At 41.2% G+C, this 262,999-nt stretch overlaps 4 protein-coding genes across 9 annotated transcripts; 2 read left to right on the top strand and 2 right to left on the bottom strand.

Annotated features, from left to right (window-relative positions):
- The first annotated feature begins 88,376 nt into the window (after positions 1 to 88,376).
- Positions 88,377 to 92,369, top strand: Smim15 (small integral membrane protein 15). Of its 3 annotated transcripts, none has more exons than XM_057789783.1 (3): positions 88,377 to 88,433; positions 89,748 to 89,864; positions 90,636 to 92,369. In XM_057789783.1, the coding sequence occupies exon 3, from the start codon at positions 90,661 to 90,663 to the stop codon at positions 90,883 to 90,885; it is 225 nt and encodes a 74-aa protein (XP_057645766.1). In that variant the 5' UTR covers positions 88,377 to 88,433; positions 89,748 to 89,864; positions 90,636 to 90,660; the 3' UTR covers positions 90,886 to 92,369. The 3 variants fall into 3 exon arrangements, with proteins under 3 accessions (XP_057645766.1, XP_057645767.1, XP_057645768.1); XM_057789784.1 differs by lacking the exon at positions 88,377 to 88,433 and adding an exon at positions 88,557 to 88,646; XM_057789785.1 differs by lacking the exon at positions 88,377 to 88,433 and adding an exon at positions 88,692 to 88,783.
- A 2,412-nt stretch (positions 92,370 to 94,781) lies between these two features.
- On the bottom strand, positions 94,782 to 209,629 carry Ndufaf2 (NADH:ubiquinone oxidoreductase complex assembly factor 2). The gene is made up of 4 exons (XM_057789825.1): positions 209,450 to 209,629; positions 142,895 to 142,984; positions 129,453 to 129,493; positions 94,782 to 95,099 (listed from the first exon to the last, which is right to left on the bottom strand). Exons 1-4 carry the CDS (start codon positions 209,574 to 209,576, stop codon positions 94,854 to 94,856), a joined length of 504 nt encoding a protein of 167 aa, XP_057645808.1. The 5' UTR covers positions 209,577 to 209,629; the 3' UTR covers positions 94,782 to 94,853.
- LOC130887401 (60S ribosomal protein L21-like) lies at positions 110,634 to 111,173 on the bottom strand. Its single transcript, XM_057789826.1, has one exon. The coding sequence runs from the start codon at positions 111,138 to 111,140 to the stop codon at positions 110,766 to 110,768; it is 375 nt and encodes a 124-aa protein (XP_057645809.1). The 5' UTR covers positions 111,141 to 111,173; the 3' UTR covers positions 110,634 to 110,765.
- Positions 209,630 to 209,759: 130 nt separating the features above from the next.
- Ercc8 (ERCC excision repair 8, CSA ubiquitin ligase complex subunit) lies at positions 209,760 to 248,029 on the top strand. Of its 4 annotated transcripts, none has more exons than XM_057790167.1 (12): positions 209,760 to 209,879; positions 213,028 to 213,123; positions 219,739 to 219,840; positions 224,307 to 224,430; positions 227,412 to 227,493; positions 229,279 to 229,347; positions 231,807 to 231,873; positions 234,136 to 234,236; positions 235,240 to 235,364; positions 239,688 to 239,885; positions 242,493 to 242,576; positions 247,115 to 248,029. In XM_057790167.1, the coding sequence occupies exons 1-12, from the start codon at positions 209,803 to 209,805 to the stop codon at positions 247,181 to 247,183; spliced, it is 1,194 nt and encodes a 397-aa protein (XP_057646150.1). In that variant the 5' UTR covers positions 209,760 to 209,802; the 3' UTR covers positions 247,184 to 248,029. The 4 variants fall into 4 exon arrangements, with proteins under 4 accessions (XP_057646150.1, XP_057646154.1, XP_057646152.1 ...); XM_057790169.1 differs by lacking the exon at positions 209,760 to 209,879 and adding an exon at positions 210,095 to 210,219; XM_057790171.1 differs by lacking the exon at positions 219,739 to 219,840 and having other exon boundaries at positions 209,860 to 209,879.
- The last annotated feature ends 14,970 nt before the right edge of the window (positions 248,030 to 262,999 follow it).

The raw sequence follows: 262,999 nt of genomic DNA, 5'->3' as shown, positions 1-262,999 counted from the left end.
ATATGGTTAGTTAGCTAAGAAGTCTGGACTCATGCATGAACACCATAGTTAAAGCTAGCTAACGAGTGGAAGAGAGTGCCGCAGAAGAGATGCAAGAGATCCAAATTCCTACGCCATTGCAGTCGGTATGACAGCTGTCAGGAGGCGGTGGAAGAGGATGGCTTCTTTCCTAGACAACAGAGCTGACTTCAGTCATAATTTTTACATCTTAAAGTGCAACCAATCGAAATGGCTCCAAGCTAATGATTGTTGAAAGTACCATCTATGTGTGCATACATGCATGCATATATTCATATATGTATATGTTACCCACACATACATATATGTCATATACATATATAAACATGTATATTTTATATACATATGTGCGTGTGATATATGCATGTGATATATATGTATGTATTATATAGTTGGAATCTAGAAAGAATGAATCCTCTTAATTTATATGTAAAAACAAGTGGAAAAGGGAAACAGACCTAACCATTTAGGCATGGATGAAGGGAACAACTCCATCATCCCACCACCCAAGGCTGATCTCACGTTGAGGAAGACGCTCCCGGAAAGTCCTTTGTGTGTGTGTATGTGTGTATGTGTGTGTGCAGTAGTGGTAGTTACAGTTGTTACGGTTGCTGCTGATGTTGGGTGTGCTTCATTCTTTAGAAAGGGTAGGTGTGTGCTGAGGCCAGCCAGAAATGAAAGGAGGAAGAAAAAAGCGCACATCCAAGTTAGAGAGAATTCATGTCATAGTATGTCAGGCAGTACGCACTGAACCTCTCTGGGCACTGCATCCACAATCATAGCAACTAAAATGGTGACTGCAGGAATAAAATGCCCATTTCTGGCTGGCCTGGGTTGAAGGTCACTGGCAGTCCTCAAGTAGTTGACTTGTTTCAGAGTTCCCCCTCTTTCCCTCCCGAGTTGTCCCTGTTTGCGCTCCTCGTACTGTTAGGCTCTGTTGCTATGCGATCCTTCCAAAGTTATGTCTTAAGAAAAAAGTGCATTTAGCTTATTTGGAGACAGGCCCCATTAGGAATCCTGGCTCTGCCACTTACAAACAGTGACACCGCCAAAGGCCTCGATGTTTCTGAGTTTCAGCATTCACCTTTGAAGTGAGGAAAATACAGCCTGCAGTGCATGCCGTGGAAGAGTTCTGTGAAGATACGCCTGTGCAAGTCTCCGGGGTTCAACTGCCTGGATTCTAATTTAATTCCAATGACTTTCCAGATGTATGACTTCATGTTAGTAATTGATTTACATGTGTCTTATCTGTGCCTCCACACTGGTAAATAATAATAACAAAGCATTGTAGGGTCAGGGGATAATAACGCCATCTCTAGTCTTTTAAAATTAAAGAAGCTGCTCGGTGTATCTCTAGCAGGTAAGAAGGGCATTGTGAGTGCTCAATAATTTCTGTTATAATCATTAAATATCATGTGTACAGGATATGACAGGAAGGTATTCCTGTTGGTATTTTCATTCAGTCATGTGAAATCTGTCACTGGTTATATGTTGATAAACATATTCAATTCTTTAAGCTAAATGTACAGATAAATTTATAATTTTTAAATGCTTTGTTAAAACGGAACATATCACCAAGTATAGACGTCTTAAGTACGCATTCATATTTAACTCTGCTTCTAAGTGATTCTCTGATGAGTCTGTCAGTCAGAGGGAAGGAGCCTTGTTTATCTAATTAAAAGATAGCTTTGCTCACGGGATAAAAAGGCACACAAGTTTTGCCAACAAACAGCATGCATGTCACTCCACTCCCCACAGTCTGAATCCACTCTGAGGAGCCTTGGCCTCACTCAGGAGGAGCTGCGATGCTCTCAAGCAGAATGGCACACCCATAGCAGCTCTGTGTGTTCGCGACCTCCAGCTCTCCTCATTTAGAATCTTAATTTCCCCCCGTAGTTAATTACCTAATACAAGTAGCTCAACTGATCCTTTGTACATGTGTGTGTGCATGTCTGTGTTCAATGTGTGTTCACGTGTGCACGGTGTTTGTGTACACAGTGTGTACAATGTGTATGCTCATGTGTGTACAGAATGCGTGTATACAATTATGTGTACAATATGTATACAAAGTGTGTGCATCCAATATGTGTACAATATGTGTATATACAATGTGTGTGTGATGTGTATATATAGTGTGTACGAGTACAGTGTCTGTGTGTATGAATGCATTCTAACATGGGGGGGCACATGCATGCATGGGGGTCAGAGGACAGCTTTATGGAGTTCTCACCTCCCTTTACATGGACTGTCAGGATCTAACTGCAAGCATTAGGCTTGTACAGCAAGTGCCTTTGCTTGCAGAACTATCTCCCTGGCCCTTGATGTCTTGCCCTTTCTTTCCTTCCTTCCTTCCCTCCTTCTGGAAAATGTACCAAATGAGTGAAGCACAAACACCAAAAGCTCATGACTTTGAGAATTGTGTGTGTGTGCATGTCTGGTGTATATGTGAGTTTAGTGTGTCTTGTTTGTGTATATGTGTGGTGTATGTGTGTATGTGTGGTGTGTATGTTTGTATATGTGTGGTGTATGTATGTGCATATGTTTGTGTAATGTGTGGTGTATGTTTGTGTGAATTTGTGGTGTATGTTTGTGTGTATGTATGGTGTGTGTGTTTGTGTATATGCGTGGTGTATGTATGTGTGTATGTATGGTATAAGTATGTGCATATGTTTGTGTAATGTGTGGTATATGTTTGTGTGTATGTATGGTGTGTGTGTTTATGTATATGTTTGGTGTATGTATGTGTGTATGTGTGGTGTGTGTGTGTTTGTGTATATATGTGGTGTATGTGTCTTGTATATGTGTGTGCTCGAGGCTTGAGCATGTAGATGCCGGAGATTGACATTTGGTGTCTTCCCCAGTTGCTGTACACCTTGTTTTCTGAGGCAAGACATCTCACTGAATCTGAAGTTCACCAATTTGGCTCAGTGGGCAGCAGATCCCAGGAATCCACTTGTCTCTGTCTCCCCAGGGCTGGGATTACTGAGCCATTCTTCTGTGCTCACATTTTAATATGTGTGCTGGGGATCTGAACTCAAGTCTTCTGTGTATGCTGCAGAAGCTATACCCATGGGACTCTCTCTCTAGCCCCTGAAACTCCTTTATTATGAAAACTTTGGCTCAATTCATTCACTGTGACAAACCATAGTCTCTCTTAAGTAGCCCTCTGCTAATCAGCACATTTATAACAATTAAACTCCTTTTGATTTCCAGAACATTCTGAAGGGAAAAGCAGGTGTCCTTGAATGGATGGAATGTTATTATTATACTTTGCAACATATATTTCACCCAAAGCAGCATAGGCCAGTGTGCTTCTCTCTATTTGGCTTTATATTTTGAGAGCTAAGTTGTAAAAGGAGGTATAGACTTGAAGTAAGAAGCCTTGATATTTCTCTAATGCATATATTATTTCAAAATAATTTATCTTGTTGATAATCATCACTTTGCTATGCCCATCCTGTCTTTAACCTCTGATGTGGTATTTTCCTCTGGATGCTGTGAATATCATTGGTTAATAAAGAAACTGTCTTGGGCCTGTGCGGGGAATAGAGGTAAGTGGGAAAACTAAACTGAATGCTGGGAGGAAGAAGGTGGAGTCAGGGAGAAGCCAAGGACCAGCCACCATAGACAGATGTGCTGAAACTTTGCTGGTAGTCCATGACCTCATGGTGATGCACAGATTAATAGAGATGGATTAAATTAAGATGTAAGAGTTAGCTAGTAAGAAGCTAGAGCTAATGGGCCAAGCAATAATTTAAATAATATAGTTTCTGTGTGATTATTTCAGGGCCGAGCAGCCAGGGACAAACAAGCAGCCTCTCCCCCACAACAAACCACACCACTCTGCATGACCCCACTCTCATCTACCATGGCCATTTTGGGCAAAGCACTGTGCTATGTGCATTTTCTCTTTCAGTCTTCATATTAAAAAAAAACGTATGAAATTTACAATTTTACTATTTTTATGAAGAAATGGGCTCAGATATAAATGCTCTAGCTAAAACCTCTATGTGGACACTCATGCATTTGAATTCAAGCCATCAGACCCCAGCATTGAACTTTCCCATCTATGCTCAATCAGTTTTTTAATTATAGCATCTTAAATGTATTTGATACACCTAGAGCACAAATAGCGACTTCAAGGATCTGTTGGGACACACACAGCAGGAATTTCCTTTCACTGAAACTGTGCCAAGCATAGACTGTTGGAAGAAAGGTCATGCTGAATTGATAGAAAGTATGAAATCTCATTTCTGTGTCATTGCTGTTGAAACAGCGTTGATGCTGGCCTTGATCATCTTGTCCTGGTCTCCCAAGTGCTGGGGTTATCAGCATTACTGCAACACCTGGCTTGAAAGTATGGAATTTAGGCTCATAATATGATAGATTTTTTTTCCTGGTACCTTACGTGTACATTTCAAAATGGCTTCTCACCCACTCTTTCATTCTGTGCTTGTTACAAGCCCTCGAACTAAGCAGAATTGGTATTATCCATCTACTTTTGCAGGTAAGAAAAATAAGGGCTGATAAAGTTAAGTGCCTTGCCGATGGTCATAGAGCTATTTCGTGGCAAGCCCACACTTTCTTACTCTGCAGGGTGACCTAACAAATTCCTGCTGAATTACCAGATAATTACTGGATAAGAATAATATGTATTCTTACATTAATTATTCATATATAAGGGGTTGCCCGAAGTGCTCCAAGATGTATTTCAAGCATTCCCCTTATAATCTCATTTACATTATTCTTCTGCGCTTTTTAGCCAGACAGCGTTTGCTAAATGAAGGAAAATTCCTGCCCAGATCCCAATCAAGTTATTATAAATTCCAAATTAATAGGGTCTAAATAAATAAAAGCTTATTATAGAGCTAAAAGCTGATAATGTTATTTGTTTCTGATATCTTTTTTCATTTGCTTCAGCCATGGTTGGTACATTTATCTGTGGCATTCTACACACCCTCATTTCCTCATTAGAGAGACCGGGCAAGAGGGGCAATGTAAGGAGAGACATACTCATGTGTGAATATATTAATAACTTAAAAAAGGGGGCAGAGAGGCATCTTTTTGGTAATTTATCATAATGTTTAGTAACGACAATTTGCAGTAATAAGATAACTAATCCTTACTTCTGGGTGTGTGTGATGTTTACCCGTTTATGCTTTACTTACATTTTTTTTTATTAATCAATTTGTTAAATTATTTAAACTTCCAAGACAACCTCTAACTTATTAATGGTAAGGCAGGCTTCTGAAGTTTGAGTCATACAAATAATTATTTCCTTTCGGAATCCTTATTTTTATGGGAGCCATACACCCCCACGAGGTATTGCTGGGGTGTATGGATACTATGAAAACTGAGCCTGACTGCCGTCGGGGACAGGTAACCCAGCCTGAACCCTAAGGACGGATGGCGGCTCCACAAAAGAAACCGTCTATAAAAATACTGTAGATGGAGGTTTGGTTTCCCTGCTTGTGTATTTCCTTATGCTTTTAAAAAGTCCTAAGGGATGGAAGGGAGGGAGGGGTCGGCCGATAGTATAACAGAATGAAAGGCTTAGCGCCCTCCATGTGCCGCCCATGATTAAAAAACAACGAATTTTTTGTTGGCCAAGTGCAAGGAGTAAACAGTCTTGGCTTCTCTCTGTTCTGTCATTCCGCTCTAATCTACAAACTGGCCACAAAGGCCCCTCTGTTCCTCCTTCTCTCGCTGGCATTCCTCATTTAGGCTCCTTCCTGTTTAGCGTTCTGCTTCTTGCTTCCAGTGGGTTCTTTGCTTTCCTGCACAAGCTTGGGTTTGTTTGTTTTGGGGTTTCTCACATTTTCCTATTTTTGAATTGTTTCTTTCTGGAAGACAAGCGCTCTGTCTCGCTCCTTTTTCATGCCGCTCCCTGTCTGCTACATACCTGATTCTATTCATAATCTGTTTCTATTTATTCTCTCCTCCTCGACTCCCACTTCTTTATCTCCAGCCCCTTATTTCCTCCCCTTCCCATCTCCATGCCCTTTGACCAAACATCCTCTCCCTGAGCCTGCTGAAGAAACAGAGGAAAGAACATGCTGGAAGGATGGAGCTGGCAATGTTGGCCTGGAAGGGGCACTCACTTATGCTGGTGACGTCCTCATCCCCTGCACCCAGAGACACAGACTGCCTCCCTTGGAGCAAGGCAGGGAATCACATAGAGAGGAAGAAGGAGGAAAGAATGGTGAGGGCCCAGCGACACTAGTCTTTAAAAGTTACCCAGTCAACATTGTCGGCAGTGTTAAAGCTTGGGCCCTAGCTCAGCTTCCTCCCTGCTCAACTAAGTCTGGAGGGAAGTAGACTTGCTGTTTCCACTTGACCCCAGATCACCCCACTGCTATGTTGGGCGGAAGGGTGCTGGGCACCTCCCAGTGAACTTCCCACTGTCCATGGCTTTGCTCTTACCTGGGCCTCGCTCTTGGCAGTGTTCATTTTGAAACGACTTCCAAATATGTTTATAAAGCTTTTTAGACCCACCTTGCTGCCACTCTGATTATATCAGGAGGAAATAATCGGTGACAGTAAGCTATGTGGACACTTTGCTTCTTCCTCTCTCACCCTTGGGGGTGGGGGAGACCTCGTTCTAAGTTTTTAAAAGCCAGCCACCAAGGCTTTCTCAGGCACGGTGAGACACCAAGGGCTGTGACCTTTCTGCCTGGCTCTCCCCACACCTGCGGGAGGGGGAAGCAGGGCATGGGGAGCACTTTCCTGTCACTAGGCATGCTGCTTCAGGAGGCTGGTAAGACCTGACCCCATGTCTCTGTCTTCGGGCTGGGTGCCCATTTGTTGATTCTGAACCTGAGTCTCAGGGGAAACACCTTCGCTGTTCAAATTCTTCAAAAATAACAACAAATAGGTTCTTCTTGCACGACAAAAAGAAGTCTCTGGAGGATGAGGGGAAAATGAGGGAAATCACCCCAAGTTTGCAACGGTTTTCAGGGTTTTCAGTTTTCGAGGCCTCTCCATAGTGTCACTGCCCCCCACCTTCTTCCCAGCCTGAGCCTCTCTTTACATAAAAGGGGGGCAGAGCTGGGTCTCAGAACTGTGGAAAGGATAACAAGGGCCCAGGCCCAGGCCTTTGTCTCATTCAGCACAAATGAGGCCAGGGCTATGAGGGCTGTACAGGCTGTGCGCCCCTCCTCCCACCAGCAGGAAGTCCTTCCTGGCATGGAGCTTCCAGGCCAGTTGCTGGCCTCTCCCTTAGGATCTTTCTCATGAGCATCGGGGCACTTCTTGGTCTGCCTTCATAGTTTCTACAGGTTCTGTTTCTATTTCCTGACCACATAGATAGATAGATAGATAGATAGATAGATAGATAGATAGATAGATAGATAGATAGATAGATAGATAGATGATAGATGGATGGATGGATGGATGGATGGATGGATGGATGGATGGATGGATGGATGGGCGGGCAGATAGATAAGTAAATAAATACAACAACAAAAGTCATGGCTAGAGGGGGCCGGTTTGGGTTTCTCCAGTTGTTTGTTGGTGAAGCCTTTGACTCCTAGCTCAACCTTGCTCCAGGGCTCAGGACTTGGCAGCCCAGCTGAAGAGCCTGTCACCATTTTAGCCAGCAGCTGGTTAGAACTAGAGTCCAGTAGGTATAGAGTATTGTATTTATCTCTGGCACAACCTATCTAACTTAGAGGGCTCCCACCTGGCCTCTGCCTTACCATAGACAGAGGATTTCACTGGCTCTCCACTTTCTATAGGAAGGCAACCACCAACTGGCCCTGTGTTCTCAGAAAAAAAGAAAAAGAAAAAGAAGGGAAAAAAGAAAAAAAAGCAAACAATCACTGGACGAAGAAGAAGCCATGAACTCTTGTCACTTTCTCATGGAAAGATCACACACTAGAATAAACAGATTTACTCTATTTTCTGGCCATTGTTAGAATTCAGCACATTACCATCCTCGAGCCTCCTCCATTACAAAGTATCACAAACTGGGTGTGTACTTATTTAACAAAACAAGAACAGTGTTCTCCAGAGGAGGTGAGCAAGCTGTGCTCCTCCAAAGGCTGCAGAAAGACCTGTTTCCAAGCTCTCCAGCTCCTGCTTGCCTCAGGCCTTCCTGGCGTAGAGATGCTCTGATCTGGTTCCCATCTCCACAGGGCCTCCTCCCTGCCTCCTTCCCCCTCTGTGAGTCTGTCCATCTCCACGGGACCTCCTCCCTGCCTCCTTCCCCCTCTGTGAGTCTGTCCATCTCCACAGGGCCTCCTCCCTGCCTCTTTCCCCCTCTGTGCGTCTGTCCATCTCCACAGGGCCTCCTCCCTGCCTCCTTCCCCCTCTGTGAGTCTTTCTCTATGTCCAACATTCCCCTCTCATAAGCTCACCAGACAGACTGGATGAGGACCCACCCTAAATACCTCATAGAACTCATTTGAATTTGAACTTATATTGTCTATAAAGACCTTATTTTCAAATAAAACTTTATCTGAGGTATGGGAACTAGAACTTAACATATCTTTTTAGGGAGACACAATTCAGCCAGGAACAGCAGACCTTGAACTTTTTTCCAATGTACCAAGAAAGACATCGTCTCTGGTTTGTGGGTCTGCACGTGGGATGTTCTGTAACTATACTAATGATGACATTCAAACAAATGGCAAAGGAGAACTGCTCAATAGGACAAATAGTAGCCTGGCCTTCTGCAGCTTCTGCTTTCTACTCCCCTTCTCTATGTAGGCTTAAATCCCTTCCGGTCTCCCTGGACAGAGTAGAAATGAGATCTGTCCTTTAAACTGAGATTTCTCTTGCCCAAGATCTCACTTAGCCCCGGGGCACATCTGAGCTCCCTTTTTATTTTCCTATGCAAGGATGTCTCACACCTGTAACAAAATTTACTCTCCCCACTTTTTGTGGTGTAAAGGATTGAACCTAGGGCCTTATGCACGCTAGGCAAACACTCTATCACCAGGCTACAACCCCCTTCCCTTATTATTTATAGAAGTTGGGGGAGGTGCTGGAAAATAGACAGCATCGATCACATTGGTTGTCCCAGAGTAATTCACACCTATTATCATAGGGTCACATTTAACACTTAAAGTCACATGTAACACTTAAAGTGAGATTTAAGTGTTTTTGAAATCCTGAGATAAAAAGAGCAATTGTTGGGGCTGGGGTTGTCATAGTATTTTTCCAAATAATATCAGAGCATATTAGGGTTAATGAACATCTGGGGTTCTCCTAATTTTCTAGGCAATATTCATAACAAACCCATGATACAAGCTTTTCCCTCCAGGGCTTACAGATTGGTTAATCATCCTTCATTTCCATAGCACTCCCGCCCCGCAGCTTGTAGCATCCCCAGTGAGGGCAACAGACGTGATGAGTAGAGCAGGAAAACAAGGAGGATCAAAGAGTAGGGAAACTCCACAAGTGATCTCAGGGAGCACAGGGTCTCCATCCTTGGCCAAGCCTTCTTTTAGTGTAGCTGGGTGCTGGCTCTGCCCACAAATCCCAGGTGTAGTAAAATATGATTTCATTTACAGGTTAGGCTAGTTTTCAGAATCGTGTTTGAACATTCTGTTTTGGATTTTGGTTTCCAGTTTTTCTAGTTGGGTAAGGCAAGGGCAGATAAGTTGGATCTGAGGTGAGATTTCTCACCCTCTCACCTTGGGACTACAAAGGCTTCCATGCAGGTGGGATTTAAAAGGGAACTGGGTGAAGGGGAGGCTTAGAGAAGCCAGGAGAGAGAGGGAGCCAAACTCTTGTATTTGCATAGACTACACAGAAGGAGTCCTGTGAAAGGGAAGAGCAGGGCTGGATGGCTGTTTTTCATTTTCTCTTCCACCTTTCTTTCCAGTTTGAAAAAGTTTGTTTTCTTTATTGGCTCGTTAACTGCACAAAATTAGACAGAGCAGGGAAAGTGGAAGATTGCAGTTTTAACACTCTACTTCTGTCTAGAGGATGGCCACATTGTTGGGTCAGCAAAGTTTTCTTCCAGACTTTAAAAGCGCTTTTATCATTTTTGTTTGTGTGTGGGGTAGGGGTGGGGGCGTTTGCCACAGTGTACTTGGGAATATCAGAAGACAGCTTTCCCACTTCACCCAGAGATTGGATCCTAGAGACTGACTTCAGATCCTCAGCCTTTGTGACAGGCACTTTTCTCCATCGAGCCACACCCCTTTCTCAAGTCGCCACAGTCACATAGTCACATTCTACGTAGTCGGTGCCAGCTCCTCCTTCTCTTCTGATAGTGCAGGTGATAGCTCTTCACACCAAACCACAAGGAAGGAAGCTATGCTTTTTAAAAACCATGTTTTAAAATAGAACATTTCTTAGGTCAAATCAAACCACAAAGAGAGGTTAACAATAAAAAGTCGATCTTCTGCCCCAAAGGTAAGCATCATAACTACCGTGACAGCTTCTGAGGGCCTTCTAGAAGGCACGATGAGTTGTATGCATCTCCTTATGTGTGCGCCCTATGTCTTGAAATTTTAAAGAGTCAGGCAGGAAAGGGGAAGAAGGGAGTAGGAAAAAATACACTGCCGACAGGCACACCCCATTAATTATTCCCCAATAGGCTCCATCTTCCAGTTTCTATCACCTCTTCGGGGCTCACTAAGTCAGAGTCCTCAGTCTCCAACTGTTTCCCAGCAGACTTCACCTCGGAACACTGCTGGATTGAGACAAAGCCTTCAACACAGCTTTGGGGGGCCATCTAAGATAGCGGTCCCCTCAGTTATCATAGCTACCGTTGCCATAGTGAAGTAACAAGTAACTCTTGTTTTACTTAATGGTTGTCTCCAAAGTGTAGTGATGCTGGGGGTGTAGGAGTGCCAGTAAGAGGCTATGAAGTGCTTCCTTTAACTGAGAAGGTGAACGTTCTTAATAAGGAAGAACCCGTATGCAGAAGAGCTGTGGTAAAGTATTGCTAGTCTCTTTCTGTGTGCAATACATAAACTGTTGTCAGAGCAAAGAAGAGCGTAGTCGATCTGGGGTTTGCTACTATGAACAGTTTCAGGCATCCACTGAAGTTCCCTCATGGAAAGAAGGAATACCTACAAAATGGGTGAAAAATTAAAATTAGAAAAATGTAGGGGAGCAGAACAGCTTGTCTTCTGGGTCTCTTCTGAGGAATACTTTAGAGAGATAGCAAATACACTAAGAAAATCATTCTTGTTTAAACAGCCAGCCCCATAAGTGACTCTATATCCTGTCTTAGGCACACAAAGGCAAAGCTAATACAAACTGCGTCTTTTGAGACCTTCACTCACCCTCACTGCTTCTCCCTCTGTCTAAATCACGGCCGTTTTCTCATAACACTTGAAAAACAAGCCCATTACAGAGCCGATGACATCATGGCAATCAGAACTGCATTCATTTTCTCCTGCAGACATTTTCCTACTAGATGAGTGGCCTCCTTGTTTAAATATGGAATTCACTGATCATAAAATGGGTTTTATCCAGACACAAAGCATGAACAAATGAACTCATGGGAAGTGACCCTTGAAATCCACACCACCCTCCAGGCTTGAAAGGACTTTCTGTTTCATTAACTTTGGATGAGGCATAATAATAAAACATAGGATGTCATACAAAGATCCAAAAATGACAAGGAACATGCTTCATGGTTCCTCCCAAGCCTTCTTTTCTTACCTTATCTCCTTCCTAGGATTCATAGCCAGTCCAGTGGGCCTCTCCCTGAAAGTCACAATCCTTCTGCTGAGCTGGACGTTCCATCTTTCTTTGCAGAACACTCTGACATACCTCTTGGTAGCACTCATTTTGACATTGGATGGGCCTTTTCCCTAACACTATTGCTAGCTCCAAGGGTCAAGGGACATATCTTTATCTCTGTGTAGTTACAAGTCCTCTCCTCTGCTGACACTTTGTGGGCTATCAGTAGTCACTGATATGCTGTTATTGGGAAGACTTTGTCCTATACTAAGAATGGTCCCGTCTTATATTGGCTTACTTATGACAAACACTGCAGATTGCCTGCCTAACAGTTATCAGGGTCCCTCCTCACTTTATGCGGGGTCCTCATTTTATTCAGAGCATGTGCTCAGGAATAACTTCCCTTGGCACTCTGGGATAGGGACATAACGGGTGATTGGTCTAGCCAACCTTGGCAATTACTTTCCTGACCTGTGGTCCATTCCCAGCCAGTAAGGTACCAGAGCTTTGGCAAAAGGCTTTTCTTATGCTACAGAGAACTCATGAAAGGAAACTCATTATTAGGATATTGCATGGGGTATCTGGAACTATTGCAGACATCTTGCAGCCCAAAGGAGATATACCTACTAAAGACCACAGAGGAATCTTGATGGCACACTGGGACAGAAGCCATCCTACCTGCAGACTTTCGGTGTGCCAGACAATCCCTGATTGCATGTAACAGTACAGTCATCCCACTTGATGAAGACGAGGATGGGGGCTGTAGAGTTGGCTCAGTCGTCTTGCAGAGGACCTTGGGTCAATTCTCAGCACCCACATGGAGGTTCACAGCTATCTGACCCAGGGGATCTGATGCCCTCTTCTGACCTCTGCGGTAGCAGGCAAGCACATGGGTCTCATGCATATATACAGTCAAAACATTCATAAATGCAAAATAAAATTAATCAATTAATTAATAAAGAGGATGAGGAAACAGAGGAGAATCAAGCATCTTCTATCAGGAAAAACTTAGTGGAAATAAAGGTTAGAAGGAACCAGAGAACTTATGTCATGGTAGAGAAAACCTTGTGGATGAACTTGGAGTCTTAAAATTTTCTGTTACATTGTGGTGTGTGTGTGTGTGTGCCTGTGTCTCTGTATATATGCATGTGTCTCTTAGGAGGAGGCACACCTGCTAACGATCTAGAGGTCAGAGGACAGCTTGTAAGATTCTGGGTTCTCTCCTTCTACTTTGTGACTTCTGGAGATTGACAAGTCACGAGGCTTGGTAGTTAGCATGCTTACTTAATGTTCTATTTTGCGATTGGTTTTCAAATTCATGGAAGATTTTACTGCCAGGACATTATGAAGATATTTCCATGGCTTCTGAAGATCTAAGAAGAAAGGAAGAGGAATTGAAGCAGCACCAACTGACTACATTTAAAGGAGAACTTGCCTCTAAGAACGATAAGACACACAACAGGTTACCGAGGATGATTCTGTCCTTTGGAGAAACAAGGACAGGGCCAGGGTGGGTCTCTGAAGCATTTATTGATTCACTTACCTAAAAGCAATGGGAATAACCAGACAATAACTTGCACTTTGTAGTTGTAGGGTACTCTGGGGGAGAGAGGCTCCTTAAGTTTAAGCAGAGGATCAGCGATAGGCCTCCACAAGCATCATTAAGCTCTCGGTTTGACCTTGCAAGGCTAGAAATACCTGTTCCAGCACTATCAGGCTGGAGCGTCAGCCTGGCATCCAGTGTGTAATTTATGTTGAACACACACTGCTTTATCAGAGCTTGGCAATTAGTCACATGCCCAGAACAAGGACATTGCATGAGAAACGTAGCCTCGGGGACAGTGGCTGGTTATTTCCCGGGTGCTTATTAGAACGGCTGATGTTAATTCCAATTCACTTTCCCCTGCTAGGTTGCAGGAGTAAGTACTGGCTTTGGTCTGTTCCTCTGACCATATCTGCTATGGAGTAGTTCTGCTTGGGGTCACGGGCTCCTAGGTCTAAGACCTGGACTAAAAGAAGAACTCTAATCAATGGCATTGCGGGTTGATTTACTGGCTGTGGAATTATGGAGCTGGATCATAATTAACCTGGAACAATGGCTATCTCTCCCTTTATAACCAATTCATAAAAAATGCTATTATTATTTGGTCTTTGCATTACCCCTGAAGTGAATGCAAATACAATAAAGATGTAGTAACAGCTTTTTAAAAAGCGATTGTTTTGATTAAGCCTGTACTACTTTGTTTTACTGAGATGGTCACTGGGAAATTCTTTTTCTTCTAAAATGTGTAGGACAGATGCTAAACTGTGGATGCGCTGTGCTGAGATGCAGCATCCCTTCACAAATTCTCCTTCCTTGGACCAGTTTTTTACAGCAACAGCCTCAGCTGACAGCCAGCTTTGGCAGCTGGGGCTGTGTCCCAGTCCCCCTCCCCCCACCTCGTTTCTCGAACTGCACGTGGATTTCCCCACTCCTTTCGCCGCCATTCATATTTTTTTTAGACTATTCTCAAACTTGCTGTAAAGCAGAAGATACCCTTGAACTTCTGAACCCCTGTCTTTTAGAATTACAGGACTGCACCACCACGCTCTGTCTTCATCTCTGTTTTGCAACTCCCTCTGTACACTGGCCTCTGCACCCACATTGGGGTCCTGAAAACCTTCTCTGAGTTTGGACCAACCTCCCTAATGTCAGAAGTGCGGCCAGGGGCGGGGAGGAGCTGCCCAGTGGGACCACAACTCCCTTTGTGACTCTTCTGCCTCAGGCCCAGGCTCCAGCAGCTAAAGGAAGTCTGCACGCTGATGTAATGCCAGCCAGACCTTGTTATTCAGGGCCTTCAGTCCCTTCAGCCTGTGAGGACAGAATACGGAACAGGGTGCTGGCATCTTGTTTGTTGACTCCAGAGCCACCCAGACCTGGAAACTGAAATGCAACCTGCCATTTGATACCACTGTCTCTGAAGCAAGGTATTTCACCTATATGGCCCCAGATTCTTATAAAATGAGGGTTAACACTGTTTATGACAGACATGTCAAAAGACGTTGTCCGAATAGAGAATATCTCTTTTTAAAAACCATCAGGACCATCTGTAGTTGCAGTCAGCATTCAGTAATAGCCAGCATTTGCCTCCCAAACTCCAGGCATTTCCTTTTAAAGGATATAAAGGAATCTTTTCAACCCTGGTAAATAATGGAAGCCCCTAAGGCCCTAGTCCTAGGGTACACAGGACGGCTCTGCCTTTTTCTAGATGGACAGAGGCCAGTCCACATGCCTGCAGGGACACAGAGAAGGTTAGCCAGATAACATCTACATGGAAAGTGCTGAGGTGTGCTCACCTCCACCTGAGCTTGCAATCACCCTGATCTTGGGGCAAGCCCTCCTTCGGCTTTGAAAGAGCAGGAGCAGCAATGAGAGGGAAGCTGAACACCCTGTTCCCAGGCACCCCGAGGTTCTCAGCAGAGCCAGGGATAGAACGGCGCAACCAGGCTGCTGCAGTAACTGCTTAAGTTTCTGCCTTCAGAAGGAGATCCTGGTTGAGGCTTTCTGCAGTCTCTTGGAGGCCACTGGCTACAGAGTCATGGGGTTCCCACCAGCCACCCTCTGGTGGCTTCTTTGAGCCACTATTTCCTTCCCAGAAAACAAGATACCTCCCCCTATTTCATTCAGTCCAGAGGCTACAAAACAAACCTGTTTTGGAAACCCAAGCTGGGTACATAGTAATTAGATGCTATTTGGTTTTCTCTCACTTCTTATCTGAAAGCAACCAAGGTCAAGACAGAAACACCCGACTCGATTTGCCTGCCACACGGAGGTGCCTTTCCACAAGGCCGAATTATGGATCCAGAGCTCCGAGAAAAGGTGACAGGATTTGGTTCTATTTTTAAGAAACAGCTTAGCCACGGCTCGGTGCTTGCAGTGTGTAGAGCCACTAAGCCGTGCCATTATATAGAAATAGTATTAACTTTTATTTATGTAGCGCTTGGAATTTTTTTTCAAAAGCTTTCCAACTGGTATTATCCCACAATGCCATATAGTGTCTGTGTCTTGGCTCCTGTCTCTCCTGTACCTTTTAGAACAAGCGCACTCCCTTTGCGGGGGTTTAAGATTGAGACCCTGGAACAGAAGCAGACCTTGATCTTCAGGATCCAGGGTGTGTGACCTTGGGAGATCTGCAGACTGTAACCTCAGTGGCAGCAGTCGTACAGGCAAGCAAGACAGCCTGAGTCACCCAGGCAGTGGGACAGAGGAGACACCGATGCCCTGTTATAGGGCATCAAGTGTCTCTGTATGACCCTGGCCACCACGAGGTTTAGGAAAGACTCCCATTTTTTCCCAGGGCCTTTGCTGTGGCTCACTGACAAACCAGCCCCTCAATAATCTGATTGTATGCTTTCAAAATAATTCTCAGTAATGCCCCAAGAATGTCTGTACGGCTGTGTGAACCCACTGGCTTGCATAGTTTTCCGCTTATTATCGGGAACTCGGGTGGACAAGGCCCATGACCTTGCTTTTCCGAGGACCTCCAGGCGGGGCCGGAGGCAGCCTCTCAGGCTGGTGAACTTGGGGTGGCCTTCTGGCCTGTTGATTCTTAAACTGAGCCCATACTCTCTTCCTGCTTCCTCTTCATAGCCGAGGTTACAACAGGAAAGCTTGGGTTTGAGTATAAATCACATCCTAGAGGACAGCATGAGACCCTAGCTCTGAACTCTCGTGAAGTGAGGATCTAGAGAGAGAAGGTGAGAGGAGAGAGCGCGCTGCTTCCTGTGACCCTTTTGCTCAAACTTGGGGCACACACAGCTTCTGATTGGGATGATTGTTCAACAATCCGGTTTGCCTCTAGCTTGCCATTCCTAAATCTCTGATACATCCCAGGCTGACCAGACGCAACTGTGACCTTCCATGGAGGTCCGAGGGGGAGAGCTAAGTCTTCATTAAAAAACGAGATCTGATACTAGAAAAATCAAGCTTTTCAAAGTGTCCCGAAAGGGCTTATTTGACTGTTTTAAAATGTGTGGGTGTGAGGACTCAGGACACACTGCTGTCCACTGTTGCTAGATGCCGCTGATTATACAGAACCAGAAAGACGATCCATAGCAAGCTTAGGCTCTGGAAGGTGAGGCACTTCGTAGTTCCCCCGTCTAGGCTCGGCTACGTGCATGCATTCTGCTCTGAATGTCCAAGCTTGTGTGAAAGTCAGAAGGACGTTAGCGTCACAATCCTCCAGCAAAAGACAAATGACCCCTCAGGCCAACAGGTTTAAGAATAATTTCCTGCTGTTTGCTTAACTTATTCAGTCACTTTGGTACTTATTATTACTATCATTATTATTGCTATTATTACATATATGTTGTATGCATGTGCACATATGTGAGTGTATGCACCTACGTCTCACTGAACCTGGAGCTCACTGATTGGGTTAGGATGACTGGCTGTGTAGCGCTGGGGCTCTCTCTGCCTGTCCCCAGCCCCCATTCCCCCTCCACCCGCACTGGAGTTGCTGGTGGGTGCTGCCCTCTTTGGTTTTTCCTATGCTTGCACTTTATGTAAACCCTTTGTCCATGGAACCATCTCCCTGGCCCGTTCCTCCTTTTAAAAAGGATTTTTTCTTAATTATTATTGATGTTGAGTCTTTTCTCTAAAAATCCTTAACTCTCTTAAAGATCTTACATCCTCTAAGAATCTTGGCTGTCCTTCCCTACAAATCTTATGAATACATTTCTTCCATCTTGGTTTTTGTGTTTGTCTGTTTGTTTTTATTGTGCCGTATCATTTGGGTTCTTATTTTAATTATAACATTATTAAAAGTTTTAGGTATTCTTCTTATCTAGCAAATTGGAAAGATCATTATTTTTAGTTCTATGTGTAGTTTTAATCTTCTCTATCAATACTTTTTGCCAACCAGATGTACTTGTGGTGTGTGTGACTGACAGTATCTTGTATCATTTGGGGACTTGATTCTTCTACTTTGTCTCCTGGATATTCCACACTGGAGTCCTGACTGCTTACTGCTTGTATATAAGGCTTCTTCTTGATCAGGCCATTGTTTTCCACGATATTGTGGGATTTTTTTAAATTGTTTTGTTTTGTCTTTTTTTTCTTTTTCTTCCTTCTTTTTTCTTTCTTTCTCTCTCTCTCTCTCTCTCTCTCTCTCTCTCTCTCTCTCTCTCTCTCTCCCTCCCTCCCTCCCTCCCTCCCTCCCTCCCTCGCTCTCTCTCTTTATAGTTTTGAGACAGAGTTGAGTCTCTACATAATCCCAGCTGTTCTGGAATTCACTAGTGTGACCAGGCTGCCTCTAACACACAGAAATCCTCTGCCTTCTAAGTGTTGGGATTAATGGCGAGTGCCACCACACCCTGCTGATCTGGGGAAATTTTTAGGAATGATTGAAGTGGTGTTCTCAGGAGATGATCACATTTGTTGTGGCAACTGTAACTTGTAACCAACTCTTTTTTTTTTCTTTTTTTTCTTTTAGCTTAAGGGTTTTTGGTCCTCACAAAGAGTTCCAAATTTTGGATCAAAAGCTCCTGTGTAGGTTTGTCTGTGGTTATAAATTCTCCAGTTACTACTTTGTCCTGTCTAATAGCCGCATAATATTTCATAACGATAAACAAACTGTATTTGCATGACTTCTCTGCTCACAGTGTCTTGTTGTCTTAGGGTTTCTGTCATCGTGAAGAGACACCTTGACTGCGGCACTGTTACAAAGACAGCATTTCATTGAGGCCGGCTCACAGTTCAGAGGTTCAGTCCATTATCATCATGGCAGTATGCAGGCAGACATGGTGCTGGAGAGGTAGCTGAGAGTTCTACAACTGGATCAGCAGGCAACAGGAAGAAAGAGAGCCACTGGGCCTGGTTTGAGCAGCTGAAGGCCATATTTGCCACTCCCTATGAGCCTATGGGGATCATTTTCATTCAAACCAGCACAATTATGTTCCTTTCTAGTTTTTGTTTGCCTAAACAATGCTATGCATGCGTGCATGTGTGTGTATGCATGCATGTTACACATATAAAATTCAGTATTATGCTACATGATGCTAGGCTATCTCAGAGAAAATTGCCTCCTGTGTACTTAACCTATGGTGCTATACAGTTTAGCTGTGGGATTAGTACAAATTCCCACCTGCTTCAAAGAAAGGTTCCCCTTAAAAGGAATATAGGTTCTTACATTTTAACTTGTATTTTACAACTTTACATTGCCATTATTATTATCATTGTCATTATTATTTTCCTAATCTTAACTATAGGGATATCTTGTTATTGGAAAAAAAAATACAGACACGAAAAATCCTAAACTTGCAAAACAAATAAGGGAGTAACTATTTCCATTACGAAACTATTATTTGCCTTACAAAATGGTGCCAATTTAAATCCCAAAAACCTCGACAATATTTGAAGTATAGCTAGATTTGCAAAAATTCAACTTACAACAGCCTTTTCCAGAATATATGTAGTACATGTAGGGGTCCATCCAGTCGTGCACGGCTTTGTGAACCGAAGGAGGTTCATTTTATCTGCCGCCGGGTCTTTTTTAGAGGGGAAGTGTGCACAGCACAAGGAAACCTAGGAAGGATCAACACGGCTTCAATTATGTGGGTGTTTTCCTCTCAAATTTTTGCTTCGTGATTGTTATTATTGAAATCTGTGCTTCAAGAGCAGGAAGCCTCTCTCCATTCCCTTCCTTTGCTTTCCAGGCTTCCCCTGCATGCCAGCCAGCAGAGTGGCATATGGCACATAACATGTCAACCTCCCACGGGCGTATTTGCAGAACCAACAGTACATATTGAACCAAACCACACCTCATGTAAAAGATTCACAATCACCCTTTCCTCTTCAAGAGAGAACAGTGGGAGTCGGTGGAGACGGAGGAGGAGAACTCACTTGATGGTTGGCAGAGAGCTGAAGGGAATGGGAATAACGGTGTTACCAAGAGCTGGGGGAGGTGGTCTTCTTATTCATCGGCTCTAATTCCCTTGCCAGACACATGAAATGACAATGCTGTAGGGCTTAGGAAGAATTGGGGCAACTCTGTGGCAGTGGGCGGTAGAGAATGTATTAATGACAGCCTGCCTAGGCCGCTGAATGGTAGATAGAGCAGGCACACTCTCCCGACATTTAGCCAGCCTCGGTCCTCACAGAGACTTTCCACTCCTTTGTTCCAGTCGCTCATCTCTTTGGAGCCCTGTTCCAAAATGTGCAATATGTTGCTTTAAAAAACTTTAGTTTTTTGGGGGGGGATTTTTTTTTCTTTTTTCTCTTTTGGTAAGAGGTGTCCATCACAAAAGCGTGAGAGGAGGGAGCTTGGCATTTTCCCAGCGTGTTCAGGAATCCCCGCCCGTACTCTGACTATAATTAGCATGCTGTCTTCAGAATGCAAGCCTTGGGGCAAGAAGACAGGGAGTAGGCTAGGTCTTCTGTCACCTCACTGTTTGCTCTCCTCCTTCACCACCCCTAGAGATGCAGGCAGCCACTAGGTGTGTTCTGGGCATCCCCAAAGGTTCGAGGAAGGTGCTACCACCAGGGGCTTGGGCTTGTTTGTACACCCTAGATTTACAGTTTTCCGAGTAGAAAAGGCTGGGTCCATTTTGCCTTTGATGAGGTCAGTGGGAAATTAAAGTCATTTAGGACGATGAAACCTGTCCTCCGAAGACCTGGGTTTAGCTCAGCTTAGTCATGTGACCTTGGGCAGAAACCATTCTCCCTCTAAGCCAGAGTTTGCTCAGCTCAATAGCGACGGTTAAATAAAGTGATCTAGAAAAGTGAAAACGGACATGTGACGGGTGACCAGGTGCGTGCCGAGCTCTGTGTCATTAATACAGACTATGAAAAGTCAGACTCAAGCAAAGACAGATAAAACTACAGCAGCCTGAAAGGCCCACAGCGAAAGGAAACAGGAATGGTCAGAAAAGCCAAAGGAGAGAAGGATCTTGCCCATTGATGAGGTATAGCAGATGATCCCAAAACTTAACAGAGGTAACCAAAACCAACCAGCCACAGGGCTCTCCAAACAGGCGCTGGCAGTTGTGGATAAAGTCTGCCACTAGCTGAAGGCTAAAATGGGGTGTCAGCCCATCCAAGCTGGGCTCAAAGGCTGCCCGAGGGGTCGCAGGGGCTGGAAGCGCAGCTGGCTGTGGAACAGAAACTTTTCTGAATGACTCCTTCCTGTCAGGCTTCTTAGGGCAAGCATCTCCCAGGGAACCTAGAGGCTACAGCAGGAACTTTTCTGAACCAGCCTCCAGGTCACAGGGTACCACTCTTCCGTCTTCAACAGCCCCTCCAGGTCACAGGGTACCACTCTTCCGTCTTCAACAGCCCGTCTTGAATGGAGAGGATGGCAGAGAGTGGGGGGGGGGCATTTTTTTTTCTTAGTATCTCTGAGATAAATGTCTCGATAATGTATATAATTTAATCAGCTTTCTGAGACAAGAGGCTCCCTGAATAACGTGCTTCGCCAAGTACTTAGGACGTAAGTGTACTTAGAGTCATTGCACTTTTCAAGTAAATTATAAGGCTCTGCCTTGGAGTTAAGTTTAAACTCCACAGCTGTTTGATGTAAATAAAGTCAGCTGCATAGCTCCTCAGTGCAGGGAAAAGGTAAAGAAACGGAAAAATAAATAAATACCATCCACCCCCTAGCCCCGGACTCTGATTTCCAGGCTCCCAGGAGCCAACAGCTCTTGCGATGTGGGGCAGTGTGCCGTGCAACTCAGAGAAAGACATCAACTCTCCATGAGTGCCTTGGGGCAGGGCCGCTGCCTGGACCCCAGCTCTCCTGACTGCCAGCTGCTGGCAAGCACCCCTCAGGCGCCCGCTCTTCAATGGCTCTAATTTCGGTGATTATTTGCTTCCACCGTGTGCTGCCGCCATCAGACTGGCTTTAGTCCCTCAGGATGAAGCAGCTTCTGTAGGCTGTTATCACTTTCAGTGGAGCAGAGCTTCAAACACCTTCCCAGATAATTACCATGGCCTGGTGACTGGGGAATCACCGAAATGATTTTAAACACACACACACGCACACACATACACACAACACACACACACCTCAAGTGTGTCTCTGTGTGTTTGTTTTGTTTCTGCGTCGTCAACGCCCAGTCATTCCTGAGAGACAGTAGAAGGACAAAATAAAAAGACATATGGTAGAGCTTAAATTATTCCCCAAAAGGGAAAGTGTCCAATATTAAATTATTCAGTCTTCCTTCTATTCTGAGGTAGGGAAGATGCATTTCCACCAAGAAAATCATAGTGTCCCCATAATGCCCAGAGGATCCTAAATTATATTATCATCTCTAAATACAGTCAGTTATATTTCACCAGAAAAGCTGCTCCAAAAAAGAAACCTGTAATGTTTATAGTGGGAAATAGCCAATCCTTCTTTATCCTGTCCCTACACACATGACACACGCACAGACATGCACACATATCTCCTCTCAGTTTCCCAGGATCCTCAGAGTCATTCTGCCTTTCTTTCTTTTAAAAAACATTCTCAGGATGTATTTTTATGCATATAAGTCTTTACCTGCGTTTATGTCTATGCACCATCTGTGTGCCTGGTGCCTGAAGAGGGCGGAAGAGGGTGTCATGTTCCTTAGAACTGGAGTTACGGATGGTTCAGAACCAGCATGAAGGTGCCAAGAACCAAATTCAGGTTCCCTGCAAGAGCAGTCGCTGAGACAGCTCTGTAGCTCCTACTTCTGTTTTCCTAGCGTGCATGCAGGTGATGCTCTACTGAGATGCCCAAATAGTCCCCAAAGGAAAATGAACGAAAGGTCAAACTGTGCCTTATTTTTCTAAATGTTCCTGGAATCCATGGGTTCGTCTGACATGCGCCAAGGAAGACGGCAGTGGGAAGGAACTAGATTAGGACATTTCTAGAATTCTCTTTTCATCTCAGTTGACTAGAGGAGGCAAGTGTGGGTTGGAGTCCAGCTTCTTCCTGTTTGACTCAGTTTCTACGTTTCCACCCTGGCTTAGAGTTGTTATGTACAGAGTTGAACTGAATGAGCTAGACCCTGAGAAATAGTTTTAAATAGCATTCCAGGGATAGGTGGCTGCATCTACTTGGCACAATATCAGAACAACGGAAAAGTCGATGTGTCGAAAAGTCTGTCCTCATACACCTGTTTACAGTTGTGGGTCTGTGCATTGTTAGTTCTTGTGTGTTTACCAGGTGTGTCCTGACGCAAACCAACACAAACATTCCTATATTTTCCTCGTCTTTTGAAGAAAGAATTTAGGAGACAAGGAACTGGCCATTTTGTCCAGGACTGTAGTCCTAGCTAAGTTTCTATCTCTGTGATAAAGACCATGATCAAACACCACTTAGGAAAGAAAAGGTTTATTTGGCTTACTGTTTACAGTCCATCATTGTGGGACACCAAGGCCGGAAGCCAGAGGTAGGAAGTGAAGCAGAGACGGAGGAACACTGCTTCCTGGCTTGCTCAGCGGGCTTTCTTAACAACACAGGATCACCTGCCCTGGGCTGGCACCACCCATGCTGAGTTGGATCTGCCCACAGCAATCACTAATCAAGGAAGAGCTCCACAGACATGCCTATAGGCCATGGATCTAACAGAGGCAATTCTTTAACCGAAGGTCTGTCTTCTCAGGTGACTCTGGTTTGTGTCAGATTGACAAAAGAAGTCAGCACAGGTGGGAACACACCGCAGCAACTAGTGTAGTGGTTGGTAGCAGCTTGGAAGCACTGAAACGACTTCTGTTCCTTAGACACCGCGACACATGAGTGTAGGCAGAGGCTGTTTTGTTCATTTCCTGGCTGCCCAGACCTGAAATGATCACATAGAAACTGTATTAATTAAAACACTGCTTGGTCTATTAACTCTGGCTTCTTATTAACTAATTCTTACATCTTAAATTAACCCATTTCTATTATTTTGTATTTTACCACGAGGCTCACAGTTTACCGGTCATTCTGGGGTGTCTTTCTCCTTCGGCGGCTACATGTGTCTCTGTGACTCTGCCTACTCTCTCTATATCTCTTCCAGCCTGGCTATATTCTGCACTGCTATAGGCCGAAGCAGTGTCTTTATTAGCCAATAATAATAGAAGATACTCACAGCACACAGAGGGGAATCCACGTCACATGATCTTTACTTCAGGTCCTCGGTTAAACCTATTTTTTGGGATCTCTTTGTCCTTAAGGAAGACGTTGTTGTTTTCACTAGCAACATTCTCAATAATTCAGAACACTCACAACCTGCTCACCCAACACAGCAACAACGAGTCCAACAGCAAGGATAGCCCCGGGTCCCTCCAGACCTGCACATTTTCTCATCACTTCTTACAGTAGGGGTGCTGATGATGGCCAGAGTAGAGAACACTTGTTCCATGTAGAGCTTCTCTTTAGCTTTTTTTAGTCTTGGACCTACAGATCGAGAAGACAGGCACCTTCAAAACCTAGCCATGCATCACTGAATTCTGGGGGTCTTCTGAGAAACACATCCCTGGATTATTCTGTTCTTGTGCGAACATTCTATACCAAGACAAATCTACATGGAGTAGCCTGCACTCACCCAGGCTGTAAGATCTAGGCATGAGGGAGGTTGGGTGTGTCCTGCAGCCTATTACTCTTAGAGACGTGATGAGCACTTGACATGACAGCGAACTGAACACAAGAGAAAATGATGTTTTCAAGAGCGTGTAAACTCACAAGATGCTTGAGGCTGCTGCCGTGTGACATGGAGGACTGTTTTAACTACAAACCTGTTTTCTAAACAGAAGGAACACACTTAAAAATAATAATAGAAGTATAGTACAGCAAATGCCTAGGCAGAAGCAGTTGTTTATTGTTATTAAGTATTAGCTACTGTACACAATTTCATGTGTTATGTAATAGTAAAACCACCAGTAGATAAGTTTGTTTGGGCCATCATTGCCATAAAGGCCCTGTCTTAAGGCTTCAGTCACAGTGGGTAGCACCGTGTACTGTGACCTTACGATGCTGTGGCCTCACTTAGGTGACAGGACCTTCTTGGCTTCATTATAATCATATGGGATCACTGTTGTGTAGGCATGTGGTCCATTGTTGATGGAGACCCCATTAAGAGGTGGATAACAGTAGCTTACTCTTTGACAATTGCAGGTCTCCATCAGAACAATTCTGTAAATTTCAGTGGCTTCAGGGATGTGCGTAGGTGGATAATTGACGAAGGTATTGTATGGCACCTAAAATGAAAAAAATTTAAACTAATATTTTGCAAATGAACAGAGAAAACCTTGTGTTTCAAGCAAGTCAAAACACAATAGCAATGAGTTTGCTGTTGTTTTTGTCTAGTGCTCTGTGCCCAGGTGGATAAAAGATAAAGCTAAATTGTGAATGACAATCAGAATAAGCTATTGCACGAGTGTATATTCTAACAATTGCTTCCTATTGTAGACTTTTCCCTAAAGTGCTATAAGTTTGTGAAAAATCAAATAAAATTTGATTAAATATTTAAAACAACCCTTAAGGTGATTCATTTATTTTAATATTATATTTTAACTAGCTTTTTTTATTAAAAAGGAAATGCACGAACATTATAAGACTTTTAAGAGTAAAAATGCATACAGCACTGGGAACTGTAATTCCAGATACTTGGGAGGCCCACCAAGTTCAAGGCCAAGCTCAATCCCCAGTAACCACAAACAAACAATAAATACAGGGAAAGCATCTCCCTCCACCCAATCTCAGATTGTCAGGCCTATTTCCAGTTCTCAGAGACAGAAAATAAAAACAACAGAAATGTACCGTGGTCCTTACAGAACATCCTGAATATTGTAAATTGCTGTTTTAGTTAGGGTTTCTATTGCTTTGAAGAGACACCGTGAGCACGGCGACTCTTATAAAGAAAACATTTAATTGTGGTGGCTTGCTTACAGTTCAGAGGTTTGGTTTATTATCATCGTTGTGGGATATGGCGGCGTGCAGGCAGACATGGTGCAAGAGAGGTAGCTGATTAGGCAACAGGACGTGGTCTGAGGCACTGGGCTGTATCTTGAGTATGTATGAGACCACAAAGCCTGCTTCCACAGTGACACACTTCCTCCAACAAGACCACGCCTGCTCCAACAAGCTCACACCTCCTAAGAGACCCACTACCGTTGGGGGGTCATTTTCTCTCAAATCACCATAGATACTGATATCAGTTTTTCAAGATAAAGGGACCTGTGTACAAATCCCACTCTTCTCTTTGTTTAGTCGGGAGTAATACCTCCATCGTCTCTCATCTTCCCCAGTGTTGCCTAACATGGCCTTGGAAGGAAGATAAGTCAGGAGCTGAGACCTTCTTGTACACTGACTCTGTAATACATAAAAACATGTATTTACGTATCTTATGATCCGTCTTTATAAACTGCTTTTGCCACATATGAGCTGTGACCCAATCCCCTTATCTGGCACCCACCCTGTGATTTTCATCTATCTTGGTTCTCTGGCTTCCCTTACCCCGGTTTTATCTCCAAGACCATGGAGCTCACCATAGGTCCCTGCACTGCAGTCTGGACACTCTCCAGGGATGCCCCCGGGCCTCAGCCTATTTGATGCCCTCTCAGGGTCACTGCCCTGAGTTGCCCGACCTCTGTGGGCTACAAATCGCCCTGCTTTGCATTTCAGAGGCTCCAGACGGGAGAAGCGAGCCAATCAGTCCCTGTCCTGCAGCTCAGCCAGAAGTGGAAGTGTCATATTTTTAGACACCAAAGTGTTTCCTAAACTTGGATGTGTACTATCATCTGAGAAACTCATTAAAAATAAAGATTCCTGGGCTTCCACCCAGAATTCCTGATGCCGAAGGGGCTGCCTGGGAACTCGCATCTGCACCCAGAGCCTCAAGCGGTATTGACTACAACCTGCCACGAGCTGACCTGTTGTCAGGGACCTTCTGGCTTATAGGCAGAGGGTGTTTGTCTCCGAGTTATGGCTCAGTGAATACTACCAACACTTAGCCTGCTGCACAAAATTTTAAAAAGTGGTGAGATGGATTCCTTGCCAGAGTTAGATTACTGCGTTTGGGAACACACTTCTGCCCCTGATGAACATTCAGAGAGGACGGAGTTCTGCTCTGGAGGGCAGCTCTGCTCCGCTCAGCCTACAGCAGAAGGCTATGTTTGATGGCAAGTTGGAGGCCGAGTTGGAAGGGGTATATTTACTTGTCTGCACAGAGAGGCCACAAATCCCAGCACTTTCAGTTTAGTTAAACTCATTTTGGAAAATCCTTTTGGCTCATGTGGTCTTGCACTGTGAGTTCCATTTTTAAGCACTGGGCCCATCCAAACCCACCGAAGCTGAGCCGACGCAGCCAAGGAAGATGCTGAGTTTCACACAGCTCTCTGCTGAGTCTGTAAAAATTTTACAGATTTGTCCAAACTGCCTTGTTGAGAAACCAAACTCAAACAAAACAAAAATCCCTAATCCCAGTGGGGTTAGTAGGGTCCTGTGGCTTTAATCCAATGAGACATAAAAGCAGGGGTCGGTCACATGACTGACAAACCTAAAGGTTTCATTATGAAAGCTGAAAGAAACCCACAAGCTTAGTCTTAAAATACATTCCCAAGAGATGAACCAGAAAAAAAAATCATCTTAGTTTTGGCTCTGGAAGCATAGACTGTGGAAACAGGTCCAAACCAAATGCTGTCAGGGCTCGCTCATTTCAAACCCAAAGCGGAATTTTATTCCACTAGGGTGACAGTGTTTATTAACACTGTCTGTGGATTGTCTAGAAGGGTTCAGGGAAGCTGGAGCCCCCCTCTTGTTTGTGTTATGAACAGAACCAGACGGCTGTCCAATAAAATCAGAACCAACAACATAAATGATGAGATTTTGTTTTACCATATTTTCCTTCCTCTGGGATGTGTAGACAACATTGTACAACATAAATTATATTTTCTGTCCTTTAATACAAAAGTTTACTCATTAAATGTCAGATCCCTTTTAGCGCTGACTCTGATTATAGAAAAACAAGTACAATCTGAAGAAATTTGTGGAGGGCCTGGAGGGGTGGCTCCATGGTTAAGAGCACTGTCGGCTCTTCTAGAGAACCTGGGTTCAATTCCCAGAACTCACAGAAAGGCCGACAACCATCTGTCCTCTGGTGTCAAAGGCTTCCACACCCTGTTCTGGCCTCTGCAGGCACCAGGCATTCATGTGCTGCAAATAATACATACAGGCTAGTCTCCTATACATAGAAAAAGGAAATGAGAAAATTCATTAAAAATTATGGTATCTTCCTATTATTGTCACTGTATAACAAATGACTCCAAAATATAGGGAATAAAACAGCAGCATATTAGTTGCAGTTCTTAATTTTGTGGGTCAGGAATTCTGGCAGGATTCTGCTAAGGGATTCTTCTACTTTGTGTGATTGGCCGGGATTATTTAAGGTTCAGCTGATCCTGTCCTGAGTGTTCAGAAGGGCTGCATCCCCATAACTGCGAGGTTGGAAGGACAACTGTGAGGGTGGAGGGGGAGATCAGCATCTGCTGTCTCCATTCACAGTCTCTTCACACTGTTCTGGTGGGTCAGGACTTCCAGGCCAAAGTGTAGCCTGGAATGGGTACGAGCCACTGCATTGATCAAAGCAGCCACGAGCCAGTTTCAGGGGGGAGAAACGGGTCCATCTGCCTATGGAAGAAATGTCAAACGCCAAATAATTGCCATGCCTCTGTGGAAGAAATGTCAAATGCCAAATAACTTTTGGTTGCCCTTTTACCATCTCAGTGCAAACGATAGCCTTGTCGTTCTAGAAAATTCCAATTTATTAAGTGTATGGTAAAATTAAGAATCCGAACTTGAGAAAACATTCACTGGTGCAAAGGGTCCTGATAGCAACTTTGAAAAACACCGCTCTCCAAAGTGCACTTCTAATCAGCCAGCAAACATGGATGGGATATCCTGCTAGCCAGCGATGATGGAGGCAGAACAAAGCAAGGTTGTCAGCACAGGTGGCTGAGGCAAGCAAGCATCTGAGGCTGAGCAATGGATATCAGATCCAATGATATGATGAGCAATCGATATCAGAGCCAATGATGTACTGAAATGAGGGGCGGTAAGAATGAAGCCCAGAAACAAGCCGAGTTGGGTCTTCAAGGTTGCAGCAGGAAGTGGTATTGGGGAAAGTAAGGGAGCGGGAAGCATGATGGGGCCTGAGCACTTTCTTCCTTCCTTCCTTCCTTCCTTCCTTCCTTCCTTCCTTCCTTCCTTCCTTCCTTCCTTCCTTCCTTCTTTCCTCCCTCCCTCCCTCCCTCCCTCCCTCCCTCCCTCCCTCCCTTCCTTCCTTTCGGGTGTGTTGTATAATCTTTTCTCTCAGACTATTGACAGGATCATCTCCCCTAGTGTCCTCGTAAATAGGTTTATTACTTGTGTATACATGTTAGTATCTGTGCACGTATGTTTGTGGACACGTATGTATTAGCAGGCATGTGGGGGTCAGCGGAAAACTTAGTGCAGTCCTTCTCCCCATCCACCCTTCATGTTGAGTCCCTGAGACTGAGCTCAGGTCCCCAGAACTGTGTGGCAAGCACATTTGCCTGCTAAGGCCTCCCCGGCCCTCCCTCGGTCACTTGTTCATCTTGGGCCTACCATCACAAAATACCACAAAAGATGTCCATTTTCTCACAGTTCTTTAAGCTGGGAAATGCAAGGTTGAGGTTGGCAGAAAGGTATCTGTGGAAAGGTTTTATTTGACTGATGGACGGCCAGCTCCTTGCAAGGCCTTCATGTGGCCTTTCCTTGGTGAACACTCAAAAGAGAGAGAGAGAGATGCATCCTCTTTCAGAAGACTTCTAATCCCACAGGAAGTCCCACATTGTTTGTTCTTTTTTAATATATATCTTTGAGAGCCTGCAATCCAGCTCCCAAATAAATACATGCTTCTAGTCAGTTTCTTTTCTTTCTTTCTTTCTTTCTTTCTTTCTTTCTTTCTTTCTTTCTTTCTTTCATCTTTGGATCCAAATCTTTAATTTTTTTTTAAAAAAAGAAAACAAACTACCTTTTTTCATTTTACATACCAATCCCACTTCCCACTCCCTCTCCTCCTCCCATCCCCTCCACCTATTCCCCACCACACCCCCATCTACTCCTCAGAGAGGACAAGGCACATTGCTTTGGGGAATGTCCAAGACCCTCCCTACTATATCTAGGCTGAGCAAGGTATCCATCCAAAGAGAATAGATTCCAAAAAAGCCAGTTCAAGCAGCAGGGGTAAATCCTGGTGCCACTGCCAGTGGCCCTGCAGTCTGCCCCAGCCATTCAACTGTCACCCACATTCAGAGGGACTAGTTTGGAGCTATGCTTGCTCTTTCCCAGTCCGACTGGAGTTGGTGAGCTCCTATTAGCTGAGGTAAACTGTTTTCGTGGATGTCCCATCATGGTCTTGACCACTTTGCTCATATTCTCACTCCTCCCACTCTTCAACTGGACTTTGGGAGCGTGGTCCAGTCTAGCCAGCTTTTTATTTTATTTTAACTTAAATTACCATGTCTACCTTTTGCCTCTGGGCTTTTATATTTTTCTATTCTATATATCTTTTTTTTTTTTTTTTTTTTTACTTGTGACTCCTTGGCTTGCTATGTAGCTGGGTGCCTAGCCCCTGGTGTCCTCTCTCCTTCTCCTGCTGTTCTTCCTTCTTCTCTCTTTCTCTTTCTATTTATTTTCTCTACCTGGCAGCCCCACCTATCCCTCTCCTGTCTAGCTATTAGCTATTCAGCTCTTTATTAGACCAATCAGGTCTAAAAAGTAGGCAGGCAAAGTAACACAGCCTCACAGAGTTAAACAAATGCAACATAAAAGAATGCAACACATCTCTGCATCATTAAGAATTCCACCGCATAAGCAAACGTAACACATCTTCAACTAATATCTCACAATACCACATTCACGACCTCCTCCTTTAATGCTAATTCTCTCCCAAACATCCCACCTCCAAATGCTAACACATGGCCAGAATCAATGCATGCATTTGACAAGAGGGACACAAGCATTTAGCCCATAACTCCTGGTCTCTCGGCTCTCTCTAGCCCAGGCTTTCTGTCCAGTTCTGCTGGCCTGTGTTTCTCAGGTCTGACACACCAGGCCACTCAGGGCACCAGGGAATCCAGCAAGTGTGGATTTTTAGCACAGACACCTCCCTTCCACTCAGACTAGGCTTTTGCTTCCTCCTGCTGTAACTTTGGAGGCCACATAATCTGTAGACCCCAATCCCAAAGCAGGCCATGTGTGTGAGAGGAAAGGGTAAAAGAGTAACAAAGACAATAACATTAGGAGGAACTTAGGAACTGGGTCAACTACGAAAGGCGTTTCTGAGAGCCTGTGATCCAGCTGATGAAAACAGAGCCGGGAATGATCACCTGTCATCTGAAAAGACACCCTGGCTGCAAGACAACGGTGGGACAAAAGCAGAGTCACCGAGCACAGGAGGAGGGGACTGAGTGGTGGCATAAGGGAGGGTCCAGGGTCTATCTGTAAAGAGGGGTAGGGGATGAATACCCACCTGGCCAAGGATGACTGGACAAAACCATTGCCTTTGGTCCAGATCGTAGGCTGTCAGTTCTGAACCTTGGAGTCCTGAGGAATGCTAGAACCAGCGGCATTCAGGGATGGGGTGGGCATCAATGCAGAAGGCTAGGCACATGAGAATGGAAAGTCAGGGCCAAGCTGTGAGCCAGGAAACCATCAGGCATGGAGCCAAAGGGCAGGCAAGGGGGTAAGCCGAGCCGCAGCTCTGGCCTGCACATGGCAGAGTGGCCAGATGGTTAGAGGATGCACAGCAGACGGACCACAACCCGGAAGATGCAGAAAGGTATGCGTAGGCTGGGAAGATGGACCACGTGGGAATCAGGTGTCCCTAAGGGCCAAGGTGGACAAACATCTTGAGAGCCTCATTGCCAGTAAGAAAGTCTCTGGCATATTTCCTGTTGGAGCAAGAACAATCTCAAGGCTTCTGGATCCATCCTCGGGACCGGATGGGAAGAGAATACTGGGCTTCTGTGCCAGTTAGATGAGGACCTCTGCTAGGCTGAGATAGTCTGGCTCGGCAAACGGGAAGTGAGTCTGAGAAGAAAAGGGTGCCCTCCCCCCCAGCAGATGTAGGGATGTAGAGGGCGGAGTGCAGGCTGTATCCAGCCCCTTGCCCATCAAAGGAGAGCGAATTTAATGCTGTACATAACCGAAGTGAAGGCTGGTTGTAGTCCAGAAAGACCTGGGACACACTGGCTTAGGTTTGACCTTAGGTCAGGAAACTTGAATTTCTCTGAGTTCCCTACTCTTCCTTCCACACGGGGCTGGAAATGTATCGTCACCGATGAGGCATGAGACATTAGCAGTGTGCTAGCCCACTAAACAGAGGCAGTGTGTGAACCCTATAAACCTGGTGCATGAGCACTGTGGTGTCACCCCAGCTAGTCCAGAAAGTGACTGGCTGGAACGAGGAGCAAGCTAGGTACTGCTCCTGAGAGCTGTTGCTGCCCGAAGTCCTGCCCCAGTGGGACGCCAAGCCATGTGTCACACCCTGAATACCAGCAGACAGACGTCTGCTCTGGGCCTTTTAAAACTGGGTAGATAGATGCTGTAGCATAGCACCATGTCAGGGCTGGACCCCTCTCATCAGAAGGCAAGAAGCCACCCCAGCACTGCCATCTCCACACACTCCCCAGTGAAGGTCAATGTGTCTGTCTAGCAAGTCACTAAGTCAGCTCAGCTTCCCAATTTATCGCCTACTTTCTCTGGTGACCCGGGCTTTCCTGCCAGCACATTGGTCCTGAAGAGGGGCTCTTGACCTGATTTCTGCTTGGGTTGGTCTGATCAGTTAGGTCTTTTGTGTATTAATTTTTTGTTTACTATATCTTGAGTGCCCAAGATGTGCCAGGAACCCTGCTGGAAACACAGAGGCGGTTCTAACCCAGTCTCTCCCGAACTTTACAGTATGCTAGGAGAGGCAGCCTTGGGAAGCAGCAAAGTGTTCCAGCTGCTTCCCAGCAACTATTCCCTAAGTCCTCTTCCCAAAAGCATCTTAACCACATTCTAGAATCCGCCTTTCTCCTCTCCTTGTACATAGACACATTCATGCACACATTCACGGCTGCTTTGGGGGTGAGGTTCCGATGAAGCCAGAGGTGGACTAGTCAGACGCTGAGTTTGAGGGGAAGGGGAAGTCTGCAGTTACTCACTGGCTGGCTGCCCCCAGCGGGGACCGAGCAGCCTGCTGTGCTGTTCAGTAGCAGTGAGCAGAGAGCAGTTTGGGATTTTCATTGAAGTTGCAGGGGAACTATGAATCAATTTGGGGAGACTTGCTCTGTGTAATACTGGGTCTTTCTAAAACAGTGTACCGACATTTATTTAGATTCTCTTAATTCTCCTTCAGAACTCAACTGATATATGCCTACTCCAAGACCCTCTCCTCCACCCCACTATGCACGGTGACTGGCTCATTTCTACCGTTACAAAATATACTATTATAGGAATATCCTTCTTACACTCATTGTGCCAACAACAGTCAATGTATCACCATTAGAGAAATGTTCACTTTTAGAGGCTAGAGCCAATTGTGATCTTGATGCTAGAATAATCCAACTCCCAGCAGCATTTCTTTTTCTTTTCTTTTCTTTTTCTTTTATTTTTAAGACAGGGTTTCTCTGTGTAGCCCTGGCTGTTCTGGAACTCACTCTCTAGACCAGGCTGGCTTCAAACTTACAGAGATCCACCTGCCTCTGCCTCCCTAGTGCTGGGATTAAAGGCGTGCCCCCCAGCAACACTTCTTACTTAATGTTTCGTAACTTCATACACCAGATTCCTGCTAATTCTAAATTTTAAAGAGTCCCATGACTTATATCACAAATTTATCAGAAAATTTTGGTTATTAATGAAATTGAGCATATTAAAATGGTTATTAGTGGACTGACTGAATTTCCACTTCTGGTTAAGCCATTTTCACTTGGAGATAATCACACTTTTCTTAACTGACTTTTGGAGGGTCGTTTTTGATTGTTTATACATCTTCCATTTGTGATACTTTCACTTTTAAAATAGTTTATCTTAATAAACAAATTTTTTTTTCACGTAGATAGATTTGTTGGTATTTTTTAAATGAGGTGTATGTGTATGCATGTGTGAGTGAGGATGTGTGTGCCCAGGTGAGTGTGTGTACAGAAAACAGAGGTCAGTCTTGGATACCATTCCTCAGAACACTCTCCAAGCTCTTTCATCTGGCTAGGGCTCTCAGTGCCCTGGGGCTGGGGCTAGCCATTGACTTCCAGGGATACATCAGTTTCTCCCTCTCCTTGCTCTCCTGATGATGGGATTATAAACACCTGTCATCATGACTGCCCCTTTTTGTTTTTATTTTTATTTTATGTTAGTTTTGTTGTTTATCTTAGGTCTTCAAGCTTTTAAGGCAAGCACTTTGCTGGCTGAACTATTTCCACAGTTTTTACCAGTATTTTTTAATGTATTTTAATTTTTTGTGTATGAGTGTTTACATGTATATACACAATGTGCATGCAGTACCATCAGAGGCCAGAAGAGGGCATCAGATGCCATGGAACTGGAGTTGTGAGCCACCATGTGGGTGCTGGGAACAGAATCCCAGTCCTTTACAAGAACAGCTATGGCTTTTAGCTGCTGAGACATCTCTCCAGCTCCATTATCAGTATTCTTTAGGGTCATCTGTTTCAGTAAGTATTTACTTCGAAGTCAGAAAGCTGCAGACTGTATTTGCTGCCCCAATGCATCAGAGGTATAATTAGCCTGGCATTGGTTGTATACATGTTGTGAGCTACAGCTCCATCTTGGTTGTTTTTTTGGGGGGGTGGAGTGGGGGAATAACCAGAGGTCAACATGACCTCGTGACCTCTCAAGTGACTGACTGCAAAGCTATTGCTCTCATATTAAGTTCCCTATATATAGATCATTTTCTAGGTTTTTCATTTTGTTCTCCTGCCAATTTATTTAATCCCAAACCAATACCACATTATCTTAGTTATAGTAAGTTTACAAAAAAGAAAAGTGTAAAACCTTGTTTCTCTTCACAAAGGCATGACTACCCTCAGTTTGAGTGCATCTATATATGTGAAGATTTAGTTTTCCAAATTCTTGGAAAAATCCTATTGAGATTTTCACTGACATTGTAGTGAAACTATGAAACCATTTGAAGAAAATTGCTACTTTTATAATATGGAGTTTTCCTACCTATTAAAACAGTGTATCTATATTTACTTAGGTCTTCTTGCTATTCATTCAAAACACAACTGCTCTAAGCCTGATGCTATACCAAGCTAACTTACACCTTTAGTGCTCATAGAACATACATCATGCTGGGAAGAAAACAATAACTAGGATAGATGAGATATAGATACAGGTGCAGATATATATAAAGGTGTAGAGGCAGAAACGAGATCATAGATGCCCCTGTTTATGGACAAGCATGCTGGTCCTAGGGACACCAAGACTGTGCAGGTAGATTCATACTTGTTTGTCAGAACTACAAAGAAGCCAGAGGGTTAGCATGGAGACAACAAAGCCAGAAGCTGCAAGTGCGGTTATGGAGGAGATAGGGCCCTTTCACACAGCTCAGAAGAAGGCCCTGCTCAGAAGTAAGGGGTCCTGGCCGTAACTGGAGCACCTTGGCTACTGTGTAAAGGATCCATGATGGGCTATGTAAGGAATCCATGGGGATTTTCTACTCTAGATGAGACTGGTGGGCTTGTGACAGCAATAACGGGATAATGAGAAGTGGCCAGGGGAAAAAAGCGTCAACAGGATTTGCTCACAAATTCAACATGAGGGATGGGAAGGCAAAGTCTGAGAAGTCCAGGAAATTCATCCACCTGAGCAGAGGAAGGATACTGCTGATGCACTGATAAGCCTGGGAAGAATAGGGCAGGGCCATGGGAGGAGGATACCAGGGATGTGACGGTTGAGAGCTTGATTAGATTTTTAAGACACGATGCCCTGTAGCCTGTTAGACAGAGAAGACTGAGACTTTGAAGGTAGACAACAAACAAAGCCAGACATTTAAAAATCATTTGCATGGTATCACTCAGGACCTCAACAGAAAAGAACCAAATATTCAACTAGAAATGCTTGCGACAGACCGCTTACAAGGGGGCCATCTTTAGAGGTGGGAACTCCGGAGATGGAAGCAGACTGTGCTCTAAGCTGGGTGTGGTGGTGCAGTCATGAATTTGAGCTGCCATAGTGAGTTCTAGGCCTACCTGGGATGCATAGAAAGATTTTGGGAAAAAAGAAAAGAAGAAGAGAGAGAAATGGGGGGGGGGGAGAGAACACTTGAATTGTAGTAGAAGGACCATATCATAAGACAAAAATTGTAGGGACTTGGAGGTGGAGATCTGGGTAAAGGGGGAGGCCCCAGGAGGAACTGCCACGGACTAAAACTTCCTCCCACATAAGAAGCCAAGCCAAGGAAATAACAGCCCAGTGCCACTGTCACGCTGTGTTGGCTCTTATTAATCCTTCCCCCACTTAACTGTGGCCACAACCAACTAGAAGTCAGAAGGGCCTGAGTATACATACATCAACCTTCTGTGTAGAGACCTGGCTGCAGTGTAAGTCCAAAAGACAAGGGAGATCTTGGGAACCAGCACAGCAAATGGCATTCCAAACCGAGACTACATGAGATAGCAAGGCCTGGGCTTGCTCTCGTCCCAGTGCTCAGGGCAGCATTTTGAATCTGTGTTGAAAAAAACAATAAAGTTATGTTTTGGGACTCTAGATTCTTTAAAAAAATAAATAACTGTAGCTGGACAAAGAAATAAAAACAAATGTGTTTTCACTCACAAATTATATATAAAGTATGTAGACAGAAAAGATCTTGGAGAGGTCCAGGACTGAGCTCTGGAGCATTCTGCAAGTTCCTAGAGTTAGCAGGTGAAGAAAGCAACTAGAAACGGACATCAATAGAACACAGAGTGTGAAAGTCAAGTGAAAATCAATCCAAAAAGTGGCTGCTATTTGCTTGCATGTACACCTGCTGTGGACAGGTTCAGGGGGCTTGAGAGGATGAGACATGCACGCTGATCACTGGACACAGCAAATCCAGCCCACACTGACATCAAGGAAAGCAATGGTAGTGTGGCGGGGGTGGGGCACAGCACTGCTGTCGGGTTGACAAAGAAATTAAAGAATTAGGAAGGGGTAAGTTGAAGTCTTCTATAAATTGTAGACTTAAATATTTAGGATGGAGGGAAACAGATGGCAGCCAGAAGGAAAGTTAGATCAAAACAGATGGCTTTTGTTGTTGGACAGGATGAAAAGAAATAACAGCACTTTTGTATACTGATAGGAATAACACAGCAAAAAGGGGGGAAATGAATGACTCCAGAGAGAAGCAAATTGCTGCTGCCCAAGGACAAGCAGGACTGGAGGGAGCGGGTGGCTGGGAGGAGGCCGGAGTGCAGCAGTGTGGCCCGGCCTGGCAGAGGGCAGGCGCAGTTGCTGGAGAGTGTGCCGGTGTGTGCTGGGTGTGCAGGTGAGGCAGGCAGGTGGAAACAGTTCTCTCTTCATTTCTTTGACTTCTCACTGTTGGTAAGCAAGGTCGAATGCTGACCGAATCCGGAAACGTTGGTGTTTGGGGAAGAGAAGGAAAAACATGAGCCGTTTTACTAGTCAGGCGTTACCTGACTCCTTTGACTGTGTGTTTCCTAAACCGGTGTTTACGAAATGCTAACTCTCACATACCTGAAGATTGGTACCTGAAACCATTCATCATAAGTTAAAGCCATTCACTGTGAAGGAAGTCTTCCACTTAAATAACCAGCTAGAAGAATTTTGATAAAGCAAGGTTAACAGGTTTTTTTGAAACTCCTCAGAGTTATGACCCCCTTCACGACTATGAAAAACTATCTTAGCAAATACTTTATATCAATTATCAAAATAATTTTAATGATGTATTAGCAACAATGCAATTATTCCTTGTTCAGCTTAATTAAAAGCGGAGAATTGGAAGTTAAGCGCAATAGACCATATCCCCCTCCCAAATGAGCTACTTATTTTCCCAACACATACAAGAGTGTTTCAGGTTGTTTCTTTATCTGCTTTATTGGGGCCATGAAGTACACTAAGATTTGTAATAGATAATATGCATAGTTTTAATTTAAAAATGAGGAGTGTTGTGAAAGGAGACTCCTCAACCCAAAAGAGTCTCTAGTAAATGAAATTTGGTCCTTCGGGCTGGTGAGATGGTTCAGTGGGTAAAGGACCTTGCTGCCAAGCCCAGCGATCTAAGTGTGATGCCCAGGACTCACGTGATAGGAAGAGAACCAGCTCTCAAAAGTTGTCCTCTGACCTCCATGTGTGCTGTGGCGTGCATGTGCCAATAAATAAATGTAAAATCATAGTGATTAGGGTGACAGATATGCACACCAAGTTTCTTTTTCCAAGGATCCTTACTTGGTGTTTCTCTTGAGGAAGTCTTCAAAGTTCATTTATTCCTAGAAATCGTAGCAAAATATCTAGTGTATGGGAGTCTCCTGGTTGGATCTCAAGCCAGAAAAACTGTAAAACAGAAAAAGGCTGGCAAGATGGCCCAGTGGCTAGCAGCTTTTGTGCACTGGCCTAATGGCCCGAGCTCAGTCTCTGGATCTGACAAGGTGTCAGGAAAAGTTGACTCCCAGGACTGATCCTGTGACCGCCACACTCGAGCCCTGACATGAACATACCTGCATGCACCTGTGCGATGAATTAAGAGAAACCAACACGTCAGATTTTAACATTTTAAAGCTAACTGTACAATTCCGCAGCACGGCATGCATCTCCACTGCTGCGCATCTCTGGAACTTTCCTTCAGGCTCTCCTAGCTAGGTTTTTGTCACTATGGTAAAACATTGGCCAAGCCAAACTGACTGGAGGTCACGGTCCACCCTCAAGGGACGCCACAGCGGGACTCTAGAGGCAGGAACGGGAACAGAGACCACGGAGGAAGGCTGTTTACTGTCTTGCACTCCGTGGATTGCTCAGCTTGCTTTCTTATACAGCCTATGCCCATCTGTTCGTGGTACCACCACAGTGTCCTGGGCCCTTCCAAATGAATCATTAACCAAGAAAACGCCCCACAGGCTTGCCTACGGGCCAATCAGATTGGGCCTTTTTTAATTGAGATTTGCTCTTCCCAGATGACTCTAGCATGTGTCAAGTAGACAAAAAACAAGCCAGCAACCCATCCCAAACTGAAATTCTATGCCTATTGAACAGTAACTATCCATCTTTCTGCTCAAGCTACTAGCCACCACACTTGTACTCTTTGTTTCTCTGGATTTTGACCATTTCGAATACCTCATATGAATCAAATAACAGTATCTGTCCTTGCGACTCCTTATTCCAGATAGCATAATGTCACTCATATTTGCTCATGCTGTAACACACATCTGAATCTTTCATTTTGTGGGCTGGGGAGATAGCTCAGTGATTAAAACTGTGTACTGCTCTTGCAGAGAGTCTAAGTTCACTTCTCAACACCCACCATCCGTTGGCTTGTAACTGCCTACGACTTCAGTTCCAAGGTATCTGGTGCTATCTTCTGGCCCCTATGGGCAACTGCACTCCTATGCACACACCCTTATAGAGATACACATGTGTACACATAATTTAAAAATATGCAAAACATAAAAACAATGAATTTTACATTTTATAAGCTGAATAATAGTTTATGGGTGTAAACATATGTATTATACACGTATCACACGCTTGCTCATCTGTTCATCTGATAATGGACAGTCAAGTGGTTTGTATCTTTTGGCATTTGTGAATGATTCTGGCATAAATACATGTACATAAACATCTACTCAAATCCTTGCCTTCAATCTCTTTTAGGTATGCAGCCAGAAGTAGAATTGTTGGCTCACGTGGTATGGGTAATTTTCTGTTTGTATATTTATTTAGCAGAAATGGGTCTAAGAGAATATGAGCAAGAACCAGCAAGAGAAACAGGATACAATTGTGGCGCATTCGTAGAGCTCCACTAAGATCAGCAATCTTGAATTTAAAATGACACCAGCCATTATTTTCATATTACTTTTTTCCAGCCACATTCATTTGTACAGATGGTACATGCAGGTACATGTTAGAACAAGTGTGGGATATAATTGTGATTTGGGCTTAGTTAAACCAATGTGTTGAAGCAAGAAAAATGCAAAGGAATAGAAGATATGCATAATAATTCTAAATGATTATAGTTTGGATCATGGGTCAAACACATTTTATGAATTTTTCCATACTGGCCTCACAGATTTCTTCCTTTTCTTTTCTTTTCTTTTTTTTTTTTTTTTTTGCTTTTCGAGACAGGGTTTCTCTGTAGCTTTTGGTTCCTGTCCTGGAACTAGCTCTTGTAGACCAGGTTGGCCTCAACCTCACAGAGATCCGCCTGCCTCTGCCTCCCGAGTGCTGGGATTAAAGGCGTGTGCCACCACTGCCAGGCCAAGATTTCTTATAAAAGTAATTTTTAAGTTCTTCATTAATGAAAAGCATTTAAAATGTGTTTCTAGCTAGTTTTTGTTAAAGCATACAAATAAAATTTATTTTTATAAATTCATCATACAAACAAGGACTTGAAAGTTGCCATAGTGGCCGAGGGATTTGTTCTTGCACAGGACTCTGGCTCAACTCCCAGCATTTACATGTTGGCTCAACACCATCTGTGACTCCAGTCGCAGGGGATCAAATACCTCTTCTGACCTCTTTGAGTACCAGGTACTCACAAGACACACATATATTCAGGCAAAACATTAACACATACAAAAATAAATTAAAAATAAATGTGAAAACCTGTTTCATTACTCCAGATATTGATGATTTTTGTTCAGTTTTATTTTCTATTCTTTTCATATTTATATTTTCTATAGCTTTTCTTTTCATTGCCTGCTGTGTTGACTAGCCATTCCAGCACAATAGTGACTAGAAAATGCTGCATATCATTCTTCTAGGACTAGTTTAAAATTTGTGTGTGGGAGAGCTGTGGAAATGGCTCAGCTGTTAAGAGCACTGGCAGCTCCTCTAGAGGACAGGAGTTCTATTCCCAGCACCCACAGAGTGGCTCACAGCTGCCTGCAACTCCAGTCCCAGAGGATCTGACACTCTCCTCTGGCCTCCCTGGCACTGCATACATGTGAGATACAGGCATATGTGCAGAGAAAACACTCATACACATAAAAATAATACAGTAAGTTTCAAAATTGTATGTGTGTATTGTATGTACAAGTGTCTGCAGGTGTGTACACACTTGCACGTGTGTAGAGGCCAGAGGATGACTTCCAGTATCCTGTTCCATCACTCTGTGTCAGTGGTTCTCAACATGTGGGTCACAATCTTTTTTTGGGGGGGTCAAACGACCCTTTCACAGGGGTTACATATCAGGTAGGCTATATATCAAATATTTACATTATGATTCATAACGGTATCAGAATGGCAGTTGTGAAGTAACAGTGAAATAATTTTATGGTTGGGGAATCCCCACACCATGAGAAACTGTATTAAAGGGTCACAGCATTAGGAAGGTTGAGGACCACTGGTCTGTCTTATTCCCTCAAGATAAAGTCTTCTTGAACCTGGAGCTCCTGCCGGCCAGCAGGCCGCAGTCATCCTTCGATCTGTGCCCCGACCCCCCCCCCAGCTCTGGGGTATAAACACCTCCATGTCCAGGCCTGCTTTTCTGCATGCTGTGGATTCTAACTCGGGCTCTCAGGTGCTCTTAGCCCTGAGTCATCTCTCCTGCCCCTAGAAAATGGCTCCTTCCAACATTACCATTAAGAAAGATGCACACGCCTTTGTTTCCAGCATGCAGAGGAAAAAGCTGAGGCTGAGGCAGGAGGCAGAGGGATCTCTGTGAGTTCCAGGCCAGCCTGGTCTATGTAGCAAGTTCCAGAACAGCCAAGGCTATATGGAGAGACTCTGTCTCAAAACAAAAGAAAAGACAGACGGTGGCTCTAGTTTTTGGTGAGCATGCTATCAAAGGGGTTCATAGGAGTCAGTACAGTTTTCCTCGGAATTAAATACTGAAGTTTTTCAAATGCCTTTTCTGTATAAACTGACATATGGCTTTTCTCTGATAACTGGTGAATGTCAAGATTAAATTTATGAAAATTTAAAATACTAAATGATTCATTTCTTTGATCATCCCATCTTGGTTATGATATATTCGATATTTTCATGTGACTGGGGTCCTTTGGTATTTACAGCCCATTGAAACTGGCTTCATCATGCCCAGTTTGCAGACAGAAAGCACCCAGACTTATGGCACACACTGTGGTTTATACCCAGAATGTGGCCAGAAAGGAGTTCAAACCCTGATCTGCCTGACTGCAATTTTGTGCTCCTTTTGTGAGCTGCTCTTTCTTAGAGCAGAGGCATGGGCTTGCTCTTGCCCTGATGCTCAGGACAGCATTTTGAATCCGAGTTGAAAAAATACTTTGGGACTCTGAGTTCTAGAAAACAAAAAAAAATATCAGAACATAAAAATTCATTCACTCACAAATGAGTTTGTCATAAAATGTGAACAGAAGAAAAAGCCTGTAAAAGTAGACATAGCAGCTAATCCTGGGGGTTATTTCCTATTAAATTTCTTGAAAATTTCCATCACATTAGAGTTGATTTTTAAAAGTCAGCAGAAGATAAAAAACAATAAAATGAAGTCAAATGAAGTACATTTCTCCTGAAATGTACAGTGTTCCTGTGGGCCAATGGTCTTACTAATATATTCATACTGAAGACCGAAAAGAAACAAGGACCATATATGTTCCTGTCTCCCTGGGAGCACCTGCATTTCCACAGTTGGATGTAGTGTTTTCTGAGCAGACATGTTGGGAACAATGGCTTCAATCCAGAGAAAGAAGCAATGACATAAAAGGACATCTAACTGTGGTGACAGGCAGAAAGATCATGTCCCCAAGCTCAGGAGACAGAATCCTCTCTATCCCATAAGACCCCAGGATGAGCTCTGGTCATACACAAGAAAACTTTGGACAAAATAGGACGAAGTGAGCAACAGTTACAGCCAACATAATATTTCACTGCATGTGGAAAAAAAACAGGCAGGAAAAAAAAAATAAAAAAACTTCTTTGTTACCTCTTCTGGGAAAAGCAAAAATAAAGTTGTATTTTATCCCTTTTTACCCCTAATTTTCCACCTTGTGGGCAAAAATAGAAGGAAAATTACTTCTGGGCCATCTTGCATGTATTGCAAAATAATGAGCCATTTTAGGCAGTTGAACAAGAAGCAGAGGAACAAATGTCCTCTCCAGAAAGGGACAATGTGGTCATCTTGTCTTCAGAGCTACCAAGTCTTATAAAGAATCCAAAGGGCGGTGTACTGAGGAACTCATCCCTGGTCACTCAGTTATCATGGTTAGAAATATGGCAGCTTGACCATGAGCTGGAAGTTTTGCACCCAGAAGTTTGAATTATTGTATACCTGCCTCATGAAGTTCTTGATCTACATCTGCTAATCAGGCCATTTCACAGCAGCTTCCTCCTCTCTTTCTGTCTCCACCTTATAAATGTTGTTTCATTGAAAAAGAAATCCAATCAATTTTGTGAAGTCAGCTATTAATGTGCTCATTAATACTACGCCATTTCCCCTGGCCAACCTCTGATTGCATGTATTGGGCCTCTATGTGTTGACAAAATTCCAAGATGACCCTAAGAGCCTAGCTACACCCAGTGTCATCCCCTGCCCTTGAACATGAGGTGGGCTTGTGGACAGGATGGGGTACCACTCCCGGAACTGTTAAGTTACACAGAAGAAGAGATTTCACAGGTGTAATTAAGATCTCTAATTAGTTGACTTCTAGTTAATCAAAAGATGGATTATCTTAGGCAGGCCCTATCTAACCAGGGGAATGTTTAGAAGAAATCAGAGCAATTCAAGTGGAGAGAGGCTTGTCTGGCCGAGGATGCAGAAGTGGTGATGCTGGGACCGTGTGCTTAGGAGGAGGACAAATGGCAAGACCCTGCCAACAGCCTCTGGGAACTGAGAGTTGTCACCAGCCGACAGCCACTAAGGATCTAGGGACTGACCGCTGGGTCTGGGGACTGACCACTGGGTCTGGGGACTGACTGCTGGGTCTGGGGACTGACTACTGCGAGCTGACTCCACACAACCGGTGAGACTGGAAGAGAACTCTCAATCTCAGATGGCGGTTGGCTTCAGCCTACTGAGATCCGGAGCAGCAGACTCAGAAAATCCTTATCCTTGTTTCTAATGCAAGGAAACTGTGAGATAGGAAATGCATGTTGTTGTAAGGCATCAAGTTAGTGGTAAGCAAAATGAACACATCTGTCCCTTAAGCCTTAACATGTGATGGAAATATCCCCAACCTGAGGTTCTGAGCTATGGTAACAGCTTGCTAGGTAATAGGACAGACAGACAATGCTAATGTGCTTCTTTACAATGTGAAACAAGTCATCTCTATTTTCTTACTCCAGGTCACTTGGTAGCTATTCATGTTAGTGAGTTATTTCTCCCACTCCAGAAACATGACCACTGACATGATATGCTTTCTGTCCCTTTTGTGTGACTCTTGTTGGATAGAGCATGTACATCACACTGGTCAATTGGATGGGAGCAGAAGTAATGGGTATCAGTCTGGCTGTGGCCCCCTGACTCTCCTTGGCTCTCTTCCCTCTGCTACAGAGCATACAGATGCTCCTCATAGCCTTGCTCTTGGGGTGAAAGGATACGGGATTCATGCTAGAACTCTAATGTGAGTAAAGAAGAAATCTCCGGTATTTCAATGCCCTGTTATCTCAGGTCGCTTGCTACTGCAACATAATTAAGCTCATGTTGACATAAAAGGGAACAACTGAACCCATATAGCCCAAAATGTCAGCCAGAGCCACAGGAATGAGAAGATAAAAGGACATTTATTTTTAATGTTTTTTTTTATGAACCTCTGCTATTTTCTTTCATTAAAAAGAAAGGAAGGAAGGAAGGAAGGAAGGAAGGAAGGAAGGAAGGAAGGAAGGAAGGAAAGAAGGAAGGAAGGAAGTAGCCGTGTAAGTTTGCATAGACGAGAAGACAGGAGACCGCCAGCCATCACTCACCCGTGTTGACAATCACAGAGGCTGTGAATGTCTGAGAAGGTCACAATCAGCAGAGCAGTCCACTCTTCTCTCCCCAAGGAAAGAGGGTAGGACACTGCTCTCAGACAGCTCTTCTTAGGACAATGGCTATCCTCCATCTTTGGGTGTCCACATTCCCTTAACAAATAAATAGGCCCTTCAGACAGGATCTTCACAGCCTGCTGGGAGAGCTGGTCAGAGATAACTGAAGGGGCATGTGACTGCTTGGCAGAGACTACTAAACAACATACATACATCCAGAAGATCAAAAACAAAAAAACCCAGAACTTCTCAGGAGAAAAGACCTAGATGGAAAAACACTCATTTTTTAAGCATGAGGGAAGCGGCTGTGGGTTAACAGGGAGGCTGCACTTGGGATTGTTAGGCTCTGCTTTTGGGGCTTTTTGAAAGCTGTTCAGATGGGTTCTGTGGCAAACTCTAAACTTAGATATTCAAGATGGAGGATTTGCTGAAATGTTCTCTGGAAAATTAACAGAAATTCCACCCTAGCAGGTTTGGATTTTGAAGTTAAAAATACCATTGGCTCTGTAAACGGTCGGAGACTTAGAGCAGACATGTATAAATTAAGCTAACCCTATATGCATATCTTCTCGAAGCATTATTCTGTTCAGACACATCAATACCATGGAGTCAAAGAGATGGAGGGGTAGAGGAGAACATCCTGAGTTTAGTGTCTGGACTCCAGCAGCTGTAATTGTGCTATTCGGATGCTGCTTCTTTGAGAGTCAAATTTGATCAAAGGGACTAAGACCTAGGCCTGGCATAACTACCTATGGCCATGGTTTGAATATGAGATGCTGTTGATAGACATGGGTCAAAGAATCCCAGGCTGACTCCAAGATATTCCAACTATATTTTCTTTATTATAAGGGGTAAACTCACAAAACAGGAATGAGAAGTCCAACCTCAGTTGTATAGCACAGGAACCACAGAGAGACAGAAAGAGCCCTGGGCAGGCCAGTAGTTTTCTCTGGGAACCCAAAAGGTTATGCCCTAATCTGGTCCAACCTCTTAAAGATCATTGGCTAACAGTGATTCCCCATCACCTCCCCCTTTTATCTAAATAAGAGAGTTTCAAACCCAATACAAAACTATATACACTAGGAATAGTTATCAAGTATAAAATTAGGATTACAACCAGCATAAACAATATTAAGCAAGGAACATATCCTAAATGTTTAAATGAACATTCTATTCTAAAGAGTCCTAAATTTTGCATTGGAAATGACTTTGCTAAATCATAAGAGGATGGTAACTATGACTATCTAATCTTCAACACCATCGAAGGCCTGAGAAGGGAGATAGTATTACTTGAGTAGGCAGGAAGTGCAATCAAACAGCTTCCAAAATGTGCAGTATATGACAGAAACAACCGGCTACCTGAGTAATCACCCAAAGTCTCATTTGCCATGTTGAAGCAACCAACTTTGGCTAAGGCTTAGAGTAACTGACAGACCATTTTCAGAGGCAGGGAAATTTTCAGAACTGTCTTACTTTGTCTTGGTAAGGTTTGGCAGTCTTTTTCCTTGTGTCTGTTTATGCACCATGTACTTTGTCAGTGGTCGAGGCATGGGTAGTTCCTTGCCCAAAGTCCAATTGTGTCAAGAAGAAAACAAGTTCCAAGTGAAGTATCTCGGTGTTCAACATTCTCTCAGGAATAGATGGGTGCTGATAGGAGTAATCGTGTCTCATGTCAGCAGAACCCTAAGTTATTTAAATGCTATGTTCTACAGATCCTTGAAGTAGTTGAAGATTACCTATCTATGCAGAATACAATCTCTATGTATCTGAAGAACCTAATTAATCTGACTATATGTATAATAAATACGAATGACTATTGACCTATAATACTTAATACTTGTATAATTTAAAGAGTAAGACTTCATATCAGAATATTAAATAATCTATAAACAATTATGCAATAAAAGAGGACAATGACCTCAACATGTAAACAATGTATAAGCATATTGATCAGAGGTAGAAATGTATAATACAACATGATAAATACATCCTAAAAATTGTATCAATATACAAAATGTCTTTTTTTAAGATTTATTTATTTATTATGTATACAGTGCTCTGTCTGCATGCTTGCTTGCATGCCAGAATAAGGCACCAGATCTCATTATAGATGGCTGTGAACCACCATGTGGTTGCTGGGAATTGAACTCAGAATCTCTGGAAGAACAGTCAGTGCTCTTAACCTCTGAGCCATCTCTCCAGCCTTACAGAATGTCTTAAACAGAGGTAGAAACATGTATTCATATGACAAAATAACTTTGCATAGGTGTACAAATACTATAAATATAAATAACAAATACAATTTGAACTTAAATCAATATACAAGAAACTATGCCAATGTAAATTGTCGATAAATAATAGCTCATAAATATTCACTCTATTACTCACTATTATTATTATTAGTGTGAATAAGTTCACACTAAATTACCTATTATCCCATTCAATTTTTCCTCTTTTTTTTTCAAGGAGATCTCTGGGCCTACATAATTTCCACCCCAATCCTCTACCCTATACAAGTAATAATCAACTCCTAAATGGTGTTCCCAACCCTGAGGATAAACTTCATTGGGAGAGTGGGTGTCACCTTCTAGAATTACTTCCAGCTGTCATGGGGGTAATATTCTTTCTATGGGATCCTGTAAAAAGTAAAGCGATAGTTAAGTTTCAAGATTGCTGTCTAGTATAATTGCAAATGATTTCCGAGTAGTCAACAGGGTTTTTCCAAAATTCTTATTTGGAGTTCTGGCCAGAATGTTGTGAGAAGGTGCACCATTTTAGCAGCTAGTACCTAAAAACCGGTCTTTATAGTGTATTATCAGCATCATGATGTCATCTCAACCAGGTGGAGTTGTTGCTGTAGGGCCCTATCTTTTTCTGGGAAACTTCAAAAATTACTGTAGGAAAATGATCTGTCCTCATAGGTCATATTCCTTTTTGCTTGGTGATCCTTCCTGGATAGTTATTTTTTCCTTTTTCAACATCCAAATGTCCAGGATCTCTTGACTTTTCGAAGATGTGTATTTTCCTGTAAAGACAAGAACAGAACCCTGCTCCAACCCTATATGGTTTCCTTACCACTTGTATGATTGTTACCGTTGTGGATAGCTGTCATTTCTCTTTCTCAAAAGGTTTATCATTTTCAAAGCAAATCTTTATTAATTTTGATGGTATCCATAATTATTGGAAACAAGAGCAAAACCCCTTCCCCAATGTAGCACATCTCCTGGTTTCCATTGTGAGGTCAGAACATCCTTGAAATACACGGGTTGATTTAAATCAGAATTTTTTTCTATTATCCAATGTCTCTCTGCTGCCATTGTTCCTTTTCATTAGCGTTAAGAAAATTCAAGGTTAATAAAGCATTATGTAGTCTATTTCTGTGGGTAGTTTCCATCCCTTTCTGTTTGTTTAGCATATCCTTTAAAGTTCGGTTTTACCTTTCTATAACTGCCTGACCTGTACATGCAGGACCCACAGAAAAATGACTGCTGAAGTTGCCTAAAGAAGGTGAGACAGTCCTTTGCGGGTCTGCTTCATGAAAGAGTCTGCCAGAGATTCTGCAGGACACAGAATAAAGTGACGGACAAGCTGCCAATATAGGTGGAACTGTCTTTGAAATTTCCTGCTTCATGGAAAAGTCTGCCAGACACTATGGGCCTGTAGGCTAAAGATGGACATCCCAATGATACAGAAGAACTCTGGGTGACTGTCCAGAAGCAAGATGTCTCTGTCAATTCTAGAGTTTTGGAAATTGCTTACAATGTCCTTCTTGTTTACTTAGGTAATATTATATCCTTCTGAAGTTTTTGATGGAGTTGAAGAATAGATAGTTATAATGACAGTTTTCTTTAGTTATGAGAAAGGATAAAGTAGATATAAATGTTGTAACTGTAATTCTTGCTCCATACCTGTTTTGTTATATGTAATTTTACTATGTTAAAGTTAAAACATTCCTTTTTATTTAAACAGAAAAGGGGAAATGGTATGGGAGGTCCTTCTGTACATGTGTTGCTTTTATTGGTTAATGAATAAAGAAGCTGTTTTCAGCCACTGGTTTAGTAGAACAGAGATAGGCAGAAAAACTAAACTGAATGCTGGGAGAAAGAAAGACAAGAGCTGTCAGCTGGAACCTTGATGGTAGGCCACAAACCTCATGGTAAAATATAAAATACTGGAAATGGGTTAATTCTAGATGTAAGAGCTAGCTAGCAATATGCTTAAGCTATTGTCCAAACAGTATTGCAAATATTATAGTTTCTGTGTATTTATTGCTGGACCAGGCAGGACAGAAACTTCCTCCCCCAACAAGATGCCACTGCCCCCCAGCATCATGTATTAGGGGCTTGCTTACTAGCTGATGGGCTTGGAGAAGTGATCATAGGTAATGCCCCATACCTAATCAACAGATTTATTCCTTGGTGGATTGATACTACAGTATGAAGCAGGAGGTAAAGCCCAGTTAGAGAAAGCAGGTCCGCGAGAGTGTTTCTTGGGGGGCTATATTTTGCCTGAAGTCCTTTTCTGTCTTTTCTGGCTTCCTCTCTGTCACAAAGTGAGTCTGCCACACCTTTGTCACCATAACTGACTGCTTTTGAAACCAGAAGCAGAAGAAATCCTTTCCCACCTTAGTTGCTTATCAGGTATTTTGTTACTGGACAAAAAAACAAAACAAAACAAAACTCTAACACAAACACTCGTGGGATGTTTTTCCCTGTGAATATGCTGGCTGTGCTTGCGTAGTAAGAGGAAGTGGGATACTGAAGCAATGACTCAGTAGCTCAGACCATAATCTTATATTTACAACGAAAACAAACTAATTATGACAAAGTAGGTCGTAAAAACTGAAGCATCTAAGTTAATTGCTTTAATCTCCCCACCCCCACCTTCTTCTATAGATGTTCAGTTGCAGCCTTTGGAAACGAGGATACTGTGGATGTCAGCATATTGTCTCAAGGGACCTACTTCTGATAGTGCTAGCTGCAAAGTACTTGCTTGCTGCTTGTCCTTTGTTCTTCCCACCAAAATGCTGGACGACATGATCTCAGCCACCATAGGCAAGGTAGTTCGGGTGTTCTTCGGATTCTAGACACATTTCTTTGGCCCCATGTGGCTAAGTCACCTGGCTGATGAGAAGAATGTACAGTTGAGGAATGTCACCTTGCTCTCAGGCAGGATCCATAACACAGGTAACAACTTAGGGCACAGTGAAATAGAACTGCTAGCATCAGATTTAATAAATCAATTAGCTTACCACCGGAGAAATACTAAATAGCAATGGGATGACTTTCAGACTTGAGTCGCAATTATAAAGAGGTGATGCGCAGGGGTCTTTGGGGTCCTCGGAAGGAATTACTTCCTTCTGAGACCCAGTTATCGCCCCCACCTGGTTCCTCAGCTTCTAAATGGCAAAGCTGACGCTTTATTAGTTAATCAATAAGACATGATACAGGGCATGGTTATCATAAAATAATCACACCCTGGAGCACTTTGAGGCATGAGCCACTTGCCTCTAATCAGATTGGGTGGAGATTACCTTTGGATAACCACACTCCTGGGAACTGCCTCGTTTCTATTATGAGTACATTTTATAACGGGGAATATACATTTCTGCAGGGAAATGAAGTTGGCAGTGTGAGCCCAGAATCACTTCAGTTGAGCTGAGAAGCTTTCCTCTTTTTGAACCGGTCAAACTCAGCTTCATCTATGGAAGCAATGTCAGAGAAAGCAGCATGCATAGGTAGTGTGGGCTGCTTGACATGGAAGCGATCTCTCTCTCTCTCTCTCTCTCTCTCTCTCTCTCTCTCTCTCTCTCTCTCTGTGTGTGTGTGTGTGTGTGTGTTGGAAGTTTGGAATCAGATGCAAACATTCAAAGGGGTCATTTGAGACTTGGCATGTATGTTTACAAAGAGGGACACTTAGAAGGTGGAGTGGCTTTAGGTGTCTAGGTCATAATACCAGATTTCCCTGGGAAAACGGAACAAAACAAAACCTTTTTCTAACTTCCTACAAAGCGAGGTATTAATTTCTTCCTCAACTATTATCCCACGCAAACTAGAGATTCCGATATGAGGAGTTCCCATCTCCTCCTTCTTGTCAGCTAAACAGCTAAAATTTTAAATCAAATGCTTATATTGGAGAGATAAAGACAGAAACGCCTGATGAGTCATGAAATCTATTTTACAAAGGTGTGCAGAGCTCTTACCCTATTTGTTTAGAATGACGGAAAAATCCATTTAAAATGTTAGATGAATACATGGACGGTTTCAGGGATAAACTCTTAGAGCCAGAGGTTTGAATCCTGTGATTCTGCAAGAGCATCACTCCCAGAAAGTTTTACAGCAGGGTAAAGAAAATAATCTCGTGGAATTACACACGCTAATTGCTTTTTGTCAGAAGTGATATCTGCAATTAATAATGAAAGCGGGAGACAGAGCTGGCCCTGTTGCTATACGCACAGAATTTGATGACTGGCTGTCTGCATTAGACACACAGCTCTCCTAATAAAACAAACATGATTTCAGGTTGCTTTTTTGTCCCCCCGCATGAAAGGCGAGAAGGTAGCATAAAGAGAACAATCTCATTTTATGGATTTATTATATTAGGATTAAATTTAGCTTTTATATGGCAATACTACACTTGATTAATGTGACCCCTTGAAACGCTGGCTATTTCAAGAGCCTCGGAATGTCTGCCTTGGGTCCAACAATTGCTTCATCCTTCCTACTATTTCATTTCCTCCAAATTCTCCTTGATCTTTTCAAAAACAACTAGGGCAGCTGGGCTCCCGGCTTGAAAGAAATGAGGCTTGGCCAGAAAGAAACTGAGCAAAGATTTGCAATAATCATTAAAAAATTCCTCTCACAGCTAGATGAAACAGACCATTTTTAATTATTCAAAGAATTGAAGGGCTTCCTACCCCAGATGCTGCCCAAGTTAGGCACTGATATGTGTTTTGTGTCTTACTGTATCCTTTCTGGATGAGAGTCCTGTATAAGGCTCCAGCCAGGTCCCACACAAGTCACTGAGGACCGTTGGGGGAGAAGCGGTCTGATGAGAGCCTGGGGAAGCTCATTGCCTGGAGGAAGAAGGGATATGTTTGGCGGCTCTGCCCCTTGACTTCAGCTCCTCTGAATCCATCATGCCCCGTTGACACCTTACAACTCACCTGATGTCACCAAGTGCACCAAACGTCTTCCTCTGCGGCCACCACACAGGTAAATGAGTGAGCCTCTCCAGTATCCTCCATCGTGGCCACATTTGCTTCAGCTAATCCCGCTGCTGTTGAGATTCCTTCCCCAGGCCATGGCAGTCACCATCACTTCCCCTACATGTGCTCATCAGTCTCAGCATCTCTAGGTTTCCCCCTTGGCTGAGCGGTAAACACCTTCCATTGCATAACGGCATGCACTTGTAACCTCAGAACTCAGGAGGAGGAAGAAGGAGCAACATGAATTCTTGGTGAGCTTGGACTAGCAAAAAGACCCCTATTTCAAAACAAAAACCAAAACCCAACAGCTGGACATGCGGCTGGCTTATTGGTAGAGTACCTGCTTAGCATATGAGAAGCCCAGTTTTGATCCCCAGAACTGAAAAGAAAGGAATTAATAATAAACCTTTTCCCCTAAGCACCATCTTGGTCCTTTGTTTTCCTCTCTCAGCGAGGCCCCCTCTCTCACATCATCAACTGTCAAAGCTGTAAGCCAAATCTTGACCTCTCGTCCTCCATTGACGCTCACACCTGACAACACCTGAGCCAACTGACAGGCGTGCAGACTCAGGCGATTCCCTGGTGTCCGAGCCTCTGAGAAATCCTCACTTCTCAACAGCGAACAGAGTCAAAGATTCGCTGCTAACCAACAGAGTAATGTCAAGGTGAAGGGATTTAGCAGATAGAAAGCCCCTAATCACCTGGCTTTGATCTAATCAAAAGAGAGACACTCACATCTGGGCCTGACCTACTCAGAGAACCCTTTCGGCACTGGGCACAGGCCACATCTAAAAAAAGAGATGGAAGCAAGAGGGGAACTTGCTACTCCTGCCTGTCTTGGGAAACATACATACGGCCTTTGCGGAACACCACTTCTAGGGGCCGGGGCTCTCACCTCCCGTTGCAGGTGCTGATTTTGGCCGAAGATCTCCACGGGCCTATAAGACACAAAGCTCCAGATGAGAGGTTCTTCACTGGCTGTCACTGTCCTTGCTGCCCATGGGATCATGAACATGGGCCGTGGCTCATCTGTGCCTCGATGGCCGATCCACAGAACCAGCGTGTTGTTTTAGTGGGCGGCAGTCCTCTGTTTGGCAGCAGAGAAAACATACTCTTTCCAATTGCTTTATCAGTCTCCGTCTTGTTCAGAGCTTTACATTTCTGTGCATCAAATCCAAGATTTGCCACTTTTTGACTGGCACTACCAAGACCAACTATATTCCTCTATTTAATTTGAAGCCTCCGTTTGTCTCGCAAAGAGCTGCTGGACCCTATGTGATGATGGAAGGGTCGGGCTGATACAAAGCAAAATCCAGCTGATTAAGTGCATATTGAACCTGAAATTGCAAGATGCTTTCAGGGAGGCCTGAGAGAAACCCTCACCTTGTTTGGTAAAAGATGGCAGTCATGGTTCAAGCCTGAGCGACGGTGTCTACTCTTAAACCTCACCTCTTTGTCCCTCGCTCTTCCAGGCACAGAGACACTGGCTTACTTTTCTCAAAGATGTTTCTCAATGCTTGCTGGAGGACTCTACTTGGTTCCCTATGACATCATAAACGTAACACACTGAACGTTCATAGGGTTCTGGTTAATGTCGGTCTGTCCCTTATCTCGGGATCATAGATGTTTACAGACGTAGCGGAAGTCACAGAAGTGGTGGAGACAGGGCTGAGTTCTCTGTGCTCCAGCTCTGAATTTGAATTGAGCCTCTCTTCAGACAACTGCTACTTTTTTAACATTGTAAAATGTCGTAAAAACAAAACAATAAGCCATACTTCTAATCACGAGTATAGAAAAATCAGATGCTTTCCCCAAAAGGAAAATATTTAACACATTTTTGGCCTTATTTTAGTTTACGTGATTAAGGCTAAGTAATATCTGGCTGCTATGTCTGATTTCACAAGCCTGTGGTTACAAGACGAGGGCGGTGTTTATCTTTATGCTCATTACAATAACTCCGAAACCATCCCCCGGAGAGAGCAGGCACTGGTACTTGCTTTTGATGTCCCGCCCTTCTTTGTCCAGGCCAGCACCACTAAGACACAACTGCCCTTCTCTCAAAGAGTGGCTTTGAGGGGCCTCTCACAATTGGGGGTGAACCTCAGCCAATGGCCAGTGCAGAACAGGAGATCCATCTGCTTGCCTCAAGGGGGGACCTATTCCGTGATCAACTTAGACCTTGAGCTGCGGGGCCTTTCTTCCCCTTCCCGACCCATCCACTTGCTGGACTTTTCCAAGGGACTTCTACCTCAGGGGCTTTGAAGGAAGCGCTTCTCAAAGAGTGAACGTCTTCCGAGAATGCCGGATGTGCTCTGATGAACAGCCACAGACGGCCATGGTGGCAGCATTGGTGATCCACTGTCTAGTCCTTCCCCACCTGGATATCCGGGTCATCACTTGTGAATCTCACTGATGGAACATCATTAGGATTCCTACAAAAAGCTCTCCCTCTGAAAACAACCATGTCCATTCTTAACGAGCTGATCTAAGATATCCCTCAAGCCGCCGGCACTGAGCAGACGTCTCTGCAGAGCGGGAAGCACAACCCTTTGCTTCCCGGTCATCTAGCTACCTAAGCCACACAGTAGCCCTGGAGCGCTAGTCTCTGACCTCTACTCTAACCACGAGGGGCCACGCCCACTTCTCGGGATAAGTAGTCAGGATGATGTCATCTTTCCCCAAATCTTCTTGTAGCCTGTGCAGATACCATAATCTTCTCTCCCGTGCAAGCTGAAAACCAGCGCCGTGTGGAGGGCAAGCGCAGGTGGGGAGGAAGTGCCGTCTACCCCAGTGTCTCCTGGCACCCGTCTCAGTCAGCCAGAGTCTTTTAAATTGGGTTTTATTTTAAGCCTATATCAAGGAAACCTCCTTCCTGGAGTTATTTTGGATGGAGAACATCCGTAAAGAACGAACAGATACAACCTGTTTTTGAGGAACTCTCATTCAATGAGAGGAATTAAAATGTGCATAGATCCATAGGAAGAAACTCTGAAGCTGTAATTCTTCCGTGTCTTACAAAGCCTGATTTTAAACTAGAAACTTCTAGAATTAAACAATTTCCATTTCTCTTTCATGGATACTTAGTTTACAATAGTGTTTATTCTGATACTGCATTGCAAAGTTAAAGAAATCCTATAGAAAAATCTCTATGCCTCTTATCTTGATTCTTTCACTAACATTTTTCCAAGCTTGCTCTAGCATGTCTCTATATGTCTATCCTGCTATTTATCGATGATAACACAATTTTTAAGATAACACATTTTATACTTTGATGCAGAATAAGAAAGCATCTCATATAGGACCTTCAATAAAAATAAATTCTAAATATTCTCTTTTTAATCATAAAAATATTATCTATATGGTTTAGTTTTGTAAGGCTACTCTTGCCTAGTGAGAGGATCTGAAATTAGCTTTAACACTTGCTCTGGGTGAGCACTGTTTTAGCGCAGTAGGTAGAGGACTCATTAATACTGTCATGTGGAACTTGAGGAGACCGCCTAACAAAGGTTTAAGTAATATTTCTCAGGAACTCTAGTCTATTTAGCCATGAATGTGAGGAGCTATTTTCCTTTAACCAATGGGTTAAGGTGTCCAGTCGTTAATACCTAAGCAGGAAGTCACAAACTGAACTGCCTCCAGTACTAATGCGCTAGAGTGAAGCGTATACACTTAGCAGTGATTGATAAAGCTCTCAATCAGCTCTCTGATATACACACTTATGTGCTCTAATTACCTGGAAAGTGTTGGGTTAGAGACAATAAAGGCAATACACTTCACTCTGTGGCTCCATTTTTAATAAAGATCCGAGAAAAATGTTACAGATGTGAGCTGGCAGGAAACAGGAAAACCTTTGGCTTTATCACCATAAAAGTAAAATATGATCTTGTTGACCCACACAGTTTTTCATTTCGATCAAATATCAAGTGATTAATGGAAAGAAAGATTTGGTAAAATGGCTAATTGAGAATGCCACAGCAGGGTGGCAGTGTCCATCGAAACCAAATCCCCTCCCGGAATCAGAGCGTAGGACTATATTTGCATGGTGATGGGGGAATCTTTACGGACGCCAGCAAACAAGTGGTGTGGACTATTCCTTTAACTGTGTTGGGATGTGTTACATCTGTTTTTGTTGCAGAATATTACTTTATCTGTGTAAAGGAGGGCTGCATTTGGTTACCTGTGTAAAATGGGCTGCACCTGTTTCCCCTTGCCTGCCTACGGCACCTGGCTGTTCTAATAAAGAGCACAACGGTTAAGAGGCAGTGGGGAGATGGGCAGGGCTGGTGGGCAGAGAGGATAAGGAGGAGCAGGAATCTAGGCTCCAGAGAAGAGAGAATGAGGGAGAGAGGGAGAACTCTGAGGTCAGCCAGCCAGGCAGACATGGAGGAAGCAGGGAAGTAGAACATACAGAAGGAAAGAAAGGATAAAAAAAGTCCCGAGGCAAAATGTCGATAAATAGGTTATATTAAGTTATAAGAGCTAGTGGGACAAGCATAAGATAAGGCCGAGCATTTATAATTAATAATAAGCCTCTGTGTCATGATTTGGTGACTGGCAGTCCAAGAAAGCCTGCTACAGTGGGCAATTACTGGGGACCACAGATGTATCTAGTCTTGGTGAGGAGGGTAAGGCTGAGGGAAGCCAGACAGGACAGCAGGTGACAGACCTCAACACTGCCCAGGGACATTCGCTGTAAGCAGAGTGTGATGAATGGAAGGCACCAGCTGAAATCCACAGGGTTTTATCTGCATCAATAGTGGTCAGTCACAGAGGTCAGAGTCTGTGAACGTCGTCCACACAGGGCTCCCCAAGTCCAGAGCCAGACGCTGTAGCAAGATGACCAGATCTGAATGAAGCATGAGAAAGACGAGGACAATGGAGTTCTGGGCAGAGACGGTCCAGGTGAAATTAGGGAGGGAGACAAAAGCAGGAAGTTTAGAATGCATGCTAATATGTTATTAGCACTGCTGGGACCAGAAGTGATTCTGGGAAGTCTGAACTAGGCCTTCTCACAGTGGAGGGGATGGATTTCACACCCAAGTAGGTAACGGGAAAAGCCCAAAGTCAAAGCATGTGCTAACCACGTCAACCACTGGACAAGGAGCAGAATAACATCCCCGCAGATGCCCAAGCCATAGCTGACTTCATCAGAATGATCTAGGAGACACCAAGACATGGTGACATAAAAGAACATTGTAAGTAAAAATTAGAAAAAATAGATAATGGAACTCAGGAAAGAATATTAAATAAAAGGAAAAATCATTCTAGAAATGAAGGGTAAATGAGAAAGAGCATAAGAATAAACCAGCAGAAGGAGAAAGTATTTTTTTTTTTAATTAAAAGAAAGAGAAAACTGGGCATGGTAGCACAGGCTTAGTGTTTTTGAAACTGAGGCAGGAGGTTGATGAGTTCCAGGAGAAATTGTTCTATGTAGCTCAAAGCCAGCACGAGATTTATATCAAAACAAACTGGCACTTGATTTCTTTCTTTCCTTCTTTCCTTTGTCTTATGATTTATTTTATTATGTGGATTGGTGTTTGCCTGCATGTGTGTCTGTGTGAAAGCGTTGGCTCGCTAGGAACCGAGGTTAAAGACAGTTGTGAGCAGCTATGTAGGTGCTGGGAATTGAACCACTGAGTCATCTCTCCAGCCAGAACCTTGATTTCTAAAAAAAATAAAAAAGGAAAAAAGGAAACACACGCAAACAATTTAAAAACTTTAAAAAAAGTTTTACGTCCCCCACCCACCTAGGGTGGGCTTGGTTCCCCTGGACTATGACCACCCTTGCTCCACCCGCCCACACAGTTGTGCCCTGCTCGGGACGGGGATGATGTCTGTGGCACATGTTACCACTGAGGGTCATGCAGAAGTCAGTAGATAGATGCCGAAGAATAGGTCTCTACAACTGATGGCTTCTGGTGAAAGCACGGTATTTAAGGGTCAGGCCACTGAGAACTGGACCATGCTCCAGTGAGAATATAGATAACACAAAGTAGACTTTCTCTTTTTTAATTTTTGATTCTCTTTACTTCTTTTTGGGGGATTATGAGGAGGATGAACATGGATGGACTGTGAAGGCATTGTGATTGGGTGTACGATGGGAAACTCCCAGAGAATCGATAAAAATGTTACGTGGAAAAAAATGTGTTAAGGGCAAATGCTAAAAACAAGCAAAGAAGGAGGGCAATGTGCAGAGACTGAGAAACTTTGGAGCACTCAGTCCTAATGGGGTGTTTCCACCAAACCCCTCCCCATCTCAAGATTTATGGATCTAAGGGAAAGAGGAGGCAGGAAGATTGTAACAGCCCAAGGGGATGATGACTCCAAGGAAACATTATCTTCCAGTCATGACTATGAACTCACAGAGACGGTGACAGCCTGCACAGGAGCTGTACAGGCTCACTAGACAAAACCCCTGCACAGAGAAGGGGAAGTGGGCATAAAGCCCACCTCTAGCCCAGAAGCTATGTGTGTGATCGTTACCGTGGCCTCCCATGGAGTGTTATGGAGTATATCAACCACACTCATGCCAGGCCAACATGATGAGCTTCTTGCTTGGTTCTTGTTGTTGTTTGTCTTAATGGTTTTTGTTTGTTTGTTTTGGGCGGTTTTCTTAGTTTTTTTTTTTTTTTTTTGAGAGAGAGAGAGAGTGTGTGAAGGGTGGGTAGGGAGGTGGGGAGAATATGGAAGTAGCTGGGGGAGGAAAAAATAAAATACATGAAAAAAAGCTAAAATGATCCAAAATCTGGACAATAGAAGTTCTTGAAGAAAAACAGAGTGTCTTTATTAACCAATATTGTTCACAGCATACAGAGGGGAATCCCACATCAGGTAATAAAGCAAACAGTGGAAAAGAATATAATTTAAGGGTATTTCCTAAAGCAAAAGGTTGAAGCCTTAAACTCTTTTTTTGATTGTTTACTTTCACTTTTGAGACAGTGTCTCACAATGTAACCCAAACTACAGTTCATAATACTTCTGCCTCAGATTCCCAAGTACTGAGATTATAGGTTTAAACTACCACACCCAGCTTTTTTAACAGTCTAAGTAGAAAAAGAAAAATTCCCTGGGCATCTATCCCAAAAGGGGCAGAAAATTATATTACAATCAGACATTTTGACAGCAATGTTTTATGGCAAAGGGAAACAGAATGGCATATTTAAGATTTACATAAGTAACACATATTTAAGATGTTACCCAAGGAACATATTCAAGATTTGCATCTAGCAAAACATATCTTCAATTATAAAAAGTGTGTGTAAACTATTAGCACTATGTGAGAACTTTGTGAGTGTCATTCCTATGAGCAGTTCTTTAGGACTCTACTAAATAGAGTCAACACAGTAAGACAACAAAAATAACCCAGGGCCAATGAGATGGTTTGATGAGTCAAGAAATTTTGTAACCAAACCTGCCAAGTTGAGTTCAATACCTAGGACCCACAAAGTAGAAGAAGACAGACAAGTCCTAACAGATTGAGCTTTTACCTCCACATGTGTACTGTTACATGCATATACATATACACACAATTAAAGAAATGCAATCATTTTAAAGAGAAACTTAACAGCAATGAAATGAGCTACAGATGGATTGATTATGTATATCCAATACATAATTACTTGTAGAACTAAGACAAAGGTCAAAAAGTAATAATTATAAGTTATGCTATAATATAGGTTTAAAATGGAGGAACAGGGGCTGGAGAGATGACTCTGTCATTAAGAGCACCACTACTCTTGTACAAGACATGGGATAAGGTCCTAGCACCCACATGGCAATCAGAACCATTCATAACTTCAGTTCCAGGGCATCCGAAGCCCTCTTCTGGCATTTTCAAGCACTGCACACTATACATACATGCAGGCAAACATTCATATACACAAAAAGGAGTAAATCTTTTATAAGTGGAGAAGTACAAATAGAGGATATACAAAAATGCTTTTAACTGTTTCTAGTAATAATTTTTGGTGGTAATATTAGACTTGTTGTTCTGAGACTATGACATGCACTATTGCAGGATATCCTTATTCTCTTATCTCTTGAGTCTTTGAGAACCAAGACTCATGGTGTAGAACAAAAGAGATGTGGCTATAAAGGAGGCTAAATAAAAGTCCTACAGTCAGGAAACTGAATCAAATATAGCAGCATAAACTTCAGAGGTATTTTAACTTTAAGGATATATTTTACTTTATTATATAGTATGTAATTTATTTTTAATACTACTATATTTTTTTTGCTTCCCTAAAGAGTCCAGAAACAATGGCCAGTCCCGAAAGCATAGTCTTGAAACATCATTTACTACAAAGTAAACCAGAGCTTCTAGGAAGACGGAACAGATGAGTTTAGGTTTGGGGCAAGATCTATTTAAAACAAACAAGAATGTGTTGCTGTATCAGGTAGAAAGAACACTAACAAAAGTCCCTAGCATTGTGACACAGGATGCAACCCATCAAGCTTCTGAAAATAGAACATTTTGAATTTCAATGAGATAAGTATTTCAATGAGTTGAGACCTATCAAGTGTTTATATAGTCATCTATTTATAATATTAAAAATACTTGTCTACTTTAGGATGACAAGGAACTAATCCATCATTGGAGAAACTTTTAAACTAAGGAAAACCCAAACATTTATCTTGTCCTTCCTGCATAATCTGTATTACTGACTCACCAAATTCGAGATGAAAAGAAGCAGCTCTTGAAAAATCCTTCCGATTAATGAGAGAAAATGAAATGGCAGAAGCATTTCTGTATTTCACCATTTTTCAGCCTTACAAATTAATTCATATGAACAATGGTGACATTTCATAAAGGAAACAACACAACTACCTGCAGTCTTATAGGAATGACCTAACCTGGGTTTGTTCAAGTGTCTGGGTCCAGTTTTCAAGGAATCCAGAACACAGAGGACCATGATGAGCAGCACCTCAAACAAAACTAGAGCATGGGGAACACTTGGGAGGATCAGCTGATTAATTGTGGAGGAAATAAAAAAGATTTAGAAAGAATTGGTCCAGACTAAACTACAGAGTGTAAGGACTGAACTATAAAGTATAAGGCTTCAACATGGATAAGAACATTACACAAGAACATAAGAAAAAATACTACCGTAAGTCAATGAATGGCCAGTTCTGAGCCCATAATAAAATTGCCGGAGTGGATGGTGGTGTTCCTGGGTCCATTTCATGACCTGAGTGTGGAGGTTTGAATGAGAATGTCTCTGTAGGCTATGACATTTGAATACTTGGTGCCTGGTTGGTGACACTGTTTGGGAAGACTCAGGATGGTAGCCTTGTTGAATAAACGATGTTACTGGAAGCAGGCTTCCATAATAAAACAATAGCAACAACAACAACAGCAGAAAAACAGAATAATGTATTCAGTTGTATTGAATGCTGTCAAGAGGTCAAGGGTCCATAGGAGATAGCTTGGTGGGATTATTGGGAACCTGGGGTCAGATGGTTGGTTTCATATTGTCGCTGTACATCAGAAAACTCCTACTACAAATGCAGAGGATTTTCAGAAATAGTACACTTTAGAATAATTTTTCTCAAAACAATGTAATATATTATTTATTACAAATACAATCTCATATTTACAACAGACTATCATTTTCCCTATCAGTGTGTCAGAAGAAAGTTGTGTGAGTTTATTCCAGCAGCAGAGGGGGAGTTAGCAAGAAATGAAGTCTTTCCAAACCTGAGGTCCACGCAGAGAAGTTTCTGAGCTCTGTTGAGCAGTGACATCATTGTTTCCTTAGTTACCCAATGTGGAGGCAGAAATGAATAAGCTAGATATGACTGCAATATCTAATGGGGTGGGGGTGTTGTAACTTTTAATGGCCATGAGATCTGTGATTTTTGTAATTCAAAATGTGGTTTCTCAAGACATGTAACCAAAAACTTTATGGGGCCTGTCAAGTTGTTGCTTACGGCATAGGCAAAAAATGTCCTGTATCCATTCATTCACTTTGGTGGGAGCTGAAAGGAGATGGTTCAATAACCATAATCAAACTTTTGAGTTAGCCCTTTGCAGATACGTCAGTACAAAAAAAAAAAAACATATTTTGTTCTCGACAAAGAGTTAGGAGATAGCATCTAGTAAATAAGATTTACATATTTACTTATATAATGTATATAAATTTACTTATATAGCATATCAATCATATGGTTCACTTTCTTTTGCTGCACGGTATCTGCTCATTCAGATACTCTGAAAAGTTGAAACAATTCAGTCCCTACCTTGATATCCAACTCAACTTCACTTTTCCCTTGTTTACTGTAATATGTAACCACCAAATATTTTACTTATTGGGGTAGTTATTGACAGGCATTGTAACTTCTTTTCTGGGAATTCCATAATAGGTATAAGCCAGCATGGTTCCGCTCATTTCAGAGTTATCAAAACAAAAGGGTATGCTTTACATACTGTGCATAAACTCAGAGTTCACTGGAGCCAGCACTTCTACAACTATACTTTCGGATTAGTTGTAAGGTCAATGGGCAAGGAAGAAAGCTCCGGCTGGTGCCCATCCTCACACCTGGGATCTGGGAAGTGATATTTGAATGAGTGCCAAGCTTGATACACATTAACTAGAAGATAAGGCACACTGTTTATGGCTAACAGAAACTGTGTGAAAAGTTCAGCCTCAGTAGCCACTCATCATGCGTGCCTGAACAAATGAATATTCCCTACCAGAAATGTAGAGCGGTGTGTGTGCTTGTGCGCATGTGTGTGTGTGTGTGTGTGTGTGTGATATTTTACAAAATGTATCACCATTATCATGGTATTTAACAATGTTATATCATTTAATCAATACTTCTCCTAGTCTGAAGTTTACCTAATAATAAGTTTACAATTATTATTGAACTTTTCTTTGGAACCCAAACAGTAGCTTAGCTGTGTTTTTAGTTCATAATTTCCCTAGGAAACCTTAACCTCTTCTAGAATTTAAGGATTATTCACTACAGACATTGATCTAGAAAGTTCATGCAAGTGAACAATATATACTGTTTTCACAGGCAAAAGCAGCTGGGCATAGTGGTATACAACTTTAATCCTTTGGTAAGCCAAGCGGTCAGATCTCTGAGTTCAGTTCTACAAGGTGAGTTCTAGGGCTGTGTGGTGAGATTCTAACTTTAAATGAAATGGGGGTGGGGTGGGGCACAAAAGAATCGGCTGAAAACCAACTGGTTGAACCAGTAGATAAGTGATAGAATAAATTTTAGGCACAATATTTTCATTCATGAGCTTCCTCTGCGTTCTATGATATGATTCTTTTAATTTTAGTTTCTGATAACACCCTAACACCAATAGCTTTTATTTTTACTAATTCACAGAATTTATAGCCGTTTAAAGGATCAGACAGGGCTGGTGAAACGGCTCTGTAGACGAAGGCACTGGCCATGAAAGCCCAATAATAATCTAAGTTCAACCTTTGGATGCCAGGGTGGAAGGAAGGAGAGAACCTCCCAAAATTGTCCTATGATCTCCACACGTGCCCCCACCCCCCAACAAACATGCACACAGAACAACCGAGTAAAATTTAAGATCTAAATATAAGGAGTGAAAGAAACTTTAACAACCGCGTCACAAATGCCAATTTCCTTTTTCCCTCCCGACTCGGCCAACCACACCTACGGACAGCCATTTCTGACTCTGGTGGCAGACTCTGTTTTTCTTCCCAGTTCTAATTAATATTGCAATTTCTCAACTTTTCCATTTTGAACATTATCTGTTGATGTCCCAATAAGGGAAATCGGGATTGAGTCGTCATTTGCTTCCTGTTCTTCCACAGTCATCCTCTAAATCTCCACATTTGGCTCGATGACAGTCGCTGAGCTCATTATTCCACACTTACATGGCTTAAGTGCTATCGTCCTGGGCTGAGTAACACACTATGACTTTATTTCCTTCCTACATAGTTTTTTTTTTAATTGAAACTGAGGTTCACGCTATGCTAAACAGGATTTGTGACACACACTTGTCATTGGGCTGTACTCGGCTTTCCTGTCCTTCCTTACTTAGCTGGTTTCTTTTTGAGTGTGGATGTGAACCCATAAGTGTGTGTAGGAGCACATGTGTGTGTATGCGGTGAATGTGCCTATGTGTGCATGTATGCTGAGGTCAGAGGACAACCTCACATTCACACGGGATTCCTCAGGTGTCATTCACTTTTTATTTTATTTTGATGCAGGGTCTTTCAGTGCTTGGAACTCTTGAAATTGCTAGGCCAACTGGCCAGCAAGCTCCAAGGCATCCAGCTGTCTTTTCCTCCCCATAACTGGGATTACAAAGAGCCATCATGGCAGCTGTGTGTGGTCACATGGGTTCTGGGGCTTGAACTCATGTCCTTATAGTTGCAACTAATGTCTCAGCCCTGATTAGCTGTTTGCAACAATAAGTTTTCATCTAGTCACTTTCTTAAATTACTTTCCCAGTTCTCCTCTATCCCTTTTCTTTTTCTTTTTTTTTTTCTTTTCTTTTTTTAAAGGAAACTCTCATTACTCAGATAGCAGATCTTCTGCACTGGCCTTCTAATTTTCTTTTCTTTTCCTGCTTTCCCTGTTTTAAAAAAAATCAATTTTCTAAGCTATTTTCTAAATTCTACCTTCTAGGTCTAAATCAGTTTTGTGTTTGATGGCAGGCATAATTTTAGTTTCTAAAGCTAATTAATTTTTCCATGTTCTCTAAGTGTGTATCTGTTTTTTTTTTTAACCATCAATAAAAAATACAAAAGATAAGAATTGGAGTAATCTTTGAATACAATGGTGGTTGACAACTCTCTGAAGTGACTCTGTTTCCTCCAAGATTTCTGGAAATCATTCACGCCAGAGAAGTTCCTTTTTTTTTTTTTTTTTTTTTTTTTTTTTTTTTTTGCCACTGCCTGATTGTTTAGCCCCAACATTGTACACCAGAAGACTGATTTGGATCTCTGAGTATGCACTTCATTGACCGAAGCCATCTCTCTCCCGTAGTCTAGTTGGGCCGATCACTTGGGGGCTCACACTGTTAAGATCATAGGCTACCCTTTGAAGGGGTTCCGGATGGTGGGATACTCCTTTCTCTCCGGAGAGCAGGTTTCTATGTTTCTGCCAGGAGCCTGTGACAGGCAACCGTCTGGATACGGAGACGGCGGAGCTGTTGCTGCACGCCGAGCAGGAAAATAGCTAAAGAATAATTGCTTCATTAACACACTGTCAGCGAGACCTTAACCTCATCTTCACCCTCACTTTCCGGAGTCTTGGGGGATTTTGTAATGTAAATTGAGTTTTCCTTTGGCTTTTCTCCCATCCCATTCCCGCTTCTGCTCCCTCTAGTCCTACATGGGTACTTCTATTCTTTCCAGGCTCCAGAATGTTCCGACATTACCCTCTGTCCGTTTCCTTTTTATCCTAGGCTTGCACTTGTACCTGGAAATGCAAATCACCTTTTTAAAAGGATTTTCAGACTGTCAACAAGCATATGTGGAGCACCTATCATGCACCAGCTGTATACACTCGTCACATTAATGGGCCTGTGGACTTTCAGCGGCTTTTAAATCCTGACCTAGAACCACGTCTCTTGAAATTCTGTTGTTTTTCTTACACCCTCTGAGCTATTTTCTCCAGCTCCTACGTGTCCATTGTTCACTCTTTTATCTCTCCTGTGATTCATTAGTCCCTCCCTCGATCAACTGAAAGTATCTTTTCCTATCTTTCCATTTTAGTTTGAAATATGTCATGTATTGCTAAGAGCATCTTCTTTTATATTAAACGCCCCCTTCATCCATCTACAACAAACAGGGAGGACTTTAAGTGCCAGGTAGTGAGGAACAGTGTCACCTGTTCACACTCAGGCTAAGAGTAGATCATCCTCCTCAGTCTGACGGTGCAGTGCCATACCCTGGCAGGAATGTCAGAGCTGCCACGGTTTGTCACGTGATGTGTGAACACGGCTATTAACTGTTAGGGGTCCACTGTGAAGCAAGCACCGTGCTAGGGCATGTCACCGGTGTCAGGCATCACTTTTTCCAGGGAGACAGGGTTGGGATTCCAGCTGTATGACCTCGGCATCTCCATCTGCGAAACAGAGCAGGTGAAAGCTCCTACCTCAGTACCAGGTTTCTCTTCTGTGAGATACAGGTAATCACAGAATGAGCTTGGAAAGACTGTTTTCCAGGTCACATGATCTAATAGCTGTCAAGTTTTTAGAATGTCACAGGTGCACGGTAGCAAGCATGCACTATCATTTGGCAACTGTAATTTTTTTTAGCATCATCATCCCACTCAATATAAAAGTTTAAAAGAGCAAATTAAGCCTAAGGCTGGTCAGCCAAGAATGCAAACTCCAACAATTCTGAAGACATTTTTGTCAGTGTCATGATAGCACATATCTATTTCAAAATGTATGTTTTTTTAAAAAATACTTATTGGTTAGTTATTTATTGTTTGTCAATTGTGCGTGGATAAGATGGAGCTTAAGTTGAACAAAACTGACTTGGCTGGCAGGAATAGTCTCAAAAATGGTTTGAAAAGGAAGGTAAAGAGGGTGTCCAAGCTATGGAGTAGTCTGGCCCAGGGTGTCTGCCAGCCTGGGTGGTGATAGATGGGTATCCATCTGGGTGGGGAGGAGGTCACTAACTGCAGCAAAGCTCGAGGAGAAAGGGGACATTTGGATAAGGAAGGGATGGCAGTGGGAATGCTGGTTACAAACAGGAGCATTCACCTATAAAGACCGGTAGTGGGAGGTGGGATTTTCATTGCCAGAGTAGGGGGCTACAAATATGGAAAAGATAAAGCCCAAACAGACTTTGTGATGTTAGGTGATATACTGGCATGAAAAACAGTCAAGAAAGTACCTCCTAACTTATTCTCCAAAGCTCAAACTAGGAATGACACCAGAAACCAGACAAAGTCATTATGATAAAAGTCAAACACAGGCCAAGATTTTGTATGAACAAAGATGTGAAAATTAAACAAAAAATTGCAACCTCAAATATAACAATATGCTTTTACAAAGCAGCATGTCATAGTCAAGAGAAATTTTCACAGAAATAGAGACTTTCACAGAAAATCATGGAATTCATCATGCCTACAAACAGAAAGAGAAACTACAGAGGCAGAAAAGGCATTTGCCACACCTCAGCTGAGATTCTTTCCCATCCCATCAAGGTCAATCTCTCTTGAGTCTAGTTGTTAGAGAGTAAGACATAGATAACTGTGTGTTCAATCCCAGACAATAGCAAAGCGGTGTGGCCATTCCTATTATGTGGTTCTCAAGCAAAATGACCTTTTACCCAATATAGCAGATGACTACCCTGGTGTAGGACAATTGTCTATATTCTGTCAATCATGTTTTAAATAAATGCGGATTGGCCAGTAGCCAGGCAGGAAGTATAGGCAGGACAACCAACAGGAAGTAGAGGTGGGTCAATGAGAACAGGAGAATTCTGAGAAGGAGGAAGACCATTCATCCCCAGTTCTGTCCAGATACCGAAGAAGGAAGATGTGACTAACCCTGCTGAAAAAGGTATCTAGCCACGTGGCTGACATATACTAGAATAAGAGTTAATAAGAAGCCTGAGTTAATGGGCCAGTCAGTTTATAACTTATGTAGACCTCTGTGTGATTTTCTTTGGGGCATAACGACTACAGAAACTGGGCAGGATAGAAATCCCAATAAGCAGGTCCTACCCTATGATTCAGTGTTTCCAAATGTCTGTTTCCTTGGAACTCCAGCATCTCTTGAAATGTAAAGCTCTTCTTAGCTGGACCCCAGCATTTGGGAGGCAGAGGCAGGTGGATCTCTGTGAGTTCAAGGCCAATCTGGTCTACAGAGTGAGTTCCAGGACAGGATCCAAAGTTACTGAGAAACCCTGTCGCAAAAAAACAAAAAACAGCCAGGCGGTGGTGGCGCACGCCTTTAATCCCAGCACTTGGGAGGCAGAGGCAGGCGGATCTCTGGGAGTTTGAGGACAGCCTGGTCTACAAGAGCTAGTTCCAGGACAGGCACCAAAGCTACAGAGAAACCCTGTCTCGAAAAACAAAAACAAAAACAAATAAACAAACAAACAAAAAAAAACCAAAAAGCAAACAAAACAAAAAAGCTCTTCTTGGAACACCAAGATGCATAATATTGAAAATTCCAACTCTAAGAGAATAGCATCTCCATTCCTGTTCGTATGTCATGTAGTATGTATAGGCGTTTAGAACATAGCATGGTACAGCAGTCTGGAAAAAAACATCAGAGAATGTTGGGTTCCTTGGCTCTAGCTGTTCCCACGTTTTTTTGCTGTTGTTACCATAGTTTTATTTTTTCTGAGACAACTTCTTGCTATAACTCACTTAAAAGTTGCTGTGTAGACCAGGCTAGTCCCAGTTTTGTGATGATCCTCCTGCCTCTTCTTCCCAAGGGCCAGGGTTCCAAGTGTGAGCCACAATACCTGGCTCAGCCGGCTACTTTATCATGGCCTTTTCCAGCCTGAGTAACTTCCCATCCTCACCATGGGTAATTGGCAACGTTTCTGAGATATATTTTCCCAGTTCTTTCATTTTAGTCACATTTATGCCCCTAAAAAAAAATCTTAAGTGTGTGCCCCAGATCAATAAAAACAACCTGCCAAGAAGATACTGGAGAGCCACAGAAACATCAGTCAGAATGATCCTTCCATGGGTCCTGTGGAAATAGGTGAATAGAGTTTCTCTCCACACATGAGTCTTCTGGAGGCCAGAGAGATGGCCTGGTGGGCAAGAACACTTGCTGTACGAGCCCTCCCACCTGAGTTTGTCCCCAGGAACCCACATAGAGCTGAATGTGGTGGTATCATTTGTAATCTCAGCACTCCTATGGTGTGATAGTAGGTAGAATCATGGGCAGGTACACAGGATGGTGGCAGAAACAAGAGAGGCCCCTCCTAAAAACAAGGCAGAAAGTAAGAACAGACTCTCACGAGTTGTCCCCTGAACTCTATATGTGTGCCACAGTAAGCATGCGCCTTCACATATATACAGACACACACAGATAAACATGTGAAAGTATATATACACATGTCTATAAAAGTCATGTGGTTAAAAAAACCAAACAAACCAATTTCTGGTGTTTGCTAGCAGTGTTTATTTTTATAAGCATGGGAAGCATATTAATGAGTATTGTATCCTCTGAGGGTGAATCTGTAATGAGCCTGGGCAGCGGGCCACATGGAAACCAAAACAAGAGGGAACTCGGCAGCGCATGGATTCTCTCTTGGTGTTGTCCAGGGTGAAATGGTCTTATTTAAAAATTATGTTGCTCTGCCTGAATGATAGTCTACTCTTTGACAAAACAAAACAAACAATAATGGGTCGAGATATAACTGTATAAGTGACATGAGAGATGCCACCCTCAGCTAATAACCTTGTTTCTCAACGTCACTGAATTAATTTCCAGAAATATTATCCACATTCACATTCAAACTCCAAGACTCATTTCAAAGTCAAGGTATCCAGAGATTTAGTGACTATTGACCTATGTATACAATGGCAATATTGGAGTGAAATTAAAAATTGGTAGGTAGGAGATGACATTTTCTGTGCAGTGGCATGAGTACATCCTAGGACAAAATGTAAACTTCTATATTAAAATGGCATTTTAGTAAAAGAGGAATAAAATACCACTTTATATTAGAGTAACTAGGATTTAGATGCTATTGTCATACACTTTTTTTGTCTTTTGTTTTTTTAAAAAATATTTATTTATTTATTTTGTATACAATATTCTGTGTGTATGTCTGCAGGCCAGAAGAGGGCACCAGACCTCATTACAGATGGTTGTGAGCCACCATGTGGTTGCTAGGAATTGAACTCAAGACCTTTGGAAGAACAGGCAATGCTGTTAATCACTGAGCCATCTCTCCAGCCGTTGTCATACACTTGTAATACACTACAGCTATCCTTACTTTCCTCACAATGATATAGCTAAAGTTTTCATATAAAAATGGCCATAGTAATCACATCTTGGACAAAAGTTTATTTCTAATGAGATGTGCATTATCATCCTTCTGTGGCTTAATATAGTTGGAGTCCCCCTAAATGTTCATATATTGTAGCCTGGGACTGAGAGGTTGTGCTAAAAGATGAGCTCTTGGACTAACTCAAAGAAAGAACTCTAAGATAAAGCAAGTACATAGTACATGCCTTGGAAAAGAAGTTCTCTAGATTCATGGAAGTGTTCTTTTCAAGATTTATTCTTTTTATTTTATGTGTTTGCTTGCATGTATGTCTGTGTACTGTGTGTGTTCACTTCCTGCAGAGGCCAGAAGAAGGGGTCAGATCTTCTGGAACTAGACCTACAGACGTTGTTGTTGTGTGGGTGCTAGGACTCAAACATGGATTCCAAAGGAGCAGCCAATGCTTCTACCCACCAAGCCATTTCTGGAGCCTGGCCTCTCTGCTCTGGTACAGATGTGCTCCAGCTGTTGCTATCTGCCCGTGGATCACCATGAGATGAGTCAATCAGGGCTTTCAGCCACCAAAAACTTCAATTCTTGCTTCATAAGTATCCTGTGCAACTTCAGTACACTAGTACACTCCAAACAATTATACACAGAATAAAATATGAGGAAAAAAATTAAACATGCATTTCCCAATCAAAATTGCTTCCTGAACGTTTCCCTGCAGACATTATGAATGATTACAGTTACATGTCTTGGTTTCCACTCCTCAGTAGTAGCAGGCAAGGATGAATGAAGCACAAGGTGTGGAACTTTTACGTATTAGACAGAAGGTTTTAATTAAGCAATAGATCAAAATTAAGTACCCATTGTCCTTAAGTTGAATAAAGGTTAAAAACTAGTGAAGTGTAGTAAACTTACTTCTAAATTCCTTAACGTCAAGGCCACATCTACTTGGATAATTGCAATCATTCCACAACTTTAATTATAAATTTATTTCAATTTATCTTTCTCAAGGTACAGCTAGCAAAATAACTGAGTTACTCTATTAGTTCTAAAATTTTATAGGCCAGCATGTAATTATTTGTGCATTGCTAAAGCTCTAAGCTCCAATATGTAAATTCACCTATGAGTAAACAATTGTTGCTATAATTAAAAGTCACACTCCCCTCAGTTCCAGAACTGAGTAGTTTTTGGCATAAATAAGTCATGAGTTGTGTATACACATTATAGAGACACAGAACTGTGGGGCTTCCAACAGCTATCTTTACCTCAGATTGTGATTCTTAAACAGCAGGTGGACAGTTCTCACTCAATGCTCATAGGACGCCTTGCTTTACTGCCAAGCTGTACAAAGAAAGCTAACACAAAAATTCCAAAGCAAGGGGATTCTACAGCTTACAGCATGAAAAACTTGAGTCTTGTTACACAGAGCTCACAAACTAACTGTTTGAGAAGTTATTAATGTCTGAAATTGTGAGGGGAAAAAATACCCCTTTGTTATCGATCAGTGACGTGCTTAGAAAATCACATCAACCCTCAAACAAATTTGAATAATCTGCTCTGACTTCACCTGTGGTCCTTGACCCTTCAAGTGTTGTTGCCTTTTGGTAATGGACTCCCTTCTGGTCCAGTGTCCCTGTTTAGGCACACTCCCTCAGAGTCCTTTGTGGATGGAGACAATAAAGATGCTAAAAAGGCCAAAAACATACCAGCAAGGGCAGGGCTGGGCAGGGGAAAAGAAGGAGCAACAGCTGTGCCGCCTCGCAATTATCCAAACAGCCTCATCCAGATCAGTGGTCTGCAAACATGTCTACACATGGGAATGACCTGAGGAGTCAAAGTACTACTGATGCCTGTGGCCCATCCTTAAAAGTGGTGATTTAATTGGTCTGGAACATGGCCTGATTTAGAATTCTATAGAACTCCATTAGACTGCCTACAGAAAAGTTTGGGGACAAATGATCTAGCTATAATTCTCTTACGTTTCTGACAAATTGGGTTCATATCAACTCTAGCATGCCTCTTTTAATACTCTCATACCATCTGGGGAAATGTAAGGAGGACGATTTGCACTGGAATAGCCATAACTATAAATCTGTGGAGGTAAACAAAGACCCCAGAGCAAGAATATAACAGTTAGATTATGCACAATTGCCACAGATCCTAAGACAGGAAGAACAGAGGCGGAAAGGAACCGAGCCTCATAAAGCTGTTCCATGCCAGGGATTACCACCAGGTGGTTTGTCAAAGCCAGGCCACCCTGAATCTGGACAGAAGAATTGGCCACCACGACCTACAATATCCTGGGATTACGTGATGACCTGGTCCAGCTTCCATTTCTCCAGATGGAGCCCAGGCAGCAGCTGGAAGAAAGACCAAGTGATCGTGTGCTCTACATGAACAAACCTGTGTGAGATACTGAGTTCATTAACGTTCTCGTTGGCAGACATCTAAGTGACTTAGAGGCAGCCAAGTGGAATTGCAGGCTTGATTTACTGGAGAGATACAAGACAAGTTATGCAGACAAAAGCATCTTTTTTTCTTTCTTCTTTAACACCAGCCTCAGGCTCAATGTCCAGACCTTGTAATTGTTTTTTTTTCTTTTTGCCGCAGCAAGGTTCAGCTGTGTGTCTGCGCCTGCTCCTCCTCTTGTGGGGACACAGTAGCTACCCCGACTAAAGGAGAAAGAAAAACACCTTGACAAGGTCAAAGCATCAAGATTAAGTAATGAGAATACTAAGTGTCTTCACCCCAAATGAAAAATTAGAAGCCCCCACACAACAGGTGAGCAGACCGCACTTGGGAAGTAGGCGTCCTTGTCTGTCACAGATCCACAGTAGGAATGAATGCTCACTCCGACACTGGTGGCAGAAATGTCTTAGGCAGTTGGATGTGTTAGACTGTATTGCTCTTTGAAGTACAAACAACTAGATCATTAGCAAGAAACAGAAACGCTACCACCCACAAGTCCCCACCCTGAGATGTGGAGCTACAGGCAATTAGTGGCTATTAAGAGAGGGAGGAGTCTTTTCCAGGGGTGAGCCCCCTGAATGGCTAGCCAACCCTAAGTGGTCAGCCCTGGCCTGGAGAGATGGTTCAGCCATTAAAGGCTAGGCTCAAAACCAAAATGTCAAGTGGTCAGCCCTAAACACATATGCATATGAGAACACTATATGGACTCGGCAGATTGTGTGTGTGTATGTGTGTAATGGATATATATATATATATATATATATATATATATGAGAATATAAATGAATATAACAATAATAATTAAGAAGAGATTATGAATTTGAGAGGGAGTTAGGGGGACTAGGAGGAACGGGGGAAAGGAAGAATGGAATAATGTAAATACAGAACTCATGTATGAAATCCGCAAAAATAAAATAAAATAGATGCTAAAAATATCTGATGTCAATGTCAGTTCAAAATTCTACCGATTGCTGGGCAAACTAAGACTTTAGTTTGAACAAAGGTACCTAGGAAGAGGGTATCGAATAAACTGGAGCCAGTGGATGAAAATAGAGTTCAAAGCAGTGGCGGGGGCTCATCGTGAAAGAGAATGAGCTTTCAAAGTCGGCACAGCTAAGTCTCAATCTTGGCAAGCATGGTGCACATCTACAACCCCAGCTCTCTGGAGGCTGAGCAAGAGAAACAAAAATTAAGGGCCAGCCTGGGCCACCTAAATTTTGTCTCAAAAGAAAAATAAATAAGCAAACAAATACATGAGGGAAAAAAGAAAGGGATCTCCCTGTTCTTACTGCAAGCTGACGACAGATCATTGAAACACCGAGAAAAATGAAGTCTCAAAGTCACGTTCTCGATTCTTCTAAAACCCAGCACATCCACTCCCGTGCGCTCTTCCGGCAAATGGCACTGACAGTTTAGTTATGTGGAGGCTTTAAAATTAGGAAGTTTGAATCAGCTCTGCCCCAGGCTTCAGTTCCCATCCTGTGAGCTACCAGCCCCAAGCTTTCTGCTGTAGCATCACAGACTGGAGCTCCCAGGCCTGCCCCAGATACTTTTGCTGCCTATCCTTGCCCACCCTGAGTAACAACCCATCCCCCTAGACCTCACCTTTTCTGCCACCACCATAAGCCCTGTCCTCACCTTGCATGCTCAGACTGCTGAACCCCTAGTTTTGTGTTCTGTGGCCAACCCCTACCCCCTAGAGGGTTCCCACTACATTCTTATTCAAACGAGTACATCTCCCTGCTCATTTGATAACTAGGAATCTTAACTCTCCCATTTCTTGGCATAACTCATTCCACCATATTTACGCTGACTAGTTTTATACTGAAGGCTGGGCCCAACATTTTCTCTGTGAAATCTTTTCTGATTTTTATCCGGCTAACTTAGGGGTTCCCTCCTCTCGCCCATCAGCCTGAAACTCTACTGGAATATTTGCCATCGTTGTAATTATAACCTGTTTTGCATGTCGCTCACTTTACCCAGAAGGCAGGTGAGCATCATGTCCTAGTCTATATTATCACCTTTATACCTGATGTGCAGAAAGGGCTTGGTAAATTCACCTGCGCTGTGTCTGTGATTCTTCATCCACCCCTTGGAAATACTTGGGGGACTTTGAAAACTACTGAGACAGGATGTCCACCCACACCAATTCCAGATGAATGTGTGAAGGTATTTCTTAGGTAGTCTGCTGGGTGGCCAGACTCACTCACCTCCTCTTTCACTTAGAAATGCTAGTAACAAGGAAAATAGGAAATATGAGGGCCCTTTGTGATTTTATTTTTTAAAAGACACTCCATCAGTTATCCATGAATTAGTCATAAATTACTCCGAAACTGAGCAACTTCAAACACTCACCTCACCATATTACAGGATCGTTTGGCCAGTAATCTAGACACAACTTGGCAGGATCCTCTGACTTGCAAATCTCTCGCAAGTCCACACGCACAGTGTCGGCCCATGGCCGGTGTCATTTCTGGCTCTGTTGGAAGGATGAGGGCAAGTCCCAACCCACCCCCAAGACAGGACTCGTTTCCTCCCTGGCCCTTGCCCACCCTTGGGTCCCTGCTTTTCGTTAGAGCGCTTTAGAGGGTGACAACTGGTTCTAAGAGAGGGGAAAAGAGGGAAAGCGAGGTGGAAGCCAGAGGGTGGGGGAAGGATCAGAGTGGATGTCCCCCAACCCAGACCAAACAGGGCTCCTAGATAGATGGCTGATCCCAGGAGTGGAGCTGGGACAGCAGATGAGACTGGGAAATCTCCCATACCAAAGAGTGAAAGAAGAGGAAAAGAAACGGTGAGAGGGGCAAGGGGAAAGTGAGGAGACAATAAAAGATCACAAAGGCCACAAACTGAGCGTGACTGGGGCCATCTTTAAGTTGCCTATCTAAACATTTAGTAATATTTGGCTTAAAAATTAATCTCCCTAGGCCGGGCGGTGGTGGCACACGCCTTTAATCCCAGCACTCGGGAGGCAGAGGCAGGTGGATCTCTGTGAGTTTGAGACCAGCCTGGTCTACAAGAGCTAGTTCCAGGACAGGCTCCAAAACCACAGAGAAACCCTGTCTCGAAAAACCAAAAAAAAAAAAAAAAAAAAAAAATTAATCTCCCTTAAAGGAACCTGTATTGGCGTAAATGAAAGCAGACAGAAATTATAAGAATATTTTCAGCTTTAATTAGGGAAAAACTCACAGAACGCGTGGTTCCAGTGGAGAACAGGAAAGCAGAAGGGGTGGCGGGGAGTGCACCAGCAATATTAGTAAAAATTATCCTCAGGCGACCCCGCCCTACAAGCAAGGTGAATGGCTGGGGCTACCCCTACAGGAACTCCCGCTAGTCTGTCTTAACCCTATGAGCAGGCCCATCAATGTAAAACCAATGCAGAAGGTTTTTACAGAAACGAACTGGAATAGACAGGGGTACTCAATAATAACAAATTCATATTTTTGTCTAATTACCTAACTACAGATTAATTTAAAGCTATTTAGGTGAGAAAGTACCCAAGCAGGTCCATCTGTATAGAAGCAGCCTTCACAAGGCCTTATAAATTAGATCAATGTGCTTTCCAAAGATTAAAAGCGATTTTCTTTTATCTCCCTCACCTAACATCTTCTTAGCTATATGAGTTCCCAGGAAATAGGCCAAGCACTTTAAAGACGCAACACAAAATCTGATTTCAGTAAAGAGAAAACAGTTAACAGGAAGGCTAACATGCCACAGAGAATGGGCAAGTGCAAGTGCGATCAGGCTGGTGAAAAAACTCAAGCTGTGCTTTTCACGTTCCAGGAAAAAGCTAGTGTGCTGGATGACCATGAACAAGGTCGCCAGCACCACAGTGTAAGCCTTTCCCAAAGACATTATCAGTACAAAGGCATCACTCACATTTGCTCTGCTTACACATTATTGCTAAGATGGCACGTGTATCAGTTACTTTTTTATTGTTAAAAAAGGCCATCCCCTTGACATACCTCTTCCAAAAGGCCATATCTCCTAATCTTTCCCAACTGTGATTTAGTATTCCAGTATATGAGCCTATGGGGCCGTTCTTATCTAAACCACCACAGCAAGTTAAAGTTGCTTAATGGTATTTGGTAAGTTACAACAAACCATCACAAACAAGAAGGAACCCTTATGAAGGAACAAGTGACTTGACCTCTCGTTGCTGACAGCAGATCACAAAATCCCAGTCTCTGAATTTCTATTCTGACTACGTATACTATACCACCTCCTAAAGATCAACTGCCTCTGTCTTTAGAGTACCAGCCTTCCACTCTGGGAACACTGCCTTTGCCAGCACCTTTTCCTTTGAATAATTCCCTAAATATTTGTTCAGAAACACTTGTATTTTGTAAAATATATATTATGCAAGGCATACAATGACACAAGTGAGAACTGGGCTTCACGTACTTCGCGCGGATAGAAATGACTTAAAAGCAATCTATTATGGAGTGCTTCTAAACGGATTAAACAGCACCTCTGGGGGAAGTCTGCCCTTTCATTCGGCTGAGGTGGCAGTTCCTAGTGACATGATTAGAAACACAAAGACCCATAAGACAAAGTCGTGATCAGCCACTATTGCCCGATAAAAACAGGTCTGTGTCAGGCATGTTTAGTTGCAATAGATAGGTTTAAAGCTAGTAACGTAGACAGCCTAGAGTGTTGGGTCCCCAGCTTAGGGCCTACATACAGATATTGGGGACCCGAGTTTGACTTTATTAACTTGACTCCACAGATGCCACTTTAGAGACCAAGCTGAGAGATGACTGACAAGAGACGGGCCACCTAAAACTCTGCTAAGTTCTCTTTACCTGATAATATCAGGGATCAATTCTAAAATTACTTTATGTATCGTGTACCCCAGAACATATGAATATTGATGCTAATGGCAGTCAGGTTTCTTTCTGCTGAGCGAGTTCAAAACACAGCAGAAGGGAATACTAGAAAGCACTCTTAATATGGCCCTGATTACACTTCTGGGCTGTTTTGCTTTGTTGAGAAAGGCTCTCACTATGTAGCCCTGGCCAGCCTGGAACTCGCTAGGTAGACCAAGCTGGCCTTAAACTCACAGAGATCTGCCTGCCTCTGCCTCCTGAGTGCTGGGATTAAGGCGAGTACTACCCTGACTGGCCAACACTTGTGTTTTTTAATATGTTAAAGTACTATGTGTGTTACTATCTACTGAAAACCACAAGAAATGACATGCTAGCAGCAGCAAACCCAACACAGGGGTTTTGGTTACAGAATACCATTTGTCATGGAAAAATAAACAGGACTCCCCAGAAACCCAGCTGATTCCAGGGTTGGAGCTGGGAATTTAGAACCTGGGACATCCTCTTGTACAAAAAGTTAGGAAAGGGCCAAATAAATGATGACCCACAAAAAAGGATACGGGCATCCTGGGCCTTCCATTGGTCAAATCAGACATATTCAGAACATCAAAATAAGTAATCATACTGGGTTTTAACCTGCTGATCAAATGTAAGTGCACTGTGTTATAAATGAAAAGATAAAGAGGAAGGAGGGAAAATTGTTTTCTTTCCACAGAATGTAGACTAATAAATACCTCTGAAACGATTGGAGGATTATCACTCACCGAGGGGCTAGGAAGAATGAGCTTCCATGGACTCTAGTCTCTCTAGGGCTTAGTGCCACGAGCACAGCTGTCCCGATGGGGACTCAGTTCTCTGTTGCAGGTGGCACCGCCCTGCCCCGGAATCTGAAAAGCTATGACTCTCAAACTGGAGTTTCGATGAACTCTCCATCACACCTTTCCCCATTGTGGTCTGAGAGAAAATGGCCCCCGAAGGAAGTGGCACTATCAGGAGGTGTGGCTTTACTGGAGTAGGCGTGGCTTTGTGGGAGGAAGTGTGTCACTGTGGAAGCAGGTTTCTCAAAACCTCATCTCATGTATGCTCAGACTATGCCTAGTGTCCCAGACTACTTCCTGTTGCCTACGAAGATACAGAACTCTCAGCTACCTCTCCAGCACCATGTCTGCCTGCACATCACCATGTCCTGCCATGATAGTGAACTAAACCTCTAAAATGTAAGCCACCCCATTACATGTTTTCCTTTGTAAGAGTTGCTGTGGTCATGGTGTGCTGACCAAGGTTTCTGTCCCACCAGGTCCTGCAGCCGTTCCATCCCAGAGAAACACACAGAGGTCTACATTAAGTGTAGGTTGGCCTATTAGCTCAGGCTTCTTATAACTCTTACAACTTATATTAGCCCATAATTTTTGTTTGTGTTAGCCATGTGGATTGGTACAGTGAGGCATTCTCATCTTGCTTCCTCTGTGTCTGGGTGACGACTGCACTGGTATCTCTTCACAGCAACAGAAACCCTAACCAAGATACCACTACTAACACTCCATGAGCAGGACCTTGAAAAATCTTTCTCAAGTAGGAAAGCTCAGGGGTGGGTGACAGTTAAGTCAGTGTTTGCAAGCATGAGGATGAGAGTTCAGTCCTCAGAACAGATAAAAAACGCCAGGCATGGTGGGAAGTACTTGTAATCTAAGTGCTGGGGACACAAAAAGAGGACCCCAGGGGCTCACTGGCCAGTTAGCCCAGCCTAATTTGAGAGACCCTCTCTCAAGGGAGGTAGATGACATTCTTGAGGATGACACCTGAGGTTGCCTTTGGCCTCTACATGTATGGACACACAGGAAATGCCAGATTTTTTAAAAAATTAGAACTTTTAATCTTTTTAGTGTTTCTGCCCTTTCTCTGGAGCACATGCTCTATGAAGACATCCAGCATAGTAGCTGTCCTTTGTCCATCCTACCCATCAGTACAATGTGGTCAACAAAGAGGATCAGGCAGATGTCCTAAGGAACATGTAAACGATTCAGATTAATGCGTTTTATTATGATTGAGTGTGGAGGAGCTAAAAGGCTAGAGGCAAAAGTCATCCTCCATTAACATAACTGTCTGTGTTTTGTGAAGGTGAACTATTTCCTCTTTTCTAATTGGGATAGAAGAAATACGCTTGCCAAATCAACAGTTGCATACTTTGCATTTGTGGTAGTATTAGTGTGCTGAAGCACTAGGCTAGAGGCTGGGATCTGGTTTCTACCTGGTTAAGTCAGCAATCGCCTACAGCCTTCTCTAAGACCATCGGAGAGCAGCCTGATAAGTTAACAGCTTCCCACCGGAAGATCTCTCTTCTATCCTTAAGTCTTAAGTGGGGGCGCGGATCTCTAGCTTCCTCCAACGTACATGTCTGCTTCTTATCTATCTTGGCAGAACAAGAAGCAGTTTCAGTTTCATCTGGCTCTCTCTACCATGAGAGCTTTCAATCCACAGATATTAACAAGGGCCGTTAATATCTAGTCCCAGGTGGACTCTCCTGGTTTCTGTCAGGATATGCCAACTTGTCTTAGTTGGGTTATGCTGGGATTTAATCCTAATGATTGGTTTGGCAGCCAGGAAGGTAAGTGAAATACAGTTCAGGGAGGAGGGAGGCAAGGGGCTTTTTTTTTTTTTTTTCTTTTCTCTAGCACAGTAGGTATGTCAGTTAAGCCAGAGGGAGTCTATGGGTATCAATCAGATGACCTCATCCCATGTTTAGGATCCTACATCTCTCTACCTTCATATTAACATAGTTGCCTAAATATTCAATGCCCGGATGTAGGTAGAGTGCTGTGCTTCTTACCAATGAGCTCTAAGGCTGCAGTCCAGCTGGGTCTGTCCTGCTTCAGGTGCTAAAGGACTCTTTATAAATCAGAACACACTTGGCTACTCATAGCTTAACGGCCATTTCTCATTTCTTCAGGACTCCATCACAAGTTAGCCCAGCCAACTGTTGTCTTTGTAGGCATCACTCCCACTCTATTTTCCAAATCCTTGTACCTACTAGTGTATTTACTGCCCCTGGGACGTTGTCCCAGGTCAACATAAGCTGCAGTCTTATGCCAGGGACTATGAATGCCCTATGCACCAAAACTGATGTCTTGATTTTCATTACCCAAGGAGATGCCAAGACAGGATTATATGTGTAGGTTTTTTGGGAGATGGGGAGGGAGCTGGAAAAAGACTGGGTGGATTATCACTTGACACTTCAAGTGTGACCTCAAGTGTAAGTGACAGGGAAGGTTTGTTGGGTGGAGCATCCTAGACTACCCTGTATCCTAAGGGAGATTTAGCGAAACAATGTAAGCTATTGGAGGGATTTTCTGTTTAGAAACAGGCTGGCTTGGCCATGTTCCTTATGATTAGTTATGGAGCTGGAGAAGCAAAGGTCTCGATACAAACAGTGATGAATTTTAGAGTGCAGCTGCCGGTTGTCTCTATGGTGTGTTCTTGTGGTAGCACCATTGTTCCAGTGATCCGTAGTTCAAACCACGTAGTTTGATACTTTGAATCACTGCCCTAGAAAGCATCTCAGAATGGCAGAGATCGTCAGGAAATGGGCCTCTATCACCCTGAGAATTTGCATGGAAGCTTGGTCAGTCTGTTAAGTCTTTGGGTTTCTCTAAAGATTTGGTATTTCATTCTATTGTGTGTGTGGGGGGGCACATTACAGAGTAACATATATGGACAAATTACATATGCATTGGATATACACATGAATAATTTATAGAACCATATGTGGCTTTAGTTTCCTGAAGTATAAAAGGGGTTAGCAGATTGGAAAACAGATGCAAGCAAAAGTATTTCCTGGACGCTTATAGAGTAAGATGTGTCCGTTGCATGTACACTAAAATGGCCAGAAGATGGTGGCTAAGCATTCATACTTTCTAGGGTACAAAAATGTGAAAATTAAAGAAGAACCTATAAAAATTCATTTCCCACTATAGTCTTTGTAAAAATCTTACTGTAGTAAGAATTGAAGCAAAAACAAAACCCCAACTTTTAAAAAATCATTTTCTTACAAGTGTTAGAAATATTTTTAATTTTTTTTAATTTTTATTTTTTTTGCAGATATTCTCTTTCCACTTAGGTTGTGTTAAGTATGTATTAAAGTCTGAGAAGACTTTCATGTTTTGAGATAGGGTCTCACATAGCACTGAACTCCTGACCCTGTTTTCACCTCCCAAGTGCTGGGTGTATAGGCATGTACTAGCTTGAATGAAGATAACCAACAATAAACATCAACTCCTTACTGATCACTGTAAGCATCCAACAAATCCCACAAATGAAGCTTTTTTTTTCTTTTTTGCTTTTTGTTTTTATAGAGCTATATATTTTTCTCCACTCCCCTCTCTTCCTTTCCCCTCCCCTTCTAACCTCTCTCATGGTACCCATGTTCCTAATTTACTCAGGAGATCTTTGTCTTCCACAAATGGTATTCTATGGAATGCAATATTTTTTATTGTAAAAAGGGTCCATTTACTTATTAATTATTTTACAGGAAATAGGCATTGCTGCTATTATTTTATGGCTATGGCAACCAAGGTATAGAAATATTTGATTTGCTTGCTCTACAAGAGAACAAATATAAGCTGAAATATTAAATCAGATACTTAAGCACCTGTATTTATTAACAATATAATCCTGCAATTGAAATATAATCTTACAACAGGATATTCAAAAGCAGACATGAAAAGATAATTTCAAGAGCACTGATATGTCTGGAGGCAGATACTATTGTGTATTAGGTATAATACAGTGGAAAAGTAATGTTAAAAACACAGAAGTAGAAAATTTAGAATTCCCAATTCGCAGCCTCCAGAAAAATCATAGTATCACTTATTACTTGCCAAGAGGACACACACAAATGCAGTTTCTGAAATCAGACCTTTTCACTCAAGTTGAGTGGTCCCAAAGCATAAAACATGAACCCAGCAAAGAAGGAATTTGAGACCAGGATGCCTGTTTGTGCTAACGGTCTAGTGCGCTTTACTCATAGCCGGGCATCACTCAGTGTTCCTTTACTTTAAAAACTAGATTCCAAATACATACTTTACACTGGGAGGGGTACTAAGGACACCGCTGGCTTTCAGAATTAGACATTGCGTGGCAGTTATGATCCCCTCAGTTCTTTAGTTTGGAATTTGAACGAGTGGTTCTTAATATAATACAAGACTGAAAAAAAAATTAGGATCAGTGGAAGAGTTTGAAAAGCAAATAACTAGTTGTTCCATATCAGGGGTTTCTGTAAAATATGGAATTTCACACTTGACTTAAAGTTAACCTATACCACTGCCCCCTTACTTAACAAAGGACTTAGGTGCCTTGCTATATGAACAGATGTTAAGGAGGATGCCTATTCTAAGAAAAAATACTGTAAAGAGGAAATGTGGAGGTTCAGCGTGTTGATCATGGTAGAGTAAGGACATATGAAGTTAGGATGAATGCTCAACGTGAATTTCAATCTTGGTGCAAGTTTCTTGACAATGAAATCAGTGAGGCCCAATTCTATCAGAGTAGTTCTCAAACCTTTCCTTATAAGCATGTTCCAAAAATCTTAAGTGGGGCTTTAAAATGTCCCTGATATTAGACTTCAGGAACTACAGCTACTTGTAATAACTGATATTTAAGCTCTGTGCCTATATGCAGAAGTTTAAAGTTCAAAAGCTACATGGGGAAGGAGACGATGCTAAGGCTGCTATAAATGGTTTTAAAGGCTTCGAATACATGGATTGGTTTTCCCAATGGCAGAGCGGTTTCTATTTGGTGGCTAGGGAAACCGGGCAGAAAAATGAAAGGCATCTCGACACAGCAATCCAGCTCCCTCAAGTAAGGATAGGACTAACATCTGAGCATCAAGATTCAGGAAGAAAGCTTGCAGCCTCTCAGACCTGACCAGGATCACAGCCCCAGCATCACGGGGATTTACTAGAACATTTTGCTCATCCTCATGGGCCTCCTCCAACTACACACAATTTGTCTGCTACATGTGCACATGCAAGGTACTCTGGAAATTAGGACTTAGGAAGTGTTAAAAACAGCAGGCATCCACGTTTCAGTATTCTGTTAACAAAAGTCTATAAATGGCCCAAATCAGTAATATACAACCACCTGTACTGACTGAAAAAACATAAAACAAAGCATCAATCTCTCTCCCACAACGGGTTCAAAGATATATGGGAATAGCCCGGGCAGGCGAGGGATCAAGAATGGCACCTGCTATCTACTGCTTCTCTTGCTATCTGCGCTGAGAATATAAGGCTGAAAACTTATCAGGAAAGGGCATCTGATCTGCATATACAACCTCATCCCATTTGCAGCATCTCCGTTTAGATCACTAGTCTGGCTGCTCGTATCTTCAATCTTAGCACCTACAGTCTAGAACTAATTCTTTTTTTCTTATCAATGAAAATGATGAATCACCACTTTCCTTCCTGTAGATAATTTTACATACTTGGAAAACATTAAGCAACTACATTTCTTTCATTAACGAGATACAACCACAATGTATTTATTGATCTACAAACAGCTTTATTAAGTTTTACACATGACACCCTTCCCCGGGCATCTCTTATTGCTTCCAAAGTCTCCCAGCCTCAGCACTTTAAAACAAATTTCCCAAATGCTCAGGATTTAATTTATTAAATGCGTTTCAACACTACCTGTTATTTGATACCCTGAAATGAACTATTTAAAACAACAGCAAGTTCAAGCCGAGGATGGCCAACTTATCCATACTGAGTGGTGGTATGAATGAGAATGGCCCCCATAGGCTCATCTACTTAAATATTTGGTTCCTGTAGACAGGCTGCTGTAGGGAGGATTAAGAGGTGTGGCCTTGTTGAAGGAAATGTGTCACTGGGTAAGCTCAACCAGCCTAGTCTAGCTATTCTCTGCCTGCAATTTGTGACTCAGATGTGGGCTCTCAGCTCTCTCCAGCCATGCCTGCCAGCAGCCTGTCATGATTGCGGACTAGTAAGCAAGCTTCCAATCAAATGCTTCCCTTTGTAATTGTGTTGGTCATGGTTTCTCTTTCTATCAACACAACAACTAAGATTCTCTGTTTCAAACAAACACAGGAGCAAAAATATTAAATTACAAAGGGCTAAGGATATAGGTCACACATAGGACTAGGCATTTGTCTGTTATGTGCCACATACCTGGGTTCAACCCGGTACTGCAAAAACAATATAGTGATGTTCATACATATGTGTGTACACACACATATACAATACATATGTGTATGTATGTGTATATATATATGTATATATATATATATTTTTTTTTGGGGGGGTGTTTCCAGACAGGGTGGCTGTCCAGTATAGACCAGGCTGGCCTTGAACTTATCTGCCTCTGCTTCCCAAGTGCTGGGACTAAAGGCATGTGCTACCACTGACTGGTGATATTCATATTTTTGAGGCAACAAAGTTTGTAGTTTATATTCTAGTGGGAAAAGACAATACACTGGAAACCAAATATCAGACTGAAGAGCTGTGGCAAGCAAAGAAATGATGGGGTATGGAGGTCACCTGTGGGGAGGTAGCACGTGTTTGGAAGCCACCTTCAAAGGCATAAAGGAAACTTTCAAGAAACTTTCAACCAAAGGCTTAATTTAAAAAGCAAGCAAGCAAACAAACATTTCTTTGTGTGTCTGACCTTCCATCAGTCTGGAATTTAGGGATGGAACTCAGCCTTGACTGACAGCATCTTTACCCTCTCACTGTCTCCCGGCCCCATATATAATAATCTCGCATTACTTCCTAATGGGTTTCTTGTTCTTTTGAACACTAATTCTGTTTTTCATAAGTGCGTTCACTGATGTATGTGTGTGTTTAAGACACACCTTCTAGTTTAAGCAAACAGTTCTCAGTAATATTAGCTAATAGTAACACTTTTAGTGCTTCTGCCCAATAACATCAAATAATGGTTAAAAAGATAGCTGTACCTGAAATAAAGTTGTCTCACTGGATAGGTCCTAAAGAGTCTTCTAGACAGATTCTGATAGATAATTCATAGATAAAACAAGTGAGAAGAAACTGCCAGAGTGTGACCTGCCCAGAAGAGGTTGCAGCAGGATGAATCACTGCTGGACGGACACACAGATGGAGGGGCTGTGCAGAGACAGACAGGTCATGCACTTTCAGCAAGCAGCCAACCTGGGAAAGCCTTCCCAACACACTAGCTCTCTGCGACATGCTGCCACCACCTGGGCAGTAGGCACTTTTTAAGTCAGGGATTTTAGTTATTGTCAGTTAACAATGAGAAGACTCAAAAAACATTTTTGCCCAGGCTCTGAGTGTTAGGAGGGAACAGGATTTTGGTGAGGCACGTTTAGAACCCTGCTTTACTTTCTGAGTCTCTGGTTCCTTATCTGCAAAATCAGTGTAAGAACACAGTTTCGATGGGTGGCGCAGTCTCAGGATTCGCAATAGTATTTGACAAACACTGACTTCAGTACTTGGTATACAGAAAGTACTCAACTGACTTTTAAAAGTTATTGTTCCTCAGCATGCTCTTCAAAACATAATGAATTCAATTAATTCTTAAAGTTGTAAATATGCCGATTAAGAAATCCATTTGCATCGTCTTTAGATTGAAAGTAATGAAAACAAAACATTATGAAATAAAATCTCAGGGATAAAACCCAATTCCATCAAAAGAAGTTCACTATGTACAGTTACTGTAGGAAATAGGCATAAAGACAGGTGAGACCTTTCAGCACCTTTGAATCAGAGCGAATTATGACATTACTACAATAGACTCTTATTCAGGGCACACTCCTTTCAATTTACACATGTTTAGAGAGAGATTCAACTTTGTACTTACAAATTCAAGAGTAAGCCGGGCGGTGGTGGAACACGCCTTTAATCCCAGCCTTTAATCGGGAGGCAGAGGCAGGCGGATCTCTGTGAGTTCGAGGTCAGCCTGGTCTACAAGAGCTAGTTCTAGGACAGGAACCAAAAGCTACGGAGAAACCCCGTCTCGAAAAAATTCAAAAACAACAAACAAACAAAAAACCCCAACAAATTCAAGAGTGAAAAACCAACACATGACAAATCTGCTAGGCATTACCTTCTCAAGAGAAACCCAGAACAGACTCACCGTTTTTAAGGCTCCCCGGCAGAGCAAACGTTGTGTATACCTTCTTTCACATCAAAGTTCCCTTTATGGTGGTGTCGTTTTCATCTCAAACACTCAGCTATTCCTAGTCCAGTCTCCTAGAGGAGACCTTAACATCCAACCTCCTCTCTGAGACAGCTCACTGTGTGCCGAGGAGGACACTCTACTCCTCATCTTCCCGTCTCCACCTCTTGAGTCTTGGGGTTACAGATGTAAACTATTACACCTGGCTAAAATTCACTTCTTAAAAACAAGGAAGAACTTATTGTTATCTAAAAATTATTTTCTGAGAGACATTTGGAAGAGAATATAAACCAAGTTAAGCAGACAAGTGTGGAGGTACGTGCCTATAATCCCATCACTTGGGAGGCTGAGCCAGAAGGATCTAGAGTTCAAGGCAAGCCTGGGATACACAGCAAGTCTGTCTCCAAAACACAAAACAAAACACTACCATTCCTCCTTCTCAAAAAGGACAAGGAGTCAGAGGACTGGCCAAAGACAGACTCATTTACTGATCTGTAGGGGCCCAAAGGACCCGAGAGGTCAACTAGGATTCCTTCTGAGTACACACGAGGAAAAGGTTCATAGAGATGGCTCCATAGGGAGATTAGAGATTCAAAAGCTACAGCCACCACTGAACAGTCCATGGTTTGGGAGCCCACCATATCATCTTCGGTTAAGGGAATTCAGACCACAGTAAGGAAGTACTCTCGGTGGCAATCTCTTAGCTTGCACAAGCCTGCCTAATGTACCAGAAAACAGATCTGTAAAATTAGAAAGTGACGGTAATGTCTCTAATAGATTATAGCCAAAGAGGCTTGCTTCTCTCTTTCCTTCGTATGTGTGTATTATGCGTGTACACGCCAGGGAGCAATCTCCTCAGTCTTCGGGGCTTCCTCTTCATTTCCAAGATTCCTGGAACCCTGCAACCTTGAGAGATAAAGCAGAGTAACAGACTGGGAGGCAGTACTGGAGAGAAACCATCTATTCTAGTGAAAATTTCATTGATACCAGCCGGTGATGGCCTGCTTGTTCTGGCTGGTTCAGTTTCAGCAGCGGTCTAAGCCATCCTTCCAGTTTTCACACAAGAGTAAGAAAACAACTGCGGCTAACACAACAGGCAAACATTAGCGTCTACCCGAGGAGCAGTATTTTCATCGTCAGGTTATCTGCCAAAGTCTGCTTCTTGGTAAATAATGGTTACTGTTGTTATACTTTAACTAGTCATACATGTCTCGGCTTGCTCCTCAAAGAGAACGCTCAAGAGTCTCTCAGGAATCAAAACTTGCTTTATTTGGCACACAACAGTGAGGAGGTCTTGCAACATTTGCCAGAGGCAGTCAAACAGAGCAAGCAGTTCAGGCAAGCAATCACAGAATCTGAGGACCAACCAAACCAGAGCTAATCTTCCAGTTCCTGTAGATTAGGAGGCCTATTTAATGCACCCCTTCCTGCGTGTTGACTTTTGCGGCCCTTTATTTATATGTTGGGAGAACAAGTATTTCTGTGGGATCTCTATGCCCTGGCAGTTTAATTATTGATAGTTTACTTTGGGCAAGTATCGACCATTCCTTTGTGAAATAAGCGAGGCTCTTAAATTAAAAACAAACAACAAAACCTCTTTCCCACAGCGTGGCAGCATTTTCTCCTGGTAACAAGGTTCATTGGACACATCCCGACCCGGCTGCTGCTTTGTCTGAATATTTAACTATTGCTCAACCATAATGCACGGGTGAGATGTGACTTAGGGAACCAGCCAGGGTCCTTCCACGGCCGCGAGAAGGCTCCAAGAAGTCTGTGGGGTCCACCTCATTCTTGCTGCCGCTCTTGGGGCTGAGTGTCCCAGGCCCGAACACCTCACCCACTCGGCCCACTTCACGTCTCCTCGCCTTCCTCAGCGTCCCACTTAGGACGCGAAGTCGCGGTACCCACATCGGGCAGTGCACGCGAAGCTCCGCGTAGCCTCACCTGCCGCTGCCTGGAAACCTCCACGCCGCGTCGCCCCGCCCTCCCGCCCCAGCAGTTCCGCGGCCGGAAGCCCGCCTGCGACTTCCTCACCCCGCCCCGCCGGTGGGCGGGACCCGAGCGGAGCGGCTTCCGCCTTCTTCTAGCTGCCTGGCGGGTGAGTGGGAATGGGAACGGGAATCCCTGGGGTGTGCTTGTTCCCAGCGGTGGCCTTGGCTAGGCGTGTGGCGGGGCCACCCCGGCTTCGCGAACTCCCGGCCGGCGGGTCCTGCCCGGCTTGGCTCGGCGGGACGACGCCCTGCGCCTGTGAGGCCGAGGGTTGGCGGTGGACGTGGCCCGGGGCAAGGGAAATCTAGGGAGGGAAAGTTAGGTGAGGCCGTGGGTACTGCGCCGCCGGGTGCAGCTCCGGGTCCCCCATGCTTTCTTTGGTGGAGGAGTGTGCCTGAGTGAGGCGAGGACGTTTTGCTTCGAGACTGAGGTGCCAGCGAGATGTGTGGCCCGTGGACTGTAACTGCAACAGACCATGCCCGCCAGTCGCGCTGTTCTGTTTGCAAAGTTACTCGCTTTGCGCTGAAACTTGTGTTAGTTACCGGGCTGGAGAAAGTGCGATCCTTCCTCGACCTTCCTGCAACCTGGCTACAGCTGGACGAGGATGTTACACGTAGCAAGGGAGTTTAATGTGTTGAAAGTAGAGGCATGACTGATAATACAAATACGAAGAGAGCATGGGACTATGGAAGTTAAACCAGTGGCAGCTTTCTTGATGTGACGGAGTTGTGGGTACCGTAGTTATTTCGGTAGCCTTTATTTTCCTATAAGATACACGAATTGTACTACGGACCACAAAACCTTTAAAGAACAAGGCAGGGTGTTTGATTTTCTAACGATGTACCCAACCCAACGTATAAATGAGTACGCTGAGTAGGAACAGCTCTTGACTGGGGAAGGGTAGGGAGTGGAGCACCTGCCTGGCATGCTCTAGGCCTTGGGTTGGATTCCCAGCAGTAGAGACAAAGGCTCAAGGTTTCTGTGGGCATGGCTCTTATAAGTGTTTTTATAAGTCAGAGTCGTAATTTTATTATTCAAATTAAAAATATAGTAACCAAACAAGTTACTTAAAATACTTGGTTTCAGCCGGGCGGTGGTGGCGCACGCCTTTAATCCCAGCACTCGGGAGACAGAGGCAGGCGGATCTCTGTGAGTTCGAGGCCAGCCTGGTCTACAAGAGCTAGTTCCAGGACAGGAACCAAAAGCTACGGAGGAACCCTGTCTCGAAAAATCCAAAAAAAAAAAAAAAACAAAAAACAAAAAACAAAAAAAAAAAGCTTGGTTTCTTGCAACTAGTACTTTATTTAAGGGGCTGTGGTATTATAGAAAGATGTTTTTACATGTCATTTGTGTTTTAGGATTCATAATCTTAACAGTAGTTATGACTTAGTTTTCTTTTTTTCCCAACTCATTCATTGTATAGAATTCAAACCTTTCCAAAGTGTATGATCAAGCTAAAGAAGACAGCAACCAACGTCTGAATTGTGACTGGCTCACTGTTATTCCCAGGAAAAAGTAGAAGTCACTACTCCAGCATAAGGTAGATGTTTTTAAAAATCCTAGCTTGAGATTTTAGGTGGCTGTATATATGCGTAAACATTCCCTCTCCGTGTATTGTAATTCAGCCTGTAACTGAGTACAGGTTGCTAGAAACAAGAACACAGAGTTTGCCACTGGGGCAAAATAGAAAATGCCTCATGTCCTCACCATCATCTCTTTTACCAGATGACATTCTCTTAATCGAAAGCCTGTAACCTAGCAGTCCTTTTCTTTTTCCTTTCTTCCTTTCTTTCTTTTTGCTGGACATATTAATGTGGATTTAGCATCATGGTTTCTTTACCTATGTTCTAGAAGTAGCCATATACTTCCCGTTTCTCTGAGAGAATGTCTATGGTCTAGCTTGAGAAATTAGACATGAGTTTGATTTGTACTTTTGTTAATTAGTCCTTAGCAGTACTAATGGTATGTCAACAATTGACAGGATTTGGCTTTTTCCTGAAATGAGCACGTGAGACTCAAGATCCTTGTACATCCCCTCCTTCCTAGTTTGTCTTGAGTATCATAAGAGGCATGGAGAACATCCATAGGACACAGTTCAAACGGGCTTTACTTTCTATAAATTGACTATTTGTGCTCTATTTGAACTATTTTTCCCTAAATGGAGATATTAGTCTTTATTAAAATACTACTAACTAATACTTAAAAAATATGAGTGATAATGGAATTCTGGTTTAATTGGATGTGTTATAACTGTCAGGATTTGATTAACCATATAGTCTTTTTTTTTTTTCTCCTCCCTCCATTCTCCAAGCCCCAGTTTCCTGCTTGCTACGAAGATGCTTGATATAAAGGCTTGGGCTGAGTATGTTGTGGAGTGGGCTGCAAAGGACCCATACGGCTTCCTCACCACAGTTATCTTGGCCCTTACGCCACTGTTTCTAGCTAGTGCTGTACTGTCCTGGAAATTGGCCAAGATGATTGAAGCCAGAGAGAAGGAGCAAAAGAAGAAACAAAAACGTCAAGAAAACATTGCAAAAGCTAAACGACTAAAAAAAGATTGAAGGAGTGAACAGACTCTGTAACTAGAGAAAAATCTGGAAAATTCTGCAGCTTTGGAAGGACTCACTAAGGTTCCATCAATTTCATGATAATATTATTTAGTAAATTAAATCTGACTGTGTAAAAAGAGTCATTTTCTGACCTCAATACTATAGTAACTTTTAGGTTTGGAAACAGAAGTTTGTTGGAACCCACTGACAAGTATTTAAGTTAGCATTTATCATACAGGTGGAGCATACGTAATGTGAAAATTCAAAACTCAAAGCACCGTAAAATTAACACCTGTGTTCAGAAGTGATGCCAAGAGTGGAAAATTTGACACCCTATTTTATGATGGGTTGTAGTCAAAATACAGGTGTGCTCAAAATACATAAAATTATCGTCAAGCTATGAGAAATATAAATTAATGTATTTAGATTTGGATCCCATCCTCAAGGTATGAAATCCTCCAAATATGAAAAATAAAAATAAAACATTACTGGTCCCAAGCATTTTTGTCTGCTTAACCTGTAGTAAAAATTTACACTAACATTAAGTTAGTTGCCATTTTGGAGCTTAATGTACTCAGGTAAAAAACACCATGTGGAGAAAAATGGTTTTAAACTATGAATCCTGTATAAATGGTAGTTTAAAATGGGGTTCATATCTGGGCAGAGGATATTAGGAACGTAAAAGGATTATCTTCTAAGATGAAAAAATTTACTTTGGCTTAAAAGAGATAAAGTATATTAATCACTATTTTAAAATCTGCTTATTTTTGGGAGTGGAAGCATTACTGATTTTTCTCAAAAGAAAATTTTATTAATGATAATGGCTATTTGCATTCTTACGTAGACTTTACCACATTTGGCAATTATCAAGACTTTTTTTTTTTTTCAGTTTAAAACCTCATTTTATATAGAGTTTTTATTGTCTTGACCATGGATAGAATCTTGGTACTTCAAACACTGCCATTTTCTTAAGTGAATTGCTAAGAAGAGTAACATGACTTAAAGCCAGCAGTGGAAATGCCATGTGCTTCTGACACCTTGGGTTCCGCTCATCGCACACTCATAGAACTCTGAAATATGTCACCAGATAATTGGCTGATCACATAGACTCTACTTTTGTTTATATTCTGTTTGTAACTAATACCGTAGGGATGCCCTGTTACTTTTTACTCATACAGGTTCAATGTGAAAACTAAAATTTCAAGTGTATGAAGTTGTACTTTAAGCCAATAAAGGCTTAAATTTGGAGAAGTTTTCATGGGTGTAGCAGTGATGAAGGGACTGCAGGAAAGTGGCTAAAGGATGAAGCCAGCGACCTTCCAGTGCTGAAGCAGACGCCAGAGACTAAACACAACTGCTAAATGCGTGGTCCAGTAACTCTAATTACTGCAGTATTTAACTGCTTATCAATGTTTTCTGTACTTCTGATAATGAATTTTAGGTTACAGTAATTGTCAAATAGTCTTACTAAAAATGAAACTAAATGTTGAAATAAATTTGATACATTTTTATAAAGAGGTCTTGAGTTTTTGTTGTTTTTGAGGGAGGAGGGATTAAGTTATGTATGTCATGCAGGTTAAGGCTTCAAAAGATGCTGAATTTCACTCATAGTTAACTGTGCTACAAACAGGCTAGTGTTTCCTAGGACTCGTGAGTGCTGTTAGCTCCAGGTTATTGGCTCCTGGTTGGTCCCACTTCAGCTCTAGGCACTGGACTTACTCAGTATTCACTTATGATAGGCGGTCTCGATTGTACTGTACTATTATAATATGGTAGAACCTTACTGGTCTCCATCGGTCTGCAGAGCCCACAGCTTGGGGATCACTAATTTCACAGAAAGTCAGTATATTTTGTTGGAATTGGAGTCCAAGTACTGAAGCAAAAGATAAATAACTCAGTTACCCACTAACACTGAGGTTTCTTTGGTTTTAGTAATTTAAAGATATGTATTTAACTAAAAGTCTGGATTTCCATAATCTCTCAATGTGGCAACTTTTTATTTGATGTTAGCTCTTATTTCTCCAGCCTTCTCAGACAGTGACTTTATACATGAGATCAAGAAATATTTAAAATATTGGGGGGCATGTTGAGTGCTGGGTGCAAGGCAGTGACCACTGTGAGGTTCGGGATTCTTCAGGAATTCCATCTGTTATCATTTACTGTTGGAAGAACGGGTTATCCATAATACTTTAAAAAAGAAATGGCTGCTTGTCACTCCTGAATTTCTGAAAACTAAATGCAGCTGTTAACCCTTTCATGGCTAGAAACAAGCAATCCTGAGGCTGTCCAAGCATTTTGCCAAAATGGTAGAGGAAATCTACTTCAGAATGGTTGCCTTTAGTGTCTGCATCTGGATATAGGATCACTCTGGTCTGTTACTTAGTTGGAGTAAATATTTAAGGCCAAAGTCTGCATTTTCAAACAATAACAAACAATAACGGTCAGAGTTTTGAAAATGAAACTCAGACAAACTTCTTTCCTTCACAATTTCTGCAAGTCTCAGCGATTTCCAGTCTCTACCTGCCTTTTTTCAAACGTTTGAAACGTCTGGTTTAAATAAACTCAGGTTTATTTTAAATAATATGTTTAATGAAATAGAATTAAAATCAATACAATGGTAATTGGTTCAAGGTTAAATAAGTGAGCGCTTTCTATGCTGGTTAAAAATGGTAATGATTATTTCCTTAATTTTTTTATTTTTTGAGATTATAATTACCCTTCCCTTTCCTCCTTCTAAACCCTCCCATACCCCACGAACTCCAACCTCTGCCATCTTTCAAATTCATAGCCTCTTTTTCTTTGTTACATACATACTTGTGTACATATGTGTATGTATTCCTAATACAATATGCTCACTCCATATAGTTATTTGTGTGGATAGACTTCAAATATAGGTATAGCTAGGACCTATGAATAAACCCTGGAATCAAAAGCATTTTTTCTGTGTTTTAAAAGTTTGCATAGTGCTAAGCCCATCATTGCATAAGTATCCTACATACATTTTAGCAGAGAAAGCGAATTTAGCTCTTAAGTATATACTTAAGGAATATAGTGTTCTTTTGTTAATGTGAACATTTTCACTTGAGACTAAAAGCTTAAAATAGGTTTAAGTCTGTCTTGAAAGATAATAAACTTTGAAGTGTTCTAATATAGCTAATTAAGAAATGAAATACGGCAGGCAAGCTATTATTTAATATTTAAATTCTACTTTGAATGTTTCACAGTTAGGTGGTTTTTTTGTTGTTGTTGTTGTTGTTTTTTGTTTTTTGAGACAAGGTTTCTCTGTGTAGCTTTGGAGTCTGTCCTGGCACTTGCTCTGTAGACCAGGCTGGCCTCCGAACTCACAGAGATCCTCCTGTCGCAGCCTCCTGGGTGCTGGGATTAAAGGCGTGTGTCACCACCAGCCTGCTACAGCTAGGTGGTTTTTAAAAAGTAGGAAGGCAATTGAGGCCTGGAGTGCCAACACAGGCAGGTGGATCTCTGAATTTGAGGCCAGTGTGGTCTATACAGTGAAAACCTGTCTCTAAAACAAAACAGGAACCCAAGGCACAAGATAAATAAAATTATATCTTATTTATTATGTAGGAGATTCAAATGACTTCCTACATCACACACCATCAAACCTAGTACTTTATATTAAATTTTCTTTGAGTCACATGTTCTATCTAAGTTTTCTTTTTGAAGTATGAATCCCCTCCCTCATCTCACTTGTTAGCAGCTGTGGGAGCCCACTGTTGTTCTCGTTATCTGTGGTGGTTCCTTGAACCCAAGAACCTTACATGTACTGAGTATTCACAGTGGCATGTCACTTGCCAGCATGGTAATCCAAGGAGGGAGTGATGAGTAAGTCAACTGTCACACACACATAAAACTCAAGCTTTGTGGATCACAGGAAATACAAAGTGATCAACTTTTAACCTTTGTTTTATTTGTTACAACAGCCATATCCATATAAATAAAATGACTTTACCATAGTGTATTCATTGATTTTGTCTTTTGTCATCTTCTGGCATCCAGGATCCTGGCTGAAAAGTTTTCCCAGTGCTGGTGGGAGCCACTGAGGGTTCTTCCTTTCCAAAATATGGAGCAGAGGCATGTCCTTTAATCTGAATTGCAGGTGGAGGCAAGAGTTCCTCGCTGGTTTCTTTACCGAGTTTATCTTTTTCATAAAACTCTTTGCTTTTTGCTTTAATTTCTTCTCTGTATTTTTCATTCTTTAGTATTTCCTGCACATACACATAATTGGGAACCATGATTAAAATTTTAGTTTACAAAATTCAAAGATTTCAAAATATTAAAAGATACTGCAATTACATGTGTAGATACGCGTAGGCCACATGAGAACCCGTATCACTCCCCTAAACTCAGGTTTCACTACTGCTTTCGGCCTTAAGGCTACATCAGTGCTGCTGCTCCACTGCAGAGGAAGACGTGTGGGGTGTCCTAGAGTGCTACTCAGCCTGCTGCTCCTGTCCTGGGAATTAACATGTGGATGCTACATTTCCCTACTGTGTGGTAGCTGGAATATAATTGGTCCCTCCCCTATAAGCTCATAGGGAGTCACACTGCTTGGAGGTGTGGCTTTGTTGTAATACCTATGGCCTTGTTGAAGGAAGTGCATCAGTGTGGGGGTAGGCTTTGAGGTCTCATACATTCTCAAGCCATGCCCAGCATCTCATACCATTTCTTGTTGCCAGCAAGTCAAGCTGTAGGACTTTCAGCTACTTCTCCAGTCCCAGGTCTGCCAGAATGCTGCTTTGCTTCCCACCGTGATGATAATGGACTAAACCTCTGAACTGTAAAGGAGTCACCCCAATTAAATGTTTCCTTTAAAAGAGTTGTTGTGGTCGTGGTGTCTTTTCAGAGCAACAGAAACTGTAACTAAGACCCCTACCTACTTCTTTGTCCCTAGAGTGGTCTAGTGGAGGACAAGGAGTCGAGTCCAGCGTGTCCTAAACACTGCTACAGAGGAACTTCACTACTGGAAATGTAGTGGAGGACAGGAGCAGAGTCCAGCGTGTGTGTCCTACACACAACTACAGAGGAACTTCACTACTGGAAATGTAGTGGAGGACAGGAGCAGAGTCCAGCGTGTGTGTCCTACACACAACTACAGAGGAACTTCACTACTGGAAATGCTTCCTCAAGTCAGTGTGATTTGTAGTAAGCTCTGCAGCTTTGCCCGATCTAGGTTCTATACTACAAATTGTAATGAATCTGCTGTTATTGTCTTTCACTGAATACAAGACTGTCCTATTTGAAGAGCATCATCACATGCAGGACTCAGAAAAAGCAATGAGATCCTTTAGGGTAAGAAAGCAGAATGGGCATCCTCTACATGAACAAGAAGAAACGAGAGTGCAAGGAAACGGGGTAAGAAAGACGATTGGAAAGCCATAGGGCACAGGGAAAAGCAAGAAGCACCCATAGGTCAAGTCCAGCTCCCTGGAAGGCCAAGTGTGATGTTAACTGGGAGAGTGTAGACAGCCTCCCCAGTACTAAAAGACCAGCAGTTACAGTTACAGGGAAGCCCATGATTCTTATAAGCTTTAAATTCACCATAGGGATTCAGTCTGAAAGTGACCCTCACTCTGCAGCAGCAAACAAGCTTTAAAAAGAAGTCCCCACAAAAGTGTTGTAATGAGCGATCGTCTAAAGAAGGGTCTGTTGTTAGGGGCTAATTACTCTGGGGATCAGAAGACATGGACAACTGTAATGTAGGGTTCCTTGGAACACCCTGCTGCATTGGCTAGGTGAGCAAACAACCATAGTGCTGTGGAGTATTATGTTCAGATGGGTTACATTTGTTTCTGCTGTGGGACATTTGTTTAATGATGCAAAAATATGCTGCATTCTTTTATGCTGCATTTGTTTAACTGTGAAGCTGTGTTACTTTGCCTGTCTAAAACACCTGATGGTCTAATAAAAACCTGAATGGCCAATAGAGAGGCAGAAGAAAGGATAGGCGGGGCTGGGCTGAGAAAATAAATAAATAGAAGGAAAAATCTGGGAAGAAAAAGATGGAGAAGAGAGAAAGAAGAGGAGAGGAAGACTGCAGGGGTCAGCAACCCAGCTACACAACAAGTCATGGAGAAAGAAGTAAAAAAGGTATACAGAAATAGAGAAAGATAAAAGCCCAGAATAAGCCTCCGTGTGCATGATTTATTTGGGAGCTGGGTGGTAGGTTCCCAAAAGAGCAAAGAGTACAAAAAAGATAAATAAACAGAGTCATGGAGAAGTGAGGTGAGTTCATCACAAAAAAGCCCTTAGGACATTTAATTAGTCGAAAGGGGGAACTGTGGCAGGTCTGGTGTAGGTGTCTCGATCTGTATCAAGAAGGGAGAGCAGGTGGATATGGTTTACTGTGGAGACCATGTTTGAAAGCAGGACTTGCTTATATGGCTGCCCCTTTCTGGCACAGAATTCACTGGCTGGATGGCTTGTTCTGAGCATCAGGGGACCTGGGGACTTGTATGTTTGCTATGGATGGGGGCACAGACTAGAGCACATGAGCATTTAATGCTGATGCTCATGGAGACTAGCAGTGGCACCCGTGTGTGTCTCGAGTGAATACAACCTTCCTTGCGCTATATTGTTCAACACCTGGCAGGGTTCAGGCTACAAGACATAGGAGCCCCAAAGTGACCAATTTAGGAGAATAATGCCAGGAATCCTCCAGATCTTGGGAATGGTGTGAATATCCAGATGTATACAACCAGAACCTATCCATATCACATTACAATTAAACTGAAAAGCACAGAACAAAGAATGAACACTGAGTGTTGCATAAGTACTGCTTACTTTTAAAGTCAAACCCAGGAGAGGCAAGAGCAGCTTTCCCAGTAGAAACTAAAGGCCAGTAGGGCACAGAAGACAACCAGACTGCTACAGCAACAACATACCCTTCAGAATCAATGGAGAAATGGAGAGAAGCATACACTGAAAAGACAAGACATGACTACAAAGCGAGCATCTTGGAAGATATATACATAAAGGAATCAATCCCACAGATAGAAAAGCAAGCAAGATAAGCACAATTGTAAGCACAAATGTAATGGAACAACAGACTCGAAGATTAATTTTGTAGACAAACCTCTTACAAGGGAGAAAGAAGTGGACACAGATTATTTAGAACCAGATGAAAAAGAGGATGAGAGAAACCAGCCAACAATACCCTTCAATAAGAACTCCTAGCATAAAGGTCTCAACTCTTGAATTAAAGGAGATGGGGTGAGTGGATTAAAAGCACAAAACAAAGACTCTGTCGCCTGTAAGAAATTTATCTCATTAACAAAACAACACAGAAGCTGAAAGGATGGAAAATGATATTCCAAGCAAATGGAATCTGAAACAAAGAGGGAGAGACAGCTGTATAGTCATATCTGACGAAATACACCTCATGCCAAAATTAGGAGAGACAAAGGACGTCACTACATAAAACAATATACCAAGAAGATTAATAATGGTACATATATATGCATCAAACATTAGCACCACACAATAGTAAGGGAAAGAGAAGACCCAATTCAGTAAAAGTAGGTGAGACTAATATTTCACCACTAAATCATGAAGATGAAAATATCAACAGAGGAACCTCAAAGTTAAATTACACTACAGACCAAATAGACTCACTATCCACAAACTATCCATTACTAAAACATACTTTTCAAAAACAAACTATGTTTTGAGTCAAAAAGCAAGTCTTAAAAATATGGAATGCTGAAATTCCTGCATCTTATGAAATCATAGCAGAATGAAGACAGAAATCGACAGTAAAAGAAACAACAGCAAGTAATAAGTGCAGGAACTTGAGTAAAGCTTCTGAGAGTCCAGGGAGATGGCTCAGTGGGGAAGGGCAACCCCTGGCCCATCTGGGGGAAGGAGAGAACCAGCTCCTCCTGTAAGCTGTCCTCTGACCTCAGCTCATGACCTGTGGCATGCACACTCCACAAACAAATAAATGAAGAAGTAAAGAAGTGTACTTAAACAAACACCTTTGAACAAAGAGTGGGTCACTGAAGAAACCAGGAGGAAGGTAGGAAAAATCCTGTCAAATAAAATATCATAACACACCAGAATTTGTAGGCTATAAATTAAAGCAGTTATAATAGGGCCGTTCATACCATTGAAAGCTTATTTTAAAAAATAAAGTGACACCAAAACAGGTGTCAAGTAAATAACCTAATGATATATTTCAAAGTCTCTGAAAAAAGGAGAAATTAACTCCCAAATCAGAGAAAGGAAAGTGATAACAGCGCAAAAGACTAAAAGAAAAAGATTTAAAAATTGACAAACCCGAAACAAAGTAAGGAAAAGAAAGGAAGAGAAGATCCAAGTAAATCTGAAGGCAAAGGTGGCAGCAGTACATCAGGTACCCTGAAACCCAGGACGAGGAGCCGCCTGTAACGAGAGCCATGTGCCTATACGCTGGGAAATCTAGGAGAAATGGACAGATGGTAGACAATGCAACCAATTAAAGCTGGGCAAAATAATGTTCATAAACACAGACAAAGACAATGCTAAAAATAGTCCTCAGTTGATTCATGAATAAAATGGAGATACGGGTACTAGGGCACTATTTTTTCTGAGGGCAATCCTAAGGAAATGGCTGCTGGGTGGTGACAGTCTAAAAAATAAAGTTCGCTAGGCGGCGGAAGCACCGGCGCGCAGGCAGGCCCAGGCGGCGGAGGCACCGGCAGGCAGGCAAGTCAGGGCGGTGGAGGCACCAGCACGCAGGCAGGCGCAGGCAGGCCCAGGCGGCAGAGGCACCGGCAGGCAGGCCTAGGCGGCGGAAGCACCGGCAGGCAGGCCCGGGCGGTGGAGGCACCGGTGGGCAGGCGGGCCCAGGCGGCGGAGGCACTGGATGCAGGATAGTGCGGGCAAGAAACAGTGAAGCCTGCACTGAGAGCAGATTGCCCCGCTACAATTAAATCAAACCCAATAGATAGCATCGATAAGAGGAGATGGGCAGACGCCAAGGCAAGAATTCACCCAACAATCTGAAAAACAACATGAAAACACCAGAACCCAATGATCTTACAACACAAGGACTTGAACACCCTAACACAGGAGAAGAGGAAAAAACTGACTTTTTGAAAGCAATAGAGTCCCTTAAACAACATGTAAAAAACGCCCTCATAGAAATGGATGAGAAGTATAACAAAAAGTTTGAAGAAATGAGTAAATACGTAAATGATACCCTGGGAAGCCAAGAAAAAACGATCAAACAGGTAATGGAAACAGTCTAGGAATTGAAAACTGAAATGGAAGCAAGGAAGAAAACACAAACTGAGGACCAGTTGGATATGGCAAATATAGGTCAACGAGCAGAGACTACAGAAACAAGCATAATCAATAGAATACAAGAGATAGAAGAAAGAATCTCAGATTCTGAAGACACCATAGAGAAAATAAACAGACTGATCAAAGAAAACACCAAAACCAACAAATTCTCATCACAAAACATTCAGGAAATATGGGACACAATAAAAAGACCAAACCTAAGAATAATAGGGATAGAAGAAGGAGAAGAAGCACAGCTCAAAGGTCCAGAAAATATTTTTAAAAAAATTATGGAAGAAAACTTTCCCAACATAAAGAAAGATATTCCTTTGAATATTCAAGAAGCATACAGAACACCAAACAGACTGGATCAAAAAAAAAAAAAAGTCCTCTCGCCATATAATAATCAAAACACAAAATATACAGATTAAAGAAAGAATATTAAGAGCTGCAAAGGAAAAAGGCCAAGTAACTTATAAAGGTAAACCGATCAGACTTACACCTGACTTCTCTATGGAAACCATGAAAGCCAGAAGGTCCTGGATAGAGGTACTACAGACACTAAGAGACCATGGATGCAAACCCAAACTACTATACCCAGCCAAGCTATCGTTCACTATCAATGGAGAAAACAAGACATTCCAGGATAAGAACAAATTTAAACAATACGTTGCCACAAATCCAGCCCTACAGAAAGTAATAGAAGGAAAATCACAACCCAAGGAATCCAACATTGCCAACACTGCCTACAATAACCCAGGCATCTAGCGACCCTTCAACAGCACAACTCAAAGAAGGGAGACACACAATCTCTTCTACCAAAAGCAATAAGAATAACCGGAGTTAACAACCACTGGTCATTAATATCACTTAATATTAATGGTCTCAATTCACCAATAAAAAGGCACAGGCTAAGAGATTGGATACGAAAACAGGATCCAACAGTCTGCTGTTTGCAAGAAACTCATCTCAACCACAAAGACAGGCATCTACTCAGAGTAAAGGGTTGGGAAAAGGTTTTTCAAGCAAATGGTCCTAAGAAAAAAGCAGGTGTGGCCATACTAATTTCTAACAAAACTGACTTCAAACTAAAATCACTCAGAAGAGATCGAGAGGGACACTTTATACTCATAACAGGAACAATTCAGCAGGATGAAGTCTCAATCCTGAATATCTATGCCCCTAATATAAAAGCACCCACTTATGTAAAAGAAATATTGCTAAAACTCAAGGCAGACATCAAATCACACACACTAGTAGTAGGAGACTTCAACACACCTCTCTCACCAATGGACAGGTCAATCAGACAGAAAACAAATAGAGAATTAAGAGAATTGTTGGAGGTAATGAAGCAAACGGACTTAACAGACATCTATAGAACACTCCACCCAAATAGGAAAGAATACACCTTCTTCTCTGCAGCTCATGGAACCTTCTCGAAAATTGACCACATACTTGGAAACAAAGAAAACCTCCACAGATACAAAAAAATATCAGTGTCCACCTGTGTCTTATCAGATCACCACACATTAAAGTTAGAAGGCACCAACAATGCTACCCCCAGAAAGCTGACAAACTCATGGAAACTGAACAGTCAATTACTGAACGACACCTGGGTCAAGGAAGAAATTAAGAAAGAAATTAAAGTCTTCCTTGAATTTAATGAAAACAAAGAGACAACATACTCAAACCTATGGGACACGATGAAAGCAGTGCTAAGAGGAAAGTTCATAGCACTAAGTGCCCACTTAAAGAAAACGGAGAAAGCATACATTGGGGACTTAACAGCACACCTGAAAGCTCTAGAAAAAAAAGAAGCAGATGCGTCCAGGAGGAGTAGAAGACTGGAAATAATCAAACTGAGGGCAGAAATCAACAAAATAGAAACACAGAAAACAGTCCAAAGAATCAATGAAACAAAAAGTTGGTTCTTGGAGAAAATCAACAAGATTGACAAACCCCTATCCAAACTAATTAAACGACAGAGAGAGAACACGCAAATAAATAAGATCAGAAATGAAAAGGGGGACATAACCACAGACACAGAGGAAATTCAGAGAATCATTAGATCTTACTACAAAAGCCTGTATGCCACAAAACTGGAAAATGCAAAAGAAATGGACACTTTTTTAGATAAGTACCATATACCAAACCTAAACCAAGACCAGGTGAACGATCTAAATAGACCTGTTAGTCATGAAGAATTAGAAACAGTTATCAAAAATCTCCATTCCAAAAAAAGCCCAGGACCAGATGGTTTCAATGCAGAATTCTACCAGAACTTCCAAGAAGAGCTAATACCTATACTCCTTAATGTATTTCACAATATAGAAACAGAAGAGTCATTGCCAAATTCCTTTTATGAAGCTACAGTTTCCCTGATACCAAAACCACACAAAGACCCAACCAAGAAAGAGAATTACAGGCCTATCTCACTCATGAACATCGACGCAAAAATTCTCAATAAAATACTGGCAAACCGAATCCAAGAACACATTAGAAAAGTTATCCATTATGATCAAGTAGGCTTCATTCCAGAGATGCTGGGCTGGTTCAACATACGCAAATCTATCAATGTAATCAACCATATAAATAAATTGAAAGAAAAAAACCATATGATCATTTCATTAGATGCTGAAAAAGCATTCGACAAAATTCAACACCCCTTTATGATAAAGGTCTTGGAGAGATTAGGGATACAAGGGTCATACCTAAATATAATAAAAGCTATTTACAGCAAGCCGACAGCTAACATTAAATTAAACGGAGAAAAACTCAAAGCCATCCCACTAAAATCAGGAACACGACAAGGATGTCCACTCTCTCCATACCTCTTTAATATAGTGCTTGAAGTTCTAGCAATAGCAATAAGACAACATAAGGGGATCAAGGGGATCCATATTGGAAAGGAAGAAGTTAAGCTTTCATTATTTGCAGATGATATGATAGTATACATAAGCGACCCCAAAAACTCTACCAAAGAACTCCTACAGCTGATAAACACCTTTGGTAATGTGGCAGGTTACAAAATCAACTCCAAAAAATCAGTTGCCTTCCTATACACTAAGGATAAGGAAGCAGAGAGGGAAATCAGAGAAGCATCACCTTTCACGGTAGCCACAAATAGCATAAAATATCTTGGGGTAACTCTGACCAAGGAAGTGAAAGATCTATTTGGCAAGAACTTTAAGTCTTTGAAGAAAGAAATTGAAAAGGACACCAGAAAATGGAAGGATCTCCCTTGCTCTTGGATTGGGAGGATCAACATAGTAAAAATGGCAATTCTACCAAAAGCAATCTATAGATTCAATGCAATCCCCATCAAAATCTCATCAAAATTCTTCAGAGATCTGGAGAAGACAATAATCAACTTTATATGGAAAAACAAAAAACCCAGGATAGCCAAAACAATCTTATACAATAAAGGATCGTCTGGAGGCATTACCATCCCTGACTTCATACTCTATTACAGAGCTACAGTATTGAAAACAGCTTGGTACTGGCATAAAAACAGAGAAGTCGACCAATGGAATCGAATAGAAGACCCTGATTTTAGCCCACAAACCTATGAACACCTGATTTTCGATAAAGGAGCTAAAAGTATACAATGGAAAAAAGAGAGCATCTTCAACAAATTGTGCTGGCAAAACTGGATGTCAATCTGTAGAAGAATGAAAATAGATCCATATCTATCACCATGCACAAAACTCAAGTCCAAATGGATTAAAGACCTCAATATCAGTCCAAACACACTGAACCTAATAGAAGAGAAAGTGGGAAGTACTCTACAACACATGGGCACAGGAGAACACTTCCTACGTATAACCCCAGCAGCACAGACACTAAGGACATCACTGAATAAATGGGACCTCCTGAGAATGAGAAGCTTCTGTAAAGCAAAGGACACTGTCACTAAGACAGAAAGGCAACCCACTGACTGGGAGAAGATCTTCACCAACCCCGCAACTGACAAAGGTCTGATCTCCAAAATATATAAAGAACTCAAGAAATTAGACCATAAAAGGTTAATCAATCCAATTATAAAATGGGGCACTGAGCTAAACAGAGACTTTTCAACAGAAGAAGTTCAAATGGCCAAAAGACACTTAAGATCGTTCTCAACTTCCTTAGCAATCAGGGAAATGCAAATCAAGACAACATTAAGATACCATCTTACACCTGTCAGAATGGCTAAAATCAAAAACACCAATGATAGCCTCTGCTGGAGAAGTTGTGGAGAAAGGGGCACACTCATCCATTGCTGGTGGGAATGCAAACTTGTGCAACCACTTTGGAAAGCAGTGTGGCGGTTTCTCAGGAAAGTCGGGTTCAACCTACCTCTCGACCCAGCAATACCACTATTGGGAATATACCCAAGAGATGCCCTAACATACAACAAAAGTATATGCTCAACTATGTTCACAGCAGCATTGTTTGTAATAGCCAGAACCTGGAAACAACCTAGATGCCCTTCAATGGAAGAATGGATGAAGAAAGTATGGAATATATACATATTAGAGTACTACTCAGCAGTAAAAAACAATGACTTCTTGAATTTTGCATACAAATGGATGGAAATTGAAAACACTATCCTGAGTGAGTTAAGCCGGACCCAAAAAGAGGAACATGGGATGTACTCACTCATATTTGGTTTCTAGACATAAATAAAGGACATTGAGACTATAATTCATGATTCTAGAGAAGCTAAATAAGAAGGTGAACCCAAAGAAAAACATATAAGCATCCTCCTGAATATTAACCTTCATCAGGTGATGAAAGAAGACAGAGACAGAGACCAACATTGGAGCACTGGACTGAAGTCTCACGATCCAAAGGAGGAGCAGAAGGAGAGAGAGCACGAGCAAGGAACTCAGGACCGCGAGGGGTGCACCCACACACTGAGGCAATGGGGATGTTCTATTGGGAACTCACCAAGGCTAGCTGGCCAGGGTCTGAAAAAGCATGGGACAAAACCGGTCTAGCTGAACATAACGGACAATGAGGACTACTGAGAACTGAAGAACAATGCCAATGGGTTCTTGATCCTATTGCACGTACTGGCTTTGTGGGAGCCTAGGCAGTTTGGATGCTCACCTTAATAGACCTGGATGGAGGTGGGTGGTCCTTGGACCTCCCACAGGGCAGGGAAACCTGCTTGCTCTTTGGGCTGAGGAGGGAGGAAGACTTGATTGGGGGAGGGGGGGATGGGAGGTGGTGGCGGGGAAGAGGCAGAAATCTTTAATAATTAAATTAATTAATTAATAAAAAAAATAAAATATGAAAAAAAAGAAAAAAAAGAAAATCTGGTCTGTGGGGCTACCTGTAATATTTGCTTCATTTGATAAGAATAATAACAACATCTTGTATCCATTAAAAAGGAGGATCTTTAAAAAGGCTAAAAAAAAAAAAGAAAGTTCATGCTGATCTCAAGATAGTGATTGTTTATTCCTCTGTACTAAAACAAACTAAAACAAACACCAACTCCCCCCCCCCCTTTTTAACTTTTGCCCTAGGGATTAAGCCTAGGGTTCATGCATGCTAGGCAAATATTCTACGATGGGCTACATCCCTACTCTATCCTGCTCCTCTTTTCAAACAGTGAAGGGTAATGCAATCTTCAAATTCAGACCAAGATGGTGCAATTAGTAGCACACTGGTCTGCACACACACACACACACACACACACACACACACGGAGAAAACTGTATAAAATGTAATTAAACTTAGCAGTGGGCAGTGCCCAGCTATGACATCGGAAAGGTACGGGATCAAATAAGGTGAATCCCTGTGTCACCCAGAAGTCATGTGTGAGGTCAACCCCATTCTGGGAGAGTGACCTGGAGTCCCGTGGAGTGAATAGCTGAATAATATTATTCCATACCCAGTTCAAGGAAGAAACCATGCCAACAGAGAAGACAGAGTGAACGCTGTCAAATCTGTAGGCCACGTTGTTCCTTTGTTTATGAATGACCAGTATCTTGATAACTCTCATTTGAACAGGCAGTAAAAGTTTTTCAGCTATAGCTACCATGTTTAGGGTTGTTAATGGAGTCTTGTTTTGGTGAAAACTAACAGATCCATCAGGGTTTCCTATTGTTTGAATGTATAACTTATTTTATATGCCAAAATTATAACATTAAATGTCATTATGGAGGATGAGATACAAAAGCAAAAGAAAACAGCCTGAATGCCTTCAGGATGCTCACCACCTAAGACAAAGATACAACAGCTGTTTTCCTGGTCTGATTCGTTGATGTGGACTCAAGCTTCCCAAAGGTGCTCAAGCCCTTTTGTAATACCATTACTTTGCTAAGAGTCTTTGGGTAGCATACTCAATGTTGCAAATTGATACATGAATCATAATGCCAAAAAGCTTTTAAAGTTTTTTAAAGGCTTAAATATGCACTTACTCCACGAATATGCCAACATATAGGTCAGTCACAGACATTAGGCACGTATAATCAGGATAGTTATCTCACTTCTATCAGTCTTTTCTGTGAAATTCTAGTACAGAAGCATTTTTCACAACACCGAGGAAATCAGCTCCATCATACAGTTATGGCTATAGGAAATCTTAAGTAAAACAAACAGGAATTTAGACTGTTAAAGAGAGGGAAAATAAATGGCAGAATAGATAAAAGGTTCCCCACAAGATGTGTCATGAGAAAAGCAAGCAAGGCAGTGCAAAGCTGAGCCTGGGAACAGAGCTGTCCAATGTGAGGGAAACTGATGAAGCTCTAGGGTGAAGGTACGTGACTGGGTGAAGGCTTGCTGACTTGATGGTTCGGCTGTGGACAGGAAAGGGTTAAGGAATATCTAAGTGATTATTTAAATATTATCCGGAGTCTTCTACTTCAAGCTCTTCTGTCTCTGAGAGCACAGCTAGTAAGGGGTGCAAATGAACAATTCTGAGTCTATACTATTAAGTATATGAGTATTTAAGTGCAGGTCTAAGTGCCCATACAAGAACACTGTAGAATACCTAGTAACAAGGGAAAGTAAATACAAAGTATTCAGGTTAGAAGCAACTCATCATTATTCAAGACATATATCACTAATTTCTTTTCATTTTGTGTGATATATTATTAAAAAGTAATTGTCTCTATGATATTATTCATGATCCCAAACCCCCAGTCCAATTTTTATTTTTAAAATACTCCAACTAAGCAACTGAGAATTAGTCTATCAAGGAGCTTTTCTATAATGCGTTATGTACACAAGTGATACTGATGATATGACACTCATAACAGGCTTCAAAATCACTTTTATCATTTTGTGGGCAGGGAGCTTGGGACTGAACCAGGGCCTTGAACATGCTAAACATGCACTCTGCTACCGAGTTATACCCTCAGCTTCGTCATTTTCACATGGACAGGCACAGTGGTGGGACAGGCTAATGATCAGTCTTTTATTAGGCTGTTGCCAAGTTTGCTTTGAAATTGCTAGAAATCTAATCACTAAAAAAGATAAAGCTAATACAGGTTACAGAATCATACACTTCACATCAGGGCCTCAGTGTTCAAGCTCCATGTTCCGAGGGTATCTGTACCTACCAGAACTTGAAAATTCTATGTATATCATACAAAAGTATGTTCAAATGAAAATTCAAAAAAATACCAACAAATCAAACTTCAGTTTAAATAAATTTAACAACATTTCATTGTTAGAAAGTTTCTTATTTTATGAATAAACAAGACTTAGGAATCATATTTAAGTATACCACTAGGTTCTTTTTATATTTTTTATAGGAACAAATTTGACTCATTTTATGAAGTTCAAATTATACTACATACATAAAATAAAAATGGGAATTTACAAAATATTAATAATTAAAACTGTAATACATCTAATAATTATTTGTGCTACATATAGGAAAATATGTAAGATAAAAATATCAAGAAAATTTTGGTTTCAGAGAAAGAAATATTTCTGAAATGTTTACACTACTAAGTACACTCTCTGAAATTTATATATTTTAATCTCTTACCAGACAAATCCCACAGAGGGATAAACTCAATCTTACCAATTCCATTATTTCTTTCCTAATTTAAACTATCACGCTGAGGGATAACTTTTTGTTTAAAATCATATTAAGTATTTTAGTATATGAATTATTTCCTTTGAATTAAAAAATTACAAATACAAAAGGATTTAATCAACAGATTAAAAATGAAACTTGGCCAGAAGTATGTTTCTGAATCCTTTATCACAGACAGCCACAAAGATGTGAGCATAATACACTATTAATATGCCACAGAGACCCAATCCTCAACATTTCTACAGTGGAAGCTTTCTAAGCTGAATATGCACATTGGGGCTGTGTGTGGAGGTTGGAATTGAACTCAGGGCCTTGACTACTACCCCTATATTCTACCCCCTGGGAATTTCTTTTTGAGATCAATTTTGTCACATGGTGAAAAAAATTCATTCCTAGCAAAAACCATGTTGAAATCTAAACTTGAAAATGCTGTTACTTTGTTCAATTACTGTTGGGATGAAACAACGTATTACTAGCTCACCCCTTTGCAGTGTAGAAAAGAAAAGGGGGAGGTACATAGATCCTCCAGAAAGTGTTCTGAGTTCAGACATAAGAAATGGCTTGACATAGTAATCAAAGATCAATTGGTCTCACCCAGATGGTAGGATGAACCGAAGAGAAAATAAGTAAATACGCTCTAGCACTCAAACTAGAAGGCTAGCACCAGGATGCAAAGAGATCTATCAGACACAATGAACAGTCAAGGGAGCTATGCTCCAGCAGATGCTGCTCTGCTGTGTGTTCTTGCCAATCACTAGTGAGCCTCTGCCAAATCAATGTCACAGTTAATTTATTCACTTTCAAATCCATTGCAAACATCCTCCGATCAATTATAGCAATGAAAATGTACACTGAGTTTTGTTGTTTTGACATGCTTTCTTGAACTCCCCTTCTGCAACCTCCCCCAAACATCTCTAATTATACAAGAAGTTGATCTCGCTGGTTTTTGTTATAAGAAGGGACAATTGTAAGGTTTGTTTATATTTCTTGCTGGTTAGGAATTTCTGGCACTGAGTTTTCTGTCTTTGAACTTGAGCCAGATTAATAATTAAATCTTGAAATGTCACTAAAAAGAACTAATCACAGAGCTCAAGTCATTAATAGTTTTTTGGTGGTATTTCCTTTAATAAAAGAAACGAACTTCCCCATATATGTATAACCTCTGAGCATAAAGACACCATCATTTAATAGAAAAAGAAACTGAGTGGTTAAAGATTAATAGAAAATAATTAAAGTTACTTAGCAGCTTTAGTTCTATTTAATCGAACTTCTCTGGGAGGAGACAAAGAAAATGTTGCTCTCTTATGTGAAAGGGGGAAGGCTGTAATCCCTGGAAGAAAAGGCAATGTTGGGACTCCATGCTTTCTCCTGAGAGAGGCAGTGATGTGGCAGAGAAGCATAAGCCGGGTGAAGAGAGAAGGTAGCCTCAGTGAGCAGGTGCTAACATTACTGACTCCTGTGCCAGCGGCCAGAGAGAGAAAAGGGGTCCCGTCTACACTGAGAGAGGGAAGAATGAAGGGGAATCAGGAGTCACAGCTTGGGCTCTAAGAAGGCTGTCCCAGAGAGGTTGTACTCTTAGGACTTGATGCAGGGACAACACAGGCTGCTGAAGACACACTCACTCACCCCTGCGTTTTCTCCTATGCACTCAGTAAAAAGACCCAGCACCTACATGTCAATGTAACACTGACGTGTTACGCTGGAACAATGGAACTGTCCTTGGAAAAGCTGTGTAAGCACTAACCATGTGGCCATTGCCTAGGGATCCTATTTCCCATTCATTGGTTCATTCATGTACTACGAAGAGCCTACTATGTGCCACAGAGTAGAGTTAAAGGACACATTTTGTCTTGTTTTGTTTTCTGAGACAGGGTTGCTCTGTGTAGCCCTGACTATCCTGGAATTCACCCTATGGAATCTCAGAGGTCCATCTGCCTTAGTGCCAGCATTAAAGGCATGTGCCACCAAGGTTGGAAAATGATATGATTTTTACCCTGTGTTCAAAGAACTAACAATCTTGAGGAGAAAGATAAGTACAAATGTATTAAATTATAGAAAGATCTATAATAATGCTGAGAATAGAATGTTTGGCAAATGCAGAAGAAAAGGTAGTCTCCTGAATATTAACTTCTCTGAGAAGACTAGGTTAGAAATGATGTCTTGAAGAAGATAATGTTCGAGTCTTAACCAGTCTACAGATATTACTCCGAGAACCGAGAGGAACTAGTCACTGTAGGGAGAGGTGTGCACATGTCCAGAGCTGAGGAGGAAAGCAGCGCAGAGAGTTCACAAAGAACACAGGACTCAACATGCTGGCTCTTACAATACAGTCTCAGGACAATAAGGTTTCATTCCGAAAGCATTTGTGAAGAAATTTAGACTTTGAAGCAAGAACAGGATTCCAGAGAAAATACAGATTTTTTTTTTTCTTTTACAGTCCAGGTCTTTTATTTCTTTTTGTACATCAGGCCATGAATTCGTAGGGAATGGGCTCCAGCAGCTCAGGCTCCTTCCCGTTAGTCCTCACAAAGTGTGCTTCTCTGGGTGGAGCAGGCTGGCGCTTCAGCTGAACTCAGGTGCCCTTCTCTTTGGCTTCCTTTTTCTTCTGGTCGTTCTCCTTCACCCGCTTCAGGAAGCTGTCTCTGCTCTTCGAGTGCTTGATGTGTTCAATCCGCACATTAATTCTCTTGGCAAGAATCTTGCCCTTAACTTGCTTGTTTACAATGATGCCCACAGCATGCTGGGTGACATTGTAGACTCTTCCGGTTTTGCCATGGTAACATTTATGGGGCATTCCTTTTTGAACAGTGCCCATTCCCTTGATGTCTACAATATCGCCCTTCTTGTAGATTCGCATGTACGTGGCCAAAGGAACAACTCCATGTTTCCTAAAGGGCCTAGAGAACATATAGCGAGTGCCCCTCCTCTTTCCCTTTGTGTTTGTCATTTTGGCGAGTTACTGAAAGATGGCTACCGCGGCCGAAAGCCAGATTTTTTTTATGTAAATTTGAATTTCAGATAAACAAACAACTTCTTAGTATTTATGCCCTAAATACTGCATGGGGCAAACTTACATTTAAAATTAGTTGTTTATTTGTAATTAATGTTTAATGGGTTACACTACATTTCTGTTACTAATCTGCAATCATAAACACAACATTTCCGTGTTTACTTCATTGTTTTAAAATATGACTATGGCAACTGTGCAAACCGAGTGAAAGGCGAGAGTGGGCAGACATGCTGGGGTAGAGACCAGACGGTGCTACCACAGAAATGCAGGCGGGGAGTCACTGGGTCAGAAAGCACACGGTGGTAGCGAGGCAGAGAAGACAGGTCATTGTGCAGCTGTGTGCATGGTATTTGGTTATGAGTCATGGGGAGGGGCAGGCAAGCAGAACCACCCCCATTGCTAAAGCGTGACTGCAGAGCATGCCGTTAGCCATGGCTGGAACGGGAGGAGAAGAGCAGAGGCCAATCCTCAGCACTTCGGAAGGTGAGAGTGAGGCCGTCCTGAGCCACAGTGAGAGAAAGAGGTGCGTGTGTGTTCCATGTTAGACACAGCAAATGAAATGTCTATTAGACATCCAGGCTCTCCTACCAAGCTGTCCGCTCCTTTGTGGCCAGACCTTCAAACACGTTTCGCCTCCAGTGTTCCAGGGCTCAGGCATAGGCCCTGTTCTTGTCTATAGTCTCTCCACAGGTAATTGTTCCTCACGCTGCAAGCTTAAATACCATCTCCATATGCTAAACAATCTCAAATTTATACCTTCAGCTCTGACTGTTACCTAAGGTCTTAAGTCAAACTACACAGCCCATTAGTGTTGGGTGTCTAACAGACAGTCTCATTAAACATGTTCAAAGACAACAAAGGTCACACAACTACTGCACACTTGAAATAGGTGTCTGCTTCCACCAACCACTGCCTGAAGGTTCTTCACAAGACACTCATAAGGCTCTGTGTACAGCTGGAACCAGTGACATTCTGCCCATCTCCAGTGTTCGCTGGTGCCTGGCAGCTTTGTCTCGTTTCTCTCGGCCTCTTCCCTATCACCTGCTAAACTACAGACCAGCTCCAAGGCAAAAACCCACACGCAGACAGCCCTGTGAGTTAACTGTCCCCCTTACAATAGGTTCTGTCCCGATCAAATGCATACAGTGGGCAGGATCAGAGGAAGAGGTGGGAGGTAGGAGGAGTTAGAGGAGGACGGGCTGGGGGAGCAAGTGCGAGTTGTGAGGATGGCAGGGAGCAGTGCGTCAGTCAACAGTGGATAACTCAGCTGCCCTGGCATCATTGTGGGTGTCTACAAAGCTATTCCTGGGTCCCCTCCGCTCCTATAGCTACCAGCACTAAATGTCCCACTGGTCAGGACGGGAGCAACTAAAATCTTACCAGCTCTTCAAATTGTTTCTTGAAATCACATTTCTCTCCACTTCTCTTGCCAACAGCATTTCTTGTCTGGACTACTGGCCCCCACAACAGGTCTTGTTGGGCCTCTATGATGCAATGTTCACACGGCAGAGGGTAACTTTTCATGCCAGTTCCCTCTAACAAGCCTTCCCTGGGTTATTAGAAGTTACGTCAGATTAGCATGTGGCAGATAGAGAACGCTCATGAGAGTCTTTCCAGCGGCAGGGGGACCGTGACAAGGTGACTCATGTCTGTCCACAACGCTAGCGCGTACCAGTAGCAGAGGGCTACCTCGCTATGGCTTTAAGGGCAGCCTGTCCAGACTCTGCGACAGGCAGGGACACAAAGCCAGGCCACAGGAACCAGATGGGCAGTCTAAACACTAAGGATCGCAGTGAGATGGCCAAAGCTTGGCTGGGCCTCCATCAGTGTTCAGCTTTGCGCTGTTTCCACATTGCTGCAACTCCACATCGGGCCTGCACGCACACCAGTCTCCCCACAAGGGTCAGGTGACCTGCCTGGGGTCTTCCCCTCCAGCCCCAGTGACTTCTTGTGTGTTCCCCAGACACACTTCACTGGCCCCCTTCTGCCTGGAAGGCTTTTCTTCCAGTTATTCACGTGGCTCCCTGAGCCTTGTGGCTAAGGGGAGACCAACCCAGTAGAGAGAGCAGCCCTTGCTGCACTATGTAACAATTGTTGCATAGTAAAACTAAGCAGAATGGCACAACCAGAGAAGTTTATGTTCCGCTGTTGCTCTTCCATTGTGGGCTTTTCTTCCTTCTCTAATCTTTATTCAAACAAACAAACAAACAGTTTTCTACATATTTTCCATTTTTTCATAAAAGGCGAACTCTCCACTCTTCATCTATCGTCTGCGCCCATCCACACTCAGCTCTTGGCTGCTTCTCTCACTTGGAACCATCAGGGCACTAACTCCATTGCTACATTTTGTCATCTTTTAGTTGCTGGGAACCTCCTAGTGAGGCTCCACCTTGGCTATTGTCTGATAACTGAGGAGATTTCTAGAAGCTGGATTGCCAAGGCAGAAGGTAAATATGTGCACACGCAGTTTGGTGGCCAGAAGGCAATGAGTTTCTGTCAGCCTTTTCTGGCTCCCTTCCCTTTTGTCCCTCACATGTAGTGCCTAGAACAGGGCCTAGCGAGTAAGATGTAGCCAGCGTGTACTTGCTGAATGAATGGATTTGGCTCTGCACGCTGCACTGTATTACACATACAAACCTAAATTTAAAGATCTAACAATTAAGAATAAATTTATTTCACTGTTAATTAAATTCTGGTTCTAAATAATTTACAGGCCTTTTCTTCATAATGAGAAAAATGCCGTATATTCTTGAAAACCAAATGAGATATTTATACTCTTAGGAATTTATATTAGTTTTTAAAAATAAATGTGGCAAAGATGATGCTTTTGAAATTGGGGAAAAATCTACCTTTGTGTACTCTTCACTTGTCAATCATTAAGTATTTGGCTTTGAATATATCAACATGCAAATATAGAGTTCCTACGTTAGGTTAAAGTAGGAAAATTTAATGATCAGCCACCTTCTTAGACCTCAAATATTTCACGTCCCACCCCGTGTGCACTGAGTAATTTACCCAGGTTAGCGCATCTGCAATAACAACACAAATGTGCCAGATCACAACATCCATCCCTAATGCCTGAGACCAATAGGAACATGGCAACAGGTACCCGTCAGCTCAAGAAAGCCTATTGGTATTTCCCAAAGAGGTGTAGGTCGTAGGAAAGCATGGGTAAATGACTCTTGGTCATTTGAAGTGGAACTCAGTACACCTACCCCCTACTCAACTCCCCAGATGACAAAGCCTTTCCCTCCCTATAAGAAGACGGAGTAGGTAATGGGGAGGGCAGTGGCAGGGGTCACAGATGATGATCTGTGACTACCCAGAAGTGCAGAGAGGCAAACACTGCAGAAGCTTAACAGTGGCACCTGCCCCGGGCCAGGTGACTAGTGCTGGCAGCCAGGCAGCTGGAGCTCCCTGCAGCAACTCTACTGGAGGAAAGTGAAAGTCTCTGAAGGGCCGCATCTGATGAAACTGACTGAAACGATACTCAGGGAGGGATGAAGGGAGAGGAGAAGCAACCACAGTGGGAACTCTTCTCCTCAGAGAAATTGAAGAAGCAAGCATATTAATTAGGATACAGTGACTCCTGAAGGCCAGGCAAGCAGGTGTAAGCTCGAATGGGTACCAGTGGAGCTGGGTTTCTTTTAGGATTGGTGCCAGGAGTAAAAGAGGCTCAGGCACGATGTCCCTGATGTCCCATTGATGGAGACTAGAAGCTGAAATAACAAAATCAGATGAGAATTCTCATGGGAGTTGTGGGAGGAAATCAAAACGGTTGATGAGGAGCCGGTGACGTAGCTCAGTGGGTAAAACTCTTGTCACACAAGCCTAGTGACCCAAGTCCTGTCCCTGGAACCTATGTAAGGTAGAAAGAGAACGGATTCCCAAAGCTGTTTTCAGCCTGCCACTTGCTGCCAGGTCAACCTGTGCCCAACCCTTTAAAACAACAGCAGCAGCAATGCTAGACAAAGGAGAAGAGACAAAGGCAAAGGAGGGCTCAGCAGATGGATCCTTCCCTATCCAGAGCGCACACTCTGAGCCACGGAGTGCTCTAGATCCTACAGATAGATGCAGCAGGTCCAGACAACAGGGCCTTAGACCCTAGTCAGAAGAGACAAACAACACAGACAGAAACCACAGCCAGGGACGGTACGTAGGCTGATGACTGACGTTGCTGTGTCCTGATTTAATCAGCCAACCTGCCCTGCTGCCGCCTAACAAACTGGAAACATAAAGGAAGCCAGTGCTTGCAAAGGAGTAAACTGGACTCTCAGCTCCTTCAAAATGTCCTTTTTATCTTTCGCTAAAGAAAAACTATGTTTTATATGTTTCTTACTTTTCTACCAAACAAAATAGCCTTTTTTTTTTTTTTTTTTTTTTTTTTTTTTTTTTTTTGAGACAGGGTTTTTCTGTAGCTTTGAAACCTTTGAAACCTGTCCTGGAACTAGCTCTTGTAGACCAGGCTGGCTTCAAACTCACAGAGATCCACCTGCTTCTGCCTCCCAAGTGCAGGGATTGAAGGCATGTGTCACCCCTGCCCAGCTCTTTCCATACAAAATACCTTTAAAAGAGATACAGGAATTCAAACAAACAGAACTTCATAAAGTAGAGAACAAAAATCTCTTACACTTTTATTTCTTCTACTGAAAAGGCCAGAATGCATCACTACATACTTTTCCTTCATGGCCTTATGAATACAAGGTCTCATTTACAAACACACTTGTCACAATAAATAAAGCATACACAATGCATACTGTCTCCTAGCTTTTGACTTAATATTCCTCAGATAGCTGTGTGTCCAGTTAGGAGCACAGTATTCTCACTGGTTGCTTCGTAGCTAACATAACTGTGCAGAGGAATGTGGCATATCCACTCAATCCCATGCAGGTTCATGTTTAGAACACTTCATATTTTACAAATCCTACATCTCTGTGTAAATCAGCTCACTTGCCATTCATTCCTTGGCACTCCTTGTTAGGACTGGAAAGTCTAGATCAGAAAGTTTTTTGGTATTTGGAAACCTTGTATCTAGCACTAACTTCCATCTGTTTGTGTAGCAAATGAGAGTAGGTGCTTCCCCATAGCTTTGTCAACTGAAAAGGTGTTTCTTGCCTTCCCTATGCATTTGGTTTACCTCTCTTCTGTATTAGGGAATGCCTCAGGCTGTCAAAGTGCTCTCGCCTGTGGGTGAGGTTTTGGTGTTAGCCGGCTCTGCATTCTGAGAGGTCCTTTTTCATCCTCACGTCTCAGCCTGGCTAACTCTCCAACGTAGCTTTCCTGAACTTTGTCTTACATAAGGAAGGCTGAGTGTTGTTTCTTAGGCTTTTGCTCCTCTCTCAAAGTCTTCTTCACATTTGCAGTGACCCATTTTGGCACACACACTTTCCTAAGTACAAGTTCCATGATGACCCTCATGTTGCTAGGGTCATCATGTGTCAACATCCATCCTCCGTCAACATCTAGCTACCACAGGTACTCACGAGGTGTTTGTTAAGCAAATTTGAGCTTCTCCTTTCTGTGAGCTTACTGCTGGTTTTCTCTTGACCAATACTCTCAAAGGCAGCTGGATTAACCTTTCTCTTAAAAAGGTGTTCAGAAGGAGGAAGCATATCTCACTTTTCCTCCAAAACAAGCACTGTGAGGCCTAGGCTATTCTGGGACTCAACAGTAGGGCTCAATTGAACACTGCCGTAAAGCAACTGGTCTGGTCTAAGAACCTGTCATATGGCTTTCATGATAGCCAAGAGGGTATCACAGTCGAATGTCAAGAAACCTGATGCAAAATGTATTATTAGGTAACCTCTGAAAAAGTGATTATAAGCCACCCGACAACTTTAGCTCAAAAGGAGGAATGTGGTGTCAGGGCCCTCAAAAAAATCAGGAACTGCTAGGAAATTGTGACTGAATTTCCACTGCCAATCATTCTGTGTTGACGATAATTCCCTTATTTAAAGGCAAGTGACATTTCCTTCAATATTTAAAGGCAAGTGACATTTCCTTCAAGTACTTAAGAATAAAATTCAGTAATAGAGATGGCCAGTTCCTGAATACTAATCAGGTAATCGGGACAGGATGGACAGAACAGGTGGCAATGCCCCCTGTCAGGTAAGAGACCGTCTCACAGTAGACGGTTACTTCCGTATTTTCATGCTGGGACTAAAAGACTTTATTTTCAGCTACATGAGACTTTCAGATTTTCCTTAAGGGCATCTTTCTGGGCTGGTAAGATTGCTCTGTGGGCAGAAGTGCTTGCTGCCAGCCCTGACCACCTTAGTCTGATCCCCAGGACCCACAGGATAGAAGGAAGGAAACTGACTCCTGTGACCTGTCCTCTGTCTTCCATACCTGCTCTGTTGGCCACAAGTGCCCTACTCAATGTAAAAAACAGTCCCATTTTGTTCCTTTCCTTGTTACTAGGTATCTTATAAATGTGGCAGGAATTATCAAAGCTCTTATTTCAAAAAATTTTCTAATACTGGTGTTGAACCCTGTTTGTACACACTGTTAGGCAGACTAAGTACATAAAATGTTATAAGAATATTAAAGCTTAAATGATTATATTTTTAATTAAGAAGGTATCTAATATTTCCATAATATTTCTTCTAAGCCTGACCTTTCTATTATGTAGTAATAAGAGTAATTTACTTAGAATTTTTACACAAATGGCAATCAAATACTTTTTTTTTTTTTGTTTTTCGAGACAAGGTTTCTCTGTAGCTTTGGTGGCTGTCCTGGAACTAGCTCTTGTAGACCAAGCTGGCCTCAACCTCACAGAGATCCACCTGCTTCTGCCTCCCCAGTGCTGGGATTAAAGGTGTTCGCCACCACTGCCTGGCTCAAATAAAAAGACCTAGCAATAAATTTATTTATAGATTTAAAAGAATTCTAATATATAAAAGTAACATCTGATATAAGAAAGTCTTTAGTTTGAACAAAGGTGGGTTGAGTGTAGCCTAATAGCATTTACATTTTATGTTTTTTTTTTAAAGTGCTTATTAATTAATCAGTTAATTTTTAGGAGAGGTCTTCCTATGGAAAAGATGGTCTTGTTTTCTTCAGGGCAATAATTATGTTTCCTTAGGTAAATCTATGTTACTACTCAATATATCATTGAACTTATTATCTGCAAATATTTTGCCAATACACAAATGAATTTTGTTAACAAGCATTACTCTAGTGCGATAATGTCATACCTTTAAAAAATTATTGCAGTCAAATGGCCATGCAGCATAAATGTGGCAAAAGCATCCAAATGCTGATGAAAATGCAGAGCTGCTTTGCTGCGCAGACGTCATTAGTGAGGCTGGTTTAGACAAACACTAATAAGTGTTTTTATGATGAATTGCCATGCAATTTGGCGAGAGCTGATAATGCAATTAGTCTAATTTTGTGGGGGAGACAATTACTGAGGCCACGTGCTGCTTCTCAGTCCTCTTGAAACATACCTTCTACCCGTCTGAAAAAGGAAGGCTGTCAAAATACGTAATTAGAGAAAAGCTAGAAATAGTTGGGAAGAAGACAGGGCCTGTCATAAGAACTTCATTCTCCTTCTGAACATTTCACCTTATATCCAACTGTGCAATTCAGAAAACACTGCACTTTACTGGTGCGTATCAAGAACTTTATACATTAAAGATGGAAAGCAAAATTTAAAAGCTAAATGTATTTTTACTCTCTAGACACAGTGAAATAGAAATATTTTAATAAAAAGAAACTGAGCAAAATTCTAGGATGATGGAATTTATTTTAAACTCCAGGATGATGGAATTTATTTTAAACAAAAAGCACTATTTTTTCCATCAGAAATGACTCTTATTTTTGTGTACACATACACTTTAAAAATACCTTAAAAAATGAAGGTCAGCCCTGAGTTGACCCCTATGCTGATCTGACCTACAAGCCTGTTCCCTGAGGACTAGCTGTCATGGTGACAGAAGACACCACGAAAGCTTCTAAAGGAGGGAAGCAGCCAGCAGTCCCACCCAGCTCTGATACCCAAGCCGAAACCACGACCATCACGGCATAACCTAAAAGTGCGGCAGTGCACACATACCCTGGCAGTGACCAGCAGCTCGACTGGAATGAAGACCTACTCCACAGGAGGGAAACCATGCCTGGCCCCAGGAACCTGGACAGCTGTCCGGGGTCTGGGAAGAGGACCCCAACCTCTGTTCTACTAAAGGAGAACAATCCCTAACTGCGTTCTAAACCTTGTCCTTATCTCACAGATAAGTGTACTCCCCACCCTCATCAAGAAAACTCCTCTTCGCAACTTAGGAGCCCATTACCGAAAATCACAACTGATCAAAATGCAGAGTTGTGGAGCCCAGTCCCAACTGGTATTCCTACAGCACAACTCACAGGGGAAGGAAATCATCTCCTCACAAGATCAGCTTGTACAGCTGCAGGCTATCCCAGACTGTTAGTGAACATTAACCTGGGGGTTCTCCAGCATTTCATCTCCCGAGACGGTCTCGGTCACCAAGTTGTCCGGCACTCCAACACACCGTTTCAGCCCTGTTCTTAATGAGCATACTGTTTCTGTCAGCATAATGACATGCAGTCAGATTACAAAATGAGTAGACCTGTTGAATTTAATGACCTGGTACTGACCGGTAATGGTCTGAGCTCACGTCTGCTAAAGACAATTTTGGTTTTGATTCAGCTGATGTTGAATAAGGGATCCCAGTGAAAGGACCACGACATGGCAGAGTGGGAGGAAGGGAGCCCTGCATCAGCATGTGCTGTAACTGGTCACACTGGCTGCGGGCTCTGAGAAGGCAAGGCAAACGTGCGCCAGCTGCCCGCCCAGGCGACAGAGGGAGCATTCACCCCTCAGGCCTATCCCTGATGATATCCTATCAGCGATGGAGGATAGCAGTACCTTAACTCTTCGACATGCCACATTCTTTCCCATGCAGGCAGAGCTACCGTGAGCAGGAGGCAGGAGTAAATGGTATGACAGGAGTGCACAGGCAAGTCACAGAGGAATCTTATACCACCTCCTACACGCTCGCTTCTCTACCCATTGGGACTCAACATTTCAAATCAAGTTGAACTCTAGAAGAATGTAGCTATATTACTAAAATTCAAATATGTTGTATTTTAAAAATTCAAATATATTAAATTGATCTGAATATCACAAGTAGAAAACTGGCAGTTCTTAGGCCATAAAAATTGGAAGACAAAGTTGGGCAGTGGTGGATCGTGCCTTTAATCCCAGCACTCGGGAGGCAGAGGCAGGGGGATCTCTGTGAGTTCAAGGCCAGCCTGGTCTATAAAAGCTAGATTCAGGAGAGGCTCCAAAACTACAGAGAAACCCTGTCTCGAACACATCCCCCCCCAACAAAACAAAACAAAACAAACAAAAAACCCCACAAAAAATAGGGAGACAAACCCAGAAAGTTTATTTTACATTTATTTCTATAAAGTAAGCATTCAAAAATACCATAAGACTGTTCACAAATATAACTATTTCCAAAAGACAAACAAGGGCCAGCAAGGTGGCTCAGGAGGTGAAAGGGCTTGCTATGAAAGCCTGAGGACCTAAGTTCAATCCCTGGGGTCACAGTGGCAGGGAACTCGACTGCTACAAGTTGTTTTCTGACCTCCCACACTAACTGCGCGCGCGCGTGCGCGCGCGCGCACACACACACACACACACACGATAATACAACAAAAAACAAACAAAAAAATGAATGTGGAGTTTAGATCTAATTCTGTAACTTTACATGAAATTAAATGTCTTGTGGAATATTTATGTATGAATTCTAAACACTTCACTTGTTTTGGATGGTGGCAGCACCCATGGAGGCCATGGGAGTCAGTTCTCTCCTCCCACTGTGGGTTGAATTCAAGTCATCAAGCCACTGAGCTGCCTCAAGCCCCTCTTGTGGACTTTAATAGAAAGTAGAAATGACAATAAAATAATAGCGACTATCATTCATTGAATATTTGCAACTTTGAATTATTTTGGCACAGTTCTCTAGGAAGCAAGGTGAATTATACATCCTTGCTGTTTGCACAGAGCTGGAGGTCAACACCAAGGAAGGCAGACGGGGAGAAACAGCCTCTCCGATGCTAAGTGTGTGTGCTACAAGCAGGTACTTGTGTGTTTTCATTTACTGTGGTAGCTAAGGAAGAGCAGAACCCACGGGGCAAGTCCTCCCGTGGCAATGAAGCACTAACGCATGCTTGAGTCAATTAACTTGTTAAAACCGAGAGTTGTGGAATCTACCAGAACTTTTGGGGGTAACTTATTATTTCTGTCTTTAAAAAAGTAATTTTTTTTAGCGTTAACATTTTAGTAAGATAAAAGACTAAGTCAAGCAGAGTCACGGTGTTGGCCAAGCGAGAAGGCTTTGCAGCACACCACAGTTAAGGCAGCAGCCGAATAAAGAACAGGTCACTGAGCAATCTTTTCAGCCCTGCAAGTACGGGATCCCAGAACGACACTGCCACAGAACACAAGGCATTCCTGTGTAAACTGCAGTAAGATCCCATTTCTAAGGGTGATACGTGAAGAGGTTTTCTTCACAATTTTACCATTTCGGACTAATTCAGTTTCACAGGAGGAAAAATAGGTACTAAAATTAGAAACTAAATATAACTTAACAGTATTATGTTCAATGCATTTAGGTCAGACCGGCATGTGCAAAAGAAGTCTATAGGGAAAGTACATTAACTTTTAAGTCCATGTGAGGTATTTGATGGTAACTGAATAAATAATAAGCTTAATTAAACATTTCAACTTTCAGAAGAAATTTCAAAAATTAAGTCCTGCTGATTTGTTTTCTATGGAAGTTGCTAAGAAAATTCTTTTAAGTGTTTTTTTTTGAATTTCAAATATATCATTTATTAGTTTAAGAATGTCTAATGAAAGAAAGAAGGGTATAGGAATGGGTAGATGGGAGCTGGGAGGAGTTGGGGGAGGGGAACCATAACCAGATTAAAATGTATGGAAAATATTATATTTTAAAAATGAATATCTTATCATTCTACCAAAGATTCAACCTGTGCGCTCTCTCTCTCTCTCTCTCTCTCTCTCTCTCTCTCTCTCTCTCTCTCTCTCTCTCTCTCTCTCTCTCTCTCTCTCCAAGGTTTCTCTGTGTGTAGCCTTGGCTGGCCTCACTGCCTGGCTCAACTTGATGTGATTATAAGTCACTGCTTATTTATCTGTCTTACTGTGGCGAGGTCTCAAACTTACTGTGTAGCTAAAATGATCTTGAACTTTTGATCCTCCTACACTTTCAGAGTACCGGGGTAACAGGCTGCACCCCATGCCTGGTTTATGCAGTACTGGGAATGGAGCCAGAGTATGCTAAGCAGCATTCTACTAACCAAGCTACAAGGGCAGCCCTCTTGGTATTTGCCTTAAACAGAATATTTTATGAACAGAAATATATATAGCTAACAATATACTCCTATGTCCCCACTATCAAATTGAATGGATTAAACTCTGCTGATATGATAAAAATCCCTGGTGGTCTCTCCTGATTTCTCTTCTAGTAACAACAGCCTTGTGTTTCCTTTCCTGTCTGTCATTTCCATGCCGGCTTTCAATGTATCCCGATACATCCATAAACAACAGCAGCACTTTTATGTATAAGACTTTACAAACCATGTCACATTTCAGGTGGCAAATCAATAGCAAAGCCAGCATCAGTAGTGATTGCACAGCGAATGTAGACTTTAAATGTTCTTTAAAGCCCCAGAGTTTCAGTTCAGCTTGTTCAATTTATGGAAGATATAACCATATAACTTAATTGGCAAAGCTAGTCCTGATTGTCAAACCCGATCAGCCAAGTCTGACTTATTCTCTGTCAGAATAAGTCTGGGTTAATTTTAAAATTCAAATAAATGTGTTATTATGCATCCCCATGACAAGTTTCGCACCTCTGAATTTTAAATTTCGGATGCTTAGTGGACAGCTAGCTAGCTAGTTGGACAGATCAGCCATTGTCTTAGAGACTGGCTGCAAGCTGGTGTCCTGAATAAAGACCATGTGCTGCTTCTCAGATCATTCCCACTGAAGCTCTGCCTCTGCTTTGCTCTTGAGGGACTCTCCCTCAGGTGACACACTCTCTTCAAAGGCCTCAGGGGAGCCTGGAGAGTTTTAACTCCCAAAGCAAGGTCCCATAGTCAGGTGTAGTGTGGACAAAGGATAATCTTTCCTTTTAAAAGGTCGACACTTCGAATAGCAATTTTAAAGTATGCCTGATGGCAACCAGCAGGTCAGGAGTTCTTAGGCAAATTTTTTTTTCTTTTAAGTGAAAGACTGCATATGCAGAGAGAATATAGAATTCATTTCCTTGAAGCTATTGGACCTGAACACTAAACAGGAAGCTTCTCCATGCCCAGCGGTACAGGCTGACAGTCTAGAAACCACTGATTTGTGGCGGATTTGGCAAACTGACTGCTTTCACTGACCTACTGTTTTTGTAAATAAAGTTTTATTGGGCACAACCACAATCAGACACATTTTGCAGTAACTGCCAAGTCTACTACAGAATGGTTTGGCTTACAAAGCTTAAGCTGAGAAAGCCTGTAGTAGGGTATGGGACTCGCCCATCAGACCAGCAATCAGGGAACAGACTAAGACAAGAAACCTGGTGTGAGTTCAGGGACAATCTGTGCTACAGTGTGAGGCCCTGTCTCACAAAACAAAACAATTTTTTTCCTCTTTTAAGTCAAAGTTTGTAGGGCTAATATCACAAAAATATTTGTTATGAAAATACTATAACCCCTTCCCTCAAAGCAGCTACTTTACGTATTTTACTTGACTCTGGATGGTTGCTGGCAGACTGGGGATGAGAGCCAGGGCTCAAGTGTGCTGGTAAAGCACTCCTAGTGCAGGGCTCTACACCCAGAGCTCACTTGCCACCTCGGGTCACAGCACAGGCCAAACCAAGGATTTAAAGGGCTGCCCAAGAGCAGTAAGGCAGGCTCTGCTCCTAGGGACTTTGCAGCAGCATGTAAACCTTCATGATCACTCCATTGTTATTCAGATTTAAGCTTTGTGTGTTGACTCCTTATAAAGGGAAACGGAGAGTTACCCCAGGCTTGTTTTCCAGCAGCCACCAGGTACAGTTCAATATTCAATATTTACATTATTCTGCAGGAATACTTTTAACTAGTGACTTATGTACGATTACTTCCCTTTTTCTACCCATGTGGGGTGGTTTGAAAGAAAGTGGCCTCCAAAAGTAGTGGCACTATTAGGAGGTGTAAAACTTGTTGGGAGTAGGTGTGGTCTTCTTGGAGGAAGTGTGTCAATGTGGAAGTGCGTTTTGAGGTCTCACATATGCTCAAGATACTGTCCAGTGTCTCACACTACTTCCTGTTGCCTGCAAGATGTAGGACTCTCGGTTTCTTCTCCAGCACCATGTCTGCCTGCATGTCACCATGTCCCACCATGATGATAATGGACTAAACTTACAAAACTATAAGCCAGCCCCAACTAAATATTTTCTTTTAAAAGAGTTCCCATGATCATTTTGTCCTAAAACACCACGTTTTGTTCCTACTGGAGCTAATGAGTGAATTCTACTTTGCACACACTGATGTACAGTGAGGCTCATTTACTGTCTTCCAGTGTATCACGTCCTCTGTGTATTTCAACACTCTCCCTGCATTTCTTGCCCCCACACCATCTAGTGGTCTAGCTACCCTTGTATTCTAGCACTCTTTGCCTAGGCTGGACCCTTGTCTCCCGTTCTCTCATCTTTGCATTTCCATAACTTCCTGACAATGGGTTTGTAGAAAACAATTCTGCGAGATCTCCCATACTTGAAAATGCTTTTCCTTAGTCAAGCTTAGCTGATAACAATGAGTACAGAGCTGCAGGCTGCCACTGACTATGCACCAAGGGCACTGTCTCTAGCGTCCAGTGCTGCCAACCATTTCCTTTTCTGTAGCCACCTCTGTCCTTTGTCCTGCCTTATTGAAAATGACTTCAATATAAGGTTCTAATCTTTCCGTTAAATATTTCATTTATTATATTTTCCCCAAATCATTTGTGTGATGAAACGGTACTTTGCTTAAGCAGCAGTTTGCATCTCTGAAGATGGTAGTGAGGTTTTTAAGCAGTTAGTTTTATCCAAGTTGCCTTCTCCTAATTATTTACTTATTTATGTAGGTTTCTGTCTTTCACATTGAACTGTCATTCCCACTAGACTTGTAGAAGTGGACCCCTGTGTTTAAGTCCCCACCTTAACTGAATGAATGCCCATTATTCTTTCCCTACTTTCAAGATTATATGAATGGCACACAGTATGGAATCTTCTGTGATTTGCTCTTTTTAAGCAATACCATGTTTTCTGAGATTTGCCCATGTTCAGACATCAGTTCTACTTCATTAATTTTTAATTAATGATGCTAGATCCCAGAGTGTAAAAATGTTGCAATTTTCTTCTAAATTTCTACCACATTTCTAAAAATACAAGATTTGGGAAAAGAGAGGTGTCTACTTTTTGAAAGAACACATAGTTCACTTGATGTGGGAGTCCCCTCTGTGTGCTGTGATTACCATTAATAAATAATGAAACTGCCTTGGCCTGTTGGTAGGGCAGAACTTAGGTAGGCGGGGAAGACTGAACTGAATGCTAGGAGAAAGAAGGGTAGAGTCATATAGATGCCATGGATCTGCTGCTGGAGACAGACGTGCTGAAACTTTGCTGGTAGGCCATGACCTTATGGTGATATACAGATTAATAAAAATGGGTTAAATTAAGATGTAAGAGTTAGCCAATAAGAAGCTAGAGCTAATGGGCCAAGCAGTGATTTAAATAATATGGTTTCTGTGTGATTATCTCAGTTCTGGGCTGCCAGGACAAACAAGCAGCCCCGCTTCCAACATTCACCTTTGTAATTTAAGTCAAGAAGAAAGTAGAGCCATATATGCAAAATGTCAAAATTAGGACATTTCATTTTGTTAACTTATAAAATGAGCCTAATAATACTGAACATACAGAACTCAATGAATGTCAGCTACTTGGAGACAACACCAAAATAGACTTCAAGAATTTGGAATCAATATTCTTCTCTGAATGTTAAGCTGCAAAATCAACATATTATAGATAAGAGCAGAGGTATGAAAAGGTAAAACCGAAGAAGAGTTGTAGGACTGGGAGCATCTGACCATAGTAAAACAGCTGTAATAGTAAAAGGGGGTGTCACTCAGAATGGGAGCAGCAAGAAAATGAGACTCTAGAGACAAAAGTTGGCAGATGATCCAGACAAATACTGTCCATGAGAGTGGGAGCTTAACCAGCAGCTGACAATTTTCTGTTCCGATCCACAAGGATCTGTTTGTATGAAGAGAGATACTGATAACAACATACAATTCTACTTGTGTGAAGAGAGATACCGATAACAACATACAATCCTGCTTGTATGAAGAGAGATACTGATAACAACATACAATCCTGCTTGTATGAAGAGAGATACTGATAACAACACACAATCCTGCTTGTATGAAGAGAGATACTGATAACATACAATCCTGCTTGTGTGAAGAGAGATACTGATAACAACATACAATCCTGCTTGTGTGAAGAGAGATACTGATAACAACATACAATCCTGCTTGTGTGAAGAGAGATACTGATAACAACATACAAGTCTCTCAACCATTTGCACCACTGTAGGTCAAACTATCTCAGTTGAAGTGAATGCAATACGTCACATAAATAAGCATGAAGCATTTAACTGTTTATTTTACCCACTTCCCATCATTTCCTGTTCCACTTGCTTTGCTATATTCCCACTGTAAACCAGTACTTGGAGTTCTCCTCACCATTTCACGACCATTTGACAAAGTAAGTCTTTAGAGCTTCCAACCCAGAGTCAACACCACGGTCCAGTAAATAACCAAAGCCACGATGAGTGTGCCTATACATCTACCCAACCCTTGCCTAGACTAGAGCAGCATCATTTCCAAGTACATTTTTGACCAGTCTTTCTTTATTGGTGTCTTGAACTCCTTTTCCCCTTCATGAAACAATTGAAAATGAAGTTGGCAGACCATTAATGTGCCTTTCTTTTTTACTGTCTGTAAACATATCACTGAATCATCATGCATTTTGTCAATAGTTAGCAAAAAGCATGGCTACTTTTCAACCAGTAGAGTTTATTGTGCTTCCAACTATTCTGTTAGTCTGAAAAGAACAATATTTTTAAACATTTGCTATTAATGACTTCTAATAAAGTAAGAGTCAGGAAAAGTCTACTTTTTTTGTGAAACAGAGCTAGCTCACTTCGTACTGCATTGCAGAATGAGTGCTGAACCACACTGATGTACTGTACTTGCATATGAACCTCTTTGAAAATATAGCAAGCAATGTTCAACTGGAAATATGTTCTACAAGGTTGATCTGTTATATAAACTCAAATCTGTTTATATAAATCAACCTAATGATAACAAATCAAGCCCTGCATCAGATGGTTATGATGCAAAGATGAATAAGGCTTAATTCTTGTATTACTTTGCTTACCATGCCATCAGAAAGATGAGTAAACAATAAACTTGAAAGGTAAACTCAGAGGGCCTATTAAGGTGTCAAAGCTAGGGTCTTCAAGAAAGGAATAATTAAATCTATGAGTTAAGAAGTTGAAGAGGTGGTTGTGGCACACACCTTTAATCCCAGCATTTGGGAGGCAGGGGCAGGAGGGTGTCTGAGTTTGAGGCCAGCCTGGTCTACAAAGTTAGATTCAGGACAGCCAGGACTACACATAGAAACCCTATCTTGGAAAGGAAAGAAGGATGGAAGGATGGAAGGAAGGAAGGAAGGAAGGAAGGAAGGAAGGAAGGAAGGAAGGAAGGAAGGAAGGGAAAGAAAAAAGGGAAGAAAGGAAAGAAAAAAGTTCAGAGAGGTATCCTAGCATTTTAAAGACCTTTTAAGAAGAATTAAATATAAACAGGTAAGTCTGTCTGCTGAAGGCAACAGGAAGCAGCATTAAACCTGAGAGCCTCCCGGGAGCTCCTCTAAGGAGTATGAGTAAAGCAGGTACAAGGAGGTCAGGGGACGAAGTCAACAAGGGAGGAATCAGACCTTCCGCTGGCCAGAGCACCCCAAGAACTATACTAGAAACTAATCCCTTCCCCTTCAAGTTGACCAGGAGAGAAATAGTAATGTTATAGTATTTGAGTTTATCACAAACTGCTAGGCTTCAAACATATACTATTCTAAAAATCTAAGGACTGATCCCCCCAAGGTTCTCAGGGTGACTTCAAACTAGCCATCTTCCTGACTCAGTCTTCTGACATGACAGTATTATAGGCAACTGACTTAGAAAATGGTTTTTAAACCATTTTCCTATCAAAGTGTATTTTTAAAATATTTTTATCAGTTCATAAGATGTGCATTTATCACAGTCACATGGTCAAACTGCCTTCTGAAATATTCACATTTATACTTCTGGACATAGGTTGCTCTCAACCTCGGCCAAAGAAGATTCTTTCCCCAGTGCCTTTAGTCAGGGCAGACACATGGAATCCATTAAGTGCTAAGAACAAGAGACTGATCAACACCTCCTCCCAACTCCAAGGTTCAGGGACTGTGAAAGAATAAGAACTGCAGGATGGGGAGAGGTGCTCCTCAAAGCCATCTTCTGGACATGACGTGGGTACTGCACTCATGGTCCCTGCACAAGGTCAAACAAGGCAAAACTCCAAGATGTGTGGGTGGGCAGTGTGTTCTCCATGCCCCACCCCTTAACAGAAGCTGTTGGCACTTGGTGGATGCTGAGAGAGGGAGAATCATTCCCTCTTGAGGATATTCCCACTGGCAAGCTTTCTGTGGCAGTGGCTGGCCCCATGTCCATACACATATATGCTAAAAGGGTTCAATGAATTATGGAAAAAGAAAGAAGAAAAACAAAAAGAGACATGAAGTTGAAAGATGGGTCTATGGGAGGGGGATACAGGGTAGTTGGTGGAGAGAAATGGGAAAATGGATATAATTATATTTCATTGAATCCATGCATGAAGTTCTCAAGAATAAAGAAAAAATTATATGTGCATATATTTTTATCATACAATATTTTATTACTATGTAATGCTAATATATTATAATAAATTATTTTACTAGAAATACTTTAGAATTACTTCTTACAGAGTAAAATTAATACTCTGAGATGTATGATATTTTTCCCAAGAATTTATGTATGTTTAGTAGTACAAGTTCTCAGCTGAAAACACAGCATTACAAGCATAAACTATTTGAATATTTTCCCATGTATTCTTACCTCCATAGTAGGTGGAGTCTTTCTTGTTCTTCTAATCCATGCTAGAATGAAAAAAATAGCATTTAAATGTCTGTTTTCCATAATTTATCCAAATTAAACATTTTTTTCCTTTTACACTCTTTTTAATGAGGGACCCAACAGCATGTGTGGAGATCATAGGGTAACCTACCAAAGTCAGTTCTCTCCTTCTCCCATGTTGGTTTTGGGAATGGAACCCAGGTTATCAAGTTTAGTGGCAAGAGCTTTTATTTGCTCAGCCATCTTGCTGGCCACACATAAAGCTTTGATTCACTCATCTGTAAGATATTTTTTAAACATCTATGATGAACTGTCATAGAGTTTGAGCAGATGAAATGCCTCAATCGACTGTAGCGCAAATACTAGGGAAGTGGGATACAGGAACTAAACACACAGATGTGTAAAGTCAGGTGGTGACAGGTGTTGTGAAAAAAACACAACAGTTTCATATTTTCAAAACCGCAGCTCGTAATCATCAGAATTCGATTTAGTCTATTTATGGCATAAAGAACAAATCACAATAAAGTTCTAGGCAATGTCAAAATTATATTATTCTGAAAACCTGAATTTGTAATTGCCCAATTTATTGAGGATTTAGAAAAGTTTTTATTACAGGATTTTTTCTTCTTATGTGCTCTAGTAGGTAGCTGCCATCTGTGGCTGGAGAATACCATCAGTCTTCACTTGAACTCTTGGGAGGCAGGATACAGAGGTGGAACACAGACACTGCTTCAATGCCCACTTAGTAGACACTGCAGCAGAGGGAAGGGAATAGAGCAGTTGCATCCAGAAAAGCTATACGGCATGCTCTAGACCAGAAAAGTTACACAGCATGCTCTAGATCAGGAAAGGCACACAACGTGCTCTAGATCAGGAAAGCCACACAGTATGTTCTAAATCAGGAATGCTACACAATGTGCTCCAGATCAAGAAAGCTGCACAGCATGCTCAAGATCAGGAAAGCGACACAGCATGCTCTAGACCAGAAAAGGCTAGAGAATGTTTTAGATCAGAAAAGCTGTACAGCATGCTCTAGATCAGACTGGGTTTTCCTTTCACCTCCATCAATTCCTAGCTATGATGCAGGGAAGGGAGTGGAGCAGCTCTGTTCAGAAAAGCTGCACAGCATGCTCTAGATAAGAAACGCTGTACAGCATGCTCTAGAGCAGAAATGCTACACAGCATGCTCTAGACCAGAAAAGCTACACAGCATGCTCTAGACCAGAAAAGCTACACAGCATGCTCTACATCAGAAACACTGCACAGCATGCTCTAGACCAGAAAAGCTACACAGCATGCTCTAGACCAGAAAAGCTACACAGCATGCTCTACATCAGAAACACTGCACAGCATGCTCTAGACCAGAAAAGCTACACAGCATGCTCTAGACCAGAAAAGCTACACAGCATGCTCTACATCAGAAACACTGCACAGCATTCCACCTCTATCACTTCTAGCTACGGTACCCAGGGCAACTTAATTTTCAAAGCATCAGATTTTGATTCTGTAAAATGGAAATTAAAATGGTATCTATAGTAAATAGTTGTTTTGAAAGCTACATGATTTTTATATTTACATATATCTTCAGCTTATTGTTTAGCATATAAACATATAAATGTATTCTTATTGTTCATTTTATTTAGTACATCTATGTTTGCTTTTCTGTTTTGTTTTGTTTGAGGCAGGGGCTCACTATGCAGCTTTGGCTGGCTTGCAACTGGCTTTGTACACCAGGCTGGCTTTGAACTCACAGAAATCTTCCTGCCTCTGCCTCAAAAGTATAAGATTAAAGGTATACAGCACCACCCCAGTCTTATACATTTTCTATATATGTTTTCAAAAGCAAAGACCCAATAACATCTGCTTGTCCTATGAGGGTTTACAGGAAATTCTGAAAAGCTCACTGTTGGCGATGTAGTCTCTAGAGCAATGGTTCTCAACCTTCCTTGTTGCAACCCATTAAGACAGTTCAGCAGGTTGTGGTAACCCCAACTATAAAATTACTTTTGTTGCCATTTGATAACTGTAATTTTGCTACTTTTATGAATTATAATGTAAATATCTGTGTTTTCCAACTGTCTTAGAAAACCCATGTGAAAGGGTCATTAGACCCCCAAAGGGGTCACAAGCCACATGTTGAGAACTACTGCTTTAGAAAGGAAAAAACAGTTTTCTAATTTTAGTTGACTCAGTCTTCTATGTAAAACCGTTAAGTGTCCTTCCTTATCTTACAGGGAAATTAGATAAATTCTCCAGGTTTGAAGATCTGCTCCTGCCCTTGGCTCTGAAATCAACCATGCCTTCCTAAGCAGTCTGTCAACCTTTAGCAGCAAAGGGCACCAAAGCAGGAGGACTAGCTGCAAACCTAACCATGGCAGAAAGGACAAAACACTGACCCCATTCCACACACCAGGGAACGAGGTTCAGACAGACTGAGCAGGCTGGGAATTAAACGTGGTGAATGGCTGTAAAGACCGAGCTCTCCCAGCTGAACAGACCAGACACCACTCTTCAAGTCAGCTTTGCCGAATGCTTTATCACACAATAACACCAGGACCTACCTTTCTGCAGAGTAGTCATGGGTGTGCAAACAGACACTGTACTGTGGGCTGGGATTACTGCCCCTTTGCTGTGCTCTCCTGCACTGACCCACGGGCTCAGCACCCTCTATTCCATTTCTGAACTACTCTACATCTGATTCTTTTCTGCATTCTCTTTTTACTATCCTTAGCTTCTATATGATCTATCTGAACTAAAACTTGCAAAGATTTTATATGACTGTGGGCTGTCAACATCAGGGCACACCAATGGGAAATTTATCTATCATGCAAATGCCTTGAGAAAGTAAATCTTACATGCATATACATGTCCAATGCATATTCCAATATATTTTACAATGAATTGTAATAGTTCTTGCCCATTAGAAAAAAAAAAGGCTTTGTAAGATCAGAACTCCTCTACGTCATCAAGGAAAAGAAGTGATTTACAATATTTTCAGCTACTTCTTTATTGTCAAAATGCTATTTATATTTGTCGATTTTTCCCCCAGGAAAGAGGTTGGATATTAAATCATTCAGTGTAAGGCCTACACCTCTTAAAAGTTTCAGATAATTCTTCAGCTTTAATTCACATTAGAACTTAGTTCAGAACAGTCAACCACCAAGACAGTATTCAGCAAATTTGAGACTCAAGCTAAATTCAGTCTGCTGCTTGTTTTTACATCTTTATGTGGCGTTTTTAAATGTCAAAAGATGCATATTTCATGACATGAAAATTATAAGTAACTTAAATTTTCGGGGTCTATAAATACAATTTTATCAAAACACATCCATGCTGATTTATATCTATGGCTACAGCAGCAGAATTGAGCAACTGCAATAGCCCAAATGACCCACAAAGTCCAAAATACCATCTGGTCCTTTAAAGAAAATGTGTGCCAACCCGCAGGGCTGTCATTCAGTACAATCCGTTCAGTAACAAGTATACATCTAATGCAAACCACTACTCTAATACCTAAAACAAACTTCATGATCAGCTATTCTATATCTACTAATGATTACTGTATATTCTAGAGTCTATAAACACATACCAGTGGCATAAGACTGTGATGAAGTATAATGGCATAATGCACACTATGATCAAAAGAAATCACCGCAAAATAACTGTGTTACTGGGAAGTCCACAGAGCAGCATTTTCAGATTTCTTCCAAGATTGGAGAAAGATGTTTTAATGAACACAGAGCATTACAAAAGACTCTCCTGTCTTTTTCAGGACTTGAGGATTGAACCCAAGGGCCTTGTGCATGGCAGGTGAGCACTCTGCACCACCAAGCTGCACCCCTACTTATTTTAGAAGGTTTTAATAAAGGTGAAGACATTGGGGGTACTATCTCTTGTTATACATCTTTAAATATTAGTTTATAAAAATTGAAGGAATGTTTTATGACATAAAAATTATATAGAATTAAAATTTTCAGTATCTATATATCATATTGTGTTGAAACATGTGTTTTCTGATGTTTATTGGTTTTAAGTTTAAAATATCCATTTATAAGTTTGAGAATGTAACAGAGCCCAGATGTCGAGTGTTGGGTGCCAGCCAGTCACTGTCACAGCACATCATTCTCTGAAAAAGGACCACGGGCTTCCCTAGGCTTCATTTTAAATGATCATTTCATGATCTTTGCTTTAAATGGATACATAAACATTAACTGCTGCAATAAGTTTGTACATTTATGATTCTTCACAAACCAGATACCTGAAACATCTTTAGATGATGGCCAGTTTCACTACTGTTTGTTATGAATCCATAACAAGTAAAGACCACAGCTGAACACGTCCCATGTGATCACTCACTTTGACAATCAGACCCACTTTCTCAGCTACCACAGGTCACACAGACATATCCTGGTGAGAGCCGGCCAAAGGCAGAAGAGGAGGGGATGGAAAAAAGCAGTACTACTGAAGCATGATTTTTAAATCTCAAAACAATATAAACAATACCTCGATCCAATTATGAATCATAAAACGTTCTTACTATTAGTAAAATATCTGTAAGGTGATTTCTGTACCAGTCGTCTTTATGCTACCATTGTTGAAAGAGAATTCAGCAAAAGGACTGGACAGTTAAGGCCCTAAGATCCTAGTGGTCTTTCATCTGCTCATCTGCATTCTCATCACTATGCATGAACTTTAATATTCCCATTGGCACATACAAACTACATTGAGTATAAAGGTGAGCATGCAATTAAGGCTCCCATTAATCATGTAGAGAGACAAAAAGAAGCAGGGAGAAGAATGCTCCATGAGACATACTTTCTCCAAATCTCTACAGGCATTAGGATCCTTCTAGAAACACTGCTAATCATGTATGGTAAATTAGATATCCTACCACCAGGTTACTAGGTGAATAAAATCAAAAGTATAAAGAATATAAAGATTTGCACTCAAAATCTGTAAATTTGGAAGAGATGTTTATTTTACTCAAGGAAGAGACTCATAAAGTCTAATAATTAGAAAAGAAAGAAAAAAGTGATCTTCACCTGTTCTGAGTGTTGACACCTCATACAAATAAATAGATAAATAAATAAAGGTACACTTTCTTCAAGTTTGAGAAATTCTTCAAAAGACATATTGTGAAATGAGTTGTTTTTTGGTAAATGAACTTTAAGCATATCTGATAGATATAAGAATTATCTGGTGACCTTTAGGATTCAGGGTGGCTTCTTAAATATGAAGCAAAAACTTGAAGCTTCATCTTAAAAGTGCAAGGAACTGATGCTGCCAATAGACATCCAGGTGGGAAGAAGGCAGATCGTTGCCTGGCTGGCACCTTCATCACAGTCTCACAGGATCCTTGCTAGAGCACCCAGCTAAGCTATGTCTGGGCTCCTGACTCACAGAAATTCTGGGGTAATAAGCATATGCTGTTTGGAGTAGTGAAAGTTTGCTATACTTATATACGGCAAGAGGAAGCAGAGCAAGCTCATCAGCTCATTCTTGCACTGCTGCGCCTTATACTCCATTGCACAGAAGCAGGACAATTACTGAGGTAGACAGACATATATCTTTATGTCTCTGGGTAAATACCTAGCAGAATTCTAAGCTGTGGGGCAGGTATATGCTCACATTTATAAAGAACTGATGAACTATTTTTCGTAGCTGTCGTCCTATTATTTTATATTTCAGGAGGCAGTTCATAAAAGGTTGAGAGAATTTACAATGGTGAAATATCAGCTCCACTTTTTGCCCATTCTTAAATTCTAATGTTCTCAGAAGTAAGCTGTCTTGATAAAACATTTACATTCTCTATCTCCCAGTCTTATTCTTGTTAAAAAAAAAATGTTTTAGGAATCCTAGTTTACTATGTTGATATAAATCGAGTCAGAATCAGCATATCAAGTTTTTAAAAACTAGTGTTGGAGGAGGTGTTTACACACCTCTGCACATGATACTGACATCAGACACCATCCTCTATGACCTTCCATTTAGAAGACGTGAGTGTGTGCACCTCAGGAGGTGCATGTATATGTGGCAGTCAGAAAACAACTCGCCTGAATTGCTTGTCTCTTTCTGCCATGTGGGTTCAGGGGATTGAACTCAAGTTGCCGGACTTGGTGGCAAGTGCAAGTGCCCACTATCCACGGAATCAACTCATTGGCCCTTCTCTCCCTCATTTCTTTCTTTCTTTTCTTTCTTTCTTTCTTTCTTTCTTTCTTTCTTTCTTTCTTTCTTTCTTTCTTTCTTTCTTTCTTTCTTTCTTTCTTTTTTTTTGATTTTTCAAGACAGGGTTTCTCCGTAGCTTTTTTGGTTCCTGTCCTGGAACTAGCTCTTGTAGACCAAGCTGGCCTCAAACTCACAGAGATCCGCCTGCCTCTGCCTCCCGAGTGCTGGGATTAAAGGCGTGCGCCACCACCGCCGGCCTCTCCCTCATTTCTTAAGATGAGTCATCTCACTGAACTTGGAACTCACTGATTGGTCAGGCTGGCTGGCCAGCAAGCCCTATAATTCTCCCTTCTCTGCTTTCTAGCACTGGGTTATTGGCATGCAACACCACATCTGGCTTTTCACCTGGGTGCTGGGTGCATGAAACTCAGGTCTTCATGCTTGCACAGCAGCACCTGCTGAGCATCTTCCCAGCCTTTGACTTTCCAATGTGAAGACAACCCAATACACTGGAATAACCTAGCCAGTTAGCATAACCTAACATTTGGGGATGGGAAGTATTTTGGGGATTAAAATACTTGCACATGCCACCAAGTGACCTACCACTGAGCTATTCCCCAGCCCCCTTCTTACTTCTGTTTGGAACAGGTCTTATTAAGTGGTCCAGCCTGGCAAGACTCACAATCTTCCTGACTGACTAACTATAAAGCCACCGAGTGGCTGGGATTACAGCTATACACTATCACATCCGGCTCACTTTTGATAGGTTGCAGGTGTAGGTTGCTGACATTGTGTCAGTGGTTTCTATGTCTGTGTTGATGTGGGATTCTGGCCTGTAGTGTTATCTCTTCATTGTTTCTGTCAGGATTGACAAACAAGATAGCCTGGGTTTCATAAAACTAGTACTGACTACACTGTGATCCAAAGTGAGGAGAAAAATGTCCATTCTTTAATTTCCCAGTACAAGCCGGGCGGTGGTGGCGCACGCCTTTAATCCCAGCACTCGGGAGGCAGAGGCAGGCGGATCTCTGTGAGTTCGAGACCAGCCTGGTCTACAAGAGCTAGTTCCAGGACAGGCTCCAAAACCACAGAGAAACCCTGTCTCGAAAAACCAAAAAAATAAATAAATAAAAAAAATAATTTCCCAGTACAGTTCTCACTAGGTAAAACTATTCATTATAGCTGTTTTTAATATCATTCTGACAAGCTCTGCCTTTCACGCGGTCTTTTTATACTTAAATTTATTTTAACTATTTACTGTTATATTTAAAAGTAAAGTTGTTTGTGACTGTCTATTGATAGCTCCATCTTGCACAATAACCAAAAGATGGATGCGAGCTAAGCCAAGCGTGCACTTTTTGAGGAGTGCAGAAACTGTGACAACGTACAACCACAGTTGTTCACCTGGGAGCATAAGCACGCTGGGCTGAGAGAAAGAAATACACCAAATACAGAAGGTCGACCACATCTGCTTCTACCTGGATGACAAGTCTAGAACGGTCAAATGCACAATGACAGAGGGTAGAGTAGTGGTTCATTGTTAAGGGAGGGGTTCAGTTTGAAATGATGAAAACATTCTGGAGATATGGAACAGCGCTGAAGCCTGAACAACAGTCTGAATGTGCATAAGGTCTGAGATGCACCACTTGAAATACCACACAGAGACTACCCTAAAAACCACCTTACTGTATGTCAAGTGTTGAGGGAGGCCCTGAAGCGCAGTGGTGGGAAGTCGGGACTCCACTGTAAAAAACTGTCAAGTCCAGGAGACGTAGGCAGCAAAGCAAGCAGGGAACTTGTTAGTGTGTTAAGTGCTATGAGGAGGTCAGAAAATGAGCAGCAACACAAGAAACATCTCATCTGGGGCTAGCATTGGCTGAGAGTGGGAATCAACATCTACCCCACTGAAGGAAAGGAGGTGTTAGCCAAGTTACTAAAGAGGTGGGTTAAATGTAACATCATACAGTTAATAAAAGGGAATTTCATACAAGGCAATGAGTGGAGGAGCTGGGGCTGGGACTTAGCAGTGCATCTGTGCCTTGCATGTCCAAGGCCCTAATTCTGTCCCCAAATCAACAACAGGAGAACAAAACGTCACAGACTTAGAAGACGTGATTTGAGGACATTGCCCTGGGCACCTGGTAGCCCCTCTAGGTTCAAGTCTCTTGCCAACCCTTAGGTGGCTTCCTTAACTAAGATATGAGTTTCCCTGCTCCCCTATCCAGCCCTCCTTTATCCCCAATCATCCCGTTTCCCCAAGTTCCCCTCATTCTCTCCTTCACACTTTTCTCTCCCCATCTCCCCTCACCCCCATCCCACCCCACCACCAAGATTCCAATTTTTTGCCTGGCAATCTTGTCTATTTCCCATAGCTAGGAGGATAACTATATGTTTTTCCTTGGGTTTACCCCCTTGTTTAGCTTCTTTAGGATCACAAATGATAGACTCAGTGGCCCCTATCCATGGCTAGAAACCAACTATGAGTGAGTACATCCCATGATCTTCTTTTTGGGTCTGGGTTACCTCACTCAGGATAGTATTTTTTATTTCCATCCATTTGCATGCAAAATTCGAGAAGTCATTGTTTTTTACCGCAGAGTAGTACTCTAATGTGTATATATTCCACACTTTCTTCATCCATTCTTCCATTGAAGGACATCTAGGTTGCTTCCAGGTTCTGGCTATTACAAATAATGCTGCTATGGACATAGTTGAACAAATGCTTTTGTCATATGATAGGGCATCTCTTGGGTATATTCCCAAGAGTGGTATTGCTGGGTCCAGGGGTAGGTTGATCCCAATTTTTCTGAGAAACCGCCACACTGATTTCCAAAGTGGTTGCACAAGTTTGCAGTCCCACCAGCAATGGATGAGGGTACCCCTTTCTCCACAACCTCTCCAGCAAAGGCTATCCTTGGGCACTTGAGGATAGGAAACCTGAAATGAACCTATCCTATAGCCATACTGATGAATATCTCACATATCACCATAGAACCTTCATCTAGCGATGGATGGAGATAGAGACAGAGACCCATACTGGAGCACCGGACTGAGCTCCCAAGGTCCTAATGAGGAGCAGAAGGAGGGAGAACATGAACAAGGAAGTCAGGACCACGAGGGGTGCACCCACCCACTGAGACAGTGGGGCCGATCTATTGGGAGCTCACCAAGGCCAGCTGGACTGTGACTGAAAAAGCATGGGATAAAACCGGACTCTCTGAACATGGCGGACAATGAGAGCTGACGAGAGGCCAAGGACAATGGCACGGGGTTTTTCATGTTCTGGCTTTGTGGGAGCCTAGACAGTTTGGATGTTCACCTTCCTAGACCTGGATGGAGCGGGGAGGACCTTGGACTTTCCACAGGGCAGGGAACCCTGACTGCTCTTGGGACTGGAGAGGGAGGAGAAGAGGAGTGGGGGAGGGGGAGAGGGGCGGGAGGAGGGGGAGGGAAATGGGAGGCGGGGAGGAAGCGGAAAAAAAGACATGATTTGATTTCAAATCTTATAGCGGCTGTTAGCTTGGGGAAGGTTGTAAGCACTCTCAACTCAGCAGGAGAAACCAGGAGTTTACAGATGTTCTCACTGTCTCATCTACCCACAATTCCTACTGATGGAACTTCTGTGTTCTTCCAGCTATGGACCAGGGCTTGCACAGCTTCCCTTCTCAAGGGCTTTCAACTGATACATGCTGTCTTTGGGATTGGATCCTCACCATCACTACTGAAAATCCTCTCATTTCCTGCCTCCAAGACAGCCAGCATAAACCCTGTTGTCACCCCGCCTTCCTCTCTAGGTAGGGTCTCACGTCACCCGCTTTCCTCTCTAGATGGGGTCTCATGTCACCCCATCTTCCTCTCTAGGTAGGGTCTCACGTCACCCGCCTTCCTCTCTAGGTGGGTCTCATGTCACCCCGCTTTCCTCTCTAGGTGGGGCCTCTTGTCACCCCGCCTTCCTGTCTAGGTGGGTCTCATTACGTAACTTTCTTTACAGATAACCTCCTCAAAGCACCATCTCTGCTTCCTTCCCCAAAGTCTCTCTTTTCTCTCAGGCTCCGCTAGTCTACTGAACTGTTTTGTCGAGATCAGTGCTGGTCTGTCTGATCTTAAAGTAAATGGTTAATGGGTGACATGTTCTTCAGTTTCCTCCCTAATGACTGGCTTCCAGAATGGGAAGTTTTTCCTTTTTCTCCTGATTTTCTTGTCACTCCTCTTGTCTCCCTGTTCTAAACCCGAGGAGCACAGGCTCCAGCCTGTCCCACACTTCCTGTTTGCACTCCCTATCTCTGTGACCTCATCCAGCCTTTCAGGTGGCATTTGTTTGCTGGAAACTCCACATTTTTACTTCCAACCCAGATATTTCCACTGAATTCTTTTTTTCTTCTTGGACACAGGGTTTCTCTGTGTCTTCTTGGCTGTTCTGGATCTCAGAGATCTGCCTGCCTGTCTCTCCTCCCGAGTGCTGGGACTAAAGAAGTAAGCCACACAGCCAGGCTCCACTGAATTCTTGACTCACAATTCACCAATTCTAATTGGATGTTAAATGGGCCCCTCAAGCTTACCATTTCCAACACTGGTTTTACCTCCCTCCTAGTCTGTTCCTGTTACAGTTAACAGCACTGCATTTTCTCCAGCTGAGACTAGAAGGCTCAGCATGCTTACTAACAGTCGCTGTGTCCGGTGTGTCAACAATCCCATTAGCTCTACTTTTGTGTTGTTCCAGAATGCATCTACTTCCTTCTATTCCTGACGCTAACCTGCTCCAAGTCACAATTATTATTCTTTGCCTTAGTATTAGAAAACATTCTGTCTCCATGTTCTGATGTCATCGCCCTCAGTTCTTATAACTCAGTATCCAGATAGATCCTTTTAACTATCACTCAGCACATGGCTGCTCCTCCAACTTCTCAGAGGCGTCCAGTTTCCCTGGAAGAAAAGGCTTGGGTCCTTATGATAGCCCACAATGCTGCCCACCAGATCAGGCATTCTCTTAACACTCTAAACTTATCTCCCATAGCTTTCTCTCACTTTTATGCCAGTCAAATTAGCTTCCTTGATATTCCTTAATCACCAGGGAAGGCCTTTGCCTCAGGGCCACTGTACTTGCTTTAGTAACACCCCTCTCTGGTTAGAGCAGGGACAGATCTTTCTTCAGTCTTTATGCAAAGAGAAAAAAAAAAGGTACCTTCTCAGAAAGGTCCCTCTGAATACTAATTAAAATTGTAAAAGCTTTCAGAGTACTCTATTTGTCCCTTGCCTGTTTCATTTTTATGGTCATTAGCATATATGTAGTTTAGTGCTTAATCCAGTGTCTTGCTCCCACTCCCGAATGTCTGCTCTGGGAAGTCAATAGCTTCCTAGATAAACGAATGAAAGCCACACTATTTAATCCTTATTGTATGACAGCAGGCAACTGGTAGGTACCGGTACTTTAATGTTAACAATTAAAAATGTCAACTTTTATTCACCTGAATTGAAAGCAGGTTCCTTTGGTGCTGGTATCAATGACTTCAATGTACAGCTCCCTCACTTCCCTGTACATTGTGCTGTATATATTTGCATGGTACAAAGTACTTATTTTTTTTTTTTACTTAATTGATGTGTGCCACTGTAAAAGTGTTTGTGTTTCAGTATTTGGCTGATTCATAATTTTTAAGAATATGCCCCGTGGGGATCGTATGCTGAATTACTAGATCAGGACAGAGTCGTAAAAAGAATTAAAACTTCATTCCAATTCTCTGAAAGTCTCAAAGGCTGAAAAATTAGCCATTACCTATTTGTTTATTTATAACCTAATTTATTTGTATAAACACTTTAATTCTATACTATTATTGGGAAATGACAAACTAGGCTCATAAGAAGGCACAAGCATTACTACTCGAGATTTGCAAATGTTGACAATCTGGGAAAATAAAGCTCAACTGCTCCTTTTACAAGCTGCCAACTTAGAGACTTCACTGCAGAAGAAAACAAGCTCTGTTTTCTACCCACATGGAGCTGTCCTCTCATAGTCAGGGAGCAGAAATGGTCGTCTCTGAAATGGTATTTACAGGCACATGCTGCCATAAGAGGAACATACTGCTCATGGTTGCCACATGGAAGCTATCATGGCTATCATGCCGTGACCACCAGGAAGTGAGGGCTCTAAATGTATGAAGCTGCAATTGAACTAAACTTACTGGATCTTAGATGCTCTAGGTTAACCATGAATAAACAGTGTCTGAATTAGACGATTGCTGTTATGATCAAACATGATAATGACTATAGCAAACAACCACAGGTAACACTTGGCAAGTGTAAAGCAAAGCAGAAGACAGATATTGGTATTTCAATTCAGTATTCTACTTGTAGTGTTTGTGCATATGTATGCACATGCGCCAACATGTGTGCAGTTACTCATACAGGCCTGGGGAGGACACTGAGTATTCTATTACTCTCTGCTTTAATCTCTTGAGAAAGAGCTTCGCACTGAATCTGGAGCCACGCACGAGGCAGCACAGGCCAGGGATCCTCTCGTCTCCACTCCAGACAGCACTGGAGTCACAGGCGCACTGGCAGCTGCACACAGCTTTTTCTGTGGCAACTAAGGTCCTCCTGATCTTTTATATATATAAATGTTGGTTTTGAGGCAAGGTCTCATACTATAACCCAGACTGGCCTGAAATTTACTATGTCACCCAGGCTGACCTTGAGGTTGAAGCAATTCTCGCGTTTCAGCTCCTAAGTGATAAGATAACAGGCAAGAGCTGTTTTATGTAGCTCTCCACATCAACTTCTGTCTTCAGATAGGGGTCAAACATCTATCCTTAATTTAAGAGGAAGTCACTTCACAGGTTCTTTGTGAGTTATATAAATACTTCCAAACAGCATCTAATATAAGTGTTCTCCACAAATTATATAGGAGAAAATGAAGACCTAAAATATGCTACTTTCCCAAGTTTGGAAGTTATGAATGCCGGAAAAAGAACTCTAGTTGGGGGCTGTGGAGGTGCAAGGGCCAGGCATGAGCACACTCCTGTGTCTTACATGGTAGAAGCTTGGTATGCCTGCCTCACCGCCAAGTCCCAATGGAGCCCTACAACTCTTGGTGCTGGACATGCATTCCTTTATTAAAATTGTTACCTTTACAAATTTCAAATAAATGCAATGGTCCAGAAACAAAGTTGTAAAGTGTTTCCATGGAGAAGTAATTCTATGTACTCTAATTTTATAGATCATTAAATGTTTTGCCTTTCAGAACACCATTAGAAGTGAACACTTACCTTCCCATTCTGTTGGGATGTCTCCTGCTTCATAGTCTAGCTCCTTTCTGTTTGCTGCTTCTACAATTCTTTTCTCTCGAATAGTCTGTCCTGTAAGATCAAACGAACATTTGACATGAGCCTACACTACACCATGACACGTTCTATCTTCTCTTTTGATTATTGTACACCACTTTATATGTAAAATTATTAAATTATCAGCAAGAAGAATAAATTTTACTTAGAGTTATATGGTGAAGAAGGCAGTTCCGAAACTGCTGCAAATTTTAAATACTTTCTAGCACTGTATGCAAAATTAATTTTTATAGAACAAATCTAGATTCTATTTAAGGAGAGCAAGCAATTAGTCCTCCAGGACACTAATAATAAAGATACTAATGAAGCGTCTGTGTTCCCAAACTCACAGTGTATGTATTACAGGAGTCAACAGCTGTTGTGACTGCCCTAAGGAGTTAATTCACAGCCCTTATTAAGTATGTAAGAGACCCAAGACCTTGCTGCCTCTCTCCTCCCATTGTGTGCAGGGCTGCACTCTGTTCCCATAGCAAACTAGGTTGGATTCTGTGACCCAGCTGGTTCACTACCTCAGGGAATGTAAGGAAAGAGAAATATGGAGAAAAGCTACAGGCAAATCCTCCTTGATGAACCAGGGAGTTCCTGAGTAAATGCACAGAACCAAAAAAATCATGAACCACGATGCTTGTGGATGTCATAATTCGTCATCAATTGTCTTTCTCCACCATTACACACCACCTTTTGTCCGTCTCTTTATTTTGTCTCTCATTTCATCTGGAGCTCCTTTATTTGGCAAGGCTAACTGACCAAAGGACTCCATGGATCTGTCTTCTCAGAACTGGGTTTGCAGGTGTATGCTACCACAATTGGCTTCTTACTTGAGTACTGGGGATCCGAGCTCAGGTCCTCATGCTTATGTCGCAGGCATTTTACCTACTAAGCCACTTCCAAAGACCCAAAATGCATACAAATACAGTGGGTTACTAAAAACTATGTCTGTACATTACTTACTAAAATGTCTGAGAATCAGAATACTTACGTCTTCATATAGCCATTATTTAATACTAAGATACAAGCATGTTCTTTTAATAACAACAGCTAAATAAAGGGGAAAATCATCTAAAATACAAAACAGAACACGTGTGGCTTATAAGCTTTAAAGTGTATGTCAATATGTTTGGCACAGGAGGAAGAGAGGAAGGTCTGCAGTTCCCAGGAACACCACTAAAGCATATTTGCTATAGGTATATCTATGACACAAAAACTAGCTTTTTGTTCCTATTTTTGTCTATAAATTTCATGTAAGGTCTTCAAATAATTTGAAAATACAAGTCACAGCTACTTGCATATGTATGGATGGAAAGTCAGGCAGAGTAATTAATGAACATTTTTTTTTTTTTTTACTTTTTATCTGTCTGTATGTAAATGCAGTGTGTGTGTGTGTGTGTTTGCATGTGACAGTAGAGGCCAGAGGAGGGTATTGGGTACCTTATTCCTTGAAGGCAAAGTCTCTCCCTGAACCTGGAGCTTGTCAGGTTAGGCTGGAAGCCAGAAAGGTTATGGGGACCCAGGGCACAGAGATGAGAATGAGACTTCAGAGCACAAAGTCCAAAACCTACAGTCAATTTGCTTGTTCTTTTCTCTTTTATTTTTTAAAGTCCCAACCCTACCATTCAATATCAATTTTGCCATACTTTATAATATTCGAATTGACATTCTTGATTAAGTTGACCTTCTTTTTCTTTTCTTTTTTAAAAGATTTATTTATTTATTAAGCATACAATGTACTGCTGGCAAAGAAGGCACCAGGTCTCATTACATTACAGATGGTTGTGAGCCACCATGTGGTTGCTGGGAATTGAACTTGGGACCTCTGGAAGAGCAGCCAGTGCTCTTAACTCTGAGCCATCTCTCCAGCCCCAAGTTGACCTTTCTTTAGGAGTCACTTTTACCTAGTCCTAAAAGATTCCATCCATATGCTTGCTGTGTTTTTAGTTCATAAATACACTAAACTAGATACAGAAGAAATAAATCCAAAGAGTCATCTAGGCCGGGCGGTGGTGGCGCACGCCTTTAATCCCAGCACTTGGGAGGCAGAGGCAGGCGGATCTCTGTGAGTTCGAGACCAGCCTGGTCTACAAGAGCTAGTTCCAGGACAGGCTCCAAAACCACAGAGAAACCCTGTCTCAAAAAACCAAAAAAAAAAAAAAAAAAAAAAAAAAAAAAAAAAAAAAACAAAGAGTCATCTAGAAACTCCTTAGGTAACCATTCTACAGAACTCACTAGTCTGTCTAGACACGTCAGTAACATATGAAGGGCAAAGAAGCCAGTATAACCAGGATGGAGAGTTTGTGGACAGGCAATGTCTGATTTAACATCAACATTTTGTTTATAATATATTTACTCTTCATTTCATAACATTGTGTTACAAACAATTATCTTATGATAAGTCTAAAAAAGGCAGAATCCCAATATGACTAGATTTTAAAAGAGAATACAAAACTAATATTTATATGTCTACTACATGCCAGGCACTGAGGTAAGTTTTACCTCTGTAAAGTTAGCACACGAAGTATTGGATCGCATTACAGCATTTTCATATACATACAGATACATGCATACGCCGTCATGCTTTTTCACCATGTGGATCCTAGGTATCAGGCAAGTGCTTTTCCCAGCTGACCTATCACACTGGCCTTGTTTTTGAGGCGGTATCTCATGTATCCCAAGCTGGCCTCGAAGTCACTGTGCAGCCAAGAATAACTTTGAACTTGAGTTCCTCTGGCTTCTACCTCCTCACTACCAACTGGGCCACACCCAGCCCTTTGTTCTTATTCACCTCACTCACAATTCTCCCTTTCTTCCTGCCTCCCCTGGCTGGTCCCCTATCTCCCCCAAATAGGTCTCCACTTCAGCTTTCTTCTTACACAGTCTACCTCCCTCCAGCCCCACCCAATTCCCCTTCCTTAAGGTATCTTCCTTCACACTCAGGGCTCCTTTTCTATTTTACACACACACACACACACACACACACACACACACACACACACACACGAGAGACAGAGAAAATATGGTATCTGTCTGAGTATCTTATTTTGTCTTATTTTGCTTAATACAATCTCTAGTTGTGTTCTTTTTCCTGTAAATACTGTTTTATCTGCCTTTATAGCTGAACAAGCTCCCTTTGTTTATGGGACATTTCCTCTGTCCGTTCATTTAGGGATTGATAACTAGGCGGGTTCCACTTATTTGCTGTTGTTAATAGTGAGGCAGCACACACAAACGTGCGAGTCTGTGGTGTGCTGACTTGAGGCACCCCAGGAGTGCCGGGCCCTCACGCAGCAGTACTCGTTTTAAGTTCTCTGACCAAATCCGCCTGGCCACACCACTTTACTCTCTCTCTCATTAGTAGCACACAAGGTTCCTCTTTCGCCACATCCAGCCAGCATTTCTGTCGTGTGTTTTCTTGACAACAGCTATTCTGACTTGGGTGAGATGGAAGATAAAAAGAGTCTGAATTTCATTTCTCTGTCAGTTAAAGATATTAAACACTTTTCAAATATTTAGTGGTTCTTGTAGTTCTTCTTTGGAGAACTGTTAAGTTCATTAACCTACTTATTGATTGGACGTATTTGGGGAATTAATCTTTTCAGCTCTTTATATAGTCTAGAAATTAGTCCCCTATTTAGACCTAGTTGGCATTTATTCATTTTCCCATCTGCAAGCTGTCCTCTCACTCTGGTGGTTGTCTTCTTTGCTATAATAAAGTGTTTAATTTCATTTAATCCCATTTGCCAATTCTTGGGATCGTCACTGTGTCTTTTCAGAAAGTCCTTGCTATTCCTACACCCTGGCATGGTGCAAAGCTTCAGCTCTTACACTCAGGCCTTTCCCACCCCCTCAAATGCCTCAGCTCTATGGAGCACCGTTAGCTTTGCGAGGCACCATTACCTTAGTTTATAAATAAAGGCACGGCGGCCTACAAGAACTTAATTCATTAACTTGAGGTAAAACCATCAGCAAACAAGCTCCAGGAGGAAATGCAGACCTTCTGGTCCCTGTCCCTGAACTTTTATGTATCTATAACTGTTCATTTGTAGACCTGCACATCTCAGCTAGTAAATGCTAAAAGCAAAAGTAACTGCTATCTATAAAACAATTTAAAATGAAAACCTGCTACCCTTTACCAGATTTTAAGGATGTAGAAAACATCCCTTACATCAGTTAAGATAGTAATCACCAAACACTAACTGCAGAATACAGGCAACTGTCAGAAAATACAAACCAAATAAAATCCCAAGTAATAAAATAGCTTATTACTAACACTTAATCGACTATATATAGACACATATACCAGACAGATACACACACACACACACACACACACACTGATAAGTGTACATTCATGCAGAAGTTTCTGATGCAGAAAATATGAAATTTCGCATGTCATTCTCCCTACTGTAAAAAAATTTCAATATTCAGTTTGAGTATGTTTTGACATTTTGATGAAAAGAAAGCTCCTGTGTAAGCATGCTAACATTTTCCTCCCCTCTGTTGTGCTTTAACGTGAAGATAAAAATAAAACTTGCCGCTTTAAGAGTTAGCAGTCAAACCCACAAGTGTAGTTCCAGACCCCTGACTTGTGAATGCCTTTTGTGCACAAGCCACCTTTCCTGGATACATGTTGCTACCATCCCTCATCAAATAAGCCTCTCTTCACTGCAAATGCAAACCACGGCTGGACACAGTGCAGAGAGTAGCATTTCATGGTGCGCACAGCTCTAACAGTGACATCAACATCACAGCTGCTGCGTCTATGTCTCAGGAACCCGGTGAAAGAGGGGGTGAAAGGTTGTGAAAGCCTTAACACTAGTGGCTTAGTTATTTCTCAACTGCTGTGACAAAACACCAGGACCAAGGCAAACATCTTTTCCAACAAGGCTGCATCTCCTAACTCTTTCCAAACAGGTGAACCTACTGGGGACCAAGTGTTCAAACATGTGAGCCTGGGAGCCATTCTTATTCAAACCACCACAACCTGAAAGTCCCCTGTGAAATGGTTTCTTCTAGAAATGGCTGCATTAACAAGATTGGAACAATGGCAATATCAGTGGACATGTGTATGAGAAATTTCACAGGGTTCAACCTATAGACAAAAAACGAATTAACCAATAACTATGGGGAGGAGAATTAACTTCTCCCAGGGAGGAGCCCCTTATTGGATGTTCAATGCAGAGTGGTCAGTCTTGAAACTGAATGCACACAAACAACAAAATAGACTTAGCAGGTTGTATTTATATATACTTGTGCAGACACATACACACATGCGTGTGCACACCTGTATGTATGTACATGTATGTATATATGTATATACATGCATGAGTACATATGTATATACATAAGTACATACAGACATGCAGACACACATACATGAGTGTGTATATATGTGTGTGTATGTATATATATATATATATCAATAATAAAAGACAAAAAGGCTATCAATTTGAGTGGAGCAACATGGGACAGGTTCAAGGGAAGGTGTAGCTACAAATATTCTCTGTCCCACTGGTTCCCTTGACCGGGTTTTCTCTACCTGCCTGTTCCTGAAGTTACTTATGAAATAACTACTCTGAGACTTAATATTATATACTCTTTGGCCTATTAGTTCAGGCTTATAATTAACTAACTCTCACATCTTAAATGAACTCATTTCAATTATTTTATATTTTACCATGAGACTCATGGTTTGTTATCTCTTGCTTCTTAGGCAGCTACATGGTGTCTGCCTGACTTCCCCTTCTTTCTTCCTCTATCTCTACTTGGATTTCCTGCTTTGCTATGTTCTGCCCTGCCATAGGCCAAAGCAGCTTCTTTATTAAGCAATGGTAATAAAACATATTCACAGCACACAGAGGGGACTCCCACAACAGGAATGTAGTAGGAGCGTGGAAAGAAGGAAAAGGAGGTGAGAACTGATAAATTTTCTTTCAACTGAAAACACATTTAAAACATACAACACCAATAAACTGAATTAAAATAATACTAAAAGAAAATTTAAGTCAATTAAAGAACATGTATCAGGTATGCTATTAAAATTTAGTTTTACAAATTGAGGCATAACTTTGAGAACTGAGGAAGAGATAAAATGCAATAATACATTTAGCAGATTGGTCGCCAAAGAAGTTCTCTCTTTGGGAGACAAAAATCTACTACAGCCAAACAATGTTCTGTGTCCCTGGTCCTGCAGCCTGCCTGTCATCTTTTTAAATTCTGACTCAAAAGAGGAAGGAATACTAGAGATAGTAAACTGTCTTCATAAATTTCATGAAATTATCAAGCATACACCTTCCCTTTCATGGTATGTGTGTGTGTAACTGATACCAAGTCGCACCCCACTGACAGAGATTCAACTAAGTCCTTTAATGTTGAATAAAATTCTACAAAACAATCAATAATCAGAATATGTTTTGTTGGGAAAGAGCTGATGTTTTATTGCTTTATGCACCATTTTCAGAACATAGACGCTATTGTTAGTCTTAAGGTATTTTCCCAAAGGATTTCATGGTTTTGTTTTGCTAGGTAAAGTGCTCTGCCATTGAGCTACAGTTCCAGTGCCATTAACTCTAATCAGAAAAGATCCTTAAGAAAATTTATAACTGATTTTCTAACAACCCAGTGTACGTGTACAATGTGTTTTCATTACACTTACTTCCCATCACCCTCTCTTACTCACTCCTATTCCTGCTCAGCGCCTTTCCCCAACTCATCCCCTCCTACACTCATGTCCTTTGTGTGGTGCATGTGTGACCCAGAGTCTAGTTAAGGTTTCTGGCATGAGTATGGGTTAGGGGTTTTTTACTGAAGCACAGGTTGTGTTGATATTTTGTTTATGCTATAACATAACATAATATAATAGCTTGCCTGAAGATCAGAGGGCAGAGCTATCCACAAGTTAACCACAGAGGACTGGATGTCTGTACAGACAGGAAGTGATTATAGCTGGGCGGAGAGAGGAAAATAAGGTGGGAGGAGACAGGAGGCTGGTCCTTTTTTTTTTTGGATGAGGAGTTAGCAAGGTAAGGGTTGACCATCTTGTTCCTTTGTCTCTCTTATCTTTCAACATTTACCCAATATTTGGCTCCAATATTTAATTTTTAAGACCAATTAGAACTTGATGTGGGATTCCCCTCTGTACGATATTAGCATTGGTTAGTAAAGAAGCTGCTTTGGTCTATGGCAGGGCAGAATAGAGCTAGGTGGAGAAAACTGAACTGAATGCAGGAAGAAAGAAGGCAGGGTCAAGGAGTCGCCATATAGTTGCCAAAGGAAAAAGACACTGGAACCTTACTGGTAGGTCACAGCCTTGTGGTGATGCACAGATTAATAGATATGGGCTAATTTAAGATGTAAGAGCTAGCCAGGAATATGCCTAAGCTAATGGCCCAGCAGTGTTATAATTAATATAGTTTCTGTGTTATTATTCAGGTCTGGATGGCCGGAAAATGAACAAGCAGCCTCCCTTTATAAGAACTCATGCTATAATAGGCAGCTTACTAGTAACTCCACCACAAAAAAAAAAAAAAAAAAAAATTACTTGGCCTCTCCTAGCAACTATTAATTGACAGTAGCTCTTCAGCTAGGTGTGGGGACTCATGTGTCTCTCACCATTCATGATGGAATGTTGAAGAGCCTAATCTTGTGCATGTCTTAGGCAGGCAATTATAGCTGCTATGGGTTCATGAATTCAATAGCCATTCAAATCCAGAAGCCAGTGTTTCATACCACTCCTATCCATTCAGACATATATATATATATATATATATATATTTATGCTGTGTCTGGGGAATAATGACAAGGGAAATGTATACATGTTTGATACAGATGGCTTAATTTAAAAGCTGTGTTTTCATATGAGCATTATAATTCAGTATGGTGGTATATTACACATGTAACTTCCAGAACACTCCCCTGTGCATTCAGGAGAGTTATGAGGCTTGGCTATTTAAGTCATTTTCAGTACTTTGCAACTGCAGCTAATGCTGTAATGAATACTTGTATGCATATGTATTATTAATGCAGTCATTCTTAAATATATAAAAGAGCTCCCATGAACCATTAAGAAAAGACCAACAGTAAACAGAAAAATATTCCAAAGACATGAACAGATAATGCAGAGAAAAGAAGGACAAAAGCATACAGGATAAAATGCCAAGTGCCTGCACAAAAATGGCAATTTAGTGCCTACTGGAGAAGCTAAACTCAGCAACTTTTATAGGCAACAGTTTAAAAAAAAGTTGTCAAAATTGCAAGTACAATTCTGGAAATTTTATCTATATATTCTCATTTATTTGGAAAGATATATGAAAACGTTACTCACTACAATACTGTTTATAATGGCAAAAGGCTAGGAACTACTTACACATTCCTCAATACAAAGTAAGGAAAGATTGGGCTGTACCCATTCTCTGTACTATTTCAGGGCTATTAAAAAATAATAAAACTAAAGTAAAAGAAGAAAAGCAAAAGGTGCAAAATTGGAAAAGAGAATGGCGATGGGTCTTTTGTGTCCGTCTGCAGAAGCTCTGAGGCAGGTTATGAAGGGAGAGAAAGCGACACGCACAGCAGTCGAGCCATCTGCTACCATCCGTGTCATCTGTCCGTCCCCCAAATCTTCCTACACTTTTGCTTGTGCAGCTAAAAGTGACCCTGGAGGACTGCTTCAGAAACAGTCTCTGGTTTGCACCAGAGAGAACTGAATGGCCAAGAGCCAGGATGAGAAGGGAGACACCCATACTTGTGCCTACTCAGCACACATGCATGACGTGTCCATAAATGTGCCAGCTCAGCGCACACGCAATGTTTTCACTCACCTGCAGAATCTAGATTTTAAAGTAGTAAAGATGAACATCTGGAAAGAGGAAAGGGACTTGTGGGAGGGCAGAGAGTCCCACAAGGGACGACTGCAGGTAAACTGTATCATACATATGTATCTGCCTGCCACAATGAAACCGTTTTCTACAATGACTCTGTGTGAAGAACGGCCAGCTTTATTACAGCACATCCTGCTTCATGTGGTCTTAGTTACCCTGTAAGCGAACAGGACTACTGACAGATCCCTGTGGCAAGAGGCACAGTGGCCCTGAAGAACGAGGGCAGACTCAGGCATCTTTCCCTGAACCACCACTCCTTTCTTTATCCACCCTCACAGGCCAGGGCAGACACTGGAGTCATCTTAAATCTTCAAATTTCAGTGCTTCAGAAGGCCAGAGGTATTTCTGTGATGAAGACCATGAAGAAAAGTGATTTGGAGAAGTGGTTTTTTTTCCATCTTACAGCTTACAGGAAGGGAAGTCAGGGCAGGAACTCGAGGCATGAACTGAAGCGGAGACTTTGGCAGAATGCTGCTTACTGGCCTGCTCCCTGGCTTGCTCAGTCTGCTTTCTGATACAACCCAGGAGAACCTGCCTGGGGTGAACTACCCAGCTGGCCATCCCAGATCAATCATTAATCAAGAAAATAACTTCCTAGTTGAGGTTCCCTCTTCACAGATGACTCTTTGTGTTAAATCACAAAACCTAACCCACACATTTCTCTTTCTTGGCGACATAGTAAGTTCTTATAGCTTACTGTAGCTGCCCTGGACTACAGTGTGAGACCCTGGCTCCAGGATGGGGACTGGGGGGACAGAGTTGGTTAAGGTCAGGGAGGAAGAGGGACAGCATGATAGAGATAAGCACCTGTCTACTTTCAGCCCAGTACTCCCCAACCAGTCAACACGTGAGAGCTGAGTGTAGGCGAGGTGGGGCTGCAAAGGGAGATTGGGCTGAGGGAGGTGACATATCTGAGACCGCTGTCCCTTGTAAATAAGCAAGCTCCAGGCTTTTGATGTCTGACAGGAGCTCTTGGCTTGGAGAAATGGCTATGAAATAGATAGAAAAGACAGGATAAGATCTTTAAGGTCTTACTGACTTTTGGCCTTTTATCACAGGGGCAGCAAGCCGTGCAGCCTGCTGATAATTTTAACTATAAAAGATTCCATTCTGCATACAAAAGAAGGCTTAGAAACATCAATGTATAATGTATGAAAGTCAAGTCTATTGAAAAGTCAACTACAGATACTAGATTTGAACTTCTAAATTTTGATACATTCTGAATCATTATACATAAAATGAATCGCAATTTTAAGAACTCTTCAGACTGAAAACTCTTTACATATGACTTACAGTAGAATTTGACAAAAGTTCCTCAGATGCAGCAACTACTCATTAGGACACAGCCAAGGACCAGACAATGTTTAACTGTCTTTCATATATTACGTCTCATCTTTAAAGTAACTTTTTACAAATGAGAGAGGCCGAATGATTAACTTATCCCAAGACACTGGGTAAAGAAAGATAGCAGACATTTTAATGGAAGCATTTTTCTTATTTCTAAGCATAAGCATGCTCTGTTTAAGAATTTTAAATTATTTACAAATTTATTATGAGGAATCATTACAAATATCAATCTGAAAACTAACATTTATTAACAACTTTCATAAGCTATTATTTTCCTATAGTGATTACATGAAGCATTCCTGCATGGAAAGTTCATGACTCCATAATTTGACATATTCTACACATATTTATGAGAGCTTTGAAGATGATCTTGGCAGATCTTAGCAGGTAAAACATTTTAAAAAACAATTAAAAAGGCCTTGCAGATAGATATGCTTCCCGAATTCGTAAGACCACCAATGAGTTCACTCTACCAGGTGAAACTGTTAGGTCTCCCACAGTCATGGGTCCCCACAAATAATCTGAGGTCATCTCATGGCAGAAAAAAAATGTACCACAAAGCTTGGCTATTCTGAAAGGCCTGGTATAACATGGTTTAGCTCTTGGGCTGCAAAAGCTGAAGGACCTCAAACATCATACAGGAAGAAACAGAAAAATCTCAAGCAATGTGCTTCCTCTATCAGTGAAAATGCTCTGTGGCCACTTAGTAACATATTGGTGTTCTTCTCTTAACTGAAAACAAAACAAAACAAAAACAACAACAACAACAACAAAAAACACTTGACCTCATTCATATTTTTAAAAGCAGTAAGCATGTAATAAAATGTAACTCTGAAACTGCATATCAAAAATATCACAATTCAAGAAAAAAATACATCAGTTTATAGCAAATTTCCAATACAAACTTTCTCATTTACTACTAATAAAAATCTCAAAATAATATTGTATTCAAGCAAAAATTTCAGGTTCTAAAAATAGCTGGGAATGTAGCATAGCCTGGGAATACCTGCCTAGAATATGTGAGGCCCATTCAAACCTCATTACCTACACACACACACACACACACACACACACACACACACGAGTCACTTAACAGCTGTAAAGTTCAGAAAACATCTTTTAAGCAACAAACATAATGGGTAGTTTAAACTGAACATTTGGGAAGATTTACAATAAAATGTTAAACAGGTTTATTGATAGATGCCCATATCAAACATATATACCTAAGAAATGTCCAGCACGTCACATCATTTATTTCTTTTTCATTACTGCATAAAACACCTGCTTACAGTACGTTTCTAAGAAGCACTTAATTCTTTTTTCCAAGTTGCAAGAGATTTTTGAGTCCCTGAAGAAGTACATGGGACTCTATTAAAAAGGAAAAACATCAATGTTGAAATCACAACTTGCCGGGTGGTGGTGCACGCCTTTAATCCCAGCACTCAGGAGGCAGAGGCAGGTGGATCTCTGTGAGTTTGAGACCAATCTGGTCTACAAGAACTAGTTCCAGGACAGGCTCCAAAGCAGGTTTCGAAAAACCAATAAAAATAAAAAATCACTTGGAAGACCTGAAGATCTAAGTTTTGTTTGCAGTGGAAGAGTTGGAAGTATTTTGTTAACTTAATATATTCTATACTTCTTTGTAAAGCAATATATAAAGTTTATTTATAAGTGAAAATTTGAACAAAATACCACAAGAAATATTAGTGAAGTCTGGAATAAATGCATGTGAATTATGAGTTCATATATCTTATACAAAAGTAAGGAAGAGAAGGATGCATTTTGTTTTAGCCAAATTAAATAGATCATAAAACATACTATAGGAAAATCACAGTTTTAAAAAGCCAGCCCTACCTGCCCCCCACCCCGCACACACACTTAGCTCTGGATGGCCTCAAACTTGCTTTCTGGATCAGGTGATCCTGAAACGCAGAGAACTGCTTGCCTCGATCACCCGAGAACTGGGGTAAGAGCAGGTACCACCTACATACTGTGGTAGTAACCAGTTGCTCTCAAAACTGGACTAAGGAACCACACAACAAGAGGGGTTCCAGGCCTGGTACTAGAAATCTACTGTAGTAATATTTCATTTGTATTTAATAAATAAAGCTTGCCTGAAAATCAGAATGCAAAGCAGCCACACAGGCCAGGCAGTGGTAGCACACACCTTTAATCCCAGAGGTCAGGGAGTGGTGGCACTCACTTTTAATCTCAGGTTAATCCCAGGACTCAAGGCTACCCTGGGCTACACGAGGCTGAATCTGTCTAAAAAAAGAAACAGAACTCACACAAAGGTGATCCCAGCACTCAGGAGTCCCAGGCCTTTAATCCCAGCACTGGGAAGGTGGAGACAGGAGGGACAGTCTGGGTGAAAAGAGGTGTGTAAAGTGGAGGGGACAGGATTGCCCATTTTCAGTCTGAGATAGAGGTGAGAGCTCACTAGAAGTTGATTGCTTTGTTTTTCTGATCTTCAGTCCCCCAGTATCTGCCTCTGGGTTTTTATTATTTATGCTACAACTCAGTGCTGGTGAAATCATGTTATTGGAGGAGAATCTACAATCCCTAATTTATTAAACCAACACACCCCCTAACACTCTACAAACATCTGTCTTTATACTCACAGTCTTCTCTCCTCACCAAGGGAACTTCTCTTTGCAACAGATGAAGACCACTACAGATAACCACAACCAATCAAAATGCAAATGAAGCCCAGTCCTGATGGACACAGCTATCCCAAAAGCTCGGGGAACACTGCAGGCGTGGGAGAGGAAAGATTCTAAGAGTTGGAGCATCAGTCACTTTCCTGTGAGATTGTGTCTCCTCGTCATAGCACCTCAAAGTGAGCCTAACAAGAGGACAATGAACATGCCAAACTGTACAGGGAAAAACCCAGGAAGTCTCAACCCTACATAGAAAACAGGGGTCAGCTGAGTAAAGCTGGGAGAGGAGGGCCTCCCCAGAGAAGAGCACAGCAACTGGTATAGTGCCAAACAGTCAGCCCTGAAAACATAATACAAGTTACGTTATATGAACACAATGGGTTATATTTGGGAATACATACACTAACAATTTATGACAAAAGAGCCTATGAATTTGGAGGTGAGTGGGGAGGGGCATATGGGATGGTATGGAGGGAGGAAAGGTAAGGGAGAAAGGTTGTGATTAAACTATAGCTTCAAAACAAACAAACAAACAAACAAACAAACAAACAGTGTGCCACCAAGCCCAGCAAAAAGGCTTTTAAAATAAGAGGAAATGTGTGGCTGTGATGGAAAAGCTTTGTTCTAGAACAAAGGAAACAAATTCTAATTTCATAGCAAATACAGTGAAGTACAGTCGGTATAATCAAGTATTTGAACACTCGGGACTGCTAATAGAGCACTAAGATGAGGAACGGCAGGGATTAATGAAAATGGTAGCACATTACTAGATCTGGAGAGATATAAAATTACAACACAGTAAAGCTAAAGAAGTAAAAAAAGAAACGGGAATTAATTAAAAAGAGAAGCTTCCTTTTGCAGTAGATGGGAATTAACATAGAGACCACAACTGGACAAGGTTCAGAACGAGAGACTTGGTCCTAAAAGGGATATCTCCATCAAACCCCCTCAAGGATCGGGAAACCATGGGGAGAGGAAACATTGTATGCTCCAGAAGGGATGACTATCACCAAAGAAACACTGTCTTCCCGACACCCCAAAACCCCCCACATGTGAACTCAGAGACTGGCAGCATATACAGGACCCACACAGGTTCAAACCAGACAGGGACCCAGTGCTGAGACCGGGGAATGGACACAAATTTGAGTTCTCACCCTTAACCAAGAAGCAATCTCCAATCCAATCCATTCACAAAGGAGAAATTAGTTTTCTCCAATGGAGTGCGATGGGGATAGCAGCCACACTTAAAGGTAGACCCCACAACCAGCAGCAGAGGCTGTCACAGAATGAGCTCACTGCTATTTTTATAGCTCTTTTGTCTCACTTCGCTTTGTTTGGGCCTTTTTTGTCTTATGCCTATATATTATGGTTCACAGTTTTGTGTTTTTATAAGTTCTTGTCTCTGTGCATGTATGCTTCTTGTGCTTTTTATTTTTATTTTTTAAGACAGGGAGAAAGAAGGGTTGGGAAAATAGGGAGAACCTGGGAGGAGTTGGGGGAGGGGAAATGTGATCAGAATATATTGTATGAAAAACACTATTTTCAACTTAAAAAAAGAGTAGCAATTACTAGGATGTAGAGAATTTTAAAATTACAACTCTTGTAAAGCTTAGCCCAAATTCTGCTTTGGATTTAAAATGTAGTAAATTATTTCCAGACTAAAAACAATTTTTTAGAAATTGATTTCTAGACTCAAAAGTTTTCATAGAAATCAAGGATTTGGTCATTTATTATAGGCATACAAGAGTCAAGGGCTGCACTGCTGGCTATTGTTCCTAGTTCACAGGATAGATGACGGATTTTAAATACAAACAGATTATAGAAAATAGAGTACATTTACTGGTGCATTAATCTTAATTTCTCAGAAATTATATTTATCAATCCATGAAATTACTAATACCCTTCATTAATCTGTTTAATTTAGCTAAACATCAAGTAGTATTTATCATTAGTAAATGGAAATCTATTCTGATGTAAGAAAGATCACATAATCGTCTAATGGAGTGTGATAGTCACCAACTGAACAGGACCAGCCTTGGCTACAAGGTGAGACCCTGTCGTGGGCCGGGTTGGGCGGCGGGGGAGGGCAAGACCCAGAAACCGGCAAGAAAATGGCTACAGTCACAAGATGAAGACCTGCTGTTACTGGGATGGGGATCTCAGAACATGAAAGAAATCTGCCTCCTCCCCTGTGCACGAGTCGGGTGGACAGTGGGTTCATTACCAAGACACAAACAATGGACTAAATGTTCCTTATGTTCAGTAGTAAGACTGTGAGGCCCAAGGAAATATAATCCAGTGCAGTTCAGCGACACTGGTGATGCTGTACCTGTGGGCTATTAGTCACGTTGCCTGGCTGGTCTGGAGGCGAGCAGCACTGTTTATAGTGACATTTATATGCATTGTTCTGCTAGGTATTATTTTTCTACTTTAATTCTTGCAACAATCTTCATGTTTATAATTGAGGAAAACTATACAATTCTATCACATTTTCAAATGGATTTAAGATCATATTCTAGAATAGCCACTCCTATGCTACAAAAAGTGTCCCCACAATCAGGCTCACACCTATGTCGAGTCCTGCCTTTGCGTGTATCAGTCTGGGCAACGGCACTGACGGACTGGCAGAAGGTCTGGAAAAATAGAAAATCTTAGTATCCACTTCCTTAGTCCTCAGAAAAATGACCGCATAGCTTGAGCTTTCTTTTTGTTCTCCTTTTTGTTATTATGGCTGAGTCAAGCCCACTTGGAAAAACATGTATCATATATATTCTCTATTCTCCTTAAAAAACGTGAAGTTATTGCATCTCTCTTGGTTTCAGTGCTAATCAATATGCTTTTACTAATATGCAATAATTCAGATACATTTTAGATTAAATGAGATCTATGAATTACTCTGAAAACTGAACTACAATTTATAACACAATTTCTATGGAAAATGTGTTGAATTTAAATAAGCTGCTTACATAGAACTTTTAGAATTCAACTAATTTGTGGGTTAGGAACTTGTCATATTATTAAAACATATTGAAGCATTAAGTCTTCCAGAGTGAAATCCACAGCAAGAAGAAGTAGAATGCTGGCACAGCAGTACTGGGTGCACTTCAGTGCTTGCCTTGTATTGTGGAGCTCAGACCGTGCCCTTCACACGGTCACCCAGTCTCTGTTGACAGGAGGATGAGATCCGCAGTTATTTTACACCGACTCTTGAGAGCTGTATCAGTGACACACCAAAGGTCAGCTTCCGCAGCTTTAACTTTTATCTATCTCTATGACCAGAACGATCAGGATCACTCCCATAACTCCAGTTATTCGTGGGCTCGTCATGCACTTTGCTTAGAACGCTTTACTGAGGTGTCCTTACACTTCTGTCACACACAGTTCTGCGTCTTCTCTGAATATTGTCCTTACTAGCCTATCTTCTTTAGTACTATGTGACTTTCTGTGTCCTGGTTGATCTATAAAATAGGGCTAGTAAGAAAAAAAACTTAACCATGGGAGTCTCCTAAAGTGCTAATAATGCCAAGTACTTGGTAAATACTAAATGTGTTAGCTTTGTATTATTTTTGTGTCAGTGCTCACCACAGGGTGGGAGAATACAGGACCCTCAAGGGACAGATTTTGATTGTGTAGAATAAGATCATGGTTAAGACCCAGCAGTTCCGTGGCTGAAGGGAAGAAGCAGACTAGATGTCTAATGCTACCAAGGTCAGAGCAGCCTTGGTAGCTTTTACTGCAGACACATTTCTTGCCTGGAAAGTGCTAATGACGTAAGGATCAAAACACTAAGGAGGGGCAGGCAACAAGAGAAGCTGGACAGATGTGATGAGGGCTGTGCACTCTGGGTCATGGTACTACCTTCTGAGTATGAGGTGGACTCCTTCTTATCTGGGTGGGGTACACTTAGGGCATAGAGCAGAGCACTCATGACCCCTGAGTCCTGGGTGACTGGATAGCATGCTATAGTGATGTTTGCTTTATTTGCTTTTTAAAAATAAATCCCAATGTCATCTTGATTTGCTTAAATTCTAGTCCAATCACAAAACACACATTCAAATTATTAGTTTCCTTTTTCCTGATATGTTCCTGTTACTGAAGTCTTTCAGAAGAGATGTTACAGGTAGATAGTAGCTACAGCATCTACATAGGTAAATAGTAACCACCACCAAATCATGAAATCTGCATCCAATAAAGAGGACAGGGATAGAATGAGTAGCAAAGTTTCCTATAAAGAAAGCATCCAAGAACAAATGACTTCACTGCTGAGCTTTATCAAATGTTGCTGTTTGAAAGCGAACTGTCTTCCATAGGCTGCTGTGTTGGAACACTTGGTCTCCAGCTGGCAGCTGTGGGAAATGGAAGAGGCCAGTGCTTAGAGGAAAGGAGTCACTGGGGGTGGGCACCGGTGTTTGACTTCCCTTGTTTCCACGCTGTCACAGTGACAAGCTGCCTCACTTCGCTACATGCCTTCCCAATCATGACAAGCTGTGTTCTTCTGAAACTAAGATGGGATAAGCATCTCCTCCCTTAGGTTGCTTTCCGTTAGACATTTGATCATAGTACAAGAAAATAATAAGTATGCTAATCTTTCTAAACTCTTTCCAAAAACTTAAGAGTAAACCTGGAATCCATTTGGCAATGACACCAGCATTACCCTGGTACTAATGCTACAAAGACAATACAAGAACAGAAAATTATAGGTTGATAATGGTGCTGAACATGGATGTAAAAACATCAACACATTCATCACATAAACACGACCATCAGTATGATCAACTGGGATTTAGTTCTGTGATTTGTGGATGGCCAACACATGCAAATCAGGAGATAAAATATATTAGCAGAATGAAGAACAGAAACAACAATCATTTCCCTAAGAGAAGAGAAAGCACTGGACAAAATGTAAGATACTCTCACGATAAAAACTCTTTGGCAAATTACTTATCTAAGGAATGCACATTAAGATAGCAAAAGTCACATTCTCAGTCTGCTTTCTGTTACTGTAACAGAATATTAAAAATATATTGGTCAATTGTTACCTGCTGTTTGAGCTCACTATTAAGCTGGCTCTCCAAGTGGGATCGGCTCAAACCCCTTGTCAGGGGATTTGCTGCCCCTAACTCTGTCAGAGAGAAAATAGCAAACAGTCCAAGATGAATAGCATCATCCCTCTGAAGGAGAACGACTTTCAAGAGAAGCGACAACTGTCTACTCCATGGTTCAAATGCACCTACAGTGGGAAAGAGAAGCTGGAAGTTCATCAACGGAGAGAGGTTCAGGAGGGACCTCCAGCGGGCAGCCCAACTTCCCAGTCAGTTTCTTTCACATGTCCCTAAAGTGGATGCTACTGCCTTCAGCTGTGACTCTTTGACTTGAAATCCTCACCTGGTAGACAACTGCTCTACTGAGAACTCTACCAGGAACTACAGCTGGCTGCCTTAAAGGGGCTTCGCCAGGCAGTTTATCCTGGTTCTCTCCTCCCCTCTCCATGTACTTTGGCTGACTATATACTTAACTATGCTTTCAGTGTCAGAGTCAGTAAGTTACTGTCAAGGTCAAGGGCTTTCCTCCCTGTCTTATTCTAGGTCTAGCATATAAGTCTTTAATTCACTTTGAGTTGATTTTGTGTATGGTGTTAGGTGGAGGTCTAATTTCATTATCTTAAGGGGATATACAGTTTTCTAGCACCAGTTATTGAAGGGACCGTCCTTTCCCTATCACACCCTATCACAACATGCTGGTATCTTTGCTGAAATAGACAGGTTTGTCGCTGGGTGTTCTGGTCTGCTCCACTGGCTTTTCTATCTGTTTTGAGGAGTATACTCTACATTTTCAAACCAAGAGCAAAATGCTTGTTCTTACTCTTTTTGCTAAAAATGGTGGTGGTTACTTAAGTCTTTTATGGTATCATATGAATTTTAGAATTTTTTTCTTTATTGGGACTTGATTCTCAGGATTACTTAAGATAATGTGGGTACTTTAACAATGTTAGTTTTTCTTTCTTTTCTTTTTTCTTGGGGGGGGGGTCGAGACAGGGGTTCTCTGTGTAATAACCCTGGCTTTTCTGGAACTAGTTCTTGTAGAGCAGACTGGCCTTGAACTCATAGAGATCTGGTGTGGGAGGTCCTTCTGTCTATGTGTTGCTCTTATTGGTTAATGAATAAAGAAGTTGCCTTGGCCTGTTGATAGGGCAGAACTTAGGTAGGTGGGGAAAACTAAATGGAATGCTGGGAGGAAGAAGGCAGAGTCAGAGAGATGCTATGGAGCCACCGCCAGAGTCAGACATGCCAAAACTTTACTGGTAAGCCACTACCATGTGGCAATGTACAGATTAATAGAAATGGGTTAAATTAAGATGTAAGAGTTAGCCAATAAAAAGCTAGAGCTAATGGGCCAAGCAGTGATTTAATTAATACAGTTTTTGTGTGATTATTTTGGTTCTGGGCAGCTGGGACAATCAAGTGGCCTCCTTCTCACTATGGAGATCTGCCTGCCTCTGCCTCCCAAGTGCTCGGATTACAGGAGTGCGCCACTACTGCCCAGCTAAATATTATGTTTCTAATGGCTACCATACCATTTACAGCCATATACCACAAAAATGACACTTGGGTCAACAACAGGCCATGTATATAATGGTAGCTATTACAGACAACTAACAAAGGTCAGGGGCGCTAAAGTTGGGAGTGAAAATAAACCACTCACATCACAACACAATGATACACCCTAATATAAACTTATCACACATTATAAACTGTCTCAGGAAGTCAGATAAGGATTATGGCAGACTTTATTGTTTGTTTTTTGAGACAGGGTTTCTGTGTGTAGCCTTGGCTGTCCTGAAACTCACTCTGTAGACCAGGCTGGCCTTGAATTCTCAGATCCACCTGCCTTTGCCTCGGGATTAGAGGTGTGTATCATCACTGCCAGGCTATGGCATACTTTTTGATGTTTATATGAACTATTTCAATTTTGTGCTATTTTTATAATTACAATAAGTAATAAATTAGGTTAAGTTAATAAATAAAATGAGATAGTGGGGATTAAAGGTGTGCACCATCACAGCCAAGCTATGATAGACTTTTTGATGTTTATATGAACTATTTCAATTTTGTGCTATTTTTATAATTACAATGAGTAATAAATTAGGTTAAGTTAATAAATAAGATAGTAGTTTTCAAAGTACAAATACAAGTAACAATTATTTGAAGAAATTACCATCTAAAATTACGGTTGTAAAAAGATGCAGGTGCGAATCACTGGAATCCACAATAAGTCATCACATACACATGGTTAAAATCCAGGGAAGGATGAATTACTGCAAATCACACACCACTGCCAAAGCTTAAACTAACAGGTACACCACATGAGCTATCACTAAGGCTAATCTGTGCTGAGCGTGATACATCCAATGAGTCAACCTCAGCTAACATGAGAGCCCACCCAGCTACATCTTCATGACAGAGGCATCTATAAGAGTTACAGCTCAGTTCACCTGTCTGCTTTGGTGGGAGGCTTAGTGGAAGTCAGTCAGAGTTGAGCTCAACAAGAAACTGGAGTTGGGTAACTAGTGATGTTTACAAGAAGGCCCTGTGTTTCACACTGGAAAAGCTTGGAAGAGAGGAATATTTCAAATTACACAATACTGGGAATTTCTACTATAGGAAGACGGACCAAAACCAGAGAAAATATCATGAAATTAAACAGGGGTGCTATGCTGCTTCATGGAACATATCTGCTTAGCTGTGATATAGTAGCAGATCCAACTGTCACACTTATTAATTGCTGGACAAAGTTAATATGATTATAAAAGCTAATAAAATTGCAAAAATATTCACCAGGGCTAATTACAACAAGATACAGTATTTGTTTATATGTTTGAGTTCAGATTTTACAAAATATACTAATATAACTGAGAAGAACCAGAGGGAAGTAAGCACTTTGATATGTAATTAGGGCCTATATCTCATAGAAGAACCACAAGCTTAATATAGACTGCAAGGCTGTGCACGGAGAGTAGCCACACCATGGTTCAAAGACATAGAACACACAACCCTTTAACAAAATCTGTGATGCACCCAATGTACATCTTCAGGAAACTCTGATTTGCCCTTAAATGTTTTATGGTAGTGCAGCAACAACCACCAAGATGATTTCCACATAGCAGCAGCCTTATGTATTTTTTAATACCCATTAACCTCAAATACAATCATTTACTGTATTATCTTTTAGAGCAGTTTAAAATCAGAGCAATACTGAGCAGGAGGTACATCAGAGATGCGGTCCCCCCATTTCCACTTATGCAGAACACTTCCCACCATCAATGTCTCTTCCTGGAGTAGCACATTTATACGAATGATGAGTTGGCACATCGTTCACCACCATGGAAGGCTGGTATACATCCTATGGGTTTGGGTAAGCTTATAATTACCTGCAGTTGGTGTTTTGTTTTATTCTTTGTCTTTGCCCGTCCCCCAGCTCTCAAATAAATACACAGAAGCTTATTCTTTCTTATGAAAGCCCAGCCTTAGCTTGGTTTGTTTCTAGCCAGCTTTTCTTAAATTATCCCACCTACCTTATGCCTCTGGGACTTTATCTTTCTCTATTCTATATATACCTTTCTTTACTTCTTATTCTGAGGCTTGCTGTGTCCTAGTGTCCTTTCTCCTTCTTTTATTATTCCTCGGTATTCTGTTCCCAGATTTCTCCTATTTTTCCTCTCTGCCTGGCAGCCCTGCCTATTCTTCTTACCTAGCTATCAGCCATCAGCTCTTCACTAGACCAATCAGGTGTTTTAGACAGGCAAAGTAACACAGCTTCACAATGCTTTTAACAAATGCAACATAAAAAAATGCAATATACCTTTGTATCATTAAATAAATATTCTGCAGTATAAATGAGTGTAACACATATTCAACTAATATTCCACAGCAATTATCAGTCTCATTATACTGTCAGCGAATGCTTCACCAAGAATCCATGTTCCTATTTATCCTTCCTCTGTCCACAAGATACCCATCTTTCCACTATTTTCCCAGTTTTGCCTTTCCTAAAATGTCATAGAGAGGTATATGTTATGCAGCCTTTTTCTACTTAGTGATGCATTTTTAAGTTCCACCACCATAGCTTTTTCATAGTTGGATAGCTCATCTCTTTTTGACAATATTTAAAACAATATTCCATTGTTTTAAAGCAGAATGCATTAACAAACATTTATTAGTAAGATCATTGTCTGTCAACCTATCTTTATTTTTGACTAATCTATTCTCATGATTCAACACACAGCACACAGTGATACAGAAAGGAAAGACTTTCTCATGCAGTCCTGTGCGTTGGGTTCCATCTCTGCAGATACCCGCCTGGCAGAACTATCCTGAGTTGCTGTGGGATAATACTCTTGTACACTGCAAAGATTTGTCACTAGTATTGATTTAATAAAGCACTGATTGGTCAGCAGCCAGGCAAGAAGTATAGGTGGGGTGACCAGGCTAGAAGAATTCTGGAAAGAGGAAAGACAGAGATGTTGTTGCCAGTCAGATGCAGAGGAAGCAAGATGAGAATGCCTTACTAAGAAAAGGTACCAAATCATATGCTAAACATAGATAAGAATTATGGGTTAATTTAAGTGGTAAAAGCTAGTTAGTAATAAGTCTGAGTAATAGGTCAAACAATTTATAATGAATAAAAGCCTCTGTTGTTTATTTGGGACTGAATAACTGCAGGACCATGTGGGACAGAATCTTCTATCTATAATAAGTTTATCATTCCACAGATCACTGTTATACACGAAAAAGTCAATAGGAATGTGCTTCTCTCCTCTCTCTCTCTCTCTCTCTCTCTCTCTCTCTCTCTCTCTCTCTCACACACACACACACACACACACACACACCTCTCTTGCTTTTCCACTAATAGGGTTACTTTTAACACTGTTCTGTGTTTCTGTTTCATAACAGTATATGATAGAAATTTGCTTGTATTAACATAAAAGTTTATCTTTATTATTTTTACAGTAGCATCTATTGTGTATAAGTATCATAACTTATGCAACTGGCCATCTATGAATGAGTACACAGGCATAAGGAAACTTGAAATTATGGTCATAGAGTCATTTGTGTAAGAAGAACCAACAAATTTCAAATCAAAGCTCAATGATAGTTTTGTGGTTAAAACAGTTCTATCAAAACTGTGTGAGGGACTGGGAAGATGGTTCAGTGAGTAAAAACACTTGTTGTGCAAACATGAGGGCATGAGTTTGAATTCCCAGCACCCACATAATAGTTGAGTCTGGCACATGTGTCTGTAGCCTCAGCTTTGCTATTTGGTGGATCCCAGGAGTTACCGGTTAACTAGCCTTGCCTAAACAGCCAGCTTCAAGCTTAATGAGACCTGCTGAAAAGAATATGGTGGAGTGCAGTAGAGGAAGTGCAGTAGAGGACACCTGATGTCCTCTTCTGGCATCATATACATGGTCATGATTGTGTGCCTGTACTCATGCCATACGCAGACACACGTACAAAATTAGTTTGTTCAGAATATTTAATGGTAGTTTTGAGTCCAAATACACAAATATATTTCTTTACAAGACTCCAGACCATTAGTGCCAAAGATATTTGGCATGGTTGGATATTTAATGAGCTATCTGAACAATTTTGCCCATATGTTTCACTCAAATGCCATGTTAAGCATACATGGTTTACCATGGTTTCCCATGAATTTTTGTTTTGCTCCATAGCATGTAAAATCATTATTGAGAAGCAAAAATAAACAATTAAATGGTTCTTAAAATCTCTGTCCTCTAGGAAGCTAAGTGAATACAGGTCTGGAAAAAAATATATTACCAAGTAAAAACATCACTTTTCTCTTTACTGGAAGATAATTTTAGTGTCTGTTCGTGGATATATAAAGACTTACACCTACAAGAAATGCTCATTCACTCTGTTGGATAAAATAAATCTGCTTATAATTCATAGGTCAATGCTTTCTGCAACTAAAAGAATCACACAGTCAAGTCTGCCAAGTTTCAAATCTGGTACTGTTTTGCTCCAGTGTTGGTCTATGGAATGTGTTAAATAATATCTCTGCCCTCAGACTTTCCAAAAAGAGTGAAGAATTTAATGAACACTGGGAATCTTTGCATATTAAAATTCATGAAAACAGTAAGACAGGTAAAAACACCCACAACATGTCAAGCAGATATCTGCACTTCTACTAATAAAACTCCAACTCCTCTATGAAATATCCAAGGCAATGCTTTTGAACTACCTCAGAGTAAAGAGAGAAAAGTGAGGTGGAGAGTGTTTATACTGAGATCATTTAATGATTGCTTCTCACATCAGAAAGTTAGTATATTACCAATTCTTTACATAAAAGAATTTAAATCTGGGGCTGGAGAGATGGCTCAGTGGTTAAGAGCATTGCCTGCTCTTCCAAAGGTCCTGAGTTCAATTCCCGGCAACCACATGGTGGCTCACAACCATCTGTAATGAAGTCTGGCCCTCTTCTGGCCTGCAGACATACACACAGACAGAATATTGTATACATAATAAATAAATATTTAAAAAAAAACACAAAAACTATATTAAAAAAAAGAATTTAAATCTTTACATATCCACTTAGCTGCAACTTTTCTAAAATAAAATGTTACTTTAAATTACACTTTTTAGTCTTTTTTACTTAACTTTAAACTATATCTCTTTTTACTAAAATGTTAATTTTTATAAGTAATCTATGCTTCAGACAGAATTTTGAGAGTTAAGCTGTAATTTCAGCTATGTTCTATAATATTAGAGCAAAATTATTGAACATTCAATATTCCCTGAAGAATTCAAATTGAAAGCCCATCAGAGAGTTCAGTTGCCACTTTAAAACATACTTTGAATCGTATCTGTCATTTGGATGAGACAAAAAAGTGATGACAGTTGCCTCTGCTAACTTTAGAAAACCAAGTTTCATCATCAGCTATAACCTTTTCCATATATAATATTCTATGGTTATTTATTTTACTGCAGTCCTTCCCAAATATATAGATTTTAATAAGATTTTAATATTTGTTCATAAAGAATATATCCGGGGATCTTAAAACCTAAGAATGTCTACACAGTCACAATGACAATGAGTATCTGAGGGGTCCTTAACTACGTGCTGAGGGTAGAGAATGAGCATGGCACTGCTCACATTCAAGGACCCAAAATATTCATGAATAAGAATAATGTATAAAAATAAAGAGGAAAATAACAATCAATCAAAATACAGAGTTGTGGAGCCCAGTTCCAGTGGATACATCACAAAAACTGCTTGCACCTAAGGCTCAGGGAACATTGTGGGAGACGGGGCAGAAAGACTAGAAGAGTTAGAGAGAGGAAGTTTGTTGTGAGATTATGTCTCTTAGGATGGCCAGACACTACACCCAACAAGTCTCAACAGCATGGCAAGAACAACAGACATGCCAAAGTGAACAGAGAAAGACATGAGGCTTCAAACCAACACAAAAAACTAGAGGCAAATAAGGAATGTTGACTGTGGCAGACACACTCTTCCCTGGGGAAGAACACACCAATTGGTTATTCAATACGAAGCAGTCGGTCCCTGAAAATATACACATTACATTATACAGACTGAGCAGGTTATACGTAGGAAGATATATATGTATATACATGTACATATATGCATGTAATAACTGAAAAAAGAGGCCTTACATGTGAAAGAGAGCAACGGAAATACATAGGAGGATTTAGAAACTTAACCCGAAAGTCCCAGGACACAGCATTCGGAGAAATTACTCCAGTATCCAGCTAGGAGTTTAGAAGTCATCATTTAAACAAGACTCTCAAATGATTTGATATAATACCCTCTAGCTTCCAAAGCACCATCACACTACCATTTACATGGAAACCTCCTCCAAGCTTACCTGCCAGGAATTAAAAACAGTAAGGCAGGGGTGACTGTTCAATCCATTCCTCCTACCCAGGATACCCGACAAGCATCAGCATAAATCTAGTTTTCTCTTTCATAAAATATGTAGGAGATGATGTAGTTTTTACTGGGTACACTTACTTGTCTTTGCCAGAAGTAAAAGAAACACAGTCATGATCACATGATCAATAAAACAAAAGACCACCATTTTATCACCAAGGGATTAATTTCTTTCTTTTTTTTTTTTTTCTTTTATGAGAAAGGGTTCCACTATGTAGCTCTGGGTGTCCTAAAACTCACTCTGTAGACTAGGATGGCCTTGAACTCACAGATCTCTACCTGCCTCTGCTTCCTGGGTACTGGGATTAAAGACCATTCATTATGCCTGGAACCTGGAGGATTCTTAAACCACACTTTGACAATAACTTGGACTAGCTCATAAGACAGAGGCTAAATAATGACTACTTACTAAGCAGTATTTTTATGGTAGAAAATGATAACATTATTGCCTAAGGTTCCATTGGAAGCTTAACCATTTTTCTAAGAGATAGACGCATCTGAGTTTCAAAAAAGACTCACAACAGCACTGGTGGCTTCCAGGTGTTTGTCTGTTTGTTTTATGTGCTTTATAAAATATCAGGCCTCTTTTTAAAAAAATGAGTATTTACAAAATGAATTTTAGAAGATGGTTGATAAAATACAGTCTTTTTCCATCTCTTTTTTCAATAGTACTTTAAACAATGCAAATACAAACCTCACTTACTTAAATGTGTTATGGGCCTCAGCACTCTGGCATGTGGTAGCTTTGTCCTCAACCCCCCTTTTTTTGGCCTGTCAGCTGTGAGAAACAGTTTTCCACCAATTACTGTCACAATATGAATAAATTCAAAACTGAAAATATAAGCACTGAATATTTTCAGTAAATTTATCCTAAACTACATTAAAATAGGGCTTTAGGATTTACGCAAGGAATTAGCAATATGGAAAAAGTATTACATTTTACTTCATCTTCTACAGATAAAAACACAAGTAAAACATGCAGAGAAATGGGCAGATGACAATCATCATATGATATGGGGGGAAAAAGCCACAGCAACATAGAGAACATAACTTAGGGAACATGACCCCAAACAACAGTGGAGCTACTGGCTTCCCTCCCGTTCTAGTTTCAGAATGATTAATTGTGATAATTATGATTTAATGACAAGTAATATATGAAGGAGTGCGTAGCATCTCTTTTGTCTAACGCCAGTCGCTGCCATTGCATGTCCACGCTAACCCCCAGCATGCAGGCAGCTGATTGTTTATATCACTTTGCTTCAAGAAGAGTTAGGGCATACTCGAGAAACTGGGAATGTTTTCAGCGATCACTTTGATCCTCCAAATAAAGAGAATGCAGCTGCAGCTTATCCAAATTTCCCTTTGGGTGAAGGCAGACAATAAAAGGTCTGTGTGTGCAGACCCACCAGAGACAGAGCTGGAGTTGCCTATACACACAAAACCCCAATGATTTGGGTTAACCTTTTTTAGTCAGAACACTGCCGTTTTTTGTCATTAAGGAAAAAAAAATGTTTCATTTTGTTAGGTAACACAAGGTCTCTCACGTGCTAGGGAAGTGAGCTGCTATTGAGCCAGACTCCTAGCCCTTTTAAATTCTCTAGAAAGACCTTGAACCTGTAGTGCCCCAGCTTGGATTACAGGTGTGTCCTGCTGCTCTGGCTTTTTAACACCCTTGAGATGGGGAGAGATCAGCCTGCTTTGGCCTCCGGAGTGCTGGGATTAGAGGCGTGTGCTGCCACGCCTGGCTGAAAAGTAGTTTCTTCTCAGTGAACTTCCACTGTGTGTATCATGGCGGGGAATTATCAATTCACAAATTTATTTCATTGAAGAGTCCTTTCACCCTAGGATACCCTGTAAACTGTTGCAGAACACCAGGACAGTTTGCTCCTTATGGCTCTCTGTAGGCGAATCCTAAACTACTTCTGTTCTTACCTCTAATTCTGTGAATTTACATGAATGGCCACCTTTTACTCTGACGCACAGTGCTCCATGCAATGATACACACTGTCATTTCTAACTCTGTCCCAATTTGTCTCTCTAAATCTGTCAATCCATGTTAGGCAAATGCAAATTCCGCTTCTTCCCCAGGATGCATTTTGCATTAACACTGCCACCATACACACTTGTATTTCATCTAATTCTTCATGCAGCAGTCAAACTCTACTTTGACACAAGCTGTTGGAGACTTTCCTTTGGATTTAATTTAGAAAGCAGGAATCAACGTGGCCTTGAAAATATTTGCTTCCCTTCCAGATCCAGCCGGCCCTGCCCCAAAAGGTGGCACGGATGGATTGCATCAACAGGCAGTCTTACACTCTGAGGTCTAATGGAATTCCAGTAATGAGGAATACCAAGTGGAAATTGAGGGGAAGGAGGGAATTTGGTAAGAGAATTGATTGTGTTTGTCCTTTCTTATAATCTTATATCTCTTATATGGTTAAATGACCTGTCACTCTTGGCCCAAGGACCTACCCTTGCCAGGTCCCAGAAATAAGTTCTCCATCAAGTAAGAGCATAATCTCTGTCAATCAGAGCTTAGTCAGTCACCTTCCCTTTGCTCCAGAGCAGGGCTTCTTAAGCTTTTTCTACATGTGACCCATTTTGGAATGAGAAATTTTAATAGGAATTTGTTTATATAGGTATATAAGTGTATAGAAATAAAACATCTATTGGTAATAAATCACAAAAGATACTTTGAGACAATTCCTTGGTATATTTATAATCTCACCATTATTGAAAGAAGAAAGGAAATGTGCATACTAATGAGATAGACGGGCTTCTATGCTTTTATGTGATAAATTAAATTTTGGATGAAAAAATTGATACTGTCAGATGTTCAGAATATTCAGTGTTTTTCAGGGTTGACTGATATTTTGATTTATAAGCATCAACACTGAGATGTCTGCCTCACCTAAACTCACAGCACACAATGGCATTCCGGAAACTTGGAAATTCGGCCCTAATCTCAAACTAAAATTTGTTTAATGATTTTTCTTTAATGAAACAAGTCAGCAACTCAAAGAGCAATTTTAAAGTCAAACATTTTAACAAAATATAAGCCAAAGTTATACTAACGTCACACTTATATGTTGAGGAATAACAGTAGGAAAATGTTACAAATTTTGTTTTTCTATAATTAAATCATTACACTTCTATAAAAGGAGACAACTTTGTATGTACAGTAAAATAATGCTCACAGTAGCGAGTATATCAGGTAGCGCGTTCCTCGTTTCTATGTACGGAATGTGTGTGTGTTCAGAACCAAGGCTACAGTGAAGGCACAGATACAACACTGGCGAGTGCTATTGGAGTTACTATGTACTCAATTTGAACCAATCTTTTGTCATGTATTCAGAAAACTTTACTATTGCCATGTTTTGTTATGAATCCCAAATCCAGTTACCCCATTAGATTGCAACTATTTAAAAAGCTCTCCTCAGAATCCTGCTGCTAATGTAACTTCCACACTCTCCCAGACACTTGCTGAATAAAGAAAGGCAGAAGCCCAGACACTGGTGCTAGAACGGGAGGGAAGCAAGCTGAAGGCTTCTGGCAAAGCAAACATTCCACATGATGATTCTAAAAGAAAGAGGCTGGCTGAGACCAGGGCAGGATTCAGATTAGTCTTTCAGTCTGAAAAAGAATATACTTTCATCTGGATGCCACCAACAGGTTGTCCGAAGCAAACCAGCTTTTCCTCTTGCCTGACCTCTGGTCAGTGGTGCACATCCCACACCAGGGAAGACATTTGCAGCACACAGTGCTCTAAGCGTCAACAATGCTATTTCAAAATTAACTCAGATCACCTGCCTAGAATAGGCATGTGACTTCAGAGTCAGAAAGGAGATTAGGAAGAGTTGGCAGCAATGTGACAAATATAACTACATCCTGATCATAATAATGTGCACCTGAGCCAAATGCTTTCTCTAAATCCGAAGGGCAGTAGTGCCCCCTTAAAAGAATGCAGTGAGGTTTGGGGCAAAGCTTTAGAATGTAGTGAACTGGTGCTTATCTGTACTCATAAAGAAACCAATATGATTGGCAGTCAAAAGTCTTAAACATTTGCTGCATTGTATTTTTAAAGCTTTTCTTTTGAGTTGTTTTAGCTTTACAGACAAATAGAAAGCGGGATATAGAAATCTCCTCTATTTCAACTCATCTCGATATACACCACAGCCCTTCCCATTATTGCCACATCCTCACCAAGAAATAGTTAACTTTCAAAGCAAGAATTTACCTAACACTTTTCTTCCATGTGTCAGGCTTTGTATTATTTAGTTGTTGAGATCAGTATGAGTAAAATACACACACACACACACACACACACACATATATATAGAGAGAAGAGAGAGATCATTGGAAATGGTTGTATAGTTAGTTCTGTTCTGTACAGGCAGACTGCATGCTTAGAATACCTACACACGGAGCATGGGAGAGATGAGATGACAGATGTGTTTATAAAAGAAAGCGTAGCAGGTAATGCACCAAACGGAATGTCCAGTGCTGGTGGGGCTGTGAAGAGGAGCACACTCATGTCTAATGCTGGGGAGATGTGAATCTCCAAGGCCCTGGCCCAAACTATTCTAGCAATATTTACTACTAATGATTGCATATATCTTCTGCCACAGCAATATCACACCTGGAAATTTTTCTTAAAAAGGAAAACCACGTGTAGGAGAAAATATTTTATTGGATGCTTATGAAGCAATTTTAGTAGTGACAAAACCCACTAAATGACTCAAATGACTATCGATTCATAAATCAAAAGAAAAACGATAGTACATCACACTATGAAGATAGATGCCGAGGTCCATGAGGTGCCACCACACAGAGGGTCTGCCGTCGGTTACTGGCTGCTGAGGCAGGTGGTGGTGGTATCATTTTCTTCAGTGGTGAGCCACTGATAAATTGCCGATACTCCTATAAACAACCCCACCCATGCTTGTGTGAGCAGCTATGAGGGTTATGAACTCAAGAAGACTTGAAAGGAAAAGAGAGACTTGGCAGGAAGAATGGTCTCGGCTGGAGAGGAAGGAAATGAGAGATAGGAAGGATTGGGGAGAATGCTAAAATTCACTACATGCATGCATGAAATTGTCAAAGAATAAAAAGAAAAAATATGCAGCTTTAAAAGAATAATTTAGTTGAATGTCTTCTTGGTTTGCTGCAGAATAAGAGACAAATGACAGGAAAGGTAAATAGAAGAACTGTGGTTTTGTGTAAAATGAATACTTCTCCAAATCTTATTTGTGTGTATTTATGTATCAATATACAAATAGCTTGGCAGTCATTGGAGCTGCAGAAGCATTGCAGATAAGGAGCTGCCAAGAGGTGAGGTTCAGAGTAGAAAAATCACACCCAGAAAGCGAGATCAGAGAGCCACTGTCTGTGCTACGAATTAAGGTGGGACTCTGAGAATCCTTTAGTACTGTCTCATCAGTTTACTTTAGGAACGTCCCCTCTAGGAAGCACATTCATGCTCTTCCCACGCCAGGTCCTTCGCTTCCTTTCCAATTGCTCCTTTTCCTACTCGACATTGACACAGTAGTGTCTCCTCACTTATCTGTATTCCTTTTCACTAAAATGCAAAGTCCATGGATGCAAGTCTGTGCTGTCACTCATGTAGCGGTATCTAAATAGTCTCTGCTACACAGACACTGGTCAGTAAATGCTTGCTATATAAATAATGAATGAGTTACAATTCATTTACAAAAATTAGACATAGACAGAGGCAGCAAGTCAAAACAGTAAATAACATTTCTAAATGGATAAATGGAAGATAATGGAATAGGAGAAAAAGAAGAGGAGGAGGAGGAGGAGGAGGAGGAGGAGGAGGAGGAAGAGGAAGAGGAAGAAGCAGCAGCAGCAGCACTGACTGCTCTCCAGAAGATCCAGGTTAGGTTCCCAACACCCACCTGGCAATTTATAACATAACCCAAGATCCAGGGACTCAGGTGCCCTCTTCTGGCCGTCACAGGCACTGCAATGCATGTGGTACATAGGCATGCATGTAAACAAAGTATGCATAGATATAAAACCTCAATCAATAAACCTTAAAAAAAGATAAAAAATATATTTAGCTAAAAGTTTGGCCATTAGCACATGGTGAAGAAGACAATAGACGGTGATACTGAAAAAGAAGCCAATTCACAGCCTCCCAGCCAAATATACAGTTCACATCATCTGACCCCAAACAGCTTATGACACCTAAAGCAAATTCTGAGCTGTGGGGGTAAAAGGCCTAATGTGACTTCAGAGCACAGCCATCAGAAATACTGTTATTTTCAAATTAGAATAGTTGAGACTCCCAAATATGACCATACAACAGAACAATTGGAATCATTTTCTATGTTCTGATATTTATAATCTAATGCTAATAATCTCTAATAATTACATATATATTTCTAGATAGTTTTATAGGTTTAGGCCACATTGTTATTTAAACATAATTCTTTTCTCAGTATGACACTACTTTTTACTTATAGTTGTATAAATTCTAATTTTCCAGAAAAGCTATCAGAGAGCATGATGTATCACTAAGGCTGTCCACACAAAGAACTCTGAAGAAACAATGAACCAATCCCAGATCCTACAGTTCTCCTACAGTCCACAGTATTTTTCAATTGTGTAAAATATGAATTCTCTACAAAAAAGCATTAAATACAAAAAAATGAGGTTTTGTCTATTTTGCTTTTAAAAGGCACTTTAAATTCGAATAAGCCTTTCAGAATAATTGACTTATCCATGCTTGCATTTGATATCTAAGTATGTATTTATTCATCTGTAGAAAACCTAGTACCTACTTAAAATCAGGTAGTTTATCTTTACTTCATAAATAAGAAAAATCAAGCAGTTCTTAAAGATACAGGACTGTAAAGGGTTTTCCTAAACCCTTTCAAAATGAAAGTAAATATTACAGAAACAAAAGACAAGCTCGCTTTCTAGGGAACTGAAATAATGATTCCATGATCTTACAGCAACCTAAAATTCACCTGAGAATACCAATTAATTATTATAAAATATTTTGGTTCTTCTGAATAAATATCCAAATCTTTTGAAGACTCATAAAGATAACCCTGCATAAGAGTTCTGTAGCTTTAAGAACTGCCTCATTTTTCCTGTTTAAATAGTAAAGACTGACTTTTAAGTATATATTAGGTTTTCTATAGATGAACACACATATATTTAGATATCAAATGTAGACATATTTAGTTAAAATCAATTAAACTGAAGAGTTTTTCCCTCCTGGCTGTCTCTATTTTTTCTTTAATCCCGGTCAGTGTAAACCCTTATTACCAGTAATTTGCGGCTGCAACATTGAGGAAAAATGCTAGCCTCACGATTTTTGTCATTTCTCCCCCCTCTTTCCCTGCAGGCTTCTACTGTTGATGGCCTTTATGGAAATATAAATTCAATCAGCAGCTGCAAATTTCATGAGACGTCCATCTTCATGCTGAATTTCTAACTGAGTGTCAAAACAATCTGTGGATTTCTCCCTGATGAAACACACATTGAATTGTAAATTTCTGCAATTTCCTCACGTTTGACTTTCAGCTGCCAGCCTGGAAACAGCCTACTAGGCTGCAGCAAATAACTCTCCATCCTTACTTCTTCACTCCATTTAAGAGTTAAAATGTATAAGGAGCATGAAGTCCCCCTTCCCCTGTATTGGACAATTAAATTAAATTAAATAACAAGAAAACAAGGCAACCCCCCAACACCACAGGTACACGCGATGTGTTTTATAAAGAAACTGTTGCCTAAGAGACGTACGTGTTCTATACGGTCATCTGTACTCAATTACACTAGCTGATAAGTGAATAATGAGACAAGCTTTGGTAAAATTAGTATTTTCTATATATGATATCAACTGAGTCCATAACTGAAAAGCAGTCACAAAGCAATGACTAGTAACTACAAGTTAATGAGATATATTGTTGTTAAATACTTCCAAGAGAAAAATATTAAAGCAAAAAAATTAATACAGCCAGACCGGGCTTTCTTCTTAATATGTAATTACAACTGGGTTAATTTTTCATCAGCAACTCATTTTCAACAAATAACTATCAGAACTGTGCTAAGTAACACGTGATTACAGAACCTATGTTGTTCTACAACTAAACTAGCAAACTGTCAAGAGCTGTGGTGAGCTATCGTGAGAAAGTCGCTGCGCTTTCCTTCAAGCACCCGCTACTTATAAAGAGTTTTAATAGGTACAAAATAAGTCACAGGCTTATTTAAAATTTCACCAAGCCACTGTGGTAAGCAAGTCTGATGGTTCTAGAATAACAAACGAAGCAACAGCTCTTCAGTCATTTATTTCACAAACGTACTGAGTATCCCCGGTGTGCCGGGTAATGCTTACTGGCCATGAGGACACTGAGAGATGAGGGCCCTGTGCTTTCCTCAGAGACAATCCTGAGAGCACGGTGCTGCAGGTGCTATGGACTAGAACAGACAGAGCACTGGAGAGGACAACTGACAATGAGCAGTGACGACACTTCTAGAGAGGTGTGCTATCAGGAAGGCAGCAGAAGGGAGAGGCGCGAGCTCCAGGCAGAGGAGAGGATGCAGTTCAACCACAGAGCAGGAAATCGCTGTGACTATGGAAAGCTTTTAGAATCCGGAGAGGCAAACGGCTGATGTATGATGGGCCATTCTAGGTAGGTTTGTGGATTAAAACATTTATTGAAACATTTACTTTTGAAATCATAAAACATTTATTGAAACATCTGGAACGCAAGGCAGTGGGAGGGATTTTAAGCATGAATATAAAAGTAACATATTGCTCAAACTCATAAAAGCAAAAGCTATAGTAAAACAGTAAAGAACATAGATTCCTAGAGCTCAGACTTGATTCAAATCCAGTTCTGCCAGGACAACCACATAATTCTCTTTCTCTCTGTCAATTAGCATGTGAGTAAGATAGTAACACCATGACATATTCCAGGTCCATTAGTAAAAGAACTATATATATTAGAAGTAGGATACAAGGCTAACTCTCCAGCATAAAGGTGTATCTTCACTTTGAGAACATTTGCTGGATGTTTACTGCATACCGTATAAATAACTCCCAAAAGTTTACAAACAGAACACTAGAAGAAAGCTTTAAATGACCACAAGATATTAACATACAGAATCAATCAGTGTTCTTAAAATACAAGTCAATGAAATCTCATCAATATTTTTTAAATACATAAAATTTTTACAACAAAAACGTTCATACTAATGGTGGGTTGGAATGGTGCTCTATAGAATACCTCAAAATATCACACTGTCACAAAATTGGGCTTGAATTGGGAATGTGGCGATCACTGAGTTTCAAACTCAACTGCAGGCCCTGAGGGCATAGAATGGCAGTAGTCCTTGCCAGAGAGAAAATACACCATTAGCTGACGAGGGGTGGAGAGGGACACATGGAGAGCGTGTATAACGTTTGTGGTATCAAAGAGCTGTGCCTCTCAGAAAGTCTACCAGAAGATCCTGGGTGCCTGAACTGGAGCAAAGCAGACAGTGTGGAAGGAGGGGGAGGCGGGAGCCTTAGAAAGAAATTTAAAGTTAAAGAAATATCACAAGTATGTAAGGGTTTCAGATTTACTCAGCTGGACAGTGTGAAAGATAAACTTGAAAGCAACAAAATCTTGCTAGACCTTTGAAATTATTTTAGGATCCAAGCAACATAGAAATAAATAGTGCTATAGAGACACCCACCACATAAGATTTCTACAGAAATAACCCCAATTGAAGATGATTATTAAAAAAGAACGAAAATGACTACAGCTTGACAAGCCCACCACAAAGGAAAACATTAGTGGGTAATTGACAACGGCACCGAGATGGTGCTCTTTCTGGTTTAGAATGGCTGGCTACGATCTCTTGACTTTCTAATGGTGTGAAAGGGTATCTATACCATCCTTCCATTGTTATGTAACAAAATGCATATAATCATAATTCTGTATATAACACAGCACATGAGATAGTCACCACCTTATTTAAAATTAGGCTCTGGGTTCAATTCACCCAACTGTAGGGCACACATAAATGTTCTAAATACAGTTATGGTAGCCCAGATAGCAATGAAGCCCAGAGAGTTAGGTAAATTAAATGCATGTTTAACTTAAGCTGCTTTCAATTTTCAAAGGGTTTAGGAGAATAGAACCACAGGGCAAAACAAGATGCATCTGCAATCTGAAAATAACTAAAATTGTGAGTGTTTAGAGTGAATTTTAAAAGGGACGAGAAAAACCAAAAGGAAAATTAAGGAAAATAGTTTTTAAAGACCCCAAGAGAAGCACAGTGAATAATCATCAAGGGAAAGCTAGTCTGATAAAGAACACAGGGCTGGAGAGATGGCTCAGTGGTTTAGAGCTTTGCCTGCTCTTCCAAAGGTTCTCAGTTCAATTCCCAGCAACCATATGGTGGCTCACAGCCATCTGTAATGAGACTCAGTACCCTCTTCTGGCCTGCACTGTATACATAAAAAAAAAAAAAAAAAAAAAAGAACATAAAGCAAGCAGGCTGAGGGAGGCTGGCTAAGTCTCAGTGGAGGACTGCTACACAAAGACGATGATTGCAGTTTGAATCCCAAGCATCCATGTAAAAGCCAGACAGGCTGCACACGCCTGTAACCTCAGCACTGGAAGATAGCTACTGCCCAGCACCTAACCTAAACAGCCAGCTTCTAGTTTAGCAAGAGACTATGTCTCAAGACAATCAGGCAGAGAAGGGTGGCAGAAGACACAGGATGCTATCTTAGTCTGGTCTCCTCACGCACACACACACATATACATCAGGTGTACCACATACAAACAATACAGGCTACACATGAATGCACACACACAGGCATGTGCATCGGGTGCAACACATATGAACAATACAGGCCACACATGAACTGCACACACAGGCATGTGCATCAGGTGTACCACATACAGAATAAATTATGAGGAAATATGCTAGTGAACATTTTGGAAAACTAGTCAAACGATATTAGTAATAACAGTACAACTTGGAAGGTATAAATTATTATTTACAGGAAATACACAGCCCAAAGTCTTTATATCAGAAAACAAACAGGATGAAGGAAGACTGACGACCTGAAACTTTGAAGAAAATAGAAAAATTAGTGAACAAAGAAATAAAGAAAGTAGAACATATAAAAGAGAAGTAGAATTAACATGAAATGAAACAGGAAATAAATACCAAAACAAAAATCTGGTTCTTTGAAAATAGACAAATTTGTTATTAACTTTTAAGAAGAAAAATACAAGTAAACAATGCTAGGAATTTACAAATACGTGAAAAATCAGACAAGAATAGTATATTTTTATTCATGTAGACTTTAAATTTTAAAACAATTACTAAAACATGTACTTTTTAAAAAAATACATGTAAGTGTTTTGTCTAAATGCACCACATGCATGCAGTGCCTGCCCAGAGCATCAGCTCTCCTGGAACTAGAATTATAGAGGAGTTGTGAGCCACCAGAAGGGTGTCCAAAACTGGACCCAAGACCAGTAAGAGCAGTTAGTGCTTAGAATAGCTGAGCCATTACATATGTGAATTCTTAAGTAAAGTTTAAGCATTATTACTAGCCCCTAAAATAGGTGAATTATTAAAAATCATTAAATTGGGAATAGCAAATAGAACTTGCAACTAAAGAAATTGGGCTATCATAATGAAAAAAATCTTCCTATAAACAATAGATTTTAGTGCAAAATTTCTATGAAGCTCTTATTTAGATTATAAATTTATATAGAAAGGATTCTCAAGCCTAGTTCTTATTTAACATGCTTAGCTCGTGCTAACATACACTATCAATTCATTGGCAGGAATATGTGCTATCTGAAATAATCTTATTAGGACATTAATCAGCTACCTACCCTATTGCAGGCTGTCTCACATCTACCACTAGAGAAAGGACTTATTAAAAGGCTGCAAATAGAGAAAGAAAGAAACTTATGAGGCAAATGTTGAGTCCCTAAACAGATAGAGATAAGAAAGCGAGTCAAAGTGGACTAAACATCACATATATATCAATAGCGCAGTCAGATATACAGGTTATACATGCAGAGGCAACTAGCCAATCTAACACATTCTCGGGTTTTTCTGTGTAGCCCTGGCTGTGCTGGAACTTATTCTGTAGACCAGGTTGACCTCAAACTCAGAGGTCTGCCTGTCTCTGCCTCCCAAGTGCTGGGATTAATGGCGTGTACTATTGCCACCACCTAGCAGAAAAGAAACACATCTTAAAGCTAACACCACTCTTTCTTTCCAGGATAACACTGGTCCCTAAACCAGACTTTCTTACTATAATAGCAATTCAGGTACCAGGCTCACACCTAAATATAAACTCCAACCATACCAAGTAACAGCTGCTGACTCCTAGTGAGGAAACAAAAGATTTTGTTTCCTGGGATCTTCAGGTTTTGGTGAGGGAACTGTTCCAGAGACTCCGATCATGAGAACAGGGAGTCACGGCCCAGCACTTACTTCCCCCTTCAGAAATACACCACATGAGACAGAACACTCCAGTGAAATAGACACAAAGCCGGCCAGAAGAGAGAACACCTTGTGATTTCTCCTGACAGCCTGGAGCTTCCCCACAACACAGGTGTTTGCAACCAGCTTCCATGAAACTTGGCTGCTACCTACCAGCACTGCCATTATTACAGTGTCAAGATGAACACAACCATAGCCATCATCCGGCTTCCCTGGGATCAGCCACATTTCCCATAGTACATAGATCTTACACAGTTGTAACTTTTTGCTTTTCCAACCTATCTAGATAGATTGCTATTTTAATTCTTTTTGTATAGAAAAAGTGGTTTTAATCATTACAAAAGGTGAATCATCTCTCTTTTGTAGAAATATTTTTAAAATCAGTTAATCATACATACAATAAAGATACCCACAATTATTACTACGTTTTAACCCCTTCCCTTCAGATTTTAAACTATCCTTTAGTAGTAAGTAATTTATAGTAATATAATATCATTTGCTCACTAAATATGGAAAAATTTCTGAGTACTGGGAAAGGCAGAGAACTATTTAGACACATGTTTCCATGACTCTCATCTTAAATATAGAAACAGAAAAAAACTGGATTTATATTTAGTAACAGCTAAAAATAATTAAACATAGCAAGTCAGAGATATAGATATTGTACCATCCAGTCAGACAACATATTTATTTCTACCAGAAGACATGACACACTTTCACAAAATTAGTGGGAGGTGGGACTTAGGCATATCTGCTTCAAAACAAAGTTTGACTCTGGAGTCAGCTGTGATGAGGATTCTTTTGCTTCAATTTGGGTCTCAAAAGGTAATGAACAAGATCCCTGAGAAGCAGGGTCTGTACTCCGCTTATAAAGCCAAAGCAAAGGATGTTCTTCTCAACCAGTAGATGGCATTACTCCAAAATCCTAAGTAGTATTAAAAAATCCCCAAGACTGAGGTCTGTGGCGGAGGTCTGTGTGGGTACTTAGCAACAACGAGTTTCCCAGCTCTGGAAACTTGTACAGCAACACTTCAGCTCTGAATGCGCGCTTTACCCCCACTCACTCTCCTTTACTGACTCCTAACGCTACAAAAGGAAATGATAAACGCAGGAGCAAACGGGACCAAAGAGTTCGCCTGGCTCCCCAGGGATACACAGCGTCCGTTTAATGCAGCTTCCAGACGACATGCAATGTCATGGGATGCTGGGATAAAAACACGCTTTATTCAACAGCTCTAAACATCCAGGCAGCTGTCCAATAGAAAAGAATAATTAGCTAGAAATAAATCCATTGGCTTTAATATAATTCAAGTATGGAAGGCACAAAGCTTTAAATCAATGTATCAACAAAGGAAAATCTTAAATACCTTATTTTAGGAGTTGAAAGAAATTATTATAAAGGGAAATTTTTCTTTTTATGTACCTTTGAACAAAAGACATTAAACAAAATTAAAATCCAAAGGAAACTGTGGTGCATACATAAATTAAGTGCCTGGAAAAAAATCTAATTAAGCTTGAAGGTTTCAAATGAACAAAACTGCACTAACATGCTCTTCTGTATCAGCTGTTTCCTGGGGTGATTAAAAATTTTAAAGCCCACTCTGACAGTTTCAGCTGTTTTCTCAACTTCTGTGCTTGGATGTTTGCAACATCAACAGTTTACCTTTGTTTGAGTGACTTATCAACTCCCCGGTTTGAAGATCTTTATCTGTCAAACTAGGCAAATTGAAGACGCCTCTAGAGAAGGGCTCTGCTAGCTACAGAACTGTCCATACAGAGTTCAGGCAGGAGTCAAACCGAGGAAAGCAAACTGTTGGCACAATTTCCCAAATGCTTAAATGGCAATGTGAATATTTCAGATTATAAGAGATATTATTACACAAGAAAGAGGTGTGAGGTGTGACTTGGTTTACAATTTTTTCAGTCAGTATCCCTCCCTTTGTAAAATGGTTTATACTTTTTTTCTGAAAGCTAAAATACTCATTCTATGTTAAAAAGTGTTAAAGTTCTACTAAGTAAAAATTATAAATTAAAACTGTTTATATGTAATTAAAATGGTTTCTCTAAGAAGAGTAACAGATTCAAATTAAGTTTTTTTTTTAGCATACTAAGATTACTAATACATGTTATCATTTTTATTATTGTTTTATTGTCTACATTCTTGTCTTGGTACTAACTAGAATTCTGGAAATCATAAACAGCCTTAATTATATCCTAGAAGAAAATGATAAGCTCTAGACTGAAAGAAAGAAAAAAAATCTGAATAAATTTTAACTGTGACTTTGCACATGCATATTAATTTCATTTCAGCTAGTTTACTGAGAACTAGAGTAAGCCAATGATTTAGATAATAGCCATATGTACATTATCCCTCTGTTGGGAAGGACAGCAAATCCACTGAATCCTCAGACATGCAGAGCATGTGGAGCTTGAGAGCTCTGCGGAATATCACGATGCATACATGGAGTAGGCAGCTGCACATAGCGGTATGAAACTCAAGTGAGGGCTGGGGGAGACAAGGTTTGGAGATCAGCATGTACAGTAACCGAAGCTATAGGAGTGCGTGCATTTAAGAAAGAATTCTGGGGGGAACAGAAGGGTGGAAGCGCTGCCAGATAAGCAGGAATGCTTTTAGAAACCTGAAAGAACAGTCAGAATGGTAAGATGACACCCAGAAAGGAATACTGTGGCTAAAGTGTAAAGAAGTTAGTCACGTGACAAAATGAAAAGACTCCAGAGTTAAGCAAACAGGATACCCTCAGTAATCTTACCCAAGCAGTCTGAGTTGCTAATGAAGTAGACACAAAATTGCAGGGGTAGGTAAGAAAGCTGAGACACAGGTCTACCATTTTTATACTAGATAAAGAAGAAACAATCTGAGCACCTTTTCAATGTGCAGGTGTTGAGAAGGACACGCTGTGGAGAAACACTGATAAGCACAATGGTCCTCACAGCATCTATATCCTGCATGGGAAGGCCAAGCAGAGCAGTAGACGATTTCTAAGTGCAAACAGTAGAAATCTTGGTTTGGTTTTTTTTTTAAAGAAAACATTGGTTAGTTCATAGCATTGTACAAGGCTTGAAGATGGTTTGGTTTCTTTTTAAAGAAAACATTGGTTAGTTCATAGCATTGTACAAGGCTTGAAGAACACTATGTAATGAAAAGAGAACTATTTAAAAATGTTACTTGGTCAGCAAGATGACTCAGTGGGTAGAGGCACTTGCCAACAAGCCTGGCATCCTGAATTCGACCCTCAGTACCTACACGGCTTAGGGAGAGAACCAACTCCTGCAAGTTGCCGTCTGACCTCCATATACACACCATGGCATCTGTGTGCGCTCATCCTAAACAAACCAACATAGTAACAAGAGAGCTATGGCTGCTGTCATGAAGCATTAGATTTAACAGTTTGCCCCTCAACCTGCGGCACTATACGGATGGATGCTGCCTCCATCCTTTAGTATTCTGCTGCCCTCCCCTCAGTTACTGCCCAACTGTACCCACTGCCAGGAAGGTTTTCTGCTACTGTATAATTTTTTATCACTAATTCATGAATTCATAAGTGGGGCAGACATTTCCTATTGGCAGATCCTAGATTATATGTTCGCATTCTGGCTACAAGGCAAGCTGGGGGTGTGTGAATATAGATCCTTTACTAAAGGAAGGCAGGCTCTACTCTTTGCTAAGACATAAGGTACAGGAATACAAACAGGAAAAGGCTCACACAAAGAACTGCTATGCCACGAAGAAAGTAGGAATTCTCATTAACGGCAGGGAGACAGTTTACTTTTCTCCCTCATAAAAAAATGATGGAAGACAAGAGTCTGGGCCTTAAATGATAGCATACTGGCCATCTAAAGGGCTTCTCAGTCCTTCTCTGTGGATTCTCTGTGCTCAAAAGTGTCCTCTCAGCTTCTGGTGAGTAAGAGGGCAGCTGAAGCATTCATGTTGCTCTAGCCCAAGAGACAGAAGGGACAAAAGAGTATGGCTTTTCCCATTAGAAACACGGAATGGTCATGCACTATGTGGCACAGTGTCAGCTAAAACTGAGAAAGAAAAGGTGGCTGCATAATGGGAAGCAAACTGCAGCATCAAGCATGGCACACAGGGGAGAGCAAGTGCCCCATCAATAAGATACACGATGACAATGAAAAGTGGTGCTGTAAGCCCAAAATCCTCTGCGAGGGCAAAGTGTAGATCTGGTCTAACAGGAAGGCAGATCTCCGAGGGGGGAAAAGGGTGTTTAAATGACCAGCAAAGGACTGGTGTTTAACAAGACAGGGGGCTGAAGGTCAGAGAGAGAAGTGGAGGAGAGAGAGGAGGGCAGTAAGAGGTAAGGAACCAGAGTGCAAAGGCCTAGTGTAATAAATACCTAAAATTAGAGTTGAAGAATCCCATGATCTAGAGGCTAGCAAACCGTGTGGCGTGTGAGACGATTCACCAGGCAGGTAGGTGGGAACCTGACTGTGGAATGCCTCTTAAATGTAGCAGCCTGGCCTGAATGCTTAAGGATAGTATCAAGTTACCAAATTAAAGCAACAGTCATGACTGCACTTGAAATCTAGAAATCATGCTCAGACCACGTAGGGTCTGGATTAGAGAAAGGCCGTGGAAAGTGAGCACAGGGCAGCTGCAGTTCAGGAGGAAAGCATTAAAGACACAGTCTAGGAGAGAGAGCCCGAGGAGAGGGACAGGCCAAAGATTCAGGGCTACTCAGAAAGGATAACTGACCCTCCTGGTATCTCAAATTCCGTCCGAGAAAGGAATAATAAGACTATGGAATGGCTGAGAAGATCTCCCATTGCTCCAGTCTCTTAAGAGATGGAAAAGAGGACACAGAATGTGTTTCTTACTTTTCAAGATTCTGTTTTGTGGTTCTGGGGTGGAGCCTATGAAACCTGACACCCCAAAGCACTCTACCCTACACTGCATCCACAGCAACTTTCTGACCATCACCTGCCCTAAATCTTTGCAGGCCAATGAACTGATCCATCAATATCCGCCAGGGGGAGGGGTGCACTTCATGGATAAACCATTTTTAAAGATGTTTCATTTTATATTTGACCCCTCTATACCTCTTTCCCTCTTGGATATTCACAGTGAATAATAATGAATTAAAAAACTCTAACAAGTTCTGTATTTAGTTATTATAACAAATTTAATCCTGTTGCAAAAAAAAAAAAAAAGTTACCCAAACTTAACAGGCTTCAGAATACTTTCAGCACATAACTCATAAAAGTATGAGAAACAGACAGAACCAGAGAACCAGTTGTGCTGGCATTAGCTGACTGAAGCACGGCCGTTCCAGGGCCATCTAAGTTACAAAGCAAAAAGTTTGCCTTAAAAATAAACAAATGAATAAATAACGAAAAGAAACCTGAAAACATCGAGTAACCATAAGCCAAGATGACAACAGACCAGCAGCGAAGGCCGGGTTAAGAGTGTATGGCGCCCTAGAAGCAAGACTACACAAAACACAAATGGCAGGAACAGGAAACCACAACAGAAGGCAAAGTCGGGAAGACAAAAAAGGAAAAACTAATGAGTGAAACGAGAAAGGCATTTCATAAAAAGCATTGGATCCTATAGCACTTCTCAAGGCCCTAGTCCATGTCCTTGTCCTAGAGAGTTTAGTATGCTCTGTAACAATGGATAAAGTACCAGTGGGAAACCCATAAGCCTTGTAATGCACAGGCCTATCACATCCTGGCTATCTGACCAACCAGGGCATGCTTTACATGGCTGTTGAAAACAAAGGTGGTGGTAATAACACTGATGAATATCTATAAATCACTACTCCACGCCAAGCTCTTCATATCATCCACTAGTCACAATCCTCCAAGAATAATGGAACTAACCTAAGCAAATTTAAATATTTTTGAAAATCTTGAAAGGATGATTTGAATAGCAAGAGCAAAAGTGTGAATGAATTGTTTTAAAATTCCATAATTTTTAGGTATTACACACAGAATATACATACAGATATGATTTTGCTATCCACATGTACACGTTTGTCAATCACTCTTTTTTAATTTAAAAAATTTAAGAATCTTTTAATTTTTAAAAGCAATTTAAAAATTTTATGTGTATGGGTGTTTCATCTAAATATATGTCTATGAATCCGGTGCCTGGTGTCCAGAGTGACCAGAAGAGGGAGTTGGATCCCCTGGAAGTGTAGTTACAGATGGTTATGAGTTGCCATATGGGTACTGGGAATTGAAACTGAGTCCTGTCTAAGAGTAGCCAGTGCTCTTAACCACTGAGCTTTTTCCAACCCGTCAATAATTTTTAAGACTACTCTTGGTAATTATCAAGGCTTGAGAGACGCTATTGTGAGTTTCTTAAGCACTAAATATCGACTGACAGCTTTTTACAAAACTAGAGATATAGCATTATTGAATATTTCTGGTAAGTCAAACGACCACTGAATTTAAATAGAGAAAAATCAAGTTTCTTTTGATATTAACTAACAAGACAGTAATGCATTCTAGTACATTCATTAGACACATTTATAGGAATGATAAGCTGTATTAACATAACTTCTGTCTTAGTTAGGGTTTCTATTGCTGTGAAGAGGCACCATGACCACAGCACCTCTTATAAAGGAAAACATTTAGTTGGGTGGCTCACATTCTCAGTGGTTGAGTGCATTATCATCATGGTGGGACATGGTGGTGTACAGACAAACATGGTCCTGGAGAAGTAGAGAGTCCTAACATCTTGACTCACAGGTAACAGGTAGTGGTCTGTGATACTGGGAGTAGCTTGAGCATATAGGAACCTCAAGCCTGCCCCCACAGTGACACACTTCCTCCAACAAGGCCACATCTCCTAATAGTGCCCCTCCCTTTGGGAGCCATTTTCTTTCAAACGACAACTTCTAACTTAAAAATTAGTGTAATTTTTGTTTTAAAGTGTAGCCAGGCGTATGGTACATGCTTACAATCCCAGCACACATGAGATAGGGGCATGAGAAATGTGAGTTTGAGGCCAGCCTGGGCTGCACAGAAAAAAAACAAACCCTATCTCAAAAATAAATAAACAATTTTATCATAGTGAATGTATATTATGTAGCCATATAGGACCTAGCTTGTCAGTATCTACTGAAGAAGCATATGGCCTAGCCTAGACTATTTTGCATTCAGTGCCCGGGATAAGTTGCTATCTCAGAAAAAATTTAACATCTGAGGGGTGAGTCTTTGATGTGAGAAGCTCCCTCTGTGATCACTGCCCCTATCCAGTCTCCTCAGGCCTAACACTATTCACTTAATAGGTGTGAGTTATCAGTCCAGGACGGAGGCTACCAAGCTGAGTATGACCTTCAGTCTCCCATCAAGGCTCACTGGCTCTAGTGGGCGAAGACACTGTCAATACGGGTTCCTAGGAAACACCAGTTTTACTTCAAATTTTCAGTTTTCCCAGTTAAGCAAAAATGTAAAATGGCATAACTAATTTTCAACGTCCATTTTGAACATCCAACTTTACAAAACAAATAGGACAAAAGGGCTATTTTTTAAAAAATCAAAAAGCCAAACAGGAAGTCAGATCATGTAACTATCCCACTTAAAATCTTCTAAGAGCTTCCAAACGTATTTTGAATAAAAACCAAACTCTGTACCATAACCAATGATCTCTGCATGAGGAGGAATCAGACAGTAACTGATCTCATTTCATGTTTCTCTCTTCTTATTCGCTGGAGGACAGTTGCAAGCCTTCCTTCTAGGAACAGAACGGCACTCCTGCCTTTAGGCCTTTTCTCACCATTCAGTCAAGTGCAGAACCCGCTCGATCTTCTCCCTGTCTTGTTCCACAGGTCTACAGCATTTATAGATTTCTTTTTCTGCTAGTATACCACATTTTCTAAAAGGAGAGTGACCGAGCATATACCTTTTATTTTTTTTATTTTTTTTTATTTTTATTTATTTTTTTTTTTTTGATTTTTCGAGACAGGGTTTCTCTGTGGCTTTGGAGCCTGTCCTGGAACTAGCTCTTGTAGACCAGGCTGGTCTCGAACTCACAGAGATCCACCTGCCTCTGCCTCCCAAGTGCTGGGATTAAAGGTGTGCGCCACCACCGCCCGGCTACCTTTTATATTTTATTTGCCAAAGTCGAGTAACACAATAAAAATCAAGTGTAAAGTATGCATTCAATAAACGTGTGTGAATGAATCAGAGAATTACTGAGTGTTTGAGCTAGGATCAAACTCAGCATCTAATCCTGGACTGCTGGCAAAGCAGGACTGAATCTGGTTCATTTCTGTATCCTCCTCATCTGACACTGCTTATGTAAAATATACTATTATTATATACTTACTGAAGAAAGTAACATTTCAGATTCCAAGCCTTGACTTTTTAGGTGCCAGAGTGACAAAAGCAGCACGCGAGCACCTAAAAGGACAAACCAGCTCATACCACTGTCTTCCATGGCACTGTCGCAATCCTACCCACCGTCTTCCCATTTAAGAAAGTTCCTACTCTGATTTCAAGAGTCATGGCTTGTTTTTGTTTATAAGTCTTCCCCAGAACTAGTGGAAGAAAAGAAGAGGACTTCTAAACTCTACAGCAACTCATTCCCAACCTTTAAACGTGACCAACAGTCCCCAGAGCCCTCATCCTTCTTCCTTCCCATCCTCCCCCAGCTACGCAACATCTTCCTTACATCTTTCCCATCCACCGTCTTCCTCCCAAAGCCTCCTTCTCTTTCTCTCAACTTCTTTGTTGTTTTAGGTCATTAAGGAGAGTAGCTTAAAATGAATTTAAAAAGAAAGGACTGGTATGGTAATAGATTGCACTCCTCTTAAAGCATATGACTATGTCTTTAGTACTGCACACCCCTAAAAACCTGTTCATTCACGGGACTGAGAAGTAAGAGTAAGACATCAGTAACATTTTAATTACCGAATTACTCAGATCCTCAGATCCTAACGACAGGATATTTAAATTTATTCAATCTATCATAAAATGTACAAATATTTCATGTCAATAAAGAAAAAATCTAATGCAAAGCTGGAATCCTTCAGCGGTAATGTTTCACACACTCAAGCGTTCTCTTTATCCTTTTATATGATATTCCAACAGGCCTCACAATCACGCTGCAAAAATGTTCCATATATTGAACAGCCTACAGCTGGCTGTCCATTCTATCAGGCTTTTATATCACAAGAAAACATTAATTCCTACAGTTTTAAAGCAGTACTTTCCATTGGGTAATTGACATGGCTGTTATACAGAGGTGCATGAAACATTAGGTAGGCAATGAGAAATCTATAAGCCAATAGCACAGGCTAAGGGAGAATAAAGACAAACTTAGTGTGTGCAACCATGCAAATGCAGAGACTTCAAAGGCTGTGGTGCAAATATTATATAAGACAGAAAAGTGCTAGTTATTATTATGCAAAGCATCATAATTCTTTGAGAACACAAGAAGAAGTACAGGCATCAGAGGTATTTATTAAAGTATAGACATTAAAAAAATAGCTATCTATAGAGTTCAACACAGCTGGTCCCCGTGTATTGGTGTTTATAATATATTAGGAAATTGTCACAAGAACCAACTATTTTATTCTGATCCTGTTACTCCTCCAGCAACTTAGCTCTGCAATTGGTAGATAGAACCACAGGTTATTCATTGCATCTAAAATTTCTTCATTAACTGGCTAACTTAAATTCCAATGTTAACAGTACAGGAAAGGAACCATTTCTGTTATTTCAGCAATAAAGCTATTTGGAACAATGTTTCCAAGTCTTTAAAAATTAAAAAAGCTTTACAAGTATATTACAAAGATTTCCTTAGCTAGATTCTTTTAAAAATTACATACTAATCAATAAAGATCAGCCTGTAACTATTCCTTCCAATTGGAGAGAATCTGGGAGTGCAAGGGAACACTACATAGCACGGCAGACATCTACTCTTAAGAAACAGAACTCTGTTTGTATTGTTCTGCTAACAGCATTTAGCTAACAAGTAGGGTTACTAATGGACAGAAAAAATACATATAATGAAGCACTGAACAGCGGACAACAGCCATGCATGCTCTGCTGGTCTATAGCTACTGGAGAGAAGAAAATCAGCTCCCTAATTCTTGGGCAGCTATTAAAAAAAGAAAAAAGAAAAAAGAAAAAAGGACTCCTTTCTTGTTAAAGCTCAAGAGAATATGAAGAGGAATGAAAGAGAAAAAAACTCAGACTGATTATGCTGTCAATTTTAGTTGTCATAATGTGCTTCAGAGATAAAACATTCCTCTGAATGGCAATTGAACAGATGGAAATTTTCATTTTTGGTTAACTGGATGGAAGAATTGGACCAGTACCTAAAATGACATTGAAAATGAGGCTCAAACCCCCTCCCACAAGAAGGAAACAGATGCATCACTCCAGATACAAAATAAATTATTGAACAGTGCATATATTATATTGGCATCATTGTATCCAACTGTACATCTGCACAGTGTTTTAGTGTCCTGGTGAGAGAACAGACATTTCTGAAAGGAAAATAGGCAACTACTGAAGTGAGTCGGAGAAGTAAACCATTTGGGGAAGAAAAGCCAAAGCAGCACTTTACTGAATTTGAAGTTATTCATGCTGAGAAGGAAGGGAACCATAAATTATACTTTTTCCAATGCCCTTGAACTTCTGCAATGATTAAACCGTGATAGATTTTGAAACACAAAACCACATTTTCAGAATCTTAAATCAGAATGAATATGAAATAATATTAAGACCCTAAAGGATTAGGAGCAAATGTCCTCTTTCCCTAATCCAACAGATGAGTGAGTCGGATATTGAACAAGACCACATTACTGATCTTAAGCGAGGACTAGAAAGGAGTCACGAGTAGGGGAATAAAAAGCCTACAAGGTGACTTAAAGTTAAGCGAGCCTGTGAAGATGAGCTGGAAAGGGACAGTGGCAGTACTGTTCTGGTCGTCTCCAGGCCCACCCTGTCCACTGCTGGAGCTCCCGCCATCCTTCCATCAGCATTTCCTCCAGGTCCTAATCCAGCTGGAGAGAACACCGGGTTTGAGGGCAAACAAAACAAGCAGGGTTTGCCACCTTGTTTCACTTTTAGAGATAATCTGAGCTGGCACCGGACCAGCGATGGTCGTGTCACAAAGGGTGACATTACAGGAAGGTCTGACCAGGGGCTATAGATGATGCCTGAGATGCCAAGTCCTGAGGTTAGTGTCTAAAAGAGAAAAACACAAAGGGAAAAATGTCTCTAATATAAGACATCGCAGTGGTAACAGAGCTGACTTCCTTTTATTTATTAAATCATTCATCACAATGTAATAAGCTTTAATATCTAAAGAGATAGAATATTTATCACACATAGCTTCCAACCAAACTATATTTAATAAGGATTCACTACCTTGAGACCAATAGTCTGTCTCCCAGACTGTCAGAATGGCACAGGTGAGAAAAATATGTTCAGTGCAATGCCACCAGATATTAATGGAAAGCAGACAGCACATGGGCACAATTACAAGTCTGGAATGCTGATTCACAAGCTTCACAATGGTATTTATAAGTAGTATTTAGTTTAGAAATAAAAGTTGCATGGGGAACTGCTGCGAACCCTTCTTTGCACCCTTGCAATCATTTTTAAACGCAGGCAATTGTGGAGTAGGGAAGAGCTCATTAAATACACAGGAAGACAAATACAACGTAAAAGCAAAAGTAAAAAGAAGGTGGGCCCATCTGGACTTATTAGAGAAAGAAAAGCCTTGAGGGGAATAGCTGGGGATATGGGATAGGAGAAATAGTTAGAAAGTAATTGGGGATGGGGAGCAGTGTTGGCTTCTTCCCCTGGGGTATTTCTGCCAAGGAAGGAGGATAAGAATAGAACCTTGAGAATAGTATCGTGTGGTGGCTGGATGCCCAAAGAGAGGCTGTCGTCAGAAAAAGGCCATAGTGTGATGCGGTAATGATTCACAGAATGAGAAAGAAGGTGGACCAGAAGTCATACTTTGTCCCTCCGCCTCATTCCAAAGCTGTGCTGTTCCTATCCCTCACGCTCAACTTGTAGCACCTCTCTTACCAGCTGCAGCTAGTCTGCTGTTAACATGCCTGGGCCTCTCGCTGATCTATGACCTACCGCACACTCATGTGCAAACTTCTGTGTATGCTAGATGCTCCCTCTCCAGCAGTCACTGGTCACGGGATGTCAGACGAAGCTGATGGATGACCCATCAAAGAGCTGAGTGAGAAGTTGCAATTGACCCAGCGAGGATGTATACACAGTTCCCAGTTCCTCCATTCTGCAGGCTGATGGCAGGTCAAAAGGGTCAACTCCAAAAGGAAGCACTGTTTCCATTTCAGTAAGTTTGACTTTTCTAACTAAATTTATTTTTACGAATGTTTATTTATTTATTGTGTATGAGCACAAACACACACACATTCTCTTGTGTTATGCCATGGCATGTATGTAGAGGCCAGAGGGGCATCAAGCTAGTAGAAAGTGTCCTTCCCAGTTAAGCCATCTTGCTGACTGCAAATTTCTCTCTCTCTCTCTCTCTCTCTCTCTCTCTCTCTCTCTCTCTCTCTCTTTCTCTCTCTCTCTGTCTGTCTCTCTTTTGTATTATCATTAGAGAAACATGCCTAAGATTATATCTGTATGACTTCCTATCAACATTTATTAACATTAAACACAAAATAAGATAACTTATGAGTAAAGCATTAAGCACACCACTTAGTGCTGAATGTATTAGTACTCGAGAGGCAGATGAGACAGTCAAGAGGCTGAGCTTCCCTCCATCAACATAGCATCTCAATGTGACAGCAAAATGTCTCAGTGCCATTAGTAGAACCATGTAGTGCACAGTTATCATTAAATCCACACATGCCCACTGAAAGGGATGTTCACTTCACTCGCTCAGATTTGTGAGGGTTTGCAGATTTTTCATGCTAACAAATAATAGAAGCACTGATTCTCCACTGAGTTTTATTATACTCCTTAGCAAGCAATTATAACTATATTTCAATTTTTCCTTTATGCTGTCCTCTAACATTTTTATTTAGTCTGCCAAAATTCATTATGTGAATTCCAGACCAAAAAAGAAAATTTTTCTAGAATTGTAAACATTATCAAATTTTCTATTATAAAATCAAAAGCTTATAATAAAGCAAAATATATTATTAAGATATTAATGTTTTATTTTTATTTTAATTTTCTATGTGTACAGGTGTTTTGATTGAATATGTGTCTATGCTCTAGACGTGTGTCTGGTGCCAGCAAAGGCCAGAAGGGGGGATCAGACCCCCTGGAAGTGGAGTTCTAGCTCATTGTGGCCCACTATAGAGGTGCTGGGAATCAAGCCCAGATCCTCTGGAAAAACACCAAGTGTTCTTTTTTTTTTCCAGTTAATTTATTTTTTTGTTTAGAAATTTTTTTACATACCAACTCCACTTCCCCCTCATTCCCCTTCTCTCCCGCCCCATCTACTCCTCAGAGAGGGTAAGGTCTCCCTTGGGGAGTCAACAATGTCTAGCACATTAAGTTGAGGCAGGACCAAGCCCATCACCCCTGTATCAAAGCTGAGTAAGGTATTCCACCATAGGGAATGGGATCCAAAATGTCAGTTCATGCACCTGGTCCCACTAACAGACCCCCCCCCCGCCCCAAACAGATCAAGTCATATAACTTTCACCCACATTCAGAGGGCCTAGTTCAGGCCCATGAAGGTTTCCTAGCTGTCAGTCCAGAGTCCGTGAGTTCCCACTGTATCGGTCAGCTGTCTCCGTGGTTCTCCCCATCACGATCTTGATCCCCTCCCTTGCTCATATGATCCCTCCTCCTTCTCTTCAACTGAACTCCAGGAGCTCAGCCCGGTGTTTGGCTGTGGATCACTGCATCTGCTTCCATCAGTTACTGGATGTAGGTTCTATAATAACAACTGGGGTAGTCACTAATCTGATTGCAGGGGAAGGCCAGTTCAGGCACCCTCTCCACTATTGCTAGGATTCTTATCTGGGGTCAATCTTGTGGATTCCTGGGAATTTCCCTAGCACCAGGTTTCCCCCTAAGCCTATAACGGCTCTATCAAGATATTTCTCTCATTGCTCTCCCTCTTCGCCAATCTTCCACTCAGCAATCTCAATCCCTCCTGTTACCATTCCCCATCCCCTCCCATCCATCTTGTCTCCCAGTTTACCCAGAAGATGGCCCTCCATGTGTGTCCCTCTTAGGGTCCTCCTTTTTACCTAGCTTCTCCGGGGTTATAACAATCACTGCTCATTAATATCTCTTACTATCAATGGACTCAATTCACTTATAAAAAGACACAGGCTAACAGAATAGGTAAAAAAACAGAACCCCAGCCTTCTGCTGTATACTACAAACATATCTCAACCTTAAAAAATCAGCACACCAGTGTTCTTAACTGCTGAGCCATCTTTCCAGCCCCAGAATTTTTAATTTTTAAAGAACTTTAGCTAAATAGTTCCAGAAAAAAAATTCTACAGCATAGTTTTCCAAAACACACAGTACTTTAAAAATACTAATATGAACAGCATTATTCATCTGTGTTAATACAACTTAATTGTTCACCTTTTGCTGAGTGTGCCAGGCAGGATGGAAATTTAACATTTTTTTAGGCCTAATCAAGTTTCTAAACTTATCCCTTATACAAGTCTCACTAGAAAATAGTGTACATTCTTCAGAATACTTTTAATTCACTGCCAGTCCTATCTATCCCTGTCTTGATCTGGTTTAGATGGCCAAGCCACATTGCTAGAACTTGCCCTCATATAGCATTTTGCTTATTTTTATGTGCATTTAAGTATGTCTGTGTGTGGGTTTGTGTATTAAGTGCAGTGTCCTTGGAGGGTAGAAAGGGATACTGAATCCCTTGCAGCTGGAATTACAGGTTGATTTGTTACTTTTAACTGAGATAAAATCCACATAACATAGATTTTACTATTTTAAAGTGGAAAAAGCAGTGGTAAAAAGTGCACTCGCAATACATTCACTCCCTTACCCAGTTCCAAAGTAGTTCCATCATCCCAAAAGGAAAACAAATCCCTAAGTTGTAAGCTGCCACTTGTGCATCACAGTTCCCTGCAGTCCCAGCGGTTCTTCTGCCCAAGTGTATCTATCCCTCTGGTAAGGCAGATAAATGAAATCGCACAGTATCAGTCTTTGTTTGGCTTCTTTCACTTTGCACAAGACACTCACTGGTCCATCCTCACTGCAGCAGGCATGAATTAGGAGTATCACATTTTGTTTATCCTTCTTCTGTCGATGGACACTTGGGACGCTTCTCCATTTTGACTTCTGTGAACATTGTTTTAAGGCATTTGCCTGAGTATACTTTCTTTTTGGACACACATCCAGTAGTGGAATTGATGATCTGGGTGGGGATTTAACGCTAAACACTGAGGGGCCACTAAACATTTCCCCAGCAGTACACCATCATCAACTCTCACCAGGATAGTAGAGAGTTCCGATTTCCTACCCTCGCCATCGTTTTCTTTTTTTTCAGACCAGAACTTGAACCTAGAGCCTGGCATATACTAGACAAGCATTCTACAACTCAGCCACAGCCCCATCACCTAGCCCTTTTGTCTTATTTTATTATTATTATTATTATTAATCATCTTCATTATCATTAATAAATGACTATTTGGTTCAAGGCAAGGTCTCCCTAAGTAACTCAGGCTTGCCTTGAGGTTACTTTGAAGCAAATTCACTGGCAGGCCTAAAACTGTAACCTCCTGCTTGGTCTCCCAAGTAGCCAGGATTATAAAAGGCCAATGCTACCAGGCCTAACTCACGTTTTGTCCTCTTTGAAATCAGAGAGGTGATAAAGTTCTTGATTTCTACTTTTTCAAAGAAGGAAGATGGCCATATTTCTATGAGCTCGTTAGCCATTGTGTATCATCTTTACAGGAAGGTCTAATGGTCTCCATTGCCTTTTTGTCCCCATTCTTTCCATCACCGAGTTAACCCAGTTCTAACTTTAGATGCTAGATACACTATAGGAGTACAGGTATTTTCTCCCTCCTGTAAGTTGTCTATTAACTTTCCGGACAATGTCTTCGATGAATACAGGTCTAATGTTGATGAAATCTAATTTCCTGTCATTTGTGCTTTAGGAAGCCTGTCTAATTATTATTATACATCGACTCTAAGGTTAAGGAGGTTTACCCACAGGCACTACTTTTAGATGTTTTATAAGCTTAACTCCTACGTCAACAGTTATCCATTTTGCATATGGTGTCTCAGTACCACTTGTCGAAGTCTATTCTTTCCCACTCAACAGTACTGGCATCCTTTAGTAAGATTTATCTACTTAAACTGTGTAAGTGCTCCAATGCTTAAGGGTCTAAATCTGAAATACTGCGAGATCAAAGACTTCCCATCAGCTTATTACAGTCACACCTGGAACCTGAGCTACACCATCACAGGGATGATACTCTGAGCTGACACTGGTTTCAGCACCCTCTTCCTGGAGCTGACATGAAGGGAAAGGAAGTTCCTTAGGGTCTCACCAATCAGTTTCAGGCACTCCAGCAGAAGTTTCTATGGCCCTGTGACAGAATTACTAATCTCTTTCTCTTCAGGTTGCCATTGCTGGAAGGAGAAAGATAACAAAAGAAGGAAAGGCACAAGTTTCTATTTTCAGGAAATCTATACCACTTTAAACAACAGTCAATAAACTTAGAGCAAAGGACCAAGAAGCAGCTCACCACATAAGCATGGCACCCGTAGCTATCACGAGCACACTCATACCACTCACGCTCAGTCCGTGTGAAACACGCTCTTATATTTAGGTCTCTGTTATAAAGGCTTTATTAAAAGTTGTGTGAGTATGTACTCCCATGCCCTTATGTTCTCCAGCTTATGAACTGAGGAACTAGTACATAGCAAAGGGCTAATGTAGTGACGGGAGAAAATCCAAACACTTTTTAAAATTGTAAATTACATTTATTCTATGTATGTGTCTGTACACACACACACACATCATAGCACGCTTGTAGAGGTTTGAGGACAATTTGTGGGAGTCTCCTCTCCTTTGACCCTGTGGGTTCTAGGTAATAAACCAAGGTCGTCAGGTTTAGCTGCAAGCACCTTTAGTCACTAAACCATCTAGCCAGTCCCAAAGATGTTTTTGAAGCTTCCTGGAGACTAATTTTCAGATCATTTTAAGGAAGAAAAGGCATAGGAACAAATTATGTGTTCTTAATCTTTATAGCATACCAAAAAGTACAGAAAATTATTCTTTTCTCCTTTATTCTTATTAATCACCTAATAGCTAAAATCGTAGTTCAGGAAGTCCTGTTCTACCACGTTCCTAACTCCCCGCTGTTCTCAACACTGAACAGCATTGTGTGCTTAGTTACAACTCACAATAAGTGCACTGACCGGGGAGATCAGGCATTTGCAGCACTGCTTCTGACATTAACGTACATGTGGATTGTCCCTGAGGATGCTATTATGATAAAGACCATCTCAGTAGGCTGGAGTGTGGCCGAACATTCTACAAAGACATGCAGAGACAGAATGTATGAAATTCAGTCTCAAGGACAGACTACCAGGACTCCGCACCAAAAGGAAGTCAACTGTACAAGGTAAAATGCCAAGGAAATCCTTCAGGTTTACAAGGACACACCTCAAGGACTTGCATATCCTCAAAAGGACTGCTTTCCTCTGTATTCTGCTTCAAGAGAAGGCTGTGGAAACTCTGCCAGAAAGGTAATGAGGCAAGATAAGCCAAAGTCTATCTCCCAGGTCCATATCAGTGTTAATAAGCACTAACGAAATAGCTGCTGTATACTGGCATCACTGGGGTGCTGACAACAGAAAAGTATAAAAACTTCATTTCAGGAGCGTTTGAAAGGTTTAAAGAAATGAATGAATAGAAAGCCTATGCACATACCCAGAAAGGTTCTGACTTTAGATTAAGAGAAACTAAAGTAATCACATAAATGCTAATCAAAGTCCACCACATTAGATATTTGAATTAAAGTAAAATGCTGAGTGTGGTGTAAACCACCACTCATGAGAGAGGCAGGAAGATTACAAGTTTGAAACCAGCCCAGTCTGTATTAGGAGTGCCAGGCCAGCATGGGTTATGCAGTGAATTCCTATTTTAAGAAACCAAAAGGAAACAACAAGACAAGAATTACAGTAAATAGATACTATACTAAAAAATCCAATTTAATAAAATTAAAAAATTTATACTTCATGATGTCATCTTTTAAAAGATTTAATCTACTTAAAAACAATAATCATTTTTATTACTTAGAAGTAGATCTCACTACTCTCAGTTTCTGCTGTAAAATGTTCTGGACTTGACATGGCTATATCCTTTTAATTAATGGCATCGATTAGAATAATAAACACATAGGTGGTTAATGGTTGCTGGAGAGGGAGAGTGACTCTTGAGTGGATTAGCTGCCCTAGGTTAACATACATCTCTAAGAACTCCTCACTTGTGATCCTGTAAGGAACCCCAATTAAACTCGCTGGCTCATCAGGCTGGACTTGGAGAGGGCCCCATCTTTGTTCTGTCATTAGTACCCTATCTGAACTGAGCAGATGTTGTTCATGCCGCCCTAGGAAAAAGTTAAAGCCACAGTTCTGAAGAAAGTGATACACAGAAACTCGAGGTATGCTATGATATTAGATCCTGTCTTCAGAGTCCGTGTAGAACAAGCCAGCCTCCCACCACCTTCAGTCTTAACCCGCCACAGCTCAAATGACAGCTAGCAACACTTCCCAGCCACCATTTCTAACTGACTTCAACCATCTGCTCTTGCCCTTGCCAGTAGCGTGCAAATTTCTATGTCCAAATCAGACTTCTGAATTTCGGGCTAATTTATACAATGTACTGGATATCTCTATTTAGATGTCTAACCAAAATCTCAAGTGGAAAAGATTGAAGATGTGGTCTGTCTTCCTCAGTCTTGTTCCTCCCGCAACTGCTTAAACAAGAATCCTCAGGACGGTCCTTAAACTGCTTTTAGTATCTCACCTCAAAAAACAAAACCAAACCAGCAACCCCAGATAATGGGGTCATACAAACTGCGATCTCCCAACACAGTCTTCTCTAAAACACACACACACACACACACACACACACACACGCCTTTGTGAGCCTTTAAAAGGGACCACAGGGCCCTGGTGGTATACTCCACACCTTTCTGCCTTAAGGCATGATTCCTTGGTCTGATACATGCTCCCACCATGATTAACTTCAGGAGAGGGCCAAGCTGATGAAGTTGCCTGTCCAACCGAGGCCCTAAGCTCCACAACTACGAGCTGAAATAAACTTTTTACTTCACAAGCAGCCTGCACCATGTGTTTTGTTATAGTGTCACCAAGCTGACGAAGTGACCGGCACTCCTATGTTACACAATATTATTCAACCTGAATGTCCATCATCAACAGATACTGAATAAAGAAAATACAGTGTGTATACATCATGTACTATTGCTTAGCTGTTTAAAAGGGAATCACAAATTCTATCTGTGACATCACAAACAAGCTTAAAGGATATTATGTGGAAGTAGTTTGAATGAGAAATGTCCCCCAGAGGCTTTGAACACTTGGTCCCCAGTTGGTGGTGCTATTTGAGTAGGGCTTATGCAGGAAGTGGGAGCAGCCAAATGATAGATCTGGAGAACATCCTAGGGATTCTATTGCTGTGAAGAGAGACCACGACCACAGCAACTCTTGTAAGGGAAAACATTTCACTGGTGCTGGCTGGGTAGAGGTTTAGCCCACTATCATCACGGTGAGAAGCATGGCAGCATGCAGGCGGGCACGGGGCTGGAGAAGGAGCTGAGAGCGCTACATCTTGATCTGTAGGCAACAAAAAATGAACTGCCCCATCCTGGGCGTAGCTTGAGCATATATGAGACCTCAAAGCCTGCCCGTCCAACAAGGTCATACCTCGTAACAGTTCCACTCCTTACGACCAAGCATTCAAACACATAAGTCAAACCTATTCAAACAACCACAGAGAATGTGCTAAAAAAAAATGAGATAGGCAAAGAAAGACAAATACAATACAATCTCACAAATATGTGAAATACAAAATCAGTTAACTCGAAGACATAAAATAATGCTGCTTCTCAGGAGGTGGTGAGTTATGCTGGGAGCTGGGGTGGATAGGATGGAAGAACATGTTGACTACATGGACTGGTGGCTATGGCTGAAACCAAACCACGCACTACGAACCTGACATTTGCTATGGGGCTTGAGGTATTCTCACTAAAAAAGGAAAAATAGTAATTATGTGAGTCAATATACATGTTAGCACAGTCTACAATGCAAGCACTAAATTATGCTACATACTAGAAAGAGCTTCACAAAGTCTAAGAAAGTAATACAGAATTACAAGAACACTATCGATTTTTAATTAAGAACATAGTCAAGAGTGCAGGATGGGAATATGAAAAATAATTCAAACAATAATGAATATATTAAAGAGCATTATAAAAGTTTAGAAGAAATGATAATTCCCGCAAATTTTGAAAAGAAAAAAACCACTTCTTACTTTCATTAAGAGGCACACTTAAGAATGTCACATCGTGCTATCATAACCGTCAACATAATCCCGACCAGTACAGCTACATACAACTTTCTCAAAAGAAACCTAAGGAAAGCTGATAGTGAGAAAATACTTAATTCATTCTGAATTGTAGCAACCATCTTACAGCTGTAATTAGGGGCTATGTTTCTGAAGATTTACACTTTCTTTTCATGACAAACATCTCCATTTCTCACACCACCATCATAAAACTCCTTAGATACTTTTTGTTTTAGTTTTCTTGAGGCAGGTTTCCTCTGCGTAGCCCTGGCTGTCCTGGAACTCACTCTGTAGACCAGGCTGGCTTCAAACTCACAGAGATTCGCCTGCCTCTGTCTCTGAGTACTGGGATTAAAGGCGTGAGCCACCACCAACCCACCTTATACACATATTTCAAGGGTTATTGAATGCTATGTATATTCATGAGCAGCTTAAATTCATGCATTTAATAATTCTATTTACCCACTATACAAATGGCTTCTGGATCTTAAGGAACCCTAAGGTGGAACCAACATTGAAGAAGACAGAAAATACATTAAAGGGGGGGTGGTTTTCAGAGCAAAGCCCTAGAGAGACACAGATGCAACTAATGTATGTTTAATGCCTTGTGTCTTAATAAATGAGGCAATATAAATAATTCTATGTGAAGTATTCAGCTAAGTTGGAAAAATTAATCAGCATTTAGGGCAAAGGGTGCAGTTTGTTATTTACACCACAAGATGGAGCCAATTAGACAGCAAGATAAAAGCATGATTGAAATTATTCGAGCTATTTAAAAAAATCATTCAAGGTATTTTTTAAATGTATACATTCCACACACCATTTTGTAAAGATGGATTTTAAAAAAAATGTTAAAATAGAAAAAACCTAAATAATGAAGCCTGCCACGTAATTCTGAAGCTATTTACACCAGCCCTCACTCAACTGTGACATCTAATAAGCATCGCAGTTGGTAACTGGGAAGGTAGTTTGGCCTTGAGCAGCAGCTGAGATGACTTGTTGGCCTGAGCAGCTCTCTGAGAGTCAGACAAGGAAACCAATCAATCTGTTTTAGAATACTGGAGAAACTGGGCCCTGGGTAAACACGATACAATTGAGTGGCTTTAACGAAGCAACATTCTTGTTTTTCTTAAGTCCTGTAATTTTCCCACAAAGGCAGTGTCTCCTGACAAATGTAAGAAGTCAGTCTGCACACAGCATTTACTAGATACGATGATCAGTACTGATACTGATCACACTGTCCTAACATAAAGCAGCTATGAAACCCTCGGAGACAGAGAGCTAGCAACTCATTTCCAGGAAATACTTTTGGCCTCATTTAAAAATAGATATAACACAGTTTGTCAATCACCCATAATTAGTCTCCATTTCAGCTCTAAGATCCCACACTCCCCTGGCAGGAAAATCAAGATTAGGATTCAGTTGCTGAATCTCATTTGAAAGCCAGAGGGCAAACAGTGGGTCTTTCCCTCTTTGCCAAAATACCATTAGTATTTAAGTGTGTGAACTTCATACACAACTGAGGGGATCCAGGAAACATTTTTTTTTTTTAAAAAAAAGGAAGAAATCCTGGAGGAAAACTACTGATAGCAAATGATATGATATTACTGCCATGTTACCCATTGTCCTCTGTCTATCTTGTGTATTTCTCTTTCCTCCCATGTTCATTATGTTTTGCTGCTGTTGAGGTAAATAAACACTCTGATCCCACCTGGGTGTGTGAGGGAGGCGATCATTCCTTCAAATCAGTTTAAAGAAAAAAAGTAAAGAAACTGTCAACCTTGATTTTTGGAACAATGCTGCCATCTGCTGGAAAAACGGAAATATTTTCATTCGTCCCAAACGCTGAAGAGTTAAGCACGCCATTCCAGGGAACCTTATTTTTTTTTAATTAATTAATTAATTAATTAATTTATTAAAGATTTCTGCCTCCTCCCCGCCACCACCTCCCATTTCCCTCCCCCTTCCCCAATCAAGTCCCCCTCCATCGTCAGCCCGAAGAGCAATCAGGGTTCCTCCAGGGAACCTTATTACCACCTTCCAAATATTTACGAAAAAAAGAAGCTAGACGTTCAGTTCTGAGTGTTTACCTTTCCATATTCTTTGTAACTGTTCCCAATAATGGTGAGCCATTAGATAATGAATGTGAATAGGCTGAGATCTTCCAGTCAATGCACCTTTACTAGAAACACAACAGTGGATGCACAGGCTTTGAATAGTTAGATGATGATTCTAAAGGGAAACTGTAAAGCTAAGCATCCCTCAGAAGTCTGATGATGTAATAAACTCCATTTAGCGGGTCTGAAGGGCAGGTCCCGACCTGGCCCATACAAGAGGGTGACTGCACCATGTACAGCCACTCTTATTTCTGGTAAGCATATTTATTACTCCAAGGCTAACCTGACTCATTTATTTTATTGTATCTTAATTACCTATTCTAATATTCTTTGAAATACTTCATCCATTTATGTGGTTTGTTTTGTTTTGACTTTTAGAATTCTGGACAAAAGGTAATTCATGTAATACTGCCTTTGCAGTACCCACCAACTAGGTAATACTCTCATTTAAACATGGGGTCATCGTTTCATTTCCCCATATTTAGCTGAGTTTCCTGTGTCTGGGTATAAAGATATTAAATATTCAACATTCAATGAAAGAATGGTAACTACAGTTAATTTAAATTCACGAAAATGACAGAGAAAAGACTGGAGGTTATGAGACAGTGAGAACGAAAATGGAAGAAAATGTATTCCTAACTTGTGTTACAATACAACCATGTAAAATTCAAATGCATAAAACCATTGATTCATGTTTACCTCATTATCTCCCCAAATCCTGCTCAACTTATATATAAAAGAGGCTCAGAGCTATACTATAAAATGGATCAATGTCCCATAAATAGGTCTAAAACCTTCACTGAGATCAGTGTCCTCAACAGCCACCCTGGTACAGTCTCCTATAACTAGCTCTAGAGGATCCTATGCCCTCTTCTGGCCTCTGTGGGCACCCATATACTACTGACATACAAACACACGTGGGGGGGGGGGCAGAAATAGCTATAAAGAGAAATGAAAATATGGCTGGAGAGATGGCTCAGCACTGGCTGCACTTCCATAGGATTGAGGTTCAGTTCCCAGCATCTGCATGGCAAGTTCATAACTTCAGCTCCAGAGGACCTGACACCCTCATTAGCCTCCTAGGCAAAGCAGGCACAGACATACAAACAGGCAAAACACCCAAACAGCAAAACACATATAATAGAAATAAATAAAATCTTTAAAAAAACCCATAACTTTAAAATAAATACATAAAATAAAGTCTACTAATCTTAAAAAGTCAATAAACATATTCTAACATATAATCAACAGAAAAAAGACAAGGAAGAGAACCATTATGTCTCACACACACAAAAAGGAAATAATGTAAATGTATATTAAGTGAAAAGCCAATCTAAGAGGGTTATATACGTAATTACAACTCTATGGCATCTTAGAAAAAAATGAAACTACAAAGACAGTAAAAACTAAGTGATCACTACAGATTAAGTGGGATGGAGAAAACGGGGAACACACCAATGCAAGACACCGGTAGTGTAAAGAGACTGTTAGTAGCTTCCAAACAGCTTTTCTGTAAGCCTAAAACAGATTTAAAAATAAGGCCATGGGTCAGTCAGATGGTTCCAAAAGCAAAGGTGCTTGCTTCCAAGCCTGACGACCTGAGTGTGAACCCCAAAACCCATATAGTGGAGGGAGAGAACAGACAATCCCAAACTGTCTTGTGACATCCACAAGTTCACTGTGGCACAGGCATGACACACACACACACACACACACACAATAAGTAAATAAACAAGTAATTATTAATTAAGTCAATCGAAGTTTCAGCTTTTGCAATTTTAGCTTAGTTCTCTGAACTATCAGAGAAGAGCAAGGAACTATTAAGCTTACAAAGGGAACCTTTAAAACTGGGTTAGAAAAAATGGTTCCATGGTTAAAGTGCTTGCTGTTTTAGTGTGAGGACCCGAGTTCAATTCCCCAGCACCCATGTAAAAAGCCAGCTCCGCAGCATATTCCTGAAATCTCAGTGCTGAGGAGGTGGAGACAGGAGGATTCCTAGGATGTGCTGGCCGGCCAATCCAGCTGTAGCAGAGCGCTCTGGGAAGGCAGTGACTGAAGACGCTGACATTGATCTCTGGTTTCCATACACAGGCATGTGCACAGGAACATACACACAGACACACACGCCCTCATGCAAACAAAGAAGGTAAATAAAAATCCCATCACTGGGACAGCAGAGGCAGGTGGACCTCTTTGAGATCATGGTCAGGCTGCTTTACACAATGAGCTCCAGACCAGTCAAAACTACATAGGAAGGCTGCTTCAAAGAAGAAAAGTACCCTTCATAATATCAAACACAATAAATTTCTAAACAAATAAAACAAAATATATGAACACTCCTTATGCTGAAAACCCTAAGTGATAAATCAAAGAACCAAGTCCAAATTCAACTCAAGTAGACTGTGACATTAAATCTAACTCTCTTAAAGAGACATTATTTAATTTATTTCTTGAGTTCCAAAAATGTCTCCTGATGCCAGGTAAGTATTTTTTTTTGTTTACATTTTACAGAGAAAGTTGGAGCTACTGAGCTTGTATGGAGATTAATAAGTGTTATAAAAGGCTAAAAATCAGTCATGCCTCTAGAGAAATGAAAACAAACGTTCATGCAAAATCCACATGCGAATGTTTATGGCAATTCTATCCCTAAGCCCCCTAAGTTGGAAGCAGCCCAAATGGTCATCAATGGATCAATGTACAAACTACAGTGTATCCTTGGCATGGAGTACTAGTCAGCAATTTTATACACACACAGACACACACACACACACACACGTATACACCAACCACTGAAACATACAATGACTCTCAAAGGCATTATTAGGCAGAATAGAAGGTGCCATTTTCAAAAAGTTACATATGTTATGACTGTCTCTGAATAATATTCTCATAAAGACAAAATGATGATTGATACAATAATCAGCTGCCAAAGTTAGGAACTGAGAGAATAACTACTAAGGGTAGCATGTGGGAGATGCTGAAGGCAGTACCTGTTCCGTGTCCTGACTCATGGTTAGATCAATCTCTGACATGTCAAAATGTGAGATGTGGACCAATTTATAGCATTTGAATTTGGAAAGAAAGCTTGTACTGTGTGAGTTCTGTGTGCATTGCACACACCTGAGTGTGCCAGTGTACATGCCTGTGCACACACACATGGAAGGCAGAGCTGGACGGCAGATGTTTCCCTTACATTCTCTACTTTATTACCTTGAGACACAGTCTCTGAGTTGGAAACTTGCCTCCTGGCTAGTCTGCCTGACCATCCACCAACCATCTGTTAGAGCTGCCTGCCTGTTCCTGAAATGCTAGGGTTGCCAGATATACACAGTCATGCCTGGCTCACACGCGGCCATGCCTAGCTATTTATGCAGCTGCTGGGGATTGAAACTCAGACCCTCCTGTTTGCTGAACGAGTATCATAAACAGTGGGCCATTTCCTTAGTCCTTGGAAACAAAAAACAAAACAAAATCATTTATTCATAGTAAAAGGAGTGTACAGAAAAACAGATTTCAGGAGGAACCAACTAATTAACTGAAAAAGAAACAAGGGAACCCTCTAGTCTGGCTGCTGGTGATACACAATGATATCAGTACTTTTGTTTGTTTGTTTTTGTTCTTCGAGAAAGGGTTTCTCTGTGTGTCCCTGGCTGTCCTAGAACTCACTCTGTTGACCAGGCTGGCCTCAAACTGGGATTAAAGGTGTGTGCCACCACACCCAGCTTGATAGGGTCACTTTGTCTGTTTCCTTCCTCCCTTCCTTCCTTTTCTTTTTTCTTTTGAGACAATGTTTCTCTGTGTAGCTCTGGCTGTCCTGGAACTCACTCTGTCGATCAGGCTGGCCTCTAACTCTCAGAGATCCACCTGCCTCTGCCTCCCAAGTACTGGGATTAAAGGTGTGCACCACCATGGTCATTTTATTTCTTACAAAATGAAGCATACATCCATCTACTGGCTGGTAAAGCCATTCTCCTTGCAGACCCTTTAAAAGAGAGCTGAACTTTATCTATATAAAGCCTTAACTAGACGGATGTTAATGATTAATTTGTGGCAGCCTTAAACTGGTAATAATCTAAAGATTTGTGAACTGGTGAATGAATAAGCAAACTACATTACATTCCATACATTGGAACATTAGCATAGAGCTAACATTTTGGTACACAGGAGGGTGAATTTCAAAATTATCATAATTGAAGAATTCAGAAAGAAATCTGAAGAGTTACTATATGTTTTCGCAGAACAATCAGTCCATCATGTCAGAAATCAGATCCGTGGTTGTCTGGGTATAGGAAGCAAGGAGACCATATTTAAATGCTCAGTAGGTTAAAAAAAAAAGTCCACGGTAGTGAGTTATAGAAAAGGGCTGAGCAGGGTCAGGAGAGAGATGGCTCAGAGGTTAAGAGTGATTGCTGCACTAACAGAAGACAAAGGTTCAAATCCCATCTCCCATCTTTAACTCCAGTTCCAGGAAATGCCCTCTTCTGACCTCTATGGCATATATACATAAATGCAAGCAGCACAACATAAAAATTTAAAATCTTTTTTAAAAGTTAAGTAAAAACAATTTTACATAAACAATTGGCATAGTTAATAAGTGTGAGAAGTAAAGGAAAACAGTGTTAAATGGGTCTTCAGGTGTCCCAAGTAGTGACACTATTACTGTCTCTTTAACGTAAGATCACTGAGACAAGGCGAGAATAAATGACTTGTCCCTCAGCTACTTCGGTCAGAGCTGAGGTTCTATCCCAACTTCTTTCCTCTTCCACGTCTGAGACTCTATACTGGAGCAATAGAGAAAAGCAGAAGACGCTGTGAAAGCCGCTATGCGGCATGGTGTCAAACAACAACAGCAAAAAGGAACACCTCTTTTGTTTGTTTTGTTTTTCGAAATGGGATTTCTCTGGCTATTCTAGAACTGGCTCTGTAGCCCAGGCTGGCCTCGAACTCTGAGATTCCTTGCCTCAGTCTCCCAAATGCTGGGATTAAGGGTGTGTGGCACCGCCGCCTGGCTAAAATGAAGCCCTCTTAGCTCCCCAAACAACACGCTCCACTTCTTGAAAACATCTTTAGAGTTACTTTTCTGAAATCGACCTGCACAGGGTCTTGGGACGCAGACTCCCTGGAAAAGAAACGGGAACTGCTAATTAGAAAAGATCTGTGTGTGTGGATACTTCATAGTTACAAGATAAGGATGGTGACAAGGGCAAGCGCCCCAGCCACAGCGCCACAGGAAAACGTAAATTCTGAGGACAGCCAGGAGCAGAAGACCAGGCTGGCTGGGTACTGATGCAAAAGCTTTGCCCGATGCTTTTCAAGCACCTCTGGCAAATCTTAGAGGACTCGGTCCAGGCTTCGTCACCCAAGGCAACGACCTAGCCCTCGGACGCAGGGAGAGGGGGCCGGGACACCCGAGGCCCGGCCCCGGATAGCGGCGACAGGCACCGGCCCGGGAGGCGCACCGACCCGCAGCCGCTCCTCGCTCTCACCTCTCCAGTTCTTGTACTGGGCGATGTAGTAGTATTTGTTCCCCAGATGGTCCGTGCCTACGTGCTCCCTCACCTCCTTCGACAGAGAGCTCCACAAGGAGCGCAGCACAGACCGCCACCAGCCCATGCCGCCGCGCGCAGCTCAGGGTCCCGGGACTCGCGCCGGCCGGGAGGGCCCGCCTACACGAGGCCCCGCCCACCGCTCAGGTTCGCGTTCTCGCGCCTCCAAGTAACGCCGTTCCCCGTTGGTTACGTCACATCGCGTATGAGCCAATGGGAGACCGTGTTGTTACACCTCGGGCCAAGTTGTGTCATGGCGGCACCCGGGCCTCGAGCCGTTGAGCGGAACCGAGATGTTGAGTTTTCTGTCCGCTCGACAGTTGGGTTTGGAGGACCCTCTTCGTTTGCGGAGAGCGCAGTCCACACGGAGGTAGGGGACGCCTTGTCTTTTCCTCTAACGTGCGGAGTGAAACTCCCGAGCAGGGACTTAGGATGGCAGGACCTTTGGTCCGAAGATGAAGAAGTCGGCCGGTGCCAGAGAGGAAGACCCGCGTGTGCACGTAGAGCGAAGTCTGAAGGTGGAACGCCGGTCACAATTACCGTAGCTTGCCGTCTGCTTGAAGAATGAAGTTGGAAGTGGGAGTGGGTCGAGTTAGGGAACTGTCGCTTCCTGGAGAGCTGATGGGTGTTCATTCAGGGAGTGAGGTTGAAATGAATAGAGCTGGGAATTATCGAAGAAATTGATCGGATGTGTGGCGTTTGAGGCTCAGGTATATGCCTTGTGGGTCGAATGCTGGTGGCGTACTCCAGATTTTCCAAAGGGGAAGCTGTACCTGTAATTTTGCACTATTTTGAAATACCCCATAGGATCCCTGAACATGACAACTGACTTTTCACCAAAGCACACTGCAGCGGAAGGTAGGAGGCAGCCTCTTCACCTAATCTCGGGACTTCTCGCTCATCATTTTTGTCATATTCTAGTCAGTCTGTGAGTCACAGATCTGACTCGCTCAAGGTGAGCGAATTACCAAAGCTCACCAATACTAAGAATTAGAGACCACTGAAAGACGATTCCAGGCTTCCTGGATCATTGAGAAACAAACAAAACCAACAAATTGTCTGCTTTCAACAAATATGCTTTATATACTGAAATATAATTATATTGCGTTCATTTTTACATTTTAGTGTTCTATATTTAGAATAATATCTTCCAAAATGTATTTAAATTGTTTTAACTAAATGAGTTAACAGGCAACCTTTTTATAGCCTCATTTTGCTGAGTTCTAAACATGATCGGAGCTGTTTGTATCTGCTCCTGGTGTTCTCTCTCTCATCAGTCCGTGGGGAAATGACTCCTTTCTAACTCACTTCTGCATTCTTGGACACATAGCCAGAAGTTTTCATTTCAGAGACAACAAGAACCTAACATTAGGATTGCCCATCTTTCTGATTATGTGACTTGTTACACCAACTAGTTCTGGGGTTTCTTCATTATATTCAGCAAAGGAAACATTGGGAAATGAATGATCGTGTTTACTTCACCTTTAATTTCAGCTAAATAAGACTTTTTTAAAAACAGCATTACACTTTTTCTCCTTGTAGGTAATAGTTAGTCTTATAATAATTTAAGTAAGTAAGCCACAGAGGATCTGCAAATGTGGGATTCAAGTCTTAATGTCCAAATATCCTTGGTCTAAGGAAGCCCTAAGGTCTTTGTCAACATTGTGACCTAAATTTCTTGTTTCATTAGAAAATAAGAGTTCAGAACAAGAGGTCCCACTGTGTTAATCTACCTGACAGCAGATTTCATTTTTCTGTGAAGTGTTATTTCCAAAGCACAATTTTGTGTTTCTGCCTGCAAACTTGTATCTTAGCAACACCAAACACTTTTTTCCCGACCAGTTGTCTTCTGTGTTTATAATAAAATGGTACTAGCTGTGCTTGGATTGAGACCATTGATGGGATGTGAGACTTTTCTGCTTTATGTTCAACCCTGGAGGAGCCAAGTCTGAGACCTCAAAGCCCACCCCCACAGTGACACACCTCCTACAACAATGCATCTAATAGTGCCACTTCCTATAGGTCAAGCATTCAAACATGAGTCTATGGGGGCCATACCTTTTCAAGCCACCATAACATCCGATGGCTCCACAGATTGTCATCCAAGTCATCTTTTTTTCTTTATAGATAGATTGATATCTATCTATATGAGTTGGTTGCTTTAAAGTTGTCTTTAGTTGTCAGCAATTTGGCTGTGGTGTATCTAGATGTAGCTTTCTCTGGGTTTACTCTACATGCATCTGTTTTACTTCTCAAGTTCGTAGGTTCACAGCGAGTTTCTAGTCACTTTTCCTTCCGGCTGTGCTGCCTGCCCTGTGTTCTTTCTCCTGTCCTTCTGGAGTCTGGTTAGATTAACCTTAGTCCTCTTTTACTTGTTCCTTTGGTCCCTAAAGTTCTATTATGTCCTCTCCCCAAATCTTTCCCTATATGTTGTTAGCTTGTGCCAGTTTCCATCTGCTACTGAATCCGTTGAGTGAGTGTGGACCTGTTTATAATCTCTCGCACAAGCATTTTCTACGACTGCCTTGAGGTGTGGCTCCAAAGCCATGCTGTCTCAGCTGTAGCTCCTCTTGATTGAAGCCTTTCCCCATGGAAGTTGTAATTCCCATGGTTCTTCATATGCAGAATAAATAATTTTGAATTGCATCCTGAATATTTTGAACACTTGCAGGGTATGGCGTTCTTTATGAAGAATGTTGATATTTTTGTTTCAGTAGTAACTTCGATATAGGCTATGGTTCCTACCTCTCTGTAGGCTGTGCTTCAAAACCACTAGGTCTTCCCCAGTGCATGACTCTCACTGGCCAGACAGTGACCTAAGTGACATGTGGTTGAGTCTGGAAATTCTTTTGCGGGGTATTCAGGATTGGATCCATGCATGTTGCATTCAAGGATGAGTCCTGGAGTTTGTGAACTGTTTTATGGACTCTCCTTCTGATCTCCATCTTTGCTGTGATTGCCCACTTTTCTGGAACTCCCATCTTGGTCCTTCAGACAGCAAATTTGGCCTCTGGTTATTGTCATACCACACATTTTATGTTTGGGCCCAAGGCAGAATTCAGAATAATAAAGACAGGTTAAAAACAATCAAGACACTAATGAGAAAAAGAAAATAATTTACTTAGTTTAAACTGCTGCATGAAGAAGTATAATTTGCATGTCTATGCTCTTAGAGAAATGAGAATCTTTTAAATTGTGTAATTCAAACATTTATCCACTGGGTGTCCTCAGTAAAGTTTATTAGAATCTTTTTCTTGAAAATTTATCCCTAGATACCTTTTTAAGGACTAAACTCTTCAAATGAAATTTAAGGTAATGTTTCTGGTGAAATATTTGCATATAGTTGTTGGGAACTTGTTTTAGAGGTTTACATTTACAAATCTGAACACCTTTAAATATGGTAAGAGACTAAATAAAGATTTGTGGTAATCCATGTAATCTTGGGAAAATAAGGAATTTTCTTATGTTAAAGTTTTTCTTATTGCTAAGTTTTTTCTTTTTCTCTTTAATTTTTGAAGGGTCCTGGGACTGGAGTTAAACAAAGACAGAGATGTTGAAAGAATCCATTGCAGTGGAGTTAACACTCTTGACATTGAGCCTGTTGAAGGAAGATAGTAAGTTGTGTCTTCACTTTTCTATCTAAATGAAATGCAGTAAAATCTTGTCTTTTTAGATTGGTTAGTAGGAATCAGTTATAATATGTTAAAAATTTTTAAATTGTTGCATTTGTTGAACTGGCATTTATTCATTTGAAATAAAAACAAAATCAAATATGCAAAACATTGCCAGCTCGATCAATACTCCAAACTGCTGTGGCATAGATATATTCATGTTAAATCAATAAACCCAGGAATTTATGTTATGCAGGAGGTTTCTAAGTGCTGAGATGTGTCTTGGGTGCTCTTTTAAATATAGTTGTTAACTGTCAAGAAATCTGATGGGAACTAAAATATAAAAAGCAGAAATGTGTTTGGCAAATTAAGTTTGAAGCATCAATTTTGCTGAGTTTCTTACCATCTCTGTGACCTGCTGCAATTATTTAACCTTCCAAATTTCCAGTTGCCATAGTTGTTTGATAGGAATGATCGTGTTTAGCTTATTTGTCGTAAGAATTTGAGAAAATCTACTGAAAGCAGCTTCACGTGCATGTTGAATTGTTTCAGCTCATTGTCTACACCGTAGCTGAACGTGTTCCCCTAGTCACAACTTGTCGTCACACCACACTACTCATATAGGAGGGTTTGGGGGAGAATGCCGCTCTCCAGCAGAATATATGATTTGTATGCACAAGGATCTGGGTTTATTCTGGAGCAGAAGGGGGAGGAGAAAAGAATGGCAGTAAGGAAGGTGAACTCAGAGCCCTTCATGAGGGCTGAGGCTGTAGTTCAGTAATAGACCCTCATCTAGCATGCACAAGGACCTGGACTCAAACCCCACACTACAGGAAATAGAACAAATCATTCTTTGTGTGCTCTACAATTAGACCTTGTATATTTAAAAATAAAAGCTACAGAAAATAGTTTCTAGTGCTATCGTCTGTTCAGCAGTCACCCTAGAGTTTTGTTTTAGTAAAGTATTGTCCTTCGCTTTAACGTAAGTCAGGATAGGCCTGGCAGACTCGCGCTTTCTACTTTTATCTCTGCCTTAATAATAGTGTGTAAGAAATGTGTGGAGAACAGAGTTCTCCATTTAGCACGTGGCTAAATTTAAAAGATGGTACAAAATAATTCTTTCCTTTTCCCTAGCTTTTTAAGACAAAACATAGTTTTTCCTGTTCAAAGACAGTTGTGGGGCTCTCATTTATGGAAATAGGCGCTGATCCAAGGAATAAAGGACAGCTGATTTCTTTTGGTCGTTGGTGCCAGTGGGGAGAAAATATACTAGTGTTCCAGCCCAGCTGTTTGGCATAGTGTAACCTGTTAGCAGAGTCAGTCTGAACTGGTGAATTACAGTTTACATATGTGTGGAGTATGTTTGAGGAATACAGGCTGAAGAGCATTTCCACGGGGCAGTCGAAGTCTGAAGCACTCAGCACAGTAGCACTCCCTTTAATACATGGTAAAAGATACAATGGTTTATTTCTTTGTTTGCTAAGACATATTCAGCCTACTCAGGAGCAAGAAGAAATCAAGATGAAAGTATATGTCAAATCGAAAACCAAGTGTTTTATTTCCTTAACAAAAATCAGTATACATGTAAGTTGTTCAAAATTATATTACTATTTATCATCTACTATGAACACTGTAGCAGAAGCACTAAAAACCACAGTCACAACCAGAATGCATGGATCTGGTAGACCAGTCTGCAGTTCTACAATTAGGTGTGATTTTAAGAAGACTACCCATACACTGCATTTTTAGTAGGTTCAACTACAGAGAATACATTTGCATACCACCTATGAAGATTAAATTTTGTATATCTTATAAATTCTAGTTTGTTCACGTTTTGTAAGTTTTCTCCTTTAATATAAAAATAATGCCCTACCTCTTTAATATTGTTGGCTGAGGTTTCTGTCCCACCCAGTCCCACAGCCGTTCAGTCCCAAAGAAACACACAGAGGTCTACATTACTCATAAACTGATTGGCCTATTAGCTCAGGCTTCTTATTAACTCTTGTAACTTATATTAGCCCATAATTCTTGTCTCTGTTAACCACATGTCTTGGTGCCTTTTTTGGCAAGACAGTCAACTCTTGCTTCCTCTGTGTCTGAATGATGACTGTAGACTGACATTTCCTCTTCCCAGAGTTCTCCTGTTCTCATTGCCCCACCTATAGTTCCTGCCTGGTTGCCCCACCTATACTTCCTGCCTGGCTACTGACTAATCAGCGTTTTATTAAAATACAATTGACAGTTTACAGACCATTGTCCCACAGCATAAAATGGTCATGATTAGCAGAATTCTAGCCTCATAGTTAAATAATGTTAGTGTCAGATCCTAAACAGAAAGTCATTTAACTTCAAGAAAGCATGTCACACCCCAGTTACAGGCGAGGCTGGAATGAGCTCAGTGTGGCCCCTGTAATCATTCCTAGGAGCTAAAAGGTCAACGCTCCATGCAGAACAGAGCCCCATACTGAAGAATAGACCCCAGTTTAAGCAGTGTGGTGCTAGAGACACGGGGGAAAGGACAGCTCACCTAAAAGTTTAAGACATGAACAGAACCAGAAAAATTCTAATTAAAAACTTTTATATTTTTAAGTATCTTTCAAAAGGAAAGAAAATATATTTTAGAATGAGGATTTTTCTGAGAATAAAAGTTTAAATGTTATTCTAAATCTATGTTAATCTAAATTCTAAAATATAAATTCTAAACCTAAACTCTAACTCCATTCTGAAAGAATAGGAATATATGCAAAAATAGAATATGAGATGTAAGAGCTAAGAGAGTAAGGAGAACTGACAGCCACTGTGATGACTTCATGCCTTACAGGTTATGTCATAAAATATAAGAATGCTAATGTGATATTGCAAAACTAATGAAAAGTCAGTTTGTTGTCATGTATGTGTGGTACACATTTATGTGTGCATTTACATGTGTGCAGCTCCTGAGGCATCTGAACTTTGGTCATTATGTACCAACTCATCCATCTCTTGCCTACTCCCAAAACATGGAATCCATGAAAGAATAAATTCAAATTTAAAAATCTCAGAAGTGAGGTTATAAACACATGGAAAAGTAGAAATAAAAGAAAAATATTTCAGAAATGAGACAAAGCATAAAGAACACAAGCAAATCACCACAGATGTAATTCCTTAGAAATAGGAGGCAAAAGCATAGAGAACTTAAGATTAGAAAGGAAGGGATGAAGGACCAGGCTGTAGCTCAGTAGCAGAGTGCTTGCCTCTCATGTGTGAGGCTATAGGTTCAATCCCAGCACTAACCCCTCCTCCAAAAAGGAAAAGAACAAAGATGTGAAAGAAGCTGGACAAACAGAATAACCCAAGAAGACCCAGACTACATATGACAGGAGTTGACACAGAAAACCAACGCAAGCAAGCAAAATAACCTTGAGACTATAATAAAATAAACCTTTTTACTTTGAGTAAAATCCACAACTACAGCCAGGCATGGGGGCAAACACTTTAAATCTTGGCACTTGGGAGTCAGAGGCAGATGGGTCTCTGTGAGTTCAAGGCATGCATGGTCTACAGATCTACAACTGTGTGTAAGGGAAAGGGTCACACTGTCAGTGTGTGTGTAAGGGAAAGGGTTACATGCCAGTGTGTGTGTGTAAGGAAAGGGTCACACTATCAGTGTGTGTGTAAGGGAAAGGGTCACACTGTCAGTGTGTGTGTGAGGGAAAGGGTCACACTGTCACTATGTATAAGGGAAAGGGTCACACCGTCAGTGTGTGTGTAAGGAAAGGGTCACACCGTCAGTGTGTGTGTAAGGAAAGGGTCACACCGTCAGTGTGTGTGTAAGGAAAGGGTCACACTGTCAGTGTGCGTGTAAGGGAAAGAGTCACAAAAAGCCCAAAGGAAGACTATTTTTTTTCTTTAATCTAAAATACTCTGAGATTAAGCCTTTTCCATCTACTCAAAGTGGTTTTCAAGGCCAGTAGTGTACAGGAACTCTTGGAGCACTGCAGTCCTTAGCCCTTCTTTGCCTTTTGCTGGCTTGAAATCAGATAGCTGAATAACCAGGACAGAACTATAAGGGTTGACCATGACCAGTACTTCTGGAAAGTAGCAATACTTTATGTAAATGTATAAATTTGTAGATCTAGATATTGATTTGACTGCTGGTATCACATCACAATAAAGAAACTAGTTTTAAGTAAAGGTTATTTTAATTCAGTCTAAAAGTCTAAACTGGAAATTGCAGAGCAAATGACCTGGGTGTTAGCCCAGAAGATAAATCAGAGATGGAACAGGTCAAGGGAGCAAAGAAGCACAGAGTGGATGAAGGTCTATGTTCACTTAAAACAATTCATGATACACTTTGGAGTAATGAATTATGCAGTGTCCAGGAAAGGAAGCTGGCGATATTAATGAGTAGCTGAAGGTAAAGAAGGGTGTGGTGCTGCGAAAAGGGCCTTGTGGATGCCTGAAGAACCCTTGATGACATAGATGTGCCTGTTTTTAATTGGGCAACTGTGCTTTGTGTAGTAGTGGGATAAAATTTGGAATATCTAAGATTTTAGTTAAATTTGATCCAAAGGAGATTATTCTTCAAAAATACTTTCATCTCATAAAAAATATTTTTAAATGGTACCCTGATTGAAGTAGAAAGATAGAAATATTGAAAATATTGAATGTGAAATACTGTGTATTCCAATATATGGGAAAAAAAAAATCAAAGTTCTCGCTTTTGTAGGCATTGTTCTGAATTTAGTGCACTGTTCACCACCTACTGTTATTTTCTTTCTTTTTTTTTATTTTTTTTTTTTTGATTTTACGAGACAGTGTTTCTCCGTAGCTTTTGGTTCCTGTCCTGGAACTAGCTCTTGTAGACCAGGCTGGCCTCGAACTCACAAAGATCCACCTGCCTCTGTCTCCCGAGTGCTGGGATTAAAGGTGTGCGCCACCACCGCCCGGCAAATATGGCTGCCAGGGAAGTTAAATGTTACAGCTTCAAATTCTAAGATTATTTTCAGATAATGTTATGGAAAAAAACCAGAATCATAATTAGAAAGTAAATAGTCAGCCAGACAGTAGTGGCACACGCCTTTAATCCCAGCACTCGGGAAGCAGAAGCAGGCAGGACAGGCTCCAAAGCTATAGAGAAACCCTGTCTCAAAAAACCAAACCAAACAAAAAAAAAGAAGAAGAGGAGGAGGAGGAGGAGAGAAGAAGAAGAAGAAGAAGAAGAAGAAGAAGAAGAAGAAGAAGAAGAAGAAGAAGAAGAAGAAGAAGAAGAAGAAGAAGAGAAAAAGAAGAAGAGAAAAAGAAGAAGAGAAAAAGAAGAGGAGGAGGAGGCAGCAAACAGTCTAGTAGCAGTAGCTAGTAAACAAGCTAGTAGCAGTCGGGGTCCTGGGTAGAGTTAAAAACCAAGAATGTTTTACAAGTTAATGTTGTAAGTTAGTTGAATTGATATAAAGAATTTTCTGTTGTCGAGCATGTACTTACATGTTACTTTTACTATTTAGAAATCATTTTTCAAAGCTTTTCTAATCAAATAATTGACAGTCTCTACCAATGTAATAGACTAGTTTGAAGAACAGCTTTTTCCTTTTAGCACCCTTCGCTATTAAAAGTAAGATTGAGTAGTCAGGTGTGGTGGCTCACGACGTTAATCTCAGCACTCAGGGTGCAGAGGCTGGTGAATCTCTGAGTTTCGGAACAGCCTGGTTTACAGAGTGAGTTCCAAGACAGCCAGGGCTACACAGAGAACCCCCCTCCCCCCCAAAAAAAAGTAAGACTGAATGCGTGGTCCTTAGACTTCTCTTCTCTCTCCCATCTCCCTTCCATATGTACGTCAGCAACATATTTCTTCCTTCGGTCACTAGACTGAGTACAGATCGCAAACTTCCCACACCTTGCTGCCTACTTTCTCTTCTGCCTTCAGGTACCAGTTTTAATACGATATAACCAAGGATGCTATCCTTGAAGCTTCAAGCTAAAATAAAAAGAGTGTCCATTGCCATTGCCACAGTGATTCCCATTAGTACATAGAGTTTGAGTTTGTGAGGCGGTTACAAGGTCTTTCCTGCTAGACTGGCCTTCCAGGTGGTCGGTGTGCCTGTGTCGTTCCCAGTTATTAGCACAGTGCCTTATGCTCTGTAGGCACTCGGGACAAATGAAGTGAATGAATATGATTATGAAGGAAAGGAAGCCTGCTTCCATTTACTGCCACGTCAGCTTTGTTATTTAGAGGAGAACGCCCCCCCCCATTGTTGCTATTCTTACAAATGTTGAAAGGTTGAGATAGGTGATATAACTTTCCCAGGAACAGGTAACTACTGTTTTCATTTCGTACATATTTAAGAAGACATGTAAAATGATACTGTAATATTTTACTTTCTTAAGTGTCTTTTCCATCTTATTTCTACCATCTTTTCTTTTTTGCAGTTGTTGCGGTAAACTTAAAATGATCAAAGATTGAGGTTTTCTGTATCTGTTCTGTTGTAAATATTAAGAAATTTCAGTTTATTAAAGTCTGTTAGAATTAACTGTACTTATTATCTTAATACTTTGGGGTGTATATAGGCCAATGTTTGCCAATATGAAATCACCATCAATAGGGGGACTTCTTACAGTGATTAATGTGACTTTTTCCATTGTCAGCATGTTATCGGGTGGTTCAGATGGTGTGATTGTACTCTATGACCTTGAGAACGCCAGCAGACAACCCTATTACACATGTAAAGCAGTGTGTTCCGTTGGCAGGTGTGTATTTGAAAGTGTAACTCATAAATATGTAAACAGTTCAGTATTGTTTGCATCAAATGCAAAACATGAAAATAGCGGTCATATGCATGACAGAAGCGGCTTTTTCAATTGACCAAGCATTCCCTTGATGTTTTTTTAAAAAACAATTAAAATTTGATAGATTTTTTTTGTCATATGATTTCCTCCAAACAGTTTTTGTATCAGCTCTCAAATGAAATTCTAAAAAGACTTTTGTGTCTTTTTTGTTCTGCACCTACAGAGCATACCTCAGTGGCTATGGTTTTAATACCACTCAGTATAAGCTTCAGTTATGAATATTTCACTAATTATAAATGCAAACCAAATTTTCAACTCATGCTGAAGGGGAATAGATTAAAAACATGATGTAATAAGTGTATAGGCAGTCCTCTCAACACACACGCACGCACACATGTGTGCCCTTCTTTCTTGTCTGTCTACTCACTCAAAATGTTCAGCTTGAACTGGGTGGTCGTGGTGCATTCCTTTAATCCCAGCACTAAAGAGGCATAGGCAGGTGGATTTCCACCCTGGTCTACAGAGTGAGTTCCAGGACAACTCCAAGGCTACATAGAGAAACTGTCTCAAAAAAACAAGACAAAACACAACAAATAAAAATGCTCAACTTAAAACAGACCTGTCTGTCCTGACTTCCTTAGCTGCGTGGCTGCTCCTTCGTGCCGGTCGTTTACAGCTCTTTTGCCATTTTTCTGACCTGTTAAGTCAGCTTTGCCTTAGAGACTAGTTGCCAAGGGGTGCTCTCACAAGAAGCTCAGAGAACTCAGCAGCCACCCTTCTGTAGATATTCCCAAAGCATTGGAAAGGCCCTGAGGTCATGGTCCCGAAGATTTATAATTGTGTGTCTACAGTGTTGATTCACTTTAGAAACACAATTCTTGACAATCTTTCTGAGACTCAGCTTGTTTTGTTTTAGAGGTAATATTATTTGCTCCCTCCTTCTTACCAGGTCTCTGTGAATATTATTGTTAAAGCATGTTGAAAGCTGTTAAGAAAAAAAAACTGTTGTGTAAATGGAAAGGAATATAGCTAGCTAAAGAAAAAGTCCAGGGTCAGCTAGGTGGCTCAGTGAGTTCTGTCCCAGACACCCACACAGTAGGAGAGAAGTGGCCGTTGACTCCAGGTCCATTTAGCAAACAACAGTAGTAGGCAAGTTGCTGCAGAGCCTGTGAACTCCCCAGCGTGGGCTGTTGGCCACATTTACAGTACCAGCACTGTTAGTGTTCAGGCACCTACTGGCCTCTCCTTGGGGTCCTGACAGGATACATCATCAGCTGCAGCCATTAAGGACACCTCCTGTGCACATTCGCCACATTTCCTTTTAAAAGGTGGGTCTTGCCCACCTCCCTTGTCTGTCTGACTCTCTGTCTCCTGCCACTCTTATCCCCAGGGACTAGTCTCCGCCCCTTTCTCTATCCCTTTTTCTGTCCCTTCTCTCTCCTCTTTCAGTAACCCCCCATGTGACCCCTGTTGAATGGCATGACTGTCCCTCCCTGCCGTTTTTTTTACATTTTAACAAGCACTTAAGTCCTTTCTGTGGAGCAGACCTCAAATCCAATCTTGACACTGATCACTACCTTGCCTGGCAGGTTGGAATTGTAGGATGCAGGGTCCATTTCTGGGTGGTACCACTGAGGAGACTTCTCTCCTAGTGGCTTGCATAACACCTCCCCACCAATAAAAGCTAGCCCGCTGGGAGGAGGGTTGTGGGTCAGTTCCAGCTTGATTTCCCCATGGCCTACCATACAAGGTGTATGGTGTCTTCAGCATTCTTGTCTTACCATCTCCATCTAGTTAATGTTGCGCAGCCAAGATCAGTAACAATAGTACACAGTATAGGACCTGCTCTTTAAGAGGATTGAGCCATTTACACACTTCCCCTCAGCCTTAATCAGAAGACAAAAATTAAATTCTCAAGTGCTGGCCTCAGAGATCTGTCTGCTTCTGCCTCCTGAGTACTGGGATTAAAGTTGTATACCACCACACCCAGATTTAATTTAATAATTTTAAAATCTAATGTTACCCGAGATTAAAATTTTACACATTAAGTTTATTAAATAGTGAAATAGATATATTTTATACATCCGATATATATATGTGTGTGTGTATATATATATATATATGCTAGATAGTGTTACTCTGTGAAGAACTATGATTTGATGAGGTTTTTGGTGTGTAATATAAATAAATATTTAGTGTGTCTGTATTTTATTTTATTATGACTTTTATTCCTGAGTTCAAACTCTAAAATGGCTATTTACAGTATCATTTTAAAATATAATTTCAGAAAATTTATTGTAGTATTACTATTTAGTAAATACTGTACTAAATAATTATTAGAAATACTATACTAAATAATTGCTATTTTGTATAGTATTGTGGCATAGACTACTTTGTAATATTTATTCTTGATATACTTAATTTGTTTGTTCTTGGGCATTAAAAAGATTCTACTACCAAAGTCTTACTAAATGTACATGGGAATAATGTCATATATAAGAGAATGATACAATATCATATCCTGTTTTAAAATTTAAATTTAAAATGTAAATGAGCTTTTGTTTGTATTTCTACAATAAGAACAGGTTTTATTTAAAACAACTCACCAAAATCAAGATTCTTAGAGGATATCAAAGTTGATTCTGTTTATTTTAAATAGAAACTTATTATTCAAATGATGATTTATATCATGAAATTGTGGAGAAAATTAGAGAATCAAATTTACCAAAAGGAAGGAAGGAAGGAAGGAAGGAAGGAAGGAAGGAAGGAAGGAAGGAAGGAAGGAAGGAAGGAGAAAGAAAGGCTAAAGCCGGGAACACAGCCAAGGTCACACTACAGAAATAATTCCGTTAACTTTGGTACGTGTGACCAGTGTAGGCCAACTCTACAGCCCTGACTAATAGCTAACTCTCCTGGGGATTTCCATTCAGACCTGGACGATGAGAGTTCCAAGCAGATCAGTAAAGCTAAGTGCGCAGCTTTGGTGCCAAGGAAGAGGAAAAGACAATGATTAGAGTCCCTTGATTTCTATGGCAGAAAGTAGGTACATGCTCGCAACAAGGCAGAGAGAGGTTCCTTGTGACTAGGAAGAGTTTGAATCCTTAGCAGAAGAGAAAGGCACCTGAGTACTGCTGCCCCCACATTTGACTGTCCAACGTCTGTATGTGCCTCCTCCGTAGCCTTTAAAAACACGGTTCTGGCATAACCTAATGATGTATCTACAATATCAGAATTATGCAAATTGTGGGCTCAAGTATATAGTTAACCCATACAAAATGATGGAGAAAGCAGGAAAGTTAGTGACTACTTACACACACATGCACACATACAGAAACATGGGTGGTCATACAGACCATATGTTACATACATCTGTCTCGAGGCCAGAGCAGGCCTTTAGGACCTTGCCTCTATTTAGCACTACAGATGCCCAGAGACTTAGACATTCACTCTTAGAAATTAGAGCCCAAAATGGTCCTGTTTGCACAGGGTTACATAATGTTCTATACACTTGTTTGTTTTATTGGAAATTTCTCCCATATACACACATAGCAAGAATATAATAACCTATCTTCTCATCACCCAACCTTCACAACTATCAATCATAAGCAATTTGTTTCATATCTACTACATATTCAAACAGTTTCAGGATTATTTTTAAGTAAATCCCAGATAACATTATTGCATCAATAACTACTTGTTTGTGTCACTGAAATGAAGACCTTTTTTGTAAATATAACCCTAGTACCACTATTTCACGTGTACAGTAATCCCTGGAATCAAAGATCTGGTATTCAGATTGCCTTCATTGTCTCAAAAGTATCACAGTGCCAGTTTGTTTAAGATTGAGTAAGATGGCGTACATACTGTACTGACGACTGGCTCAGAGAACACAGCAGGACAGCCTTTCACAAGGCGATACTCGTCATTTCATGGCGGGTCACATGAAACTAGTAGGTCCATCGACACCCACCAGTTTGCATTCTTCTGTGCCAGAGTAAGTTTCTAGGTAAACAGTAGTGTGTGGATTCCCATGGCAGTGTGTGAAGCATTCCAAAGTTCTAATAATGATAGTTGAGAAAAGAAAAGCAAAAAGATGTATTTTTCCAGTTAGGAAAACCCCTATCACCTGCAAGGTGAAAGAAGTTTGCTATAGTTGTCCAACACCCCCACCCCCCAACTGTATACAGTACGGGAATGAGTAATACATGATGAACCTTAGGAGAGTGCAGGCCCCCGACGTCTCACTGTGGAAACTTGATCTGAAGATGCCTAGACATTCTCTCTCCCCTTCTTAACAGCTAGAACAGGTTGTGTGATGTGAGTGTAGTGATCCGTATCTCCCTACCCATGCCTGCTACTTTTTCATGATAATACATTTGAAACCCACCCAAGTCAGCAGTCTCTAAATTTCGATTGCTGTTTTGTAGAAGCCATCCCGATGTTCACAAATACAGCGTGGAGACTGTTCAGTGGTACCCTCATGACACAGGCATGTTCACTTCCAGCTCATTCGATAAAACTCTGAAAGTGTGGGATACAAATACATTGCAGGTAAGTACATTAAAACCTTTCCAAATGCTATGTAGGATAATGGAAAATTGAATCCTCAACCATATTGGTGTGGTTTCTTGATAAGACGTTCTGTGTGTCAGATATAAAAGTAGTATAGTTAAGGAGAACTAGTGTTTGGGCTTATATCCTGGTTAACTAACTTCTGCTGGTTAACACTATGACAGTGGGAAAATGCCAGAGCACCCTGCATTGTTCCTTTGTCTGTAAATGAGGACCAAGATGGCACCTTCTAGAATGGTTTTGAGGGTTAAATGAGCCAACATACATAAAATACCTAGCACAGGGCCTCACATGTAACCAGCATTCAAAACCTTAGCAAATATTTTTATTATTTGAAAACTTCAAGCTAAGGAATAGAATTAGACTTTTCCCTTCTTTATCTAAAACCTTGCAGGAAAAGAAAGTTTTCATAATATAGCTTAGTAAAAATAGATAGAGATGAGAATTATATAATTAATGAAATTTAATTTATAGTACTACTTATCCTCAGCTTTATATCTACCTGCCTGTAAAACCTCTTTGTAGAAATGTGACATCATTTTAGAGTTGGCATTTCCTGGGCTAAATACTAAGTTCTGCGTTAGCCAGACCCTGACTCCAAAAAAAAAAAAAAAAAAAACTGAACTAAAATAGATTAAATGCATGTCATGAACTTCCCGTTTTGACTACGGTGGAGTACCTTGTAGCTGAACCAATCCTCCATTGACAAAAGCCAGCAAAGTTCTGTTTAAAGGTTTTGAAAACCTGCTGAGAAATCTAGATTCTGATAGGCTGGTTCTCGGAGAAAAGAAAGGTTTGTAAATGTAAATTGGACTTTATAAATGCTTCACGCTTATGTTTTTATGTATAGCAGGAGACTGAGAAGGAAGGCGTTGGAGAGTTTTTAAGAGACAGAGCAGCAACTGGTCATGTGGCATATGCCTAGAAGTCTAGCATTTGGGAGGCTAAGGCGGGAAAGGCATGAGTTCAAAACCAGCATGGACTATCTTGTGAGTCATGGGGGATAGAGCAAGATCTAGTCTCAGAGCAGCAATAAAAAACCACACACAAGAATGGGTCCCGGGTTCTGGAATGGAAATTGAGTAATTTATTATGTTTGAGGGGTTTGTAGGAAATTCATCTGGAGATAATTCAGGAACTGATCTCTTTGTATCTGATGCGAAAGTAAAATAGAGATTATGAGTCAGTAACATTCAGTTGAAGGGAAGAAGCTTGCATAGAACAAACCCTGAGGGTGATCAGGATTTATAGGACAGAAGTGACAACAAACTCTGCAAAAATAATGAAAAGGAGTAGCCAGAGGGTAAAGGACACATCTATACATCTCGATACTGGGAGCCAGTGAAAAAGACTGTTTCAAGGACAGTGGGGTGATTGGCTGTCTTAAGGAAGCTGACACACCAGATAGGATACCGAGGCTATCAGCGATAGTGAAAAAGTAGTGTGAACAAGAAAAGTGAAACAAACTAGGATTGCAGTGAGTTAAGAAATGGTAAGTGTGACCTGGAGAGATGACTCAGCAGTTAAGAGCCCTGGCTGCTCTCCCATCGGACCTGGGTTCAATTCCAAGCACCTACATGGAGCTCACTACTGTCTATAATTTCAGTTCCAGGGGGGACACCCTCACACAGATATTAATGCTGGCAAAACACCAATACACATAAAACAAGTTATTTTAACAAAAGAAATGGTAAGTAATTAAAGATTGCCAAAATTAATATGAAGAGGAGGAAAGAAAATTGAGAGGTGGTAGGGTATAAGCTTTGTTTATCTTGTCCTGGGATATTAGGATGAAGGGGACTTTATTTCAGTGCCTCTGGGAATGGCCCAGGAGAGATAATCACAGCTAACCTGTAGATTGAGATTGCCGCAGTGTTGAGGGGTCAGAGATTAGTTTATGAAATGGGAGACAGATTGTTTTTCCATGATGGAAATGAAGACGGGAAAGCGTAAGCAAAAGCAGCTGGCTGCGTGAGAGATTGTGTGATTTCTGCTTCAGTGACTTTAATTTTAACTGAACTGTAAGATCTAATCACGTGTTGTGATTGCCGAGGGATGTTTGTGGACAGTGGAGAAAGTTGGAAATGCTGCAGGATATTGCAGACAACTAGTTTATTGAGATGGTGCATTGTAGACTGGCAGACATTACTAAAGCAGTGAATGCAACTAGGAAAAAATGGGCAGGAAAGAACGCTAGGGACTCTGGGGCTTATTCAAAAGTTCTAAAGTAATTGGTGAAGAAAACCAGAAGGATAGATGCTGTGGTTAACGATAACTGCAATTTATCCTTCCAAAGGATTGTGATTAGCATCCTGGAAACTGAGGCCATGTGGTACTGAAAGGCAGATTCCTAGCTAGCTAGAACTTTGATCGAGGTGCTAGCCTGCTGGAGAGGGGTGGTGAGTCCATAGAGATGCTAGCCTGCTGGAGAGGGGTGGTGAGTCCATAGAGATGCTAGCCTGCTGGAGAGGGGTGGTGAGTCCATAGAGATGCTAGCCTGCTGGAGAGGGGTGGTGAGTCCATAGAGATGCTAGCCTGCTGGAGAGGGGTGGTGAGTCCATAGAGATGCTAGCCTGCTGGAGAGGGGTGGTGAGTCCATAGAGATGCTAGCCTGCTGGAGAGGGGTGGTGAGTCCATAGAGATGCTAGCCTGCTGGAGAGGGGTGGTGAGTCCATAGAGATGCTAGCCTGCTGGAGAGGGGTGGTGAGTCCATAGAGATGCTAGCTTGCTGGAGAGGGGTGGTGAGTGACATGCTAGCCTGCTGGAGAGGGGTGATGAGTCCATAGAGATGCTAGCCTGCTGGAGAGGGGCAGTGAACCTCTAGAGGCTTGTCTTTCCTTGATTTCTGGGATTTGTTATGTTTTAGTTGATAAATTGCTGACAGTCAATTAAAAATATGTTTAAAATTTGGGAAAGAGAGTTTGTTATTTTGCACATTTTAAACGTCTCTTGTTTAACAGGTTGCAGATGTGTTTAACTTTGAGGAAACGGTTTATAGCCATCACATGTCTCCAGCAGCCACCAAGCACTGTCTGGTAGCAGGTGCGTACACCATCCTTCTGCCCTTTGCATATGGGAATCTGTCCCCTTTTAGGGTTATGTTTGACAGAAAAACTTTAAGCCAGGGAAAGATTATTTTAAACATTATAAACTAGTGTAAGTCCAGCAATGCTATTATCTGGGGTTCAGACTGTGAGAGTATCGATTCTCTCTCTCCCTTTCTTTTTTCTTTTTCTTTGTTTCTTTCGGTTTGTATGTGTTCCTTGAGGAGTTCTTTTAAGTCACTAAACTTTAAAGTATTTTATATGAACAAAATACGACAATTTGAACTGGTGAGGTAGTTCAGTGGGTAGGGCTGTCGCTGCCACACCTAATACCTAGCATTTGATCCCTGGAACCCACATGGTAGGATAGAGCTGACTACAGCAGGCTATGCTCCATCCTCGGCACACACACACAAAGTAAATGTAATGCTTTTAATTTATAAATTTTCCAGTTCCACACAATCCTAAACTTATTTTTCTTTAACATTGATTGAAAACAGATAAGCATTTATATAATTCTTGTAACAACAACAAATATTAGTGTATAAGGAAGAAAAAATATTAACCTACTATCAGGTATCTGGTCCCCAGGACTCAGTTATTCCTGAGAACTGCATGCGTCTCCTCATAGCTGGACACCAATCAGCTGCTTCATCTATAGGAGAGAGACACTTAACAGATTTGCAAGATCCGTTCATCTGAGTCAGACTTGCTATGAAGCTGTGTCTAGCAACTGGAGGGGTAGTAATAGCATTAGCTTGAGAAAACTGAGCTGTTGAAATTGAATGATTTCCTGTAATAAAGTGGCAAAGAGCTATAAACACACTTAAAGTGCTGCTAGAGATTTCCTGTGATATTTTACTGTGGTTACCTCTCGGTTGTCTGTGAAGTAGCCCAGCAGCCTGTGCAGATCTGTAGCTGTTGTGATGAGAATAGACTGTGTACCACAAGCTGTGCACATCTGTAACTGTTGTGATGAGAATAGACTGTGGACACACACACTGTGGATCTGTAGCTATGGTGATGAGAATAGACTGTGAACACACACTGTGGATCTGTAGCTATGGTGATGAGAATAGACTGTGTACACACACACTGTGGATCTGTAGCTATGGTGATGAGAATAGACTGTGTACACACACACTGTGGATCTGTAGCTATGGTGATGAGAATAGACTGTGTACACACACACTGTGGATCTGTAGCTATGGTGATGAGAATAGACTGTGTACACACACACTGTGGATCTGTAGCTATGGTGATGAGAATAGACTGTGTACACACACACTGTGGATCTGTAGCTATGGTGATGAGAATAGACTGTGTACACACACACTGTGGATCTGTAGCTATGGTGATGAGAATAGACTGTGTACACACACACTGTGGATCTGTAGCTATGGTGATGAGAATAGACTGTGTACACACACACTGTGGATCTGTAGCTATGGTGATGAGAATAGACTGTGAACACACACACTGTGGATCTGTAGCTATGGTGATGAGAATAGACTGTGAACACACACTGTGGATCTGTAGCTGCTGTGATGAGAATAGACTGTGAACACACAGTTCTGCACAAATACAGTGCAAATACAGGAACATTGTTATAGTCGTAAACATTCAAAATGATTTAGAGGTTTGTAAATGTATTGTGACATACATTTTATATTCCTGAGTAGATACAGTGAAAGTGTTGTGATTCTTAATTGTAGTTTGCTAGGATCTTATAATTTATAATAAATACTATATAAAATCTTTTCTTTTTTTTTTTCTTTGACAGTTGGTACTAGAGGACCCAAGGTACAACTTTGTGACTTAAAGTCTGGATCCTGTTCTCACATTCTACAGGGTATTTTTTTTTTAATTGCAACAATTACTACTTTGAGTGAACTATTCAGTAAAAGGAAACATGACTTACGATGTGTTCTTTGTAAATGACATGACTGATGCATTTTGAGCTAGTTGTTAAGTCAGCAAAGAAAGAGAAGTCCTGCTGTGCATTATTCTTGTCCAGCACAACTATTGAGACATCTACATGAACAGTGACTGTAAGGGGAACGCAGAGGATAAGGAGAACAGGAAATCCATCTCAAAGCCATCAGCCGTTTCTACGTTTAAACAGACGAGCATTGGGACTTAGGTCATCCGATGGGTCTTGTGTCTGCTGTCTGATAATGTGACTAATGAGGAAGCTTTGTTCCTAATATTTAAAAGTTTTTTCTCCTCACTACAAATATTTTAGGAAAAGTCTTGAAGGAATACTTTGGGGAAACTATATTAATATAAATGATTTTATTAATTTTTAGCCATATTAGATCATCTAATTCTAAACAACAAATGCTGGAATATAACTCAGAAATATACATATTTTATCAGTTTCTGAAAAATATAATAAATATACCAGAAAAACTTGATGGGATGGGTAGCTATTTTTTTAAGGTTTATTTTATTCTTTTACGTATGAGTGTTTTTCCTGCATGAGTGCATGTGCACCACATGTGTGCCTTGTGCCATTGGAGGTCAAAAGAGGACGTCAGTTCCCCTGAAATTAAAGTTACTGTTTGGAGCTGCAAAAGCAGTAAGGCTCTTAACCACTGAGGCAGTTCTCGAGCCCAATGGGTAGTGATGACATTATCACTAATAATTGCTGTTGATTAAAAAGCTAGGCAGATGAAAATGTCTGATTAGAACAGTTCCATTAGGTAAAACTATTCTTTGAATTTATCATCTGTGTTTTCTAGGAACAAAGCTATTAAGATGCTTTTTTCAATCAAATTTTTCTTTTATAACTTTATAAGAAATTATAAATATTTTATTCTATAAAATGGTTATGTTTTATTACATGCATTTCTATTATAAAGATAGATGACTCCATTATGTAGACTGATTGATATAAATTAGTAATTGTATTTCTTTTTTCAAAACAGAAGCCAGTTCTTTTATATTAAAAGGTCTTGGGTTAAAAACTTCCCACCAGTAGTACATAAAGAAAAGGATAACCAGGCTACAACCCATGACCCCTGAGAAGCTAGGTAGCAGGAAGACCCTAAGAGAGACATTCATGGATGCCCCTGGGAAGAGGAAATAGATAAGATCTCCTGAGTAAATTGGGAGGTGAATGTGAAGGGAAGTGGGGAGGAGAAGATGAGGAAATGGGATGGTTGAGTTGAGGGAAGGACAGAGAGGGAGAGCAATGAAAGAGCTATCTTGATAGAGGGAGCCATTATGGGGTTAGGGAGAAATCTGGTGCTAGGGAAATTCCTGGGGGGGGGGGGATGACCCCAGCTAAGACTCCTGGCAATAGTGGAGAGGTGCCTGAACTGCCCATTTCCTGTAATCACCCTAATAGTCATCACAGAACATTCATCCAATACCTCATAGCAGATGCAGAGATCCACAGCTAAGCACTGGGCCAAGTTCCCAGAGTCCAGTCGAAGAGAGGGAGGAGGGATTATATGAGCAAAAGGGCCAAGATCATGATGGGGAAACCCACAGAGACAGTGGACCCAAGCTCACTGACTCTGAACTGATAGCTGGGGAACCTGCATAGGCCTGAACTAGACCCTCTGAATGTGGGTGACAGTTCTGTGGCTCGGGCAGCCTGTGGGCCCACTGGCAAAGGGACCAGGATTTATCTCTAGTACATGAATTGGCTTTTTGGAGCCCATTCCCTATAGAGGGATACATTGCTCAGTCTTGGTACAGAGGGGAAGGAGGGGCTTCGTTCTGTCTCAACTTGATATGCCAAAATTTGTTGACTCCCCATGGGAGGCCTTACCCTTTCTGAGGAGTGGATGGGGGAATTGAATGGGAAGAAGGTGGGGGAAACAGGAGGAGAGGAGGGACAGGGGAATTGTGGTTGGTATGTAAAATGGAAAAAAAAAAAAAAAACTTTTAAATAAAAAATTAAAAAAAGAAAATGAAATTAAAAATACTTCTCAGCAATCTCACATTAGTATTTAAACATAGATGCTGCAAGTTTAAGAAGTCATCATATATCTTCACTGCTATTTATGCTTGCTGTTTTCTGAGTTAGGCAAAATTATTAGCCCCTTATATTTTATTTTATTTATTTTATTTTTTTATTTATTTTATTTTTTTGGATTTTCGAGACAGGGTTTCTCCGTAGCTTTTGGTTCCTGTCCTGGAACTAGCTCTTGTAGACCAGGCTGGACTCGAACTCACAGAGATCCGCCTGCCTCTGCCTCCCGAGTGCTGGGATTAAAGGCGTGCGCCACCACCGCCCGGCTTTATTTGTTTTTTTAAATATTTTATAAGTGTATAATTTTTATACTCTTGAATTTGCAGGTCACAGACAAGAAATATTGGCAGTTTCCTGGTCACCACGCTATGAGTATATCTTGGCAACAGCCAGGTAAATTGCAATATATTTGGTTTTACTATTAATATTAATAATTAGAAGCATTTTGAAAGATGGTAGTTTTCATAAGATACATATTTTATTGTATATACTTGTTAGTACCTGAAAATGAAATATTGAGTAACAAATTTCAGTTTATATCAGCAAAGATTTCCTTTTGTATGTGTGTGGTACATGTTCAGGTGCACATGCTTGTGTGTGTAAGCCAGGGGTTGACACTAGGTATCTCCCACAGTTGCCTTCCACTGTGTTTATCTTCTTCAGCACACAGCTTAACTTAGCTTTTCAGGGACCCGCACTCATGTCCTCATATGGGTGCTGCAGGGTTTACCTGTTGGCCGCCTGTCCTGTGCCCACTTTTGCATGGTCATTCATCTTGAAGGCTTTCGCCTTTTAGAACAGAGAGAAATCAGGAGAACCTCTGCATAAATCATCTAGCACTGCTAGTAAAACTTGTTATTTTCTACATGGAAGTAAAACACTGCTCGCGTGAGATGACATTTTTTAGTTTTTTTAGCCATAACTTTTGTCCTGATACAAAGTATGCATGTATCCGTTGATTTAGTTTATTAGTATTTAATGGCTACTATCCTGATGGCGGAAGTCACAAAATAATCCCACACTAGTTCAGAATTATGAATAATAAAGGGTTATTTATTTAGGGAAGACTTACAGATCACTCTCCTAGATAACAGCCCTCTGCACAAACACGGAACAGGAACAGAGTCTAGCAGCTGGAAGCCAGGGCCAGAAGCAAGGAAGCAAGAAAGCAAGAGAGTGAGCACATGCTCTACAGCTGCATTTATAGTATAAGAGACCACACCCAAGCGGGCTGGTATCTTAAAGGCTATTGGCTGAAGGAGCAGAATGTGCTCCCATAGCACTACCCAGTCCAAATAGTGTACTAAAGGCACAGGTTGATCATGACGTCAGAAAGACCAGTGCCTACAGAACATTCTGGAGTGCCTTAGTGGCAGTAGACCTTGAGTGACTAATACAGGAAGAGGTCCAGCAGTGTGAGGGTGGGTACTGACGACTGAGGGAGAAATAGTGACGAGTGGACCTTCAGTAACTAGTACAAAAAGAGAGCTGGACTGCTTGCTGGTATGAGGGTGGGGGTTGTCCACTGAAGGGCTGAGATAGTAAAGATACTGAATGATAGGCTGTTGGAGAGGGGCTGGCTACAAGTACATAAGAGCTGGACAGCTGTGCACAGTTCAAGAATGGACTACAGCTATACCACAGTACGGAAATCTAAACATCACATGACACAGACAGTGATTTTTGGTGATTAAAGGGAAGTGCCTCAACATATGAAAGTTGTGGAAGCTCTGCTAAAACAAAGAAAACCACACACACACAAATTGTAGGAGGGATCAGTAACGTGACCTGAGGAGGTAAAAGTACGTGATTTCTGAGGTACTACGATGTCTATACTGTAGCTATCAAAAAACATCTAGGCCTGGCAAGATGGCTTAGTAGTGAGGACACTTGCTGCCAAGGCTGCCAGCCTGACTTCAGTCCCCAGAGCCTGTGTGGTGGGAGGAAAACCAGCTCATACAAGTTGTCCTTTAACCTTTGGCTTGTGTTCATGGACACATGTATGCACACACACATACACACGCATGCATGTAAATAAGTAAAATCAAGTTTTTAAAGAATATTGTTAAGGTCTTTAGGCAGACATGATAAGTGACTGGATCTAGTTGGGAGCTCATTTATTGCTGGGTATTTCTTAGAGGAGAAATTGATACATAATTTGTCTTTGCCTTTGTTGTTTCACATTCTGTTGAAGTGCCCAGTTTCTAGAAGATAGTAAATACAGTTTTCTAGCAAAGACTTATTGGAGCACAAAAAACAACTGGAAAGAGATTGTCCTTATTATATATCTTATTTTGAAATTTTTACTATAAAAAGCAAGATAATAAATGCTTAAACAATGAGATTCTTTAACTGCTTAGTTGTATTGATAACATTTGAGAAATACAGAAAATATGTCATGATTAGTGTGATAGGAGAAAAGCGTAATTCTATCCTTGTGATCTGTAAAGAAAAATTATCTTTCTTTACTATGTTTTCACTATTTTATGGGAATGTTGAGTTTTGAATGTTGAATATTTGTTGAAAATAAGAATACAGTACAATTATAGGAATATATTTGTGACATAGAGTGAAACCTTCATGTTCAGTCTAGCAAAGAGTAGAGTCATTACCCTAGCCACACATGTCAATATAAGAGCTATTTTTTCTCCTCAGTGCTGACAGTAGAGTGAAATTATGGGATGTGAGAAGAGCATCAGGATGTTTGCTCACTCTTGATCAGCATAATGGGAAGAAGTCACAAGCTGTTGAATCAGGTAACAAAGACCACAGTCAATAATACAGTAATGGTGTTATGGTGGCTTTCTAAATTGAAATCAAATAAATATATATTGACAAATTAAAAGTTAATTTTTGTAAATGGTATTCAAAATCAAACATAATTGTGGTTTTCTTTCTCTCAAGATCCAAATAATTATGTAGACTACTTTTGCCTTCAAACTTTCAAACATACAAGCTTCTCATGTGTACCTTGGTTTGCAAATATTTTAGCTCTAAGGCCAACTATGTCAACTCAGCTTTACACAGAAAGCTGAGCGGAGTGATGCAAGAGCGGTGCTCTGTGCTTCTGTGTCACCACAGAGACCACAGGTTGTGCGCGTGCAAGTCGGGTGCGGTCCCTGTGACACTCGGCTCAGTTGTGTTTTACACAGGACTTAGTTCCTGCGAAGCAGTGTCCACCCATTCTCGACCAGAAACACATTAGGATGAGCGTGTGGTCCAACGGGATAGCTGCTTCTCAGTTGGCTTTTTATAAGACTAGAGCAGTTTTTCTTTCTCTGTTAAACTTTCTCTTGATAGAAAACATTAATATTTTTCTCTATTTCTTTTCTCTCTTGATAGTGCTGGAGACTGAACCCAGGCTGGCCTAAAACAAATGGCCCTCCTTCCTTCCTCTGCCTCCCAAGTGCTGGGATTATAGGCATGCCCTGCCATTTTGGATTTTTAATACTTTGTCAAATGATTTCTAATTTAGAGGGAAATATATGAAAGGGTTGAAAAGCATTTAAAGTTTTGATTTTTAATTGAATTAGTACAGTTTGCTTACTGAAAAAAATTATACTTGGCAAATATTTTGCCTATTCTTTTCCTCTATATTCAAGGTTCTTTTAATATAGCCTATCTTGCTTACACAACCTAAAGATTGGTTAATTTTATGCACAATCAACTTATATTTTAGGTAATTCATTAGTTATTCTTTAATGTGTTTAAAATATACTTAACCCAGAAAAAGATAAATTGAATGTGTTTTCATTGCAGCAAACACTGCTCACAATGGGAAAGTTAATGGCTTATGTTTTACAAGTGATGGACTTCACCTGCTCACTGTTGGCACAGACAACCGAATGAGGCTCTGGAATAGCTCCAATGGGGAGAACACGCTGGTGAGAGGCTTTAAAGAACCTGTTCAGTAAATGGTCTGTGATGTACATTTATACACATTGTATTACATTTTCTATAGAGGTGACTTCATTTCTTGTCCTGAGTCACAGCTGTTAATATATTTTGAAAAGATACTTTAGGTATGAACAGCTAATTCTCAGGCTCGCCACCCCACCTGGCACCCCGGCTCATTCCCTCTCTTACTGTGGAGCAGTTGTAGCAGGGGTGAACTTGCGGTGGTGGCGCACTCCTTTAATCCCAGCACTTGGGAGGCAGAGGCAGGCGGATCTCTGTGAGTTCGAGACCAGCCTGGTCTACAAGAGCTAGTTCCAGGACAGGCTCCAAAACCACAGAGAAACCCTGTCTTGAAAAACCAAAAAAAAAAAAAGAAAAAAAAAAAAGATTGAGAACTACTACAGATAAAGTTACCAACAGTCAAATTTTACATTTAAAATTAGTCATATTTTTCCCTTTCCCCATCTTTTCTAGCTAATAAATCTCTTTCAAGTACTGAGGATCACTTTGACTACTGCTAACACTGATGCGATTGTCTCTGTGTGCGACACAATGGGCACAGACTCTGAGGCTTGTTCGTGCCAGGCAGCCTTCTGCCGCTAACTGCTCCCCCCACCATCCCGTATAGTCGTGTGGAGTGGACCTTTAACCTGTCTGAGAGGCTTAGGCAAGATGGAGAGCAGGTAAAGGCTTTCAGTAGAGAAGTGATAGGACCAGACTGGACAGTGTTCTGCAGCGTGTCGGAGTCTAATGTGACGACTGCAAATGGCACTATGCATATGGTCATGGCTGGCACCATTTAGTCCATTTCTGTCTCCTTAAAGGTGGTGGCGCACGCCTTTAATCCCAGCACTTGGGAGGCAGAGGCAGGCGAATCTTTGTGAGTTTCAAGGCCAGCTTGGTCTACAAGAGCTAGTTCCAGGACAGGCCCCAAACTAAAGAGAAACCCTGTCTCAAAAAAAAAAAGATAGTACTTCATCAAAGTAAGTTATTCATAAAGAGTTAAACAAAACTAACTTAGAATCTCTCCTAGAAAGGGGACTTGAAAGGACTTGAGACACTGATTCCAAAAAGTAAACTCCAAGGAGAAATCTTGTCCTCAAATTTGTAAACATCTTGCAGATCAAAAAACAAATTCCACCCCGATTTACTTAATACTCTTTTCAGCTTGTGTGTCATCATTTTGTAAATCATGAATATTGTCTGGCTAAAAACTAATTACAAGTTTAACAATGTAGTGCTGAGCTACCAAATAGCAGGCAGAGTGTAGTAGCAACCCTCTGTTTTCGCCTTACTTGTGTAAATATGTGCAAATACGCATTTCCAATATGTTTAATGATAAACTATATACAAATATTGAGCCTACATATTAAACTTAGTAAAGCTTAATTTCTTATTTTTTAGATAACAATAAATAGAAATAGAATTTTAAAAATTTTCCCCTCACACAATCTTTAATGGATCCTTAATGATCCGTGATGTAATCTTCCCATAGTTTGAAGTCTGGAGACCATGTCTTAAATACAGAGCAAATTCCAGCTGGGCCAGTTCACAAGGAGACATGTTTGGCACAACAAAAGAAGAGAAGAATAGAGAGTGGGAATTGGTGATATGTCCCAGTTACTGGCGCATCCTTCGTGTTGTGTGGTGGCGCAGGGAAGGAACTGAGACTGTTGACACCACTGACTGAGACTGTTAAGCCAGCCACAGTGCTGTCAGTTTCTCCTTGTGTCACTGCTGGCCCCAGTGTGTCTGTCTACCTACACCAATGCCCTGACTGTTCCTCGCTCCTCCCAGTGGGCGTCTTTCTCTGACTCCTCCACGTTTCCGCATTGTTCACACTGACTGCCTTTACCAGTTGTATAAGCCGTGCATTCTTGCCCTTTGGCTCTGCGTTCTGCCACTTCCCATGTCCCCACCTTTAGTGCACTGATCTCCTTAGAGATACAGATCTGCCATACCCACCTGCCCTTCTATTCTGCTGGACCGACTGCAGCCTTCACTTTAGAGTACCCCTCCTGCTGCTACAGCTCAGCTTTCAAGGTTCATCTCAGCCTGTCTTTGAATCTTCTACTCTATCTTAAAAGCTCCCAGAGTACCCTGGGCTTATTTGTCTTGAAGTGTACTATGACCATCACTTCACACGATGAAAGAAAAATGTCATATAACAAAATGTTTCAATGGTTTTATTAACATAGTTTAGATGCAGCCTTTGAGTCTGATGTGTACTAGCCAAGATGCATTGATAAATTACTTACCTTTGCCAGGCGTGATGGCCCTTTTAATCCCAGCACTCGGGAGACAGAGGCAGGCGAAATCTCTGAGTTTGAGGCCAACCTGGTCTACAAAGTGAGTTGCAGGACAGTCAAATATACACAGAGAAACCCTGTCTGGAAAAAACATAAAAAGAAAAAAAGGAAAAGAAATTACTTAGCCTTTCCATGTATTCCCTTCTTCCCTCTTTTCCATGATGTTTCCTGGGTCTTACAGGGGTTGATACAAGTGTCGCATTTGTGTGACTAAGCACGCAACAGTCACTTATTCTCAGCACTTCCGTCAGTTGGGGGTTTTTGTGCTAGCTGCTGCCCACTGCAAAAAGAAGCTTCTCCTGAAGCAGCACTGGTCTATGGGCATAAACATAAATATTTAGAAGACTGTGATACCACGTCCCCTTAGCATTAGTAGTAGGTCCCCTCTAGGAGGTGTGAGTTCCACAGCCATAGCTTTTGACTGGGTTTGCAGTAACAGTGGTCTCAAACCTACTCAGAAAATGGTTGATTCCCCAAAGATCTTTTGTGCCACTATTTCACCCCGTGGCATGTTGGTGTTGCGCTCAGGGTTCATCACTGGGTAATACCATTAATAGCCCTTCTCCCCCATAAGCCTGCACTGCACCTTCCAACACTGAAAGCTCACTAGCATGGGTGGTTTGGGGGTCAGTTATAACTTGGTTTCTCTATGTACTAAATCCACAGTGAATGGCATCTTCAGCAACAGGGTCATACCATGCTGATGGGCAACCAAGAGCAATGGCTGTATCCCTTGTTACCTGAAGGGCCTCTGGGGTCTCACTGACCAGTAACTTGTAGGAAAGTATCCCATGTCTGGCGCTGAGATTTTCACTTAACTGTGTCTTCTGTGAGAAGCATTGTCCACCCATGCATGGTACCTGTGTTCAAACTCCTTTAGGATATCTAAATATCCTATCCTTTAGGATATCTCCATATCAGCCCTATGTTCCTGCCCCTCCCCGTTTATGGTCCATTCTAACTTCCAGAACCATCCCTCCCATTGTCAGATGGTACATACTGGCTCACCAGGTAGAAATGAAGATAGCTCCTCCTAATTAATTAGTCTGAATTAATAAGTCTGAACGTCACTAGCTGGCTACCTTCATTTCCCAGGTGCACTTGTGTATGATGTCATTTGTGTTTTTACAATGACAGTATGGTAAATGGTTTTGTTTCCGTTTAGCATATTAGAGGAATGGAATTTAGAGATGAAATCTGAGTGGCCCCTCTAACATAGATTTCAGAACCCAAGCTCAGTGTTTGATGTACTTCACCACAGCTGCCACAGGGTGGCTAGAGGCACAAACTCCGCTCCGTTTTCACTTGTTTTGCCCTTGTGCTGTATTGAGCCCCCTGGGCATGGTACTCTCTGCTGCCTAATTGTTTCCTTAAGATAAATTCCCAGGAGCAATTACTAGATCAAGAAGTAAGAATATATTTATTGTTCAGCTAGTTTTAATGAAAGTGGAGAGTGTACAGCAGCGTTAATACCACTCATCTGCACACTTAAGATGGTTGTACTGATCAGGCGTGCATTGTGTTGGTTTATTACAGCGCATTCTTAGGAAAAGTTCAGTCCCATTTGTCCCGTTTGAAGGAATAGCCACATTATGACGCCAATTACATGTTCTCCTTACTTTTTACCAATATGAAGGTTTCTTAAAATAGCTCAACCAGAAGCTGGGGATGTAGTAAGGTTAGAGGTCTCACCCAGCATCCATGAGGCCCCTGAGTTTTGTCTTCAGATACCAAAAAGAGAGGGGAAGATTTTTGAAAGTTTGACAGTCAGAAATAATTCAAGTTTGACTTAGTTGACAGATGATAATCTGTCCCTTGTGGGTTTATTCACAATTTCTATTTCTTCAAATGTAAAATGTACATTTGTATCATTGGCCCTTGTTTTTATTAAGATATTAGTTTCTTTAAATTGTAACAAGGGAAGGAAGTGTTTTATTCAGTCTTTGTTGCTTTTTTAACGCAACTTAAAAAATGAGTGACATTATGGTTTGAATTCTGCAGGTGAACTATGGGAAGGTCTGTATTGACAGCAGGAAAGGATTGAAGTTCACTGTCTCCTGGGGCTGCAGCTCAGAGTTTGTTTTTGTTCCATATGGCAGCACCATTGCTGTCTATGCCGTTCACTCGGGAGAGCGGCTGACTGTGCTTAAGGGACATTATAAGAGTGTCGACTGCTGTGTGTTCCAGCCTCATTTCCAGGTAAGAATGATACTTAAGGGAATTAACAACCATTAGACAGCTGGCTTGCCAGACTAGTAGTGTATAAACAGGAAGTTGCGGTTCTATTTTCAAGTGTTATATGCTTTTAATCATTCTGAAGCCAACAATCCACCATTGAGATAGTATTTCTTTAATAGAGATTAATAGAGGCTAATTCTCATATGGCATAGGAAGTGTATATGAATCAATATAATACTGAGCAATTGGTTGGGATATGTTGTCTTTTCATTTGAATATGATCTCCATTTAACCATTTGAAATATAATCAAGTATTTTCTCGTGAATAATCCTTTAGGTAAAATATATATATATGTTCCAAACTATAGTATACCTTGGTTTTGCTATGTGTGCCTATATTGAAATCTAAAATTAATTATTACTTATTTCATTTCTTTATTTTCTGCCAGAGGCTGATGTAAGTATGCCTTTGCAGGACGAGATACTGAAATGACTAGTAAAGTATACCTTTGAATCAATGCAGCTCACATCATTTCTCACACTTATTTATTTGTGTGTGGAATGGCACATACGAGGGCATGCATATGGAGATCAGAGGATAACTTACAGGAATCGACCCTCTCCCTTCATCCTGTGGGACGTCAGGCTAAGCAGCAGGTGCCTTTCCTCACTGAACCACCTCAGCAACCCAAAATTTTTTAAATACTCACCTTAGTTACTTTTCTGCTCATGTGACCAAAATACATAACTGGAAGCAGCTTCCCAGGAGAACGGTTTGCTTGAGCTTACGATTAGAAAGGACACAGTTTGTAATGGCGAGGAAGTCAGGCTGCAGGGACACAATGCAAGTGGTCTCTGCCGCAGCCGGCAGAAGGCCGAGCAAGGTGAATGCTGACACTTGCTTGGCTCTTCTTCAGTCTAGGACCCAGTCTCCTGGCTGATAGCACCCACATTCATGGCGGTGCTTCCCTCAGCAAACAAACCTTTCTGGAAACACCCCCATAGGAACAACTACAAGTGTTTCAGTGTGTTTTCAGAGCCAGTCAAGTTTGCAGTGAAGATTGTCAGAGTACTGTGAATTTTGTTAAATGTCTTTACTTTTTTCTTTCAAAGACATTTTTCATTTCTGTTGGATCAAAGAAAACAGTCTTTCTGAGACACAAGCAAAATCTTAAACAAGATATTCTGACTACAAAGTATATAACATTCTTCTAGGAGGGAGCTTATTAGCAGAAAGGCCTAGGAGTCTGTTGGAACTGTACCAAGAAGGGTCTGGAGAGATGACTGCAGTTAAAACATTTGCTCCTCTTACAGCGGACCTGGGTTCAGTTCCCAGCACTCACACGGCAGCTCATAACCATCTGTAGCTCTGGTTTGGGAACCTGATGCCCTGTTGGCCTCCTCAGGTACATGGTACCTGACACACACGGTGCACATACATTCATATAGGCAAAACAACAGGACCAAATAAGCTGGGTGTGGTGACATAGACACCTGCACTCCCAGCATTCTGGATTCTTTTCAAGAGTTCAAAGTTGTGCTGGGCTACAGAACAAGTTTCAAACTAAAAACAAAATATTCTGAAACAGAGATTGCCAGACACCTGGACTGGTCTGTTACCTGGGAAATGCTCTGCCTGTTATGTTTTATTCTACTTTATTTTTGAAGCAAGGTCTCATATAAACCAGACTGTCCCCAAACTTGCTATGTAGCCGAGAGTAATCTCAAACTTCTGATCCTCCTGCTTCCAGTTCCCAAGTGCTGGGATTAAAGTCATGTGCCACTACTCACAGCCAAATACCACGTCTTTATCTGCTTCAGACTCAGAAAGATTGGGTCACTGAACACATCAGGAAACACTGCGTACTTAATTTACTGCATGACCAGAATGCTTTTAGTTTGTTGGGAAGGAGTGAGTGTTGTTCAGTGGGAGCAAACAGCATGTCCATTAAGACACTGACACACACATGTGCATCAGCCCACGACTCCTTCCATGTCCTGAATGTCTGCAGACAGAGTGGGGTCCTGAAGCTTTGGAAGAACAGCCGGGTAGCTGTAAGCTAAATGGAACTTTTGGCCTGTTTTTGTAGAATCTTGTTTTCTTCTTTGGAGTCATTATTGTTGATGCCTCAGTTTTTGTCAGAGAAAAAATATTGTACATTTTACTTTTTCTAACACTTAGAAATATGCTCATGAGTATTGAATGTCTATAAGATTGTCTCACTGTTTGTAAGCTCTAACGCTTGGCTCTATTTTAAAATATAAAGCTTCATATTATATTGGTTATTCCTGGGAAGATTCCAAGGGCAGTGGAGTGGAAACTCTCATTTATAGAAGGTACAAATTGGTATGATCTTTTTGGAGAATGAAATCTCAGGATATAACCAGAGCTTTGTAGTATTTCTAAAAAGTTTGCCTGTGTCATGCACAGAATTTAAAGACATTACATTTTTAAAAAACTGAGGAGCATCATCGTATTTTGTTTAATGAATAGAAATTAAATAAATGGAATTAATCTAAATTAATTAACCTACTTAGTCTGATCATTTCAAAAATTGATACAACTCATCTCCTCATTATACCAGCTTTAAATTGATCAACAATCAGTCTTTGCTTTCTGTATTACAGGAACTGTACAGTGGTAGCAGGGATTGCAATATTCTTGCTTGGGTACCATCTTTATATGAACCAATACCTGACGATGATGATGAAGTAAGTGGTATTTCTACCTACTGTGCAGTGATTGCTAATTATAAAAATTAGTCTTTTATTTGATGGGGGAGACTGTTAAAGCAGTTTTGGCTGTTTTCTGGTTGTACAGATAGTTTTTGCCACACATCCATTAAAATTCAGAAAAAGAGTAAAAAAACATAATTTCTCAATTTTAATTAGTAAAGATTTTTTATTTACTTTACTGTTTTTCCCTGGCATTGATTTTCCTTAGAGCAATAGTTAATTTATAGACACATAATTTAGAGTCTTCTCTCATTGAAATGATACAGTAGTCCCCATTCATATATGAGTAAGATTTGGAAACTTTTTTGTAGCGGGAGGGGTTGAGACAGGGTTTCTCTAAGTAGCTAGCCTTGGCTGTCCTGGAACTTACTCTTTAGACCAGGCTGGCCTCAGACTAACAGAGAGCCACTAACCTTTGTCTCCCAAGTGCTGGGATTACAGGCATATGCCACCATTGCCCAGCTACGAATTAGAAATATTTTTAATGATATGGTAATCTGTCATTTATATGTCATAGTTTAAGTATTTGTTTCTGCTGATTGTTTTAAACAACATCAATATAAATATATTTTCAAAAGTTGTTCATATTTCTAATTAGTTTTAGGATATACTCCTAAAAGTAGAGTTATCTCTTGTTGTTTGTTTGCTCCCTGTCTGGCTTTAAGCCACCAGGACAACTGTATTGTGGCCAGTACAGTTAATCTTCTCTTTGGCTATTCTGAAGAATTTGGGCTTCACAATGAGGGCTGCTTAGGGAGCTCTTCCTTCCGCAGAACTCCATACCACACTGATGATGGGGGCAACATTTACCCATGTCTGTTCACTGACAAGATCCACAGTCTACCAAGGTTGGAAGGCGAGCATAAGCCCTGGTTCCTCTCTAAGTGTTAAGGCCACATACCAGCTTTACCAGAGTCACCTGATGGCATTTGTCTAAGTTGATCCTGTGGTGGTAACACATGTCCCAGCATTAACTTGACCTTCTGGGTGCTTGTGGTGCTTCCTATTGGCTATGGCCCTAGCTCATGGAGTCACAGTGTTTCTGGATCTTCACCAGTTTGGATGGCATGGCAGCTGTGGAAAGGAAAGAGCTGGAATTGACTTTTGAGTTATTATTTATGACATTTTAAAAATCTGTCTTTTCACAATGTCAGTTCACACTTAGATCAGCAACCTCACAGTGACTATCTCAGGATGATATGACAGGGTGAATAAAAAGCCTTAGGTAAAGGTGTTAAACAGATGAGGCAAGAGCCCTGCCCTGAAGTAGCAGTAGCGTCTCTTACCTTAAATTTACAAAAAGTAGAGTATGAAAAAGTAGTATTTTTAAATTGAGTGCTAGTGCACGTATCAGGTTGTTAAACCAAAGTTGTTGTTAGGTTTCCTTTCGAACCAAGGCAGAATGCCTGAGGAGTGTTTCTCAGATTTTTAAGGAGTGTTTTAAGTCTACCTATAGAAATTGAAAGACCGTAGATGACAGGGACATTTTATGATCTTCAAATTTGTTGTTTAATTGTCAAACTGTTGTCTTATATCTGAGGAATGTGTCTGTTTGCTTTCACTCAGATTTTCTAATTGGCATGCTCAACTCAAGCCTATCTGTAGCTCCTAGGTACCTTTAGTTGCCAGGGATCTATAGGGACAGTACACTAGAGTTCTAATCTTACTTCTTATCAAGAATCCTAATTCCAGCTGAGTGTAGTGACTCATTCTTGTAATCCTAGCACTAAGGGGACTAAGACAGCTTGGGCTACAAAGCAAGATTCAGTCTCAAAACAAAACAAAACATTAGACATTAGCACAGTAAATGTTTGTATTTATTTTGTACTTGTGTAGATTTATCATTTGTTGACATGGAAAGCTCTGGGACTTTCCAGTAACATCTGAAACTTCTCAAGACGTGTCCCTGTGGTGCTGTTTTAATCCTTCTCATTATTTGGTTCTGTACTGGATCCCTTCTAAACCCAACTTTAGCTTCTCTATGCACAAAACTGCCAGTAAACCAGAAACCTGGTAAGGTAGGAGGGGTGTTCATGCATAGACTAGATGTCCACTAGGAGGAGATGTTGTAGAGAAAACCAAAGTAGAGGACTCTGAAATAGTAGTGTATTCAAGTCACCTGCAACATTGTTACTGTCTCAAATAGTAGTGTGTATTAAATCCACCTGCAACATTGTTACTGCCTCAAATAGTAGTGTGTATTAAATCCACCTGCAACATTGTTACTGTCTCAAAAAGCAGTATTAACTCCATCTGCAACATTGTTACTGTCTCAAATAGTAGTGTGTATTAAATCTGCCTGCAACATTGTTACTGTCTCAAAAAAGCAGTGTGTATTAAATCCGCCTGCAACATTGTTACTGCAGCTCTTGACCACAGGGTTGAAATTTTATTGATGATTGTTTTAGCAATAAAATATACTAGTAATATTATAATATATTCTAAATATTTGTTTACCACTGTAAGTAGTAAATATATGTGCAAATATGTCAAAATCTTATTTTTGTTTCCTTACCAAAGCAAAATAATTCATAATGAATGTTTCTGTTGAATTGTCAAATGAAATTAAAGTGACTAGTAGATTGCACATTGGGCTTCCATTGTGGAATTAGAAGACATGAGCTTTTTGTAGCTTTTATTCCTCAAGGATATTTTTGGTAGCTATCTAAGGTGGAGTTGAAAGTCTAAAGACAGGAGAGAAGTGTTATCTCTGAGCTTAAACCCATCCTGAGCAGTCTAGCTTAGTAGTTGTTAAGTCATCAAGTTCCTGAGTGGAACGATTACGACATGCTCCACAACACCCAGCTTCAAACAGCACCCTTGATAGAAGTCAGATTTGAACTGTAAGGAACTTCCCCCTTATTAATCTCGGGCATCACGAGATTCAGCAAACATTGGATCAAAGAGTAAATGAATAAATAGATTTCCAGCTTTCATCACTGCACTGGAAATGAGTGATTAGCTGTAGTTTGGTCATAGTTTTGATTTGGCCATTTGGAGGTAAGTGTAAGTGTAAATTTTTATTGTGTGTGTAGTGATGGTAGCCAGTAAGATTAGCCATGGCCTCTGGCCTGTTTAACAACTGCAGCATTCCTACATCACTATATTGTTTTCTAGCTAGTCTAGCTGGTAGAGGAAAATTACTGGGAACACTGGCTTTCCCATTTGAATTGTAAGATTCTGCCATGTTGATCCTAAGGTAGACCACATTCTTAAACATGACTTAAGGGTTACCTTCACAGAAGATGTTTCCCTACATTACAAAAGACAGTATATCTAAAATAATTTAACAGTAATCTTGCAATTTGTTAGCTATTGAAATCCGGATCATATCAAGTAGCCAGATGCAAAAGCTGCAATATAAGAAACAAACCTGATTCTTAATTCAAGAAGAAAAAAAAAGAGCATCTTTTAAGCCTTTGAAGTCATTTCCTTGAGATAAGAAACAAGTGAACTGACTTGATAATTCATTTAATTAAAATCTCTAGTTGTCAAATCTTTTCACTGATGGCTATAAGGTGGAAGAATATTGTGATTTTTTTTTCTTTACAGTTTTAAGTGAAAAATCCAAATAGTTTTAAGAAAAATCTCCCAGGGAAACCTCAGTGCTAGTTATTGCTCTTGCTACCGGTTTCCTGTAGTTTACCTATGCTTTAGACTTAGCTGTGTAGTAAGCCACAGTAACCTTTTATTACAAACTATAGTATTCAGCTGGGCTTGATGTCACATGCTTATCATTTTAGCCCCCGGGAGGATAAAGGGTGGTGCTTCCCACAAACTCAAAAGTCAGCTGAGCTGTAGGGCTGGAGAGACGGCTCAGTGGTTAAAAGCACTGGCTACTCTTCCAGAAGATGTGGGTTAGATTCCTGGCACCCACATAAGGTTCACAACCCTCTGTAGCCCCTGAACTGTGTTGAGTTTTGGGCCAGACTAGATTAAAGAGCCCAGAACTATGTGATGAGTTTTGTTTTGGGCCGGCCTAGACTACAGAGCAAGAACTGTCTTGGGGGGGTGGGGGGGAGCTTACATTATTATGATGGATGAAATAGTTCTCAGATTTTGGTATTTTTTATGTATGATGGTAAAGTTAATCCAGACAACACAAAGTTACCAGCATATGTATTCTGGACTGTCCAGTGTGCTGTGCGCATGCATCCAGTCTTAACACTTGCACGTCAGTGTTGTGCCTTCTCCACAGAGTTGGAGTACTGTTAAGTGTCGTGGCATAGCTCTATGGCTGTCTAGAAATACTGTGAACAGTGGCATAGCGTAGGTCTGCGCATGCGTAGAAATACTGTGAACAGCATTGTAGCAGATCTACACATGCGTGTGATCTGATTCCTTTGAGGAAAGCAGATTATTTTGGAAGAGTCAATTTTGTCAGTTGTAAATGAATTTACATTTTCTTTACATTACTTTTGTTTTTAGATTAACAGTAATATGGTTTCCAAATAATCTAATTGTTGTTAAACTAAAATTATGAAATACAAAAATAGATTCTTCTCTTTTTTTAGGCTACGACTAAATCCCAGTTAAATCCAGCGTTTGTGGATGCCTGGAGCAGCAGTGACGAAGAAGGGTGATTTAGCCAGTCTTTACTCCTTGTCCATCGGACCTCTACATCAGCAGCGTTCGTGCAGGCTTCGGCTTGGGGCTATTCTTTTGGTCACTGTTGTTTTTGAGACAAGGTCTCACTGTGTAGCCCTGGCTAGCCTGAAGCTAGGCTGGAATTCTGTGTGTAGACCAGACTAGACCCAAACTTGCAGCCATTCCTCTGCCTCTGCTTCCCACGTGCTGGGATTACAGATGTGTGTACCACATTGCTGTGTGTGTGTGTTTAATTTTTTTTTTTAACTCTTTAGCCAGTTTCTGAATTTGGGATGTTTACCTCTGTGTTTTAAAATGAGGTTAACATGTATAAAACGCTGAAATAAACTTCTCTGTGGTTTAATTATTGAAAACTTTTCTGTTTGAGCCCGTTTGCCTTGGTGTCAGATCAGCTGCTATGGGCACAGCACAGGAACAGAGGTCATTGTTCTCAGCCAGGCCTGTAGGTCTGCGGGTGAGTGTAAGATGTGTCTCAGCTCTGGATCCCCAGGCTGTGCTACCAGCCGTCCCCTTCCACCTCCAGGGGGATTTTTAACAAGGATAATTAGAAGAAAAGGTATTTTTGCAAAGGTAACATCGCAACTCTGTATTCTCTTATTGATAGCTCCATGTAATTGAGGTCTTCTAGCTTTCTGTCTGTTTACAGCTCATGTCTCCTACAGTCTGAATAGTGTATCACATGGGCAATCCCCTGACCACCTGTTACTTTCAAAGGGCAGCTTGTACTCAGTCCTCATTTCCTTCCTGTCAGACTCAGCAAGATCCTTGCTGGGGTCTGGATTAAACATGAAATGTTGTAATAAAATTTCTATTCTTCTCTCCTTTTCTGTGTCAACCCAGGAGCGATTATTATGAAGCGCCCCCCACTATGTGTGTGTGTATGTGTGTGTGTATGCATGTTCAGTAGGGATTGAACCCAGGGCCTCACGCATTAGGCAAGAGGACTACCACGAGGCTAAGGGCTCAGCCCCTCTGACGGTAATATTGCATTTCCTTTCTTCTTGATTCTTAGCGGCAGCAGAGTAGTGAAAGAGGGTTCTGTGAACTGGAGACTAAGTGTGATTGTTAGGTTTGAGTGCTAGTGCTGGGCCTAATATCTTACTTTACTGACCAAATGTTTTCTATGTGTCCTGGCTAGTTTTATGTCAACTTGATACAAGCCAGAGCCATCTGAAAGGTGAGAACCTCAATTTTACAAATACCTCCATAAGATGGAGTTGTAGATAGGCCTGTAGGGCAGTTTTTCAGTTTGTGGCTGCTGTGGAAGGGCCCAGCCCTTCTAAGCATTATAGATAATTTTTAAAAAGTAAAACTCCAAAAGGAACGTAATGGTCACCTAGGATCTTTCCAGGGTACCTGGGACTTAGGCATTCTCTGTGCTTGTCTATCACATGTATAATTTAAATACTGTCCTGTTTGCCATGATGCTATTGTAGAAACCGGGTCTTCTCAAACAAGTATCTCTCCCCCATTCTCCACACTTTTCCACAGTTGTATTGGTCTAGTGTGTATTCCTTTATATTACGATTCTATATAGACCTATGTCAACATATAAGATTTACTTGTTTTCACTAGATGAGATGGCATAATTCTGTCTAATTTTTTCAGATTCAGCATGTATAAACCCCTCTGTGTTGTTATAATGGAGTCATTATTTTTCCTAATCTCAGAATGTTTTAAATTGTGTTTTATACAGATTTTTTTAGACATTTCCCTGACTATATTTATAGAACACACACATAGATGTGTGTGTGTCTTGTATATACTGTGATCTGCATTATGTTTTCCTTAGGCATTAGATTTGAGCAGAAAACTTATTTATTGAATGTTTTTAACTTCCACATTTTGGGGGGGTGTATGAGATTTAGGGGATTGTGTGTGTGTGTGTGTGTGTATGGTTGTGTGTGTGTGTATGTGTGTGTGTTCTAGTTTCAGTTCTTTACTGCGATAAAATGCCCTGAACAAAGGCATTTTGGGAGAGAACACATTTATGTCAGTTAACAATCCCAGGTTAGAGTCCATCCCTGCAGGGAAGTCAGGACAGGAACTTCAAACAGCTGGCCACATCACATCCCAGGCAAGAAAAATGAGTGCACTACACCTTCACTGCACAGCTGAGGTTGAAATGACCTTTGTAGACTTGTCTTCTCTAAGTGAAATTCTTGTAATGCTGTACGTGTACGGTGACAATGACTAAGACTCACGTGAATGTGCTGACTGACAGGGAAGTAGAAACAGGGCCTTTGTAAGCTTGAGGCAAGCTTGGGAAATGGTGAATATTTTATTTACTTCTTTCATTTCCGATCAAATGCCTGACAAACAAAAGAGGAAGCGGTGACTCTAGCAGACAGTTTGAATGTACAGGCTGTCGTGGTGGGAAGGAGCAGGTTGTAGCTGCAGTAGCAGAAGCAGGAAGCAGGCAAGATGGCAGAGACAGGACAGGAAGCAGGGCCAGATAGAAACGTCAAGATCCCTCCCTGATGGTGAGCTCTACTTTCTCCCACTAGACTTCACCTTCCAAAGATTCTGCAATCTCCGAATAATAGCACCACCAGCTAGGGCCTAAATGTGTGAACATAGGAGCCCATGGGGGACATCTCACACTCTGTCACTGGTCTCTAAGTTCATGGCATCTCAATGCAAAATGCATTCAGTTCCACTTGAGAAGTCCCCAAACTCCTGCTTCAGCAATCGAAAGCCTAATATCTCTTCATCCCTGTAGTAAACAAGAAAGCATTCCCATTCCAAAGCTGATGGGGCCCTTCTTCCCCTTGGACCCTCAGGCATCTCTGCTTTTCTAAGCTCCTATGGAATTGGCCCAGTGAGTCCATTTGCAGCATTCAGAACTTCATTTTAACCCAGAACTCTAAACCGTTCACATTTCCCCTGCAAGTTTGTTCCAAAGTTCATAAAACATGATTAGTTCTGTGTCAGCAACAGCCTTAACACAAACTCTACCCTCAGTGCCAGCTGGGTTTTTAAGAATTGTTTCTATTATTTTCATTATGTGGGTATATGCAAGTGTGTGCGGATGCCTGCGGAGCTGCCCAGTTGTGTCTGATGCCCGTGGAACTGGAGTTTCAGGTAGTTGTGGGTCACCTAATGTCGATACTGAGAACCAAGCCTGAGTCCTCTAGAAAAAAATGCTCACAATCTTAACCACTGAGGCATCTCTCCAGCCCTAACTTTCCTGTAGTGGTTACTTTTCTCATCACAGTGACTAAATATTAACAAGAAAACCAAGGGGTGGGGAGCAGGGGAATGGATTGATTTAGCTCATTAAAGCAGTGCATTTAGATCACTCAAACCTTGCCAGAAATGGAGCAACAGAAGCCTGGTGCACAGGGGATATTACCTTCTTCCAACTGCAGAATGAACAACCACTTTGCCTGGCACTGTGTTCTAGATAGAGCAGGTTGCACCAGTGCTTGGAGGACAGAGGGACTGAGCACTAAGAAGTACTAGATTCATGGCCTATAGTCAACCGTTCAGTTGTGGATATGGCTTTTCCTTTCGTATCGGGTTTTTATGTGCACTGGTGTGTTGCCTGCATGTGTGTCTGTGTGAGGGTGCCAGATCCCCTGGAACTGGAGTTACAGACAGTTGTGAGCTGGGAATTGAACCTGGGTCCTCTGGAAGAACAGCTTGTGTTCTTAACTGCTTAGCCATCTTTCTGGCCCCTGGTTTTATTATTTTGAGACACAGTCTATCTAAGTATGCAGGCTGACCTTGAGCGTGCTGTGTACATAGCCCAATGTCTTAATTAAGCCAATTATGTTGAACATTTGTATCATTATTACTATTTGCTTTCCCTCTCTGCTCTTTCTTTAAACAGATATTGAAAGAGGTGGTGTGGGGGCAGTATGCAATATCAAATACGCAAATACACTCTTGGGAACTGCCTTAGGGTTTCTATTGCCGTGAAGAGACACCAGGACAACAGGAACTCTTATAAAAGGGACACATTTAATTAGGGCTTACTGACAGTTTCAGAGCTTTAGTCCATTTTCATCATGGCATGGTGGCATGTAAGCCGCCATGGTGCTGGAGTAGGAGCTGAGAGTTTCTGCATCTGGATCTTCAGGCGACAGGAAGAAAGAGCCTATGAGCTTGGAATAGGCATTTTGAAACCCTAAAGCCCACCCCCAGTGACACACTTTCTCCACCAAGGCCACACCTCCTAATCCTTTCAAATAGTGCCACTCCCTGGTGACCAAGTATTCCAATCTATGAACCTATGGTGGCCATTCTCATTCAAACCCTCACAGTCAGGCATCCCACTTGGATCCTGCTGCCTTAGCTTCCCAAGTGCTGGGGTTACAGACACATGCCACCATTCCCAGTTTTTTCTTGCAAAGAACATTTGAAGTTCCTTCTTAGCTACCTCAAGCCAATCTTAAATCTTGATTTCTAGAATTATTTCAAGTCATGTAAACATTTTTTGAGATAGAGTCTCATGTAACCCAGGTTGCCCTCCAAGTTTTTATCTGGCTCAGGATGACCATGAACTTCTGATGCTGCCAGGGACTGAAATTACAGGCATGTGCCCCCACACCTAGTATGTGTGGTGCTGAGATCAAACCCAGGGCTTCTTGCATGCAAGGCAAACACTCTCCCAATGGAGTTATAATCCAGTCCCTGTAATATAAAACATAACATGTCTTGATAGTTGTGTCAACAATAGTTTTAGATGTGGGGTGTATGGTTCTTTTCTCCACTGTCTGTTTCTAATCAGATAACTGATGATTCAAAACAGGGAAAAATAAGGCAAGCTGTTGTGATTTCTATCAGTATTATGTGTATTGGAATCAGCAAGTAAGCGCCCTGTGCACTCTTGGCACTGATGAAAAGTCCAGTAGCTTCTGCACTAGTTTATCGATTCAGCTCTCCTGGTTCATGCTCCCGAGGCATCCTCAGGAAGAGGGTGTCACCACCTTGACTGGATCTGTCATGTGGTCCTTGTGTCAGTGACCAGGTTCCTCAAGCTGTGCTTTATGCCTTGTGTTTGTCAGTGTTTATTTTGTAAACTTTGCCCAGCTGGCCAGTGGCCTTAGGCCTGGCTGGCTGTTTTGTTTCCTTGCCACTGGTGCTCAGCACTGGCTCAAGGGAATGACACAGGCCACTTCTCTTTGGTTTGTATTGTCCTTTGTAGCACAGGTTAGTAGCAGCCCCAAACTAGGGCCTGCTGATATCTTAGACAAATACCAGCAGGAGTAGAGAGCTAGGCCTGTGACTCGAGTTTCCCTCCCTGTCACATGATGCTCCATCAAAACTGCTGTGTGCATCTGGAATTCCTAAATAAATGCACTGTTCAAACCTGTACTTAAAGGATTGCTAATAAATCTCTGGAAATTGAGTTAATCATTTTTATCAATATTATAGTGTTATATTTTTTTGTATTTTGTATGCAATTTTTATTAGGGTTTTGGTAAGTACTATTGAAAAAAAGTTATTAAAAATAACAGTGGCAGGCCAGGCAGTACTTGGAAGGCGGGGGCAGGTGGATCTTTGTGAGTTTGAGGCCAACCTGGTCTACAGAGCTAACTCTAGGACAGCCAGGGCTACACAGAGAAACCCTGTCTTGAAAAACCAAACCAAAAGAGAAGGAAGGAAGGAAGGAAGGAAGGAAGGAAGGAAGGAAGGAAGGAAGGAAGGAAGGAAGGAAGGAAGGAAGGAAGGAAAGAAAACAATGTCAATAGCAACAACAACAAAAAAAGCAAACCAAACAAATAAAAAAACAGTGATAGGACTGGAAGATGGCTCAGCAGTTAAGAGCATTTGCCACTCTTTGAGACGGCCTGAGTTCAGTTCTCAGCACCCACTTCAGGTGGCTCACAACCCCTATAACACCAGGTCCTGGGATCCAGAACTCTTTTCTTGGACACTTGTACACACATGATGTAATACATACACGCATGTGTGTGCATGCACACACATAAATAAAAATAAATACTTAAAAATAGTGGTCACTATATAAATTGGAAAATATTAAAGTTATTTTAAAATTATAATAGATTCCTCAAGAAAGAAGAAGTAACTAGATGTGACACCTGTAACCTCAGTTCCTAGTTAGGACAGAAAGATTAGGATTTGAATGCCAGCCTGAGTATTGAGTGAGGTGGTAAGGGTGGGGCTAGACTGGAGAGGAAGGAAGGAAGGAAAGGAAGGAAGGAAGGAAGGAAGGAAGGAAGGAAGGAAGGAAGGAAGGAAGGAAGGAAGGAAGGAAGATAAGAAGGCCTGAGAAACTAGGTCAGAGAACTAGAATAAAAAATTATTAAAACTCATTTTTTTTCTAAAATCACTCATTGTGAGATTTTAAAAGCATTTAAAATGTATTCAGTGTGAAATGCATAGAGATTTATGAATAATTAAAGTTCATTGAAGATAAGGGTGAAGGAATTACCTTATATTGAATGAATACTGAGACCGAATCCTAAAGCAGTTAGCTAACTCTGTCTCTGTCTCTCTCGGGGTGGTATGGGGTTGATGGACATGCAGGCATATGTGAGTAGGTGCTTACAGAGACCACAGGTTGCCTTACCCAATCTCCACCTTATGGTTTAAGACAGAGTTACTGATTCTGCTGCATTAGGTGGTCACCACGCTGTAGGGATCTGCCTGCCTCCACCTCCTCACCACTGGGATTGCAGGTGTCAAGTGCCACATCCAGATTTTCAGGCCCTGGGGTCTGAACTCCTTTCCTTATACTTGTGCCACAAACCATTTCCTGACTGAGCCCTCTCCCTAGCCCCCTAGATGAATTTCTAATGTCTTCATCTGAATTATAGGGTGGCCACTGATGAACTGACTTTGTAAGTTAACATATTAAGCTAGGATACTCATTTGTAGAAGGGAGTAAACACATCTTATGAAGTCATAAAAAGAAAGCGTATTTCTGACATACAAAAGCACTCACCTAGTAGATTTCTTATTTTAAACTTCACGAGTATCAGGTTGTACCATCCTGTGAAAATTTATTTGGGTCTTATCTCAAGATGATCTGGATTTTCTTTGTCTTGCTGTCCCTTTCAGACTGTAAATATTTCCATGAGAGCAAAGATTGTATCTGTTTTGCTTATTACCACATCAAAAGCACTTACATTTTTACATTTTTCTGCAACACCTGAGATCAGTATTAACTTTTTTCAAACGAATTCTGTATGTTGGACAGATGGTTCAGTGGTTAAGGGTATCTGTTGTCCTTGCAGGGGACCACCTAGAAGGTAAGTGAGCACCAAGTCTCTCACCTGGAAGGAAATGCCAAGTAACACTTGGCTCAAATTCCATTGACCAGAAGTTAATTTCCGTGACCAAGTGTAAAATGGGAGGAAGGCTGGGAAATACCACTTGCATTGTGCTCAGAAGAATGGAAACAATCTTGTGAATTGTTAGCTACATCCTTGAATGGGCATGTGCTTCATTTGTTTCTGTTTTTATTTTCAATTTAATGTTTGAGACTTTCATACTAGCATTGTAGTGTATTTTGAACAATTCACTCTGTCCTCCCCCTCCAACTTCTTCCATGCCCCTGCTCTCACCTTTCCATCCACTGACTTTGCTTAGTGCTGTCAGCGTGTGCATGGATACAAGGCCATCCACTGGAGCATGGGAACCCTACCAGGGGCTGCATCCCAGGGGGAAATGTACTCCCCACCCCCACTCCAGCAACCACCATTTGGCAATCTAGTGTTGGGATTTCGTGATCTCCTCGCTGACTCATGCTGGACTTTTGGCTGACTTGATCTTATGCGGGCCTTGTGCATATAGTCACAACACTGTTTCACAGCATTCCTTAGCTACCTCTTTCGCTCTGATCTCTGAGCCCTGGGGGAAGGAGATATGATCCAGATGTGATCCAGAACTGAGCCTTCCACAGTCCCTTATCCTCTGTATTTTGACCAGGTGTGAGTCTCTATCAATCACCATCTCCTACAGAAAAAGGCTTTTCTAAGGGTTGAGAGCTGCCCCACGTACACCATCAAGACATTGGGCTCTTGATTTTCAATGCACCAAGAGCTCACTCCCTTCTAGATTCTAAGTCATAAAGGGCCACCATTGTCACCTATTGTAACACCTTAAGCCTTTTGAACAAATCTAATCTTTCGTTGTCCTGGCATAGAAGAAGAAAGTTGAAATAAGTTAGCTGTAACTGAATGACACAAATTTTGCTTTGGAGTAGTAAGTCACATTTCTCTTCCTCCTCCTCCCTCCCTCCATTCCTTCCTCCTCCTCTTTCTATATATCTCTTTTTTGACATAGGGTCTCAAGTCGGCGTTGAACTCACTATGTAGATGAGGGTCACCTTGACTATTTCTCCTATCTCACAAGTACTGGGATTATTGCCGTGAGTCATGTGTCCCTGGTTTATGTAGTGCTGGGGATCAAACCCAGGACTTTGTGTGTGCTTAGGCAAGCATGCTAGCAACTGAACTATATCCCTGACCCTTAGAGTGGTTTATCTATGTATCTGGAAATAGAGAACTCATTTGAAATGCATTAAAATAGGTATGTAAAAATCAACAGCAAAGATACTGCCTTTTAAATTACACCCATGGGCACAGTCAGTGCTTAATGGTCGGTGCCAAAGAAAATGAATACTAGAAAACAACTTAGGAATTCCTGGTTACTTAGGAATTCAGTCACTGGTCTGTATATACCCATCTCCACTGTCTGATTTTCAGAACTGGCCTCTGTTGTCATTTATACCAAGTGACCAATGAACAACAACCACATGCCTAAGATAAAGAGAACAGCTCTGAATTTGCACTTTAATCAAAGGTAATATTCTTTGGACAATTTAGGAAAACTTGAATACATAGTCTTGTTTGTGATCAAGGTTCACACAAACTTTTTAAGAAAAGATTTCTTTATTTTTATGTGCATTGATGTTTGGTCTGCACGTAAGTCTGTGTGAGGGTGCCAGATCCTCTGGAACCGGAGTTGCAGATGGTTGTGAGCTGTCATGCGGATGCTGGGAAATGAACCCCGGTCTCTGGAAGAGCAGCCAGTGCTCTTAACCACTGAGCCATCTCTCCAGCCCATCACACATACTTTTTAATCAGTGACTCTGGGTGCCTCTTCCTGCTTAGTGATCCTACTGTTATTGGAGTAGTGGAAATGTGGTCTGGTTATGTTCCTTTAAACTCAAGTGGTAACACCTTTTCAACAGTGTTCTGGCATTTAGAGGTGGAGGCTTGGGGAACTGATTAGATGTTGAGATGAAGAGCCCCAGCGAAAGGAGCATCTTTTAAAAGGGTTCCAGAGAGCTGCCATGCCTCCTCTACTAACATGAGCCCAGCAAGAAAGTCCCATAAAGTGAAGTCTACAGACACCAAATTGACAGTTTCTTGTTCCTGGCCTTAGCATCCAGACATTTGTGAGTAAATTTCTGTTTATAACCTTCCTAGTGTATGATGTCTTGTGAAAGTAAAGTTAAACTTAGGCTAAGACAATTTTTTAAAAAAAATATTCAAATGCTATAAAAATACAAAACAGCATATGACTTATAAATAATATCGTATCTGATAATCTGTTGGTAAGAATGTCTTTTGGCTGAGTGTAAGTTAGTGGGGGAGCATGTGCTTTGCATGCACATGACTCTTGAGTTGAAAGGAGTGTGTCCTCGGTTGATCCTCTTACCCCAAACTGATGAACATTTTCCAAAATTGTAATGATAGTCAAAGGAATAATTTTCCAGAGTTTAGTAAGAAATTACATAGTTACCTCAGTGCTTATTAAAATAATAAGCTTACAAAACATGAACATAGTACAAATGAATTTCCCCCAGTAAGATAGATTCCCCATATCTTCTGATTATGTGAACTTATAGAATATACTAAACATCAGTTAACTGTCTACATTAAACTTACAGAGCAGGGTACAATGCAAATAACAAAGTGTGTGGTAATAAATTTGAAAAAACAGAACTAATAAAGTTTTAAAGCATAAATATGATAATGCTTTCCTAATTACTTATTGTAAATACTTGTTTCAGTTATAGCATTAAAATGTAGCTTTCCTTGATGGTGCATTGCTGGCCATTGGTAAGAAACAAATTATGATAACAGTTCTATTTGAAAAGGTCTGTATCACAAAATGTAGAAGATTATAAGTGACTATTTGTTGGATTTCCCCCATCCCATCCAGTACGTTGTGGCATCAAGATAAATTGACTAAATAAACTTTCAGATGATATAGGGAGGACAGGAAGCATTTTAATGGCATTTGAAATCCAATTAGTCAAAGTTAATCTCAAGTTCACTTGTGGTAATTCCTCACAGATGAAAGACATGTTTATTCAGTTTCAAAAGACTGGAGTTTGTGGGAAGATTGTTACAGTAGTAACTGTCATTTAAAAGAAAGTATCTCCCCATATCTCACATCTAGCATGAAAATTTAGTATTTTTTAACTGCATTAACAGGACTACCCCAAAGGAAATGATTTGTCTGAGGTTCATAGTTTGTGTCAGTAGCCTACAGTAAAAATGCAGTGAAGCATCTGAGCCCGACAGGCTGGAGAGAAATGGAGAGAAATGCCTCAATGAGGCTGGGCTACCTGTTGTGGGATGTGTCTAGAACATTGCCGTTACATTCTTCTGATGACAATACCAAAGTTATCTCCGTGTGTGGAAGATATACGCAGGGACTCATCTGAAGGCACTTAAGCAGCAAGTTGACACGTGTACACACTTATTTGGCATTTACAGTGTGTATGCTACTCTCTTAGGCAACAAGGATGCAAAAGGAAGTTAGAAAGTCTCTTCCCTGAAGATTCCAATAACTTAGTTGGGTAGGCAATAAGACACAGCAGGAGATACAGGTTACACAGCTTGTTAAAGTGTATTGAGTAATATCTGTATCCGAACCATGTAGAGTATGTGTGGAAATGCTGGTTTGCCCTTCAGGGCTACTAAATCATCATCCCCGATTTAGTGTGTGTGTGTGTGTGTGTGTGTGTATATTAGATAAGGACTTGCTGTATATCCCAATCAATGGTGGTCCTCCTGTCTCAGCCTCTAAGTGCTGGAATTACTAAGTGTGCCTCACTACAACCAGATCCAGAAGTTTGCATTTTAAAAACCTTGTGACCCTGGCTCTCAGTAAAGTTCAATGGTCATCGGTAAAATTCAGTTCATAAGTAACTAGTGTAGAATAAGAAGTAACCAGTATTCAGTTGTCTCTCAGTGGATGAAAAATGAACAGAAATAAAATTTTATTTATTCCCAAGGGTTGTCATTAACTAAAGATAAGCTTTAAAAGAATCAATATCCAAGTTAATAAAATGAGAGTTTAGGGAAAACAAAAGACACAGCATTACACAAAAACGAATAATGTTCTAGAGTTAACAAGACGACACAGCGGGTAAAGGTGCCATCATACAAGGCTGATAACTTGAGTTCAATCTCTGGAGTCCACCCACAGTGGAAGAGAAGAACAGGATGTTGTTCTGTGGCCTTGGTTACACCATGGCTCATCTATCTGCATGTGCACAGAATTTTAAATCTGATAATTAGTGATGTTTTTAAATTTACAACTGAACAGTATAATTAAAATACGCATAAAGCTTCTATTTGCAGATTAATTTAAAGGAGCAGTAATAAATACAAATCTTCCTATGAGCAATTCAGACAGAATATGAGAAAGACAAAAACAGGGAAAACGAAAACTTTAACCAAGAAGCTAGCAAGACTGAAGAGATGCTCAGTGGTTAGGAACAGGAGCTGCTCTTTCAGAGGACTGGGGTTCAGTCTCCAGTCCTCACACGGCAGCTCATGGCCATCTGTAAGTCCCGCCCTGTGGGGCTAATATTCTCTTCTGGGCCTTCACGGATACCAGGTACACATATAGTACACAGATATGCATTTTGACAAAACACTCACATGCACAAAATTATTTAAAGAACAAAACAAAAGCTAGGCATGGTGGCATATATCTAAAATCTCAACTTGCAGAGGCGGAGGTGCAAGGATCTGAGGTTTGAGGTGAGCCTGGGCTACGCAGTGAGATCTTGTTTTAAGAAAAGATGGTTTTCAGAAATGAAGAAATAGTAAATATGTTTATATCTGGGCTCATCTCATTAGTCTAAAGAGACCAAATTATCTTTATACATTTAGGGCAATTGAGATAAAAAAAAAAAATCATAGACCTTAGCTTTTCAGTAGAAAACGTTCTTCGTTGCAGCAGCACACCTGATAAGCATAGAGATCACAGGCTGACAGCTTGCTATATCTCACCTCCAACACAGCATGACGTCATACCTAAGCATAGAGATCACAGCCTGCTACATCTCACCTCCAACACAGCATGATGTCATACCTAAGCATAGAGATCACAGCCTGCTACATCTCACCTCCAACACAGCATGCCATCATACCCTCCCCTTCTGTCTACTGAACCTAGCATCATTTGCCTCTTTTGTGGGTGCTGGTAGGGAGGTTCACTGCATTAACTATGTGAGTGGTACCTGGAGCTGATATGTGTGTGTGTGCTATTGCTTTTATCAAAAGACTATACCCCTGAAATGTTTTTCAAGGAGCTGCTTAAATAAATTGTGGTTGAGGCCGGGTGGTGCTGGCGCACGCCTTTAATCCCAGCACTCGGGAGGCAGAGGCAGGCGGATCTCTGTGAGTTCGAGACCAGCCTGGTCTACAAGAGCTAGTTCCAGGACAGGCTCCAAAACCACAGAGAAACCCTGTCTCGAAAAACCAAAAAAAAAAAAAAAAAAAAAAAATTGTGGTTGAGTCATACAATGTAGATGTAAAAGGTGAATAAATTGTTTTTATGGAAGTATCGTCAAGATACACTGTTTATTAAGGGAAAAAGAGGAATATGCCACTGTGCCAAGTTTTCCAGTATTTGTATTTTTGAAAAGGACAGAGACAAAAATTGTTTGTATCGTCTCTCATATGAATTGCCAACATCTCTGAAAAGATAAAAAGAATGAATGGAGAAAAGACAGGAGGGAGGTTTTCATTATGTGCACCAACAACTTTCAAAGTTGTAGTGTGTGTGTGTATGTGTGTGTGCCCATCTATTTTTCAATAGTGTATGTGTGGGTGGTTTGCTTGCATGTATGCATATGCCGATGTAGACATAAAAGGACACCTTCTGGAAGTCAGTTCTCTCTTTTCACCATGTGGATACAAAAAACCAAATTCAGGTCATTGGGCTTGGTGGGGCATGCCTGTACTGGCTAAGTCAACTCTCCAACCTTATATACTTGTATGAAGTACATGACTGACTGTTTATTTAAAAATAAGGAAAATTTGCCAGGCAATGGTGGTGCTTGCCTTTAATCCCAGCACTCGGGAGGGAGAGGCAGGCGGATCTCTGAGTTCAAGGCCAGCCTAGTCTACAAGAGCTAGTTCCAGAACAGGCTCCAAAGCTACAGAGAAACCCTGTCTCAAAACAAAACAGAATAAATGGACAATTTTTAAATAATCCAGATATCAAATATCTAAACTGAATGATAAAAATATCAATTTTAGAAGATAAAGTGAATGAACTCATGAAATGACATTCAGTGTCTCTGAGCATGTGCATTAAAACCACAGTGAGATGGCAACTCACATCTCTCAGACTGGTAAAAATGTAAGGTCTGAGGTCATGAGATAGCACTGGGGAGCAGGAGGCAGGAGAAATATGTTTGAGGACAGCCTGGGCTACATCACAAGTCCCGCTCCCCGTCCCTGTTGTGTAGTGAGTCTCAGAAACGCAGCAAAGCGCATCAGCCTTCTGTCACCTAGGCAGGTCCCCACCTCAGAAGTCCCATGCCCTGCCTGTCTTCGTGGTGCTTGTCACAACCTGAACACAATGTATTCTCTTGCCTGGTTATGCATTAACTTTCTTGTAAGCTGCAGTGGGAACGAATGTTCTGTCCCTGAGAGAATGGTTTTAGTTTGTTTTGTCAGCCTCCAAATCTTCAGATCCTGGGGAAAAAGTAACAATGATCAAATTTGTTTAAAATTAATGCAACTAGTTAAGTTCTCCCGAGTTTAAAATTTCCTTTCAGATAGAAACGGGGGCAGACACATGATGATGTCTCTAATTTCCAAAGGATTTTTCAAGTCTGGTAACATGGAAGAAAAGCTCAAACAAGGATTCTTTTGTTTCTTTGTTTATTACCGTCCAGCACTGAACTCAGGGGCTTATGCGTGCTAGGCAAGTGCTTTCTCTCTGAGCTACAGGGAAATCTTCAGCTTCCTAGCCTTGCAGTCAAACTTGCATGGTTTGGGCGTTGTCTTCTCACTGACTACTCAGTGGGAGCCCCCAAAGCTTTATGTCAATCACTGAAACCTCATTAAAAATTTTTATTTACTCTTCTCTCATACAATATACCCTGACCAAAGCTTCCCCTCCCTCTACTCCTCCCAGTTCCCCCCACCTCCCCTATCTCCTAGATCCACACCCCATCTTTCAGCAAAGAGCAGACCTCCCAGGGATAGCAACCAAACATGGCACAAGATACAATAAGACCAGGCACAAATCCCTACATCAAGGCTAGCCAATGCAACCCAGCAGGAGGGAAGGGGTCCCAAAAGCACGCAAAAGAGGCAGAGGCACCCCCACTCCCTAAACACCAGCTAACAATCATAGCATACGCAGAGGATGGAGTGCAGACCCATGAAGGCTCCATGATTGCGACTTCAGTCTCCATGAGTCCTGCTTAGTTGATTCAGAGGGCTGTGTTCTCCAGGTGTCCTTTACCCACCTGTGTCCCATAATTCCTCCTCCCCCCTCTTCTGTAGGGTACTCTGAGCTCCAATGGGCAGGGTGGTGGTGGAGCACGCCTTTAATCCCAGCACTCAGGAGGCAGAGGCAAGTGGATCTCTGTGAGTTGGAGGTCAATCTGGTCTACAAGAGCTAGTTACAGGACAGGCTCCAATGCTACAGAGAAACCCTCTCTCAAAAAACAAAACAAAACAAACAAACAAAACCCGAGCTCCAGTGGAAGGAGACCTCCAACTTGGGTTTTCTCTCTCTCTGCCTAATGTTTGGCTGCACTTTATCCCATCAGCTGCCAGAGGTAGCCTCTTTCAACGACTGGACTAGGCACCAATCTATGAGTATAGCAGAACATCATTAGGACTCATTTCATTTATTTATTTCATTTTTGCCAGTCGTGTTTGGTTCTACCCTGTCTCCCAGCCTCTGGTTCCTGATTATCCAGGCAGTGTCAGGCATGGGTCCCCTTTCCTAGAGTGGGTCTCAAACCAGCCTTTGGTTGGCTACTCCAAGTTCTGCACCACTGTTGTCTCAGCACATCTTTCAGGGAGGACAGATTATAGGCTGAAGGTTTTGTGGCTGGGTTGGTGTCCCCCTAACACTGGAAGCTGGACTGGTTACAGGAGATGGCCAGTTCAGGCTGCATATCCTCTATTACTAGGAATCTTCTCTAGGGTCACCCTTGTAGTTTCCACTGCACTAGGTTTCCACACCACCCCCCAAATGCCCCTCACTTTCAGTTGTCTCTCCCTGCCCTCTCTTCCTCCATCCCTCATTCCCCACCTGATCCCTCTTACTCCCATTCCCACCTTCCCCCAGTGCACCCACAAAGTCTATTCTATTTCCCCTTCCCAGAGAGATCCATGGGTCCCCTATAGAACCCTCCTTGTTACTTAGTCTCTATAGTCTATGGATTGTAGCATGATTACCATTTACTCAACAGCTAATATCCTCTTGTAAGTGAATAGATTCCATATTTGTCCTTCTGGGTCTGAGTTACCCCACTCAGGATGATTTTTTCCTAGTTCCATCCATTTGCTTGCAAATTCCATGATGTCATTTTTTTT

This window comes from Chionomys nivalis, chromosome 15 (genome assembly GCF_950005125.1).
Source record: "Chionomys nivalis chromosome 15, mChiNiv1.1, whole genome shotgun sequence".
NCBI classification, from domain to species: domain Eukaryota; kingdom Metazoa; phylum Chordata; class Mammalia; order Rodentia; family Cricetidae; genus Chionomys; species Chionomys nivalis.
This window is presented reverse-complemented; position numbering and strand designations above follow the sequence as displayed.

Bases quoted from the DNA above. Each gene is read 5' to 3' on its own strand.
- Smim15 (XM_057789783.1), top strand. From the start codon at position 90,661: ATGCTTGATATAAAGGCTTGGGCTGAGTATGTTGTGGAGTGGGCTGCA.
- LOC130887401 (XM_057789826.1), bottom strand. From the start codon at position 111,140: ATGACAAACACAAAGGGAAAGAGGAGGGGCACTCGCTATATGTTCTCT.
- Ndufaf2 (XM_057789825.1), bottom strand. From the start codon at position 209,576: ATGGGCTGGTGGCGGTCTGTGCTGCGCTCCTTGTGGAGCTCTCTGTCG. The intron at 142,985-209,449 runs GTGAGAGCGAGG...TTGATCTTACAG, and splicing joins CCAGTACAAGAACTGGAGAG to GACAGACTATTCGAGAGAAA. The intron at 129,494-142,894 runs GTAAGTGTTCAC...TTTTCATTCTAG, and splicing joins CATCCCAACAGAATGGGAAG to CATGGATTAGAAGAACAAGA.
- Ercc8 (XM_057790167.1), top strand. From the start codon at position 209,803: ATGTTGAGTTTTCTGTCCGCTCGACAGTTGGGTTTGGAGGACCCTCTT. The intron at 224,431-227,411 runs GTAAGTACATTA...CTTGTTTAACAG, and splicing joins GGGATACAAATACATTGCAG to GTTGCAGATGTGTTTAACTT. The intron at 235,365-239,687 runs GTGAGAGGCTTT...TGAATTCTGCAG, and splicing joins CCAATGGGGAGAACACGCTG to GTGAACTATGGGAAGGTCTG.